At 41.8% G+C, this 288358-nt stretch overlaps 2 protein-coding genes across 2 annotated transcripts; one reads left to right on the top strand and one right to left on the bottom strand.

The window, feature by feature from the left end:
- Positions 1-75447: 75447 nt before the first annotated feature.
- LOC145395409 (uncharacterized) lies at positions 75448-149948 on the top strand. Its single transcript, XM_080269013.1, has 6 exons — positions 75448-75529; positions 91455-91646; positions 98482-98549; positions 107360-107486; positions 139131-139234; positions 148628-149948. The coding sequence occupies exons 2-6, from the start codon at positions 91484-91486 to the stop codon at positions 148670-148672; spliced, it is 507 nt and encodes a 168-aa protein (XP_080125139.1). The 5' UTR covers positions 75448-75529; positions 91455-91483; the 3' UTR covers positions 148673-149948.
- An 8601-nt stretch (positions 149949-158549) lies between these two features.
- Positions 158550-199616, bottom strand: LOC145395408 (uncharacterized). The gene is made up of 4 exons (XM_080269012.1): positions 199576-199616; positions 191384-191510; positions 160771-160874; positions 158550-159206 (listed from the first exon to the last, which is right to left on the bottom strand). The coding sequence occupies exons 1-4, from the start codon at positions 199612-199614 to the stop codon at positions 159162-159164; spliced, it is 315 nt and encodes a 104-aa protein (XP_080125138.1). The 5' UTR covers positions 199615-199616; the 3' UTR covers positions 158550-159161.
- Between the last annotated feature and the right edge of the window lie 88742 nt (positions 199617-288358).

Raw genomic sequence — 288358 nt, 5'->3', positions numbered from 1 at the left:
TACAGCATATGTAAGTTAATATATAAACAAGACTATCCATCACCTGTGAGCCAGGTAGACCGTATTAATACTTTTGGATGAAAACTTGACTAGTATGTATCCATCCTGGATGACTCACAATGCTGGTTGAGTGACATGTGAACTCAAGTTGTGACTCTAAACAACTTTTATTTATAACTTTTCCTTCTATAATCAATACTTTCTGAGGTTTTAGTTCTTGACACAGAGACACACACATATATATTTCATACAAAAATAATGACCATCGACATCGTCTGCCTGGTTCAATAAACGAACAAACTGCCTATTTGGTGTTGGTAATAAAATATTTGTGTATCATAGATTTCCTCTCCTCTCTCTCTGCCTTTCTTTTGTTTAATGCCTTCCACCCAGCTGAAGCGAAGTTACGACTCTGCCGAGTCTTCTCAAGGCCAGTGTTGCCACACTTTTAGATGGGAATTATCGTACCGGCTCTTCAAAATTGTCGTTTTTTCGTTAGAATTATCGTACACTATTAAATTCATTTTTCTATCTATCTTTCTATCTATTGCCAGACTCCTTAATCCGGTAAGGGGTGGCCACAAACAAATCGCCTCCGTGTCGCCCTGTCTCCTGCAATTTCACTGCCCTGCTCCCAGCTCACACCCCCCTCACTCATATACCTCTCCACTCCATCCCTCCATCTCATCCTTGGCCTCCCCCTCCCTCTCCCCCTCCACCTCACATACACTCCTCGCTCCACATGGCCAAACCATTCACTCACTAATCTGAAGCATTTTAAAATTGTCGCCAATACCTTAGTGTATTTACTGAAAACCTACCCATTACAATCATCTTCATCAGTCCCGTAATTTTTTAAGGTACTGATGTTTACTTTGGTGTATATTTTATCACTTTATTTTGTATCAGAATTTGGGTATACCATGAAAATCTCAGATAATAATATTATAATAATATAATCATATCACTCACTACAAAAATAATGTTACAAGAAATACCCTTTGTGCCAATCTAGAAAATCAGTGTGACTAGCAGCAGAATGCGGTCCATAGAACTCCTCGTGCAGATGATAACTCAGCACGACCATAAAAGAAATATTATCAGCGATCACCATTATATTAGCCCCTAAGATTACTCATGTCAAATTGTGGAACAAGTGTGCGTGATTAGCTATGTACACCACAAAATTTACTGCCAACCCAAAATTATCGTACAAACCGTACGATAATAGAAAATTGAATCGTACATGTACCAGAGGCAATATTATCGTACAGGTACATAATTATCGTACGTGTGGCAACACTGCTCAAGGTACTAGATCCAACGTTGTCAGTATAAGATGAAAAATTATACTCGGGAATAAAAATCGCTTCCATGTGAAAATGCAGGTGCAGTAAAAGTGACGAAGACATTAGTTGATTTCACCAGGTGCAGAAATAAAAGACTGAAATATTTACTTTTTCACTGGACAGCTAGACAGAAGAAGAAACAGATTGCGTTGCTACGCAAGTGCTGCATACCTGCTACAGTGAATGAGGGATGTGATCAGATACATCAAAAGAGTAGTAACCATTGATACAGCGATAGCAGAAGGAAAGAGGTGCAACACTGCAATAACACAGAGAGAGAGAGAGAGAGAGAGAGAGAGAGAGAGAGAGAGAGAGAGAGAGAGAGAGAGAGAGAGAGAGAGAATCAGTAGCAGGAGGCGCGGGAATGTAGAAGCGGAAAGACATGTGGAAGTGTAAAGGATCCATGAAGATGAGTAAGGACCAGATGGAATGAATGTTTTGAAAGCCTAATGAATGGGAATAGAGAGAGCAGGGCCGCTGTAAATATGTTTGCTTTTGGGCGTGTGCAGAGAAGGAATGCAGTGATAGGAAACATGACACTCTCACAGGTGAAGAACGCCATGAAAAGGCTGAAAAATGGGAATGCAGCTGGGGTTGATGAGGTGTATGCAGACATGATTAAGTGTAGTGGAGACAGCAGAATTAAGTGCTTGTTGGAGATATGTAAGAAGGCATGGATGAGTGATACTGTGCCAGCAGAGTGGGAAAAGGCTGAGATTGTACCCCTGTACAATAATAAAGGTCCCCGAAGTGAGTGCACGAATTATCTATTTATATATCTAGGCTGCTTCCCCCAAGGAAAGGGAGGTAGCCGAGACAGGACGACACACTCCCCATTTACTCATCCATTCAAACACATTCATTCGCATCTTAGCCCCAAAGGGGAGAATGGACAGATCCTCACCGCACCACACCGCACAAGGGTCAACTGCGCAATGCAATCAGTGACATCCGCAGCAGGGCCCGACAGCAGAGCTGGTTTACCCCTGCCACATCATAACAGACTCATCCCCTTACCCGCACCTGACCTGATATAGCTGATCAGACCAAATGCGGGAGAATATCCCCTCAGGGGTGCGTCATCACTTATTCATTCACAATTTCTCTCCATTTATTTCTGTCACGCACAGCGACTCTTCCTTGCTCAACAGACATCCCTCTCGCATCCAGCGCTCTCTTCACACTGTCCATCCATCCTATTCGTGGTCTTCCTCTCAGCCTTACACCTCTCACATCAGATCTAGTTATCTTTTTTCACCAATCGCTCATTATCCATTCTCTCCATATGCCCAAACCATCGCAACACCCTCTGCTCAACTCCACCAGCTATCTCTCGAACAACTCCAGTTCTCCTTCGCACTTCATCATTCCGCACTCGATCCATACGCGTCACTCCACACATACTCCTCAGACACCTCATCTCCATTACATTCAAACTTTTCCTCTCTGCTACACCCATATTCCATGTTTCAGCCCCATATAATGCAGTCGGTACCGCAACACCCTCATACAGCCTTCTCTTTATATCCATTCTAAGCGAACGACATCTAAACACTTTTTCATTCCTCCCAGCACCTTTCCTACTTCATTTATTCTAAACTTCACTTCTACATCTATTCTTCCATCCAGAGCACCATCTGACCCTAGATATCGTGGCATAAATTCATTAAGTGTTGTAGGGAAGGTATATAGAAGAATTATTATAGATAAAGCAAGACAGATATCAAAAGTCCTGGTGAGTGATGAACAGGGTGGCTTTAGGATTGACAGAGGATGTGTAGATCAAATATTTGCAGAGAGACAGATAATGGAGAAGGCTTGTGGGAAAGACTATTAGGTGTTTATGGCATTCATGGATCAGGAAAAAGCATACGACAAAGTCGACAGAAAAAGATTGTGTAAGGATTTGCTCATGTACAGTTGAGCAAGTAGAAAGTGCGATAAAATATTGGGGTATATGGAGGTATCTGGCAGTTTCCTGTAGTAAGTCCACGTATCTTTATGAATGAATCGCTCAGAACCCAGAGCCTGTGTAAGGTGGAACGTGATTGGCTGAACTTTTGAGTGGCAGTGAAGCAAATATTCTCATCATATTATACATAAATCAAGGTTAATAACTAATAAGTGGCACGAAACAATGTATAAAGAATACTACAGTAGTTAATGATCGAACGTGGAATATAAGAGAGTAATAAGCGACAGCAATCTGTAAAACCGTAACTGGCAACATAGCACAGAAGAGCAGCATGTCAGCTGGTAATTTCGTTTATTCATAATATTCGAAGCAGTGGAAACGAAGTCTAGTGAATCAGATTAATAGATGTTGACCTCTGACGAAGAGAACCGGTAATGCTTTCTTTAACGAATGTAATATTGGTATTACATTGCATCAGTTTCAAGGGTTATTATGCTCTGACACATATTATGTTAATATGCATAAGTAGTAAATTAATACTATACTATTTGTTGTCTTACTACCTTTTATATTTCACCAAATATATTGAAATAAGAAGAGGGAAGACTGTGCTAAGCCAGTAAGACCTTGTACCACAAGGAAGAAGGAAATAAAGAGGGACAGCAAGCACGAGGGAAAAAGAAACAAGGGACATGTGAAAAATATTTAGAGGTTCTCGTAAACAATCGGGGCTCCTCACTCAGGCACCAAGATGTAAGAAATATTTAATGTATACAGTTCGGTGCTCCTCTCTCAGGGCACCACAATAAAAGAAATTTCTAGTATTTCCTAGTAAACAACTCGTTGGTCATTACTCTTTCCTAAGGATGTCCTTAAGTAAATTCAAACAAGTCTCATAGGGTTAGGTGAACCGTAACGTAACCTTAACTCACCTACAATAACTATTTCTCTTCTATCTCTTAGCTAATTCCCCCTTGAATCTGCCAATTCTTAAAGGTTGCCTAGCTAGTGAAGAGGGAGTGTCGGACAACTGATGACAATGGGGCTGCTTTGTGTAATTGCTTGAGCAATCAAGCGTCCTTAAGAGTATGTATAAGGGTGATAAGGCTGCAGTGTTTGTGGACGGCGAAATGAGAGAATTTTTCTATTTGAATGTTGGATTAAACCGGGGATGTGTCATGTCTCCGTGGTTGTTCAGTCTGTGTGTGGATGGGGTTATAAAAGAGATACTATACAAGGTAGGGCAGTGGATGTTGGAGCGGCTTTAATGAGAGAGGGCGACGTTTGGAAACTTCCAGTGTTGTTGTTTGCAGATGATGCTGTATTGTTCAGTGAAGACGATGGGGAACTGTAAGGCTTGGTGAGTGAGTTTCGGAGAGTGTGTAAGAAACGGAATCTAAAAGTGAATGTAGGGAAGAGTAAAGTTATGGTCTTCGAGAGAAATCAAGTCACTGAATGTACAGTGAGGTTGGATGATGAGGAAATGGAAAATGTGAGTGCATTTAAGTACTTTCATTGTGTGATGAATAAGGATGGAAGATTGATGGATGATGTGCTTGAAAGGGTACAACAGTTGCTGGTTCTTGAAAACAGTTATAAGAAATATGGAAGTGAGCATGGAAGTAAAAAGTCGCTGCATGACAGTATTGTGATTCCAACCCTAAAGTATGGAAGTGAAGTTTGTGAAAAGAGTGGAAATGAGTTATTTGAGAGGAGTATGTGGAGTTACATGGAGAGACAGACTGGCAAATGAGGAAGTGAAGGAGCTTTATGGAGTGGATGTGAAAGAAATCGTTAGGACAAATACATTGAAGTCGTTTGGCCATGTGGAGAGGATGGAGAGTGAGAGACTAATGAGGAAAGTGCATGTGAGTGAAGTGGAGGGGTAGGCTGAGGATGAGGTGGAAGGATGGAGTGGAGAGGAATATGAAAGAGGAGGGTGTATGTTGGGGGAGGGCAGCAAAATGGCGGAAGACAAGGCAACATGGAGGCGATTTGTTTCTGGTCACTACGTACAGAATTAAAGCGTCTGGCAGTAGATAGACAGATGGGTAGTCCCAAGTTCATCTAGACTACGGGAAAATTAAAATGCTACAGTTTTGTCTACAAGATGAGGCATTACTAACCATGAGGAGGTCAAATTGGCAGCGACCTTCAATGTTGATGGATTTGTTCTCCCGGCGACCCATCTGTCGACTCTGCCACACTGAATCCTTCACGTCTGACCTGAGGAAGACAGCAAGATTAACCTTGTACGTAAATACTGCTGTTACTATCACTATTATTATTATACTTGAGAGATAACTTTGTCCATTAATACTGCTGTTACTATCACTACTATTATTATACTTATAGTGATAACCTTGTACATAAATACTGCTGTTACTATCACTACTATTATTATACTTATAGTGATAACTTTGTACATAAATACTGCTGTTACTATCACTATTATTATTATACTTATAGTGATAACTTTGTACATAAATACTGCTGTTACTATCACTATTATTATTATACTTGAGAGATAACTTTGTCCATAAATACTGCTGTTACTATAGTCGCGGCGCACGACTCTGAGGTTGTCATTATCTTACCTTGGCAACCTACCATTCAAAATTGCATCCGATTTCGTGTCATATTATACACGAATCATATTATTATGCAGGAATACATTATACACGAATATTATTATACACGAACATATACACGAATCACATGCGTCTCATATTATACACGAAATCAGACGCACTTTTGAATGGTAGGTTCCCAGGGCACGACTATAACAACCTCAGAGTCGAGCGCCGCGACTATATCACTACTATTATTATACTTATAGTGATAACTTTGTACATAAATACTGCTGATACTGTCACTACTATTATTATACTTATAGTGATAACTTTGTACATAAATACTGCTGATACTGTCACTACTATTATTATACTTATAGTAATAACTTTGTACATAAATACTGCTGATACTGTCACTATTATCATACTTCAGAAAGATAACTTTGTCCATAAATACTGCTTTTGCTAACACTATTATTATTATACTTGAGAGAGAGAGAGAGAGAGAGAGAGAGAGAGAGAGAGAGAGAGAGAGAGAGAGAGAGAGACAGACAGACAGACAGACAGACAGAGACAGAGACAGAGACAGAGAGATTAGAACGCATGGACAGATTATTAACTATGTACATAACTGCAACTGTTATTATTAACTCTGATCACAATTACTGCCACAGTCATTTTTATTAAACAAGTGTGTGTGTGTGTGTGAGAGAGAGAGAGAGAGAGAGAGAGAGAGAGAGAGAGAGAGAGAGAGAGAGAGAGAGAGAGAGAGAGAGAGAGAGAGAGTAACTAAACATCCATTAACAGCAAAGAACACACACAAATTTGTCAAACCATCTAGATGTTGTTGATGCATCTGAAACAAGAGAAGGTATGAATGCTGAGCACTTAGCATGGTCCAGCAAGTAAGGGAAGTTTATGAGAGAAGAGGAGAAAGGAGAGGGAAGCAGACAGGAGAGAAACGGACAGGAGAGGAGAGGAGAGAAGTGAAGGGGAGTTGAATGGGATGGGGTAGAATGGAGAGGAGAGGAGAGGAGAGAAGAGACACGAGAAAAGAGAAGAGCCTGAGATAGGGGAGGAAAGGAGGGGAGAAGGGAGGAGAGGAGAGAGGAGAGGAGACAAGAGATGAGAGAAGAGAGGAGGAAAGGGAAGAAGAGGGGTGGAGGGGAAAGGAGAGGAGAGGTGAGGAGAGGACAAGAGAGAAGAAAGAAGAGATGAGAGGAAAGGCCAAAAAATCATGCATTCTAAAACCTTCCAATCCTACTTAAGGCTCTTGATGCGTCCCAGGTATGCGAAGGTGTTGGACCTCAGGTGTTTGGCGCGGTCCAGCAAGTACGGGAAGTCGAAGTTGTTGATGTTGTAGCCTGTGATGATGTCAGGGTCCACAGCACGCAGGAATTTCGCCCAACTCTACAAATATAAACAATTTAGCATTAATGTATTATGTGGAGAGGATGGAGGATGACAACTGGGAGAGGAAGGTGAGCAAAGTCAATGTTGGGGGTACGGATAGGCAGACCGAAAAAGACTTGTGGTGAGATCATGGAGTGTGACCTCAGGGATAAAGAACTGAATACGGAGGCTGCCAGAGATCGAGCAGCATGAAGAGCCGCCATTAGGTGACCAAGGCTGACGCATGCAAGTTGGAGCCTTTATAAATGAGACAAAAAAAAAAAAAAAATCTTTCACTCCCCACTATTAAAAATCAGGAGTATTATCTTTACCCGGTGGCGACCATCATCCACTCACTTGATGTAGTGCTGCCCACTTCTTCCTTCACCTTAATCATTCTTTTACTGTGTCTGCCCTCCTCTCTTCCTATTTCTCACCACCATCCACTCACTTGATGTAGTGCTGCCCACTTCTTCCTTCACCTTAATCATTCTTTTACTGTGTCTGTCCTCCTCTCTTCCTATTTCTCACCATCATCCACTTACTTGATGTAGTGCTGCCCACTTCTTCCTTCACCTTAATCATTCTTTTACTGTGTCTGTCCTCCTCTCTTCCTATTTCTCACCATCATCCACTTACTTGATGTAGTGCTGCCCACTTCTTCCTTCACGTTTATCATTGTTTTTCTGTGTCTGCCCTATCTCTCTTGCTATTTCTCCCATCTTTCCTGTCATTTTTTATTTTTCATCTTTCCTTTTCAGGCGGCTTTACATTAAGTGGCAAGCCTAATGGTTTCCTGTAAGCCAGGAAACCATCAGCAACGCTGGGTGGTTTCCATATAACGAACCAATACGTGTTCCTTACGTGTCAACAAAATGGTTGGCGAAGGGTTGGTTCCCCTCTCCGTAAAACAGCAAACTCAAAGACAAACGGCCACCCCTTACCCGATTTTGGCGTCTGGCTAGAGAGAAAGAGAGAGAGAGAGAGAGAGAGAGAGAGAGAGAGAGAGAGAGAGAGAGAGAGAGAGTTTTACCTGATTTCCCACAGTTATAAATCAGTTTCACATATAAATACTTCATAACAGCCAGTCTAATCCTCTTACCTGTGTGTGAATGACCTATTTTTACTACGCCCTAGAGAGTGGTAACTTTTGTCCCTACATATCATCACATAACACAGCCTGCGTCACATCAACTGTTACTGGTTACTCATTCTTTCCTGTCTTCCTCACATCAAGCACTTCATTCCTCCTATCCCCTCTCACCTCAAGCACAACCTCCCTCCCTACCTTAAGTATGACCTTTCCGCCTAAGGTGACCCCCCCCACCTCAAGCATAACCTCCCTCCCTGCTCAAGTATGACCTTTACACCTAAGGTGACCCCCCCCTCCCACCTCAAGCATAATCCCCTCACCTCAGTGCATGAACCCTTTACTTCAAGCACGACCTTCCCATCTCAAACAAAACCTTCCCATCCCGAGCAGTACCTTCCACCCTCCCTTCCTCAAACATGATCTTCCTATCTCGAGCACGACCTTTCCATCTCAAGCAAGACCTTCCCATCTCAAGCATAACCTCCTACCTTCCTTAACCTCAAGCATGACCTTCCCATCTCAAGTATAACCTCCCACCCTCCCTCCCTCAAGCATGACCTTCCCACCTCAAGTATAACCTCCCACCCTCTCTCCCTCAAGCATGACTCCCTTACCTCCAGCATGACCTTCCAACCTCCCTCCCTTGAGCATGAAATCCCAACCTCAAGCATAACCTTCCAGCCTCCCTTCCTCAAGCATAACCTCCCACCCTCCCTTCCTCAAGCATAACCTTCCAGCCTCCCTTCCTCAAGCATAACCTTCCCACCCTCCCTTCCTCAAGCATAACCTTCCCACCCTCCCTTCCTCAAGCATAACCCTCCTCCCTCCCTTCCTCAAGCATAACCTTCCACCCTCCCTTCCTCCAGTATAGCTTCCCACCCTCCCTTCCTCAAGCATAACCTTCCACCCTCCCTTCCTCAAGCATAACCTTCCACCCTCCCTTCCTCAAGCATAACCTTCCACCCTCCCTTCCTCAAGCATAACCTTCCACCCTCCCTTCCTCAAGCATAACCTTCCCACCTCAAGCATGACCTCCGTCCCTCACTTAAGTACAACCTTCTCACATCAAGCACAACCTCCCCACCTCACGCACAGCCTCCCCACCTCAAGCATAACCTCAACACTCCGAGCATGACCTCCCAACCTCAAGCACGACCTTCCGATTTCAAGTACAACATCCCCATCTCAGTCACAGTCTCCCCATCACAAGCATAACCTCAACACCTCAACCATGACCTCCCTAACCTCAAGCACAACCTCCCCACCTCAAGCATGACCTCCCCATCTTACAACCTCCCCACCTCAAGCATGACCTCCCCATCTTACAACCTCCCCACCTCAAGCATGACCTCCCCACCTGAAGCACAACCTCCCCACCTGAAGCACAGCCTCTCCACCTCAAGCATAACCTCAACACCTCAAGCACAACCTCCCCACCTTACGTACGAGCTCCCTACCTCACACACGACCTTCCTACTTCAGGCATAACACCAACACCTCAAGCACAACCTCCCCACCTCAAGCACAACCTCCTCACCTCCAGCATATCCTTCTCCTGCGTAAACGACATAACCCTGGCGCCAACGATGGGAGCACACTCCTGCAGCGTGAAGATGGTGCGAAGGAACGGCTCCGACTCCCCCTGACGCACCACAGTGTTGCCGATCTGGATGACTGGGTCCTTGCTGGCCTCGGGAAACACCCCTACAGACACCACAGCATGGGTTTACATTGAGGGTTTAGCCACCTATGGTTGGGTTAGGTTAGGATGGGTTAGTTTGGTTTGGCTGGGTTGTGTTAGGTTATTCTATCTATCTATCTATCTATTGCCAGACGCCATAATCCTGTAAGGGGTGGCCATTTGACTCTGAGTTAGTTGTTTTACAGGGAGGGGCACTAACCCTCCACCAACCCACTTGACACGTAGGTAGCACGTATGGTTTGGTTGGTTACCACGCAGAGTTGTAAATGGTTTCTTGGCTTACAGGACACCATTTGGCTTGTCACTCAATGTAAAGCCACCTGTAACGGAAAGAAAAGCATTAAGTAGTGACAGGAAGGATGGGAGAAATAGGAAGAGAGGAGGGCAGGCACAGAAAATGAATGATAAAGGCTAAGGAAGAAGTAGGCAGCACTACATCAAGTGAGTGGATGATGGTTACCACCTGGTTTTATTTGGTTTGGGTGAGGTTTGTCTTGGTTTGTTTTGGTTTGGGTTTGGCTTGGTTTGTTTTGGTTTTGGTGGGGTTAGGCTTGGTTTGGTTGGGTTGGGTTGGTTTACTTTGGTTTGGTTGGGTTAGGTTAGGTTGGGATGGATTAGGCTTGGTTTGGTTGGGTTGGATATGATTTGGTTGGGTTTAGCTGGGTCTGGTGTAATTTGGTTTGGTTGGGTTAGCTTATGTTAGATTAGACAGGGTCTAGTAGGGTAAGTTTAAGTTAGAGTGGGCTGAATTACGTAGGTTTATGTTAGGTTAGGTCAGGCTACAGTAGGTTAGGTTACGTAAGCTATGGTTGGGTTACAATAGACTGGGTTTGTCTGGGTTTCATATGGCTAGGTTGAACTTAGCACAGTGAGGTTCCATTATATTACATCTGGCTGGGTTCTGTTATATTAGGTTTAGCTAAGCTACATTAAATTGGATTGGGTTATGCTAGCATAGGCTTCTCTGACTACATTTAGGCTAGGCTAGGTTAGGTTATCTCCAGAGGCTCATGTTATGTGGAATTAAATTAGGCTAAACTAGGTATTCATTGAAAAACTTATAAAGTAAGCGTTTTTTTTTTTTTTATCCAACATGATTCTGAATCATATTTGTATGTTTTGAGTTATGGGGTATGTCAAAATTAATGAAGGCAGAGATCGATACAAATTAGGATATACGCCAATCACTCTGTCATAATTATGCAAATAAATCACTTAATAACTTAATATCACTTAATCACTTAATATCCTTTTTTCAATGTCAATATCAGAATACGTATCATAATGATAACCATAATATTAATAACAATAATAACATCAACCACTAAACATAAATATATCAGTGACAATATCATCCCTTAAACATCTCTATCTATCTATATACCTAGGCTGCTTCCCCCAAGGAAAGGGAGGTAGCCGAGACAGGATGACTCACTCTCCATTTACTCATCCATTCAAACACATTCATTCGCATCTTAGCCCCAAAGGGGAGAACGGACAGATCCTCACCGCACCACACCGCACAAGGGTCAACTGGGCAATGCAATCAGTGACATCCGCAGCAGGGCCCGACAGCAGAACTGGTTTACCCCTGCCACATCATAACAGACCCATCCCCTTACCCGCACCTGACCTGACTAGCTGATCAGACCAAATGCGGGAGAATATCCCCTCAGGGCTGCGTCATCACTTATTCATTCACAATTTCTCTCCATTTATTTCTGTCACGCACAGCCACTCTTCCTTGCTCAACAGACATCCCTCTCGCATCCAGCGCTCTCTTCACACTGTCCATCCATCCTATTCGTGGTCTTCCTCTCAGCCTTACACCTCTCACATCAGATCTAGTTATCTTTTTCACCAATCGCTCATTATCCATTCTCTCCATATGCCCAAACCATTGCAACACCCTCTGCTCAACTCTGCCAGCCATCTCCCGAACAACTCCAGTTCTCCTTCGCACTTCATCATTTCGCACCCGATCCATACGCGTCACTCCACACATACTCCTCAGACATCTCATCTCCATTACATTCAAACTTTTCCTCTCTGCTACACCCATATTCCATGTTTCAGCCCCATATAATGCAGTCGGTACCACAACACCCTCATACAGCCTTCTCTTTACATCCATTCTAAGCGAACGACATTTAAACACTTTTTTCATTCCTCCCAGCACCTTTCCTACTTCATTTATTCTAAACTTCACTTCTGCATCTATTCTTCCATCCACAGCAACATGTGACCCTAGATATTTAAAACAATCTACCTCCTCAAGCAACTCACCATTCAAAACTATATTCATCCCCCTACCATCTATCAACCTCGTACACTTCATCACTTTACTCTTATTCTCATTTACTTTCAATTTCCTCCTTTCACACACCCTTCCAAACTCCTCTACCAACTGTCTCAATCTCTCCTCTGAATCAGTCACCAGTGCAGTATCATCTGCAAACAGCAGCTGCTTCAGATTCCACTCTCCTCCATCAACATTTACCAGACTCAGACCACCTAAAACTCTTGCATTCACCTCCCTTACAACACCATCCATGTAAATATTAAACAACCAAGGCGACATCACACATCCCTGTCGCAGCCCCACTCTCACGGGAAACCAATCACTCACAGCATTTCCCACTCTTACACACGCTCTACTATTTACATAAAAACTTTTCACCCCTTTTAGTAACCTACCATCAAGTCCATACAATCTTAAAACAGTCCACAAAGCCTCCCTATCAATTCTATCATACGCTTTCTCTAAATCCATAAATGCCCAAAACACATCCTTGCCTTTCGCTAAATACTTTTCACACACTTGTCTCACAGCAAACACCTGATCAACACATCCCCTCCCTCTCCTAAAGCCACACTGCTCATCACTAATCACTCCCTCTGTACCCTCTCTAACTCTCATAATTAACACTCTACCATACACCTTACCTACAACACTCAACAGACTTATACCCCTAAAGCTAGTACATTCATACTTATCACCCTTGCCTTTATACAACGGGACCACACAAGCACTTGCCCAGTCAATTGGCACCATACCTTTCTCAAAGCACACATTCAACAATCTTACTAACCAGTCAACAATAGTCACTCCACCACCCTTCAGGCATTCCACAGCACACTCATTCATACCTGCAGCTTTCCCTGTTTTCATCTCCTTTACTGCCTTCTCCACTTCCTCCTTCGTGATCAAGGAATCATTCAACTCTCCCAACACATTTATACCTTGCACCCTTCCATCCGCCACAATCTCAGCCACCCTTTCCTCCTCTACATTTAACAATCTTTCAAAATACTCTGCCCATCTCTTCCTTACTGCATCCATCTCAATTAACATCCTTCCATCCTCTGATTTTACTCGTTCTTCCTTCCCAGACTCTCCCTTTCGCACCCTTTTCACCTCCTTCCAAAACATTTTCTTATTCTGCTGAAAATTCTCTGTCAGCCGCCTACCCCACCTCTCATCTGCTGCCACTTTAGCATCACGCACAGCCCTTCTCGCTCTATTCCTCTTCTCCTTATACCTTTCATATGACATCTCATCCTTCTTCTGCAGCCACACTTCATATGCACGTCTCTTCTCAGCCACAGCCATACTTACTTCCTCGCACCACCATTCACTTCCTTTTCTTACACCACCACCCACACGTCTCACACCACACACCTCTTCTGCATGCCCCACCACAGCACTCTTAAACAACTGCCATTCCTCCTCCACGCTGCCATTTTCCCGATCTTTCACTGCGTTCCACTCATCTTTCAATTTCTCCTGATACTCTATCTTTTTCTCTCTTTTATCCAACTCACTCACTTTCAAAACCTCCCTGCCACACCTAACCCTCCTAGCTCTCATCCATCTCTTTCCTACTTTTAACTTTCCCTCCACCAGGTAGTGGTCAGACATACCTCCACCCTCCCCTCTCAGAACTCTCACATCCAACAATCTTCCTATTACATTCCTAGACACAACCGCATAGTCCATCAAGGCTCTATCAACAACCCTTCCACCCTCCTGTCTCACCCATGTATACTTATAAATATCTTTCTTCTCAAACAGCGTATTCCCAATCACCATCTCTCGCTCAACACACATCGCTATCATTCGTTCCCCATTTTCATTTCTTCCAGGCACACCATGCATACCAACTACACCTTCAACTGCTACATTTCCCACTCTAGCATTCAGATCTCCCATCATTACCACATTCACATTCGCTTCAAAACTCTGCAGACACTCATCAACATCATTCCAGAAAGACTCCCTCTCTTGTTCATCCCTTTCACTACCAGGCCCATATGCACTCACAAACACCCACAACTCACGTTCAAATTTCGCTTTCACCCACATCAGTCTCGATGACACCTCCTTCCATTCAATCACACATTGCTGAACTTCCGGACTCACTAACAAGGCCACACCTTCTCTTGCCCTTCCTCTATCAACACCTGACAATCTTCCATTCACACTTCCAAACATAGATTCCCCCTTCCCTTTCATCTTCGTTTCACTCAAAAGCTAACACATCCAACTTTCTTCTCACAAACATTCTCCCAATCTCCTCCCTTTTAGCCTCAATCGTACTACATCTACGCACATTCATAGACCCAATCTTCAGGGTACGAGGATAACTCCATCCCCCATCCCTTTCTCTGGCCTGTCTCTTTTTAGGAACTACAAAACAGAGGAGGGGGTCCCTAGTCCCCTCACCCCGCCCCTTTTAGTCGCCTTTTACGACACGCAGGGAATACGGTGGCAGTATTCTTCCTAACACAACCTTAAACATAAAATAGTATATTAGTGACACCAACCACAAAATATGATTAACAAATACAACTGATGCCATATTCATCTACATCATCATCACCCGGACCTCCTTTCTCACCCTAGGGCAGGGTGTGGAGGAGCAACGTCCAGACAGCCCAAGTTTGCCCACTCCAAGGGACCTCGCTTCCATTCGCTCAACATTCAAGCCCCAGGAATCCTGGCTCTATCTGATATGCCAAAAACATTCACTACGTTCTGCGGTTTCACATAAACGTATCCCATAGAGTCAATCCGGACGCTGCCACGTTAAAAGGAGGTACCAAATCCCTGATCATGCGCTTCTCCTCACAATATTCATCCTGCCAGCTCGATCTCTTGTCAGTGCCCTAGCCTCACCGACTTCCAAAGCTCTCATATTCACACTCCTATCCACCATATCTCTCCACCTTCTCCTTAGCCTACCTCACCTCCTCCTTCCTTCCAATTCGGTCAGATAATTTTCACCACTCTACTGTTATCCAGTCTCACCACATGACCATAACATCTCAGTACACTCTTCGATTCTGGTGTTCAGAAACTTCCTCACTCCACATCTTTCACGAATCACATTATTTCGTATCCTATCCACTCTGTACTCCACATAAATTCCTCAACAGTCCCATCTCCACTGCTCTCACCTTTGACTTTTCTTTTTCATGCCACACCATAGTCTCACATCCATATGATAAAGTTGGCACTAACACGCCTTCATGTAAGCCTCGTGCAGCTAAAACGTTCAAGCCTGTTTCTTATCAAGGCCTTCATTGCACCAGCTACTTTCCTTCCTTGTGTCACTCTACTTTCCACTTCTTTTGCACATTTTCCTCTCCTTTCTTTCATTATACCCAAGTATTTGAACTTTCTCACCAATTCCAGTCTCTCTCCATTCACTGCAACATCACAGTGTGAGTCACCTTCCCTCTCAATAACCAGCACTTTACCCTTTTCTACATTTTCCTCTCTTTTCTATCATTATACCCCGGTATTTGAACTATCTCACCAAGTACAGTCTCTCTCCATTCACTGCAACATCACAGTGGGAGTCACCTTCTCTCTCAATAACCATCACTTTTTACCCTTTTCTACATGTACTTTCAAGGCACGATGCTCACAGACATTAGCAAAACTGCACTAGTCTTCCAAGTTCATGGCCGGTACAGTATTTGCAAGCAGTACTGCATCATCAGCATAAACAAAATTTCAGATATTCCATCCATCACCACTCATCACGAAAGCTAGCCCCCTCTCCATTACCCGAGTTTTTACTTCTCTTGTCACCCCATCCATAAATTGAACAACCAAGGGGACATCACACAACCTTGTAGCGCTCCTACATCGATCTTGAACCATTCACTGACATGCCCATTTACCCTTACACATGTTTCTGTACCATCATAAAAACTCTTGACGGCACCTAGCAGCTTACCATCTACATGTGCAAAACTTTCCACAATTTTTCTCTACTTTACCGTATGCGCTTTCCAGATCCATGAATGCCATAAACACCTTATGGTCATTCTCATAAGCCTTCTCCACTATCTGTCTCACTGCAAATTGACCCACACATCCTCTGCCACTCCTAAAGCCACCCTGTTCATCACTCACTAGGATTTCTGATATCTCTCTTACTTTCTCTATAATAAGTCTTTCATATACCTTTCCTACCACACTCAATAAAGTTATGCCACGAAAATTCTTGCACTCACTTCGCTCACTTTTCTCTTAGTACAGGGGTACAACCACAGCCCTTTTTCCTCTCTGCTGCCACAGTTTCACTCATCCATGCCTTCTTACATATCTCCAACAAGCACTTCTTTCCGCTCTCTCCACTACACTTAATCATCTCTGCATACACCTCATCAACCCCAGCTGCTTTCCCATTTTTCAGCCGCGTCACAGCGCTCTTCACCTGTGCGAGTGTCACGTTACCTGGCACTGCATTCCTTCTCTGCACCCCCCCAAACTAATCATGTTTACAGCCCCTTTTCTCTCTCTATTCCCATTCATCAGGCTTTCAAAATATTCTTTCCATCTGGTCCTTACTTCATCCCCATGGGTTAATAATCTACCACCTACATCCTTCACACCTTCACATTTCTTTCCGTTGTCACTTCTACATTTCCGCACCTCTTTCCACAATAATTTCCTATTTTCAGAGTAGTCTGCATTCATTTTTCTTCCTAGATCATCATTTACCTCATTCTTTTTCATCTTTTCTGGTGTCTTTACGTGCTTATTGTTCTCTCTATATTTAGTTATTTCAATTGAACCCCTCAACTGTACCACACTAGCCATTTCTTCCTCTTTTCTTCACTGCTCTCTGAACCTCTTCATCCCAACATGCCATACCTTTCTTCTTTGTTGTTACTCTTCCCACACAACACCACACATGATGTCATCAACCTTTAAATATAATCCACATACGTAAGTGGCATACTGGTATAATTAATGCTTCAACACAATTAGCATCTATTTGTCTATACATCCATATAGCCAGACGCCATAATCCCTTAAGGGGTGGCCAAAAACAAATCACCTCCATGTTGCCCTGTTCCCTGCTATTCCCTGCACCCCCCCAAGTTACACCCCCTTCTCTCATATACCTGTCTACTCCTTCTCATCCTTGGTCTCTCCCTCCTTCTCCCCCTCACTTCCTGGATACCAACCCAACAGTTATTCCCTTCTGTACGATGGTATCCTTCAGTTTCTATTCTTAATACAATATCTCCACATGACTGCATTCAGTTTTGGAAAGATTATGAACTGGGGGGGCAACATGCAGTTTTCATTAACCTTTTCATTCTGAAGCTGAAATACTCTTGATGTAGCAAGAATTTCTCCTGTATGTACATATATGTATCATTATGACGGCTCCAACATGCCTGCATGATTCAGCCTTGGTCACCTAATGGCAGCTCTCTACTTTTTTTTTTTTTTTTTTATGCTAGGAAGAAAGAACCAAAGGTCACGAGCCTGCAATAACCGTTCCTTCCAAGAGAAAAGCAAAATACAAGAGAGAGCCAAATTCAAGATCAGATCATTTCGAGATGCCTGAACACACTGCGTTTGAAAGATTGGAGATCATAGCTAGCAGGAAATACAGAGAGAGGGAGACAGTTCCAGAGTTGACCTGTTACATAAATGAAAGACTGGGAGTAACGGTTAACTCTTGCATTAGAGAGTTGGACAGAAAAGGGATGAGAATTTGCTGCCAGACGGGTGCTACGCGACCGTCGTACAGGTGGAGGAATGCAAGCAGACAGTTCAGAGGAGCAGTGACCATTAAAGTAGCGATAGAAAAGAGATAAAGGTGCAACAGTGCAGCAAAGAGACAGAGGTTGAAGGGAGTCAGTAAGAGGAGGAGAGTTAATGAGATGAAAAGCCTTTGACTCCACCCTATTGAGAAGAGCTGTATGTGGGGAGCCTCCCCACACATGAGAGTTGTACTCCACACAGGGGCGGATAAAACCCCCGCATAGAGTCAACAATTGTGCAGAGGTAAAGAAAGAGCGGAGTTGGCTTAGCACACCCAATCTCTTGGAAGCAGATTTTACAAGAGATGTAATATGATCTTTCCAAGATAAGTCCCGAGTAAATGAAACCCCAAGGATGTTCAAGGATGATCCAGGATTAAGCTGAATATTATTAAACATTAGTGGATATACCTGTGGAAGATTTTGTTGGGTTGATAGGTGTAAGAACTGAGTCTTTGATGCATTAAAAACAACCATATTATTTTTACCCCAGTCAGAGATACGAGCCAAGTCAGACATTAGGTGTGCCATAGCCTCATCCCTTGTTTGTTGAAGTAACTGTTGAGATGGGCGTTGCGGGAACCGAATGGAAAGGTGAAGTGTGGAGTCATCAGCGTATGAATGGATAGGGTTAGGATGACCAGGAGTCTGAAAGGTAGGTGAGAAGATCGCCAGTGGAGCGTCCCTGACGGAACCCGTACTGACGATCGGAAAGAAGGTTGTGATAGGAAAGATGCCTTAAAATTTTTCTATTGAGAATTGACTCGAAAACTTTTGAAATACAGGACGTTAAAGCAATTGGACGATAGTTGGAGGGTTGGAAGTGGTCACCCTTCTTTGGGACTGGCTGAATGAGAGCGAATTTCCAGCAAGAAGGAAAGGTACAAGTGGACAGACAAAGGCGAAAGTGTTTACCTAGGTAGGGTGTAAGCACAGAAGCACAGTTCTTGAGAACAACAGGAGGGACTCCATCAGGCCCATATGCCTTGTTAGTATTGAGGCCAGTGATAGCAGAAAATACATCAGCTGAAGAAATTTTAATATCAGCCATGAGGAAGTCAGAGGGGGGAAGTGATGGAGGAACAGCACCAGAATCGCCTAAGGTGGAATTGGAGGAGAAAGTCTGTGCGAAGAGATCTGCTTTATCAGTAGAAGAAATAGCTACAGAACCATCAGAGTTAAAAGAGGAGGGAAGGATGATGAGGTAAAGTTGTTAGAAAGATTTTTGGCAAGGTGCCAGAAGGAGTGGGAAGAATTCGAGTTGGAGAGTTGTGAGCATTTAGTAAGGATGAAATTATTTTTAGCAGAGCGAAGAACAGACTTAGCACGATTCCGGGCAGAAAGGTAAAGTTGATGTGATTCAGGGGTGGGTTGGCTCCGGTACCTTTTGTAGGCCCTCTCCTTGTTGCAGACAGCATTAGAACAAGCGTGATTATACCAAGGCTTTCTTGCGTTAGTCAAAGGATATGAAAAAGGAATGTATGCTTCCATACCCAAGAGAATAACATCTGTAATGCGCAAGGCACACTCAGATGGCTCCCGGCCATGGAAGCAATAATCATTCCAGGGAAAATCAAAGAAGTACTGCCTGAGGGCCTCCCAATCCGAGGCTCCAAAATGCCACAGATGACGTTTCCCTGGAGGGTCCACAGGCCGTACCGGAGTGATAGGACAGGTTAAGGTGATAAGGTTGTGATCGGAGGAGCCCAACAGAGAGAAAAGATTAACAGTGTAAGCAGAGGGATTAGTTGTAAGGAAGAGGTCAAGTATGTTCGAGCTCTCTCCAAGGCGGTCTTGGATACGGGTAGGATGCTGTACAAGCTGCTCTAGGTCATTAAGGATAGAAAAGATGTAGGCTTGTTCACCAGGTGGATCAGTGAAAGAAGAGGAGAGCCAAAGGTGGTGATGAACATTGAAATCTCCTAGAATGGAGATTTCAGAGAAAGGAGAAATGGATAGAATGTGTTCCATCGCAAAAGTAAGATAGTCGAAGAATTTTTGATAGTCAGTAGAATTAGGGGATAAGTAAACAGCACAGATATATTTAGTCAGAGAAAGACAGGAAAGCCGAAGCCAGAGTGTACAGAATTCAGAAGAATCGAGTTCAGGAACACGAGAACAAGATAAGTCGTTGCGTATATATACACAACAGCCGCCTTTGGCTTTGAAATGAGTATAGAGAAAGTAGGAGGATACAGAAAAGGGTTTGCTGTCAGTTGCCTCAGACAGCTGAGTCTTAGTTAGAAAAAGAAGGTGGGGTTTAGAGGAGGAGAGGTGGTGCTTAACATAGCGAAAGTTAGAGGAAAGGCCGCGAATGTTGCAGAAATGAAGAAGAAGAGAGTCAGACAGTGGTTCCAGGCACCTCGAGTCGTCACCGGGAGAGGGGAGGAAGGTGGGGGCATTTATGGTCCCTCCCCCTGGGGACTCTGAGGCTGGGTGATGAGACGCCATGATTTTTTTTTTTGAATTTTGGAAAAGGAAGTATAGTGTGTACTGTGCATGTAGTTTGGTGTAGATAGCTAGAGAAATTTGTATTGGAGAGCATGCTGGCCTACTCTCTGTGTAACTGAGACACTGAAAAAGTTCAGCAAAGGGGAATGGTCAGGAACTAGTCCTGAGGGCTGATGAAACGGGAGCTCCAGCACTCCCTGTCATCAGCTTTCCATCCACCTCGGGAGTACTGCCCTGCTCGACTGGTGCTACAGTCTACTCCACATTAATTAATTATTTAATTAGTGTCTCAAAAACTTTACTGAGAACGGAAGTTATTGAATTGGTCTATAGTTTGGTGGATCAGAAGTTGACCCCTTTTTAGGAACAGGATGGATATTAGCTTCTTTTCAAGAGGAGGAAAAATTGAGGTACGGATGCATAAGCAGAAAAATTTTGCTAATACAGGAGCCAACACTGAGGAGCAATTTTTAAGTACTATTGACGGAATTTCATCTGCACCAGTGGCTTTGTCTGTTGAGATATTCTGTAATACAGCTTGTACGTATCTGGTGTGAATCATGAAAGGAGGTATTTGAGGGGAATAAGATCAAGTACAGGAATATTGTGATTTTCTGTATTTAGGGTTGAGTTTGTTGAAAAAATGTCAACAAGAAGGTTGGCTTTTCCACGTGGGTCACTTACTAGATTTCCATTGGGGGACTGTATCGGTGGAATGGAAGAGGTGGTAGTGAAGTTAGTTTTGAACGAATTAAGGGTTGACCAGAATATTTTGTTATCATTTGGATTATTTAGTAGTTTGTTAGCTTGTCAATGTAGAAAATTTGATTTAGAAAGATTGATAATAGTTTTGGCATGGTTTCTGATATTTTTTATAATAATTAAAGGCTTCTTTGGTTTTGGTCCTTGTATCTATCTATCTAAAACACTTATCTATATAGATAGATAAGTGTTATAGGCTGCTGTTTTATGTTCTGTTACTCTAGCACAATTGTGGTCAAACCATTTAGGAGAATTACATCTTTTTCTGTAACTATGATGGGGAATGAATGTTTCCATGCCGACTTTAATGAAATCCTGTATGTGGCCCAATGTGGAATTTGCATCTTGGGAGAAAAAGGAGGTCCAAGGAACATCCATGAAAAATTTTTGGAGTCCCTCCCAGTCTGCCCTATCGTAGTGCCATTTAGTAACCACGACAGGTTCAAAGCAGGAAGGTGTGGTAGGTGTTGAACTGATGGCTTGAATAAGACAATGATCAGAGGATCCGATGGGGGACTTCACTTCGACATTATAATTATCTGAATTGGATTTTAAAAGCAAGTCCAATAGGTCACCATGACAGATTCAAAGCAGGAGGGTGTGGTAGGTGTGAAACTGGTGGCTTGAATCAGACAATAATCAGAGGATCCAAGGGGAGACCTCACTTCGACATTATAATTATCTGAATTGGTTGTTAGAAACAAGTCCAATAGGTGGGGATTTTGATCGGGGTTGTCTGGTACACGGGTGGGTTGACTGACTAACTGGGTGAGATTAAATGAGTCTACAAATAGCTCACATTCAAGACCAGAGTCATCAGTTCTGGCTGAATAAGTGAGCCATTCGACATCATGGACATTAAAATCACCCAGAATAGTAATTTCTGATGCAGTATTAATGTTGAGGACACTTAGTTGTGAAGACAGAGAGTCAAATAAACGCGGCTCTGGAGGGGCATTAGGGGAAGGATAAACACAACAGAAATACTTAATTTTACCAAAAGAATTTAATTTGTATATGAAATAGTCGAAATGAAGACAATTCAATTTAGTAATCTCCTCCGGGGCAATTTTTTATTTAGCAAGGCAACATACGTCTCCTCTTGGTCTGAAATTTTGAATCAAGATATAACGAGGAAAATTAAATCTAGCTAAATCAGAGGTGGAGCTTACTTGTGTCTCTGTCAAAAATAGTACATCTGGGAATTCAAACTGGAGGAAATATTGAACAGAGTTGATGCTGGAGTGAAGTCCCCCAATATTGCAAAAGAAAATTTTACTGCACTGACGAGCAGATTTAGGGCGCCGCAACACTGGAGGTGGCACAGTAGCTTGATGACGACCGGGAGGGCCCTGTGCAGACCACCGAGCCCTGCCGGTGGTGGTCACCCGAGAAACCAGCGCACTGATTCCCAGTATAGCAGCAGCCATGGTTCTTTTATGGGGGGGAGAGCAGGGATGTGTTGTGGAATGTGTATGACATGTAATGACAAGATTGGTCTTTTCTGGAGAGAGGATAGCTGGTTTAAGGTAATGTAATATAATGTGGATGTGTGTGTTGTGTAAAGAGGGCAGCCTGATGCCCTCTGGTGTTTGAGGCAGAAAGATGCGTAACCAGCTACCAAGGCCTAGGAGAGAAAATGGAATCCAGACTATTCCTTGAGTCTCCCGTTACCTTGGCGGTAGTACTTCCCTGGGCGGAGCTGCCAACCCCTACTACTATTTTATAATTGGTGTATGTTTGACTATGGCCAGCTGGGGCGATTCTGGTTTTGGTAGTGATGATGACTGGGAGGTGGTCAGAGCCAAGAGTTTTGACCACTCTCCTGGATGTTGTGGGGGCGAAGTTTGAGGAGCAAAAGGTGATGTCTGAGTATAATGGGAAGAAGAGGGCTTGGTGTGGGGTATGGGTATGTTGATGAAGATTTTTGAGGATGAAAAGATTATCTGTTTGGGCTTGTAGTACCAGCCCTCTGCCTTTGTCAGGGTTGTTGACATGCCAGGCCGATGCCTTGGCTTTTAAATCACCAACCAGGATGATGTTGGGTATGTTAGTGATGTGGTGTATTTGAGGAGAGTAATTGTGTGGTACTGTGGGGGATGACTGGGGGGGAATGTATGTATTGGCAATAGTTCTGTGTGATTTGTTGCCAGTGGTATTTTAATTCATTGTATTACTGTTGTGGTGTCGTGTGGGGGGAGAAGTGATTTTGCGTGTGCACTAGCATCTGAAAAGTTGGTGGATTGGTGTTCTAGGGTGATGAGTCCACCGCCACCGCCGTCAGCTCTGTCTTGTCTGATGGTGGTGAAATTATGAAATGTAGTTTGTGTGTGTGTGTGTGTGTGTGTGTGTGTGTGTGTGTGTGTGTGTGTGTGTGTGTGTGTGTGTGTGCGTGTGTGTGTGTGTGTGTGTGTGTGTGTGAATGTGTGTGTGTGTGTGTGCGTGTGTGTGTTCTGCGTAGTTTTGTTTCTTATAAAATGGTAATGTGTATGTTTTGTTCTTTGATGAATAGTGTGTGTTCTTGTTTTTTGGTGTTTATGCCAATTATGTTTATTTGAAGAAAGCTAATGTTGTGTGTGCGCTGTGTGTTGAGCGCAGCAGCACGGGAGGGGGAGGGGGGAGGTGCGAGTGGTAGTGAAGGGAAGGGGTAGGAGAAGACTGTGATAGAGATAAATTGGAGTGGATTAGACTGGGGTGGAATGGGAAGGGTTGGGGGATTGGATGATCTTGCAAGGATCGGTGGGTTAGGCTGAGGAGGTGTGGAGGAAGTAGGAGAGGGTTTTGTGGGGGGGTTAGTGGGTAGGGGGAAAGGAGCATAAGGAGCAGGTCCAGGTGTTTGTGCAATATTCTCAGCATGCAAATGTTGTGCAAGTGTGGGGGGAGGTCCACCACCGCCCCTTCCCGTGTACCACCTTGAATCACCCCAGTTGGTAAGAGCACATTTGTGTTCCACGCCTCACCAGGTACAGAAGCAGCGGGAAGTGAAGAGCACTTCAGCACTCAAAACAGTTGCCTCTCTGCTCATCCCACCTCCATCTACAAGTAAGAGATTTTAGTGGAGACTGTTTTCAATCCCCTCATTATAATGTAGTATTTTTCGCTATATTATTGATCCAGAAAAAAATTATTTTTCTTATTAAAAAAAATCCTAACTTCGACAACCATTTACTTTTCAAATCCTTTCTGAATGTTATGTTACTACAGAAGCTGTATCACTCTTAGATGGAACATTTTGTACTGAAGTGTTTCTTGCAGTCTATAGTCTCTCAAGGTCGAAAAGTATTTCCTAATCAGAATGAAGTTATCTTGAGATAACAAGAATAATGAATAAAAGACATTGCAGATAACAGGAGTAAAATATTTAAAACATTCTGTGGCTAATGGAGTCAGACACACAACTCCTATGACTTTTTTTTTTTTAACCTTCCTAGTTTAGACAATTTCGTTCAGCATATGTGTGGATTTAAAAACAAAAACTCTGTATTTACATGATGGTCACTGTTCTTTTAGACCTGCTGTGGCGAGGTGGGTTCGAGCCCCACACAGATGAGGGTGCCTTACAGCACGGTGATGTTCTACCTGTAGTTTACATATAAAACATTTGTCAAACATCGTGACCGTAAGAACTAAAATTCTCTCTCACCTGCACAGGAATAGGTCGGGGGGTTTGGAGCTTAAAAGAAATAAATAAATAAATAAAATAAAATAATTAGGTTTCAACAACACATGTCTTTATAGACAGAGTTAGAGAAAGAACAGAGAAATTAGTTGGAGAGGAACAGGGAGGCTTTAGGAAGGGAAGAGGTTGTGTAGATCAGATATTCATTCTTAGATCTTTAGTGGAAAAGTTTCTAGAGAAGGGAAAGAAGTTGTATGCGGCTTTCATGGATTTGGAGAAAGCATATGACAGGGTGGATAGACAAGGATTGTGGAAAGTATTAAGGATATATGGAGTAGATGGGAAGTTGTTGAATGCTGTGAAGAGTATGTACGATGGTGCTAAGGCTGCAGTGCGTGTGGATGGTGAACTGAGTGAATTTTTCTCTTTGAAAGTTGGTTTGAAACAGGGATGTGTCATGTCTCCATGGTTGTTCAATCTGTACATGGATGGGGTAATAAAGGAGGTACAAGGTAGGGTAGTGGATGTTGGAGTGGCCCTGGTGAGAGAGGATAGTGTTTGGAAACTCCCTGTACTGTTGTTTGCAGATGATACTGTGTTGTTGAGTGAAGACGAAGGGGAGCTGCAAGGCTTGGTGGATGAGTTTGAGAGAGTGTGTAAGAAACGGAGTCTAAAGGTGAATGTAGGGAAGAGTAAAGTGATGGTCTTTGAGAGAGGTGAAGTCAGTGAATGTACAGCGAGGTTGGATGGTGAGGAATTGGAAAATGTGAGTACGTTTAAGTACTTGGGTAGTGTGATGAGTAAGGATGGAGGTGTGGAGGGTGAAGTGCTTGAAAGGGTACAGCAGGGAAGGAAGATTGCTGGTTCTTTGAAAGCAGTGATAAGAAACAGGGAAGTGAGCATGGAAGTGAAAAAGTTGCTACATGACAGTATTGTGATACCAACTCTAACGTACGGAAGTGAAGCTTGGACATTGTTGGAAGGACACAAGTCAAGAGTGAGAGCAGTGGAAATGAGTTATTTAAGAGGAGCCTGTGGAGTCACATGGAGAGAGAGGCTGACGAATGAGGATATAAAGGAGCGTTGTGGTGTTGATGTGGATGTGATAGGAAGCGTTATGAGGAACACACTGAGGTGGTTTGGCCATGTGGAGAGGATGGAGGGTGAAAGACTGATGAAGAGAGTGTATGTGAGTGAGGTGGAGGGGGGGAAGAGGGAGGGGGAGGCCGAGGATGAGATGGAGGGATGGGGTGGAGAGGTATATGAGAGAGGGGGGTGTGAGTTGGGAGCAGGGGAGTGAAATGGCGGGGGACAGGGCGACTTGGAGGCGATTTGTTTGTGGCCACCCCGTACGGGATTGAGGCGTCTGGCAATAGGTAGATAGATAGATATATGCGGTGGCTCAATCGGTAGAGAGGTGGCTTGCAGTCCTACCGGACCCAGGTTCAAATCCCGCTGGGGCAGGGAACAGTTTAAGGATGTGAACTTCATTAAATCAGGCTTTACTGATCTACCAGAAGACCCGCCGACATGTCGTAAAAATACCCCCGCTAATACCAATACACCAGTCCTGTATGAGACAGTCATAGCATGTATTCAATATGGACGGTGGGTGTTAGCGCCGAAGTGGCATGTAAAGGTGTATGGAATGTAGGAGGATTACTGGGCCTTGAGAGCAGGCTGTGAAGCCTATGCCCAGAGTCGGACACATAATATATATATATATATATATATATATATATATATATATATATATATATATATATATATATATATATATATATATATATATATATATATATATAATGTATTTACAGTACAGGTATGTATACATGTAAATTCGTATAAATTTATTACTTTATCCTCTGTCGTCCCACTGTAAACATCCGCTTGCAAACATTTTCAATGTTATTCTGGTAATTATTCATCTCGAGCTTGGAGTCAAGGGTAGTGTGTAATAATAAGAAAATATTTATATGAGCAGTTAACAGGTTTTTTGTTTTCCTATAGACAGAATGACATGGGAAGTCCTAATTATTAGATCAGTCTCTGTAACTATCATTCGTATCGAACATTACAAAACGAAGCCAAAGAAGCATACCTTTGACAGAAAACATATATTGATACTGTGATATGGGCAACTCTCCAAACCCTCCCACCCCCGGCCACCCTCCCTCCCACTCACAGTTACCAGACACGTGGGGTCTGGCTGCTGCTTCGTGGCTATTCGTCTACCACCAGTGCTCCGAACAGTGGGTAATGCGGAACTTTCCCTGACTGTACCTACCCATACTGAAGTTCCTCCACGTCAGCCGTAATTATGGCCCTGCACCCAATGACAGGCTGTGAACAATTGGGCCCATCTCGACCAAGTTGAAGGAGTCATCCATTAGGCTTCTCTGGCCGTGTCAGAAAGTGACTATCGACGAGTCACTTGTTCTGTTCAGGGGACGTCTAGCATTTATATAGTACTGTACATGCCTTCTAAACATCACCATTTTAGACTAAAGTTCTTTGTCCGGTGTGATTGCCAGCCTGGATATGTGCTAGATGTAATAGTTTATTTGGCTACATATGTGGATATACCCACTGATGATCCCCATGTGTTTTTTTTTTTTTTTTTTTTTTGCTGCAGTGGTGAAAGTGCTGATGGACAGAAACTTCAGCAAAAACCACAACCTGTATATGGATAACTATTACACCTCCCTGGCCCTGACGACCTACTTACTTGAACATGGTACTGGAGCCTGTGGGACTGTCCGTGCCACTAGGAAAAATTTTCCAGCCTTTTCTGTGAAGACTGAGAAAGGTGCATTGCTAACCCGGAAATGTGGTAACATGTTGGCCACTCACTGGCATGAAAAGCGAAAGGTGAACATGCTTTCCTCAGTTCACCAGAGGATTATGCAGGACAGGGAAGACAGACTTCAGCTGAACACATGAGAGAGAGAGAGAGAGAGAGAGAGAGAGAGAGAGAGAGAGAGAGAGAGAGAGTTAAAAAACACGTGATTATTGATTCGTGCAGAAAAATGCCAGTAATTTAATTTAATGAACTTAAAAAACATCTTGTAAATTAATAAGGAGAGAGAGAGAGAGAGAGAGAGAGAGAGAGAGAGAGAGAGAGAGAGAGAGAGAGAGAGAGAGAGAGAGAGAGTTTAAAAGCACCCTGATTATTGATTCTTGAAGAAAAATACCACTAATTTAGTTTAATGAACTTAAAGAGTATCTTGTAAATAAGTAAGGACAAAAACACTTGCGCTACAGTTTGGCTGGGGAATCATGTTAACCACTTCATGAAGACGTAGTTTTCGTTTTTTCATGTATCTGAAGGTAACTTTGTTTAACTGTAAAGAAAAATTTCATTCACCATTCTGTGTTCAACCCAGTAGAGAATTTGTGAGGAAAACTTACACACATCTTTACAACTCCTGATGAATGTTTTCCCTCTTGGTCGATTTCTTTCCCCACAATTTTGTTTTAATGGCACAAAGCATATCACTGACTTCCTTCACTTGTGTTTTGTGTAATATACTCATATATTACCAAAAGGACGAGACTGTGTCTGCTTTTCTTCACAGCTAATTAAAAAAATAAACAAACAAACAAACATTATGTAAATCATAAGTGTAATCTGAAATTTTACTGACGGCCATTACAGTTAAGGAACTTGTCTTGAGCGAATATCAAGAGGCTTCCAGTAACGCCGTTGTTGTCTTTTGTCATCGTTGTTGTCGTCCTCGTCGTAGTTGATGTTGTCGTCGTAGTTGATGCTGTTGTCGTCATCGTCGTTCTTGATGTCATTCTTGATGTCGTCGACGTTCTTGTTGTTGTTGCCGCCATTGTCGTTGTTGTTGCCGCTGTTGCCGTTGTCGTTGTCATTGATGTCGTTGGTGTTGTTACTGGTGTTGATGTTTACTTATTACCTTTATCATCATCATCATCATCATCCTCTGTCTATCTATCTACAGCCAGACGTCATAATCCTATATTTGGTGGTCACAAACAAATCGCCCTCCATGTCGCCCTGTCCAGCGATGCCAGTGCCTGGGAGTTGGGATTTTTCCCAAGATCCTGGGATTTTGACTCCAGTCTTGGGATCTAGCAAATTTTTGGCTAAAAATGTGGAAATCTTGGCAATTTTTATTCCGTACTATTTTATTTTCTTAATACGTTTTTAAACGAAATGCAACAGTTGTAAATATTAATGGTGTGTGTGTGTGTGAGAGAGAGAGAGAGAGAGAGAGAGAGAGAGAGAGAGAGAGAGAGAGAGAGAGAGAGAATCTTAATGGACACTTGTGACTTGACTTACAACTGCATAACATAATGAACCTTATTTCCCAATATTCTAAGAGTGTATTTGCCTTACAACAGTAACGTTGGTTCCGCCATTCTTGTTTTTCACCTCGCCGTAAGGGACACGTTCGATATTTGGTTCAACTAATAATCCCTATAGATACTTTGACGACATTTAATACAATGACGTCACATACTTTCAGCCAATCAGATTCAATATTTCTTGCGAGACAACTTCAGTCTGTTGGAGACGTGAGATCAGAGATCATCCCGGTGTTGCTAATTGTGCGATAAATTAACCTTCCTCAGGTAACCTGGGGTCTATTGGACCTCATGCTATTTTTCTTAGTGTTTTTCATATATTGCTATAAGGCCTTAGGATCTGGCTTTCCTTTTACGCTCCTGACTAGTAGACTAGTTTAGGGAGGTGATGGGGTCAGTTAGCGATCTGCCTCTAATTTCACGCTTAGCCTTTGGGGTCCAGTGGACCCCGGGTTACATAACTTGTGTGTTTTTTTCCCATATCTATATCTATCTATCTATCTATCTATCAATCTATATCTATCTATCTATCTATCTATCTATCTATCTATCTATATATATATATATATATATATTTATCTATCTATATATATATATCTATATATATATATATATATATATATATATATATATATATATATATATATATATATATATATATATACCATCATCTCTACCAGATAAGCCAAAAAAAAAAAAATATATTCACCACATTCTGCAGCTTCACACAAACGTATCCGATTGAGTCAATCTGGACGCTGCCATGCTCACAAGGGGTGTCAAAATCCCTGATCATGCATTTCTCCACAATATTCATCCAGCCAGCTCGATCTCTTGGTCAGTTCCCTAGCCTCACCGACTTCCAAACCTTTCTTCCTCAAACACTCATCCACCATATCTCTCCACCTTCTCCTTGGCCTACCTCGCCTCCTCCCTCCATCAAATACGCTCAGGTATACCTTTTTCACCACTCTCTTGTTATCCATTCTTTCCACATGACTATACCATCTCAGGACACTCTCTTCCATTCTGGTGTCCACCGACTTCCTCACTCCACGCCTTTCACGAATCACACTATTTCATATCCTACCCACCCTCTGTACTCCACATATATTCCTCAGCAGTCCCAACTCCACTGCTCTTACTCTTGACTTTTCATTTCCATGCCACACCATAGTCTCACACCGATATGTTAGACTTGGCACTAACACTCCCTCATGTAAGCCTTGTGCAGCTGCAACACTCAAGCCTCTGTTTCTTATCAAGGCCTTCATTGCACCAGCTACTTTTCTTCCTTGTGTTACTCTACTTTCAACTTCTTTTGCGCAGTTTCCTCTCTTTTCTATCACTGTACCCAAGTATTTGAACTCTCTCACCAATTCCAGTCTCACTCCATTCACTGTGACATCACACTGGGAGTCCCCTTCTCTCTCAGTAACCACCACTTTACTCTCAAGGCACGACGCTCACAGACATCAGCAAAACTCTGCACTAGTCTACCAAGTTCCTGTCCGGTACTTGCAAGCAGTACTGCATCATCAGCATACAGCAAATTTGAGATATTTCATCCATCACCATTCATTACCAACGCCACCCCTCTCTCCATTACTCGTGTTTTCACTTCTCTCATCACCCCATCCATATATACACTGAACAACCATGAGGACATCACACAACCTTGTCGCACGCCTACACCGATCGTGAACCATTCCCTTAGATGTCCATTAACCCTTACACATGCTTCACTACCGTCATAAAAACTCTTGACAGCACCTAGCAGCTCACCATCTACACCATACATGCGCAAAACTTTCCACAATCCCTCTCTGTCTACTTTGTCATATGCTTTTTCCAGATCCATGAATGCCATAAACACCTTATGGTCCTTCTCACAAGCCTTCTCTGCTATCTGTCTCACTGCAAATACTTGATCCACACATCCTCTGCGACTCCTAAAGCCACCTTGTTCATCACTCACTAGGACTTCTGATATCTCTCTTACTTTCCCTATAATAATTCTTCCATATTCCTTCCCTACCACACTTAATAAACTTATGCCACGATAATTCTTGCACTCACTTCGTTCACCTTTATTTTTGTACGGGGGTACAATCACAGCCTTTTTCCACTCTGCAGGCACAGTTTCACTCATCCATGCCTTCTTACATATCTCCAACAAGCACTTCATTCCACCCTCTTCACTACACTTAAGCATCTCTGCATACTGTACACCTCATCAACCCCAACTGCTTTCCCATTTTTCAGCCGTTTCACAGCACTTTTCACCTGTGCGAGCGTCACGTCTCCTGGCACTGCATTGCTTCTCTGCACACCCCCAAAACCAAACATGTTTACAGCCGCACTGCTCTCTCTATTCCCATTCATCAGGCTTTCAAAATATTCATTCCATCTGGTCCTTACTTCATCTCCATGTGTTAGTAACCTACCACCTGCATCCATTACACTATCACATTTCTTTCTGCTTTCACTTCTACATTTCCGCATCTCTTTCCAGAATAGCTTCCTATTTTCAGCGTAGTTCGCATTCATCCCAGATCATCATTTACCTCCTTCTTTTTCCTCTTCACTAGTCTCTTTACATACTTCTGGCTCCCGATATACTCAGTCCTTTTTTCAACTGAACCCCTGTCCTGTAACCACTTTAGCCACTTCTTCCTCTTTTCCTCCACCACTCTCTTAACCTCCTCATCCCACCATGCCGTACCTTTCTTCTTTGTTGTTACTCTTGCCACACCACACACCGCTTTAGCATTCCTAACTATGCAATCCCTATAACCATTCCACAGGCTGTTTATATCCTTTTCATTCCAATTCAGTAATTCTAACTCCTCCTCTACTTTGGTCCTGTATTCATCTGCCATTTCTTTGATCCTCAGCTTCTCAACTTTCAGTCTTACACCCTGACTGCTCCTCTCTCTCTTGATCCACCTCACTCCTCTCAGCTTGATCTTGCATACCACAATCATATGATCAGACAGACCTCCACATTGTCCTCTCATGGCCCTCGTATCAGCAACCATTCCCAGCATCGACCTCTCTACAAATACGTAATCATTCAGGCTGCTTTCAACACGATCTCCGTTTCCTCAATACAGTGTATATTTATGTACATCTTTGTGTTTGAAATACGAATTACAAATGCACAACCTCCTCTCCATTCACATATCCTTTAGTCGATTCCCATTATTATTTTCTCCTGGTACTCCATAACAACCCATTATGTCATCCTCTGGACCAGTGCCTACTCTTTTGTTCATATCCCCCATAACGATCAGTTTATAGCTCCTGGGCATTTCTCCAATTACTTCGCCCAGCTCATCCCAAAACCTGTCTTTCTCTCTCTCACTCCTGTCCTCACATAGTGCAAATGCTACAATCACTGCCACTTTCACCTTTTCAAACTTGAACTTGACATACATACACCTCGAGCTAACACATTTGTAGTCTCTTATTCCATTCTGTCACACCTCATTCATCAACATAGCAACTCCTTCCTTGCATCTTCCTCGCCTATTCATTCCCGATCGTACACATTTCACACCCTCCCACTCCTCCACTTTGCACCCTTTCATCTTCGTTTTACAGAATGCCATCACAACATATCTCGCACTCTTGAACACATTCACCACTTCCACCCTCTTCCTCTCCTCATTCACACCTCTCACATTCCACATGGCCACACGAGTCTGCCCATTTGGTTGGGGCCCTGGGCAGGTATTGGGCCCTCCGAGGCTCTCTGAAATGACTGCCATGATTAAGTGATTTTGGATAGGGGAATCTGGGGGACACTTAACCCTGCCAGAAACCCCTGTTATATGGTTACCACCCAGCATAGTAAATGGTTTCCTGGGTACAGGAAACCTTCTGGCTTGTCACTCAGTGTAGAGCTCATATGGCATCACATTTGCACCAAATTGGGGGAAAAGGGCTACAGGCATTGTGTACAGGTCATTGTTTCAATAAAACAGATGTAAGTTTCTTTGGTAATTTTCAAAAGTTTGGGGTCTGACAAACCTCATGTTACCTGAGGAAGGATAATCTTTTAGGGTTACCTAAGGAGGGTTTAGTAATTATTAGGAAATGCTATTAACTCAGTTGTTTTATGAATAATGCTTCAAATTTTTTTTTCTTTAACTAATAGTGTACCACCAAATGGGGCAATGTGACTCAAATTTCTACCTTTTTTTATACACTAAGGTTTGTAATGAAAATCATAGGACAGGTCAGGTGCTTTATTATTAGTACTGTTTTAAACTTTAATCTTTAAACTACCTTTGTAGCATTTTTTATCCAAATCAAAAGGTAATTAAATGAGCTGTAAAAAGAAATGTAACAATAGGTGAAACATACATGTGCTGGGGCAAAGTGAATCACCGACTTGCGGATCTGCAGTTTCCCTTGTGGGTCGTCTGTAATGTTCGTCTCATCATAATAAACAATGTTGAAAGGTGGAACACCTTCTAATGTCTTCTCCTTTATATGCAGTTGAGTCACAGGAGCTTCAGGGAGGTAATACTATTATTATTATCATTGTCATCATTAACCTTCTCATGGTCGGGGTAACCCTTTTCAGCTGCAGCTGAAATCATACCATTGTATTCAGCTGGGAGTAAGTCATAAACCTTCAGTGAAATACACGTACACTGTCACCATTATCCTTCTCCACTATTGCATTCCATCTAATAACAGATCATTTCACTTAGCTGAGAGTGAGTCACAGGGACCTGAGAGTGTTAGTACTGCCACCATTATATCTCATGGTTGGCACAATTCCAGTATTCTATTCCCGATATCTCCACAATTTTCTTTTATACATCAGGGAGTGAGTCATGGGAGAGTGAGATCTGCTGTTACTGTTAACCCTTTCGTGATCAGGCTGGCATAGTATTCTACTCCACCTAACGCCAGACGATTTTATTCAGCTGAGAGTGGGTCATACGAGCTTGAATGTTTTATTTATATAATCAATAACCCTTCCATCGTTGGCAAAACTCTAGTATTTTACTCCAGCCAACGCCAGTCTATTTAAATCAGCTGAGAGTCATACTGTATGAACCTCTGTTGACTCCTTCAATCCAATGACGTATTTTCTTTTAGTCTTGCTATCAGGAATCGACTTTACTTAGCTTAGGAGGGACCTTTAGTAGTGACGACTCAGCGAGTTGCCTGGAACCACTGTCTGACTCGCTTCATCTCTGCAACATTAGTGGCCCTTCCTCTAACTTTCTCTCTGTTGAGCATCACTTCTCCTCCTCTAAACCTCACCTTCTTTTCTTAACTGAGACTCAGCTGTCTGAGGCAACTGATAGCAAACCCTTCTATGTATTCTCCTACTTTCTCTCTATTCATTTAAAGCCAAAGGTGGTTGTTGTGTATATGTATGCAATGACATATCTTGCTCTTGTATTCCTGAATTTGATACTTCTGAGCTCTCTACTCTCTGGCTTCGGCTTTCCTGTCATTCACTAACTAAATATATCTGTGCTGTATACTTATCCCCTGATTCTACTGACTAGGAAATATTCTTCGACTATCTTACCTCTACGATGGAAGACATCATACCCATTTCTCCTTTCTCTGAAAGCTCCATTCTAAGAGATTTCAGGGTTCTCAGCCACATTTGGCTCTCCATTCCTTTCACTGATCGACCTGGTGAACAAGCCTACATCTTTTCTATCCTTAATGACCTAGTGCAACTTGTACAGCATCCAACCCATATCCCTGACTGCCATGGAGAGAGTTCCAACATACTTGACCTCTTCCTTACAACTAATCTTTCCACTTACACTGTTAATCTTTCCTCTTGATTGGGCTTCTCCAATCACAACCTTATTACCTCAACCTGTCCTATTGCTCCAGTATGACCCGCCGACCCTCCAACGAAACGTCAGTTGTGGCACTATGGAGCTGCTGATTGGGAGGTCCTCAGGCAGTAAATCTTTGATTTTCCCTGCAATAATTATTGCTTCCATGGCCAGGAGCTATCTGAATGTGCCTTGAGCATTACGGAGGTTATTCTCTCGCGCATGGATACATACATTCCTTTCTCATATCCACTGACAAATGGAAAAAAAAAATCTTCGATTAACCACGCCTGTTCTAATGCTGTCCACAACAAGGAGAGGGCCTATAAAAGACTACCAGAGCCATCCCACCCCTGAATCACATATTTTTGTGTGTTTCTGCCCCGTTTTGTGCTAAGTCTGTTCTCCATTCAGCTAAAAATAATTTCATCCCTACTAAATGCTCTCACCTCTCCAACTCTACTTATTCCGGGTCCTTCAGGCACCTTGCCCAAACTTTTCTAATAACTTGACCTCATCATCCTTCCCTCATCTTTTCCCATCTGACGGCTCTGTAGCTAGTTCTTCTACTGATAAAGCATATCTCTTTGCTCCTTCAGTTCCACCTTAGACAATTCCGGTGCTGTTCTTCCATCTCTTCCCCCCCCCCTCTGACATCCTCATGGTTGATAATTTTTTTTTTTTTTCAACTGATGTATTTCCTGCCATCACTGGCCTCAATACTAACAAGTCATATGGGCCTGATGGGGTCCGTCCTGTTGTTCGCAAGAACTGTGCTTCTGTGCTTATATCAGGACACTAAAATATAACACACTACATAATAGCTAGTGACATATACTGTATGCTGCTAAGATGTAATATAGAGGTTTGAAGGAAGTCGTGCCTAAGCTTGAGAGAGCTAGATGAAACAGCAAGGCAGATTCTAGCTAGGGAATATTGCACAGAGCACAGTATGACGCCTGATGGATAACTCCAAGGGTGTGGAAATCACAACATGTGCCCATACACATGGCCCAACCAGTCATATACTTGGGAAATTGGAGAGACAAGAGAGAAGGGGTTAGGACATGTTAGAAGAATCAAGAGGCATGTTGGAAAAGGTAGGAGTAGAGGGCACGGAATCAGTTAACATAAACTGCTATCCCCTTAGTACTGCTCTTGTCAAGACAACTATCTCTTGAGAATAAAACTGCAATCAAACCCCAGACTCATCTTTATCTTTCTCCTACCATCCAAGACAAAAAGAACTTGAAAATTCTTTCCTCTTACAACTCCTACAATCTAACATTTTTGGAAACGCCTCAGCGACGGCTACGAGATTATTGGTGACAGTAATCATACGAACCACGACTATAATTCTACAGTTGAATCAACATTAACAAGACAGAAAGCAAGAACTGCTATGAGTTTCCGCCATACGACGTCTTACGACTTTATTATGAATCAGCCGACAACCCTGAACACCAAGAAGGATAAACAACAAAGATAAACGAAGCCAGTTAACGTTTCTATTAACAATCAACAAACAACTTAAGAATCAACTCTACAATCAAAACAAGATACTACGATTCTACTAGTGAACTACAAGCAGGTGAGACGGTAACCAAGATCAGTTACAAGTTCGCACCATACAGCAAGACTCTACAGTTAAATGCTGGACAAGTAATCACAAGCCTACAAGTTAAGAAGAAAAAGAGGAGGAAAGGAAGTGGTGCGATCAAGCAAAGCAGCAGAGAGTGGGGAGGCGCTGATTTAGTGGTGACGGGAGAGACAGTGCAGCAACACCAAAGCCTGCATTCGCCAGCCCAGACTCACCACTCACCTCACTTACCACACTCACCATTACCCACTGCTCCTCCATCATCACGGCGCTGAGTCTAGGGTGATGTTGACGCTAGCATAGCAACCATCACACACCTGCACATCCTGCACATCATCCTGCACCTATCATCTAGACAGTGATTATACTTTTACTCTACTTCTCCCAGGGAGCTTAAACATACAATCCTTTTTTGCTTATAACTTCACATATGAATATCACCATTAACCTATAGTGATATATTGCTAATACAAAAGTGACAGACAAAACACTTTGTACAAAGATAAATAATGTGATTTGTAATTACAACTAAAGGTATCATGTTTACAACACTCAAACCAAGTAAAAATTAAGACAGAGTTATTGCGGATAACAGGGTTAGGAGGAAACAAAAACAGCAAACAGGCAGTGAGTTGACTTGACGACCTGAGTTACCACAAACAACTCACCCCCAACAACCCTCCACAGGCTGTTTTATTCTTTACTTTTCCCCACATTTTACTCTTTCGAGTAACAAATACAGCTTCATTAATAATACAAAATTACGTACATACACCTACTTCAGTTTTCTGTAATAAGTCATTACTAAGTACTAGTACCAACTGTAACAATTAGAGAGAGAGAGAGAGAGAGAGAGAGAGAGAGAGACCGATATATATATATATATATATATATATATATATATATATATATATATATATATATATATATATATATGCGTGTGTATATGTGTGAGTAGTAATTTGTCCAGGTATTTAGTCCATCTCATGCAGTAATATAGCACTATATCTTGTGTTAATAAGCATTTTTTTTTAGCATCTTGTAATCCACAGTTAATTTTTTACTCCAAGATTTCTCCACAGTCTCTAGCCATATAAAAATGTGTCCAACTCGGTAGATGAAGGTGTATCAGTTGCCATATCCGTCCAGTGTACAGTCATCAACTCTAAAAAACGACAGAGCATTCTGCCACTAGAGAGGTTAATCGCAAGCATTCTGCCACTAGAGAGGTTAATCGCACACTTCCAGCCTCGAAAACCTTCTCCTTACCCTCACCAAAACACTGATTTGTTGAATGGGATAGATTGGAGACCTGAAGCTTCGCTCACCGTCACGTTTTGTCTCGTGAAGTATTTATTTCATTTATCTCACTATTAGGTATATTATTAAGTGTCTAGATCCACCTTCAGTTCAACGAGAAAAAATTATATTGAAGTTTTAGCATATTTCAATAGAATGACCCCTAATGTATACAGTACGGTTTACAGATTTATCCAATGTCTTCTAAACGATTGACTAAAATCCAAGTAACAGGAGAAGCTGTATGATTTCTAGCCACATAAATCCCTCTCCTCCCTTGTTATTTGGGTAGCTACATATCCACCCACCCACTTATCCATCTATCCACTCAGCCCATCCAACACAACCCACCCTCCCCACCTCAGCCACGCACCCTGCCCAATCAGCTGTGCGACCCACCCAACCCACCGATCCAGGTCATCTAGCCTGCCCACCCACAAATGTCACCCACCAAGTTCACCTAACAGTACCACCCAGCACATCCATCCACTTGCCTACCCACCATGAACCCTTTCAACCACCCAACTCACCAACCTAATCACCCACCCAGAGCACCCCGGCTACACAGTCTTCTCAGCAACCCTGGCGACCAACACTGCCCACTCACCCTGGCTACCCACTCTGCCCACACATTCCAATGACCCATCTTGCCCAACGACCCATCTTGCCCACCGACCCAGGCCACCCACCACACACGATTGTCATCCACTCTGCTAATCCATAAATGCCATCCAGCATATCTGCCCACCAAACCCTTCCACCATACCCACCCACCTCTTCCTGAATACTCACTCACCCTGCACATCCACCACATCCAGAGAACCCACCCATCCTATCCACCCAATCCTCCCACTGACCCAGCTGCCCATCCACATGCCCAAACACCCTTCTTACCCAAACCCGTTCCCATCCTGTACATACATTCGAACCACTCATCCACCAAACACATCCAATCCAAACCTAACTTACTGACCCTCCCCCGGCCACTCACCGATCCAGCCACCCACCCACCCAGTCCACCCCACGCATCAACTCACCAACTCATCTACCCCTACAACCCACAACCCACTCAAATCCACCCAATACACTCCATCTAAATACCCAACCCCACACTTACCAACCATCCTGCCCACCCACCTTGGCAATGCACGGAAGCACCGCACCCAAAAATCCAGTTTCATCCACTCTATACAACACACACACACACACACACACACACACACACACACACACACACACACACACACACACACACACACACACACACACACACACACACACACACACACACACACACACACACACACATACATACACAAACACTAAGAAACATGCATACATAGACAAATTGCCAAATACACACAGACACACACACACACATAGAGACACACGCACACAAAGACACGCACAGACACTCACGCTCGCACACAGACACTCGCATGGACAGATGCAAGCAGACACAAACGCCCAGACGCACACACTCGCGCACACACAGACATATGCTCAAACACAGATAGGCTACTTGCACATACAAATACACACAGAACACACAGACACACTCCCACACAAAGACACGCGCACACACAGACACGCGCACACATTCAGACTCCCCCGCGTACACACACACAGAGAGAGAGAGAGAGAGAGAGAGAGAGAGAGAGAGAGAGAGAGAGAGAGAGAGAGAGAGAGAGCAATACACAGACATACACACACGTCGAGAAAGTAACATTTAGTTCACTGTTTGGTGTGTGTATGGAAGTGTACCGAAAAGGGATATCACGAGCATATGATTAGAAATAGGGAATTGCGTTCAGTACCTTAGTGTGGGGGAAAGGGAAAACAGCTTGTGAAGTCAGTGCTTCAGGTTATAGTCAAGTGTGTAATACACAATATTTTCAAGGAATTAGCCTCTGAGATCTGTGAATTTCTGCTGACAAAGTCGCACACAAAGAAGTCGCTTCTAAAGATTACGTAATGCATACAGGAGAGAGTATAAATAAAGATTATTGTCAGGGGTTGTTTGCATAAAACACTGTTGTTTTTCTATGTAAGACAGAAAATGAAACCTGAGAGTATTTGAAGCGTGTGAAACCATTCTATGAGAACAGTTGAGAATGGCAGATGAAGAATGCAAGACATGGAGGACGGGTTGGAAAGGAGAGAGAGAGAAAGGGAGGAGGATTTGGAATGGGTGAAGGGGAATGATGGGACGTGAAGTGTCTTGTATAGTTCTAACAGCAGCTTACACCGTGTACTGATTCTCGTATCCTCGATATACACCCTTTATTGTAGCTATGATGTGGATATATTTCCTTTAAATTTCCTTTACATGCTATCCAAAAGGCAATAGTATTAATGAAGGAATACTTAGGAAAAATATCAAATACCAAAACTATACTAGTTTCATTACTGCTTGCTGTTCATACTGTTGAATGATTATACAGTTAACCATCAAACAGTAATTCTTAAGATTTGGGACCAATATTCCTAAGGGAACAACAAGCATAGAGGATGATTAGTGGGTGAAGTCTTGTGAGCTATCCGTATGTCTGTGTGTCTCTGTCTGTCTGTCTGTCTCTCTGTCTCTGTCTCTCTGTCTCTGTCTCTATCTCTGTCTTTCTCTCTGTCTCTGTCTCTGTCTCTGTCTCTCTCTCTCTCTCTCTCTCCGTTATACATACATTCTGCATCAGTCTGCCTTGTACGTCTGGGATTTACCAAATGCTGGAGTTTTTTTTTAAATGGAGTTCCGCCACAGTCTTACCTCCCCTGAATATGCGCAGCAGCTTTTTACTATCTATTTATTGCGATGACGTATTTTTCATTCTGTTCGGGCCACCGAGAGACGACTTTATTTAAGATATGGGAAGGGAAAACAATAGGCATGACTGAATAAAGAAATAAATAATCAGTGAATTGGAATGAAATGGATCTGGACAGCCTGTGGAATGCATAAAGGATTGCTTAGTTAGAAATGCTAAAACCGTTTGTTGTGTGGCAAGAGTAACAACAAAGAAGAAAGGTACGGCGTGTTGGGATGAAGAGGTTAAGAGAGCAGTGGAGGAAAAGAGGAAGAAGTGGCTAGAGTTGTTACAGGACAGGGTTCAGCTGAAACAAGAACTTGATATATTGAGAGCAAGAAGCACGTAAAGAGACTAGTGAAGAGGAAAGAGAAGGAGGTAAATGATGATCTAGGAAGAAAAATGACTACAAATTACTCAAAATAGGAAGGTTTGCTGGACAGAGTTGCGGAAATTTTGAAGTGACAACGGAAAGAAATGTAATGGTGTGAAGGATGTGGATGGTAGATTATTAACCCATGGGGATGACGTAAGGACCAGACGGAAAGAATATTTTGAAAGCCTGATGAATGGGAATAGATAGAGCAGAGCCACTGTAAACATTACTGGTTTTGGGGATGTGCAGAGAAGGAATGGGTTAATAACGAAATACCGGTAGGATATCATTCAGTTAAATTATTAATGTAACCTTCTTGGTGCAACAACGTAGCAAATGTACCTGAGTAATTCACTTAAATATATTGTGTAAGCTGCTTCTAAAACTATGAGCCACTCTTCCTTCTTACGTCCTTTCCTTTTGCCATGCCCCCCCCCCTCCTCCTCCTTTGCACCCTTGCCCTCCATCATACCTAACTTCCCCTTCCCGCTGGCCCCTCTCCCTACCCCTCCATCTAACACAAAATTCTCCCCCCTCCTTTTCTCCCTCTCTCCCTTCCTCTTCCCCCCTATCTCTCTCTCTCTCTCTCTCCCCTTCAACCTAACTCAACTCCCCTTCCTCTGACCAACCTCTCCCTCTCTCCCTTTCAGCCATACTCAATCGTTTCCTCTCATCTCGCACTGTTATTCTCAGTCCAACTCCCTGTCTCTACTTCTGTCGTTCTCCATTCGTTCACTTTGTTTAAAAGACTTAGTCTTTCAGTTATAGCTCTTTCCTTCTTGTCCTCAGTTTTTAAATACTCTCAAAAACTCATTGACACGTCTGACTGGGAACTACAGAATGGATCTGTTCCTATAAGGAAATATTTTTGCTACAGGGACCTACATAAGCGATGAACCGGCGTTTCTTGCAGATGAGGATTCTTTAATATTCAGTGGGCTTATTTCTTTATTCAGTCATGCCTATTGTTTTCCCTTCCCATATCTTAAATAAAGTCTTCTCTCGGTGGCCCGAACAGAATGAAAAATACGTCATCGCAATAAATAGATAGTAAAAAGCTGCTGCGCATATTCAGGGGAGGTAAGACTGTGGCGGAACTCCATTTAAATAAAAACTCCAGCATTTGGTAAATCCCAGACGTACAAGGCAGACTGATGCAGAATGTATGTATAACGGAGAGAGAGAGAGAGAGAGAGAGAGAGAGAGAGAGAGAGAGAGAGAGAGAGAGAGAGACAGACAGACAGACAGACAGAGACAGACAGAGACAGACAGACAGACAGACAGAGACACACAGACGGAGACACACAGACATACGGATAGCTCACAAGACTTCACTCGCTAATCATCCTCTATGCTTGTTGTTCCCTTAGGAATATTGGTCCCAAATCTTAAGAATTACTGTTTGATGGTTAACTGTATAATCATTCAACAGTATGAACAGCAAGCAGTAATGAAACTAGTATAGTTTTGGTATTTGATATTTTTCCTAAGTATTCCTTCATTAATACTATTGCCTTTTGGATAGCATGTAAAGGAAATTTAAAGGAAATATATCCACATCATAGCTACAATAAAGGGTGTATATCGAGGATACGAGAATCAGTACACGGTGTAAGCTGCTGTTAGAACTATACAAGACACTTCACGTCCCATCATTCCCCTTCACCCATTCCAAATCCTCCTCCCTTTCTCTCTCTCTCCTTTCCAACCCGTCCTCCATGTCTTGCATTCTTCATCTGCCATTCTCAACTGTTCTCATAGAATGGTTTCACACGCTTCAAATACTCTCAGGTTTCATTTTCTGTCTTACATAGAAAAACAACAGTGTTTTATGCAAACAACCCCTGACAATAATCTTTATTTATACTCTCTCCTGTATGCATTACGTAATCTTTAGAAGTGAATTTTTTGTGTGCGACTTTGTCAGCAGAAATTCACAGATCTAAGAGGCTAATTCCTTGAAAATATTGTGTATTACACACTTGACTATAACCTGAAGCACTGACTTCACAAATTGTTTTCCCTTTCCCCCACACTAAGGTACTGAACGCAATTTCCTATTTCTAATCATATGCTCGTGATATCCCTTTACGGTACACTTCCATACACACACCAAACAGCGAACGAAATATTACTTTGCTCGACGTGTGTGTATGCCTTTGTATTGGTCTGTGTGTGTGTGTGTGTGTGTGTGTGTGTGTGTGTGTGTGTGTGTGTGTGTGTGCGCGGGAGTCTGAATGTGTGCGCGTGTCTGTGTGCACGTGTCTGTGTGTGCGTGTGTCTTTGTGTGGGAGTGTGTCTGTGTGTTCTGTGTGTATTTGTATGTGCAAGTAGCCTATCTGTGTTTGAGCATATGTCTGTGTGTGCGCGAGTGTGTGCGTCTGGGCGTTTGTGTCTGCTTGCATCTGTCCATGCGAGTGTCTGTGTGTGCGAGCGTGAGTGTGTGTGCGTGTCTTTGTGTGCGTGTGTCTCTATGTGTATGTGTGTGTCTGTGTGTATTTCTGTCAATTTGTCTTTGTATGCATGTTTCTTAGTGTTTGTGTATGTGTGTGTGAATGTGTGTGTGTGTGTGTGTGTGTGTGTGTGTGTGTGTGTGTGTGTGTGTGTGTGTGTGTGTGTGTGTGTGTGTGTGTGTGTGTGTTGGAGTCGTATAGAGTGGATGAAGTTGGATTTTTGGGTGCGGTGCTTCCGTGTATTGCCAAGGTGGGTGGGCAGGATGGTTGGTAAGTGTGGGGTTGGGTGTTTAGATGGGGTGTGTTGGGTGGCTTTGAATGAGTTGTGGGTTGTCGGGGTAGATGAGTTGGCGCGTGGATGCGTGGGGTGGACTGGGTGGGTGGGTGGTTGGATCGGTGAGTGGCCGGGGGAGGGTCAGTAAGTTAGGTTTGGATTGGATGTGTTTGGTGGATGAGTGGTTAGAATGTATGTACAGGATGGGAACGGGTTTGGGTAAGAAGGGTGTTTGGGCATGTGGATGGGCAGCTGGGTCAGTGGGAGGATTGGGTGGATAGGATGGGTGGGTTCTTTGGATGGGGTGGATGTGCAGGGTGAGTGAGTATTCAGGAAGAGGTGGGTGGGTATGATGGAAGGGTTTGGTGGGTAGATATGCTGGATGGCATTAGTGGATTAGCAGAGTGGATGACAATCGTGTGTGGTGGGTGGCCTGGGTCGGTGGGCAAGATGGGTCGTTGGGCAAGATGTGTCGTGGGAATGTGTGGGCAGAGTGGGTAGCCAGGGTGAGTGGGCAGTGTTGGTCGCCAGGGTTGCTGAGAAGACTGTGTAGCCGGGGTGCTCTGGGTGGGTGATTAGGTTGGTGGGCTGGGTGGTTGAAAGGGCTCATGGTGGGTAGGCAAGTGGATGGATGTGCTGGGTGGTACTGTTAGGTGAACTTGGTGGGTGACATTTGTGGGTGGGCAGGCTAGATGACCTGGATCGGTGGGTTGGGTGGGTCGCACAGGTGGTTGGGCAGGGTGCGTGGCTGGGGTGGGGAGGGAGGGTTGTGTTGGATGGGCTGAGTGGATAGATGGATAAGTGGGTGGGTGGATATGTAGCTGCCCAAATAACAAGGGAGGAGAGAGATTTATGTGGCTAGAAATCATACAGCTTCTCCTGTTACTTGGATTTTAGTCAATCGTTTAGAAGACATTGGATAAATCTGTAAACCGTACTGTATACATTGGGGTCATTCTATTGAAATATGCTAAAACTTCAATATAATTTTTTCTCGTTGAGCTGAAGGTGGATCTAGACACTTAACAATACACCTAATAGTAGGATAAATGAAATAAATACTTCACGAGGCAAAACATGACGGTGAGCGAAGCTTCAGGTCTCCAATCTATCCCATTCAACAAATCAGTGTTTTGGTGAGGGTAAGGAGAAGGTTTTCGAGGCTGGAAGTGTGCGATTAACCTCTCTAGTGGCAGAATGCTTGCGATTAACCTCTTTAGTGGCAGAATGCTTGTGATTAACCTCTCTAGTGGCAGAATGCTTGCGATTAACCTCTTTAGTGGCAGAATGCTGGCGATTAACCTCTCTAGTGGCAGAATGCTTGCGATTAACCTCTCTAGTGGCAGAATGCTTGCGATTAACCTCTCTAGTGGCAGAATGCTTGCGATTAACCTCTCTAGTGGCAGAATGCTTGCGATTAACCTCTCTAGTGGCAGAATGCTGGCGATTAACCTCTCTAGTGGCAGAATGCTGGCGATTAACCTCTCTAGTGGCAGAATGCTTGCGATTAACCTCTCTAGTGGCAGAATGCTTGTGATTAACCTCTCTAGTGGCAGAATGCTTGCGATTAACCTCTCTAGTGGCAGAATGCTTGCGATTAACCTCTCTAGTGGCAGAATGCTTGTGATTAACCTCTCTAGTGGCAGAATGCTTGCGATTAACCTCTCTAGTGGCAGAATGCTTGCGATTAACCTCTCTAGTGGCAGAATGCTTGCGATTAACCTCTCTAGTGGCAGAATGCTGGCGATTAACCTCTCTAGTGGCAGAATGCTGGCGATTAACCTCTCTAGTGGCAGAATGCTGGCGATTAACCTCTCTAGTGGCAGAATGCTGGCGATTAACCTCTCTAGTGGCAGAATGCTCTGTCGTTTTTTAGTGTTGATGACTGTACACTGGACGGATATGGCAACTGATACACCTTCATCTACCGAGTTGGACACATTTTTATATGGCTAGAGACTGTGGAGAAATCTGGGAGTAAAACATTAACTGTGAATTACAAGAGAAACATTAAACCTACCAAAACCACACACGGAGCCAGGCATTTCTCATTGTCCAGGTGGCAAGCACAGTTTTAAATGGGCTATTGGACCATCAGCGTCATATAATTATATATGTAATGAGTTTAAGTGCTGTGGAAGTGCGTATTTATGGAGTAATTATTTAAACAACCTCATAAAATATACAAACACAACACTGTTAACGAAATTAAACTACTTAGCGAGAAGCCCGGCACATAAGTGTAGACCAATGATGTTCATTAGGCTTCTTCAGCAGAGTCGTTTTGTATAATCATGTTGTGCAAGTGTTCCGATGGTCAATAAAATGCTCATTAACACAAGATATAGTGTTATATTACTGCAAGAGATGTACTAAATACCTGGACAAATTACTACTCACACACCTACCCACCTAACACACACACACACACATAAACGTACTCACGCATATATATAACATAAACATACACACGCATATATATAACATAAACATACACACGCATATATATATATATATATATATATATATATATATATATACCGGTCTCTCTCTCTCTCTCTCTCTAATTGTTACAGTTGGTACTAGTCCTTAGTAATGACTTATTACAGAAAACTGAAGTAGGTGTATGTACGTAATTTTGTATTATTAATGAAGCTGTATTTGTTACTCGAAAGAGTAAAATGTGGGGAAAAGTAAAGAATAAAACAGCCTGTGGAGGGTTGTTGGGGGTGAGTTGTTTGTGGTAACTCAGGTCGTCAAGTCAACTCACTGCCTGTTTGCTGTTTTTGTTTCCTCCTAACCCTGTTATCCGCAATAACTCTGTCTTAATTTTTACTTGGTTTGAGTGTTGTAAATATGATACCTTTAGTTGTAATTACAAATCACATTATTTATCTTTGTACAAAGTGTTTTGTCTGTCACTTTTGTATTAGCAATATATCACTATAGGTTAATGGTGATATTCATATGTGAAGTTATAAGCAAAAAAGGATTGTATGTTTAAGCTCCCTGGGAGAAGTAGAGTAAAAGTATAATCACTATCTAGATGATAGGTGCAGGATGATGTGCAGGATGTGCAGGTGTGTGATGGTTGCTATGCTAGCGTCAACATCACCCTAGACTCAGCGCCGTGATGATGGAGGAGCAGTGGGTAATGGTGAGTGTGGTAAGTGAGGTGAGTGGTGAGTCTGGGCTGGCGAATGCAGGCTTTGGTGTTGCTGCACTGTCTCTCCCGTCACCACTAAATCAGCGCCTCCCCACTCTCTGCTGCTTTGCTTGATCGCACCACTTCCTTTCCTCCTCTTTTTCTTCTTAACTTGTAGGCTTGTGATTACTTGTCCAGCATTTAACTGTAGAGTCTTGCTGTATGGTGCGAACTTGTAACTGATCTTGGTTACCGTCTCACCTGCTTGTAGTTCACTAGTAGAATCGTAGTATCTTGTTTTGATTGTAGAGTTGATTCTTAAGTTGTTTGTTGATTGTTAATAGAAACGTTAACTGGCTTCGTTTATCTTTGTTGTTTATCCTTCTTGGTGTTCAGGGTTGTCGGCTGATTCATAATAAAGTCGTAAGACGTCGTATGGCGGAAACTCATAGCAGTTCTTGCTTTCTGTCTTGTTAATGTTGATTCAACTGTAGAATTATAGTCGTGGTTCGTATGATTACTGTCACCAATAATCTCGTAGCCGTCGCTGAGGCGTTTCCAAAAATGTTAGATTGTAGGAGTTGTAAGAGGAAAGAATTTTCGAGTTCTTTTTGTCTTGGATGGCAGGAGAAAGATAAAGATGAGTCTGGGGTTTGATTGCAGTTTTATTCTCAAGAGATAGTTGTCTTGACAAGAGCAGAACTAAGGGGATAGCAGTTTATGCTAACTGATTCCGTGCCGTCTACTCCTACCTTTTCCAACATGCCTCTTGATTCTTCTAACATGTCCTAACCCCTTCTCTCTTGTCTCTCCAATTTCCCAAGTATATGACTGGTTGGGCCATGTGTATGGGCACATGTTGTGATTTCCACACCCTTGGAGTTATCCATCAGGCGTCATACTGTGCTCTGTGCAATATTCCCTAGCTAGAATCTGCCTTGCTGTTTCATCTAGCTCTCTCAAGCTTAGGCACGACTTCCTTCAAACCTCTATATTACATCTTAGCAGCATATATGTCACTAGCTATTATGTAGTGTGTTATGATATTTTAGTGTCCTCACAGAAGCACAGAAGCACAGTTCTTGCGAACAACAGGAGGGACCCCATCAGGCCCATATGACTTGTTAGTATTGAGGCCAGTGATGGCAGGAAATACATCAGTTGAAGAAATTTTAATATCGACCATGAGGATGTCAGAGGGGGGAAGTGATGGAAGAACAGCACCGGAATTGTCTAAGGTGGAACTGAAGGAGAGTGTCTGAGCAAAGAGATGTGGTTTATCAGTAGAAGAACTAGCTACAGAGCCGTCAGAGGGGAAAGAGGAGGGAAGGATGATGAGGTCAAGTTGTTAGAAAAGTTTTGGGCAGCTGCCTGAAGGACCCGGAATAAGTAGAGTTGGAGAGGTGAGAGCATTTAGTAGGGATGAAATTATTTTTAGCTGAATGGAGAACAGACTTAGCACAAAACGGGGCAGAAACACACAAAAATATGTGATTCAGGGGTGGGATGGCTCTGGTAGGCTTTTATAGGCCCTCTCCTTGTTGTGGACAGCATTAGAACAGGCGTGGTTAATCGAAGATTTTTTTTTCCATTTGTCAGTGGATATGAGAAAGGAATGTATGTATCCATGCGTGAGAGAATAACCTCCGTAATGCTCAAGGCACATTCAGATAGCTCCTGGCCATGGAAGCAATAATTATTGCAGGGAAAATCAAAGATTTACTGCCTGAGGACCTCCCAATCAGCAGCTCCATAGTGCCACAACTGACGTTTCGTTGGAGGGTCGGCGGGTCATACTGGAGCAATAGGACAGGTTGAGGTAATAAGGTTGTGATCGGAGGAGCCCAATCAAGAGGAAAGATTAACAGTGTAAGTGGAAAGATTAGCTGTAGGGAAGAGGTCAAGTATGTTGGAATCTCTCCAAGGCGGTCAGGGATATGGGTTGGATGCTGTACAAGCTGCACTAGGTCATTAAGGATAGAAAAGATGTAGGCTTGTTCACCAGGTGGATCAGTGAAAGGAAAGGAGAGCCAAATGTGGCTGAGAACCCTGAAATCTCTTAGAATGGAGCTTTCAGAGAAAGGAGAAATGGGTATGATGTCTTCCATCGTAGAGGTAAGATAGTCGAAGAATATTTCCTAGTCAGTAGAATCAGGGGATAAGTATACAGCACAGATATATTTAGTTAGTGAATGACAGGAAAGCCGAAGCCAGAGAGTAGAGAGCTCAGAAGTATCAAATTCAGGAATACAAGAGCAAGATATGTCATTGCATACATATACACAACAACCACCTTTGGCTTTAAATGAATAGAGAGAAAGTAGGTGAATACATAGAAGGGTTTGCTATCAGTTGCCTCAGACAGCTGAGTCTCAGTTAAGAAAAGAAGGTGAGGTTTAGAGGAGAAGTGATGCTCAACAGAGAGAAAGTTAGAGGAAGGGCCACTAATGTTGCAGAGATGAAGTGAGTCAGACAGTGGTTCCAGGCAACTCGCTGAGTCGTCACTACTAAAGGTCCCTCCTAAGCTAAGTAAAGTCGATTCCTGATAGCAAGACTAAAAGAAAATACGTCATTGGATTGAAGGAGTCAACAGAGGTTCATACAGTATGACTCTCAGCTGATGTAAATAGACTGGCGTTGGCTGGAGTAAAATACTAGAGTTTTGCCAACGATGGAAGGGTTATTGATTATAGAAATAAAACATTCAAGCTCGTATGACCCACTCTTGGCTGAATAAAATCGTCTGGCGTTAGGTGGAGTAGAATACTATGCCAGCCTGATCACGAGAGGGTTAACAGTAACAGCAGATCTCACTCTCCTATGACTCACTCTCTGATGTATAAAAGAAAATTGTGGAGATATCGGGAACAGAATACTGGAATTGTGCCAACCATAAGATATAATGGTGGCAGTACTAACACTCTCAGGTCCCTGTGACTCACTCTCAGCTAAGTGAAATGATTTGTTATTAGATGGAATGCAATAGTGGAGAAGAATAATGGTGACAGTGTACGTGTATTTCACTGAAGGTTTATGACTTACTCCCAGCTGAATATAATGGTATGATTTCAGCTGCAACTGAAAAGAGTTACCCCGACCATGACAAGGTTAATGATGACAATGTTAATGATAATAGTATTACCTATCTGAAGCTCCTGCGACTCAATTGCATATAAAGGAAATAGTCTGCCATTGCCTGGAATACTATAGCAGCCAATTATGGGTGAAAGCATTAATGACGGCTGTATTAACACCCTCGGGATTCAGCATCTCTCCCAGATGAGTACAATCGTCTGGTGTTAGCAGGAAGAGAATATCAGAGATTAACCGAGCAAGAGACCGACATTTGTACCGATAATAACATCAGGGTTCCTCAAACTCACTCTCGGTGCACTGAATTGTCTGGAGTTAGCTGTAACACATTACTAGAAACGTTCGACCATTACAGAGTATTATAACAACCTTGGCAACTTTACTAATGAATTCTCGTGTGTGTGTGTGTGTGTGTGTGTGTGTGTGTGTTTAAGTAAATGTTCATAACCTATTGTATTTTTAACGACTGAAGACAGGTTTGCGATGCTGTACTCAATGCATCATCAACTAACCTAAATAGCATGGCCGCTCACGCTTCACGTTTGGAAGACCACGTTGTATTGCACAATAACACATCATCCAGTTTAATAGAACGCCGTATGAGATTCAATACCATAGATCCTGAAAAATTTACAGTCACTAGCACAGTGTGAGCAGCCTATGCTTGATGCTAACGTTCCCACACGGGTAAAAAAATGTATGTGATGTGTTGTGGGGATGTATAGTACATGTGGTTGTAAGGTTCGAGGTTACGCTCCCGACCTGGACATGTGGGAGACAAATTAGACCGCCTTTTACAGGATAACGATGATGTTCAGCTATGGCGTGTCATTAACTGGCATGGTGAAGTAAACTACACGTCTGTCATACCTAATGCTACCCTGCCGCCCACAAATAATAAAATTTAAGGAACATTTTGATTATATCTATAACCCTCCAGGTGTACACAAATGCAGTGTCAATTCTATGCAAAATGACGTTTACATAAAGTGTCAGATGACCCTATACCTCTGCAAGAGGTCTCAGATCAGATCAAACGATTGAAATGCAACAATGAAAGTGGGCCAGATGGTATATCACCCGGAGTATTAAGGTTACCACCAGCTTCCTTGGTTTTAACGATAGCGGCTCATACATACATACATATATATATATATATATATATATATATATATATATATATATATATATATATATATATATATATATATATGTAGCGTCTGTGGTACAGTGGTAAAGTGTGCGTTGTCGTAAACTGAAGAATGAGGGTTCGCGCTCCCCCCGGGAAATAAACCTTGGGAGCGTTCTTCTGGCCACGTACTGTATTGGCGGACATAAGGGGTGCTGTGGTTGAATCAGTGTCGCATACTGTAAAGTATGCTTGCACCCAGTCGGCTTGTGCGAGCCAATTACACTTGGTTCACAGACTACACACACATCCAAAGCCACTCCAACACTACAGTTACACTTACAAGCACTTGTCATGCTACATACAATCTCTACCAGACAGCCTAAGCCACTTCGTAGAGATACGTTGGTTGTATCATTCCCACTTCGGTCGGGATAGGCCGGTCCTGTAGTGGAGTTCCACGGCTGCTGCTGCTATGATATATATATATATATATATATATATATATATATATATATATATATCTATATATATATATATATATATATATATATATATATATATATATATATATATATCCCACTGGAGCCCGGTGTCCGGAATACTGGACAGAACTTGGATTTTTCAAGTCTTTATAAAGTAGGGAACCCCCGGGTAGGGACCTATGAGCTTCGCGACTATGAGCCGATAGGCGGAGGGCGGTACGCTTAGTACCCACCCAGTACCATTACTCGCCCAGCACCACTGGGATCCAATGGGATATATATATATATATATATATATATATATATATATATATATATATATATATATATATATATATATATATATATATATATATATATATATATCAGTGGTAGAGTGTGCGTCTCGCACGCTGGTGGGCGGGGGTTCGCCTCCGCGCCAGAGTTGTAAAAACTTTGGGAAGCGTTCACCACGCCACTGACCACTTTGGCGGACACAAGGGGTGCTGTGGTTGAACCAGTGTCGCATACTAGTATTCTTGCACCCAGTCGGCTTAAGGCGGGCCGATTATACTTGGTTCACAGACTACACACACATCCAAAGCCACTCCAACACTACAATTACACTCACAAGCACTTCACACCCTACATACAATCTCTACCAGACAGCCTAAGCCACTTGGTAGAGATACATTGGCTGTATCGTCCCTGCTTCGGTAGGGATAGGCCGGTCCTGCAGTGGACCTCAACGGCTGATGATGATGATGATGATGATGATATCATTCACACATAATGAAAAGTGTTTCATGAGTACAGCTAAGCAACATTCCTTAGCAATATATGTGTCTCTTAATTAATGATTAGTGTATTTATGAAATGTTTAAAAAAACACCAACTTTATCGTCAGAGGAGATAGCATTAGATTTACCCAATGACGATTCACGGTAAATAAAATGAGAGGAAAACGTAACTAACACACATAGTTCGCCACAAACACGAGATCGAGAATGAACCACCTCTCCTGTGAAAGGAGTGGCGATAGTGACGTTTCTTGGACAGTTTTATCTGATGTTGAAAACAAAGATTATAGATCAGTCCTACATACGTATGAAAACTTATTCAATACGATATATAGGTCCGGAAATATGTACGCAGCAATTCCTTCTCATAACGACAAGGCACCTCAAGTTATTTGACTAAACAAACAAACACAATGGCGAGCAGACCTAACACCACAGCTTCAGCTTCCCCACTTCAAGTATTTCTGTACCATGAAGATATAAATGTAATGAAATTCTCAGGCATGGACAATGATCGCATCGATGTAATGATGCTTCTAAACGAGTGTGAACAACTTTTTATTAAAAGGCACATAACAGATTGTGTGTACGTTTAAGTACTTGGGTAGTGTGATGAGTAAGGATGGAGGTTTGGAGGGTGAAGTGCTTGAAAGGGTACAGCAGGGAAGAAAGGTTGCTGGTTCTTTGAAAGCAGTGATAAGAAACAGGGAAGTGAGCATGGAAGTGAAAAAGTTACTACATGACAGTATTGTGATACCAACTCTAACGTACGGAAGTGAAGCTTGGACATTGTTGGAAGGACACAAGTCAAGAGTGAGAGCAGTGGAAATGAGTTATTTAAGAGGAGCCTGTGGAGTCACATGGAGAGACAGGCTGACGAATGAGGATATAAAGAAGCGTTGTGGTGTGGATGTGGATGTGATAGGAAGCGTTATGAGGAACACACTGAGGTGGTTTGGCCATGTGGAGAGGATGGAGGGTGAAAGACTGACGAAGAGAGTGTATGTGAGTGAGGTGGAGGGGGGAAGAGGGAGGGGGAGGCCGAGGATGAGATGGAGGGATGGGGTGGAGAGGTATATGAGAGAGGGGGGTGTGAGTTGGGAGCAGGGCAGTGAAATGGCGGGGGACAGGGCGACTTGGAGGCGATTTGTTTGTGGCCACCCCAAACAGGATTGAGGCGTCTGGCAATAGATAGATAGATAGATAGATATAACAGATGAGAGTGAAAAGATAGCTCTTTTTTCATCAACAATTAACCAAGAAAGATGCCCAGCTGGCGATCTGCTGAGATCTGAAAGGCTCTTGGGAGCTCAGACATATGAAGAGTTTAAACCAGAATTTCTACAGAAATTTACTGAAGGTATAATTTTTTTGCCAGGTAGTTCTCCATAATTACATAAGATCGTGGATCCAGTGAGACAACGTACCACAAACCCTGTCTTAGATGAAGTAAGAGCAGATGTGCCCATATTTAACAGAACGCTGTTAGCCAGTGCTGATAACTCAAATTGGGTAATAGCTGATGGGAAGATGTCACCAGTGCATGTCGTTGCCATCCTTGGTAATGTAGCTGCATTGTGTAAATTACCTGATAGGGTACTCAAGATAGCAAGAACAGTTGTTTGTACCCAAGGAATGTGTTTATTAGATTTTATGAATGAGGTAGAGATGAACTGCAGGAAAGTAGGGGTGAGTGAATTATCACAGTCCAGTAATATAACGGTGAGAATTACAGACACAGTGGCAGCCATGAATACACCTAACACAAGTACAGAATAAAAAAGATTGCGACCCGAGAACTACCAGACAAAACAACATCTGACATCAAGGCAGCATTCGCAAACACCAGGCCACAGGCAGCCTCGAAAATATGGACGTAGTCCAAGCAGAAACCGTGCCACAGAAAAACCAAAATATGGAAAGTCATCTTGTGGGTCACATTCAGGAAATAGGCCTACTCTATGTTATTTCTGTGCTAATCCCGGTCACGTGAGAGCTGAGTGTTTTATTAAACACAAGGAAGATAGAGATAAAGACAAAGAGGTGCAGCCATATTGCAGACAACATAAAACCACAGGACACTGGACGTCACATTGCAAAACAGATGGAAGACTAATAACTGTTTTTAAGTCTGAGGAAGGGCATGCCACTACAAAAAAAGATCAAACATAAAGAAAAACAATCCTAGAGTGTACAGTATATAGGAAGCATACACGGAAATGAGTGTATTTTGGTATCCACTTCCTGTGAAGATCAAGATTTCACTATTCTTGAATCCAGGCTTACCATTGAATATTTTTATGCTAGGTGTTTTTAGACCGGCTTCCCATCCTAGCAACCCCTAGAGGATAGCTGGGTTCCCTTTTCTATACCGAAGTCATGACAGTGTGAGAGGAACAGGGCATAAAAACGTAGGGCAACAACCTTACATGTATACAACCAAGTTATTAATACCGGACAGCTAGATGTTCCACAAGACTCTATACAATGGCAAAGCTCAGACTGGCAGAGATATTGTAGGTATCACGCAGGATACTGGCCGTCTCGAGAATAAGCAGACAGACACTGCACTTAAGTGAAGTTGGGAGTACACTTAATTATTGGACTGCATGTCCTGTGTTCACTGCGTGGAGCAGGATAGTAGCGTATTATTACTGTCTCGGCTTACACTTGGTGGAGTTGGAACAGTTAGCCTCTGTTACTATGCTCAAATTGTCACTTTCTCTTTCACCTCACAGACATGGAAGTCACAGTCACGGCAGGGGTGTGGGGCAAGGAAGCAATCGCTCGGCAGCTCTGAGGTGTTAGCCCAGGGTCGGCTGAGTCCCCTCAGATCCCTTCTAATCTAGGGGACACAGGACTACCCATAGGGGCGTGGTTCTCCAGAGTGGGCTTCGATCAGGTGTGGTGAAGGGCCCCGCACTAGAGGAGCTGGGTATAGGGATTTGGCCCTCAGGACTGAGGCCAAAAAGATCTTGTAGACACTCCTGCAGGCTCCCGGTGCGGAGAGGGCATTGCTCCTCATCAGGACTGGAGAGGTCGCGTCCCGGGGTACTAGGGGCGGCATGGCGAGCCCGTCTGCTGCGGTCTCGCTCCCGCTGCTTTGCCATCAAGGTAGGGCTGTGGCGTTGCTGGCAACAGGAGTCTGACAGTTGCTGGTTCCCCACTGGTGCCGGCTGGATGGAGTGCAGCTTCGGGGTCAATACAGGTCCTCTCCAGCAGTCCGTGAATGGTAGGTCCTCCCCCTGGAGGCTGCCTTGGGCTGGGGAGATAGGGGTGGGGCCTGCCTTACCACTGATAGGGTGGTTTGAGCAGGGTTCTCCCTCTGGTCGTGGAGTTACAGGGGACAAGGGAATTTTTGGGCATCTCTCCCTGGTGTGGTAGCCGTCGCCGAGGTCCCTTCAGCAATGGGAGGAGGGTGGCTACCAGCCATCCCTTTCCCATCAGTATGGCAATCGGCCTTTACCAGGGCCCGACTCCCTGACGGGACTGCAGACAAAGCGGTCTCGGGCGTGGCTACAGTCCGTTGCTGATGTCCCATATGAGGGGCAATGTGTAGGCAAGAAGCGGCTACGGACCATCCCCTGTCTACTGGCACAGATACAGGCCATCGCCAGTGTCATGCCCCTCCAGGCAATGCAGAAGGAGATAGGATGTGCCTTTCTTTCCCCATGTGCAGCAATCGGCCATCACAGGTTCTGTAGGGGGGGTGGACAGCACTGTGAGTGGCTATAGGCCGACTCTTAGATGCACGGCTACTGGCCATCACAATTGCACAGCTGCAGGCCACAGCTGGCGCACGGCTACAGGCCATTGCTTGTGCACGGCTATGGGCTGTTGCTTGTGCATGGCTACAGGCCGTTGCAAGGGTGCTGCCTGGAGCTGGTTTATTAGCTCCATCCCAATCCTGGTGAGGGTGGATTGGTTGAAGGGTTATGCACCCGGACTGAGGTGTTTGTGCCAGATGCACTCTGTGGAATAGCAGTGCATGGCTGTATGGGACATATGCCCATATCGCACGGATATCGCACGCACCCTTCCTATCCCTCCGTTGTCACCTCCTGGGGGTGTCATGATGCCCTCTGTTGTCATGGCTGCTATTTCAAATATAATAATACAACAGGAATTAGAGAGGATTTTTAGAAATAAGAAGAAAGCAACTTTCATGGAGGAATCTAATTTAGACCTATATGCTGTAGATGGCAAACAAATAACCATAAAGGGCATAATACAGTTAGACATCAATTTTACAGAGACTATGAAAACAATCACCATTGATTTCTAAATGAGGCGCTGAGTTCATTACCGGGCTAAGTGCCAAACCTACAAAACACCAGAAAATGCATTTCAAGTCTGGCAATTTTAAAACTTTGATATCTCTGTAACCACTTGTTATTTTGATGTTTTTTTTTTAATGTAACTTATGGTATTTTCTTTATTGCAATAACATCTATTTTGCGCTATCTGTCATTAATCATGATGATATCATGTGAAGACGTAAAATTTTGCCCCCTCATTGCAGGACCGATAGGCTAAGAAAATATTTTTATCCTACAAATAACTACAGCAATACATCATAAGAGGTTAATAACATATTAGCATAATGTCTCAGGAGTGTCATATTGTGGAATAAAATCAAAGTTCTATGACATAAGTATTATTGTTTTCACAATAATAGCAGTTTAAAGGTCGGAAACTTTGTGCGTGTTTTTCTCTGAGTTATTAATCACCAATAAACACGAACCATCACAAAAATCAAGATAAACATAATAAATTATTATATGCCTGATAATAATAAAAAAGTAAGACAGCATTCAATGTATGAGGACACTATTAGAAAACCCCTGTAACCTGAATAATAAAAAAAAAAACGATCCTGAAAAAAAAAAAATGCTACGGTACCAGAAACTTCACAAACAAATGCCAATAATAATAATAATAGTAATGATGGTTAAAAAATATTATAATAATAATGAGAAAGCACCCACAAGGCAGGTGAGAGAACAATATTGTCCTTTCTCCTCTCCCCTTCACAGCTGCTGGTGGTAGTAGTATCAGGTGTCGGCTTATTGGCTAACTGCAGTGCAACCAGACTATCTGATTGGCCAGCTTCAAGAGGGATAAGGAAAGGGGCTGGGATATAGCCCAGTAATGCTCTCACATTCGCTTCAACACCACAGGGAGTCGACATAAGGAACATAGACAGGCTGAACTCATAGGAAAAGCGACCATACACCTGGCAGAATTCTTGAACCAGTCGCCCGCCTTGAGCACTAGTGAGAAACCGGATGTTTTTTTTTTGCTGTGTGGCATGACGGTGCAACATACATGTCTACTTAACCAGGATTTTGACTCCTTTGTATGTTGTTTCCTAGCACTTTTTTACTTCCAATGTATAGAGGGATGGATTAGCTACTTGTTGGTGCATGTAGGTGCTTTGCTGCCATTTTGGCGCTTAGCCCGGTAATGAACTCAGCGCCTCAAATAGTAGAACATTTAACAATAAGAAGTAGCATGTTACTGGGACTAAGAACGATGAGAAAAGAGAATATCAAATTACTCTCACGTGGAGAGGACAGAATATGACAACAAATTCATAAAGGAAATTTCACCAGAAATGTCATCTGACAATTGTAGAAAATCAAAGGGATTTGGAACGAGCAAACAACTTGGCAGAACGATTCAGTCTGATCTCAAAGAAAACGAGAATACACATGCACTCAATAAGACTACTCCAACTTCCTTCCCATCCTGACCATTGCCTTTTCCCAGGGACTGAGATGACAGTGAATTTCCAACATTAATTCCTGCACATCTCACCAATGATGTAGTTATTCCATCTAAATCATAAATGAAATTCACCATAAAGCGTAAATTGAAGAAAGATACTGTTATTGTCTTAGAAGAATCATGTATAGTGAAAGGACTTTCGGTGGAAAACACCTTATGTCAGGTGAATAACTGAGGAAACTCATGTGTTCCTAATCAGTCAGATGAATGAAGAAGTGCAGATCAAAAAAAGGAACTTGTATATGCAATTAAGAGTCTTGTCGTGCTCCTATTTGTGAAGTAACAGTAGATGGAATATCAAGTAAGATAAAATTGATGGACAGAGAGTGCTTACAGGAGAATTTGATTCACTCAGGAAATTTTGACGTGGAAAATGGTCTATTGGAGTTATTACAAAAACACCGACAGTTTGGTCGCATTGCCTGGAGAAAAATTAGGTTGTACGGACCTGATTAAACACAAAATTAATGTTCACCTGGACACACAACCAATATATGTACCAGCATATAGGACAGCACACTCGCAACTTACCCTGGCAAATCAATATGTTGATGAAATGATAAAAATGGGTCTTACTGAGCAATCAGTCTCCCCATGGAATGACCCAATATTTTTCATGCCCAAACAAAATGGTGAAATGCACGTGATTATTGATTATCGCAAATTAAACCAACACACATTCCCAGACTGGTGTCCTATGCCATTTATAAGTGAAGTTTTGCAAAGTATTGAACCAGAAGATAATGTATTTTCCACAGTCGATTTGCTTAATGGTTACTATCAAAGTGAGTTAGATGACGAGTCACGCAAATACACTGTTTTCTTAACATATACAGGGCATTATCAGTATAAAAGAATGCCGATTGAGTTTAGGACAGCTCCAGGCCCATGCCTACGATTAATGAATTGTGTACTCTCAGGAATGTTAGGAAACGGTTTCTTTGTGTGCTTAGATGACATCATAATTGCAACACACACAATACTCGAACATTTACAGAAATTTCACCAGCTTCTACACAAGTTAGCCAATGCTGATTCGAAAATTAAGTTGTCTAAATGCAAATTTTTCTTTAATGAAATCAAAGTCCCAGGGCACAGGCTGGATGCAGAAGGAATACACACCTCAGACGAGAAAATACAAGCAGTAAGGGATTACCCTGAACCCACAAATGCGGATAAAGTAAGAAAACTTTTAGGACTAGCAGGATATTACAGATCATTCATACAACATTTCTCTCACATAGCAGAACCATTACCCCATCTACAGGGAAAATAAAGTGTATATCAGTGGGGAGAAGAACAAAAACTAGAATTTAATGAATTAAAAGATAAATTTACATGTGCACCTTGCTTGGCCTATCCTATTTTCACAAAACCATTTGTAATTTGCACAGGTGCATCTCTTAATGGATTAGGGACCTTAATTATGCAAGAAGATAAGCTTGGAAAAAAATCAACCAATTGCATTCACTAGAAGACAAATAAAAGGTGCAGAGAAAAAATATTGCACTACAGATCTAGAGGCACTTGCAATGGTCTTTGCATTACAAAAGTTTCAAGATTTGGTATACTGTTACGAAATTCACCTGTTCACTGACCATAAACCACTCATGGGTATGTTCCAAGAAAAACTTCTCTCTGGGAGAAGAGCAAGATGGATATATAAGACTGAAAATTATAATGTTCATATTCACTATATTCAAGGCCAAATAAACTTAGATGCAGACGCATTATCTACAGTAGGAACCCGATGACAGCTCATGTCACAATATTTGATCTAAAAGAAAAAATTCCCATCAATGATGAAATCTTGAAAGCACAGAAACTTGATCAAACTTATATATATCTTGATAAAGTTATATATAAGTTGGAGAGCGCTGAGGACTACAATTAATCAAGCTACGTATACCACTCGAACAATTCACAGTAGTTGACAATGCCTTATATAGGATCAACCCACGACAACCAAATCATGGAGGAAATAACAGACTACTAGTGGTAGCTAATGATATGATATCTCACATTTTAAGAACAAAACACGATAGTCCACATGCAGGACATCTTGGCAAAGATAGGAAGGTCAGACAGGCACGGATGTTATACTACTGACCATCGTTTTGCAAAGACATACACAATCACATAGACAGATGCGAGTCATGTGTGAGACACAAAGGCCACACGTTAACACCTGCAACTATAGGGAAATATCCTGTACCTAATTACTGTGGGACGTTGTCGCAGTTGACTTAAGTTACCCTTACCTAACAGTGATAATCAATAGCTCTTCATTGCTATAGATAATTTCTCAAGATGTGTAATTTTGGTCCCAATTAAGGATAAGACAGCAGAAACAATGGCAAGGGTAACCGTAGACCATATTATCTGTAATTCACCACACCAAAGGTATTAATAAGTGATAATGGAGATGAATTTAATTCTGAAATCTTACAAAAAATATGGAAACTATACAATATAAAAAGCGTCATTGTCTTAGCCAGCATCCAATGGGTTGGTAGTGACAGACAGAACAGAAAACTGTTGAATGTGCTACCACATATTTTCAATAAAAATTATGCAGGCTGGGATGATTGGATTCCCAGAGTGGAAGCATCAATTAATTGTGCAATAAACAGGTCTATAGGAGACAAACCTCATTTCATTATCTATAGGACAGACAAAGAGTTATCGTACGAGATTCTGGAAGGTGAAAATTTGCCAAATACAATTATGAAGATTATCCTAAACTCCGTTTGCGTGAATTCCAAGAGATACACAAAATGGCGAAGAAACAATTATCGTTGTACAAGGAAGAAATGACGGAGTCGTTTCATAAAAAGGCGAAAGAATCAACTATCAGCATAGGAGAAATTGTCTATGGTATCATTCATGCCAGACAATAAACCATCACCGAAATTAGAAGGCTCATACAGAGTAATTAAGAGAACAGCCAATACGGTAATAATGAAGTCACTGTTGACTGGTGAAGAAAAACAAATTCATGTTGATCATTTATAATGGGTCTCAGGGAATTTCGCCAGCAATTATGTAACCTCGGACACCACCGAGAAACTGAACACAGTGAAAATTAACTAGAAGAAACTGATATATACAGATATAAATTAAGGTCTCATAACAAACAAAAATAGGTGCAACTGTGGCTACAAATACAGCACATACATGATATAGGTATCGATTTAAACTCCTATAAGTAAAACAACAAGCAATGTTATTGTTCTCCATAAGCCAGTTTATAATGTGCATCATCACTGTCATCGACCTCGGCGTGACTGGATTAGCTAATTATTATTATTATTATTTTTTCTTTTTTTTCGGTACATAACGATGAGGGGACTTATGCCATGGATTCTCATTATATAGCAAGGGGATCAGCTCACTTAGACCCTCAACATATACTAAGGCAAGGAAGCCTTATAGCCCCAGTGGCTCGACAGCATATATATATATATATATATATATATATATATATAATATATGAATTACCAATATTGTTGGAGAACATTGCTAAGTCACTAAGGACATTGGAAGTATTGATAAGAAGTTCCTCTTAAGAAACTCATAACACAGTGGAAGTGATTGAATTCATGAATTTAGCAAAATGGAAATTAGAACAAGCAAAGACTACCTTGCATATCATGATCCAAGACATCCCATCTCGTGGAAACGGAGACACTTAGGGATACGAACAACCTCACACATACACGTGAAAAGCGCTGTTTGTTCGACCTGGGTGATGCGATTCTAGGGAATATTTTGGATTGGCTATGGAATAAGATCAAGAAATAAACAACAAATTTAATAAGATAGCACAGGTATTAACATATCAACAGAAGCTGGCTGACAATCAAAACACTGGAATGATGATGATTGTGAAAAGTCTCAGAAAGGTAGAAAGGAAAACTCATGAGAGTGTGGACAAAATAAATGCAATGGAAGGAAACATGACACTTTTTCAACACTTCTCGGACGTCATGGAGCATACTGTAGTTAGACAACACCAGGGGTCGTTATCAAGCTTTGATGAAAGGCATTGCAAATGCTGGTAATGGCAAGATCACCATTAACTTACTTCCAGTTGACGATCTGTCAAATAATCAGTCAAGGGATACAATAACATGGCTTCAAGTCTGTTTCAGGGCGGGAATCTCGTGCTATTATCCATACTTAGAGGTGGCTCTAACACCAACGTCAGCAATAGTTCATGTTCCATTCATAACAGATAATCTGTTCACAGTCTATCAAATATACCCTTTTCCTTCTAAGAATAATGACACTTTGGTCAACATCAACACCAACACAGACCTCTGCATGGTCTCCAAGGGACAGAACACTGCCACTTTTGCTAGTGAATCAACGAATGAACACAAGTGTCGTACATCCTTACGTGCTGTTCACCTTTGTCCTGTGTACATTTTCACTTTCCAGCCAACTGGAACAGTCCCTTGTGAAATCTCTGTCATAAGAAATCATGACATTCATCAGCATTGCAACTTCACATTTGCTCCAGAAAAACTCACCCACCATCAGTACATCGGGCATTCACAGTTCTTCTACATTACTCATAACACATCAGTTTTCGTAATTTGTCCAGATACACCACCATCTCATATTTCAGCAAAAGTGTTAGGGCACTAAAATATAAAACACTATATAATAGCTAGTGACATATATGCTCATAATATGTAATATAAAAGTTTGAAGAAACTTCACAGTCGTGGAAATTTCCTTCACACGTGTCCTCACGCATGACCTAACCAGTCATATACAGGCGAAATTGGAGAGACAGAACAGAAGGGGTTAGGAGAGAAAAGAGGCACTTTTGGACTATATATAGCACGTGACTACAGTATTGTGCTGTATTTACACATCTTTGTCCACCTTAGCTACAAATATTCACAATGCATTCCTTAATCACATACACAGACACTTCCAACCACTGCCTATTATAGATTTAAACATAAGAACAAACATTAACTAGACTTCACCCAAGTTTGAAACTATGCAATTAATCAGTCAAACAATGAAGCCCTTGGAAGAATTGAGTATGAGTAGGTTCAATCAATATTATGTGTACAGCCCAGCTCCAATTGCCATGCACAGAATGCAAGCAAGGATTTCAAACTTGGAATCAGTATATACGGGATGAAGAGTAAACATCCAAGTGAGACCCCCTAAGTGAAATGTGTACAATATGTAAATTTTGTAAATTATATACAGTATACACATAAAAAAAAATAAGGAAAATTATGGGGTGACATATTATATAATGTTAATCTAACTATATATAAATGATAAACTAATATACATGTATCAGTTTTATATTACAATATTACTATATCTCACATACTGTATGTATATATATATATATATATATATATATATATATATATATATATATATATATATATATATATATATATATATATATATACACAGATAGATAGACAAATAGACTGATAGATAGACAGGTAGATAATAGGTACATCACATATGGCTGATTCTTACTATTGTCTTAGCATGGTATTGCCATTAGAAAACTATTATATGAATGCATATATACATTATGTCGAAACAATGCATTGTTCAATGTTCAGTTTTTACTACCATGTATTTACTCCATATTGCTACGATATATTGTCTTTCTACAATATTATTGTGTCTGTACTACACTGTGATAAATACCATGTATTAATGTGTTACGATAGAATATGTAAATTCTTAATACATGCTGTCATAGGTACAACAGCTTGGCGTAACCGAGCGATGTTCGGACCCTAAAATATCATAACACATCACACAATAGTTCGTGACATATATGCTGTTAATATGTAATACAGAGGTTTGAAGAAAGTCGTACCTAAGCTCAAGAGAGCTAGAGGAAACAACAGTGCAGATTCTATCTTGCGAATTTCGTACACAGCACAGTATGACAACTGATGGAAAACTCCGCAAGTGTGGAAATCACCACACGTGCCCACACACATGACCCAACCAGTCACGTACAGAGGAAATTGAAGAGACAAGGGAGAAGTGGTAGGATGCGATAGGAGAGAGGAGAGACACTGTGGAAAAGAGAGGAGTAAAGGGCGAGGAGTTAGCCTGCATAAACTGCTCTCACCTCAGTGCTGCTCTTGTCAAGAAAACTTCCTCTTGAGGATAAGACTGCAAACAATCCCCAGACGCATCTTTATCTTCCTCCCCCAATCCAAGAGAAGATCAATTTGAAAATTCTCTCCTCTTACAATCCCTACAATATAACATTTTTGGAAATGTCTCAGCGATGGCTACAAGACTTACATCCTGTCTAGGTAAACTCTTTCACTTTTATCTATCAACTTGTACCTTTCCTTATTGCTGGAAAATTTCTCCCATTCAGCCTGTCCCAAAGAACAGTGACTATTCCCAACCCCCTGACTACTGCCAAGTTGATTTAACATCCTGTATCTCAAAAGCTTTTGCCTCTATTCTTAAAAAAAAAAAAAAAAAAAAAAAAAAAAAAAAAAAAAAATTAAAGCCTCTTTCCTATCACAACCTTATTTCTGGTCGTCAGTATGTTCTGTCAGTGACACTCCCCTGGTGATCTTCTCACCTACCTTTCAGACTCCTGGTCATCCTGCTTTCGGGACTTTGGCGAAAGAATGCCATTGCACTTGGCATCTCAAAGGCTTTCGATCGGGTCTAGCATAAATGTTTAATTTCCAAACTGTCCTTTTACAGTTTCAATCCTTCTCTCTGTGCCTTCACCTAAAGCATCATTTCTGGTCGTTCTATAACTGCTGTTGTTGACGGCCAAAATTCTTCTCTTAGGTCTATCAACAGTGGTGTTCCTCAGGGCTCTGTCCTATCACCAACTCTCTTCATTTTATTCATCAGTGAACTTCTAAGCCGTACATCTAACCCTGTCCACTCATACGCTGATGATTCCACCCTTCACATTTCCATTCAGTTCCTGCAACGTCCATCTCAGCAGTTACTTCAACAAATAAGGGATGAGGTTATGGCACACCTAATGTCTGGCTTGGCTCGTATCTGTGACTGGGATAAAATAATCTTGTTTTTGATGTATCAAAGACTCAGTTCCTACCTCTATCAGCCCGATAAAATCTTCCACTGGAGTACCAACTAATGTTTAATAATATCCAGCCCTATACTGCATCAACTTTAAACATACTTGGGGTTACATTCTCTCGGGATTTATCTAGGAAAGATCTTATTACATTTCTCGAAATATCTGCTTCAAAGAGATTAGGTGTGCTAAGCCTTCTCTACCCCTGCACAATTGATGACTTCATAAACGGGTTTTATTTGCCCCTTTCTAGAGTACAACTCTCATGTGTGGGGAGGCTCCCCACATACAGCTTTTCTCAACAAGGTTTAGTCAAAGATTTTTCGTCTCATTAACTCCACTCCTCTGACTGGCTCCATGCAACCTCTGTATCTGCGCCGAACTATTGCATTGTTATCTCTTATTTATCACTACTATAGTTATCACTTCTCTGAACTGTCTGCTTGCATCCCTCCACCTCTACGGTGGGTGTGTAGCACCGTCTAGCAACAAACTCTCATTGCTTTTCTGTCCAACTCTCTACTGCAAGAGTTAACCGTTACTCCCAATCCTTCATTTATGCAACAGTCCAACCCTGGAACTGTTTCCCTGTCTGTGTTGCCTACTTCCTATGACCTGAAGTCTTTCAAACACAGTGTGTCTAGGCATCTCGAACTGAATAAATCTTGAATTTGGCTCTCTGTTGTTTGTTTGTTTGTTTTTTTTTCTTGGAAGGAACGGTTTGCGGGCTCCTGGTCTTTGGTTCCTCCTTCCTTGCATTAAAAAAAAAAAAATATGTTACTCCTCCAGTTGTAAGTCTCTCCAAAGCTGAATACACAAAGATGCCATCGTACTGAATGGCTTAAATGCCGCTGTGTACTTTCCGTCAATATTCAGTGTTGGATAACTTAACCCCTTCATTTCGATAACACAATTTTACACTTGCTGTGCTAAGACGACTTTATGTAACCAAAGAAAAATGTTTCATACTGAATGATCATGAATTATGTTTATAAATCAATCTATCTATCTATTGCCAGAGACCTTAATTCCATAAGGGGTGGCCACAAACAAATGGCCTCCACATAACCCTGTCCCCTGCCATTTCATTGCCCTGCTCCGAGCTCACACCTCTCTCTCTCTCTCGTATACCTCTCCACTCCATCCTTCCATCTCATCCTTGGCCTCCCATCCTCCTCCTCACTCACATACACTCTCCTCGTCAGTCTCTCTCACCATCCTCTCCACATGTCCATACCACCTCAGTGTATTTCTCCTAACGCCTCCTATCACATCCACATCCACAACACAACGCTCCTTCACTTCCTCATTTGTCAGTCTATCTCTCCATCTGATTCCACATGCTCCTCTCAAGTAACTCGTTTCCACTGCTCTCACTCTTGACTTCTGTCCCTGCAACAAGGTCCAAGCTTCACTTCCATACGTTAGAATTGGTATCAGAATACTGTCATGTAGTAGCCTTTTCACCTCCATACTCATTTCCGTGTCTCTTATCACTGCTTTCAAGGCACCAGCAACCTTTCTTCTCTGTTGCACCCTTTCAAGCACTTCACCCTCTAAACTTCCATCCTTACTCATCACACTTCCTAAGTACTTAAACTCACTCACATTTTCCATTTCCTCTTCATCCAACCTCACTGTAGATTCAGTGACTTCACCTCTCTCGAGGACCATAACTTTACTCTTCAGTACATTCACCTTTAGATTCTGTTTCCTACACACTCTCCCAAACTCAACCACCAAGCCTTGCAGCTCCTCTGCGTCTTCACTTAACAATACAGTATCATCTGCAGACAGCAGTGCACCACTGCCCTCTCTCAATTGGGCCGCTCCAACATCCATCGCCCTACCTTGGATCTCTTCTATAACCCCATCTATATACAGATTGAACAACAATGGAGACATGAAACATCCTTGTTTCAATTCAACCTTCAAATAGAAAAATTCACTCACTTCACTATCCACATGCATTGCAGCCTTAGTGCCCTCATACGTACTCTTCACGGCCTTCAACAACTTTCCATCTACTGCATATATTCTTAATACTTTCCACAGTCCTTGTCTATCCACCCTGTCATATGCTTTCTCCAAATCCATGAAGGCCGCATACAACTTCTTTCCCTTCTCTACAAACTTTTCCACTAAGGATCTAAGAATGAAAATCTGATCTACACAACCTCTTCCCTTTCTAAAACCGCCCTGTTCTTCTCCAGCTAATTCCTCTGTTTTTTCCCTAACTCTGTCAATAAGTATCCTACCATATACTTCTATTACAAGAAAAAAATAAAATAAAAACTTGAATAAAACCGTTCGTTGATCGCAAAAAAAAAAAAAAAAGCGACGTTACCGCACTAAAGAGACTAACCAGCACTGAGTACTTATGGTACTTATAGTCCCTGTATTCTGGCTCTTCGTTAATAGTTTGTTATTTTTCTAATAAGTAAATAATACCTGTCGATTCCTTTAAGAGTTCTTCGTGATAAAAATAATAATAATAATAATAATCATAATGATAATGCTGAGGTCCTATCTTCTAGAAAACCTGCAACTTCTCGATTTTCATCGAGATTCCCAACCATACTGCTGGTTGAACAGGTACAAAAGGGAATTTAACTCTTTTCAAGAGTCTGTCCAACCCGGGAAATGGACTTGATATTTTCCAGTTGCGAACTACCATTGCACATACAGTTGCCTGCCGTCCATATGTAGCCCAGAATGTATTGTCTGGGACAATTTCAATTTTTCGCTCGTGGCGTTTTTTTTTTTTTTTTTTTTGAGATCGTTTTGAAGAATTGTCTGTGATGTGGTAATGTGATACATGAGCGTGTTCTGATGTGGGGAGCTGCATTGCAATATGAGCATAGTGAATTGTTTCTGAGCGGTAATTTGTCTTGGGATTATAGAGGGAAGGGTGTTGACCGCATCGTAGTCTAAGCATAATCGTATCCCTCTAGATAGGGTGATTTCTTGGGGGTGGATGTCTAGTGGTGGTTCGTGAGGGATGCTATTTGTTTGAAGGTTTTATATGATTTTGATGGTTATGTAATTATGTATATCTGTATCACCAACACTGTTGCATTGTTATGGAATTTATGTAAATTTTCCTTTCCAGACAGTAATAATGTAACATTGGACTTCCACCTAAACTTTCTGAACAAACTATTATGCTTGGTTTTCTTTGTTCCAAAGTTTTGTTCTCTCTCTCTCTCTCTCTCTCTCTCTCTCTCTCTCTCTCTCTCTCTCTCTCTCTTGTCGGTTTCAGCTGTATTGGTGGGTTTGGAAGCATTCTTCATTCGCTATCCTTGTCTTCAGTTCGTAGTTAAAAAAAAAAAATGCATTTCATAGTCACAACTTCCTTACTAACATCCATCTTAGACAGGAACTATAGGTCCTTCTATCAGGTTCCCTAGACATTATTTATTTTCTTACATGCATGCAATAATTCCTCCCTTCTCTATTGTCTTAACAAGTGTATGATTTTATATGTCCAGTCCAACCAAGGGCAAAAAATCGTCAACCATTGCACTGTGTTTACTGTATACTTAGGGCATGTCGGTCACCTTTATCCCTAATGCATAATAATAATCATCATCATCTATGGACTGATACACATATCAGGCTTTGCTCAGCTTAGGAATATTAGACACCAGTGGAAAAAGCAAAGTAGAAGAGTTGATGTATCATGCTAATATTTGCTTCCAACTTTAATTAGCACTGTGCTTTTCTGAAGTATGGGAGTGTAATACAGTTGACAACTAACAGACTTATGTAAATACACAATAATACCCAAATACAATGAAGGAAAATGTTCAGTGAAATAATCGAAGTTAAAAGAAGGTTTATAATAACGCTTATCTATTGCAAGAGAAATATTTAGGTAAAAAATCAGTATTTGTAAAGTTTCAGTCATCCTCCAAGCACTGACTCACAGCTGTCGGATTAAAAATATAATTCAGATCCCTATTTCAGTTTCAGATAAACTCCGAGGGAAACACACACACACACACACACACACACACACACACACACACACACACACACACACACACACATTACAACAGTACAGTTGCCGGGTGAATGACGAACTTGAGATCTCTTGGTTGCGGCCTAAGTAATTTCCAGAAATGAAAGGTGCAAGGAAATTACATTACATTTCGCGACTTTACTGGAAATCTTCACTCCTGACCTGAGACTAATGATACTTGGAGACTAATGGAACTAGGGGAGAGAGAGAGAGAGAGAGAGAGAGAGAGAGAGAGAGAGAGAGAGAGAGAGAGAGAGAGTTGAGAAGTACTGTGATTATTGGAAAATTAATATAACAAATGCCGTTAAACTAGCTTATTGAACTTTAAGAGCACCTTGTTGATGAAATAGGATTATTATTCTTGTGCAGCAGTATGGTTGGGAGATCGTTATAACCCCTAACAGAGGATTTTTTTTTTTTTAGGCAATCTTAGCTGTAGCAAAATCCTTCATTCAATTTTTTGTGTTCAACCCAATAGGACTTTCGCGAGGATAACTTACAAAAAATCTTTACATGGAATGAATGATTTCACACTAAGTCGATTTCTTCCCCCAAAGACTTGTCTTAATGTCACAAAACATATATGACTGACTTCCTTCACTTGTGCTTTGTGTTATATAGTTAGAGTATATAAAAAAAAAACGAGACTATGCCTACTTTTCTTTAGTTCATACAAACATTATGCATAGGAGTGTACTCCAATATTATCATCACTGTACAGTAATCTAAACCTTTGCTGTTGGCCCAGTACTATATAAGAGATTTCCTACAATCATGGTTTTTATTTTTTCTTGTATACAATAATAATCATTAGTTCTCGAGAGAAAAGAAAAAGGAATATGAGAAAAGATTGGCAAGGGATACTAACTGAGCCAGCAGCTTCTTGCGTACCTCCTGTTACCTCGGGAAGAAGCCAATGATTTCACGTCATGCAACTTAGGCCCCACTGTGACGCATTAGAATATGACGCTAATAACATGCAACGTTATGCCTCTTCCACAGTTTATATTGATAATAAAGGTCACCCATATCCCTGAAATATGGAGGCTGATAATACGACGGTACTGCCGCATTAACTTCTTCAGGGCTGATGTAACTAAAGGAAATCTTCAGGTGGGAAAGAGAATGAAGCAGTGTCCTCGGGGTGAAGAAGTTATGTCAGCATTAACCCTCTCATGGCAGGGGACTCTCCAATATTCTTCCCCAGCTAACGGCACACAGTTTGACGCAGCTCAGAGGGAGTCATAGGAACTTGAGTGTTAATACCGGCACCGTTAACCCTTTAATGATCAGAGAAGCCGTTATTCTATGCCAGTCAACACTATACCACTTTTATCACTTAAAATGAATTATATTAGCCAGAGTGTTAAGACTGGAACAAATGACCGTCTCATCACCAGGACAGCTCAAGCATTTCTTTGGGTGAAAGTAGGTATCGGTACTATTGCTGTCACTAGTACCATTTCACACCCGTGCGATAAATTACGAGACAGTGAACAATGTCTTTTGAAATCCAGTATTGAGATCATTACAGCTCAATAAACTTTTCAGAATGTTGTGCATGGGTTTCATAATTGTTCATGAAAAAAGTGGACTGATATTACTGACGGCAATAGTAGACTGTAGCACCAGTCGAGCAGGGCAGTACTCACGAGGTGGATGGAAAGCTGATGACGGGGAGTGCTGGAGCCCCCGTTTCATCAGCCCTCAGGACTAGTTCCTGACCATCCCCCTTTGCTGAACTTTTTCAGTGTCTCAGTTACACAGAGAGTAGGCCAGCATGCTCTCCAGTACAAATCTCTCTAACTATCGACACCAAACTACATGCACAGTACACACTACACTTCCTATTCAAAATAAAAAAAACATGGCGTCTCTTCACCAAGCCTCGGAGTCCCCAGGGGGGGGACCATAAATGCCCCCACCATCCACTCCTCTACCGGTGACGACTCGAGGTGCCTGGAACCACTGTCTGACTCTCTTCTTCTTCATTTCTGCAACATTCGCGGCCTTTCCTCTAACTTTCGCTCTGTTGAGCACCACCTCTCCTCCTCTAAACCTCACCTTCTTTTTCTAACTAAGACTCAGCTGTCTGAGGCAACTGACAGCAAACCCTTTTCTGTATCCTCCTACTTTCTCTATACTCATTTCAAAGCCAAAGGTGGCTGTTGTGTATATATATGCAACGACTTATCTTGCTCTCGTGTTCCTGAACTCGATTCTTCTGAATTCTCTACACTCTGGCTTCGGCTTTCCTGTCATTCTCTGACTAAATTTAACTTTGCTGTTTACTTATCCCCTAATTCTACTGATTATCAAAAATTCTTCGACTATCTTACTTCTACGATGGAACACATTCTATCCATTTCTCCTTTCTCTGAAATCTCCATTCTAGGAGATTTCAATGTTCACCACCACTTTTGGCTCTCCTCTCCTTTCACGGATCCACCTGGTGAACAAGCCTACATCTTTTCTATCCTTAATGACCTAGAGCAGCTTGTACAGCACCCTACCCGTATCCCTGACCGCCTTGGAGAGAGCTCCAACATACTTGACCTCTTCCTCACAACTAATCCTTCTGCTTACTCTGTTAATCTTTTCTCTCCATTAGGCTCCTCCGATCACAGCCTTGTTACCTTAACCTGTCCTATCACTCCGGTACGGCCTGTGGACCTCTTCCTCACAACTAATCCTTCTGCTTACTCTGTTAATCTTTTCTCTCCGTTAGGCTCCTCCGATCACAGCCTTGTTACCTTAACCTGTCCTATCACTCCGGTACGGCCTGTGGACCCTCCAGGGAAGCGTCGTCTGTGGCATTTTGGAGCCGCGGACTGGGAGGCCCTCAGGCAGTACTTCTTTGATTTTCCCTGGAATGATTATTGCTTCCATGGCCGGGAGCCATCTGAGTGTGCCTTGCGCATTACGGAGGTTATTCTCTCAGGCATGGAAGCATACATTACTCATATCCTTTGACTAACGCAAGAAAGCCTTGGTTTAATCACGCTTGTTCTAATGCTGTCCGCAACAAGGAGAGCGCCTACAAAAGGTACCGGAGCCAACCCACCCCTGAATCACATCATCTTTACGTTTCTGCCCGGAATCGTGCTAAGTCTGTTCTTCGCTCTGCTAAAAATAATTTCATCCATACTAAATGCTCTCAACTCTCCAACTCGAATTCTTCCCGCTCCTTCTGGCACCTTGCCAAAAATCTTTCTAACAACTTTACCTCATCATCCTTCCCTCCTCTTTTCTACTCTGATGGTTCTGTAGCTATTTCTTTTACTGATAAAGCAGATCTCTTCGCACAGACTTTCTCCTCCAATTCACCCTAAGACGATTCCGGTGCTGTTCCTCCATCACTTCCCCCCTCTGACTTCCTCATGGCTGACATTAAAGTTTCTTCAGTTGATGTATTTTCTGCCATCACTGGCCTCAGTACTAACAAGGCATATGGGCCTGATGGGGTCCCTCCTGTTGTTCTCAAGAACTGTGCTTCTGTGCTTACACCCTGCCTAGGCAATCTCCTTCGCCTTTGTCTGTCAACTTGTACCTTTCCTTCTTGCTGGAAGTTTGCTCTCATTCAGCCAGTCCCAAAGAAGGGTGACCACTCCCAACCCTCCAACTATCGTCCAATTGCTTTAACGTCCTGTATTTCAAAAGTTTTCGAGTCAATTCTCAATAGAAAAATTTTAAGGCATCTTTCCTATCACAACCTTCTTTCCGATCGTCAGTACAGGTTCCGTCAGGGACGCTCCACTGGCGATCTTCTCACCTACCTTTCACACTCCTGGTCATCCTCCTTTCGGGACTTTGGCGAAAGCTTTGCCATTGCACTTGACATCTCAAAGGCTTTCGATCGAGTCTGGCATAAATCTTTAATTTCCAAACTGCCCTCCTACGGTTTCTATCCTTCTATCTGTGCCTTCGTCGCTAGCTTCCTTTCTGGTCGTTCTATAGCTGCTGTTGTAGACGGCCATCGTTCTTCTCCTAAATCTATCAACAGTGGTGTTCCTCAGGGCTCTGTCCTATCACCAACTCTCTTCCTTTTATTCATCAATGATCTTCTAAGCTGTACATCTAACCCTATCCACTCATACGCTGATGACTCCACCCTTCACCTTTCCATTCGGTTCCCGCAACGCCCATCTCAACAGTTACTTCAGCAAACAAGGGATGAGGCTATGGCACACCTAATGTATGACTTGGCTCGTATCTCTGACTGGGGTAAAAATAATATGGTTTTTTTAATGCATCTAAGACTCAGTTCTTACACCTATCAACCCGATAAAATCTTCCACAGGTATACCCACTAATGTTTAATGAAATTCAGCTTAATCCTGCATCATCCTTGAACATGCTTGGGGTTTCATTTACTCGGGACTTATCTTGGAAAGATCATATTACATCTCTTGTAAAATCTGCTTCCAAGAGATTGGGTGTGCTAAGCCGACTCCGCTCTTTCTTTACCCCTGCACAATTGTTGACTCTATACAGGGGTTTTATCCGCCCCTGTGTGGAGTACAACTCTCATGTGTGGGGAGGCTCCCCACATACAGCTCATCTCAATAGGGTGGAGTCAAAGGCTTTTCGTCTCATTAACTCTCCTCCTCTTACTGACTCCCTTCAACCTCTGTCTCTTCGCCGCACTGTTGCATCTTAATCTCTTTTCTATCGCTACTTTAATGATCACTGCTCCTCTGAACTGTCTGCTTGCATTCCTCCACCTCTATGACGGGCGCGTAGCACCCGTCTGGCAGCAAACTCTCATCCCTTTTCTGTCCAACTCTCTAATGCAAGAGCTAACCGTTGCTCCCAGTCATTCATTTATGCAACAGGTCAGCTCTGGAACTGTCTCCCTCTGTCTGTGTTTCCTGCTGCCTATGATCTCCAGTCTTTCAAACGCAGTATGTCCAGGCATCTTAAAATGATCGGATCTTGAATTTGGCTCTCTATTGTATTTTGTTTTTCTCTTGGAGGGAACTGTTATTGTGGGCTCATGGCCTTTGGTTCCTTCTTCCCGGCATAAAAAAAAAAAAAAAAAAAAAAAAAGCACATGAAACTGTTAATATTGGCACCATGGACTGTTTCATGACCATAAGTCTAGTATTCTGTTGCAGCTAACGGCAGGCCAAAGTGACTCACAGGAATCAACACACGTGGCAGTGTTTTCTTTAATTATAGTAGAGGCGCGCGGGTCTGAAGGCGTCACTATCGTACCCTGGCAACCTGCCCGTCAATAGTGCGTCCGATTTCGTGCATGTGATACGCGTATTAATCCCGTATAATATGTTCATGTTTAATAATATTCGTGTATAATATATTCGTGTATAATAATATTCGTGTATAATATATTCGTGTATAATATTATTCGTGTATATTAGTAAATAATAATATGATTTGTGCCTTTTTTTTCCCCTGTGAGTTTGCACAATGTATATATATATATATATATATATATATATATATATATATATATATATATATATATATATATATATATATATATATATATATATATATATATATAATGCAAGGAAGAAGGAACCAAAGACCTTAAGTACTCAAGAATGTTTCCTCCACGAAAAATAAAAACAAAGTAACAGAGAGCCGAAATCAAGATCCGTTCATTTCGAGATGCCTGGACACACTGCGTTTAAAAGACTGGAGGTCATAGGCAATAGGAAATACAGACAGAGGAAGGTAGTTAACAAGTACCAATCAGAAAGTGTTACCTAACCTGCATAAAATCGCGTGTTGATAGCAATAATAAAGCGGTGAGTACGGTGTGATGATAATTTTTTAAAATCAAAAACTAAGAAATATTAAACGGCCAGTCATATTAACAGTGGCAGTGATAGTGTGGAAATGCATCCCAGAGAGAGAGAGAGAGAGAGAGAGAGAGAGAGAGAGAGAGAGAGAGAGAAAAGATGGGGGGAGGGGAGGAGGGAGGTCCACCACCTCCCCTTCCCGTGTACCACCTTGAATCACCCCAGTTGGTAAGAGCACATTTGTGTTCCACGCCTCACCAGGTACAGAAGCAGCGGGAAGTGAAGAGCACTTCAGCACTCAAAACAGTTGCCTCTCTGCTCATCCCACCTCCATCTACAAGTAAGAGATTTTAGTGGAGACTGTTATTAATCCCCACATTATAATATAGTATTTTCTGCTACATTACTGATTCAGATTTCATTTTTCTTAAAAAAAAATCCTGACTTCGAAGACCATTTATTCTTCAAATCCCTTTTGAATGTTATGTTACTACAAAAGTCGTATTAATCTTAGAGGGGACATTTTGCACTGAAGTATTTCTTGCCGTCTATAGTCTCACAAAGTCAAACAGTATTTCCTTAACATAACAGGAGTAAAATATATAAAACATTCTCTGGCTAATGAAGTCAAACACATAACTCCTATGACCTTTTTTTTAAACCTTACTAGCTTAGACGATATCATTCAGCATATGTGTGGATCTATAAACATAAACTCGGTAATTACATTACGGTCACAATTCTTTTAGACCTGCGGTGGCGAGGTGGGTTCGAACCCCACACAGATGAGGGTGGCTTACAGCACGATGTTATTCTACATGTAGTTTACATATAAACAATTTGTCAAACATCGTCACCGTAAGAGCTAAAATTCTCTCCCACCCGCACTGGAATAGGTCGGGGTGTTTGGATCTAAGGAAAAAAAATCTAAATTAGTTGATAGTTACACATGTCTTTAAACCTATGTTTGAGGCCCACACTGATGAGGGTGCTTTATGGCATGATGTTATTCATCATATATATATCTACCTATCTATCTATCTATAAATATGTATATATATTTCATCATTCATCATCCAATCCTACGTTGCCCCATGAGCAGCGTAGCAGCCCGGGGCTAGGCAAGTTTGTCCTGACATTTAAGATGAGAGTGACCAGCCTCACTCATCCCCGAGTGGCATTACCTTATCTTACCGAGTGCCGGTCATGTGACGTTAGCGGCCATGGAGCGCCATCTTCCTCTATCATCAGCTATCCTGATTAACTCCACATTGCTGATTCTTGTAAATCGCTTCTTATACAATCCATATACTTGAATCGTTGTCTTCCTCTTGCTCTTTTTCCCTCTATTCTTCCAAGTAAACAGTCATTATCAAGTTCTGTTACTTTTATAACATGTCCCAAAAATTCCATCTGTCTTTTCTTTATAGTCTTCATCATTTCTCTTTCCACTCCTGCCCTTTCCAGAACTTCTTCCTTTGTTACTTTTTCTATCCATGATATTCGCATCATTCTTCTCAAAAACCATACCTCAACTGCTTGTAATCTCTCTCATTTTCTTCTTTTCTGTCCACGTTTCACAGCCGTATAATAGCGTTGACCAGACAAAACATTTCAACACTCTTCTGATTTTTTTCTTCATTGTTTGGCTCCATGGTTATACTAGGGTAGATAAGTGGTAAGGGCCCCACTCCTCTTCCACTGGTTTTATATCAGAGTTTTCCTTCTCCTAGCCTTTGTCTATAAGGACTTATCCTGCAAGACAGCAGGGGGCAGTTGGTCCACGACAGCTTATACACTAGGAGGGTGTGCATCACCCCCCAGGTTTATTTGCTGCCTAAGATATCAATTGTAGTGGATATGGGAATATTGACATCATTTTAATTTTTTTTTTTTTTTTTTTTTAATGTGTCCGACTCTGGGCATAGGCTTCGCAGCCTGCTTCCAAGGCCCAGTAGTCCCCCTGCATACTATACACCTCTACATGTCACCACTGCCCCAGAGGGGATTTGAACCTGGGTCCGGTATGACTGCTAGCCACCTCTCTACCGACTGAGCTACCGCCTCTCCCCATTGAGGGATTCTTTCTGTTGAAGAAATTAACATATTTAGTTTACTGAGCATTAAATGAGACCAGATTTGTTTGTTCCCATTCATTAATTTTAGAAAGGTCCTGGTTCAGGGAAATTTCTGTGTTTGTTTGGGAATTCATAATATCAGACTGTGTAAAGGAGGTGCTAAATGTGAAAGAATTATGAAGTGTCGAGTCATCAGCGTAAGAGTGTATTGGGTTTTGAGTGTCAGATAGGTCATTTATATGAATGAGAAAGAGGGTTGGGGCCAAAACTGATCCCTGAACTACGCCAGCATTTATGGAATGAAACTGGGAATCAGTTCCGTCTACAGTACCATGAACCGTATTTTTCTGTTATGAAGGTAAGAAGAAATTAGAGGAACCAGTGATACAAGGCCATAGTATGACATCTTAAGCAATATGGCCCGGTGCCATACTCTGTCACATGCTTTTGAAAAATCAAGTGCTATTGTGTGTGTTTCACCATGTTGGTCTATTGTTAATCTGGTGGGTAAGAAGGCAAAGAGTGTCTACAGTTGAACATTCTTGTCTATATCCATACTGCCGATCATTGATTAATTTATTGGCTTCTAGGTAATTGACTATGTGCTAGTTTATCAGTGTCTCAAAAGGATGGACATTTGCTTCTTTCCAAGAGGCTGGAAAACTTGAGGTTCAGATGCATAAACGGAAAAATTTTGCCAATACAGGAGCCAACACTGAGGAGCAATATTCATGTACTATTGAAGGAATTTCATCTGGACCAGTGGCTTTGTCTACTGAGAGATTTTGTAATACAGCTTGAACATATCTTGTGTGAATCTTGAAAGAGGTTATTTGAGGAGAATTGAGTACAGGAATATTGTGATTTTCTGTATTTAGGGTTGAGTTTGTTATATATATATATATATATATATATATATATATATATATATATATATATATATATATATATATATATATATTGGCTTCTCCACGTGGGTCACTTGCTAGATTTCCATTGGGGGACTGTAACGGTGGAATGGAAGAGGTGGTAGTGAAGTTAGATTTGAACGAATTAAGGGTAGAACAGAATATTTTGTTATCATTTGGGTTGTTTAGTGGTTCGTTAGCTTGTCTATCGAGGAAGTTTGATTTAAAAAGATTGATAATAGTTTTGGCATGGATTCTGATATTTCTATAAAAGTTAAAGGCTTCTTTAATTTTCGTCCTTGTATAAGTATTATAGGCTATTGTTTTATGTTCTGTTACTCTAGCACAATTGTGGTCAAACCATTTATGTGAATTACATCTTTTTCTGTAACTATGATGGGGAATGACTTTATATAATCAGTACACACACACACACACACACACACACACACACACACACACACATTTTATATATATATATATATATATATATATATATATATATATATATATATATATATATATATATATATAAATATATATATATATATATATATATATATATATATATATATATATATATATCTCTCTCTCTCTCTCTCTCTCTCTCTCTCTCTCTCTCTCTATATATATATATATATATATATATATGTATGTATATATGTGTGTATGTATAAACATTAACGTGGTTTGCTGTAACGTGATATTGCCCTAACATGGCACGATTTTAGAGACGGAAATAAACATTCTAACATGGGCACTGTTAGTGTAACGTGGTAATGTGAACCAAGCTAGCTGTGACGCAGTGTGCGTTGGACATCCTCACAATACTTGATGTCATTGCCCGCCAATCACGCTTCGCCTCTCTTATTCTCCCAGCCACTCAACCAATCAGGACCCCCTTACCTCCCTCATGCCTCCCGCGTTCCCCTCTCATCCCACTCCTACCCACACTATCCTCCTCAGCTTGCCTCGTGTTGCAGGACGCACTGCTGCAGTAGCTCCATATTGCATTCTTCCCTGCTCAGTACGGCCACCAGTGCAACTCCTGGACCTACTGGCGTGCATCCTAAAAGAAAGAGGATTCACCTTAGCCTCAAAGTGAAGATGGAGGTTATCAGACGGATAGACACCGGAGAACTGAAGGCAGAAGTTGCACACTTCTTCAAACTGAACGAGCCCAGCATCCGCACGATCTACACCAAAAAGGCTGACATCCTTGCTGGCATGAAGAATTTTGGTTCTGGTGAAGCAGATGCTAGATCCATCATCACTTCAAAGGCCATGATCATTATGGAGAGGCTACTAGAAGAATAGATTCGGTGGCAGGAAAGAAATCATATGCCGGTGTCAGCCTTGGATCTGAGGATACAGGCCGCCCACTTTCTTTGAGCGGCATGTAGGAAATATCCACCAGCAAAACCATCTCGAGTAACAACTGTGTGATTGATGTTACACCAGTGAAATAGTCTTTGGACTGCAAACCGTTGTTCACTGAGTGAAGGTAGGTTTTTATTTTGATTTCTCCCCAGCATTCCATTGTTATTATCTTTTTTCCTTTTTTCTCCCAGTGAATCAGTTTATGGTGTATATCCACAATTCATGGTAAGTTAGATCATACCATAGCAAGTAGATTTTCTTTTCATTTTACACAGTTCATGGTAAGTTAGGTTGTACCATAGCAAGCAGATTTTTTATTCTTTTTACACTGGTAAAAGAATTCATGTAGGTTGGATTGTGCCATAGCAGGTAGATTTTCTATTCTTTTTATACTGGTAAAGGGAGATAGTATATAAAATGTAAGTGAATCTCCCTAGAAATTCAATATTTCATATATAGAGTAAAATGACCATTTGTAACAACATCCATTAACCAGTTGTATATTATTTTTTATTTGTGTGGGATTGTGGAAATATTGCTGCAAAATGCCATCTAATCTGAAGGTCTGCCAGGAGTGTACTGGTCGTTTTGCGGCTCAGTATTTTTCGAATTACTTTTCGACGCCTGTGTGCGAACTATGCATCATGAGAAGAGATCTAGAAAATGGTTTAGATGAATCGCAGAGATATTACAGGGAACTCAAGGCAGAGTTTGAGACACTGAAAGAGTTTGTAGCAGCAAGTGTAGGAGTCAGCAACAGCACTCAAGAAGGAAGAAGCATACAAACTGAGCTCGTACAAGCCCCCGCCCATCAGGCAGTTACAAATAATAGTGTACCAGTATCTTCCTCACCCAGCGACTCAGTACGTTCCTCGCCAAGCGAAGTCCCCTTTACTCTGGTAAGAAATGGCGCAAAACCTGGAAAAGGTACGAGGAAGCACCTTCCCATAACTAAGTACAATCACTACGAGATCCTTGCCGAAGCAGTTGATGAGACAGAAGAAACAAAGCTTACTGGGGACTCTATTGTACACAGTCAGCTGGAGGAATTTTGTGGACGCACCCCTAGCAGCAGAAAGAGGTACTGTTTTCCAGGAGGTGGACTATGTGATATCACAGAATCCTGCGATGAGGTCACAAAAGACGCAAATGATCAAACTCTATACGTTATCCATGTTGGTACAAATGATCTGAAGCGCAATAGATCAGAGGAATTGCTAGGAAAGTATCATGAAATTATCAAACGATTCAAAACTAAGTCCACTAATGTGATAATATCTGGTATACTCCCAAGGATCAAGGCAGAGAATAGTTTCTATGATAAGGCCTTCAGCACAAATAACCGGCTCAAATCTCCCTGCAGGCAAGAGGGAGTCGACTTTGTCAATCTGTGGGACCAGTTTTATGAGCAACATACTCTGTTCCAGAAAGATGGTCTCCATTTGAACTCAGTAGGAGTGTCACGGCTAGGTAGACTTTTACACGATAAAGTCGCCCTCTTCAGATAAAAAAACACGGCACGTCTAGGAACAGTAACCTTAATGTAAATACCCCCAAAGTCAGATCACCAACTGTTTGGAACGGAATTAGAGTCTGCTATATTAACGCACGTAGTCTACGTAACAAGTTTGAGGATTTAGAATCTCTAATTTACATAGAAAATTATGACATCGTTGGCATCACAGAGTCCTGGATTAACACATCTGACCATGACTTTCTAGCGGAATGCTCATTAACAGGGTACAATATTTTCAGCTGTGAGCGACCACATCGAGCTGGTGGTGGTGTTTTACTCTATGTGAAAACTAGTCTCCATTCCCTTGTGCTATCCAAACCCAGTATTATCAACATAGATGCCAGTTATGTTCAGCTAAGTATTAATTCACAGAAAATAGATATATGTCTCGTCTATCGTCCTCCAGCACAATCAACTGAGACAGATCAAATAGTAGAAATTTGTTGTCAAGAGGATAGCATAAATTTTGGAGACTTTAACCTACCGGTAACAAAGTGGGGTGAACCGCTAACGGCACACTCAGGACAAGAGCTTTATACGAATCTTCAAGAAAGCGCCCTTTCCCAACACGTAGAATACTCAACGAGAGGAAACAATATCCTAGACATCATCTTGACTACAAATGATAACCTAGTCAACAACGTTGAAATAGGACCTGAGTTTCGTTCCAGTGATCATCGAATTATACAGTTTAATATTACTACCGAAAAAGTAAAAGAAACGGAAAGCAAAGAAAAGGTCCCAGATTATCGTAGAGCTAATTTCAACAGGCTCAGAGCACTACTTGCAACTGCAGATTGGAATCAGATGTCTGAAACCGATGACATAAACCAAGCATGGGAATTATTCACCAAAAAATTTAATGAAGTGGTAAAGTCATGTGTGCCACTACGTAACAGACGTCCAGCTGGAAACAGTAAACCAAAGTGGTGGTCCAGTGAAATTAAAAGTAACTTAATTGCCAAAAAACAGGCATACCATAAATATAAAGCTACACAAAATAATGATGATAAATTACAGTACGATAATCTACGCCACATATCGAAAAGACTTATTAAACAAAGCAAAACAGCACTGGAGATCCACATTGCTAATACGTGCAAATCAAATCCTAAATAATTTTACAGTTACATTAGAAAGAAAAAGGTTATAACTACATCAATAGGTCCTCTAGAAACAAACAATGGCTAACACACTGAGAATGAGGTCGAAATGGCAAACATTCTTAACGATTACTTTGCATCTGTTTTTACAGTAGAAAACACCACCAGAAATCTACTGCTACCCACAAACCAAGCAAATAGCACAGTCCTTAGTAACTATGCTATCCATAATAACGATATACTTTCAGACATAAATAGTACGAACATAAACAAAACCCCTGGCCCGGATAAAATATCACCGAGAATTCTCAGAGAAGCAAAACATGAGTTACTGATGCCACTCTCTGTCTTATTCAATAAATCATTAAGTACTGGGAAAGTTCCATAAGAATGGAAACTAGTATATGTAACACCAATTTTCAAAAAAGGAAATGAGTCACACCCAGGAAATTACAGACCAATCAGCGTAACATCAGTAGTGTGCAAGTTAATGGAAGAAATCATAAGAGATAAAGTAGTTAATTATCTATAAGAAAGTAATATAATTAAAAACTCGCAGCATCGTCGTTCATGCTTAACTAACTTACTGGGCTTCTTCCATGATGTTTACAAATCATACGATGACTCAAGATCAGTAGATATAATTTACCTCGACTTTCAGAAAGCATTTGAAACTGTCCCTCACAAGCATCTCATGAGAAAAATAGAAGCACATGGAATAAAAGGAAAAACGCAAAAATGGTTACAAGACTGGCTTTCAGACCGAAAACAGCGAGTTGTGATAAACGGAAAGAAATTCAAATGGCATAATGTGATCAGCGGTGTTCCCCAAGGCTCAGTACTTGGACTGGTACTTTTTATTATCTATATTAACGATATTGATGAGGGTCTAAATTGTAAAGTACCCAATTTTGCAGATGATACAAAAATAACCAGTAAAGTCACTTCAAAATTACAGTGGCAGCAGTTACAAAATGACCTTAATACTTTAGCAAGCTGGGCATAAAAATGGCAAATGAAATTCAACACAGAATAATGTAAAGTACTTCATATTGGAAGTAACAATGTCCATGCGAATTACAAAATGAACAATATTCAGTTATCAGGTACAGACAATGAAAAGGATCTTGGTGTGATAATATCAAATGACCTAAAACCAAGCAAGCAGTGTACCGAGGCAGTTAAAATTGCAAACAAGCTGGTGGGTTTTAATGGAAGAACTTTCGAGTTTAAATCGGAAAAGTCATACTTGCCTTGTACAACTCGCTAGTGCACCCCCAGCTTGAGTATTGTGTGCAATTCTGGTCTCCGTACTACAGAAAGGACATTGAAAAATTTAGAGAAAATTCAGCGAAGAATCACTAAAATGATACCATGACTTAGAAACAAACCATATGAGGAACACCTTGAAGAACTTAAATTATTTAGCCTAACGAAGCGCGGGTTAAGAGGGGACCTTACTGAAGTTTTCAAAATCGTGAAGGGATATGACAACTTAGACATGAATAAATATTTTGATATAGACCAGTCGAGTCAAACCAGAAGTAATGGCTGTAAAATTATGGGAAAGAGATTCCACTCCCATGAAGCAAAATACTTCTTCTTTAACAGAGTTGTAAATATCTGGAACAGATTACCCTCAGATACAGTGAACAGTATCTCAACTGAGACATTCAAAAACAAATTAGACAAGTATTTGCACGAGAATCCTCAGATGACTCTTTTTCTCTCCGAATGACTTGCTTTTATAGCTATGGTACGTGTAAGTTCATTCCCCTTTTGTCTACCAGATACCCCATAAACAATGTACCCATACAAAGTGTTGCATCATGTTATTATACATTTTTCAATTTATTCAGTGCAAACAAAGCAATATAAGCACAGATTAGGATCTGCACAGATAACCCTGAGTTAACGGTCACTACTTTTACTATCGACCTGTGATGGGCTGTGGATCACTGAGGGTCCCTGTTAGTCAAGCAACGACCATCGGGATTTTTTTAATGTACCAGGGGTCACTGCTTCAGGATGAAACTTGTGTACTTGTCCCATATGGGAGAGTTCCTTGTCTCAGTGGAGTGAACGGAGCTAGGGCCTGATTGACTGCTGCCTACCTTAAAAGCGCCAGGCAAGGCTGCCGCACCACCCCTAAACATCCACACTGTGCATTCCCCTCGTGTCTACAGGACATAGTCTACTTAACATAGTGTCACGTCACGTCATTATACGTTTTTCAATTTACCAAAAGCAAATGAGGTAATATACAGTAAGCACAGATTAGGATCTGCAAAGATATCCCTGAATTAACAGTCACTACTCTTACTTTCGACCTGTGATGGGCTGTGGATCACTGAGGGTCCCTGTTAGTCAAGTGACCACCATCGGGATTTTTTTAATGTACCAGGGGTCACTGCTTCAGGATGATACTGTGTGCTTGTCCCACATGGAGAGTTCCTTGTCTCAGTGGAGTGAACAGAGCTAGGGCCTGATTGACTGCTGCCTACCTAAAAAGAGCCAGGCAAGGCTGTCGCACCACCCCCAAACATCCACTCTGTGCATTGCACATCCACACTGTGCACTGTGCAGTCCCTTTTTATCTAAGACACCCGTCTTTTATATTTTTCAATCTCCCCAACGCAAAGAAAACAATATAAGCACAGATTAGGATCTGCACAGATAACCCTGAGTTAATGGTCACTACTCTTACTTTCGACCTGTGATGGGCTGTGGATTGCTGAGGGTCCCTGTTAGTCAAGTGACCACCATCGGGATTTTTTTAATGTACCAGGGGTCACTGCTTCAGGATGAAACTTGTGTACTTGTCCCACATGGGAGAGTTCCTTGTCTCAGTGGAGTGAATGGAGCTAGGGTCTGATTGACTGCTGCCTACCTTAAAAGCACCAGGCAAGGCTGCTGCACCATCCCTAAACATCCACACTGTGCAGTGTGTAGCTTCCACGTTATGTCCACAGACTTCCCATTAACTCAATGTACCGGTTTATAATGTCATGCCGTAACTATTATTTTATTTGTTTACTTTCTCTTTCACGTTACTCAATCGGGTAGCTTACAGATAAAGTATTATAGAATGTGACTTTTCCTTTCCAGTGTTTCCTATAAAATTTCCATGTCAGTTTTTCCATGCTGCATGGTGGTTTTTCTCACTTTTTCCTTGAGGGTTTGGTGGTGGGGGGAGCCTTCTTGCTTTACTATCCTTATCCTTCAGCATGTAGAGTTAGATCTTGTAGTCATAGTTTTCTCTGTAACAAGCAGCTTTGAAAGGACCACAAGGTCTGTTGCTGTTTGCTTTCCTGTGTAATCCTGTGTAAAAACGTTCAAGGAGTCCACTGGGTGGCTGTCGTCCTTTTTCCATCGCAAGAAGCTGAAGAACCTTAAACTACTGGAGAATGGGCAGCTGCCAATGAAATGCAAGTGGAGAAGTACCCTGATATCCTGAAGGAGATCATTGACCAGGGGGGATTACACAGCAAGTTTCTAACATGGACGAAAGCGGCCTTCAGTAGAAGAAAATACCAACATCAGCCTATGTCTCCTAGACAGCAGTGGAAGCAAAGGAACAGAAGGCCGACAAGAGCAGAGTAATGGTTTTGTTTTGTTGCAGTGCTACAAGAAGTTGCAAAATGAGGCCTCTAGTCATCCGCCAAGCCTCACGACTACGTGCCTTTCGCCACTTACGGAACATGGACGACTCAGGGGTTTATGAAGGCAGTCAAGATGGGCATGGATGACAAGTCACATCGCCACTAATTGGGTAGACAACAGCTTCGTACCTGATGCAAGACGCCACTGTAGGCAAGAAAGCCTGCATTTTAAGGTCATCCTGCTGATGGACAGTGCCCCTGCACATCCACACTTCCTCATCAGCACACACAACAACGTTAGGGTGGAGTTTCTGCCACCTAACACCACGTCACTTCTCCAGCCTTTGGACCAGGAAGTGATCGCCAATGTGAAGTTTTCAATCAACGGCGAGTGTTCAGGCAATTGATTACTGCTACAGACACCCAAGAAGTACTCCAGCAGCTGCTCCAGGAGGAGGAGGAAGAGGAGGAAGGGAGTGATGCTGAGGCCACCACCCCCACCACCACCGCTGCCACCACCACCAACGCCACCACCACCACCGCTGCCATCGCCACGAACGCCGCCACCACCACTGCTGCTGTCACCACCACCCAGGATGAAGTCATCTCCGAGGAGATTGTGAATGTGAGCAAGTTTTGGAAGCTGTACAACATTCGACATGCTGTGAACAAGCTCATGGCAGCCTGGAGAGAAGTGAACACAGCCACAATAAACCACAATTGATGCCATGTAGCTCCACAACTCTGCACCATGAAAAGTGAAAGTGTTCAGGTAGCTGCTGATTCGGCCTCAGCAACAGTGTCTGTCGCATGCTCTGTGCCCGGTTGTGGTGAGGTGATTGTGGAGGAGGTGATGGAGATTGCCAGGGACACCGGTGACACTTCAGATGAGTGGATTATACAGGAAGTTGAGCAACAAGACAGGAACGAAGAGGAGAGGAAACAGCTAGAGGAAGAGAGGGAGGCCAGACCAGCAGGTGACCCAATAGTGACGTTTTAAGTCAAATCCTGAGTCGAGCTGAGGCTCTCAAGGAGTTCAACTTTGACAGCGACCCTTCCCTTACAAGAGGTAACGACGTGATTAAGCAGATTGTTGATGCAGTCAGTGTCTACAGTCATATGCACATTGACCGAGTAAATTGCCGTAAATAGTCACTGATCACTCGTTACTTCGCCAGAGAAGCTGCTGCTGGTCTACAGCAAGAGGATATTCAGCGACAGCAGGATGAAGCTATGGAGGACCTAGAAAGTGATGTTTGGAGTGTTGCTAATGAAATTGACTTTGATAGATTTTAGTGTATGTTCTCCCCCTCTACCTAATCTCCAGTAATGTGTGTCTGCTCTTCTCACATAAGGTACAGAACAATAAATAAATAAGACATGTATTGACCTAATGTATTTTTCATGAAAATATTAATACTTTTACGAGGTTTAAATTGGGGAATATAGAAACATTTTGCACACAAGAAGGGAGAAAATGGACTTTGGGCAGGGGTGAGGAAGGAAATAGGGGTTTTCAAGAGTCCTTCTAACGCGATATTTGCCTAACGCGAGGTCGGAGCGCAATATATATATATATTGCCAGACGCCATAACCCAGCAAGGAGTGGCCATTTGACTTTGAGTTATTTGTTTTACTGGGAGGGACACTACCCCTCCACCAACCCACTTGTTGACACGTAGGAAGCACGTATGGTTTGGTTATATGGTTACCATCCACCGCTGTAATTGGTTTCTTGGCTTACAGGAAACCATTTGGCTTGTCACTCAATGTAAAGCCACCTGTAAAGAAAAGAAAAGCAATAAGACGTGACAGGAAAGATGGGAGAAATAGGAAGAGAGGAGGGCAGGCACAGAAAAAGAATAATAAACGCAAAGGATGAGTAGACAGCACTACATCAAGTGAGTGGATGATGGTCGCCACCACCTACTATATATATATATATATATATATATATATATATATATATATATATATATATATATATATACAAACATGTGTATATATACTTACTGCACCCAGCACAAGAAAATCTTCCAATCAGCATGGTAAACATCGCCAATATCTCCATGGCACCAAACAGTATATGCAGTAAATTATTTACTGAAGGAAACAATTAAAAAGAAAGTATTGCAATATGACATTATATTTAGTCATTAGTACCTGATCGTCCCACAAATGGTTCCCAGTACGGCTGTTATATGGCTTGCCATATTGTGTACATTAATTAATAAGGTGGCTGGAAAGCTGATGATAGGGAGAGCTGGGACTCCCGTTTCATCAGCCCTCAGGACTAGCATCTGACCGCCATTGGCTAAACTTTTTTATCGTTTCAGTTACAAAGAGAGTAGGTAAGCATACTTTTCTATACAATATGCTCAAACTGTCACCAACAAACTGCATGCACATTACACACTACATTTCCTTTTCTAAATTAAAAACAAAGTGGCATATCAACACCCAGCCTCGGAGTCCCCAGATGGGGGATGGGCCATAAAAGCCCCCACTATCCGCCCCTCACCCAGTGACAGTCAAGAGAGAGATTTCGAATCACTGTCTGACTCCCTTATTGATAGTTTTTACAACATTCGCGGCCTTTCCTCTAATTTTCTCTCTATTGAACATCACCTCTCTCCCTCTAAACCTCACTTTCTCTTTCTCATTAATACTCAGCTGTCTAAGGCAACAGATAGCAAACCCTTCTCTGTATCCTCCAATTTTCTCTATACTACCAAATGTGGTTGTTGTGTATCTGTACACAACAACATATCTTGCTCTCGTGTTCCAAAATTTTAATCTTCTGAATATTCTACTCTTCGGCTTTGACTATACTATCATTCTCTGCCTGCCTAAATATTAAGTGTTGTTTACTTAGCCCCTAATTCTGCTAAGAAAAATTCTTTGACTACCTTACTTCTAAGTTGGAACACATTGTATCAATTTTTCTCAACTCTAAAACCTCCATTCTAGGTGATTTCAATGTTCCCCACTATGTTTGGCTCTCCTCTTCTTTCACTGATCCACCTACTGAACAAGCCTATTTTTTGTTTTATCTTTAATGACCTAGAGTAGATTGTAAAGTACCCTACCTGTATCTCTGACTACCTTGGAGAGAGTTCCAACATATTTGTTTTTATCTTACAGTTAATCCTTCTTTTGGGTCTGTTAATCTCTTCTTTTCGTTGGCTCCTCCAATCACAACCGTATCACTATAATCTATCCTACCATTCAAATAAGGCATCTTGACCCTTTCAAGAATTTGTGGATTTGGAGCTGTTGTTTGAGAGGCCCTCAGGCAGTGCTTCTTTGATTTTCCCTGGAATGATCATTGCTTTCACGGCCAAGAGCCATCTGAGTTCGTCTTGTGCATTACGGAGGTTATTCTCCTGGGCATGGAAGCATACAGTCCTTTCTATTATCCTGTGACTAATGCAAAATTACCTTTGTTTAATCACAATTGTAATAATGCAGTTTCCAACAATAGAAGGACCCACAAAAGGTATCAGAATCATCACACCCATGAAACTTATCTTTTTTATGTTTCTGCCCAGAGTCATGCTTTGTGTGTCCTTTGCTCTCTTTAAAAAAATATATATATATATTTTTACTAAATGCTCCAATCTCTCCAACTCATTTTCTTCCTGCTGCTTCTGGCACCTTGCCAAAAACCATTCTAACAACTTTACTTCATCACCCTTCCCTCTTAGATCCTGCTATGATGAGTCTGTAGCTGTTTCCTCTTCTGATAATGATGATCACATAGTTCAGACTTTCTCATAATGTCCACATTAGACGATTCGGGTGTTATTCCACCATCACTTCCTCCCTTTGACAGCCTCATGGCTGACATTTAAATTTCTTCAATTGATGCACATTATGCTATCACTGGCCTCAGTACCAACAAGATATATTGACCTGATTGGGTCCCTCCTTTTGTCCTAAAGAAATGTGCTTCTGTGCTTACAGTCTGCCTAGGTACAGACTCTTTTGTCTTTTTCCGTCAACTTGTACCTTTCCTTTTTGCTGGAAGTTTGCTCTCATGAGGTCAGTCCCAAAGAAGGATGACCATTCCCACCCCTCTAACTGTCTGTCAATTGCTTTAATATTTCGTATATCTAATGATTTTTAATCTATTCCAAACAAACAAAAATTAAAGCACCTTTCATATCACAACCTTCCTTCTGATCATCAGTATGGGTTTTGCCAGTGACGCTACACTGGCAATCTTCTCACCTACTGCTCAGACTCGTGGTCATCCTCCTTTCGGGACTTTGGCGAAAGCTTTGGCATTGCAGTTGACATCTTCAAGGCTTTCAATTGAGTCAGGTATAAATATTTAATTTCCAAACTGCCTTCTTGTGGTTTCAATCCTTCTATATGTGCCTCCATCTCTAGTTTCCTTTCTGGTCGTTCTATAGCTGCTGTTGAAGACGGCCATTGTTCCTTTCCTAGGGCCAACAATGGTGGTGTTCCCCAGGGCTTTGTCCTATCACCAACTTTCTTCCTTTTATTCATCAAATACCTTCTAAGCTATACATCTAACTCTGTTCATTCATCCGCTTATGACTCCACGTTTCACCTTTCCATCCCCTTCCCGCAGTGCCTATATCAGCATTTATTTCATCAGACTTGATGGCTGACTTGGCGCATATCTCTGACTGAGGCAGAAGTACTCTTCGTGCTTTGAGCACATTAACCCGAGGCGTCCCGTCGACGTATGAGTACGTTGCAACATTTTACATTTGCCAGTCCCAATGACGTACTGGTACGTTGTGCAATTACAAGGCTCATAATTTGCACAATTGTCAATTTTCGCGTGTGATTTTTCGTATGTATACACGGGACACCTTCCTCTATTCCTCTACAAGATGCCAAGCAGGGACAATGCCTTACACCGCATAACCTCCCTCCCCCCCTGCATGCCATTGTCTCAGCAATTCACCTGTTACCAGTGACCTGGCCAATAAAGACATTCAGGGCTAGAGTGATTCCCCAGTCGATGACATTGTGGAGGACAAAGTTTACATAGCATTAGAGGAAGAAACAGTCAGAAATGATGATCAGGTAATATGGCAAAAAAAAAGGTTAGGTATGGTGATGAGTTAGTGAGTGAAACTATGCTTATAATGCCTATATTGTTGTTTGAAAACCAATATACTCTCGTACTACATATAAATTCGTACCAAGTAAATAAATAAATACCGTTTATGAGTGGTGTGAAATAGTTACCCTCCCATAGAACTCGTTTTCTTTGGTGCCAGCCTGCTAGAAAACCCAGTAAGGTAAGGAGGTACTGCTACCTGGATCGAGTATTATAAACCTCAAGTGAGCGATTTCTCTATGAATTTTCTATGATTCTCACCAAAAGTGGAGGTTTTATCCAAATTTTTTTTTTCGAAAATACCTCGGGACTGGGGGGTGTCAGAGGTGCGAAATAGCTCGGGACATGACGGGTTAAACACCACAAAACAAACCTAACCTGACTTATCGAACCTAGCAACCCTAATCTTACATAACTAACCTGACCTAAATGAACCTAACATAACATAACCTGACCAACCTAACCTAACGTAACCTAACATAACCGAAACAAACATAACCTGACCTAACCACACTAACCTCACCTAACCCAACCACACTGACTTAACCTAACCTAACTTAACCTTACTCTACTACAGATTGAGAAGTTGCTGTTTAATTGTCCATCATGAAGGCACTGCTGACTCCAGTGATGATGATGATGATGATGGTGGTGATGATGATGATGATGATGACAGCCTCTGAAGAAACAGGCGAGACAGGAATCATGGGCTGTCGTGTTGGTAGTCCATTTAAGTTTAATCTCAGGGACCTGTATGACTGGGAGTTAGGTGAGTAGGATTTGTCCGTTTGTTGGTTTTAATCCTGTGATGAGATTAAGCAGCGTAAATGCAGCAGATGTTGATGTGATATGTGCTCATATTCTTGTCAGGTAACAAAGCTCCTTAACACCTCCTCTTTTGCAATTCATTTTTGGTTATTGTTGGTTAATATCCTTTTATACTGTTAAGAAGCGAGATTTGCCAATTAGGTAGCCGAGATGTTTCTCGACGTTTCCCGTACCATAGCTCGGGTACGAATCAGAGTTGCCAGTTACCTGCTGTTTGTCTGCATAGTTGTGTCGTAAGTTATGCATTAATTTTTGTGCTCTCTTTCTTTATTATGTTTTATTTATGTGATTCCTTGTTAAACTATGTATTTTATTTTAAGTTTGTGTGCTAAATAATTTACAGTGTTGTGTAATGTAAGAAACTCTGCCATGTTTTGGATATCCCCGAGTTGGCAACTGTTGTTCAAGTAGACTGTAGAAAACTCTAGAATATAGGAAGCTTATATAAGGATGGGGAAGAGACTAGAGCAAGTTCAGTCGGTTTTCAGCTCAGTTTGAGTGTCGGTGCTGTGTCAGTGTAGTTTGTATATTATTAGTACTCGTGAAAACAGTGAAGTGTTGTTGGCAAATAGTGAAGAGTTATTGAAGTTTGTATATCATTGGTACTTGTGAAAACAGTGAAGTGTTGTCAAGCATTAAGTGTAATTGCAGTTAGTGAAGATTGTATAGCTCCAGTGCTTGTGAGAATAGTGAAGTTGGAAAGCATTAAGAATAATTATTTGGAAAATAAAGACAGTGAACTTTAGAAGCCAGTATTTATTTATGATGCCTCAGCTGATCCTGTGTACTGTACACCTAAAGGCTGACCATAGGAAGAATAACTCACTGGGCAACACCCTTCCTATACCGAGCTACTGCTGTTTGAGCCTGTGGCAGCGTGGGGTAGGGACGCAACACTGGTGTCGGGAGTGTGGATTATTTAGGGCTGCAGTGAGTCTAGCTTTCAACATGGAAGCAGGTGTGCAGACAAGGTCTCGAGCTGGGCAGGAGGAGGAAATGTCCTTAACAACAAATGTGAAGCTTTTACAGGCCCAAAGTGAAGAACAGAAAAGCTCAGGAATGAAATCAAAGCACAATTACAGGCACAAAATGAAGGACAGAAAGAACTCCAAGAACAAATACAGGCCCAAAGTGAAGAATAGAAAGAGCTCAGGAATGAAATCACAGAAGAACTGCAAGCACAGAGTGAACAACTAGAGGCAGAAAGTGAAGAACAAAAAGAACGATATAAACAACTTCAAGAGGCATTACAGGAGCAACAGAGGGAATTACAACTGAGGATGCAAGGACAGCTAAATGCTTTCATGGGGGAAATGAAGAAAGAACAGGAACAACTGAAGGAGGAGGTATATGCTGCGCTACAGCAGCAAACGTATAAGGTAAGCAATAATGTGACTGAATGCAAACAGCATGTAGATGACCAGCTGAAGTCAATTAGTGAGGAAACAGTGATGGAGTACAGACACCATGCAGATAAGTGACTTCTTATGCACGACGTTAGTGCTTCACTGAGCGATATTTTTTTGTGTAATTATCGTTCCCACACCTTGCCTCTCTAGCCATTAAGTTAAGCCACGCCCATTTCTCACGCCTTTGTACCTGGTGTGGGAACATTAATCAGTGTTGAACTGTCACTGGAGGAAGAGGGCATAAGCAGTATGGAGAAGCAGGGTCCCGTCTCAGCAGATACAATCTCTAGCAGTTCTACGATTCCCGCATCTCCCCACCGAGTTGGTGATCGGCAGCAGTGGACGTCACCAGTGTGAATTACAGTGCCTCGAACAAGCAGCTGCCCAGTCTATTTCACAGGAGTGACTCCATTTCTCTCCACTGACCAGTATTGTCATATCCTGTTTTCTAGGCTTAATGTAATTGAGTAGTTGGGTGAGTGAGTGAGTGTATGTACTTTGCTGTGATTTTTTAATTTTTTTTAAGTTCCCTTGTAATGTAAATTTATTTGCTGTAAGCAATAAATATACAGTTCTTCTTTTTGAGCTCGATTAAGTGTAATAATGTTGTTTGATTTCATCACATTGTGCAAACTTTAGTTTGCCACTCCTAGTTTGCACAACTTCTTAAATCAAATACGACTGGTAGTTAAGCCAGTTCTTTCATATTATTTATTAAATCTGTTGTGCCAGCCAGGAGTTAGCACCAACAAGAGTCTGTTCATTACTGTTAGAATTAATTGTCAATTGTGAGGGGAAAGGACACTTTCTCAGGGGCCAACAGTACCGACAATTCAGCATTCGTGAGTGATTAGTCTCCGCTGTGTACTGCTGGGAAAGTTTATGAAATCCTCATCTTTAGAGAATTGGCAAAGTAAGCCACATAAAGTAAAAACTTATGAAGATTTCATAAGTCGATTCCTTTGTGAGAACCAACTATTTATTTGCATTTCATTTTGTTTCCACTTCCCTCTTGACACTTATAAGGAAGAATAATTAGAGGAAAGGTGGGGAAGACATTAGAATGTCTGGTTCGTGATGAACAGTGTTTTCAATCCGCGATTAAGAAAGCTCACTAATACCTTTTCCATCATCATCATCATCATCCGGACATCCCTTCCCACCCAAGGGCAGGGCGAGGAGTAGCAATGTCCAGACAGCCCAAAATTGCCCAGTCCAATGGGCCACGCTTCCATTCACTCATCATTCAAGCCCCCGGAATCCTGGCTCTATAGGATACGCCAAAAACATTCATCACGTTCTGTAGCTTCACATATCGTACCCGACAGAGTAAATCCAGATGCTGTAACGTTAAAAAGGGGTGCCAAAAATCCCTGGTCATGCATATCTCCTCACAAAATTCATCCAGACAGCTCGATCTGTCAGTTCCCTAGCCTCACCGACTTCCAAACCTCTCTTCGTCACACATTCATCCACCATATCTCTCCACCTTCTCCTTGGCCTACCTCGCCTCCTCCCTCCTTCGAACTCGCTCAGATATACCTTCTTCACCACTGTATTGTTATCCATTCTCTCCACATGACCATGCCATCTCAGTACACTCTCTTCAGTTCTGGTGTCCACCGACTTCCTCACTCCGCATCTTTAACGAATCACATTATTTCGTATCCTATCCACCCTCTGTACTCCACATACATTCCTCAGGAGTCCCATCTCCACTGCTCTTACTCTTGACTTTTCATTTTCGTGCCACATCATAGTCTCACATCCATATGTTAAAGTTGGCACTAACACTCCTTCATGTAAGTCTCGTGCAGGTGCAACACTCAAGCCTCTGTTTCTTATCAAGGCCTTCATTGCACCAGCTACTTTTCTTCCTTGTGTCACTCTACTTCAACTTCTTTTGCACATTTTCCTCTCTTTTATATCACTGTACCCAGGTATTTGAACTCGCTCACCAATTCCAGGCTCTCTCCATTCACTGATACATTGCACTGGGAGTCACCTTCTCTCTCAATAACCATTACTTTACTCTTTTCTACATTTACTCTCAAGGAACGACGCTTACAGACATCAGCAAAACTCTGCACTAGCCTACGAAGTTCTTGTCCGGTACTTGCAAGCAGTACCGCATCATCAGCATACAACAAATTTGAGATATTCCATCCATCACCATTCATTACCAATGCCATCCCTCTCTCCATTACTCGTGTTTTCACTTCTCTCATCACTCTATCCATATATACATTGAACAACCATGGGGACATCACACAACCTTATCGCACGCCCACACTGATTATGAACCATTCACTTAGAAGCCCATTAACCCTGACACATGCTTCACTACCATCATAAAAACTCTTGACGGCACCTAACAGCTTACTCTCTACACCGTACATGCGCAAAAGTTTCCACAATCCTTCTCTGTCCACTTTGTCATATGCTTTTTCCAGATCCATGAATGCCATAAACACCTTATGGTCCTTCTCACAAGCCTTCTCTACTATCTGTCTCTGCAAATATTTGGTCCACACATCCTCTGCCACTCCTAAAGCCTCCCTGTTCATCAGTCACTAGGACTTCTGATATCTCTCTTACTTTCTCTATAATAATTCTTCCATATACCTTCCCTACCACACTCAGTAAGCTTATGCCACGATAATTCTTACACTCACTTCGTTCACCTTTATTTTTGTACAGGGGTACAATCACAGCCTTTTTCCACTCTGCAGGCACAGTTTCACTCATCCATGCCTTCTTACATATCTCCAACAAGCACTTCATTCCATTCTGTCCACTACACTTAAGCATCTCTGCATACATCTCATCAACCCCAGCTGCTTTCTCATTTTTCAGCCCCTTCACAGCACTCTTCACATGTGCGAGTGTCACGTCTCCTGGCACTGTATTCCTTCTCTGCACACCCCCAAAATCAATCATGTTTACAGCTGCTATTCTCTCTCTATCCCCATTCATCAGGCTTTCAAAATATTCTTTCCATCTGGTCCTTACTTCATCTCCATGGGTTAATAATCTACCACCTGCATCCTTCACACCATCCAATTTCTTACCGCTTTCACTTCTACATTTTTGCACCTCTTTCCAGAATAACTTTCTATTTTCAGAGTAGTTCGCATTCATTTTTCTTCCTAGATCCTCATTTACCTCCTTTTTCCTCTTCACTAGTCTCTTGACGCGCTTCTTGCTCTCAACATATTCAGTTCTTATTTCAACTGAACCCCTATCCTGTAACCACGTTAGCCACTTCTTCCTCTTTTCCTCCACCGCTCTCTTTACCTTCTCATCCCACCATGCCGTACCTTTCTTCTTTGTTGTTACTCTTGCCACACCACACACCACTTAAGCATTCCTGACTAAGCAATCTCTATATGCATTCCACAGTCTGTCCAGATCCATTTCATTCCAATTCAGTAATTCTAACTCGTCCTCTACTTTGGTCCTGTATTCATCTGCCATTTCTTTAATCCTCAGCTTCTCAACTTTCAGTCTTTCTCCCTGACTGGTTCTCTCTCTCCTGATCCACCTCACTCCTTTCAGCTTGGTCTTGCATACCACAATCATATGATCTGACAGACCTCCACATCGTCCTCTCACAGGACTCGTATCAACAGCCATTCCCATCATCGACCTCTCTACGAGCACGTAATCAATCAGGCTTCTTTCAACATGATCCCCGTTCCCTCCATACCATGTATATTTATGTTTTTTTTTTTTTTTTAATGTGACCGACTCTGGGCATAGGCTTCACAGCCTGCTCTCAAGGCCCAGTAGTCCTCCTACATACCATACACCTCTACATGTCACCACTTCGGCGCTATCACCCACCGTTCATATTGAAAACATGCTAGGGTTGTCTCATACAGGACTGGTGTATTGGGGGTATTTTTACAACATGTTGGCGGGTGTTCTGGTAGATCGGTAAAGTCTGATTATATGAAATTCAAATCCTTAAACTGTTCCCTGCCCCAGCCGGGATTTGAACCTGGGTCCGGTAGGACTGCAGGCCACCTCTCTACCGATTGAGCCACAAATGCACAACCTCCTCTGACACATATCCTTTAGTCTTTTCCCATTATCATTTTCTCCTGGTACTCCATAACAACCCATTATGTCATCCTCAGGACCAGTGCCTACTCTTCCATTCATATCCCCCACCACAATCACTTTATAGCTCCTGGGCATTTCTCCCACTACTTCACCCAGCTGATCCCAAAACCTATTTCTCTCTCTCACTCCTGTCCTCACATGGTGCATATGCTACAATCACTGCCACTTTCACCTTCTCAGACTTGAACTTGACATACATACATCTCGAGCTAACAAATTTGTAGTCTCTCATTCCCCTCTGCCATACGTCATTCATCAACAAAGCAACTCCTTCCTTGCATCTTCCTTGCCCATTCATTCCCTATCTTACACATTTCAACCCCTACCACTCCTCCACTTCGCACCCTTTCATCTTCGTTTCACACAATGCCATCACTGCATATCTCGCACTCTTGAACACATTCACCACTTCCACCCTCTTGCTGTCCTCATTCACACCTCTCACATTCCACATGGCCACGTGAGTCTGCCCATTTGGTTGGGGCCCTGGGCAGGTATTGGGCCCTCCGAGGCTCTCTGAAACAACTGCCATGATTAACTGCTTTTGAATAGGGGAATCTGGGGGACACTTAACCCTGCTAGAAACCCCGGTTATATGGTTATCACCCAGCGTAGTAAATGGTTTCCTGGGTACAGGAAACCATTTGGCTTGTTACTCAATGTAGAGATCATATGGCACCTCTATATTGAGTGAGTGGATGATGGGTGCCCCCCACCTATTTTTCCTTACTAAGCCTTACTGCTGCTTTTTATGTTGTATTTTCTGTTAAACACCAACATGTATGACAAAAATAACACAAAAAGGATTATTATTGTTGTATATGTGGATCAAATATTTACAGTGAGAAAGTGCAGAATGCAAGTGAGAAGGAATGTACGGTATTTTTGGCATTTATGGATCTGGATAAGGTGTATGACAAGGTGAATAGGGAAGGATTATGGAACGCTTTGCGTATGTATGGTGTCGACGGAGAGCTGCTGAATGTTTCTCTCTTTTTTTATTTTATTTTTAATGATGTTAGTGTAGCATGGATTTCTAAGGGAGTGCTTGAATATCAACAATAGAGTGAGACTAGGGTGTTTAATCTCTCTCTCTCTCTCTCTCTCTCTCTCTCTCTCTCTCGAGAGAGAGAGAGAGAGAGAGAGAGAGAGAGAGATGGTCATGCTGGTATGTAGCAATATTTACTGTCACATCATTCATGTGTCACAATCTCACAATAACTTTCTTCCTCTCCCCAGCGCTAACTCAGTGCAGTAAACCAAGGACGTTGGAGTTTTGTCAGTCGCGGCTGGACAATTGCAGCCAGGTAACATATTTAACAAGATTTATTTTGGCTTTATATTAATTATTACACCTGTTAAATGCTTGGCATCTTGGAATTATGCATAAACTTTCCCAGGTTGTTATGTGACTTATTTTATACATTTACCTTCACTCAAACAGCAATCTCTCTCTCTCTCTCTCTCTCTCTCTCTCTAAATTTGCTATCATTCAGCCTGTATCTGAGAAGGGTAACGCTGTTGTATGTTAAATGTTTTTATTCGCTCTTTTTTAATGTTTGTTTTTGTATTTAACCCCTCCGTGGCCGTAGGTCCTGAATTTTACGCGTGCCCCTGGCCGACCCCGGGACCATTTTCTGAAGTTTCAAAAATTGATTTTTTTTTCTTGCCATATTGAAGAGGAAGTTCAGACGCACCTAACTGCAAATTCTGTCTTCCTAGATCCATTCTGTGGCTTGCAATGGAGCGCAGACTTTGCAGAAATATCGGCAATGGATATCCGCTGCAGTGGTGTATTGCTGAGTCGCAACATCACGAGTTTTCTTCTAATTTTTTTTAACCCTCCAAAACAATGTGAATGGTGCTGAAATGTTGTGCATATATTAGATGTGATGATATGGAATGATTTCAGTACATACGTTAGGACTGGCTCGAAAAAAAAATTATGAATATTTTTTCAAAATTTTTATATAAAATATGTTTATGGTAGTTTCGAGTTATTTTGCATGTTCGCGTTGTGAGTACAGTTGGAAGAGGGAGTGAATGGGTGGAATATTCAGCCCTAAATGAGAAAATTGTTGGTCCCCTGAGGGTAGGCTCTCCCAAGGGGGATGAAAGTTGAGGGTCCAGTGGATTAACACCTACTGCAATCACTTGCGATTAGAGGTAGGAGAGTGGAGGCGCTTGTAGCCACTGCCACACCATCTGCATGGGTAAAATAGAATCATAATGCAGGTTCAAAATTATGTATAAGTCAAATTCTTAGGAATAGAGAGACAAAGCAGAAATAAATAAGTATACAGAAGGAAAAAATACATTTTTCCCATAATAACATGTTTACGTTTCTTTATCATATTCTCTCCATCTATTGCCAGATGTCTCCATCCCATACGGGTTGGCCACAAACAAATTGTCTCCACGTCACCCTGTCCCCCGCCATTTCACTGCCCTGCTCCCAGTTCACACACCCCTCTCTCAAATACCTCTCCACTCCATCCCTCCTCCTCATCCTTGGCCTTCCCCTCCCTCTCTCCCCCTCCAACTCACTTACGTACACTCTCCTCGTCAGTCTCTCGCTCTCCATCCTCTGCACATGGCCAAACCACCTTAGTGTGTTTCTCCTAACGCTTCCAATCACATCCACATCCACACCACAATGCTCCTTCACATCCTCATTTGTCAGTCTGTCTCTCCATGTGACTCCACAGGCTCCTCTCAAATAACTAATTTCCACTGCTCTTACTCTTGACTTGTGTCCCTCCAACAAGGTCTTAGCTTCACTTCCATACGTTAGAGCTGGTATCACAATACTGTCATGTAATAACTTTTTCACTTCCTTGCTCACTTCCCTGTTTCTTATCACTGCCTTCAAGGAACCAGCAACCTTTCTTCCTTTTTGTACCCTTTCAAGCACTTCACCCCCCAAACTTCCTTCCTTACTCATCACACTCCCCAAGTACTCACATTTTCCATTTCCTCACCATCAAGCCTCACTGACTTCACCTCTCTCAAAGACCATAATTTTACTCTTCCCTACAGTCACCTTTAGATTCCGTTTCTTACACACTCTCCCAAACTCATCCACCAAACCTTGCAGCTCCCCTTCGTCTTCACTTAACAACACGGTATCATCTGCAAACAACAGTACAGAGAGTTTCCCTCTCTTACTAGGGCCACTCCAACATCCACTGCCCTACCTTGTATCTCTTGTATAACCCCATCCATATACAGATTGAACAACCATGGAGACATGACTCATCCCTGTTTCAATCTAACCTTCAAATAGAATAACTCAGTTCACTATCTACACGCACTGCAGCCTTAGCACTCTCATACATACTCTTCACAGCATTCAACAACTTCCCATCTACTCCATATATTCTTAATACTTTTCACAATCCTTGTCTATCCATCCTGTCATATGCTTTCTCCAAATCCATGAAGGCCGCCTACAACTTCTTTCCCTTCTCTAGAAACTTTTCCACTAAAGATCTAAGAATGAATATCTGATCTACACAACCTCTTCCCTTCCTAAAGCCTCCCTGTTCTTCTCCAACTAATTCTCCTGTTATTTCCCTAACGCTGTCAATAAGTATCCTACCGTATACTTTTCCTATTACACTAAGAAGACAAATGACCCTGTGATTACCACACACCGTTTTCCCCTTTCCCTTTGTACAAAGGAATAATTATACCTGACTTCCAGTCCTCCGGGACTCTACATTCCTCCCAGACCAATCTGCATATCTTCAACATCCATTCTACTGCTATCATATTGCTTTGTTATTTTCGCAATATATATTGCTGTCTGTGTGTCGTGAGTGGGAAAGTATGATATTTTCTGGCTGGGTAAGGAAAAAGGGTAAAGCTTTATGTCTGCCTACAATTCACACGGTCAGAATATGATAAACTCGGAGTATCGCACAGTAACTGTGTGCAATATCATACTCATGTCCTACGCACAATTACTCTATATTTCTTTCAGCTTGATCCTGCAATGATAGCGAGTAGTTCAAATTCATAAACAGGAAAAAAATACGTGGATAACAATACAGGAATATACATTGATACTGGCAAGGCTGGCAGGGTAGGGTGGAAGGGACAAGCTGTTTGTTGGGGCAACCTTCACACAGTCAAAATACGATAAAATCGGCATATCACACGGTTGCCTTGTGAGACAGCATTTTCTATACCCTATGCCTGTTCTCTTACATTACAAACAGAGCCTGCAAAAAGATTGTAATAAGCATGTAAGGAAATACATGGGGGCTGGCACCTGGGAAATAAACACAGAGCAGAATAATTACTCACCTCAAGTGCATGATGCGATGACAGTAGTCAGTGCAGGCGAACTTTTTCCCATCCCTGCCCTCCCCTAGCAGGCCAAAAGTCAATAGAGATAAGTCATTGTCTGGGAAAGTCTTTGTACAAAAGTCACAAAACATAATCTACTTTACACACTACCACTATCTTACACTTCTGTATCTTACTTCGTAACACTGCACTAAGTAATATACAGTACAAATATACACTGCACTCACCCACACAGTCAGTACTTTGCAATGGAATGATACTCGGGGAAGCAGGGGGGGCAATGAAGCACGTGGCACAAGTAGCTCTGCCAGGTGGTCAACTTGCGCTGCCATGGCTGCCTTTCCGTTGTGGCGCAGATGTGGCAGCGTATCTGTGCACTCCTGATGCCTCTAGTCAGACTTTGGCCTTCACGTGGTGACAGTAACTTTTCTAGGTAGTGCTGTGCAGCCCAGTCTTTCCCAGCAAGCCTGGCGGGTGCATCTTGCATAGCACTTGTATGCCCCCGTGGCATTAACGACTGCAGACCGTATTCCTGTAGGAATTCATACACTAAGCAGTGTACGAACTTATGCAACGTGATCATCTTTCCAGATTTCTGGCAATAGCATTGATGCGCATTCAGCACGTACATGTTCACCAAGTGGAAAAAGAGTTTCTTATACCACTTGACAGAACGACAAATGCACTCCACACTACCAATCTGCATGTCACTTTTATCAACCAAGTGCAAATTTCGATTGTAATCCATGAATGCATTTGGCTTACAAATACACTCGCCTGTCGCACGGTCTCGTTTCCCGGTGTCGACGAGAGCACCTGATGCACAGTTGATAGCATGTGCACATCACGCTTGTCTCGCCAACGCAGGGCAAGGAGATCCTTGATACACTGCAACAAAACTGTGCCTCTCTAGTGCACGTCACCAAACTTTGGCATGCCACATCTGTTATTCCGTATGGTGCCACATGAACCAATCCCATGGGAAAGCATATGAATTGCCAATTCAGGAGAGGTGTACCAATTATCTGTGTAGAGGATGTGCCCTCTGCCTACATAATTCTCCATCATTTGCATCACTACTCTACCAGAAATCCCAAGACGATCATTATGTGGAATATTGGTCATTGCACCTGTGTAAATAATCACGTCAAGGACAACGCCAGTATCACAATAACACAGTAAAACGATCTTTATACCAAAACGATGCCATTTTTTTGGATTGTACTGCCTGAACGAGTACGGCCACGGAACAACATCAGCGACTCGTCAATTGCGAGCTTTTGGAAAGCCCCCCCAAAAGTGTTGGAATTTGCCTTTGAGGTTTTCCAAACCCGTCCTGATCTTATGTAAATTATCTGTTGGGCCTAAGATTGTGTTGTCACTGAAATGGAGGAACCTGAGGATGTTCTGGTACGTGTTCCGTGCCATGTACTTTCTGAATACATCAACCCGTGCTAACACTTCAGTGGTCCAGTGGTTGACTAGTGCATGTTTTTTTTCACTAAGGCATCAACATTGTCAATGCCATAAACACATACTGGTGGGCACCATCATGTCAGTCCAGTGTCGTGTCCTATAGGCCTCCTCACGTGCAAGGTCAGCTATCGTCTGTGAAAAGAATTGGTTCATGTCGTCATAAATGTGTGTCTTGAGGTCCAGGTTGAAGAATGAAAGAAAATAGCTCATTATCGAGCTCATCGCTGTCGGTCCAGTCATGTCCCTGACTCCAGAGTTTGTCTCGTCAAAGTTAAACGTCCTGGGTCAAAAAGCCATAATCTCTTTCCACCTCTAGGCGGCATGTGAAGGGGAGAGTTGCAAAGTTCTCTACTACCTCTCAAGCTGTGAGGCAGTCTTGCACACTATCCGTGCTTGCTGCTGCACAAACTTGACCTCTGATTCCGAGGAGGTCTCCAGGGCATGATGTGGTGTGAGGGGGCGCGGGAGGTGCTGGGCAGTGGTGAGGGGGCACAGGAGGTGCTGGGCGGTGGTGAAGGGGCACGGGAGGTGCTGGACAGTGGTGTGGGGGCACAAGAAGTGATGCGAAGTGGTGATGGGGCACAAGAGGTGCTTGGCAATGATGAGGTGGCACGAGAGGCGGTGCGCAGTGATGCAGTGGTGCCCGTGATGGTGGTGAGTGGTGAGGTGGCCGGGGAGGTGGTGGTGGGTGGAGGAGTAGCACGGGCGGTGGTGGGGGGCGGTGAAGTGGCCTGTGAAGTGGTAAGAAATGGTAAGGTGGTGTGGGGTGGTGAGGTGGTGCGTGCAGTGGCAGGATGTGGTAGCAAGGTGGTGCGAGCTGAGTGCACCTGCATTCCAGCCTTCCCTTTCTCCCCTTCCTCTCCCTCAGTGAAGAGCCACTTCACCGCCATCCATGTGGTGGAGCTGTACGACAAGGTGGTGGTGGCTTCTCCTCACTCTCTGAGGAGATGTTGCTGTCGTCCTCCTTGGTAGTAGGAGAGTGATACCACTCATCACCACTCTCGTCACCACTCCCCACCACACTCTTCATCTCCAGGTCAGAGGTCCTCGTCACTCTCCTTCCCATGAGGAAACAGCTTCCCCCTGATCTTGGGCTGGTGAGTAGCCTATGGGGCCGGAGAGAGGCGGAACTCGGACGTCCACTCATCACGAAGTGCGGGGTGTACTGGTGTGTGGGGTGTATGGGAGTGTAAGGCAGATCAGTCTCAAGACATTCAGGACGTTCGTTCACTTCCCAAAAATTTTCGGCGTGTTTTTATAGGCTGGCTCAAACGACGCCTGCGGCCATTTATCAGCTAAGCGTCATTCGACACCGGTGGCCACGGCGGGGTTAATGTTTAATGCCTTGACTGCTTTTTAGGTTTTAGTTTAGTCTTATCATTGTGTCTATTTCATTTTATTTTTGGTCATAATCATTGAAATCCGGCAGCATTTAACTGTACCTGCTGCACGGCCAGGAAAATTTCTTTCATCCATCCATCAATCAAACCTGTTGTTATCACCAAAACAGTCTCATCTTTTGTGTTTCTAAAGCCTTTGAATTTATCTTAAATATAATGATTCTGGAGAATCTTTCCATACGTAAACTTTTCTCTGATCATTGATATGGATTCAGTCAGGGATGCCCAACTGGTGATTTTTAATGAACGAATTTATTTATTTATTTATTTATGTGCATTTGTTTTTGACTCTTGTTCATACTCATTTTGGAATTTCTGTGTAGCATTTACTATTGCACTAGACATTTACAAGTACATACATAACGTTTTTGTACTGAAGGGGTTCAGGTGTACATAAGACTGACTGCATATACTTTTATCTTCACTACAGTTATACGACGCTGCACAGTGAAAGTAGAGTGAATAATGTAGAAAGAAAATCAAAGCCATGACAATTATTAGTAAATGTTGTAACAGACTTCGTAAAATATATTAAGTATGGATGAATATCGCCACACCCTCTCATTGAACATACCGTACAGTAGTAGTAGTAGTAGTAGTAGTAGTAGTAGTAGTAGTAATAGCAGTAGTAGTTGTAGTAGTAGTAGTAGTAGTAGTAGTAGTAGTTGTAGTAGTAGTAGTAGTAGTAGTAATAGCAGTAGTAGTTGTACAGTAGTAGTAGTAGTAGTAGTAGTAATAGTAATAGCAGTAGTAGTAGTAGTAGTAGTAGTAGTAGTAGTAGTAGTAGTAGTAATAGTAATAGCAGTAGTAGTAGTAGTAGTAGTAATAGCAGTAGTAGTAGTAGTAGTAGTAGTAGTAGTAGTAGTAGTAGTAGTAGTAGCTGCAACCCGAGGCTCATTGGAACGTGAAGCCAGGGACTGCAGGCTGAAGTTACCCTTGTCCTGCAGACCCCCATCCTCCTTTTAGAGGATAGTGCGTGAGTTAAGGGAGTTTTGTATAGCCAGGCAGTGGATCCACCTGGTCATATCGGGGCCACCACGTGAAGGGGTCCCTTTCCAGCACCGGACTTACCGTAAACTAAAAAAAAATAATAATATGGTGGTTTCGTTCTCTAATAAGTCGGGTTAAATTTACTTTGCCTCAGTCAGGTCAGGCTCGTTAGGTGGAATCTGAGTGGGTTAAATCTTTATGCTTTGGTGATTAGTGGATTTATTCTACCTCCATGAATCTCCTTTCTGACTTTGTTATAAAATTCCCACGTTAGTTTTCTATACCTCGTGGTATTTTTTCTCAAGTATTCCCGCCAGTTTTGGCTGGACAGTTTCGTGGGCGGAGGAGAGCCTTGCTTCTTTGCTATCCCTGTTTTATTCTAGTAGTTTAGTCACTCTCTTGTAGGAGCTGCCTAACATGAGCCAACTGGCCTACTGCAGTTATCTTCTTTTGATCATATTTTCTCATGTATAAAGCGAGAAGAGATATTCCGGCCAGACCCACCCTGCAAGACTTATTGTAAGAGTTAACTAGTGAGGGTTATTTTTAAACTTTTTTTTTTACCATGTGACCTTCAGTAGTATCGTAATAAGATTACTCCAGTCTGATTATGAAAAGCAGATGGGATAGAAAATATCTTGTCAGTTCTGTGGCTGGTATGCTTATGCGGTTAGGAAGCTTTCCAACATGTCTTTCTTACTTTATTTATCGCCATTTTAGTCCAGGGGTAGTAGGCTGTATTAGGATGCGTCCAGACTGCGAACGGGCAGACGGTTGCGAGCGAGAGCGGGTTGAGGCAGGAGGTTTTAAACTATAGTAACTCACCACAGTAACTCATACACGTGGCCGACGTAGCAGCAGCCGCAGGCAGGCACTACTGCAAACCCGCGTGGGTTCAAGACAGGAAAAGCTGACAGAGAACTTTTGTCGTTTGAACCCATGTGGGCAGGATGGATGAAGAGCAGCTAAATATTGAGGTTTCACTAACACCATGTGTATGGGAGACATACCAAAAATGCAGTGACACAGCATTAATTTCACAGAAGAGAATGAGGACTGGGGGGGAGGGAAATGTGTCCACTCAGTTCGTTTTGATATATATACATAATTACACTCATGTGGTGGTAGTCATTTTATGGACGAATAACAATTACAACGCAAATCAGAATTTACTCTAAAGTTACTGTGAGAGACTGTGAAGATATTAGGCTGAAAATTGCATCAATAAATTAAAATGACTACTGTAGAGCTCCACTTATGGGTATTTAAACAATAGTTACGTGGTTTTCCCAAGGTACTGAACCTTCATATGAACAGAAGTACTCTGCAAATGTCTCTCACACTTTTTCCATTACTGTATAACTTTTATCTCTTGAGTTGGAAAACCACTTATTACCAGGATATTCTTTCACACCACCAACGGAACTAGCTGTTGCACCCTGTTCCTTCTTCAGTAATCATGTACTGTAGGATGCATGCAGATTTGATGATCGGTACTACTGCACTATATGAAAAAAGTGTCTAGGTTTTATTCATTATTCTCAATTTTGTTGTAAATCCAAAAACAAATTCATATTCATCCAGCCTTCTAGATTGGCGGTAATTAAACACCTTTTTGCTGGTTTCCACCCTGTCTAGGGTAAGATGTGTCTTTCAGGAGACAATTTGTTCCCCATCACACTGTTTTCCAGCAGCTGTGACTTTCTTAGGAACGCCACCTTTCTTCATCTTTTAGCGCCAGGGATCGTGCCGCCTGCAGTTGTCGAGGGAGACCTGATGACGTTGCCGTGGCAACACCCGCCTACTTGCCTCTAGTGCAGACATTCAAATGCTCCAGCCCCCACCCTCTCCTTTCTCCCTCGTCCCCGCCTGCCCGTTGGCAGTCAGGACGCACCCTTATGATCAAATACTTAAGACTTTTATAACTGTTTCCACAGATTCTGAGTACACTCCATGGTGACATGGACGACGAGACCTTCAAAACCGTGACTACTGCTACTAATGAATGTTCTGAGCTCTTCAAGTCCAATTTTAATATGGAAAACTTCCCCTCAACGCTGGCTAGTAAGTTGGTTCACTCTCTCTCTCTCTCTCGTTGGACCACCTAACGTGGAGTTTTTTTCTCGTTTTTTCAACTTATGTCCAGTACTTGAGTGGTAGAGGAAGAAAATAGTATGACCACATCCCTCTCTCTCTCTCTCTCTCTCTCTCTCTCTCTCTCTCAGCAGGAATAAAACCAGTAAAGTGCTTGAGCACTTGACGAGCAAGCAAGCGCCGTTTTATCACAATATCCCTTTAATATGAAGTAATAGGGGGAATCACCCGTAATTAATTGTTAGAGCTGATGCCAAAAAACACTGTTACGATGGAAAATCTTTGAAGATTTTATTTTGTTATTGAGGTGTTCACCGATAAGAGCCGAACACTCCACTGGAAAACTCGAGACCCCAAGGGGTTCCTGCACGTTAATGGGTGAGTTTTAGTCGACAACAACATTTATTGTATGAATGTATATCATGCAGAAAGAATTTTAACTCTACTTCACTTAGAGGTAAAGTTATTAGCTTCTTCTTAGCGTGACGGTCGGGTCAGGCCAGGTGGGGCCGGACCGCTGGTTTCCAAGCTTAACTGAGAGTAAACATTGCTCGCTCATTTCGCTAGCTCGCTCGTTTCGTTCGCTAGGTCGTAAAAACAAAATCCATCGTTGAGGAAAAAGGGTTGATTAAGCCTTTTAGATCTATTCTGATGACACGTTTTCACATCATTGTTAATCCATCCTCAGATATTCCGATGACGAGTTTATGCGTTATTTTAAGTTACCCTTGTAAACTATTCACCATAAATCGCGTTTATGTGTCATAACAGAGACTTGGGCATGATGTCGCAGAATGCTGGCTCTGTGTGCGGTGGGCAGTAGTTTTGTAGTTTTGCATTGTTTTAAACCAGCTTTATGTCTTTATTATGTCTGTTTTTTTTGTTTTTTTTTCTCAATATTTTTCTATGGCAAGGTATAAAGTTTTTGGTTTTCACCTAACTTCAACTCGTCATTTTGACTTTTTTTCTTTGCCTTCCTTCTTTGAACTTGCTACGATAAAGTACAACTATTCAGCTTCAAAATAACAGCACAACCAGCATCCTATCATAAAAACTGTGTTTACACTGACCGATCAGTGAAAAAGATTGCGAAGTGAATATGCGGCCGAGACTCATAAGAAATTGTGCATCTTTTTCCTTTTCCGTTACCGCCTAATAAAGTGCAGAAATAACCACAAACTATGCATCATTGGGAAGGCAATACATTGTAGTTTTGCAAGGTTTCCATCAGATTTAAGTATTTTTTTTTTTTTTTTTTTGGCCGAATATTTTTCAGTTACAAAGTAGAAAATTTTTTGTTTTTTGCCTAACATCATCTAGCCATTTTGGCTTTCTGTTTCCTTGTTCTCCTTTTTTGAACATACAGCAGTAAAGCACACCTACCCAGGTTTAAAATGAAACCAAAGTCAACATTCTATCATGAAAAGTTTATTTACACAGAGCGATTAAAAAAAAAAAAGTATTGCACCGCAAAGATGTGTGAGTGACTGACTCTAGCACTGTCATAATCTGCCTCGTGCGGTTAATACTAACGATCGCTGTCTGCACAAACTCTCATTCAGGGTTGTCCAAACATTGCACTTCTATTTTTCGGCTGCTTCCGGGATGATTCAGTCAGCGTTACCATGCAGTGTTTATCCAGTGCAGTTTTCTACTTCCCATTATGCCTTTGGTGATTTATATTACCGTTTCTTTTTTTTTTACGTTCATTTTTTGTATCGCTGTTACCAATTTCACAGAAAAACTAAAGTTTCTGTTTCCCACACCAGGAGACAGAGCCGTCCCCACAACACACGAGGATTATGATACACATCTTGATCATTTTGTATATCCCCAGGACAAAAAATATAATTCTTTGCTATTTATTATTATTATTATTATTATTATTATTACTGTTACTGGTACTACTACGAGTACTACTACTACTGCTACTACGGCCACTGCTACAACTTTTACTACTACTACTACTACTAATACTTTTTTTTTTTTTCAAGATCACCTTCATCTATTTGGGAGTTATATTGTGAAGATGAACATCAACCTTCATGACACAGTTCACCATTTGGAACTGTAATGTGGAGGTTAACACTTACCCTCATATTACAATCCGTTGGTCTCAAGCGCGTCAACCATCTAATACTACCATACCTCTATTACTTTAAATACATTAATATCAGTGTTAATATAGACATTAAGCTATTGGTGTCGCTGGTCTATGTGACTCTCGACAACAGTAGCTTTGTAATTCGTACCTGCCAGAGAGACAGGCCTGAGGGCTGATGATCTTGTGCCCCTGAGGCATAGCACTGCAGACCTCACGAGGGAGAATGACAGTTCACATCTCATCCAGGCCATAACAGAACCCTGGGGTTGACGCTTCTTCTCAGAAAGAACTTCTGCCAGTCTCATGTAGATTTTCACCGCCTCTGGACCCATTCCACCTGATGCTGTGAACACAAGGGGAGTGAATCCACCGTGGTCCACATGTTGGATCCTTTCTTGAAGTTTCTGTGTGTGTGTGTGTGTGTGTGTGTGTGTGTGTGTGTGTGTGTGTGTTTGTTCATTCGTTTTGTGTGCAACCTCAATTACATGCTGCCATAGGATCAAATATCCTAATGTCGAAGAACACCCTCTGCCCAAGTATCCCGAAACTTCGAGCACTGACGTCCACTCTTGCATCATTAAACGTATTTGCTGTTCTGTGGATAAAGTGCTCACTGTATAGGGGTAACAGAGCTGGCTCTATGGTGACTTCACGGCATATTTCATGCAGCGTTTTTACAGTGAAGTCACATACTTCAACATGTCGAATGCAAACAGAACCTCCCGTCTTACAAACCATTGCATGGATTGCATCAAAATCAGTGCCACAGGCACTGTGTTGAAGCAGGTTCTCTATTGGCCACTCATATCTCAAGGCTATGGCGTCAACAAATTCTTGTTTGTTGAAGTGGAAGCCTTTTGCCCTGAGAGACAGGATTGTCAGCCAGTTCGATGCCCCAACCTCCTGTGCCATTTCAACTCTTCTGCATCGGTCTGGTGTTAGATGTTCAGGTATGTGCTGCAGCTGGTCCTTTTGTCTTGCTTCTCGCCCTTTGCTTATCTGTGTCTTTATATCTTTCTGCCTTTGGTGGTCGACCTTACTCGTCTCAGCCTGGGTGCAGATCTTCTGTGACATGGAATCGGTGAGCCTAAGTGAATTTCTATGCTCGTAACTTGCCATGGCTGCTACTACTGTTCTTATTACTGATCTCCACTTATTAACATGTGTGGAGATCTTTGTATCTGACAGTATTTTCTTTATCTTTAATGTAATAATAATAATGATAATAATAATAATAATAATATAATAATAATAATAATAAAAATAAATATTATTATTATTATTATTATTAGTAGTAGTAGTAGTTGTAGTAGTAGTATCATTATTATTATTCCTTCACTTTTCGTCCTGATTTTCATCATACTTTTGAGGATGTACTGCACCAAGACACTATTCTAATGAACCAGTTTGAATGACCTTGACCTATTTTTCAAGGTCACCAATCGAGAAATGTCCAAAAATCACGATTTTTCAACTTCAGTTTACTCCAAAACTTCTCTAAATACATGAACATAGAAGGAAGTCCCATGATATCATTTTCCAGATTTTTGTATGGTAAGATTTTTGGAAGTCGATCATGCGTAACATTACGATATTTCGTCCACCCCACTTTTCGACACTTTTCAATTGCTCTTCCATACAGGAAAAACCACAGCAAAAGTGAGGCACCTCTTTGTCCTACAAGTTTTGTCTAGCCCAGGACCAGATCTATGTACTTTTTGATGGCAGTTTGATTTTTAAAAGTTTTTTTTATTACAAAAAAACATAAGTTGTGCCTGTAAGAAAAAGCCTTATTGCTGGAGATCAAAATGTGATCGCTCATTAACCCGCGCCGTCCCGAGGACATACTTCCACATCCTCACGTTTTGTCACAGCTAATCCCGAGGACGTACTTCAACGTCCTGCAATTGCAAGGTTCATAATTTCCACAATTTTCAATTTTCGCGAGTCATTTTTGGTACGTATACACGGGACACCTTCCTCAACAAGATGCCAGGCAGAGACAATGCCTTACCCAGCATGACCTCCTCCCCCCCCCCTGCATGCCCTTTTCTCAGCAATTCACCTGTTATCAGTGACCTGGCCAGTATAAGCATGTCATGCCACGGTACGAAATTCAGGGCCAGAGTGATTCCCCAATCAATGACAATGTGGAGGACAAACTTTACATAGCATTAGAGGAAGAAACAGTTAGAAATGATGATCAGGTAATGTGGCAAAAAAAGGTCAGGTATTAGTGAGTGAAACAATGCTTATAATGCCTTTATTACTGCTTGAAAACCAATATACTCTTGTACTACATATAAATTCGTAACAGTAAATAAATAAATACCGTTTATGAGTGGTGTGAAATAGTTATCCTCCCATAGAACTCGTTTTCTTTGGTGCCAGCCTGATAGAAAACCCAGTAAGGTAAGGAGGCTCTCCTACCTGTAATGAGTATTTTAAACCTCAGGTGAGCGATTTCTCTATGAATTTTCGATGTTTCTCACCAAAAGCGAAAGTTTTAGCAAAAAAAAAAAAAGGTCGAAAAATGGTCGGGATTGGGGGGTACCAGTGGTCAAAAAGTGGTCGGGACGGGGCGGGTTAAATATAGTAAAAGTTTTTCAATCGTGATGGGACCAAGTTTTTTCAAATCAGCGAATGTTTTGCGATTTTTGTGCCAATTTTGGTGCGATTTGAATGTGTAGTTTCGGCTGCCCAAAATACACACACACACACACACACACACACACGGCTAGTGCTATAGTATATTAGATTAATCTCCACCTATTACCATAGGTGAAGAGCTTCGTTTCCGTCATTATTGTTATTATTATTATTATTAGTAGTAGTAGTAGTAGTAATAGTCGTAGTAGTAGTAGTAGTAGTAGTAGTGGTAGTAGTAGTAGTACTACTACTACTACTACAACTACTACTATTAACAACAACAACAGCAACTCCACATTCTGTGGAGTTCTTATTGATATTGTAGATGTTATTATTATTTTTCAGAAGATCTACAAGCCTGCCATTCCAAGACCGTTCAAGAGAAACTTGAAATTTTCAGGAATGTTGTGTCTTGTTTGCAGGCTTCTTTTGGCACAAATTTTTTTTCCTTGCACTAGCGCCGTGCAAACGCCTTTAATGTTTTTTTTTTTTGCCCTCATTGCACAACAAAAGCTATTGAATCTATTGCTCTGCAAGTGTTCCAGTATGTAGTCGTCCACATATACTAGTGCACCTGGGTGCTGATACTGAGATTCAGCAAATACTTTTTGAGATATTGAGGAAAATCAAAATGGCCACCCGCGTGCCTGAAAGTGTTAAAGCGGAAAGTATTTGGAGGAATTTTGACCAAACTAGGTGGATGTGAAGTGGGTTATGAGTGAACATGATTTTCATTGTATGAATGACCTTGACCTTGATCTCAAGGTCACATGTCAGTCATACCAAAAGTCCCTTAATATTAGGTCTACAGCAGTGCTTCTCAAACTATCTTATGTGGCGGACCGGCAGTTTTTTTTTTTTTTTTTCAATGTGCAAGCGAAGCAAGCCAATCCAAGGGCAGTCATCATTGACGTAACAAGTCTTCCCAGTGTGCCATTGACCAGTACCATATTTGTGCCATATAATTAATTGTTTACGATCCGAGACATTCGTAGTAATATTCACTTATACAGGAAAAATATAATGAATAGATAATAAAAGTAAATTGACATTTTTTTTTTAATTGATTTTGTAAACAAGTAATTCAATATTACAATATAAATAAAACAATTATTAACAAATCAAACTAGCAAAGCCTTATGAACAAATATAAGCATGTGTATGAGTAATAAAACGAAAAATTATAATGAATAAAGTAGCTTGAAAATTATATATTTTTCTTATTTCAAACCCCAATGAATAAATGTTAAAATACAAATTTGAAAGGAATAGGTAACATTAAATTTAAATGAATGATTATTCTATTAACACAATACACAGGCAATGCAAAACCTTAACCTTTACTAATGTGAAGGGTGAGCCTGCTTCTTATTTATCAACTTATCCAATCGTGGTTCAATTGAGGACAATGCCACTCGCAATGGAGAATGAATATCCATACAATTCCTGTATTTTGTCTTAATGACACTCATTGTTGAGAAGCCAGTCTCGCAGAGGTAGGTTGAAGGAAAAGGGAGAAGAGTTTTCAGGGCAATTTCACTAAGCTCAGGATATTCTGCTTTCACTTTTATCCAAAAGGAAGCAAGTGATGCTGAAGTTTCGAAACTTGTCTTCAATCCTTCGTCAGCAGCCAGCTCCAACAATTTATCCTCCATAGTGACACAGGTCGAAGTCATCTCTCAGTGGCATAAACGGATTTCGGATCCATCCAGTCCCTTTCCGTGGATCTTCTTCTGCTGGAAAGTAATGCTGAAAATGATCTGCCAAATTAATCAAGTGTTCTTTGATGACATTTCTTAGAGATGCAACATTAAGGTCTTCGCCTGCATCGGCGATGACTGTTGCCAGTTGGTGAAACATGTCATAACAATCTCTTGACACTCGATTCTTCCATGCTTCTAGCTTTCGTTTTTGCCCATCGATCTTGTCTGCCATCGTAAAACACGATGCCATCCTTCCTTGCATGGAGATGTTGAGACCATTAAAGATGGCAAAGATATCAGCCAAATAAGCCAGCTTGGCTAGCCAATCCACATCTCGGAACAATTGTGACCAATTTGGTTTTTTGTCCTGAAGAAACAAGACAAGTTCGTTTCGTAGCTCAAATACTCCTGACAGAACTTTTCCCCTCGATAACCAACGTACATCGGCATGCAATAGGAGCTGTTTATGATCAGCTCCCATATCATCACATAATGCTGTGAATAGTCTCGAATTTAAAGCATTTGCTTTTACATGGTTCACAATTTTTACAACCTCACTGAGCACACTATTTAGTTCTGTTGACATTTTTTTTGTTGCAAGACTTTCTCGGTGAAGGAAGCAGTGTGTTGACTTACATTCTGGGGCAAGTGCCTTGATCTGCGTAACCACACCTGAATGCCGTCCTATCATTGCGGCAGCACCATCAGTACATACGCCTACACAAAACTTGAAATCCAACCCACATTTGTTAACAATATAGTCGCTCACAGTCTTGAACACTTCAGAACTAGTTGTTTTTGTTGGTAGTGAAGCAGAGAAAAAAAACTCTTCTTTCAAATCGCCCTCATGTTCACAGCGCACCTACACCATCAGAACTGCCTGATTAGCAACGTCTGTACATTCATCAAGCTACAAAGAAAAGTACTTCGCTAATTTAATCCGTCCTATGAGCTGATCTTCCATATCGTGTGCCAGATCGTAAATCGTCGAGCTATAGTGTCATTTGAAAGTGGAACCTGAGCCACTTCCCTTGCTGCTGGCTCACCCAACATTTGTGCAAACATCTTTAATACAGCCTATCACTAGCGTCTCACCAATTGTGTATGGCTTTTTAGCTTTAGCAACTCGAAGTGCTACTTTATAAGAAGCCCGCAAAGCACTAGTATTTGTGTGTGACACTTCAAAGATTTGTTTCTGACGGCCTTTTAAATCAACATGCTTTCTTTCAAAGAACTCTTTCGACTTCGAACTCATTTCTTTATGTTTTGTATTTAAATGCCTTTTGAGGTTTGACGGCTTCATTGAGTCGTTAGCCAACACATCTCCACAAATAACACACTGCGGTTTAGGCACTCCCCCTTCATTCGTGGCTACAAAACCGAATTGAATGTATGAGGAGTTATATTTCCGAGTAAAGCCAGTACGAATTCTTTTTGCCGGCAACACTTCGGTTTCAATTACATCGCTGTCATCTGCTTCAGAATTATTTGTGTGTTCAGCAACCGGATGTTTTGGTCTGATAAACATGTCCATTGGGCCTCGCTTTGCCATCTGTAAATTTGGGATAAAAATAATGAATATAAATTCCATAACCCGGGTATATACTTAATTTATGATATTAGGATGAAAGCCGAATAAATGCAGTGGGAATGCTTTTATTGAGAAATATTTATTTAATTGTTTAATTATTTATTTGTTTTAATTAATTTTATGTGGAGAAATACAAATGATACTAAAGCAAATACCTCATAAATAGTGTGAACCAGCCTTTAAAATTATTAGTACTTACTATTTCTGATCAGTGGGTTGGGACGTGGTCCCAAATGACAAACACACAGATGCTCTCTGTTCCACTTCTTGATGGTAAGTTAACTAACTGACTGCTCCACACGTGTGGATCAAGGTTGCCAGATGTGTGATATGTTTCATGGCTGCCACTCATAGTAAAAAATCGGCCAAATCTTTTAATTGGATGCATACGTTTAATGTTTCCAAAATTAAATAACTACCATACTGTATTCTCATTCCAATTATTATTATTATTATTTTTTTTTTTGGGGGGGGTCTCATGCGTATTCAGTTCACTGTTTTGCTGTTCATTATATCGCATTCGTTAGTTGGATAGCAATGACTTTTAACATGAGTGAGTAAATGAACAATGTAGCCATAATAATACAAATCTCCGCGTACCGGCAGACGATGGCTCGCGTACCGTCACCGGTACGCGTACCACACTTTGAGTAGCACTGGTCTACAGTGATAAGCAAAGTATTTTCGTGTGGAATGTGGAGCTCAGTTAATATTGCTCCGGCAATTTCAGAATTCCTAAGTTCTTGTTGTTGTTATTGGTTATTATTATTATTATTTATTTTTATTATTATTATTTATTATTATTATTATTATTATTATTATTATTAAGAATTCCACATTCTATAGAGTTCTTATTGATATTGTAGATTTTTTTTTTTTGGGGGGGAGGGGAAGATCAAGAAGGCTGCCACTCCAAGACCGTTCGAGATAGAGACGACATTTTCAGGAGTGGTGCATCTTGGCTGCAAGCTTTTTTTGGTACTGTACTTTTTTTTAGCACTAGCTCCATACTAGCGCCCTCTATGTTAGCTTTTCAACTCTTGCCCTTCTGCACAACAAGAACTACTGAATCGATTGCTTTGCAAATACTTCAGCATGTAGTCGTCAACATATATAGTCCACATGGGTACTGATATTGAGATCTAACAAATATTTTTTGAGATATAAGTGCAGTATCGCAAAGTATTTTTCTGATTTTTACCAAACTCGGTGGAAATGTAATGGGTCATGAGTGAACACGATCAGCACAGTAGAAATAACCTTGACCTTAATCTCAAGGTTACATGTAAAAATCCTTAAAAAATTTTGAGTCATACCAAAACTCCGGTCTACAGTACAATGATAAAACTTTTTTAATCTGGACTGTGGATTTCTTTGAATATTGCTTCAACAGCTTTAGACTTTTAGTTATTATTATAATAATTATCAGCATTATTCTTATTGTTATTATTATTATTATTATTATTATTATTATTATCATCGTTACGTCCCCATCCCACACTGCCGAAGTCTTCAACAGCAGTAGTACAGAACAGGAAGGACGTTGCCCAGTTAGTTCTTCTTCCTATGGTTAACATTTCGGTGTACAGAACACAGGATCAGCTGAGGCAAAAATAAACACTGGCGTCTCAAAGTTCGATGTCTATATTTTCCAAATAATTCCACTTAATGCTTTCCAACTTCACTTCACTATTCTTACAAGCACTGGAGCTGTATAGTCAGCCAAAAAAGTCGTGTCTTCGTTCCGAACCCCGTAAATATTCGAACAGATAAGTGGAAGCAGCAGGGATAGCTTCACAAGTCTGGCAACTGTGTCAGACCAGACGGTGGTGGAGGTGAGTGGATTGGGGGTGGAGGTGGGGTAGTTGAGGGTGTGTGTGTGCTGTCATGTTTTATATACCATGCATTACCGAAGGGTGGAAGCTGCTGGGAATGACATACTGGCTAATAGGGTTATAATCAATTTTTATCAATAATATGTCGCTTAATGTCTGCTTATGCATTATCATGAGTGTACATGTAATCAAAATACACTGCAGTTTCATATACATGGGCTGTCATGTCTAATTCATCTTTGATATTTGGAATACCTCAGAGGACGGAATGACTGTGGAATACTTTTCATAACGAGTGTTTGGAATTTAATGGAACGTCATGATTGTGATAATATACAACAACATTGATTAGTGACAACATGAATCTCCCCTCTAATTTTTCTGTCGGCCAATATAGATAACTGAATGACTGTGAAGCTACGACTATATTCTGGTGGGTGTATATCTGGGTGTGATCGCCGTGCGAAACACCTGTGGCCAGGTTTCCCTTACCCCTTTACCAAAACATTAACCACTTGTGGAAACAAATGCTTTTCTCGTTATTACTGTGAAGGCACCGCACGCCTTTGTGCCATACCACACATGGTAACGGTATGTCATATATCCTGTCATGTTCAGAAGGTAAACCTACAGTAACAAATCTGCGGTCTGTCCTTTATTCCCATGTTATGTGGCTAGCTGATGCCCGGCGGAGAGAGCGTGGCAGGAAGGTGGGGAGGGGGGGGTAGAACCTCGTCATTTCTGCTAACGCTTGTTTAGCTGCATGTTATAGGCATTATTTCAGGTTAACAATGCATTTCACTACTTACAGGTATTAAATCAGGTATAACATCACATTTAGCGCCTTTACTGTGCGGTGTATTGCTAGACAGCACTGCCAATAAAAATTACAGATTACACTCAACAATAATTACAGCACACACACACACACACACACACACACACACACACACACACACACACACCACTTCCCCACCTCCACCCCCAATTCACTCACCCCTACCAGCGTCTGGTCTGACACAGTTACCAGACTTGTGAAGCTATCCCTGCTGCTTCCACTTATCTGTTCGAATATTTACGGGGTTCGGAACAAAGACACGACTTTTTTTGGCTGACTATACAAACTTTACTAACTGCAATTACACTTAATGCATGACAGCACTTCACTATTTTCACGAGTACCGATGATACATGAAGTTCAATAACACTTCACTGTTTTCACAAGTACCGAAAATGTACAAACTTCACTGCACTGACACTGCACTACACTGAACTGAAAATCGACCAAACTTGCTCTAGTCTCTTCTCCATCCTTATATAAGCTTTCATTGTTCTAGAGACTTCTACATTTTTCCACATCTGGTGTATTCCTGAAAGATACCACAGTTACCAACTCGAAGACAACAAAAACATGCAAGAGTTTTCTTACATTACATAACACTGTAAATTATTTATTATACTAACTTAATTCCAATAACATAATTTTACACATAATCACATAAATAATCATTATTGAGAAAATGAGCATAAAAATACATGCATAACTTATGAAACAACTACGCTCACAAACAGCAGGCATACTGCCAACTCTGACTCATACCGAAACCTACGGTACGGGAAACGTTGAGAAACATTTTGGTTACCTAATTGGCAAATCTCGCTTCTTAACACTACCCACTCCCTAGTTCTTTGTTGTCCTGACAAAACTACACAGTACTGTATATACAAGCATAAACCTTAATCCTAATGGAACATCTAATTATACACAAAATAATCCTTCAACTTATCAGGCCTTCTTCTGTTCCGCTTCTGACAACGTCCTTGTTCCTCCACAATGTTCATTCCTCTTGGAAGGTTTTGGTCCTCTTCGTGATTCACATCTTCTCTTGGAAAACCGTCACCATCCTCTCGCACTTCAGCTCCGTGGTCCTCCTGAACATCCTCGGCTACAGGAGAGCACAATTCCCCGGAGACATCCCAGCTGCACTGTCCTGGCCCATGGTACTGCCAAAGATGATTCACATGTACCACCATTGGGCGAGACTTCCTGCCTCCACGAGTCCAATACATTACGTCTGATAGGTGGTCCAACACAGTGTAAGGCCCATCCCACGGGCTCTGCAGCTTCGGTGACTGTCCCTTCTTTCGCTGCGGATTGTATAACCAAACTTGGTCAGCAACCTTGGAGCTCACCTCACTTGCCTTGGCATCATACTTGCACTTCATCACCTCTCCTGAAAACTTGAAGGCTCCTCACACTTGATGATGTACCTCAGCCAGCCTTTCCTGAAGATGCTTTGCATAGCTGGAGGTGTCTGTAGGCAGCTCTTCGCCAGGTGGTCTTCCCATTAACAAGTCAATGGGTAAACGTAACTCGTGGCCCAATATCAGTTTTGCAGGGGTGTAGCCGATAGACTCATAAGATGCAGACCGATATGCTCATAGGATGCAGACCAATATGCCATCAACAGTGCAGGTAATTTCTGGTCCCATTTGTTTTGTCCCTCTATGCAGTACTTGGCCAGTTCTTGTCCCAGGGTCCAGTTGAATTTCTCCATCATCCCATCTGACTTAGGGGGTCGCTGTGGTCTTCTTGATCCCCAGCAACTTGTAGCACTCATGGAACGCAAGAAACTCGAAGTTTCTACCCTGTCCTGAATGTAGATTTTGTGGCATCCCAAAATGACAGAAAAACTGGTCAACCAACACCTGAGCAACAGTCGCAGCCTCTTGATCGGAGATGGCATAGGCTTCTGGCCACTTTGTGAAGTAGTCCATAGCGACACATATATACTGATTTCCTCTTCCAGTGAGTGGCCGATGTCCAGCAATGTCCACCACAACTCTTTACATCGGTGCAACCACTTGGTACAGCTGGAGAGGGGTGCAACCAAGTTTCTTGGGTCGTTTCTTGGCACAACACACATCACAGGTCCAACACCACTCTTCAACATCCTGACACATGCCAATCCAGTAGAACATCTGTTGCAGCTGGCTTAGGGTTTTCTTCACTCCTAGGTGCCCACTAGTGATCTGGTTATGAGACTCATCCAAGATCTTAGATCTCATCTTCTTCAGAACCACTAGTTGCCAATACTTGCTGAGCCCATTGGGTGTCTCCCACTGATGCTCCAGTAGTCTGTTATTCAAATGAAGAAGGTCCCACTGACTCCAGTAGCTCTTGGTCACAGGGCATAACCTGGAAATTTCTTCCCAAGTTGGTTGCACTATACTCCACTGCAGCCACTCTAGCACTGATTGTAAATCTGCATCCTCCATCTGCATCCTCTTTAGGTCTTCTGCATCTGACGCTGGCCCTGTCACAACCGTACGGCGGCATTTCTTGCCAAGATTCCCATTCCTACAGCACTCCTTGCCATCTGTTCCTCCGTCTTCTCGCACACTATTCATCAAGGTTCTCCTGCATTTCTTCATGGATGGGGCTTCTTTGGAAATATTGGCTGGCTGTAGCCTCTCATCACCAGCCTTCACTAATTTACCCTCATCCTTCTGAACAGGACACTCATAGCTGAAGTGTATCCCACCTCACCACATGTCCATCACCCGTTTGTTGCAATCTGAGATTTCTTTGCACGTTTCTGTTTTTGCTCCTTCTTCCATTTGTTACAATCCACCTTCTTGTGTCCTGGCATCCCGCAGAACCAGCAACCTCCACTGATCTTCTCTTGTTCTCTCTTCCACTTCTTGCAATCCACTTTCCGATGTCCTGGCGTTTCACAGTACCAGCACCTTCCTTCAAAATTTTCCACTTCCCATACCTGCACCTTTCTTGCCTTGAATCCTGCACTGCGACCTGTCTGAAAAGTGAATGTACTGTACTTGACATAGGACTCAAATTCTAGAGCCCTGGCTAGTGCTTCTTGCATGTTTCTTGGTTGTGCCTGCTTCACTTGCACTTTCAACTCTGCATTGTCAAGAGCATTGATGAACTGGTCCCTCAGAAGAATAACCAACAGGTTATGTGCAGCTCCAGGGTAAGCCTTATATGCCATATTCACCAGGTCATGAGCAAGCTGCTGTAGGGATTCTTTTCGAGCCCGTACACGGCTCCAGAATCTTGCTCTGTAAACCTCAGTTTGGTACATGGTTCCATATCTGTGCTCCAGCACTTCTGCTAGGGACTGATAACTCTTCCACTCCATCACTGATATCTGGCCCAGAATTTCCACTGTGGCACCCTTAAGGCTAGTAGCAAGCTGCACTGCCCTCTGCCTATCATCCCAACCATTCTGATCTGCAAGTAACTCAAACTGTGCACGGTAAGCTTCCCAAGATACTATACCATCAAATTCCTGAGGTTTCTTTTTAATTGGACCCACATTATAGCCATGCATTTCACTAGTTTTGGGCCTAAAAACAAGGGCATCATAATTAATTCTGCATTCTGATTATTCAACCCTGTAATGCTGCCTTTAGATGCCTGGGATCCATCAAGATTCACCATACACTATCCATTCCTTTCATATGCTCCCTGTACACTAACCCAAGGCTCAGCAGTGCAAGATTACTCTACAGCCTCATTTTTTTCACTGATTATCTTCACATTGTCCACTACATGCTTCAACTGGTTTTCTACAGGCTGTCTGCACTCCATCACTATTCCTTCACTAATCTTCAGCTGGTTGTCCACATGCTGTTTGCACTCCATCACTATTTCCTCACTAATTGACTTCAACTTGTCGTCTACATGCTGTTTGCACTCAGTCACTTTATTGCTTACCTCATACTTCTGCTGCCATGGCTCAGCGTATACCTCCTCCTTCAATTGTTCCTGTTCTTCCTTCATTTCCGTCATGAAAGCATCCAGCTGTCCTTGCATCCTCACTTGTAATTCCCTCTGTTGCTCCTTTAATGCCTCTTGAAGTTGTTCATATTGTTTGTTTTGTTCTTCATGTTGTACCCCTAGTTATTAACTCTGTGCTTGCAGTTGTTCTCTCATTTCCTTCTGTTCTTCATTCTGTGCCTGTAATTGTACTTTGATTTCGTTCCTGAAATCATTTTTTTCTTCACTTTGGGCCCGTTATTGTGCTTGGAGTTCTTTCTGTCCTTCATTCTGTACCTATAATTGGGCAATTTGGGCTTGCAATTGTTCTTTGAGTTCTATTTCTGTGCCTGTAGTAGCTTCACAATTGTCACCAGGGACATTTCCTCCTCCTGCCCAGCTCGAGACCTTGTCTGCACACCTCCTGCTTCCATGTCGAAAGTTAGTCACTACACTGCTAAATAATCCTACTCCTGACACCAGCGTTATGTCCCCACCCCACACTGCCACAGACTCCAACAGCAGTAGCACAGCACAGGAAGGACGTTGCCCAGTGAGTTGTTCTGCCTATGGTTAGCCTTTCAGTGTCCAGCACACAAGATCAGCTTAGGCGAAAATAAACACTGGCTTCTTAAAGTTCACTGTCTTTATTTTCCAAATAATTCCACTTAATGCTTTCCAACTTCACTATTCTCACAAACACTGGAGCTGTACAAACTTTACTAACTGCAGTTTCACTTCATGCTTGACAACACTTCACTCTTTTCACAAGTACCAATGATATACGAACGTCAATAACACTTCACTGCCAACACTTCACTGTTTTCACAAGTACTGAAAATATACAAACTTCACTGCACTGACACTGCACTATATTCAAACTGAACTGAAAACCGACCAAAGTTGCTCTAGTCTCTTCTCCATCCGTATATAAGCTTTCATTCTTCTAGAAACTTCTACATTTTTCCACAGTTCTGGTGTATTCCAGAGAGCAAGCACAGTTACCAACTCAGAGACAACCAAAACATGCCAGAGTTTTCTTACATTACATAACACTGCAAATTATTTACCATACAAACTTAATTCCAATTACATAATTTAACACTCATGTAAATAAAACATTAAAGAGAAAAAGAGCATAAAAAATAATGCATAACTTACGAAACAACTATGCTCACAAATAGCAGGCAAACTGGCAACTCTAACTCGTACCGAAATCTACGGTAGGCTACAGGAAACGTCAAGAAATGTCTTAGCTGCATAACTTGCAAATCTTGCTTCTTAACATTATAATAATAATAATAATTATTATTATTATTAACTAATATTCTGTCACTTTTTGTCTTCGATTTGCATCATACTTGTTGAGTAGGTACAGCATATTGACCCTATTACACTGTCCCAGTTTCAGTGACCCTGACTTCCCTTCCAAGGTAAGAAGTCCAAAAATGTACAAAAAAAAAAATCAACCTCAGTTTACTCTAAAACAATTATATTTGCATGAACATGAAAGGAAATCCCGCGATAGAATTATTTTCCAAACATTTGTATGGGAAAAATTTAAAGGTCACTTATGCATGACATGACGATAGTTTGGACACCCTACCTTTTAAAATTTTTCCATTATCCTTCCAAACACGAAAAAAAATGAAAAATCATACTATAAATGAGACACTCTTTGGCACAAGAAATTTTGTCTAGTTCTGGATAAGATATGTATACTTTTGGGTGGCAGTTTGACCATCATTTTTTGAGCTATTTCAAAAAATTAAGTTCAGTAATATACTCATACGTGATCAGTAACTGTCTCTGGCAGTTAAAGTCTTCTAGCTGATCTAAAATCACGATTCTTCAACTTCAGTTTCCTCCATGATTATGGAAGGACATCCCGTGATATAATTTTATTTTGCAAATCTTTTGTGGTGAAAATCTGAATGTTATTCATGCGCTGCATAAAGATATTTCGGATATCCCAATTCTCAGTTGCTTTTCCACAGAGAAAAAAACAATGCATAAATGAGGAAGTTCTTGGGCCTATAAATTTTGTCTGGTCCTAGACCAGTTTTGTATTCTTTTTGATGGCAGTTTGACCAACTGTTTTTCAGTTGTTCCAAAGAAGTATTCTCACAGGTGGAGATCAGCAACAGTTTCTTACAGTTACAGTCTTCTAATTATTATTATTATTATTATTATTATTTCTTTTTTTATTAATTATTGCCTTGCTCATTGTTGTAAGGACAATAATAATAATAATACTTAGAAGACCTCCCTTTCTTTGGTGGAAGCAGCCTAGGTATATAGATAGGTAGATAGATAGATTAATATTATTATTATTATTATTATTATTACTATTACTATTATTATTATTATTATTATTATTATTATTATTATTATTATTATCATTGTTATGCCGTCACTTTTCGTCTCAGATTTACATAATGTTTAATGAATGTGCAACACCATTAACTTATTACACTAGCCTATTAACAGTGACCTTGACCTACATGTTAAGGTCAAAGATCCAGAAATGTACAAAAATCATGAATTTTCAACCTCAGTTACCTCCAAAACTATTACTGATATATGAACATAGATGGAAATTCCGTGACGAAATTATTGTCCAAAGGTTTTTATGAAAAATTTCTGATGGTCATTCATGCATGACATTATGATATTACGGCCCACCCCCTTTTTTCCACAGTTTTCAATTGCTCTTCCATACAGGAATATCCAAGACATAAATGAGGCACATCAGGGGCCTAGAAATTTTCTCTGGTTCTGAACCAGGTCTGCACACTTTTTGGTGGCAGTTTGGCCAACGAATTTTGAGAAACTACAAAAAACATAAGATCAGCAATATTATCCTCGGTGAAGATCAGTAACTGTCTGACGGTTAAAGCTTTCAAGTTATTATTATTATTTTTTAAATTATTTTTTGTGGTAGGTAGGAGGCGCTTACCATCCACTCACTGGATGCAGTGCTGCTCTCGGGTGGCTGCCCTTTCCTCACTTCCTTCCATCTTTCCTTCCTTCCTCTTCTGTCTTTCTTTCCTTCATTCGTTGCTCTTCCTTATGTCTACTTGTGACTCTGCACTGAATGACAAGCCAAATGGTTTCCCATACACCAGGAAACCATTTACTATGCTGAGTAGTAAACAAACAACCAAACTACCGTGCCTGGTGGTTTAGTGGGTAATTAAGGCGCTCGAATCGGACCAAGCCAGTGCAGGGGGAGGCGGTGGCTCAATCGGTAGAGACGTGGCCTGCAGTCCTACAGGACCCAGGTTCAAATCCCCACTGGGGCAGGGAACAGTTTAAGGATTTGAATTAAATAAAAACAGACTTTACTGATCTACCAGAAGACCCGCCGACATGTCGTAAAAATACCCCCGCTAAGACCAATACACCAGTCCTGTATGAGACAGCCCTAGCATGTATTCAATATGGACGGTGGGTGTTAGCGCCGAAGTGGTGACATGTAGAGGTGTATGGTATGTAGGAGGATTACTGGGCCTTGAGAGCAGGCTTTGAAGCCTATGCCCAGAGTCGGACACACACACAAAAAAAAAAAAGGAAAAAACATTATATCCAAGGGGGGGTTGGGGTTTATTGCTCACGTAATGTCTCTCAGGGATGAGTGAGGCTGGTCAATCTCATCTAAAATGTCAGGACTAACTTGCCTAACCCCGGGCTCCCACGCTTCTCTTGGGGCAACACAGCATTAGATGATGAAGATGATGATGTATTAGTAGTAGTAGTAGTAGCAGTAGTATCATTATTATTACTATTAATACCCGCCTTTACAAGGTGGAGCGATAACGTTTTTCCTCGCCTCTGTGTGTGTGTGTGTGTGTGTGTGTGTGTGTGTGTGTGTGTGTGTGTGTGTGTGTGTGTGTGTGTTTCCATTATAGGCTAACTCATGAACGGCTTGAGCTATCAGCATGAAATATTCAGGGTATCAAGATATGGCCAAAACTTGGACATGACCAACAGCATATTCTGGTGAGCGGTTAGCATTTGGCTCCCGAATGCTTTTCTTTTATTATTTACTATTATTATTATTATTATTATTATTATTATTATTAGGCCAATTTTCGTCTCGGATTTCCTTCATACTCATTGAGAATGTACAGCATCATGATGCTTTTACACTGGCCCAAATTCAGTGACTTTGGCCTACTTTTCAAGGTCACAGGTTAAAAAATGTCCGAAAATTTTATGTTTTCAACCCCAATTTACTCTACAAGTATTATATGTACATGAATATGGATGACTGTCTCGTGATGGTATTATTTTTTTAATAATTTTATTGAGAACATCTGAAAGTCATGGCTTACGTTACGATATTTCACACACCCCACTTGTCAATACTTTTCAGTTGGTTTTCCATACAGGAAAGAAACAAAACAAAACATAAAGTATGGCGGTTCATGGCTCTACAGGTGTTGTCAGGTCCTGGACTAGGTCTGTATACTTTTTGGATGCAGTTTGCTCAACGGTTTTTGAGTTATTACAAAAACGTATGTTGTTCCTGTCAGGACTATTCTCCTGGATGGAGGTCAATATAGGTCTCTGACAGTTACAGTGTTGTGGACATGATTATTATCATTCCATCAGCACCATGACTCTGTTACACTGATCCAGTTTCAGTTATCTTATCCTAATTTCAAAGTCACAGGTCGAAAAGTATTCAGAAATTAGTCATTTTCAACCTTATTTTATTTCAAAACTGTTACAGATACATGAACATGGAAAGAAGTTCCATGATAAAAATGTTTCCCAAATATCTGTATGGATTTTTTTTTTTTTTTAGGTCATTCATGTGAGACATTGCGATATTTTGGACACCCCACTTTGCAACATATTTCAGTTGCTTTTCCATACAAGAAAAAAAATGAAACACTCCTTGTCACAAGAAGTTTTGTCTTATTCCTGGACCAGGTATGTGTAGGTTTTGTTGGCAGTTTGACCATTGTTTTTTGAGTTAATAATAAAAAAAAAAGTTAATTCAGCAATATTCTAATAGGTGGAGATCAGGAACTGTCTCTGGCAATTACAATCTTCTAGTTGATCTCTGACTACTGCCGTAGGTGGAGATCTTTGTATCCATCAGTATTTTTATTATTACCGATCTCCACGTTTTACCATAGATGAAGATAATTGTGCCCGTCATTATTACTATTATTATTCTTTATTATTATTATTATTATTATTATCATTATTATTATTATTATTATTATTATTATTATTATTATTCTTTGTAGTTGGTGGAGGGGCCCATCATCAGCTCATCAGGTGTTATGACAGTCTGCCATAGGATGACTCTCCACTGAGTGAGAAGCCAAACTATTTCCTGTATGCCAGGAAATCATTTAATTCGCTGGGTGGTAACCTTATAACCAACCAATACGTGTTCTCTACGTGTCAACAAGTGGAGTGGCGGAGAGTTAGTACCCCTCCCCGGAAAACAACTAACTAAAAAGACAAACTAAATGTCTCGGACAAGGACTGACCAACAGGTGACGAGCAACGACTGTACAAAGTACATGGCGCGGGTTTCATCGTGGATTGTGAGGAGAGAGAGAGAGAGAGAGAGAGAGAGAGAGAGAGAGAGAGAGAGAGAGAGAGAGAGAGAGAGAGAGAGAGAGAGATTGTCCAGGTGCTTGATAATGCAAAAGTGAAAACTGTGGAATGGCTGACCTTAATGGACAGGAAAGTGAGTGGGAGTAAGGACTGGGTATATATAAATGTACAGGAGCATGTGAAAATGAGAGGGCAAAAGAGGGTGAATGTACTATTGTGTGCAAGAAATGGAAGGAAAATATAAGAGAATGTGTATTAATTGGTTCAAGGAATGTGTGGGTAAGAGTGAAAGTCGGAATACAAGGATGGGTGCATGCGTGTGTATATGTGCCAACAGAAGATAGTGCATGCAGAGTGAAAGAAAAGTTCTGGGCAATTGTGGAAGGGTGCATAGAAAAGTTCGAGAGAGGTGAGAGAGTGGTTTTGATTGAAGAAATGATATGGAAAATAAAGGGAATGTGAAGGTGGATGGAGTAATTGGTGAGTGGGGTGTGCCTGCAGAAGTGGATGAGAATGGTAGTGCCAGAGTGGACATTTGTGCGGGGAGGCTGTTGGTGATTGCCAATTCTCTCTATAGACACAAAATGATCCACAAGTATACGTGGTCACTGATGAAAGTGGCGAGTAATGAACTGAATAAATGGAAGGTAATGATTATGTGTGTGTGGATGAGAGAATGAGAAGGTATGTACTGGATGCAAGAGAATACAGAGGTTGTGGGAGTGGATTTTGTGACCACCACTTGGTGGTGAAAGTCATGGAACAAATGCGATGGGTGAAAGAGTGTAGGACACGAGGAAGTAGTTCATACATAGAAGGTAGAAGGGTTGCAAGAGGATGAAACAAAGGAATAACATCAGAAGGAAGCGAGGAAAGATAAGGTAAATATAATTTGGAGTAGATGGGCGAGGTGGAAGGTGCGTGCAAGATAGTCACAGAAGTAATCTGTGCAGCATGTGAGGTGGTGTGTGGGGTGAAGAGAAGACGAAATGGGTTGCAAGGAACAGCGTGGTGGAGTGAAGAAGTGAGACATGCTGTGGCACAGAAGAAACCAAAAAGTGATGGGAAGCTGAGTCATGGAGGAAGTTCAGAGACGGAAGTGAGAGTTATATGTAAAGAGAAAGAGGAAGGTGAAAAGATTAATATAAGAGAGTAAGATAAGAACGCATTAGAAATTTGGAAGAAATTTGAATGTAAAGTTGAGGGAATGTAAGAAAATGCTCTGAAAGGTAAATAGAGTTAGACAGGGTGATAAAGAAGGTAGTAGGGTAGTGGAAGATAAAAATGGTAGACTGATGGTGGAGAAGAGAGCAGATGGAGAGAACAATTTAAGGAATTGTTAAACATAAAGAATGAAATAAATGCGAGTATAAGTGGATGGGAAATGCCTGGGAGAAGCAGGAAGATGAGAAGGGAAGAGGAGATTAGTAGGATGGAAAGCCCCGGGAATTGATGGAATGTGTGGTGAAATGCTGAAGCACAGAGGGGAGATAGTAGAAGAATGGATGTGAAAAAATGTGTAGTTTGGCCTGGGAGGAAGATAGAGTCCCGGAGGTTTGGAAGTCAAGTATAATTATCCCCCTGTACAGAGGTAAGGGGGAAAAAGAAGTGTGCGGTAAGTATTGAGGCATCTGCCTTCTTAGTGTAATAGGAAATGTATTTGGTACGTTGCTTACTGACAGAGTTAGGGAAATAGCAAAAGAATTAGTTGGAGAAAAAAAAGGTGGGATTAAGAAAGGGAAAGGTTTGTGTACATTAAATATTCATCCTAAGGTCGTAAATGTCAAACTTGCTAAAGAAGGGAAAGAAGCTGCATGCGGCCTTCACGGATTACGAGAAAGCATATGACAGAGTGGACAGACAATAAAGCTGTACAAATATTAGGAATGCATGAAGTAAATGGGAAGCTGTTGAATGCCGTGAAGTGTATATATGAGGGCGCAAAGGCTGAAGTGCGTGTAGATGGTGAACTGAGAGAATTTTTCTACCTGAATGTTGGATTGAAACAGGGATAGGCCATGCCTCCATAGTTGTTCAATCTGTTTATGGATGGGGTTATAACAGAGATACAAGGTATGGCAGTGGATGTTAGAATGGCACTAATTAGAGTGGGCATCTTTTGGAAACTTCCTGTTCTGTTGTTTGCGTATGATACTGTATTGTTAAGTGGAGACGAAGAGGAACTGCAAGGGTTGGTGAATAAGTTTGGAAGTGTGTAAGAAACGGAATCATATGGTGAATGTAACGAAGACAAAAGTTGTGGTCTTCGAGACAAATGAAGTCACTGAATGCATAGTGAAGTTGGATGATGAGGAAATGGAAAATGTGAGTCCATTTAAGTACATACAGTAGGTGGTGTGATGGGTAAGGGTGGAAATTTAGAGGAAGGAGTGCTTGTAAGGGTACAGCAGGGAAGAAACGTTGCTGGTTCTTTCAAAGCAGTGATAAGAAGTAGGGAAGTGATCATGGAAGTAAAAAAAAGTCGCTACATGATACTATTGTGATACCAACTCTAACGTATGGAAGCGAGGTTTAGAGCTTGTTGGAAGGACACAAGTCAAGAGTGCCAGCAGTGAAATGGGTTATTTGAGGGGAGCACGTGGAGTTACATGGAGAGATAAACTGACAATGGGGAAGTGGAGGAGCGTTGTGGTGTGGATGTGGATGTGATGGAAAGCTTTAGGATAATTACACTGAGGTGGTTTGGTCATGTGGAGAGGATGGAGCACGAGAGGCTAATGAGGAGATTGTATGTGAGCAGTGAGGAAGGGAGAGGGAGGGGAAGACGGAGAATGAGATGGAGGAATGGTGTGGAGAGGTGTATGAGAGAAGGGAGTGCGAACTGAGAGGGAAGGCATCGAAATGGCAGGGGACAGGGCGTCATGAAGGCAATTTGTTTATGGCCACTACTTATGGGATTGAGGCGTCTGGCTATAGATAGATAGATTATTCTCTCCGACAGGGAGAGAATGTTTTCACCCCTGTGTGTTTGTTAGTTTGTCTGTCTGTCAGCAGCGTTACTCAAAAACTAAACGAGAGTGTTGAACCAAATATGGTGAGTAGGTAGCTCATGTCCCAGGAAACAAACGATTACCTTTTAGGACCGATGTTTGTTAATTTGTTTGTCTGTTAGCAGGATTACTCAAAAACTGAAACAGAGATTTGGACCAAATTTAGTCTGTAGATTGGCCATGATTAGAGAACAATCAGTTAACTTTTGGGACCGATCCGGATTGTATTACAGATTCTGGATCCGGAAAATATTTTTTTCCGAAAACGTAATCAAAGATGAGAAAACCTAACCCATAATGAAGAGTCGGAGGGATGAGCTCCACTGAGTGCCCCTTTAATTACTATCATTATTATTATTGTTATTGTTTTTATAATTCTTTCACTTCTTGTCTCTAATTTTCATTATAATTATTGAGGATTGAGGATGGGGGAGGCGGTGGCTCAATCGGTAGAGAGTTGGCCTGCCGTCCTAAAGAACCCGGGTTCAGATCCCGCTCGGGCAGGGAACAGTTTAAGGATTTGAATTTCATAAATATCAGACTTTACTGATCTACCAGTAGACCCGCCGACATGTCGTAAAAATACCCCCGCTAATACCAATACACCAGTCCTGTATGAGACAGCCCTAGCATGTATTCAATATGGACGGTGGGTGTTAGCGCCAAAGTGGTGACATGTAAAGGTGTACGGTATGTAGGAAGACTACTCGGCCTTGAAAGCAGGCTGTGAAGCCTATGCCCAGAGTCGCTCACATAAAAAAAAAAGACCCTATTACTCTGACCCAGTTTCTGTAACTAACCTACTTTCCAAAGCCTCAAGTCCAAAAATGTCTTTGAATCATGAATTTTCAACCTCAGTTATACGTACATGAACATAAAGGAAATCCTTTGAAAAAAAAGAATTCCAGGCACTTGTATGGAAAAAAACTGAAGGTCATTCCTGCATAACATGGCGATATTTCGGATATCCCACTTCTCAGTTGCTCTTCCATACACAAAACGCAAAGCATAAATGAGGCGCTTCCTTTGCCTTTGAAGTTTTGTCTGGTTCTGAACCAAGTCTGTATACTTTTTGGTGGCAGTTTGATCAACAGTTTTAAATACAAAATGTAAACTCAGTCATATTCTCATTGGTGGTGGTCAGTAATTCTTTCTGATAGCTACATTACCCTAGTTATTTTTATTATGTATTATTATTATTGTTATTGTTATTGTTACTATTATTTTTTAATTTATTATTATTATTATTATTATCTATTTTTATTATAATTAGTATTATTATTTATTATTAGGTGTTTCATTATTCCGTCACTTTTCCTCTCCATTTTTTCATTATACTTAGAAAGGATATACAGCATCATGACCCTATTGCACTGACTCATTTTCAGTGAAGTTCATGCGCTTCTCAAGGTCGCAAGTCCAAAAATGCCGGCAAATCATTAATTTTCAACATTAATTTACTCAAAAACTATTAACCCTTAAACTGCGGGCATGTTTACCAATGTTTTGCGTGTCCCGCAGGGTTATTCAGGCTTCGACAAACTCTCAAAAAATATTTGCCAAAAATCAGTTATTAGTCCTAGAATATTAAAATTATATATGCTTATGGCACATACCTTCAGCTTTCTCCTGGAATGTTTGTTGAGCCTTCTTCGATTACCGTAGTACTTGTGGAGACCTCTGAAGTCGGGTAACGAAGTCTCCACTTTACACTTCCCGACAACCCGTAATATAATTACCACAGCCAGATATTATCACTATAAACACTATTCTATGATTATCAAGTAGTTTGGGATCCATACTCCAAAAAAAAAAAAAACACTGTGAAAGCAATGAAAATTACGAGCGTGTATGACCTTCCCACTTGCGCTAGTTCGCTCTTGGTACTCTGTCATTTAATATTCATAAAACCCTTCACACTTTATATTTCTATTACTATATAACACTTATATATATCTGGAGTTTTTATCCATAAGTTTCCTTCAGTAGTATTAGTTTATTGTCATTGAAGTCATTCAATTTTTCATTCAGTAAAATACGTAGAGAGCCACGGATTCACTTTCACTGTTATAACCTCAAGTATTTGTACTCATATTCTTATATTACTAATTACTTACATTACTATTTACATTTTCTATTGTATTTTCAATATTTACCCTTCTATTTTACTTACACTATGTTATTCACTGTCACTTTCAGTAAGATAAAACTATAATACACTGTTCAATCATATGTACTGAACATCCATTGCTTTCACTTGCTATTTACACATTATTTACACATTATTTTCACATTACTTTCCTTTCCCTCTTACACTTCTAGAACTGCTTCTGGCTGTGGTAGTCAAAGAAGCAGGTAACACAGAGGGGAACCTGGTACTCAGCGCACTGCCAAGAGGTGCGTTTGTGCTCAGGTGTGCGTCGGGTGGTATGTGCACACACCTGGCACCTGCGGATCGCAGCCTTCCTCTTGCCTGTGGCAGGCATTAGCACCAGTCTGTGCCGATCCATGTATGCCCTCTGCTCAAGTCTGTCGGGAAGTGTTACTGGATGGCACCTTGGAGTTGCTGCTGTCACCCTACCATATCTTTCCAGCAGCTGCTGAACACAAATCCTGGTGAACAACCTCAGGGAGAAGGACTTGGGTGGCTTGACCTTCATCTTGTACAGGATGAAGGCGTTCAGCATCGCCATGTCTATGAGATGCAGAAAAACTTTCCTGTATCACCTAGTATTCTTCCTGAGGCAGTCGATCTCTCCAATCATCATGTCGGACTTGTCCACCAGCCGCATGTTGATATTGTAGTCTAACACAGCATCAGGTTTCATCACAGGTTCGCCTGTCCTACGGTCGACCTTCCCACTGTCTGTCATTTCCCCCTTGTGTACGGTGGTGAGCATGTGCACGACCCTCTTGTCATGCCACCGAATTGCCAGCATCTTCTCAGACTTGCGTAGGTGCACGTCTCCTCGCTGCGAGGTTCCTGCCTCTGGGAATTTAGGGAAGTGGGCACGATTACTTTTGACAGTGCCGCAGGAGCCAATGCCGTGCTCTGAAAGGTATTTGGCAAGTTTTGGTGCTGTATAATAGTTGTCTGTATACAGCACATGATTCCCACCAATATACTTTTCAAGGAGCACTTTCACTACACAGCCTGAGAAGCCAAGGGGGTGTGTTTTATCCAGATTGACAGTGCTGGCTGAATAAATGACGAAGTCAAGGATTTACCTCGTCTTACAGTCGCACAGTACAAAGAACTTGATTCCAAAGCGATGGTGTTTGCTTGGAATGTACTGTACAAACCAAAGACGTCCTCTGAACAAAACCAAGGATTCGTCAATGACAACCTTCTGAAAGGGGTGGAAGAATGACATAAACTTATCCTTCATTCTGCTCAGAATCTCCCGGATCTTCCAGAGTGGGTCGGTTTGGGAAGGTACATCATTGTCGGCAAAGTGCAGGTTTCCCATGATGTTCCGGAAGCGATCTCTGGCCATGTACTTATTGAAGGTGGGTGAGGGTAGTAAGGGGTCCATGGACCAGTATTCTTCCAACTCATGCTTCTTTGAGTGTGACATGAGAAGCATGAGGGCGAAGAACACATACAGCTCCTGCACTCCCAGCATGGACCACTGTTGCATCTTGGCTGCACCTGTACCACTTGCAGCACATTGTGATTCATACCTGTTGGTCTCATCACATATGTGCTGCATGACTTCGTCATCTAGGAAGGCCAAAAGGAAGTCCACACACTCAGCATCATCGTCAAGAGTGAAGGCAGGCTGTACTCCTGAGGAACTCTCATCAAAAACTAAATGTTCTGGCACAAAATCGGACCCTTCCGTCCACGCGAAGGCGTCCAGGATTCCCTGTCATGGCGGTGTAGGATGGGTGAGGGTGGTGGGTGGCTTTGAGGGAGATTTACCACGTTCAAGGTCACTCGCACTGACCCTGAGTTGCCGTACAGCACTAGCAGCCCTTACTCTAGTAGCAACTCTACTTTTACGGGTCAGGGATTTACCTCTTCCTCTATGGCCTGCCTTCACTGTTGATGCTGGTGGTGACTCCGACGACAAAGACTCTGGAGATAATTCAGCAGAAAAGGAAGAAATGAGTGAAGTGGGGCTTGGGGAACGGGGAGGTTAATCAACTCAGGACTCATGGTGGGCTGGGTCATGCGGGGCCATTGTTCTGGGGCTAACACGCCGCCTTTTCACTCCCTTCCCAAATTCCTTCCCTTGCTGCACTAACGGCTCCTTTCCCTTGGAGCTAGGGATAACTTTGGACACTGAAGCACTCGTACTTGTACTTTCTGGCACGATTTCCTCACCCGGCTCATCACATGATTCCCCCGAAGGGTCAAAATCACTATCCATCATCACCATTGACAATTCCGCTAGTTCACGTTCCACTGCAGAGTCACTTAGTCCTTTCCTGCTTCCCTCACGACTTTTTCTGGGTGTAGAGGTCACGGGGCCCTTTGCAATGGGCGCAGAAGCGGCAGAAATGGCGGGGCGCGAGTGCGACATGTTTTGACCACAGCGGAGGACAAGGAACTAAATGCCGCGGCTTATCTGAGAAGGCAAGAGTTGACAATGACAATGAGGATGACAGTTGCTAACTTACATGCTAATAAATTATTGGTAGAAAATCTCGGCAATACTTAAAGAAATAGGTAGTTCCAGGTGAATGTAAATGTCACTTAGGCTTCTCCCTTCCTTTCTGACATATATTTTTATTACAGAAATAGATTACAAGGCATAATTCAAAGGGGAAATTACCGTGGTAATGTGGCAAATGAATGCATGTGAGGTGTTGTCAGGTGATAATTAGCCAATTCCTGGTGTATACCACTATCACTTACCTTATTTTTTTTTGTATATATTATTTTGTGTAAGTATAGGGCATAGGGCTTATTTCAATGGATGAAATCTGTGGAAAAATCTGGGGGAGATTTGCTTAGCGCAGCGCGGCCGGGGAGGTGAGAGGACAGGATAATGGAGGGGAGGTAGGGAGGGGAGTCAGGAAGGGGGGAAAATTGCTAAAATGTCAACAAAGGATGGGAGTACAGATGAGATTTGGAGTGCTGACTAGTGTTGGACATTGGCAGTACTGATAGATGATACAAGCCACCACTTGAAAGCCCGGGATAATTCAAAATAACACAGAATCACAAAAGTGACGCCCCGTGGTATGATCCATTGCGCCTGAGCGTCACGAAAGTGACGCCCCACGGTTAAGGGGTTAAATATAAATGAATAAGGAAAGAAATCCCATGACAAAAATTTTTTTTTCAAACATTTGTAAGGAAATAATCTCAAGTTATTCATGCGTGACATTATGACATTTCAGCCATCCCATTTTTTAAACGATTTTCAATTGCTCTTTCATAAAAAAAAAAAAAAAAAAAAGCATGAATGAGGCACTTCATGGCCCGAGAAATTTTGTCTGGTCCTGGACCAGGTCTGTATAATTTTCTGGTGGCAGTTTGACCAACGTTTTTGAGTTTTTACACAAACAGTAAGTTCAGCAATATTCTTATAGGTGGAGACCAGTAACTATGACAGTTTCAGTCTTCATCTTATTATTATTATTATTATTATTATTATTATTTATTATTATTATTTACCTCCTCAGGGAGGTATATGTTTTACCCCTCTTTGGTTTGTTGGTTTGTCTGTCTGTCTGTCTGTCTGTCTGTCTGTCTCTCTGTCTTTTAGCAAGATTACTCAAAAAAGTTATGAACGAATTTTGATGAAATTTTGTGGAAGGGGGGGTCATGGGCCAAGGAAAAATTATAAAATTTTGGCGTGGATCTGGACCCGGATCTGGAGTATCCCACACAATATCTCCAAAAGTTCTCAGTGAATTTCAATGAAATTTTGTGGACAGGTGCGTCATTGACCAAGAAAGAATGGATCAAATTTGGGGCTGATCCGGATCCATATGCGGATCCTATACCCACGGATCAGTATCCGAGATTACTCAAAAAGTTATGAACGGATATAGATGAAATTTTGTGGAAAGGTGAGCCATGGACCAAGAGAGAAATGATTAAAATTTGGGGTGGATCCGGATCTTATATCCATGGATCCGGATCCTTTTCAATGACAATGGCATTGGCGGAGGTATGAGCTCTGTGAGCGCTTTCTCGTTATACTATTATTGTCATTATTATTCTGTCACTTTCGTCTCTGATTTCCATCACACCCTTCGAGGACGTATGGCACTATAACCCTAGTACACTGACCCATTTTCAACGACTTTGACCTACTTTTCAAGGTCACAGGTCCAAAAGTGTCCAGAGATTGTCAATTTCGAACCTAATTTTACTCGAAAACTATTATGGATAGATGGACATGGAAGAAAATCGCGTGATAAAGTTATTTTCCAAAAATTTATTGGACAGATTTGAAGGTTATTCATGCAAGACGTTAGTATATTTGGACATACCACTTTTCAACACTTTCCAATTGTTCTTTCATACAGGAAACCCTAAAATATAAATGGGACACTTCTTTGCCTAAAAGTTTTGTCTGGTCCTGAACCAGGTGTCTATGCTTTTTGGTTGCAGTGTTACCAACGGTGTTTTAGTTATTACAAAAATCGTAAGATCAGTATTATTCTCATTTGTTGAGATAAATAACTGTCCCTTACAGTTACAGTCTTCCAGTTGATCTCCATCTATTACCACAGGTGGAGATCTTTGTATCCATCACTATTTTTAATACTTTTATTAGGTCACTTCTTATCTCCGATTTTCCTCACACTTACTGTATTGAGGATGTACAGCACCATGATACCATTACACTGACCCTGTTTATGTGATCCTGACCTACTTTTCAAGGTCGCAGGTTCAAAAATTTCCAAAAAGTACAAATTTTCAATTTCAGTTCAATACATAACTACTACAGATACAGGAACACGGATGGATATCTCATAAATATTGTTTTCTAAACATTTGTATGGGAAAAATAAAAGTCATTCATGCTTGACCTTTCTATATTTGGCACACCCGTTTTTTTTTTTTTTTTTAATTTTCAATTACTCTTCTGTCCAGGAAAAAAACAAAACATAAATGAAGCACTTCGTGGCCCTAAAGGTTTTGTCAGGTCCTGGACCATGTCTGTATTCTTTCTGGTGCAGTCTCAGCAAGGGTCTTTGAGTTACCGGTATTAAAAAAAATAATAATAATAAGCTGAGATCAGTAACTCTCTCTGACAGTTACAGTCTTCTAGGCATCATCATCATCATTATTACTATTATTATTATTATTATTATTATTAATGTATTATCAAAACCGTCACATCCCACTTCACAACCACTACCATCTAAACTCGACCTCATTTACCGCCAAATCCCCCACAAGACCCCCACCATACACAATCACCACCGCGCCATACGAATAAATCACCACCACATCTCAGCTCCTCACCAACCCGTTCACCTTGTCCCTCCACCCACCTTACACAACTATGACCCTTACGTTCACTGCCACAATCTTCCCCTGCATCACTATTACCACCACCATCTCCCCCTCCATCACTGTCACCACCACCATCTCCCCCTCCATCACTGTCACCACCACCATCTCCCCCTCCATCACTGTCACCACCACCATCTCCCCCTCCATCACTGTCAACACCACCGTCTCCCCCTCCATCACAGACACCACCACCATCTCCCCCTCCATCACTGTCACCACCACCATCTCCCCCTCCATCTCTGTCACCACCACCATCTCCCCCTCCATCACTGTCACCACCACCATCTCCCCCTCCAGCACTGTCACCACCACCATCTCCCCCTCCATCACTGTCACCACCACCTCCCCCACATGACCTTTCCTAAAAAGCCTACGACCCACCACCCACCACCAACTTCCACCACCACCAACTTCCACCACCACCAACTTCCACCACCACCAACTTCCACCACCACTAGGTTACACTGTCACTAGGTTACACCACATCTAACTTCCACCACCCTTTCTTCTACTACCTCTAACTTCCACCACCTTTACTCTCCACCACCACTAACTTCCATTACTCTCCACCGCCACTAACGTCCAGCACCCTTACTCTCCACACCACTAACTTCCATTACCCTCCACCAACACTAACTTCCACTACTCTCCACCACCACTAACTTCCACCACCCTACACCATCCACGACCACAACCACCAGCACCTTTCATCACCATCACTAACTTTCACCACCACCATTATCGCCACTACCATTTCCACCACCACCATCCACCATCAGTCTCCACCACAATCTCCATCCACAATCCTCCACAACCTCTCAGGCCTTCAAGGTCCAGCCAGATAATGTTCTGTAATGTTCCTTTACCAGAATTCAAGGAACGGTGCCGCACCCTGAACGATTACGGCAATATGGGCCATACGGCGATGAGCCTCTTTCCTCAGTACAGATGTTTTGCCATCAAACTGGACCGGGTAAGACCTCTTGGTTCTGTCTGTCTATGCTGGATTACCGCCTTTTATTCAACATTGTAACTCATAGAATTATTGCCTTTTGTTTTTACCCCATAGTGTTTTTTTTTTTCTTTTACATTATGACTATCTTATTGGTTTTACCCACGACTATTTCATTTGTTATCCCATGCCTATACCATTTTTTTTTTTTTTTATCCCATAGCTATATGTTTACCCGGTGACTGTTTTTTACCCTATGACTGTTTGTTTACATCATGACTATTATTTTACCCAGACTAGTTTTTTTTTATCACATGACTTTTATTTTCTTACCCCATGACTATCTTTTACTCTGTGACCATTTCCTGTTTTTTTTTTTTTATCCCAAGACTTTTTTTCAGTTTAGGAAAGTTGAGTCACCATGAAAGTGGACGGAGTGGTTTAAATTAGCTCTATCGGTATATTTTTTTATATTCTTTTGTGCGCTACAGTAATCCATTCTTTAACCCCGTCTCAATTATTTTCTTTCCTTAACAGAATAAAATTTTCTCTACGTATAAAAAAAATGAAAAAAATATTGTACTGGAGAAAATGTCATCATATTCACCATAGAGTATTTATCCCCCTTAGTAAAAAGAAATATTTTTTTTATTTCTGCTATCAGGTGATTATATTTTACCTTTATACTCTTTTTACATTAACATGGCCTAAAATTACCATCTCTTCAGCCTGAGTAATGAATTATAACAATCGATTGTCACCAGAATCTGGTGCTAGCCATGAAGATGTGCCATGGAAAGAATGCCTAGCTATAGCATTGTCTTTTCTGCCATTGAGCTACATGAAATATACTGCAAAAGGGCCAATATGTGAGCCAAGTTAAGGTGAAGGAACTATAGTGATGATGAAGTTAATGATAGCTATAGATATCTAACCCTCTTTAGTTAGGAAATCCTCCCAATCTGCAAAAGATTGTCTGAATAAAAGAAAAAAACGATATTTATTGAGACATTTATAGCAGCGATGTTCATTGTGATGTCTTAAGAACCAGATACTTAACCCCTCCATGGCCGTCAGCGTCAAATGACATTTGGCCGTAGCGTGGCCACAAGCGTCATTCGAGCACAGCTTGTAGAAAACGGAAAAAAATTGAGGAAAGTGAACATTCTGAACATCCTGAGACTGAACTAGACTGCACTCCCACACACCACAACCAATCAGTTTAGCACGTGCCGCCGTGATGAGTGGACGTAAAGGTACCACACCTGGCCCTACCTCCACCCCCTCCCACCGCCACACTCTGCGCAAGTGTAAGGGACTAACCAGCCTTGAAAACAGGTCTGAACTGTTCCCCAAGGATGAGGAGAGTGATACTGACCAGACTGGGTCAGAAGATGGCCACAGTGGCAGGGTGGAAATAAGCAGGGATGATTGCGGCGACGAGTGGTATGAAACACCACCTGACAAGGAGGATGACGACAAAATCCCTCCGAGGATGACGTTGCTGCTCCACCACGTCGTGGGAGAGCTGCACTTCCACCAAAAAGGCAGAAAATTGTGGCAAAAGAGCTCTTTCCTGGAGGAAAGGAAGCTGAGGAGAGGAGTGGCGCGGAGGATGATGAAGCGAGAGTGCAGGTGCATTCAGCCTGCGCATGCTCGCCGACACTACCACTTCCCGTTACTTGACGTGCCATCTCACCACTTCCCTCAACCTCACGTGCCATCTCACCACTTCTCTCAACCTCATGTGCCATCTCACCACTTCCCTCAACCTCACGTGCCATCACACCACTTCCCTCAACCTCATGTGCCATCTCACCACTTCCCTCAACCTCACTTGCCCCCTCACCACCACATCATGCACCGGGGACATCTTCTTCAGAGCCTGGAGTGAACTCAGTGGCTCGGTGTGCATGTAAGGTATGGAGGACTGCATCGCAACATGGGAGGCAGACCAGGCAGCAGCCAGGAGTGCAGGTGTCCCCTTCCCGGGCAGCCTACAGATGGAAGGCAACGCAAGAGTTCAGACCAAGGACTTTTGCCTTTGACAACACGAACTCTTGTGTTAGGGAACGACAGGACTGACAGCGACGAGCTCTATCATGAGCTTTTTCCTCCTCTTCTTTGGTGACAAAATCATAAACAACAATTGCTGCAGAGAACAACAGTTTTTTTCATCCGGTGGTGGCAGACATGGCACAGGAAGAGACATATAGGGCACAACATTGGACTGACGGGACAGTGCCACCCTTGTATGTGTTCATGGCACTGACAATGTTGATGCCCTTGGTAAAGAAACATGCGCTTTTTTATTACTGGACTACCGATGTCTTGACACGGATCAATGCATTCAGCAAGTACAAGGCACGAAACACGTACTAGAACATCCTATGTTTCATTCATTTCTCCGACAACACAACCTTGGACCAAACAGACAGTTTGTGAAAAATCAGAATTGGCTTGGAAAACCTCAAAGGCAAATTCAAACGCTATTTTGGGGCTTTTCAAAAGGTTGTGATTGACGAGTCACTGATGTTATTCTGGGGTCACATATATTTCAGGCAGTACATTCCATCTAAACGTCATCATTTTGACATCAAGACATTTGTGCTGTGCGATTGTTATACGGGTGTTGTCCTAGATATGATAATATGCACTGGGACAGTGACCGATATTCCCCATCATGATCGTCTTGGCATTATTGGTGCAGTTGTGAAGCAAACATTGGAAGATTGTGTGGGTAGAGGATACACGCTCTACACAGATGATTGGTACACATCTGTTGAATTAGCGATGCACCTGCTATCACGAGGCATTGGTTCCTGTGGCACAGTGCGGCCAAATAGATGTGTCATGCCATGCTTCCATGAGAAGCAAGAGGCACAGTGCTGTTGGAACGTAGTACTGATCTCCCTGCCCTGTGATGATAAGACAGCGTGATGTGCACATGCTATCAACTGTACTCACAGGTGCTCTCGTCAACACAGAGAAAGTAGATTGTGTGACAGGCGAGCGTATTCAAAACCCAAATGCAATCACAGACTGCAATCGTAACATATGCTTGGTTGATAAGAGCGACATGCAGATTAGTAGTGTGGAGTGCATTTGTCACTGTATCAAATGGGACAAAAAACTCCTTTTCCACTTGGTAGACATGTATGTTTTGATTGCGCATCACTGCTACTCCAGGAGCACAGTCACCAGGTGGCAGTGCCACGGGTGCACAAAAATACGGTAAAATACACACCAGATAGACTTCCTGCAAAGGATTGGGCAGCACAGCACTACATGGTGAAGTTACCTCCACCCACTGATGCACAAGGTATTGCAAGAGGGTCAAGAAGTGCACAGTTGCACTGCCACGCCTGTGCAACAACAGAGGTGGCAACGGGAGCAAAAGCTCACCACCTGGCAGTGCAACACATGCAAGGTGCCTCACTATCCTCCGTGCTTCCCTGAGTATCATTCCTTGTCGAGGTACGAATCAGTGATTGTGTAAATAGTGCAGTGTAATCATAAGTGTGACTGTAAATAACTTTGTTTACTGTATTGTGTTTATTTATAAAAGTAAGGAATTGCAATGGTGTAAGATAGAAGTGAGTGTTTAGAAAAGGAAGGGAAAGTAAATAAGATAAACTGAGATTCAAAGATAGTGACTTATCCATGTTTACTCAAGACCCGCGAAGGGAGAGTAGAGGGGTAAATGTTGGCCTGGCCTGACTCCACAACTCGCACTATGCACAAGAGGTTTGTATTTATTTTTTTGTTTCATCCCTTCAGAATATTACGTTTGCCTCCATTTTTCTTCTATTACTGTTTTCCATTTCTGTTGCTCTTGTATTTGATTGCATAATACTCATATTCGATGCTGACCAAAATGCTTTCTCTAAAGTGACCGTGCTAATCGCAGACAACATTGTCTTTTGACCATGTGAAGTTTCCCCAGAAAGACAAAGGGAGACCCATTATATCGAATCAGGCAGAAAATATCATCTGTCTCCTTTGCGACACACAGACAGCGACTAACGTTAAAATAATAACTCAGGATTAACAAGAAATATATGAATATAAGAGAACAATACTTATATGGGGGCTATTTTTACGTATTGTTCAGGATTTTTTTTACTGTTTTGGAGCATTTTACATATTCCTTGCCTTGCACTAACATTTCACCATTGTTTTAGGCATACACGTGATGTCTGCGTGGCTGGAAAGGCCTCTCCACTCCCATACTGCTGATCAGCTTAGGCAAGGTGCTAGTCGCGTTTCGCCTCGGCTTTCAACCCTCACGGGAGAGCCTGTACACATTGTGACTGACATTTTTCTTGTTTAGGTCTAAAAATAGAATCTCTCATCTCTCTTTTCCCAGAAACTCCACCACTTAGACTAGAAAAATAACTCGATACTACCATAAACATACAGTAAATGAACACCAAAAAAGTGATATAAATTCATATTTCCATATTCAAACCTCACGTATTATGTACTGAAATACTTCCTAATACCTGTATCTTGTCAATTCACACCATTTGAGCACCATTGACGTTGTTTTTATGTAACAAAAATATATATAACACTTTGTGCGATGTTGCACTTCGCCAAGACCACACTGGGGACATATCATCTGCAGATATTTTCGCAACTTACTCGTTCAATTGCATGCCACAGGATGGGTCTAGGAAGCTGAATTTTCCACTGGAAGGTGCATCGGAACTTGCTCTTCAATATGGCAACAACAACAACAACAAATGATTTTTCGAAACTTCAAAAAAATGACTGCTGGTTCAGCCTGTAGGGCATGGAAATCTCCATGCTAACAGCCACGGAGGGGTTTATATATCCAGCCAAACATACCAACCTAATCACACACACCACAAAGCCAGCCAGGAGACAGGATGTGTGTGCTGGGCAATCCCTAGGTCCTGTCCTTCCCCCTTACTGTTTTTTAACCAGCCCATACCCCACTGACCGGGCTAATGTAAGGCCCGGCCTGCACTGTATGTGCAGGTAATCTTTAAACGAACGAACCCACCTAATTACTTCAGTCTAATGACATATATTATATCCTCTTCTTGTTAAGTCTACAGTAGATGGCCTAAATAACCTCATAATGAATTTATCGAACAGCAGTTTGTCAGATGTGGGATTCATACATCACTATGGCTTTTATTTCTTTCATTTCTCTAACGGTTGAAAACTGGACCCAACCTGAAAAAGCAATTATTACTTATATATATATATATATATATATATATATATATATATATATATATATATATATATATATATATATATATATATATATATATATATATATTTATATATATATATATATTATCACGAATCAAATTCGCGACATTTTCCTTTTGTGAGAAACCACGAACTATTAGTGGAAAACTCACTGTGTATTGTTCATTTAACCGTTTCTCTCTCCATTTCGATGGTATACTTTTTTCAAAACATTCGTCACTGTTTCAAAAGTGACCGTTCTAATGCATGTCATTAAGTGCTCTACTGAGTGATATTATTGTTTCTATATTGTTCGCCCCTGCTTGCCTCAACCGTTGGCCACGCCTTCTTCCGGCTGGCCTGGGCATATCCTACCCCATACATCGTATTTGAATCAGTCTTTTGTCTGTCGCGACGGAGTGTGGTTCTGTGCTCCAGTAGTGAGAGTGAGAGTCCTCGCTTACGAAGGAACCTGGCTTGTCCTCCCCGTGAACACTTAATCACTTTACCCTCCAGCTTCTTACACACTGAGGCAAGTGCTGAGTCAGTCTGTTGCTCTTAGACAACATCTTGACTACGAATCAAATCTTGTGGCGTTGCGACGGTCAATGGAGTGACGCGATTTGGAGCCTTGGCCATGGCTCGTGTTACTGCAGCAGCCGAAGTCTGAGTAGCAACATCTACGGCGCAACTATTTTTGATGCCAGGTATGTTGCTTATAATGAGGTCAAATAAAGGTTCTGGCATGACAACTGCAGCTGCCAGGCCAGTGAAAAATGGAGACGCCACCTGGATACGTGCCTCAGGGAACAATCTCACTGATCCATCAATAAGTCTAACTTGGATCTGTCGACCTGTATACTCATCAGGCCGAACTAAACTCTGCTTAACAGAGCAACCTGAGGAACCATTATCCCTCAGAACATTTACAGAAACACCTCCCACAAACCCTGGCTGAACAAGAAAGGCAGTGTTGCTGGTGGAAGGGTTTGAGGAGGTAGCAGCCAGTCATTCATGAGATTGCGGAAGAACTGATGCGGCAAACGTAGCGCCCTGAGAACTAGGTTTCTGAGGAGTCGTACTCACCATCTGAGGAGGTGGAGCATTGACGACCTGTGGAGGAGAGTTCATGGTCAGAGGGGGACTCGTGAACTGTTGGGAAGTACCTGTACTGGTAGAGATGGCACCACCGTGTGCTTGTCGTGGAATGAAGGCTGCGTTTGCCTCCTGCCTCCGATACACTGATTGACCTGACTGAGGGTTACGTGGCTTGTCCTTGTATTGCTGCTGCTGCTTGGGGAACTGCTGCTGGTTGGGGTCCTCAGAGATTTGAGTAATCCAAGGACCAGCCTGGTTCCCAGTTAAAAGTGTAGACCTGACGTCTCACTTGTTGGCCCCACAGGACACAGTATGTGTAAGGCCTGTACATACACGTGTTCCGTAGTTTAAGGGGGGAAAGTTTGAGAACCTGCAGAGGCGACCCGAGGCTGTGTCTGCGGACACAAGAGCCCGAGTTTGCACAAGGATTCTCAGCTGCCCCGATATTGTATATACATGTGTACTCAAGGCAAAAGGGTGGAAGTTTGAGGACCCGTGTGCAGTCTGAGGCTGTGTCTGTGGACACACGAGCCCGAGTTTGCACAAGGATTCTCAGTTCCCCGATATTAATATAGGCACTAGGTTAAGGCAGAGGTTGAGAACCCGTGTGCAGTCCGAGGCTGTGTCTGAGGACACACGAGCCTGAGTTTGCATAAGGATTCTCAACTTGCCGACACTAATCGTAAGTGTAGAGTTAAGTTTAACCAGTAAACTACACGAGTCCTCGAGACCAACGGCATCCAGGGACTACGTTTCCTGGTTAATAATGTATCTAATAAATTAATGGCGACCTCGAATGTACGAAGCTTAGGCTGTCATTCGTACGTTTCAGCTAGAGCGTACCTTTCGTAGCATGTACTGATTGCTAGGCAGAGAGAGTAATTGTAATGTAATAAGAATTTTTGTCTCATTGACACTTTTGATGCTCCACCTTAATTGATTTTGCAGGTACAGCGATGGGTGTAGAAATTTTGCTGTGCGGGCAAGCTGATCGTCTGCCGCACGCTGCCGCCTCTTCTCCTCTGCCTTCGTTGTCGCCATATTATTAATATTTACTATCATTTTACATGTAGGTACAGTTACACTACAACTGTCACACGTATACCGTGTATCACATACACCACGCTACACAACAATTAGTTGTCAGTGTAAATGTAGTGAACTTTCGCTCAGTTTGACCTGAGTACAGGATTTTCACCGTCATCACGGAGTTTTTTCCCTCAAACTTGCCTCTATTAACGTAAATATGAGATTTTTACGCTCATTGGCGATAGTGATTTTCTCCTGTAGCAGGATAGCACACACACCACAGTGTGAATCTTGTGTGACTGAGTTAGGATGTGTACATATATATATATCCACAAATTTTTTCCCATAAGAAAAAAATTTCATTTTGAAGGGGCGTAATGTCACAAATCAAATTCGCGACATTTTCCTTTTGTGAGAAACCACGAACTGTTAGTGGAAAACTCACTGTGTATCGTTCATTTATCAGTATCTCTCTCCATTTCGATGGTATACTTTTTTCAAAACATTCGTCACTGTTTCAAAAGTGACCGCTCCAATGCACGTCATTAAGTGCTCTAATGAGCGATATTATTGTTTCTATATTGTTCGCCCCTGCTTGCCTCAACCATTGGCCACGCCTTCTTCCGGCTGGCCTGGGCATATCCTACCCCATACATCATATTTGAATCAGTCTTTTTTCTGTCATGACGGAGTGTGGTTCTGTGCTCCAGTAGTGAGAGTGAGAGAGGTCTTCTAGCACCCAGATTCCACTAAAATACAGTTCTCCAGGCTCCCACCCTTCCTTGGTGATACACTACTTGACCAGTATTTCCTTTTCGTATTTTCCTAGGTTTAAGAGGTTAGCTTCTGAGTGAGCGAGTGAGTGCGATCTCTTTATTTTGAATTCATTTTGAAATGCAACATTAAATTTATTTCTTTGTAATCAATAAATTTAACAGTTCTTTTTCTCGAGCTTAATGTAATGTAAACTCGTGTTTCATTTCTCCATAACTTAGCTTATTCTAGTTTTAGCTCCTAGCTTGCATAAACGCTTTGCCATTCATAACTGGTACTTAGGCCAGTCTTGTTGTATTAAGCTTAAAATCCGTTGTGCCTTCTAGGAGTTAACGCATCAGCAAGAACCTGATATCATTGATAGTATTAGTTATTTATTGTCAGGGGTGAAGTCACTTTCTCCAGAGGCTAACAGTACTAATAAACAGCAATTGTGAGTAATTAGCCTCTGCTGTGTACTGTTGAGAAAGTTTGTAAATTCTCATTCTGGGAGAGTCGGCGAAGCGGGCCGGCATAAAGTAATCATTGCTTGATTTAGCAAGACAATTCATTGTCCCTGCTCTTCAGTATTACTGAACATTATCATTTAATATTGCTTTTATTTAAAAACCCCGTGATCATATATATATATATATATATATATATATATATATATATATATATATATATATATATATAATCTATTTATTTATTTATTTATTTATATATTTATATATATATATTTAAAGAATAATATTCATCGTAGCTCACAACGGGTGAGAATTACGCCCACGCTGATGCAGCATTTTTTCTCAATATTAGCCCAAGAAATGTATTATAATCCTCCCCCTGCTGTATTTGTACTGAATTGCTGATAATTGTCAAATCCGTCTAGCAACAGAGTCCAGCCGACCAATATATTTGTCTCTGAGTCACTCATTATAACCAGGAGAGAACTGGGCCAAACTGGAGTCCACAGGGCAGCTTGAACAATCTTTCCCTGTGTCTAACTTGATGCTAAGCGATGTGTTTTATGGATCTGAACCCTATTCAGATAGATTCTTCAGTTAAGATTTTTAATAAATACCTTAAGATTCTTTGCGAATACTGAGCCAAATTCTTGAAATGATCTCTATATGATCGTCTTCAGCCATTCTTGTTCCTTTCAAGGCCAAGAGCCCCAAAGGGTCAGGCAATACACAGCTTGGCTTTTATGGTTAGAGGGATGAGAGAGACACCCACAGTGTAAACTTCATTATTAACCATATTATTTACAGTATACATATTTTATTATTATTTTTCCAGGATCAGATGGTTCGTTTCACAGCCTGCATCAATGGACTGGAATAATTAAGGACAAGAGTAACACCTTCAGTCCGATGACGTATTTTGCTGTGTATTCTCGTTACCTTCAGACGATTATATTCAGCTGAGGTTGACTTAGGTTGTGACGGGGTTTATGGAGTATATGTTTAACCCTGACATAAGTGATGGTTTATTCTGAGTTGAGGTGATTGTTTGAAGGTGGCAAGGATACACACACACACACACACACACACACACACACACACACACACACACACACACACACACACACACACAGTACGTCCGGATTCAGGGTGTTGAAAACTGTCTCTCCCTGGAAGACCTTCGACTGGATTCAACATAGTCCCCTGCACATCCACCCCTTCCCCTTCACTACCACTAGGTCATATTTTATTCTTGACACCTCCAGACGATTTTACTTAATTTGGGAAGGACGTGTCTTATAGAAGGAATTAGAGAAAGCTATGATCTAACTCTCCTTCCGTTTGAACAGTTCTTCCAAAAATCATATAAAATTGTGTGGAGAGAGCCAGAGGATGACATTCTTTTGTGAAGTGGGTACGGTAATAGGATACTTGTTAGGTATATACAGTTCTTTAATATTATGGTATATACAATTCTTAAATATTATAACCAATGTTTTTTTTTTTTTTCATTTTTTGCTTCTCTGTAAGTATATTTGGATTAGGTAATTTTCTTACTTGCGTGTTTCCTCTTTGCTTACATCTAGATCCTAAGCCACCCATTCGTTACTACGGAAGAAAAGAGTTAGGGTGACGAAGATGATGATGATGATGATGATGAGAAGGAGGAGGAGGAGGACGAGGATAAGGGTGAAGAATCCACTGCACACACTACACAAATCTGTTAATTTCTTCACCTGCTCCTCTGTGTTACTTCTCAGCCAGAACTGACCTACCACGTACCTCAGTCTAATGACGTTCCATTTTTCGCAATTTATTTTTGATACCTTTATTCAATTTTCTTCAGCTTAGGGCGAGAAGTAAGATTGAGAAGGGGTTGAGAAGACTGAATAAAATCCATTCACTACGAATGGTTTCTCCTTAGTTAACAAAATTGCTTAGATGTTAACAGGAACCAAGTACAAAGACTGGGGCTATTATTGAAGGGTAAATGAACTAAATCTGTGATAAATTTCTGGCGAAGGACACAGAGAATACAAAATGTAATGGTCTCTGGATTATCACCTTGAATCTGTGTGCGTGGCTGCTGTATTGTTAGGTTTCTTTGTTTGGAGGGTCCCTATGTGCTTTATCAAATATAATATTACCACAAAGCTCATGTGCGTATTATTTCCCTCATTGACTTAAGCTCTTATAAAGATTATTGAGAGTGCACGCGTGCGCGCCCGCAGGTGTGTGTGTGTGTGTGTGTGTGTGTGTGTGTGTGTGTGTAATAAGATAAAACTTGCGAAGATAATATGTAATGAATAATCAAGGCAAGTATTTAAGAAATGAACAAGAAGACCTAGATACAAGGGAGCCATGTCTCGTACTGTGTTACTAAAACTGGTGATGACACTGTGGACAAGTCTTCAGTTTTGGACAAAAGTTTTTAATGCATACATTAATGGTACAGTGTGTGTAACCATTCTGTGTTGTTGCTGAATGCACTCTGTACCGTGCAATGCAGGTTAATTGCATCCTGCAGTTACAGTGTTCCACTAATAGCTGTCAGTGACTGGAAATTTGTTTGAATCTTCGCATACAGTATTAAGCCCTCAGAACCGAGTGACTTATCTTTGTGGCTATTCTTCCTGCTACGAGACTTTACTTACATTCATATGGGTTTCTCATACTGAAGCGCTTCATTAAGGTTATATTTAGGTTTTCTTGTTCAAAAATGTCATCTTAAACTGAATAAAATCTTTGGGAAATGTCAAGAATATACCGAGAAATACATCTCTTGCCTCATGTGTTAACGAGATGGCCGTGAATGTCCTTGGGAATGTTATGGTCAAATGGCTACAGGTATACAATGCTGAGTGTAAGATTTATTTGATATAGATGTCATGTTCTCAGGACTCGCCAGTGCTCAGTGATCCCTTTGTATCAGTACGCATAAGACACGATAGAGGGAGGACCTGGCACGATGCTTCATTTAACCAAAATGACCTGACCTGACCTAACCTATCCTGACCTGCCTAAAATTAACCTAACCAAGCCTAAAATAGCCTAACCTAACCTAACCGAAACTATCCCAACCTAACCAGACCTCAGCTAACTTTCTTAACCAAGCCCAAAATGACCTAATAACCTAAATGAAACTCTCCTAACTTAATCATAAATAACCAAACCTAAAATAACCTAACTTAACTCTCCCAGTAATTATGTCTTCTAATAATTGTCAGCGACCCCTCTCTCTCTCTCTCTCTCTCTCTCTCTCTCTCTCTCTCGTCCACTTTCTGTGTACAGGGTGGCCCATAAGTAGCGCTTCACTAAAAACTCACGTGGCAGTATCTTGTGTGTTGCGAGGACGGCTCAGTCGGCTGGTGAGGGCGTGGTTGTGGCAGTGGGATTAGGAAATGAATAAATGATGCAGGGTAGGTAAAGATAACACTGAGCCGTCCCCACAACACACGAGAAATCACCCGACGGAGTGGAAATGGAGCGTTATACATGGCTTACCCTGCCTTTCTGTCTCTAGTTTAGGGCAGCCGGGTGTGTATTGGTTAGCACATCTAGACTGAAACTGGACCAACCTGAGTTTGCTTCTTTGGCTGGTCAGATTCTTGCATAATGTTTGTTTCCCCTTGACAGTGTTCATTCTGTCAGTGTTTTTAGGGACGTGGATGTGACTTCAATTGTTGCGTCGATTTTGTGAGGAAGATTAGGACTTCCATTAAGTGAATTATCTGCCTCTATGACCCCCGTGTAGTTGATAGGCGTTCTTGGTATTTTTATTTTTATTTACGTTCCTCGTGGCTCATACCTACCTCATTTATGACAGAGATAATACAGGAAGGATGGTGATGATGATGGTGATGATCTTGTGTGAGCTTTCATCGTTCTTTTCATTTCCTTTTTCTTCCTCCTGGATCATCCCTACCTGATGTGTGATAGAAGAAATAAAGTGATGATGATGATGATAACGTTAATGATGATGTTGATGGTGATGATGATGTTGACGACGACGATGATGATGATGAGGAGGAGGAGGATAAATGCGATGATTATGATGGTGATAATGCTGCTGCTGCTGCTGAATATGATGATAATGATGATGATGAGGAGGATGAGCCGGAGGAGATGTTCTTTCATCTCATTGTGCATCTTGTGCCAATTTTCAAAATAATTAGGAGTTGTATCAAAATCAGAATTTAAAAATACTGAATGTCATGAAAACTGGAATACTGTAAGTCTTGTTCAGGTGTCTTTAATTGTTTCCTTAATGTTTCGTTTAATTTACGGTGCATCTCTCTCCCTCTCTCTCTCTCTCTCTCTCTCTCCACACACAGAAAATTGACTGATAGATAACAGATACAGTAGATAGATCAAAATAGATATAGATAAAATAGACTCAAATAGTTAGATAGGCGGATAATACATAGAAAGACACAAAAAGATAAATAGATTGATAATAGATAGATAGACAGACAAATAGATACATAGATAGATAGAGTATTAAATTTTCCAGACAACATTATTACCATTGAGCAGACCTCTGGCAGTAAAGGGGTTAATGAAGGCTATAATAATTCCTGTCATTTTAGAAGTCTGAAGAAAATCGTCTGACGGCAGTAACAGTATAATACAAGGAGAGGTGGCTGAGTTACTGTAATGCTGGGTGTATCCATATGTAAGCCACCTGATTCCTAGAACTGCAGCCACTATGTATTTTTTTGTTAACCCATTTGCTCCCAGTTTCCTTAATATTGGACGGAACTGGGCATTTTCAAGATATAATGAAGGAGGGAACCCCGGGGTAGGGACTCATGAGCATCGCGACTATGAGACGACAGGCGGAGGGCGGTACGCCTAGCACCCTTCCAGCAAAATCCCTCGCACAGGAACTCTTGGAGCTAATGTGTTAAGGTGATTTTCTCTGTATGTGCGTGCGAATAATATGCCGTTAGTTACAATGATAGGAAAATTTTGAGACCCACCCATACATTGTCATCTATCCTATTATACTCTACAAGGGGTTTTGCTCATGTTAGGAAAGAATTTTCAAACTACAGAGGTTAGATACAGTTTTCATTGACCTCTTTACTACCAGTTGGTTATACTACATTCAGTGGCGCTGAGGAAGAGAGTGTATGTGGTGGTGATATGCGTCTTTCACAAAGCCAAACCTCCTCATACTTACCTGTACCTCGCCGTGGGAGAGATCCTAGTTCAATCCTGGTGAGGTGCTGTCTGCTGAAAGGAGTGCCAGATCCCTCCACAGTTTATGTACTGTACTGTACCTGAAGGACGGCCTTACAGCAGCAGTAGCTTCCCTTTGGTCGATGGATCTGCTCGGCCAATCATCCCGTGGTAAAGCAATAAGAACAACTAAACTGAGTGAAACCGTGTGTCACCAGCAAGAATATAATGTAAAAAGACGTTACTGTACAGAAGGTGTTAAGAGAGTGGCAGAGGAGTTGGTACCGACCCTAAGCTGATGCTCGGGGGCCGGATACCATCCATGCCATTAACTCTTCTTGTTCGACTACTACTACTACTACTACTGCTACTCCTACTACTACTACTACTACTACTACTATACTACTACTACTACTACTACTATACTACTACTACTACTACTACTACTACTCTTGTGCAGGAAGCATCTAAGACTGCAACAGTATACACGGAGAAAGGCCAAAAGGAGAGTACAGGATCCAGTTTATTTCAACTTTTCGCCCACCAGAGCTTCTTCAGCAATAACACAGTGGACAACAATCCACTCCATAAATAGTCCCCAGCCTGGCTGGTGACCAAAACACATGTAAACAATCATACACTACGTGGTTAACCTGCTGTCTGCTCGTCAAGAGGTATGTCAATGGCTTCGCTAACCGAATTAGCCCATTATTTTGGTTATTACGTATATTTGCAATTGGCGGACACATAAACTCTACGTTTCATGGTACTATCAACATATTTAATCATTTTAGAATCTTTTCAGTCGGCATTGTGGGCTGTGTCAATCCTGTGGTTTATAATCACATTATTTATATTGAAACACTTCATGTCATATTTATGTTCCATCTCTCGCTTCTCTAAACCTCGAAATGTTTCTCCAACATATACTTTACTACATTCTAAACAAGATGCACTGTAAACTCCTTCTTGGCGTACATCCTGTCTACTCATTTTCTTTGTCAGAAAATTGCCCACTCTTACAGAACCTGTTCTCATAACACTTATACCAACCCTATTTAGCAGCTGGGAAATATTACTAGCTACTGAGGTACTAGGCAACATGATTCTCTTTTCGCATTTCTCATTTTTCTCTTTTCTTGTGTGGATATTTCCATCCTTCTTCCTAGCATTATGATAAAGTAGGGATGGAATTTCAGTTCAGTGAAAGCATTAAAAACATTCATATATTCTTCCTCTAGATATTTTCTCAAACATATCCTCAAGGCTCGAGGATAAAATCCAGTGAAAATCCCTAGTTTAGTCCTGTTATCCGTAGCAGAATAAAAATGTACATAATCATCTTGGAGGTGGTAGATGGGGACGCTCACCATCCACTCACTCGATGTAGTGTTTGCCTCAGGTGTCTGCCCTTTCCTTTCTTCCTTCCTTCCTTCCTCTTCTGTCTTTCCTTCATTTTTTCCTCTTCCTTCTGCCAAAGAACTTTACACTCCCTCTTCTGTATTCCTTTCCTTCATTCTTTCCTCTTCCTTCTGCCTGTGGGTGACTCTACGCTGAGTGGCAAGCCAAGTGATTTCCTGTACACCAGGAAACCATTGACTACGCTGGGTGGTAACCACATAACCGAATCATTGCGTCTGGTGGTTTAGTGGGTAATTAAGGCGCTCCAAACGGATTGAGCCTATGTGGGTTTATGTCCAAGGAGTGGTTGGGATTTATTGCTCACGTAATGCCACTCAGGGATGAGTTAGGATGGTTGCTCTCATCTTGAATGTCAGGACCAACTTGCCTAGCCCCGGGCTCCTACGCTCCTCATGGGGCAACATAGGATTGGATGATGGATGGATTGATGGTTGGATTATTCTGAGGAGTATTTTTTCTAAAAACGTTAAACTTCAACCTGTTTTCATCCCTTAATAAAAGTATATCAAGCGAAAGCAACCTATTGACATTTTCATACTCTTTCGTCAATTACACACTATTTTCAACACTATCTACCTGTTCAAAAAGCCTGCTCAAATCTAACCTGCGTACATCGTCTACGTACCTAAACCACACTACCTCTCTAGGAACTATGTCGTTAAATTTAGTATTTCTAGATGTGCTAAAAAAAGTTAGCTACAATGTATAATGAAGTTTTAGCAGTTTTCACTAGAATGATCCTGCAGTATAGAGATTCATTCCAAATATTTATTCAACGTATTCTAAACGATATACTCGTACTAAAATGTAAGTAACAGTGACAAGTTATATGAATACTAGCCATTAAAGTCCTTCTCCTGCCTTATCATCTGAGAAGCCACATATCCACCCACCAACCCCAAGCCACTCCACACATCCCACCCAACCAATCAGCCCCACACAACCAACCATCCTGTCCACCCACCCTGGCGATGCACCGAACCACGAATCCCATCAAACCTCACCAACCCAAACCACCCACCCATCTGACTCCAACACACTCCTCCCACACAGACAGACAGACAGACAGACATTAAGCAACACGCACTTGCATGCAGACTCATGGACACGCAGACACACACAACCCCATTGATACGCACACACACAGACATATGCACACACACAGATATTTGCACACACACAGATATATGTACACGCATTGACACGCACACAGACACAGACTCACGAACACACACACAAACATGCATATACACATAGTCAACAGCACACACAGACACGCATACACACAGACGCCCGCACTCACACACACACATCAACACACACATATAGACAGAAAATACGCACACATCGAGGAAGTAATATTTCATTTGCGCATTCGTTTCTGTATGCGATATCACAAGCATATGGATTATAGGTGGAGAGTTGTGTTAGTAACTTGGTGTGTGGAAAGAGAAAATAGTTTGTGTGGTCAGTGCTACAGGTTATAATCAAGTGTGTGCTTGACTACTGCCTTACTGGACAGTGTTTGGGAGGAATTAGCCTCGGATATCAATTGAATTTCTCCTGTCATTCCATCTCTTGTACGTGGCTGGGATAGTTTTGCATTCCAATGATTTGCCAAGAAGGTTATACAACTTATCTAAATTTATGCTAATATACAACTAAACTTATTAAAAGGTGTTCACACTATCAGTACTGAAAATCCTAAGTCGTTAAGGGTGATCGTTGTGTGATATGTAAGACGCTGGGCCCCAGGCAAGAGGTTGTGTGGGCTATGCCCAAAGTTGGACATATAGAAAAATCCTATTTTAAATTTATGATTATGTTTTGCATATAGGCCTAGGAAAGGGTATAGATCAACATAACTGTCAGTGACTCATCGCATACAATACTGTTGCTTCCCAATGTAAGGCAGAAGTGGAAACGTCAGATTATTTATGGTGTGTGAAGACATTCTGTAGCACCATGTTCTGTAGGAAGGGCTGAGACAAAGAGGTGAAGCATGCAAGGCCAATTCTTGAACAAAACTAAAGACTTGACCACAGTGTCATCGTCATTTTTAATAATACTGTACAAGTCATGGCTCCCTTGCATTTAGATCCTCATGTTCATTCCTGAATTACATGTCTTGAGTGTTCAATACATGTCTTGACAAGTTTTTATCTTACTACACACACACACACACACACACACACACTATATATATATATATATATATATATATATATATATATATATATATATATATATATATATATATATATATATATATTGTCACTGGCGTAGTTACCCCAATAGCGAATGGATGAAATAGAAGATGAAATGATAATGTAAGGAGACAGGCGAGCTGCGAAGATCAATAAATCTTTTCTCCTAACAGTTTTGCTGCCTGTAAAGGGTAACCCTAAACATCAGCTGTGTTTATTTAGCGTTCAACTTTTCTCTTCTGGGCTGATAACACACTAGTTGTTTTTCCCACAAATTGTGCTGAAAACCCTTATGTCGTTGACCATAGTGGGTGTAACTTATGGCGTGGGAGGAGCAAAATGAGAGTATTTGCCAATAGAAACCTAAATAACGCTTTCTTTGCTTTCTTGACGGCACGCCATTGGTTTTGTGTAATACGTGTAAGGCTGCCATTGGTAGCAGGTGCCTCTGTTGTTTATAATTGGCTGTAGATTGACAGCCTAGTGGCTAGTTAGCCGAAAGAGGCGTTGTAAGTCTGCTTTATAAGCCTGAGGACAGTGTGAGAGAAACACATTTTGACACATTTTTCACATTTTCACACTTTTGTCACTTACTGTCACGTTACACTTCTGTCACATTTTGTTGCACTTTTCCTCATACTTTCACACATTACTCAATACGTGACTTTGATTACCAAACACACTGTTTGTGTACCATTTCCCATTTTTGGTTCACTCCTCCATTTACACTAGTGTGTGATTTATATCTGGATTATATCATCAAGTTCTCCAAGTTTCCTTGAGCTTTGTGAGTACTTAGCTTCCACTGATTGTAATCTGTTTAGGTAAGAAATAACTTGTTTTATATTTGTATTCTGAGGCCTATATGAATTTCCCTTTTGTAAAACGAATCCTGGTTTCTTCTTTGGTATGTGTAGGTTATAGTGTACAGTAAAGTTAAGTTAGTTTTCTTGTGAGCTTTACCTTATTCCTTTTATGATTAATTACGGGCTAAGAGTGCACAGTAATATATATCCCCAAAACATCTATCTACATATATATATATATATATATATATATATATATATATATATATATATATATATATATATATATATATATATATATATATATATATATATATACGCGCGTGCACTTACAATACCGTTAACAAGAGTTTCAGTCAGTGAGGGAAATAATACGCACATGAGCATTACAATAAAATTATATTTGATACAGCACTTATGGACCCTCCAAGAAAAGCAACAATAAAGCAGCAGCAACACACTCATATTCAAGGTGATACTCGACAGAATATTATATTTTACCTTATCTGTATCTTTGGCCAGAGATTTATCATGAATATACTTCACTTATACTTAAGTCTAGGCTTGAATCTTATACTTGGTTCCTGTTAACATCTAAGCAATTTTGTTAACTATGGAGAAACCATCCTTAGTGAAAGGATTGTAAACATTCTTCTTACCTCCTCAATCTTATTTCTCCCCTTAAAGCTGAATAAAATTGTGTAAAAGTAGCGAAAAGAAGTTTAGAAATATGAAACATCATTAGACTGAGGGACGTGACTGGTTAGTTCTGGCTGGGAAGTAACACAGAGGAGCAGATGAAGAAATTAACAGGTTTGAGTAGTGTTTGTAGGGGATTCTTCATCTTTATCCTCATCCTCATCCTCACCTTCATCATCATCATCATTATCATCATTATCTTATTATTATTATTATTATTATTATTATTATTATTATTATTGAACCTCCCTTCTTTCCTCCATTTCAGTCGACAAATAGGCAACGAATTTTGGCAAATCATCATCATCATTACCACCCTATTTTCTTATGTCGTAAGGAAAGGGTGAGTTGGGATCATATAATAGGCAAAGAGGAAGCACACAAGAAGGAAAATTACCTAATCCAAATATACTTATAGAGAAGCAAAAAAGAAAAAAAAAGTTGGTTATAATATCAAACAAATGTATATACCTAACAACCATCCTATTACCTCACCCACTTCACAAAAGAAGATGTCATCCATATTTCCTCTTGCTCTCTCCACACGATTTTACATCCTTTTTGGAGAGACTGTTCAAATGGACACAGAGTTAAATCTTAGCTTTGTCTAACGCCTTCCTTAAAACACGTCCTTCCCAAATGAAGTAAAATCGTCCGGAGGTGTCAAGAATAAGTTATGGCCTAGTGGTAGTGAAGGGGAAGGGGTGGATGTGCAGGGGACTATGTTGAATCCAGTCGAAAGTCTTCCAGGGAGTGACGATTTTCAACACCCTGTATCCGGACGTACTGTGTGTGTGTGTGTGTGTGTGTGTGTGTGTGTGTGTGTGTGTGTGTGTGTGTGTGTGTGTGTGTGTGTGTGTGTGTGTGTCCTTGCCACCTTCAAACAATCACCTCAACTCAGAATAAACCATCACTTATGTCAGGGTTAAACATATACTCCATAAACCCCGTCACAGCCTAAGTCAACCTCAGCTGAATAAAATTGTCTGAAGGCAACGAGAATACACAGCAAAATACGTCATCGGACTGAAGGTGTTACTCTTGTCCTTAATTATTCCAGTCCATTGATGCAGGCTGTGAAACGATCCATCTGTTCCTGGAAAAATAATGATAAAAACGTACAGTAAATTTTTTTTTAAATAACCGAACAGTGGAAGAAAAAGGAAAGAAAAAACAAAAAACATAATCCATGCACCTGTTTACATGTGTCCTCCATAAAGTGGTTAATAACAAAGCTTACACTGAGGCTGTTTCTCTCATCTCTCTGACTGGAAAAACCAAGCTGTGTATTGGCTGACCCACTGGGGCTCTTGGCCTTGAAAAGAACAAGAATGGCTTAAGACGATCCAGTAGAGATTGTTTCAAGCATTTTAGTTCGTATTCACTGAGAATATTAAGGTATTCATAAAAAAACAACCTTCACTGAAGAATCTATTTAAATACGATTCACATCCGTAGAACACATCGCCTAGCCCAGTTAGACACAGGGAAGTTTGTTGGAGCCGCCCTGTGGGCCCAGATTTCAGTCCTTTTGCAGCTTATTTCACGTAACTCAGTGGAAGGAAAAGGCAATGCAATGGTTAGGCCTCCGTTCCATAGCACATCTTCATGGCTACAGTCATATTCTGGTGATAATCGGTTGTTGTAAGTCAATACTGAAGCTGAAGAGGTGGTAATTTTAGGGTCTTCTAATGTAAAAAGAGCATAGAGGTAAGATAGAGTCACCTGGCATTAGAAAAAAAAAAATACTGAAGCGGTTTTAATACACGACGGTGGATATGCTGATATTTTCTCCAGTACCATGACATTTTTATTTTCCTTTACCTAAAGAAAGTTTTATTCAGTTTAGGAAAGGGAATTTAATAATGAGGTTAAAGATTAAATTACTGCACAAAAGTATATGGTACAGCTTATATAAATCACGCCGTCCAGTTTGACGGTGACACAACTGTATCCTAAAATAAATAAATAGAATAAGTCCTCGGATGAAAAATGAAATAGTCATGGTATAAAACATAGTCATGGGTTAGCGCGCGTCCAGACGTGCTCTCAAACCTATGTTGGCAACAAGGCAGGCAACATGTTCTGGTACATGTTTGCAGCAGTATTTGGACAGATGTATGCAAACATGTTTCAGTGCAGCTTCGAACACTGGCAGCAGAGGTGATGGGATAAGTGTGTCCATACCAGGCAGCTGAGACTTCATCATGATGTTGCCAACATGATCTGGACGCCACTGTTCCCAACATGTTTGCAGCGTGTTCGTTACTGTGTTGCTTACATGTTGCCAGCACTAGTTTGAGCACACGTGTGGACGCATCGTTAAAAAATTTCCACTGAGTAAACATTTAGTTATGGAGTCATGGGGGAAAATAAAATAGAAAAGGGAGACAAAAATAAAATAGTTATGGGTAAAAAAATAAAGTCCAGCGTAAGACAAATAAAATAATCATTAGAGAAAAATGTAGCCATGGGGTTAAAAATCTATCTATCTATCTATCTATCTATCTATATATATATATATATATATATATATATATATATATATATATATATATATATATATATATATATATATATATATATATTACTTTCGTGAGATATAATGGTGAATTAAAAGCGGCAATCCAGCAAAGACAGACAGAACCAAGAGGTCTTACCCGGTTCATTTTGTTGACAAAGCATCTGTACATAGGAAAGATGTTCATCATGGTAAAGCCCATTTCGCGGTAATCGTCCAGACTGAAGCACCGTTCCTTGTATTCTGGGTAAGGAACATTACAGAACATTATCTCGCTGGACTTCAAAGATATCTGAGAGGCTGTGGAGGATTGTGGAGGGAGATTGTGGTGGTAGTGGTGGTGGATGGTGGTGGTGGTAGTGGTTGTTGGTGGTACTGGTGGTTGTGATGGTTAGTGTTGGTAGTGAAAGTTAGTAATGGTGATGAAAGGTGGTGGTGGAAATAGTGGATAAGCTTAGGGTGGTGGAAGTTTGTGGTGGTGGAAGTTAGTGGTGGTAGAAGTTAGTGGTGGTAGAAGTTAGTGGTGGTGGAAGTTAGTGGTGGTAGATGTTAGTGGTGGTAGATGTTAGTGGTGGTGGAAGTTAGTGGGGGTGGAAGTTAATGGTGGTGGAAGTTAGTGGTGGTAGAAGTTAGTGGTGGTAGAAGTTAGTGGAGATAGAAGTTAGTGGGGGTGGAAGTTAGTGGTGGTGAAAGTTAGTGGTGGTTGAAGTTAGTGGGGGTGGAAGTTAGTGGGGGTGGAAGTTAGTGGTGGTAGAAGTTAGTGGTGGTAGAAGTTAGTGGAGGTAGAAGTTAGTGGAGGTAGAAGTTAGTGGGGGTGGAAGTTAGTGGTGGTGAAAGTTAGTGGGGGTGGAAGTTAGTGGGGGAGTGGTCGGTGGCGGGCCTTAGAGTTTTTAGGAAAGGTCGTGTGAGGGAGGTGGTGATGATAGTGATGGAGGAGGAAATGTGATAGTGACAGTGATGAAGTAGGACATGGTGGTGGTGGTGACAGTGATGTAGTGGGAGATGGTGTTGGTGATGATGATGGAGGGGGAGATGGTGGTGGTGGTAGATGATAGTGATGAAGGGGGAGTGTAGTGGTGGTAGTGATGGACAGGTAGATAGTGGTGGTGATAGTGGGGGAGGGAGAGGTGGTGGTGATGCTATTGATGAAGGGGGAGAGTGTGGTTGTGATAGTGATGTACAGGGAGATGGTGGTGTTGATGAGAGTAATGGAAGGGAATATGGTGGTGGTGATAGTAATGGAGGGGGGGAGGTGGTGGTGATAGTAATGGAGGGGGAAATTCTGATGGCGAGTGACGTAGGGGAAGATGGTGGTGGTGAACAGAGTGGGGAGGGTGGTGGTGCACGGTGGAGGGGAGGAGATGGTGGTGACAGTGATGTACGGGCAGATCATGATGGCAATGGTGATGCGGGGAAGATTGTGGTGGTGAACAGAGGGGTGATTGTGGTGTGAGGTGGGCGGGGGACAAGTTAAAGAGGTTAGTGAGGAGCTGAGATAGATGTGGTGGAGATTTAATCGTATGGAATGGTGATGATTGTGAGCGTGTTTGGTGGGGGCCATGTGGGGGACTCGGAGGTGATTGAAATATAGTGTAGATAATGGTTGTGGTGAAATGGATGGCGGCGATTTTAATAATAATAATAATAATAATAATAATAATAATAATAACAACAACAACAACAATAATAATAATAATATCAAGCCGGTAGGAGACGATGGCCAGCTCTAAGTGGGGCGTTGCGGTTCAGCCTGTACACACTAAGGAGGACCCTTTTCTGGTTAAAGTATTAAGATACCATCTCTCTCTTCTCTCTTTGAACACAAACTAAACCTAACCAGACAACAGAAATAACTCGACATTGTATAAACACAAAAACATCAAAAAATGTGAAACTAACTAATCTATCTATTGTTAGACACCTTAATCCCATAAGGGGTGGCAACAAACAAATCGCCTCCACGTCACCTTGTCCCCCGCCATTTCATTGCCCTGCTCCCACCCCTCACACCCCTCTCTCATAATACCTCTCCACTCCATCCCTTCATCTCATCCTTGGCCTCCCCCGCCCTCTCCCTCCTTCCACCTCACTCACATACACTCTCCTTATCAGTCTCGCACTCTCCATCCTCTCCACATGCCAAAAACCTTAATATGTTTCTCCTAACGTTTCCTATCACATCCACATCCACACCACAACGTTCCTTCACTTCCTCATTTGTCAGTCTGTCTCTCCATGTGACTCCATATGCTCCTCTTAGATAACTCATTTCCACTGCTCTCACTCTTGACTTCTGTCCCTCAAGCAAGGTCGAAGTTTCACTTCCATACGTTAGGGTTGGTATCAAAATACTGGCATGTAGTAGCTTTTTCACTTCCATGCTCACTTCCCTGTTTCTTATCACCGTTTTCAAGGAAGCAGCAACCTTCTTCCCTGTTGTACCCTTTCAAGCATTTCACCCTCTAAACTTCCATCCTTACTCATCACACTACCCAAGTACTTAAACGCACTCACATTTTCCATTTCCTCCTCATCCAACCTCATTGTACATTCACTGACTTCATTTCTCTCGAAGACCATAACTTTACTCTTCCCTTCATTCACCTTTAGATTCCGTTTCCTACACACTCTTCCAAACTCATCCACCAAACCTTGCAGCTCCCCTTCATCTTCACTTAACAACACAGTATCATCTGCAAACAACATTACAGGGAGTTTCCAAACACAGCCCTCTCTCACTAGGGCCGTTCCAACATCCACTGCCCTACCTGTATCTTTTTTATAACCCCATCCATATACAGATTGAACAACCATGGAGACATGACACATCCTTGTTTCAATCCAACCTTCAAACAGAAAAAGTCACTCAGTTCACTATCCATACGCACTGCAGCCTTAGCACCCTCATACATACTCTTCACGACCTTCAACAACTTCCCATCTACTCCATATATTCTTAATACTTTCCACAATCTTCGTCTATCAACCCTATCATATTCTTTCTCCAAATCCATGAAGGCTGCATACTACTTTTTTCCACTAAAGATCTAAGAATGAATATCTGATCTACACAACCTCTTTCCCTCCCAAAACCTTCTTATTCTTCTCCAACCAATTCCTCTGTTAGTTCCCTAACTCTGCCAATAAGTATCCTACCATATACTTTTCCTATTACACTAAGAAGCTTAATGCCCCTCTTATTACCACACACTTCTTTTTCCCCTTTTCCTTTGTACAGGGGAATAATTATACCTGACTTCCACTCCTCCTGGACTCTACCTTCCTTCAAGACCAATCAGCACATATTCCACATCAATTCTATTACTATCTCTCCCCCATGCTTCAGCATTTCACCACACGCTCCATTAATTACTGGGGCTTTCCCCATTTTAACTTTCTTCATTGCTTCCAGAACTTCCATCCTACTAATTTCTCCCTTTCTTCTCACATCCCTCCTTCTCCCAGTCATTTCCCAGCCCCATATACTTGCATTACTTTCCTTCTCTGTGTTCAACAATTCCTTGAAGTGTTCTCTCCATCTTCTCACTTTTTCTCTCTTTTCCACTGGTAATCTGACATTTTTATCTTTCACTCCCCAACTAACTTGTTTGGCACCCTGTCTAACTCTCTTTACCTCTTTCCAGAACATTTTCTTACAGTACCTCCACTTGCACTCAAATTCCTTCCAAATTCCTCATCCACTCTCTCCTTACTCTCTCTTACTAATCTTTTCACCTTTATCTTCCCCTCTATATATAACTCTCTCATCCGCGTCTTAACTTCTTCGACACCCTTGTCTCTCATTCACTCTCTGTATGCTTTCTTCTTTGTGCCACAGCCTCTTCATTCCACCATGCTGTTCCTTGCACCCACTTTCGTCTTCTCTTCACCCCACACACCACCTCACATGCTGCACAGATTTCTTCTGTGAATATCTTGCACCCACCTTCCACATCCCCCAATCTGCTCCAATCTATATGTACCCAATCAATCCTGTACTTCCCTCATATATTCTGCCTTTTTTCCATCCTCTTGTAACTTTTCCACCCTCCTTGTAAGAACTACTTCTAATTCTCCATTTCCTTTGGACTTTCATTCTGACCACCACTTGGTGGTGGTCCGAAAGTCCACTCCCCAACCTCTATATACTCTTGCATCCATTACACACCTACTCATCCTTTCATCCACACAGCAATAATCAGTCATTGCCTTCCATTCATTCAGTTCACCACCCACTCTTCTCATCACTCGCCACATATACCTATGGATCATTTTGTGCCAGAAGAGGGTATTAGCTATCACCAACCCCCTCCCAGCACAAATGTCCACTAAAGAACTGCCATTGTCATCCATCTCTGCAGCCACACCCCATTCACTAACTACTCCATCCACCTTCACATTCCCTACGTTTCCATTCATATTTCCAATCAAAAAATCTCTCTCATTCCTTTCGCACTTTTCCATGCATGCTTCCACATTTGTCCAGAACTCTTCTCTCAATCTGCTTGCACAATCTTGCATTGGCACATACATGCACACAGTCTGATGGTAGGGTATCTTGGGAAGCTTGTCATGCACAGTTTGAATTACTTGCAGATCAGAATGGTTGGGATGATAGGCAGAAGGCAGTGCAGCTTGCTGCTAGCCTTAAGGGTGCTGCAATGGAAATTCTGGGCCAGATGTCAGTGATGGAGAGGAAGAGTTATCAGTCCCTAGTAGAAGTGCTGGAGCACAGATATGGAAGCATGTACTGTACCAGACAGGTTTACAGAGCTAGATTCCAGAGCCGTGTACGGGCTCGAGGAGAACCCCTGCAGCAGCTTGCTCATGACCTTGAGAGTATGGAATACTAGATGTACCCTGGAGCAGCGCCTAAACCTGTTGGTTATTCTTCTGAGAGACCAGTTCATCGATGCTTTTGATAGTGCGGAGTTGAAAGTGCAAGTGAAGCAGGCACAACCAAGAAGCATGCAAGAAGCACTAGCTAGGATTCTATAAATTGAGTCCTATGACAGGTCCAGTGCATCCACCTTTCAGACAGGTCGTAGTGCAGGATTCAAGGCAAGAAAGGCGCATGCACGAGAAATGGAAAATTCTGAAGGACGGTACGTGTACTGTGAAAAGCCCTAACATCGGAAAGTGGATTGTAACAAATGGAGGAGAGAACAGGAGAAGATCAGAGGAGGTTGCTGGTTCTGCAGAAAGCAGGGACACAAGAAGATGGATTGTTACAAATGGAAGAAGAAGCAAGAACAGAACAGTGCAAGGAAATCTCGGAATGCAACAAATAGGTGTTGGACATGTGGTGAGGTGTGACACTTCAGCTATGAGTGTCTAACTGAGAAGGATGAAGGGAAATTAGTGAAGGCTGGTGGTGAGATGCAACAACCAGCCAGTTTTTCTCAAGAAGCTTCACCACTGAAGAAATGCAGGAGAACCTTGATGAATAGTGTGCGAAAAGATGAATGAACAGATGGCAAGGAGTGTAGTAGGAATGGGAATCATATGAAGAAATGCTGCTGTACTGTAGTGACAGGGCCAGTGTCAGATGAAGACCTGAAGAGAATGGTGATGGAGGATGCAGATTTACAACCAGTGCTAGAGTGGCTGCAGCAGAGTACAGTGCGACCATCCTGGGAAGAAGTTTCCAGGTTAAGCCCTGTGACCAAGAGCTACTGGAGTCAGTGAGACCTTCTTCGTTTGAAGAACGGACTACTGGAGCATCACTGGGAGACACCCGATAACCTCAGCAAGTACTGGCAACTGGTGGTTCTGAAGAAGATGAGGTCCAAGATTTTGGATGAGTCCCATTGGGCACCGGGGAGTGAAGAAAACTCTAAGCTGGCTGCAACAGAGGTTCTACCGGATTGGCATGCATCAGGATGTTGGAGAGTGGTGTTGGGCCTGCGATCTATACTGTGCCAAGAACGAACCCAGGAAACATGATTGCGCCCCTCTCCAGCTGTATCAAGTGAATACACCGAATGAAAGAGTTGCGGTGGACATTGCTGGACCTCTGCCACTCACTGAAAGAGGAAACCGGTATATATGTGTTGCCATGGGCTGCTTCAAAAAGTGGCCTGAAGCCTATGCTGTCCCTGATCAAGATGCTGCTACTGTTGGTCAGTTGTTGGTTGACCGGTCATTCTGTCGTTTTGGAATGCCACAAGAGCTACTTTCAGATCAGGGCAGAAATTTCGAGTTTGCTTTGTTCCATGAGTGCTGCAAATTATTGGGGATCAAGGAAACAAGGACTACCCCATTAAGGCCACAGTCAGATCAGATGGTGGAGAAATTAAGCTGGACCCTGTGACAAGAACTGGCCAGGTATTGCATAGATGGACAAACAGAATGGGACCAGAAATTACCGGTGTTGCTGATGACATATCAGTCTGCATACCATGAATCTACCAGCTACACTCCTGCAGAACCGATGTTGGGCCATGAGTTATGCTTACCAATTGACTTGTTTATGGGAAGACCACCTGGTGAAGAGCTGCCTACAGACACCATCGGCTATGCAAAGCACCTTCAGGAAAGGCTGGCTGAGATACATCATCAAGTGCCAGAAGCCCTCAAGTTTTCATAAATGATGAAGTGCAAGTATGAAGCCAAGGCAAGTGAAGTGAGCTTCTAGGATGGTGACCAAGTTTGGTTATACAATCATCAGCGAAAGAAGGGACGGTCACCAAAGCTGTAGAGACCATGGTACTGGCCCTCCACTGTGTTCGACCACATATCAGATTTAACATATAGGATTAGGGGAGACAGAAAGTCTCGCTCAAAGGTGGTGCACGTGAACTGTCTGTGGCAGTACCATGGGCCAGGACAGTACAGCTGGGGCGCCTCCAAGGAATCATGCACTCCCACAGACGAGGATGTTGAGGAGGACCACGGAGCTGAAGTGCAAGTGGATGGTGACAGTTTCCGGAGGGAAGAAGTGAATCAGGAAGAGGACCAAGAACTTCCAGGAAGAGTTGACTGCATGGAGGAAAAAGGACGTCGTCGAAAGTGACACAGAAGAAGACCTGATAAACTGAAGGATTATTTTGTGTTCAGTTAGATGTTTCATTAGAATTAAGGTTTACGTTTGTATATATTGTGCAGTTTTGTAAGGATGACAAAGGACTAAGGAGGGGGTAGTGTTAAGAAGCTAGAAATTTTGCCAGTTGGGTGGTCGAGAAGCTTCTCGATGTTTACCGTAGGTTCTGGTATGAGTCAGAGTTCCCAGTTTGCCTGCTGTTTGTGTGCGTTGTTGTTTTGTAAGTAATGCATTAATTTTTGTGCTCTTTTTATTTATAATATTTTATTTAAGTGATTGCTTGTTAATTATGTAATTAAATTTAAGTCATTATGCTAAATAATTTACAGTGTTATGTAATGTAAGAACTCTGGCATATTTTGGTTGTCTTCAAGTTGGTAACTGTTGTTGCTAGGGGCAGGTACAGGACTAGCACATCCTAGAATGTTGGAGAAGAAAGGAAGCTTATATAAGGATGGGGAAGAGACTAGTTCAAGTTCAGTTTTTGGTTCAGTTTGAATGTAATGCAGTGTCAGCGCAGTGTCTGTGTTGATTGTATGTTTTCGGTATTTGTGAAAATAGTAAAGTGTCAAGTATTAAGTGTAATTGCAGTTGGTAAAGTTTGTATAGCTCCAGTGCTTGTGAGAACAGTGAAGTGACGTTGGAAAGCATTAAGTGTAACTACTTGGAAAATAAAGACAGTGAACTTAAGAAGCCAGTGTTTATATACAATGCCTCAGGTGATCCTGTGTACTGTACACGTAAAGGCTGACCAAAAGAAGAACAACTCACTGGGCAATGTCCTTCCTGTACTGAACTACTGCTGTTAGGACCTGTAGCAGTGTGGGGGTGAGGATGTAACAATATAAAGGAAAATAATTTAAATATAGACACCGAAGCTGGATTTGCTCAAGGCAGTAGAATAGAGGATAATCGGTTAGTGTTGAATTATTGAATAATTGGTAGTGTTACGAAGTGAGATTTGCCAGCCAGGTAGCCGAGATGTCTCTTGATGTTTCCCGATGTTTACAGTGGTTCCGGTACGAGTCAGAGTTGCCAGTTTGCCTGCTGTTTGTGACCGTAGTTGATTCGTAAGTTATGCATTAATCTTTGTGCTCTTTTTTTTTATAATGTTTTATTTATGTGATTGTAAAATTGTGTAATTCATTTTAAGTTTGTATGCTAAATAATTTACGATGTTGTGTAATGTATGCAAACTGGCATGTTTTAGTTGTCTCCGAATTGGTAACTGTGCTCTCTCTTTATGGAATGCACCTTAACTGCTGTTCTCGTAGAATGTAGATCATTCTTGAACAATACAAGCTTATATAAGGATGGATAAGAGACTAGAACGAGTTTAGTCGGTTTTCAGTTCAGTTTGAGTGAAGTGCAGTGTCAGGTACTTGAGAAAAAAGTGAAGTGTTATTGAAGTTTGTACACTCGGAAGCACTAATTTCTTCCCCCCTAGTAGCCGGAGTCGCGGGCAGTGAAAGACCAGGCGTTCGAACACCCCACACCCACATCCCCTCCCCCAACCCGAGTGACAAATGTTGTCGGACAAATGTGGAACGGCCAAAGCTGGTGATCTTACAATGTCATGATTGTTTTTATAGAGAATCAGAACCAGTAGGGGTAAGTATATAAAGGTATTTAATGTGTATTACTGTGCTGTTATCCACAACATATGAAAAAGGAACGAAAATGAAAGAAGACCTACATTGTATTATGTGTTATTGTCTGTAATAGTTACGTCCTATATTATAATGTTACAAATAAGTATAGTATAATGAACAGCATCTGTTGAAAGATATGATGTCTTTTCTCACACATTCTCATTCCCACCACGACCACCACCACCCTTCTCTCTGGGTTTATATCAACCAAACACCTCTCTTATCCTCCTGTCCCCACTCCCACGCTTAGTTAACCAACATAAAGATATTGATGAAATGATCCGTCAGGTATTGATCATATTAATATTAGCATACACCTCAGTATTAAGCACCAACAAATCAGTAATATACAATACTTCGATAAACCTGCCAACTATTTCATCTTGTAAGCTGTTACGTGACATATGCACTGCAAGTTTGACCTTGTGTTACAGGGACATACTGCTGTTTATTGCTAACACAGGTTATGGGTGTTTTTGGACGTCCATCAATTCATATTAACGTGACAATTTAAGCCTCACATTATAAACATGTAAGGTTTATATTCCTGTCACTACCGTATTAAACAAACGAATCAGGGATCGGTTCTGACGAACCACAAACTCTGCTTCAACGAAAATATTTCGACCTCTTGTCACAACAGTGACAAAATGTCACAATGTATACGACTGAATGTGGGTCAGTCGTCTACATAATGACATTGTGTCACTGTTGTCACAGGAGGTCGGAATATTTTCGTAAAAGCAGAGAGTTTGTGGTTCGTCAGAACCGATCCCTGATTCGTTTCGTCCATCCATTAATGACAGGAACATAAATCTTAAGTGTTTATAATGTAAGGCTTAAATTGCCACGTTAATATGAATTCATGGGCGTCCAAAACCACACACAACCTGTGTTAAAGTAAAACAACCGTATGTCCTTGTATCACAAGGTCCAACTTGCGGTGAGTATGTCACGTAACAGCTTACAACAAGATGAAATAGTCGGCAGGTATACCGAAGCATTGTATGTTATTGATTTGTTGGTGCTTAATACAGAGGTGTATTATAGTAATAATATGATCAATACCTGACGGATCATTTCATCACTATCTTTGTTTACGTTTGGTTAATAATGGGTGTGACTGGTGGACGAGAGGATAAGAGAGGCGTTTGGTGGAGACAGGAATCGAGAGAGATGGGTGGTGGTGGCGGGAGTGAGAATGTATGAGAAAAGACATCATATATTTCAACAGATGCTGTTCACAACACTATACTTATTTGTAACATTATAAAATAGGACATAAGTATTATAGACAATAACACATGGCACACTGTAGGTCTTCTTTCATTTTCGCGCCTTTCCTCTATGTTATGGATAACAGCACAGTAATAAACATTAAGTACCTTTATATACTTACCCCTGCTGGTTCTGATTGTCTATAAAAACAATCATGACACACTGTAATATCACCAGCTTTGGCTGTTCCACGTCTACCCAACAACATTTACACTGGGGTTGGGAAAGGGGAGGTGGGTGTGGGGTGTTCGTACGCCTGGTCGCTCACTGGCCGCGACTCTGGCTGCATGGGGAGAAATTAGTGCTTTCGGGTGTACATCATCGGTACTTCTGAAAATAGTGAAGGGTTGTCAAGCATTAAGTGTAACTGCAGTTAGTGCAGTTTGTATAGCTCCAGTGCTTGTGAGAATAATGAAGATGGAAAGCACTGAGTGGAATTACTTGGAAAATAAAGACAGTGAACTTATGAAGCCAGTGTTTATTTACAATACCTCAGCTGATCTTGTGTACTGTACAGTACACCTAAATGCTTACCGTAGGAAGAACAATCCACTGGGCAACGTCCTTTCTGTACTGAGCTACTGCTGTTGGAGCCTGTGGTAGTGTGGGGTGGGGATGTAACGCTGGTGTCAGGAGTGGGATGATTTAAGGGCTACAATGAGTCTAACCTTCGACATGGAGCAAGGGGGTGTGTAGACAAGATCCCGAGCTCGGCAGGAGGATGAGGTGTCATTGGCTGCAATTATAAAGCTATTACAAGCACAAATACTTCACACATTGAAGGACAGAAAGATCTCAGGAACGAACTCAAAGAACAATTACAAGCCCAAACTGAAGAACAGAAAGAGCTCAGGAACAACTCAAAGTACAATTACAGGCCCAAACTGAAGAACAGAAAGAGCTCAGGAACAACTCAAAGTACAATTACAGGCCCAAACTGAAGAACAGAAAGAGCTCAGGAACAAACTCAAAGACCAAATACAAGCACAGAATGAAGAACAGAAAGAGCTAAAGAGCGATGTCAAAGAACAAATACAAACACGGAGTAAACAACTGGAGCCACAATGTGAAGAACAAAAGGAATGATATGAACAACTTCAAGAGGCATTACAGGAGCAACAGAGGGTGCAAGGACAGCTGGATGCATTCATGTGGGAGGTGAAGGAGAAACAGCAACAGCTTAAGGAGTAGATGCCAAGCTAGAGCAGCAGAAGCATGAGGCAAGCAATAATGTGACAGAGTGTAAACAGCATGTAGATAACCAGATGAATACAATTAGTGAGGAAATAGTGACCGAGTGCAAACAGCATGTGGACAACCAGCTGAAGATTAGTGAGGGAGTGGTAATGGAGTGCAGACAGCATGTAGATAACCAGCTGAAGCATGTAATTGACCACGTGAAGATAATTAGTGAGAAAATTGAGGCTGTAGAGAAATATTGCACTGCTGAACCTCAGGTTACTCTACAGGGGTCATAGGAAAGGAAAAGACAGTGTATGTTAAATCTTGATGGATCCCAGGCATCTAAAGGTAGCATTACAGGGTTGAATAATCAGAATACAGAAGTTTTAATCCTGGCCTTGATTATGATGCCCCGGTTTTTAGGCCCCAAACCAGTGAAGTGCATGGCTATAATGTGGGTCCAATTAAGAAGAAACCTCAGAAAGTTGATGGTAGAGTATCTTGGGAAGCTTACCGTACACAGTTTGAGTTACATGCGGATTGGAATGGTAGGGATGATATGCAGAGGGCAGTGCAGCTTGCTACTAGCCTTAAGGGTGCCACAATGGAAATTCTGGGCCAGATGTCAGTGATGAAGAGGAAGAGTTATCAGTCCCTAGTAGAAGTGCTGGAGTGCAGAAATGGAACCATGTACCAGACTGAGGTTTACAGAGCAAGATTCCAGAGCCATGTACAGGCTCAAGGAGAATCCCTACAGCAGCTTGCTCATGGCCTGGAGAGTATGGCATACAAGGCGTACCCTGGAGCAGCACCTAACCTGTTGGCTGTTCTACTGAGGGACCAGTTTATCGATGCTTTTGATTGTGCAGAGTTCAAAGTGCAAGTGAAGCAGGCACAGCTCATTCTCGCCCAATCTAGCAACTGTTCCGGCATCCAAACTCCTGATCGAGATTTTTTATAGTAAGGATGACTAAAGCTCACGAACGTCTGACGACTGAACGTCGTCGTTGGACAGCCTAAACTCTAGGCTTAAATAGTATGGCCCAAGTCATGCAGCCGGTGAACCTTTTCCCCCACTGGTGTTTGTGTAAGGCTGATTGGACAAAGTTAGTAAAAAAATGTAATTTTGACTACAGTGTTCCTGACTTTTAGAGTGTCAATGATGTAGAACAGTATTTTACATTTACTATATATTAGGTTAGTTTTTCCACTATTCCTCGAACGTCTGGATAGTTTTGTAGGAGACTTGTGCCTTGGTGGAATGAAGAGTGTGCTTTGGGCAAAAATGTGCACAATGCTGCAAGTAGGAGATTCAGAAACAATGAAGATGTTGTCTTTTTGAAAATTCTGTTTAAGAAAGTTCATGCCAGTTATCGATGGGTCCTGAAAAACCTACGTCGCACTTCTTGGAGAACCTATGTCTCGTGTGACACCTCATTTACTCCTTTACCACACATCTGGGACAACATGAAGATGATAATGGGCAAAATTAATATTCGCCTCCTTCCCTCGTACTTAAACCCCAGGGGTCATCTGTATCTAATGCCTCTGAGGTAGCTTCAGCCCTGGCAGACACTGTTATAATGTTTCTTAATCAAATCCCACCAAACCAATTAGCTGTTTTCGCCATCAACAAGGGAGGTTAAATAATTCTTTTTTATCTAATAAAGGAAAACCTTACAGATTAATGTTTTCTTCACTCTACGTGCAGTGCGTGATGCCTCTAGCAATGTTGTGACTCTGCTTTTGGACCTGATGACATTATTTATGATATGATTCACCATTTACCATACGATTCTCTATTTTTGTTTGATCTCTATAAATGGAATTGGGTGAAGGTATAATTATAATTCCAGTAACTGGAAGTTTGGTTTAGTCCTCCCATTTCCTATCCCAGGTAATGATCATTCAACTGTCACCAATTATCATCCAATTTGATGTCTTTTGTGTGCGAACTTTTTGAGAAGATGGTTAGTGTGAGGCTCATTAGGTATCTAGAGAAAAGTATTTTTCCTACCCATCACAAAGTGGGTTTTGTAGAATGCGGTGTACATCAGACAGCCTCATCAGACTTGAATCAGCGATATGTGAGGCTTTTGCATCTCGACAACATCTTGTGGCAGGGTTCTTTGATTTGGAAAAAAACATATGATATAGCATGGCACCATGGTATTCTGATTCAGCATCAAAATTCTGAGATGCGTGGCTGCCTACCATTATTCATCAGCGAATTCTTGTCAGATCGCAAGTTTCAAGTGCGTATGGGCTCCCCATTCTCTCTCCTTGAAGTTCAGGAGGAAGGTGTTCCAAAGGGCAGTGTGCTCAGTGTTCCTTTATTTGTTGTTGTCATTAATGGCATAATAGTTTCCCTGCCTAAGGGGGTGTGTTCTTCCCTCAATATGGTTGACCTTGTGACATGGCTTGCTGGATCCTGGATGGGTGCAATTGAGAGGAGTATGTAGCTAGCACTGGACTGGGTCGCCAACTGGGCAGTCAAGAATTGTTTTTTTTTTTTTTTTTTTTTTCAAGCAAGACCATGGCAACGTATTTTTATAGAATAAAGGAGGGGGGAGGGTTCACCCAGACACTGATTTATTTCTAGGTGCCTGCTGGCTACAGTGAATGGAGGAGAAGAAGTTTCTTGACTTAAATATTGACTGTCAATTAAACTGAATTCGCAAATGATACCTCTATGTGTATATTGTTTGCCAACAATGAATTTGTTTAGGGTACTATCATAGGAGCATGAGGTGGTGATCAAAAGATACTCTCCCACCTATATCAAGCCTTTGTGGGCTCTTAACATGCTACTGGGCCACGGCTTCATATTCTCAATCCTTTACATGATGGTGGTTTGCATCTTGCTACTGATGCATTCAAATAATCTCCTATTCCTAGTTTTCGATCAAGGCTGGCGTGCCTCCCCTAGATCTACAGGGCAAGTCACTAATCATTCAAAGCTGGAACCATGTCAGACTTATGCCAGATTCAGCGCAGTTTGTGTCACAAGTTATTTTTTTCAGTATTATGATTTGTAACTTCGCACTCTGTATCCGTCTGGCTACAGAATCAGACAAATTATGGGGGATATGGGTCTGCAGAGCGTGTCCGTCCTGTCTGACTCCTAAGGATCGCTCCATGGTTCCTTCCATACGTGCAAGTGTGCAGAGATTTTGAAGGTACGAAGTCATGTATTGCCTCTCCAGCTTTCTATCAGTTGCTTTTGGTTCATTCATCCTTTCACAGAGGCATCATTCCTGATATACAGGTGGTACGAAGTCAGGTACTGGCATTGGGTTTGGGATGGTTTTCCCATTTTTTTTTTTTTTTTATGGGGAAGAAATCTTCTCCTACAATCTTCTATTTTAATTACAGAACTGACTGCTGTCATTTCACCTTTTCAGCCGATTTTAACACATGAGAAGACTTCTTGTACGATTTTAATGCTTCTATAAGGGCCTTTTTGGCATGGTAAGCTTGTCCAGTTTGGTTGGGTTCCCGTGCATGTTGATGTGAGGGGCAAGGAACATTACAGTAGCTAAAGCAGTATCTTTTCAGCGTCTCCATACCAACTACCTGCTTCCCGCTTCTGATATGATGCCTTATGTGATACCTACTTATTGGCAGTGACAGTGGGGGCTGTTCCTCATAAATTAAAGAATAATTTTCAGAGGGTAGTTGTGCCGAGGGTTCTCTCTCCCATGCCTTACTGCTTGGAGGTGTCTGTTGCCCGGATTCATATTGGGCTCTCAGGATTTACTCTTGGGTTCCTGATGTGTGGTGAGACTCATCCGTATTGTGATGATAGCCTTGCTTTCCGTGCTGCCTGTCACTTGCTGTCTGGGGGACCTACGTCAGAGATTCCTCTTTAGGCATAGCGGGTGGATGGTGCCTACTGTCTGTCCTCGATGCTTGGAGGCGCCAATGGCTATTTCACTCATGTTCATGGTTTTCTTCAGGAGGCAGGCTTCCTACCACTTTTACAGGTAACTGATATATATCAAATTATTCTGTTGTCATTTTACGCATTCAATTTCTACATGGGGATATCTCCTTTGTGTTAATATGATATTTTTTTAGGGGGAGCATCTTGTACCTTGTTGTCAGGTGGCATATGGCCTTGGCAGTTGTGCAGCCAGTTTTTTATTATACGTCACTGAAACTAGGTCAGTGTAATAGGTCCAGGGTGCTTTACATCTTAGTACGATGAAAGTCGGTGAAAAAAAGATGGAATAATAATAATAATAATAATAATAATAATAATAATACAAATAATGGCAGATACAATGATCTCCACCTACTGTAATAGGTGAGGGATCAGTAATAATAATAATGATAGATACAAGGATCTTCACCAATGTTAATAGGCGAACATAAACTAGAAGACCTTAGCTGCCAAATACAGTTACTGCTTTCTGCATACGAAAATATTGCTGAACATATAAATTTTTAATAACGCACAAAATGATGGTCAAACTGCCACCCCCCCAAAAAAAAATATACTGCACATATCTGATACAGGACCAGACTAAACTAATTAGGCCAAGAAGTGCCTCATTTATTTATTTATTTTTCTGTATGGAAGAGCAATTGAATAATGTTGAAAACTGGGGTGTCCGAAATATCATAATGCCATGCATGAATGACCTTCAAATTTTTCAATACAAATGCCTGGAAAAAAGTTTCATCATGTCCATGTGTCTGTAATAGCTTTCGAGTAAATTTAGAGTCTGTCTATCTATCTATTGCCAGACGCCTTAATCCCGTTCGGGGTGGCCACAAACAAATCGCCTCAACGTCGCCCTGTCCCCTGCAATTTCACTGCCCTGCTTCCAGCTCACACCCCCCTATCTCATATACCTCTCCACCCCATCCCTCCATCTCATTCTCGGCCCCCCCCTCCCTCTCCCCCCCTCCACCTCACTCCCATACACTCTCTTCATCAGTCTTTCACCCTCCATCCTCTCCACATGGCCAAACCACCTAAGTGTATTCCTCCTAACGATTCCTATCACATCCACACCACAACGCACCTTTATATCCTCATTTGTCAGCCTGTCTCTCCATGTGACTCCACAGGCTCCTCTTAAATTAGGTAACTCATTTCCACTGCTCTCACTCTTGACTTGTGCCCTTCCAACAACGTCCAAGCTTCACTTCCATACGTTAGAGTTGGTATCACAATACTGTCATGTAGTAACTTTTTCACTTCCATGCTCACTTCCCTGTTTCTTATCACTGCTTTCAAGGAACCAGCAAGCTTTCTTCCTTGCTGTACCCTTTTAAGCACTTCACCCTCCAAACTTCCATCCTTACTCATCACACTGCCGAAGTACTTAAACGTACTCACATTTTCCAATTCCTCACCATCCAACCTCGCTATACATTCACTGACTTCACCTCTCGCAAAGACCATCACTTTACTCTTCCCTACATTCACCTTTAGATTCCGTTTCTTACACGCTCTCACAGACTCATCCACCAAGCCTTGCAGCTCCCCTTCATCTTCACCCAACAACACAGTATCATCTGCAAACAACAGTATTGGGAGTTTCAAAACGCTATCCTCTCTCATCAGGGCCACTCCAGCATCCACTACCCTACCTTGTACCTCTTTTATTACGCCATCCATGTACAGATTGAACAACCATGGAGACATGACACATCCCTGTTTCAACCCAACCTTCAAAGAGAAAAATTCACTCAGTTAACCATCTACACGCATTGCACCCTTAGCACCATCATACATACTCTTCACAGCATTCAACAACTTCCCATCTACTCCATATATTCTTAATACTTTCCACAATCTTTGTCTATCCAGCCTGTCATATGCTTTCTCCATATCCATGAAAGCCGCATACAACTTCTTTCCCTTCTCTAGACTCTTTTCCACTAAAGACCTAAGAATGAATATCTGATCTACACAACCTCTTCCCTTCCTAAAGCCTCCCTGTTCTTCTCCAACTAATTCCTGTTATTTCCCTAACTCTGTTAATAAGTATCATACCATACACTTTTCCTATTATACTAAGAAGACAAATGCCCCTATGATTACCACACACTTCTTTTTTTCCTTTTCTTTTATACAAGGGAATGATTATACCTGACTTCCAATCCTCCGGAACTCTACCTTCCTCCCAGGCCAATCTGCACATCTTCCACATCCATTCCACTACTATCTCTTCCCCATGCTTCAACATTTCACCACACACTCTGTCAATTCCTGGGGCTTTCCCCAATTTAACTTTCTTCATTGCTTCCACAACTTCTATCCTACTGATTTCTACCTGTCTTCCCACCTCCCTCCTTCTCCCAGCGATTCCCAAGCCACTTATACTCGCATCACTTCCATCCTCTATGTTCAACAATTCCTTAAAGTGATCTCTCCAGCTACTCATTTTTTCTCCCTTCTCCACTAGTAATCTACCATTTTTATCTTTCACTCCCCTGCTAACTTCACTTCCACCCTGTCTTACCCTCTTCACCTCTTTCCAGAACATTTTCTTACAGCCCCTCCACTTTACACTCAAATTCCTTCCAAATTCCTCATCCACTCTCTTCTTACCTTCTCTTACTAATCTTTTTATCTCTTTCTTTCTACATATTACTCTCTCTTCCGCCTCTCAACTTCCATGCCCCTATTTCTCATCCATTCATTGTATGCTTTCTTCTTTTGTGCCACAGCCTGTCTCACCTCTTCATTCCACCACGCTGTTCCTTGCACCCCCCTCTGTCTTCTCTTCATCCCACACACCACATCACATGCTGCACATATTTCTTCTGTGAATATCCTGCACACACCTTCCCCGTCCCCCATCTGCTCCAATTCATATTTGCCCAATCGTTCCTCCACTTCTCTCTTATATTCTGTCTTTTTCTCATCCTCTTGTAACCTTTCCACTCTCCTTGCAACTACTCCTTCTTCCTGTCCTTCCCTTCTTCTATTACTCCATCTTATTTGGATCTTGATTCTGGCCACCACCAAGTAGTGGTCAGAAAGTCCACTCCCCCAATCTCTATAAGCTCTTGCATCCATTACACATCTTCGCATCCTTTCATCCACACACACATAATCAATCATTGCCTTCCTTTCATTCAGTTCACCACCCACTCTTCTCATCACTCGCCATGTATACCTGTAGATCATTTTATGCCTGAAGAGGGTATTGGCTATCACCAACCCCCTCCCAGCACAAATGTCCACTAACGCACTGCCTTTCTCATCTATCTCAGCAGGCACACCCCACTCACCAACTATTCCATCCACCTTCACATTCCCTACTTTACCATTCATATCACCAATCAAAAACCTTCTCTCATTCCTTCCATACTTTTCCATGGACACTTCCACATTTGTCCAGAACTCTTCTCTCACTCTGCTTGGACGATCTTGGGTTGGCGCATACAAGCACACAATCGCCCACATTTGTATTCCAACTTTCAATCTTACCCACACAATCCTTGACCGAACTAATCTATACTCTCTTATTTTCTTCTTCCATCTTTTACTCACAACTATACACACTCCTTTTGCCCTCTCATTCCCACCTACTCCTGCACATATACCCCATCCATACTCCCATTCTCTCACACTCTTACCCCTCCATTTAGTTTCAGTTACTCCACATACATCAACTTTCGCACCCTCAAACACCTGGACAATCTCTCTCTCTTTCATCTCATCATTCGCACCTCTTACATTCCATGTTCTGATTACCATGTCCTTTGTCCGTTCCTTGGTCATCATCTTTTGGTCAGTCCTTGTCCGAGGCTTCTTTTTGTCTTTTTAGCTAGTTGTTTTCTGGGGAAGGGCACTAACCCTCTGCCAACTCTTTTAGTCGCCTTGTACAAGCAGAGTTACTGGGGGAGTATTCTTGAAAAAAAAAAACTACCCCCCGAGGTAAAATTTAGGGTGAAAATTCATTATTTTTGGACTTTTTTTTTTTTACCAGTGACCTTAGCATTGGGTCAAGGCCACTGAAACTGGGTCAGTGATATATAGTCATGCTGCTGTAAATCCTCAATAATTATGACGAAATTCATAGATGAAAAATGATGAAATAATAATAATAATAATAATAATAATAAAAATAATAAAAATAAAAATAATAATAATAATAATTAGAGGACTGCAACTGTCAGAAACATTTACTGATCTCCACCTACGAGAAAATTGCTGGCAGGCACGACATGGTTCTTTTTTTGTTGTTGTAATAACTCAGAAACCGTTGGTTAAACTGCATCCAAGAAGTAAACAGACCTAGGTCAGGATCAGACAAGATGCGTGGAGCCAGAAAGAGCCTTTATATATATATATATATATATATATATATATATATATATATATATATATATATATATATATATATATATATATATATATATATATATATATATATAGCTAGGAGAGATAAAAGAAGATGTGTGGATGAAAAGGTTGCAGAGACTGAAATCTTAATAAACAAAAATGATGGACAGAGTCAAAGAATAGCATATGAATCGATTAGAGAACTGAGTGGTAATGCAGGTAAACGCAAGGAAATACCAGTTAGAGACAGGGAAGGAAATTTATTGACCAAAGATGGGGATATTAAAAATAGATGGAAAGAGCATTTTGAGACAGTTCTTAATAGACCAATACCACCAGAAGAGGATATACCGTCTGCTCAGGAAGATTTAAATATAGAAACAGGAGAGTTGAGGCTTGCAGAAGTGGAGAAAGCAGTAAAACAGTTAAAGAATAATAAGGCACCAGGGAGGATGGTTTATTTCCGGAAATGTTTAAAGTGGAGGGGGATAGATTAATAATGATCTTGACCAAGCTATTCAATAAGATATGGGTGACGGGGTTACTACCATCAGTTTGGAAGAATGGTGTAATTGTTAAAGTTCCGAAGAAGGGAGACCTGAGTGAATGTGGTAATTGGAGGGGAATCTCTTTGTCACCGATAGCTTTGAAAGTTTTCAGTAGAGTGTTGTTAAATAGGTTGGAGCCGGTGGTTGAGGATATTCTGAGGGATGAACAAGCTGGTTTTAGAAAGGGACGTGGTTGCAATGATCAGATCTTTATAGTTAGGCATTTGATGCAGCAAGTTAATGAAATGAGAGTACCGTTAAGTCTTTGTTTTGTTGATTTTGAAAAGGCTTTTCATAGTGTTTCGAGAGAGACTATGGGGAAGATCATGAGACATTATGGAATACCAGAGGAATTTGTGAGGGTCATTATGAACATGCATGAGGACACATTTTGTAAAGTGATGGTTGATGGTTGTCTGAGTGATTCGTTTGAAGTCAAGTCCGGAGTAATTCAAGGTGGTGTTCTATCGCCTTTACTATTTATATTGGTCATTGATTACATTATGAAACGCGTTGGAACAGAAACCGGTGCAGGTATACTTTGGGGAGAGAACAGGAAACTTTTGGATTTAGATTATGCAAATGATATAGTTTTGATTTGTGATGGGCCAGAAGAGATGCAGAGAGTGTTGGACTGTTTGGTGAGTGAAGGTCGCAAGGTGGGTTTGGTTATTAATTGTGGAAAAACTGAAATAATCGATATGAATATGGAAAATGCGCAGGAATGTGTAATTGGAGGTATGGTTGTAAAGCAAGTTGATAGGTTTAAATATTTAGGTACTTATTTAGCCAAGGATGGTTCTTTGAACTTTGAATTCGAGGAAAGGTTAAAGAAGGCTAATCAGGCAATGGGAATACTTAAAAATATTTGGAATAATAACAATTTTTCTGTGCATACAAAAATCAAACTTTATAAGGTAATGGTTAGGAGTATCTTAATTTATGGACACGAGTCTTGGTACAGCACAGTGACTATGGAAAATAAATTCTTGTTGTTTGAAAACAAAGCACTTAGAAGAATATTAGGAGTTAAGTGGTGGGAAAGGATACCAAATAGTAGAATTTGAGAAATAACGGGACTGCAGCCAGTCGATGAATATGTTAGGTTCTCACGATGGAAGTGGCTAGGACATGTGTATAGGAGAGAGGGAATAGTACGAGGTACACCAGGGTGGGTGGCACTTGGTAGGAGAGGTAGAGGAAGGCCAAAAGAGACGTGGGTGAGGACAATAAGACGGGAAGCTGGAGATGAGTGTTGGGGAGATCTTGAGGAGTTAGCACAAGATTGGATGTGGTGGTGTGAGTTCATCGAGGCCCTATGCATCCCCGAGGGTGTCACAGGAAATGATATATATATATATATATATATATATATATATATATATATATATATATATAATATATATATATATATATATATATATATATATATATATATATATATATATATATATATATATATATATATATATATATATATATATATATATATATATATATATAAGTAATCCCTCTAATATCTGAACGCCCAATATCTGAACATCCCCACTAACCGGACATAATCGTCCCTGGATCCAATATTCCCAAAATGGTCCGAAAACCGCAAAAAAATAAAAAAAAAACTTTTTTCCCACCCATAATTTGAACTTGGCGTGAGGGGCACGGGACAGCATTGTTGTGGCGCATCATTCCTCTGACATCCACTAGAGCGCCCCTGCATCCTCTCCACTTTCCGCCTGTCTCTCGTCGCAAGTGCACGCTCGTCATCATGGCTGCCCACGTGCTTGCTTTTGTGGTGGTGCCTTACCTGCTGCAGGCACTCCTGCTGCTCTCATGCCTCTCCTTCATGTGTGTGATGATGGCCCTGCCGCCTGAGTAGAGGAAGAGAGTGGTGTTGATTCTGGAGAAGAAACGGGAGATATTGGAGAAAGTAGATGCGGGGTGGTCTTCTTCCCGCATCCTCCGCAAGTTTGACCTGGCCCGATTTACTTTGTTTGAAATTAAGAGATCCCCAGAGAAACTCATGCAGTACACAGATGACTTCTCGTTGAGAAGCAGACGCAATGTAGGTGATGTTTACTCCCAAGTTTGCTGAAGTCGACCGCTCCACGTTGATTTGGTATCGACAGCAACGTGCTGCTGGTGTGATGGTACATGGTACGGAGCTGAAGGCTGCTGCTGAGAAGTTCGCCAGGCTTCACGACGCCCTAGACATCAAGGCATCTGAGAGTTGGCTCTTCGCGTTCAAGTTACGGCATGGCCTTACCAGCTGCAAAGCTCATGGTGAAGCTTTGGACCCTAACGAGGATAGAGTTAACGAGTTTCGGCACAGGGTGAAGGGCTTGATTGACAGGGAGGGCCTCACTCTCGGTCAAGTCTACAATGCTGATGAAACTGGTTTATTCTATCGCTCTTTGCCAACGAACACTCTAGCCGAGGAGACGGAGAAACGTGTACCTGGCCGCAAGCTCTCCAAGGAACGGATATCTGCTTTGTGTTGTGCCAATGCTAACGGCATGCACCGGCTTAAACCCATTATTGTTGGCCTTGCAAAGCAGCCTTGGTGTCTTCGTGGGGTGATGGATGTCCTTCCTGTCATCTGGTACCATTCTTTGAAGGCATGGTTTACAGCCCAGATCTTCAAAGACTGGTTCCACCACCATTTCGTCAAGGAGGTCATACATTACCAGACGAAGACACTGGGAATCCCACATGACCAGATAAAGGCCCTCCTTCTCCTCAACAATGCACCTGCCCACCCGTGCGACAAGGACTTGGTGGCTGAGAATGGCCGGATTAGGTGCATGTTTCTGCCACCTAATACAACTGCTCTCATCCAACCAATGGACCAAGGAGTGATCATGGCAACGAAGAGGCTGTACCGAAGGAAGTTCCTGGACGAGTTGATGGTTGTTCTCGAGGACGAGGACGAGTGCAGGGAGGGACGAGACATGCAAGGCCAGCGGACTTTGGAAAACCTTTGCCGCTACAACATCAAGTCTGCAATCTACAACTGGGCTAGTGCATGGAAGGAAATCCCTGTCAAGACTAAAAAATGGTTGGTCTCATCTGCTTCTCAGAACGGATGTGGAGTATGATTTCCTAGGTTTTGACGTGGATGACTTCCATGGCGACGATGTTGATGTGGACAATGTGCGTGAGTGGTTGGATGACGACGAGGGCGATCCTGAGTATCAGGCCTTGTCTGATATTGAGATCGCATCTTCAGTTGCAGGTGTCAGTACCCAGCTTGAAGATTCCGGCGAGGACGGTGACGATGATGCGGACTCCTCTCAGCATGACACAACTCCAGCCATCCCCAAGCTGAGCACATTCCAGGAACACCTAGAGTTCGTTCTCAACTACCTGGAACACCCGGACTGTGACAGGGAGATGGGGCCCTTGGGACTTGTGAAGGAAGTGCATGCTTTCAGGCAGGGCATCATCAATTGTCAGAATCGTCGTTCCTTGCGTCAATCAACGATTGACAGTTTTTTCAGGCCCGTGACCCCCGCTATGCCCAGCCCTGGCTCCACTCTATTGCCTCCCCAAGACAGGCCCTCATGCTCCGAGCCACAGCCCAGCACATCAGCCACGGTGGAGTCACCGCTCGACATGAGTTTGCGTCTGTCTTCAGTCGTCTGCAGTGGGTACTCCATCACCACAACCCAGCGACGCACCCCTAGGTCACCTGCCAGTGATACTATCGGACTCTGACAGTGAATAGACGCCAAGAACTTCTCCACTTGACCACACGGGAATTTACAGTGTTGTGCAGTGAAAAAAACAGAGCATTGTGTTAAGGATTTACAGTTGTGAGTGAAAAGACAATTTTTGAACTAAATTTAACGTAAATAGACGTGTATTTTTGCTTTAGAAAATGGTTATAAGAGTGAAAAAAGTCAAAGTGCAGAGTGCAACACTTATTAAGTTACAATGGAGCATAAGTTTGACAAGAGTGTGCACTGTGAAGAGAATGGACTTCTGAGTGCGAATGACTAAGTTCAGTGCAAGACTTCATGAACAGTGTACTGCAAGTGCTTCAAGAAATCCTTCTTGCTGTCAGAATCCGAAAGGAGGTGGTTAGTCATCAAGATGGCCATGGACTTGCTGTAAGTAGGCAGAATGTTTCATACAGTACTCTACTGTATTTTCCATACTATACTTACCTCAAACACCTCATTTCACTCTTTTATATCCCTTATTGGTGTCGATATGCTGTGTCTTACATGTTATATATGTGCAGTAGGAAGGTGTTTTTCTGAGTTAGGCTAGGTTAGGGTCCATAACTACCAGTCCAGGAGCCAGGGACTTGTAAGTACCCAGAATGTTAAATATTGAATGAACCTACCTCAAAAACCTCATTCTATGCTTCTTTTGCATTTATTTCAGTCATTTATGTCCCTTATTGGTGTGATTTGGGTCTTAAGTAGGTGCTATGCATGTCCAGAGGGAGTTGTATAGGTGTTTTTCTGAGTTAGGGTCCATAAGTACAAGTCCATAACCTGAGGCCCAATATCCGGACAGGACCACTATCCGGACCTGCCTATGGCTCTATTGTGTTGGATATTGGAGGGATTACTTATATATATATATATATATATATATATATATATATATGTATCTCTCTCTCTCTCTCTCTCTCTATATATATATATATATATATATATATATATATATATATATATATATATCTATATATATATATATATATCTATCTATATCTCTGTTTATATCTATATATATATCTATATCTAGATATATATGTATATATATCCATATATGTATATATATATATATATATCTATATCTATATATATATGTGTGTATCTATATATATATCTATATATATATATATATATATATATATATATATATATATATATACACATCAGTAATCTACCATTTTTATCTTTCACTCTCCTACTAACTTCACTGTCACCCTGTCTTACTCTCTTTACATCTTTCCAGAATATTTTTTTACGGTCCCTCCACTTATCACTCAAATTCCTTCCAAATTCCTCATCCACTCTCTTCTTACTCTCTCTTACTAATCTTTTCATCTCTCTCTTCCTTTGTATATATAACTCTCTCTTCTGCCTCTCAACTTCTTCCAAGCCCCTATTACTCATCCATTCATTGTATGCTTGATTCTTTTGTGCCACAGCCTGTCTCACCTCTTCATTCGACCATGCTGTTCGTCGCACCCCCTTCCGTCTTCTCTTCACCCCTCACACCACATCACATGCTGCACGTACTTCTTCTGTGAATATCTTGCATACACCTTCCACAGCCCCGATCTGCTCTAATTTTCATATTTACCCAATTGTTCTTACACTTCTTTCTTATATTCTGCCTTTTTCTCATCCTCTTGTAACCTTTCCACTCTCCTTGCAACTACTCCTTCCTCCTGTCCTTCCCTTCTTCTATTTGTCCATCTTACTTGGATCTTGATTCTGGCCACCACCAAGTAGTGGTCAGAAAGTCCACTCCCCCCAACCTCTATAAGTTCTTGCATCCATTACACATCTTCGTATCCTTTCATCCACACACACATAATCAATCATTGCCTTCTTTTCATTTAGTTCACCATCCACCCTTCTCATCACTCACCTGTGGATCATTTTGTGCCTGTACTGGCTATCACCAACCCCTTCCCGGCTCAAATGTGCACTAACGCACTGCCATTCTCGTCTATCTCAGCAGGCACACCCCACTCACCAACTATTCCATCCACCTTCACATTCCCTACTTTACCATTGACATAACCAGTCAAAAACACTCTCATTCCTTCCAAACTATTCCATGCACACTTCCACATTTGTCCAGAACTCTTCTCTCACTCTGCTTGCACGATCTTGCATTGGGCATACACGCACACAATCGCCCACATTTGTATTCCAACTTTCAATCTTAACCACACAGTCCTTGAGCCAACTGATCCATACTCTCTTATGTTCTTCTTCCATCTTTTACTCACAACAATATACACTCCTTCTTTTGCCCTCTCATTCTCACCTACTCCTGCACATATACCCCATCCATACTCCCATTCTCTCACACTCTCTCCTATCCGTGTAGTTTCAGTTACCTCACATATATCCACTTTCGCACCCTCAAGCACCTGGACAATCTCTCTCTTTCTCTCTTTCACCTCATCATTCGCACCCCTTACATACCACGTCGCAATCCGTACCATGTCCATTGTCCAGTCCTTGGTCGTCATCTTTTGGTCAGTCCTTGTCCGAGGCTTCTTGTTCGCCTTTTTAGTTAGCTGTTTTCCGGGGAGGGGCACTAACCCTCCGCCAGCCCTTTTAATCGCCTCATACGACAAGCAGGGATACTGGGGGAGTATTCTTGAAAACCCCCCTACCCCTATGGAGTAATAATAATAATAATAATTATAATAATAGCAGCAGCACTAGCAGTAGTAGTAGTAGTAGTAATGATAATAATAATAAAATAATAATAACAATAATAATAAAATAATAATAATAACAATAATAATAATAATAATAATAATAATAATTAATGATAATAAAAATAAAAATAATAATAATAATAATAATAATAATTAATGATAATAAAAATAATAATAATAGTAGTAGTAGTAGTAGTAGTAGTAGTGGTAGTGGTAGTTGTAGTAGTAGTAGTAGTTGTAGTAGTAGTAGTAGTTGTAGTAGTAGTAGTAGTAGTTGTTGTTGTTGTTGTCGTTGTTGTTGTAGCAGTGGCAGAAGAAACGAGAACACCAATGATGTAGCTAGGATTTTTGGCAGTAAGATGAGACGGGAAGGTCTCGATGGCAACAAGATTCCTGTCAGTTGAATCACCAAACGGAGTACTTGACAGAAGAAACAATGGAACAACTAAAGGAAAAACACCCTACTGCACGACAAGCAAGTGTCCAGTCCAAGCTTGACGGGAACTTCACTTCACCCAGTTCTATCATATACGACAGGGTAACTGGAGATATGGTGTGGAGGAAGGCAATGCACACACAGTGAAGGGCAGAACAGTTAGGCCTGGATGCAAAATCTTGGCGAGTATCCCTTAGCAACATCGAGTTTGGGGAGGCAGCAACAGACCTGTGTAACACCATTGCCTTGCTGGCGAGGAAGCTGACTTCCTCTCAGTGCAACAACACTGAAGCACTGACGGCTTGCAGACTAATCCCCCTCGATAAGAATCCAGGATTAAGGCCCATTGGAGTGGGTGAAGTCCTCAGGCGGATTATAGGAAAATGCATCATGGGGGTGGTAACAGATGATGTGGGGCAGGCAGTTGCCAACCTCCAAGTGTGTGCAGGCCAGGAGGCAGGAGGTTAGGCAGCAGTTTACTCGATGAGGATAATGTATGAGGAAGAGGAATGTCAGGCAGTATTATTAGTTGATGCCACAAACATTTAATTCCATCAACCGAGAGGAAATACTGCATAACATCAAGGTTAAATGCCCAGCATTTGCCCAGTATGTGAAAAACACCTACAAAGAACCAGCAGACCTCTACATTGCGGGTAAGACAGCTACCCACGATGTTGGTGTAATCCAAACCACAGAAGGACTACCCAGGAGGACCCCGTTGCCATGGCTACTTACATCCTGGCTATGACAGTACTGCAACAACAAATCAAATACGAGGCCTCCAATGTAAAACAAGTAGCCTATGCAGATAATCTGACAGGTGCTGGTAAGGTGGAAGTTGTGAGGAATTAGTGGGACCGTGTAACATCTAATGGCCCTGAAGTAGGTTACTGCCCTAATGCAAAAAAGTCCATCATGATCGTGAAACCAGCTTACTATCAAGATGCACAGGAGGCCTTCAGAGACACAGACGTGATAGTGACTAAGGAAGGTCAGAGGTAAGAGGTATCTGACTGGAACCATGGAATTCGAAGACCAATATGTGAGTGACAAGGTAAAGACATGGGTAGAAGAAATTCATGTATTATCCAGCCACACAAAAACAGACTACCAAGCAGCACATAGCACATTTACGTATGGTGTAAAGCACAAATGGACCGTCGCGATGAGGACCATACCTGACATCTAGTTGCTGCTACAGCCACTAGAGTATGCTATCAGGGTTTCATTCCTCCCATCTCTTACCAATGGTGACATCCCCACACCAGAAGAGAGGGACCTTCTAGCATTATCACCCAGGATGGGAGGCATTGGCATTATAAATCCAGCAGCCGAGGCAACCTACGAACATAGAAATTCACTTAGGGTCACCGAATCCTTGTCACAGAAGATTTGCACCCAGGTTGAGAAAAGTGAGGTCAACCACCAAAGGCAGGAAGATATAAAGACAAAGATAAGCAAAGAGCGAGAAGCAAGACAAAGGACCGCTGCAGCAGTTAACAGAACATTTAACACCAGGTCAAAACAGAAGAGTTGAAACTGCACAGGAGGTTGGGGCATTGAACTGGCTGACAACTCTGCCTCTCAAGGCAAAAGGCTTCCACATCAACAAGCAAGAATTTATTGACGTCATAGCCTTGAGATACGGGTGGCCAATAGAGAACCTACCTCAACACCGTGCCTGTGGCACTGCCTTTGATGCGGACGATGTAATGATTTGCAAGAAGGGAGGCTTTATCCGACACGATAAAGTACGCGACCTCACTGCCAAAATGCTGCAGGAAATGTGCCATGATGTCACGATTGAGCCAGCTCTGACACCCCTAGACGGCGAGCACTTCACCCACAGAACACCGAGCACATCAAATGAAGCAAGAGTGAATGTCAGTGCTCGAGGTTTCTGGAGACTTGAGCAGAAGGCATTCTTCGACATCAGGATATTTGATCCTATGGCGGCATGTCATCGTCAACTGTCTCTCGAGGCTGCTCACAAAAGGGATGAACAAAAGCAGAAATTAGCAAGAAAGGATCCAACATGTGGACAACGATCGATTTACTCCCCTTGTGTTCACAACATCAGGTGGGATGGGTCCAGAGGCAGTGAGATTCTACTAGAGGCTGGCAGAGATTCTTTCTGAGAAGAAGCATCAACCCCAGAGTTCCGTTATGGCCTTGATGACATGTCGAGTGTCATTCTCCCTCGTGAGGTCTGCATTCCTACTGTGTGTCTCAGGGGCACAAGATCATCAGCCCTCAGGCCTGCCTCTCTGGCGGGTATGGATTACGAAGCTACTGTGGTCGAAAGTTACATAGACCAGCGACTCCAATAGATTAATATTTTTATTAGCACTGTAATTTAATGAATAAAAATAAAATAATAATAGTAATAGTAGATGGTTGGTAACCACAGCCGTTGGCGTGCTTGGGGCCAACGGATTGTAATATGAGGGTTAGTGTTAACCTTCACATTACAACTCCAAATGGTGAACTGTATTAGCAAGGTTGGTTTTGATCTTCACAATATAATTCACCAATGGATGGAGGTGATTTGGAAAAAAAACAAAACAAAAAAAACAGTAGTAGTAGCAGCAGCAACAGCAGCAGCAGTAATAATAGCAGTAGTAGTAGTAGTAGTAGTAGTCGTAGTGATGATCATGATGACGATAATAATAATAATAATAATAATAATAATAATAATAACAATAATAATAAAAATATTAATAACCATCATCATCATCATCATCATGATCGGGACCTCCTTTCGCACCTTAGGGCAGGGTGAGAAGTCGCAACGTCCAGACAGCCCAGATTTACCCAGTCCAATGGGACACGTTTCCTTTCATTTGTCATTCAAGCCCCCGGAATCCTGGCTCTATATGATACACCAAAAACATTCAACACTTTCTGTAGCTTCATATAAAAAAATCTGATAGATAATAATAAAATTTATTCCGATAGATGATAATAATAATAATAATAATAATAATAATAATAATAATAATAATAATATTATTATTATTATAAACACTGACGGATACGAAAATCTCTGCCGATGATAACAGGTGGAAATCAATGACAGAAACAGAAGCGGCAGAAATAGTAGTAGCAGTAGTAGTAGAAGTAGTACTAGGAGTAGCAGTAGTAGTAATACCAGAAATATACTACTAATACTAGTAACAACAATAATGAAAATAAATAAATAAATAATAATAATAATAATAATTATTATTATTATTACTATTATTATTATTATTGTTGTTGTTGTTATTATTTTTATGGTAATAATAAATAGCAGACACATATTATTATCTTCCTTGTCTTGTGGATATACAAAGTGATCCACATTTGTATCATAATCCTTGTGTGTTGTTGAGACGACTCAGTCTGATGGTGTGGGGAACAGAGACTTTGGTTCCTCTCTGAAATTAGTAGAAATGACACAATTCATGAACGTAAAAGAAAAATGTAATATAAATCACAAAGGGCGTAATGGGAAATAGAAAATAATATTGGCTAAACACTGCATGGTATCGCTGACTAAGCTGTCCCCGGAGCAGCCGAGAAATGTGAGGGCAATATTTGGACAACCCTGCATGATAGTTTGTGCAAAGGGTGGTAATCTTTGGTATTAATCAACTTTTTGTCCTCAATGAGAGATTTTGTTTTTATTCTTGTTGAGAGAGAGAGAGAGAGAGAGAGAGAGAGAGAGAGAGAGAGAGAGAGAGAGAGAGAGTAAAGTATGTCTTAATAATAGCTTCCTCTAACACTGAAGTATTGGAGGTAAGATGAAAAAACGTGAAAAAAAACAACAACAACTGTGTTAGGGCGGACGAACGACAGAGAGGGGGGGGGGAGGAGCAGAAGAGAGAACTAACTTACCAGCCAGGGTTGAAGGGAAGTACTCTACTTTAATATGGGCGTCCAAGAAATCAGAACATTCAGCAACATAAACAGGCACGACTTTGTAGTTCTCTTCGTTCAGCTCACCATGGACTTTCCGCAGGATCTGTGGAAGTAGTTATGAAGAATATTGAGTATATGATCATCGGAGTGCATCTTGACTAGTGATGTAAAGTAAATAAAACGCGTTCGTTTTATTAATATGAAAAACTTTTTTGTTTTGCTAAAAAACAAGTAGATAAAACTAGTTGAAAACTAGGTTGAAGTGAAAAGAGTATAGACGAATATTTTCATTAGGGCCTAATATTTGGGTGGCTTTACAGTAACCCGTATGAGTGTGTGTGTGTGTGTGTGTGTGTGTGTGTGTGTAATAAATTCATTTACACTTGAGTTTAGGGGACTGTCTGGCACCTCAAAGTAGTTTAATTTGAAAAGAGTAGCCTGTCATTCCCTTGCATTATACAGTATTTTGGTAAATTTTGAGCGACATGGTTTGCATACATAATAGACAAGGAAATGTGAATATGCCAATAAAAAAACATCCAAAGCTACTCTTCTTGGATTTTTAAATTTTTTTAAAACATACGATTCTGCAGGCTGTCTTCTCAGCTTAAAGGGTCGCTAGCGCTTCCCCGTTACTGATTTAATTTCCATGCAGTACGCTGATAAACTTTGCTATTCTTTTATCTGTATCTCTGTAATACTGACATAGATTGCATAACAAACATACAGGATAATCTTAAAGTAAAATCATTTTTAAATAGGGAAAAGTATTTCTTTTAAAGGTTCTTACAGGAACCTACAGCATTATAACAAGCCAATCTAGCTTATGTGTTATAGAACTAGAACCATCTGAACTACTAATATGCTTAACTGTACATGATGAAACCAAATTATATTTTAATAACCTGTTTAATAATAAAGTAATCCAACAGGCTTCTTCATACTCTTATTTTCCCTAATCAAAGATATAAAAGGATAATAATGAAAAAAAATCAATCGTGTAAAGTGTAAACATTTACCGATGTAAATCTTGTTTACTTTTATTGTACTTACTGTAGAGGTCCTTTGTACAAAAACTGATACAGACTGAGCCTTGGGCTGAAGCAGTGTTATCAAATATATAATTACGGTCATGAGAACAAGAATTAAGAAAGGAGTAAAGAAATTTCACTGTGGTTATAAGGTTTAAGGCAGTCAGTTATTAAGCCTGAAGGTCAGACTCGTCAGTGGTTCTAGTCCTGACTCCTGGCCCTGCTACCTCCTCTAACGTGGAGTAGGAAACTTGGTTAATTTCTTGCAAATTTTGGAATAAATAAACAGCTTGTCAACACAGTTCAAACAGGTTAGTGGGGAAATATATATTGTATTTTTACACTTTCCAGAACTGTCAGAATGTTTGACTAATGTCTTACCCCCAAATATGAACTTTTGCATAGATAATGGTGTAAGAATAATCAAATAATCGTACCGGGAAATCAGGGGAAAAAAACAATAAAAAAAAAAAAAAAAGAAACTTATAAAAAGCACGTTTTTTGTTTAAAAAAAAAAAGACCAAAAAGTTTTTTTTTTTTTTTTTTTTTTTTTTTTTTGCATCACTAGTCCTGACTGCGAGCGGGCTGGCAAGAAGAGCGAGATCTGGAGAGGGCTGGAGCGTTTGAAGGTCCGAACTTAGGCCTGGTGTTGCCACGGCAACGTCATCATGTAACCCTCAGCAACTGCAGGCAGCATGATTGCTGGCACAGCATAGAGAAAATGACTTGGACTTCGAAATTTTACACTAAAGTGCAAATCATGAAAGTAAAATAAATCCGCTAATCAAAACATCAAGATTTAACCCACCCAGATTCGACCTAACGAGTTCGACCTGACTGTGAGGCAAGGTAAATTGAATCTGACATATTAGAGACCGATATTTACCATGTTACTTTTTTTTTTTTTTTTCAGAATACGATATTGCAGTCACTGTGTTCCCATTCAGATGAATCTGGGGTTGCAATTATTACTACTACTACTACTACTGCTACTACTACTACTACTACTGCTACTGTTACTATTACTGTATGTCCACTGAGAGGGTGCTGCGACATTCGTACATACTTAATATTATATTTTACGAGAACTCAGTCACAAAATTTAGTAACAACTGTCATGGCTTTAACTTTTTCCCTATTATTCACGAGTTTCACTGTGCAGCGTCTTATAACTGTAGTGAAGATAAAAGTGTATACAGCCAGCCGTTTATACAACTGAACCCCTTCATTAAAAATCCCCAGTAGAGCATCCCTGAATTTTATTTTTTTTTATGCAAGGAAGAAGAAACCAAAGGCCAGGGGCACGCAAATTGCTCCCTCCAAGACAACATTAATGCAAGATAACTGAGAACCAAATCAAGTTCCAATCATTTCGAGATGCCTGGACACACCACGTTTGAAAGACTGTATATCGTAGGCCGTAGGAAAAACAGACCAGAGGGAGACAGTTCCACACTTGACCTGTTGCATACGTGAAGGACTAGGAGTAGCGGTTAACTCTTGCATTAGAGAGTTGCATTAAAAGGGTATGAGAGTTTGTTGCTAGACTGGTGCTACGTGCCTGCCGAAGTGGTGGAAGGATGCAGACAGACAGTTCAGAGTAACAGTGACGATTGAAGCAGCGATAGAGAAGAAATAAGGATGCAACAGTGTGGCAAAGAGACAGAGATTGAAGGGAGCCAGAAAGAAGAGGAGAGTTAATGAGACGAAAAGCCTTTGAATCCACGTTATTGAGAAGAAGTGTGTGTGGGGAGCCTCTCGACACATGAGTGTTGTACTCTACACAGGTGAAAAAAAAAATAAAGTGAACAACTGTGCAGGGGTAAAGAAGGTACGGAGTTTGCTCAGCACATCCAATCTCTTGGACGCAGATTTTACAAGGGAGGTAATATATTCTTTCCAAGATAATTCCCGATAGAACGAAATACTCAGTATGTTTATTGGTGACGCAGAATTGAGCTGGCTGTTGTTAAAAGTTAGAAGGTATATCTGTGGAAGATTTTGTCTATCTATCTATCTATCTATAGCCCGACGCCCTAATCCCGCAAAGGGTGGCCGCAGACAAAACGCCTCCAAGTCACTCTGTCACCCACCATTTGACTCCCCTCCCCCAACTCACCCCCTCCCTCATATACCTCTCAACTCCATCCCTCCACCTCATCCTCGGTCTACCCCTCCCTCTCCCTCCCTCCACCTCACCTACATACACCCTCTTAGTCAGTCTTTCATTCTCCATCCTCTCCACATGTCCAAACCACCTCAGTGTATTTCTCCTAATCTTTTCAACCACATCCACATCTACCCCACAACGTTCCTTCACTTCTTCATTCGTCAACCTGTCCCTCCATGTCACTCCACATGCTCCTCTCAAGTAACTCATTTCCACTGCTCTCACTCTTGACTTGTTCCCCTCTTGCAAGGTCCACGCCTCGCTTCCATACGTCAGGGTAGGGATCACAATACCATCATGCAGTGACTTCTTAACTTCCATACTCACCTCCCTATTTCTCATCACTGCTTTCAGTGTGCCAACAACCTTCCTTCCCTGCTGTACCCTTTCACGTACTTCATCCCCCAAAGTTCCATCCTTACTCATCACACTACCCAAGTACTTGAATGCACTCACATTCTCCATATCCTCACCATCCAACCTCACTGCACACTCTGTGACTTCATTCCTCTCAAACACCATAACTTTACTTTTGTTTACATTAACTTTCAGCTTCCTCCTCCTACACACTGTCCCAAATTCATTCACCAAACCTTGCAACTCCCATTCATCTTCACTCAACAATACTGTATCATCAGCAAACAGCAACACCGGAAGCTTCCAAATCTCACCCTCATTCATTAGGGCCACCCCGACATCCACTGCCCTACCTTGTACCTCCTTTACGACCCCATCCATATATATATTAAACAGCCATGGAGACATTACACACCCCTGTTTCAGTCCCACATTGAGATCAAAGAACTCACTCAGCTCTCCATCCACTCGCACCGTAGCCCTAGCTCCCTCGTACATACTCTTCACAGCACTCAACAATTTCCCCTCCACTCCATATATTCTTAATACCTTCCACATACCTTTCCTATCTATTCTGTCATAAGCTTTCTCCAAGTCCATGAAGGCAGCGTACACTTTCCTTCCCTTCTCTAGATACTTCTCCACTAAACATCTTAGAACAAATATCTGATCTACACACCCTTTTCCCTTCCTAAATCCCCCTTGTTCTTCTCCAACTAGCTCCTCTGTCATATGCCTCACCCTGTCAATGAGTATTCTACCATATATTTTACCAGTCACACTAAGAAGGCAAATACCCCTATGGTTACCACATACTTCTCTCTCCCCTTTTCCTTTGTACAGAGGAACAATTATACCTGATTTCCAGTCCTCTGGAACCCTTCCCTCTTCCCAAGCCAATCTACACAACTTCCATATCCACTCCACAACAATCTCACCCCCATACCTAAGCATTTCACCACACACTCCATCAATTCCTGGGGCCTTTCCCAGCTTAATCTTCTTCATCGCTTCCACTACTTCCGACCTACTGATCTCTTCCTCCCTCCTCTCATCTCTTCTTCTCCCAGCCATTCCCCAACCACTTATACTCACACTGCTCTCACTCTCTACCTTCAACAAATCCTCAAAGTGCTCCTTCCATCTCCTCAATTTCTCTCTCTTCTCCACCAACAATCTATTATTCCTATCTTTCACTCCCCTACTATTTCCCCTTTCACACTGCCTTACTTTCTTTACCTCCTTCCAAAACAATTTCTTACTCTCCCTCCATTTCACACTCAGATTCCTCCCAAACTCTTCATCCACTTTCTTCTTACTCTCCTTCACCAGTCTCTTAACCTCCCTTCTCCTGCTCACATATACCTCTCTCTTCTCTCTCTCATCTTCTCCCCTACCTCTACTCGCCAACCATTCACCATATGCCTTCTTCTTTTGTTCCACAGCTCGTTTCACCTCATCATTCCACCATGCTGTCCCTTGCACACCCTTGCATCTCCTCCTCACTCCACAAACCACCTCACACGCTGCGCTTATCTCTTCCGTGAATATCTTACATACGTCTTCCACCCCTTCCATCTGCTCTAGCTCATACCTTCCCAATCTTTCTTCCACTATGCTCTTATACTCTGTCCTCTTCTCACTGAGTTTCTGAAGCATTTAAAACAGTAAGGTTATTTTTGCCCCAATGAGAGATATGAGGCAAGTCAGACATTAAGTGTGCCACAGCCTCATCTCTTGCTTGTTGAAACAACTACTGAGATGGATGCTGTGGGAAGCGAATGGAAAGGTGTAGGGTGGAGTCATCAGTGTATGAGGGGATTGGGCTAGATGTATAGCTTAGAAGGTCGTTGATGAATAAAAGGAAGAGAGTTGTTGATAGGACAGAGCCCTGAGGCACACCACTATTGATAGCTCTAGGAGGTGAACAGTGGCCGTCTACAACAGCAGCTATAGAACGACCAGAAAGGAAGCTAGAGATGAAGGCACAGATAGAACAATAGAAACCGCAAGAGGGTAGTTTGGAAAGTAAAGTTTTATGCAAGACTCGATCGAAAACCTTTGAGATGTCAAATGCAATGGCAATGCTTTCTCCAAAGACCCAAGAAAAGGATGACCAGGTGACTAAAGGGTAGGTGAGAAGATCACGAGTGGATCGCCCCTGACGTAACCCATACCAACGTTAAGAAAGAAGGGTGTAAGGAAAGATTTTTTTTTTTTTTGCTAAGAATAGACTCGAAAACATCTGAAATACTGGATGTTAAAGCAATTAGGCTAAAGCTAGATGGTCTCCCTTCTTTGGGACATGCTGAATGAGAGGAACCCTTCCAGTATGAAGGAGAGGTGCAAGTTGATAGACAAAGACAAAGGAGTTTACCTAGACAGGGTGTAAACACAGACGCACAGTTCTTGAGAACAACAGGACGGACCTCATCAGACCCATATGCCTTGTTAGCATTGACACTAGTGATGGCAGAAAATAAATCAATTGAAGACATTTTAGTGTCAGTTATTAGGAAGTCTGAGGAGGGAAGGGATGGAGGGACAGCACCGGAATCGTCTAAGGTGGAATTGGAGGAGAAAGTCTGAGTGAAGAATTCTTCCTTATCAGTAGAAATAGCTACAGTGCCATCAGAATGGAGAGGAAGAGGGAATGATGTTTAGGTAAAGTCGTTAGAAATGTTTTTGGCAATATACCAGAAGGAGTGGGAAGAATTTGGGTTGGAAATCTCACAGCATAGAGTACGGATGAAATAATTTTTAGCAACGTGAAAAACAGACAGCACAATTCCGGGCAGAAACACTAAAGACATTAGATTTAGTGGTGGATTGGCTCCATTATCTTTTGTAGGACTTCGTGTTGTGAACAGCATTAGAACAAGCGTGATTTAACTTTTTTTTTTTTTTTGCATTAGTCAATGGATATGAGAAAGCAACGGATGCTTTCATGCCCAAGAGAATAACCTTCGTAATGTGCATGGCACACTTACATGGCCATCGGCCATAGAAGCAATAATCATTCCAGGGAAAGTCAAAGGAATACTGCCTGAGGGCTTTCCAATCAGCAGCTTAAAAGTGCCACAACCGACGTTTCCTTGGATGGTCCACAGGCCATACTGGAGCAATAGGACGGGTTAAGGTGATAAGGTTGTCATCGGAGGAGCCCAATGAAGAGGAAAGATTTACAGCATAAGCAGAAGGATTAGCTGTAAGGAAGATTCCATATATGTTGGAATTCTCTCCAAGAGGGTCAGGGATATGGGTAGGGTGCTGTACAAGCTGTAGTAGGTCATTAAGGATAGAAAAGATGTAGGCTTGTTCACCAGGTGGTTCAGTGAAAGGAGATGAGAGCCAAAGGTGTCGGTGGGCATTGAAATCTCCTAGAATGGAAATATCAGAGGAACTAGAAATGGAAAGGATGTGTTCCATTGTAGAAGTAAGATAGTCGAAGAATGTTCCATAATCAGTAGAATTAGGGGATAAGTAGATGGCACAGATATATTTAGTCTGAGAGCGACAGGAAAGCCAAAGCCAGAGAATAATGAAATAAGATAAATCAAGTTCAGGAACACGAGGGCGAGATAAGTCTTTGCGTACATATATGTAACAGCCACCTTTGGTTTTGAAATGAGTATCGAAAAAGTAGGAGGATACGAAGAAGAGTTTATTGTCAGTTGCCTCATACAGCTGAGTCTCATTTAGGAAGAGAACGTTAGGTTTAGAGGAGTAGAGGTGATGCTCAACAGAAGAAAGTTTGAGGAAAGGCAGCGAATGTTGCAGAAATGAAGTGAATCAGACAGTGGTTCCAGGTATCTCGCTGGGTCTTCAACGGGCGAAGGGCAGATGGTGGGGGCATTAATGGTCCTCTCTCCCCCTGGTTGAACAACGCCATTTTTTGTCAGTTTTGAAGAGGAAGCGTAGTGTGTACTGTGCATGTAGTTTGGTGTTGACAGAGAAACTTGTAATGGAGAGTATGCTGGCCTACTCTCTGTGTTACTGAAACACTGAAAAAGTTCAGCAAAGGGGGGTGGTCAGGAACTAGTCATGAGGGCTAATGAAGCGGGAGCTCCAGCTCTCCCTGTCACCAGCTTTCCACCCTTGGGAGTGCCGCCCTGCTCTACTGATGCTACAGTCAACTCCCTGACTGAGTCCGTACCGACAGCCTGAGAAAAGTTTATGAAAGGAAAGATTCTTCAGCATCATTATATTTAAGATAGATTCAAAGGCTTTAGAAATACAAGAGACGAAACTGTTTTGGTGACAACAGGACTGATTGATGGATGGATGGAAGAAATTTTCCTGGCGGTGCAACAGGGATGGTTAAATGCCGCAGAATTTCAATGATTATGGCTAACAATAAATAGGAAATAGACACAAAGATAAGACTAAAGCAAAGACAAAAAAAAACAAGCAAGTCATTATACATCAGATAAAAAAAATAATGTTAAAAGTGCATAAAATCATTCAACACGCCAGCGGCAACCCTTCTTAGAAACAGGCTGAATGACAGCAAACTTCGAGAGAGAGAGAGAGAGAGGGAGAGGTGTTGTTGCCAAGCGTTTAACAGGTGTAATAAATAAAGCCAAAATAAAGCTTGTGAAATATGTTACCGGGCTGCATTTGTTCAGCTGAGACTGGCAAAACTCCATCGTCCTTGGTTTACTGCAATGAGTTAGCGCTGGGGAGAGGAAGTTATTGTCAGATTCTGACACATGAATGAAGTAATGTGGCGATAAGTAATGCTACACACCAGCATAACCGACTCTCTCTCTCTCTCTCTCTCTCTCTCTCTCTCTCTCACACACACACACACACGCACATTATATATATATATATATATATATATAAGCATAACACTGTCAATACATCTTACACCCTTTCCATATTGCATTGTTGATATGTAAGCACACTCTTATGAATCCACGCTACACTTTCATTATTAAAGAAAAAAATGCAACATTCAACAGCTCTCCATCCACACCATACAACCGCAAAGCGTTCCAAAAGCCTTCCCTTTTCACCCTGTCATACAGCTTTTCCAGATTCATAAATGCCAAAACTACCGCACCTGCCTTCACACTTGCAATCGCCACTTTCTTTAATGAAATATACCACACCTGAGCCTGTATTAACGTCAGTTAAGTAAGCTTCCTAACAACATTTCCTTACCAGCTTATCTTTGATTTCAGCTCATTAATAATCCCGTGTGTGTTATATCTGCCTTCCATTTGCTGTTTTAGAACGTAAAAGGCAGCAATAAGGGGTAGGATGGAAATTAACTGCTAGGGAAAAGATATTAGAGATCTTCTTTAATCGAAGAGAATACGCGGCTTGAAAATACATTGTTCATCACTAACCAGACATTCTGATATATTCCCCACCTTGTCTTTAATTATTCTTCCATATATGATTTCTAAACACAGACACCAGATTAATTATAATATACAGTATGTTTATGTACACTCACTTCTTTCACCAATAGTTTTGTACAGGAGCATAACTAAAGCATCTTACACTCCATTGTTATAATTTCTCTAATTTCTAGTATAACCCATAAAAAATATTAATGCCACTCATCGTTACACTATACCTGTATTCTCGCCAGTTGATGAAACTCCCTGACATCTTAAGAGATTTTTTATAATAAACCCTACAGTCCTTCTCCGTGTTACATAAATCATTTTAACCCCTTGGGTGCTGTAAGCATCTGAGAAGGACGGGTCAACAGACTGGTACAAACCTCTCAGAAGCCTCTTAACGAATGTTAATGGAAAATAGCCGCACCAGGGCATGAGTTAGGCCAGAGCCCTCAGCAGCCTAGGGGTTAATATCGCAATAATCTGCATAAGTAATGTATAAAAGGATATTAACCAGCCACATCCAAAAGTGAATCGCTAAGGAAATGGTGTTAGGGAGCTACGTTTCCCAACGAGAATCGAGCATATCCCACATCAACATCTGCTACTTTTACGCTGTTTAATCTCCACACAGCATTAAACCAAACAGACAAATCCTACTCACCTAACTTCCAGTCAAACACGTCCCTGAGAATAAACTTGTATGGAGTCTCAACATGACAGCCCAGGATTCCCATCTCGCCGAATGGTTCAGCTGCTGCTATCATCATCATCATTATCACTGAAGTCAGCAATGCCTCCATGATGGACATACAATGAAGAACTTTTCAGTCTGTGGCAGAGTTAGGTTACGTTTGATTAGAATGGTTAAAATAGGTTGAAGTAGTGTGGTTAGGTTAGGTTGATTAAGTTAGGTTTGTTTAGGTCAGGTTAATTATGTTGGGTTGAGTTAGGTTAAGTTAATTATGTTAGGTTATGTTAAGTTTGTCAGTTTTTTTTTTTTTTTTAGATAATGAATGAGGAAGGAAAAGCAAAGGAAAAAAAAAAGTCCATGTTCCTAAAGGCATCCTCCATTCCTAAAATATTTATAACAACTGGATTTAAATTGAAGTGGATTAAATGTTTGTGAGAAGCAACTCCCAGGAAGTGAATTCCAGAGAGTAGTAGTTCTGGGGATAAATGAATTTTGATAAGCAGAGGTTCTGCATTGTGGGGGAGAGAGTGTTAGTTCATGGGCGCTCCCAGCTGCCCGAGTATTTCGGGAGAAATATGAAGGGGAGGCACAATTGAAGCAAGTTCGTCAGAGCATTTACGGTAAAAATATCGATAAAATAATGCTAAAGAAGCAACATCTCTACGTACTGATAATAGAGGAAGGTCCTGTGTAATGGCAGGATTATCGATTAATCTAATAGCTTTATTTTGAATTTTGTCCAACTGCCTCAGTGCAACCGCTCCACATCCACTCCACAGTGGTGAACAGTATTCGATCTGAGAACGCACATGACTTTTGTATATTGTGGCCATCTGCTCTTCAGTGAAGAACTTACGAACTCTGTACATAAGTCCCAATTTTTTGGAAGCGTTTTTAGCAAGGGATTTAACATAAGCTGTCCAGCTTAGGTTGGGGTTTAGAGTAACACCTAGGATATCAATTGTAGTGGATATGGGAGTATTGACATCATTTAAAATTATGTGAGAGTCAGAGGGATTCTTTCTGTTGGAGAAATTAATGTATATAGTTTTCTGAGCATTAAATGAGAACAGATTTGTTTGTGCCCATTGATTAATTTTAGAAAGGTCCTGCTTCAGAGAAATTGTTGGGTTTATTTGGGAATTTATAATATCAAATTGTGTAAAGGAGGTACTAAATGTGAAAGAACTATGAAGGGTCGAGTCATCAACATAAGAGTGTACTGGGTTGTGAGTGACAGATAGGAGGTCATTTATATGAAGAAGAATGAGAGTTGGGACCAAAACTGATCCCTGAGGTACGCCAGCATTTATGGAATGAAACTGAGAATTAATTCCATCTACCATGACCCGTATTTTTCTATTATGAAGGTAAGAAGAAATTAGAGGAACCAATGATGCAAGGCCATAGTGTGACATCTTAGACAATAAGGCCTGGTGCCATACTCTGTCAAATGCTTTTGAAATATAAAGTGCTGTTGTGTGTGTTTCACCGTGTTGGTCTATTGTTTTGATAATCTGATGGGTAAGAAGGCAAAGAATATCTACGGTTGAATGTTCTTGTCTAACTCCATACTGCCGATCATTGATTAATTTATTGATTTCTAGATGCTTGACTATGTGTTTGTTAATTAGTGTCTCAAAAACTTTACCGAGAACGGAAGTTATTGTAATTGGTCTATAGTTTGATGGATCAGAAGTTGCCCCCCTTTTATGAACAGGATGTATATATGCTTCATTCCAAGAGGCTGGAAAACTTGAGGTACGGATGCATAAGTGGAAAAATTTTGCCAATACAGGAGCCAACACTGACGAGCAATTTTTAAGTACTATTGAAGGAATTTCATCTGCACCAGTAGTTTTGTCTACTAAGAGATTCTGTAATACAGCTTGTACATATTTGGTGTGAATCATGAAAGGAGGTACTTAAGGAAAATCAAGTAATATTGTGATTTTCTGTATTTAGGGTTGAGTTTGTTGAAAAAATGTCAACAAGAAGGTTGGCTTTTCCACGTGGGTCACTTACTAGATTTCCATTGGGGGACTGTAACGGTGGAATGGAAGAGGTGGTAGTGAAGTTAGTTTTGAATGAATTAAGAGTTGACCAGAATATTGTGTTATCATATGGGTTATTTAGTAGTTTGTTAGCTTGTCTATGTAGAAAGTTTGATTTAGAAAGATTGATAACAGTTTTGGCATGGTTTCTGATAATTCTATAATAGTTAAAGGCTTCTTTGGTTTTGGTCCTTGTATCTATCTATCTAAAACACTTATCTATATAGATAGATAAGTGTTATAGGCTATTGTTTTATGTTCTGTTACTCTAGCACAATTGTGGTCAAACCATTTAGGAGAATTACATCTTTTTCTGTAACTATGATGGGGAATGAATGTTTCCATGCCGACTTTAATGAAATCCTGTATGTGGCCCAATGTGGAATTTGCATCTTGGGAGAAAAAGGAGGTCCAAGGAACATCCATGAAAAATTTTTGGAGTCCCTCCCAGTCTGCCCTATCGTAGTGCCATTTAGTAACCACGACAGGTTCAAAGCAGGAGGGTGTGGTAGGTGTTGAACTGGTGGCTTGAATCAGACAATGATCAGAGGATCCGATGGGGGATTTCACTTCGACGTTATAATTAGATGAATTGGATTAAAAAAAAAACCCTGGGGGTAGGGGGGTTTCCAGAATACTCCCCCAGTATCCCTGCTTGTCGTACGAGGCGACTAAAAGGGTTGGTGGTGGGTTAGTGCCCCACCCCGTAAAAAGAACTAACTAAAAAAGCGAACAAAGCGCCTCGGACCCGGACGGACCATACGTTGACGACTAAGGAACGGACAAAGGACATTCTTAGGGTGGGAACGTGGAATGTGAGAGGAGTCAATGATGAAGTGAAAGAGAGAGAGATTGTTCAGGTGCTTGAGGATGCAAAAGTGGATATATGTGGATTGACTGAAACTAAATGGCAAGGTGAAAGGGTGAGAGAATGGGAATATGATTTAGGTATATGTGCGGGAGTCAATGAAAATGAGAGGGCAAGAGAGGGAGTATGTCTGATGATAAGCAAGAAGTGGAAGGAGAATATAAGAGAGTATGGAACAGTGGGTGCAAGGATTGTATGGGTGAGGATGAAAGTAGGTATACAAGCGTGGGCGATTGTATGTGTGTATGCCCCGACAGAGGATCGAGTGGCAAGAGTGAAAGATGAGTTTTGGGAGAGTGTAGAAGCGTGTATGGACAAGTTTGAGAGGAGTGAGAGAGTGCTGTTGATTGGAGACATGCATGGCAAAGTTGGGAGTGTATGAGTGGATGGAGTGGTTGGTCAGTGGGATGTGCCAGTTGACGTAGATGGGAATGGAAGTGCTTTGGTGGACATCTGTGCTTGTAAGGGGTTGGCAATTGCCAACACCTACTTTCGGCATAAGATGATCCACCGGTATACATGGAGAGTAATGAGGAGGATGGATGGTGAACTTGTTGAACGAAAGGCAATGATAGACTACGTGTGTGTGGATGAGCGAATGAGAAGACAAGTGTTGGATGCAAGAGTGTGGAGAGGGTGGGGGAATGGAGTCTCGGACCATCACTTAGTGATGGCCAAGGTAGAGCTGCAAAGAAAGTGGTTGAGGAGACGAAGGGGAAGACAGGAGGAAGCAACTCCTGTGAGAAGAGTGGAGAAATTGCAAGATAGTGAGAAAATGAGAGTATAAGAGCATAGTGGAAGAAAGACTGGGAAGGTATGAGCTAGAGCAGATGGAAGGGGTGGAAGACCTATGTAAGATATTCATGGAAGAGATAGGCGCAGCGTGTGAGGCGGTTTGTGGAGTGAGGAGGAGCTGCAAGGGTGTGCAAGGGACAGCATGGTGGAATGATGAGATGAAACGAGCTGTGGAACAAAAGAAGAAGGCATATAGTGAATGGTTAGCAAGTAGAGGTAGGGGAGAAGATGAGAGAGAGAAGAGAGAGGTATATGTGAGCAGGAGAAGGAAGGTTAAGAGACTGGTGAAGGAGAGAAAAAAGAAATTGGATGAGGAGTTTGGGAGGAATCTGAGTGTGAAATGGAGGGAGAGTAAGAAATTGTTTTGGAAGGAGGTAAAGAAAGTAAGGCAGTGTGAAAGGGGAAATAGTAGGGGAGTGAAAGATAGGAATAATAGATTGTTGGTGGAGAAGAGAGAGAAACTGAGGAGATGGAAGGAGCACTTTGAGGATTTGTTGAATGTGGAGAGTGAGAGCAGTGCGAGTATAAGTGGTTGGGGAATGGCTGGGAGAAGAAGAGATGAGAGGAGGGAGGAAGAGATCAGTAGCGCAGAAGTAGTGGAAGCGATGAAGAATATTAAGTTGGGAAAGGCCCCAGGAATTGATAGAGTGTGTGGTGAAATGCTTAGGTATGGGGGTGAGATTGTTGTGGAGTGGATATGGAAGTTGTGTAGATTGGCTTGGGATGAGGGAAGGGTTCCAGAGGACTGGAAATCAGGTATAATTGTTCCTTTATACAAAGGAAAAGGAGAGAGAGAAGTATGTGGTAACCATAGGGGTATTTGCCTACTTAGTGTGACTGGTAAAATATATGGTAGAATACTCATTGATAGGGTTAGGCATATGACAGAGGAGCTAGTTGGAGAAGAACAAGGGGGATTTAGGAAGGGAAAAAGGTGTGTAGATCAGATATTTGTTCTAAGATGTTTAGTGGAGAAGTATCTAGAGAAGGGAAGGAAAGTGTATGCTGCCTTCATGGACTTGGAGAAAGCTTATGACAGAATAGATAGGCAAGGTATGTGGAAGGTATTAAGAATGTATGGAGTGGAGGGGAAATTGTTGAGTGCTGTGAAGAGTATGTACGAGGGAGCTAGGGTTACGGTGCGAGCGGATGGTGAGCTGAGTGAGTTCTTTGATCTCAATGTGGGACTGAAACAGGGTTGTGTGATGTCTCCATGGCTGTTTAATATATACATGGATGGGGTTGTAAAGGAGGTGCAGGTAGGGCAGTGGATGTGGGCGTGGCTCTAATGAATGAGGGTGAGATTTGGAAGCTTTCGATGTTGCTGTTTGCTGATGATACAGTACTGTTGAGTGAAGATGAATGGGAGTTGCAAGGTTTGGTGAATGAATTTGGGACAGTGTGTAGGAGGAGGAATCTGAAAGTTAATGTAAGCAAAAGTAAAGTTATGGTGTTTGAGAGGAATGAAGTCACAGAGTGTGCAGTGAGGTTGGATGGTGAGGATACGGAGAATGTGAATGCATTCAAGTACTTGGGTAGTGTGATGAGTAAGGATGGAACTTTGGGGGATGAAGTGCGTGAAAGGGTACAGCAGGGAAGGAAGGTTGTTGGTACACTGAAAGCAGTGATGAGAAATAGGGAGGTGAGTATGGAAGTTAAGAAGTCACTGCATGATAGTACTGTGATCCCTACCCTGACGTATGGAAGCGAGGCATGGACCTTGCAAGAGGGGAACAAGTCAAGAGTGAGAGCAATGGAAATGAGTTACTTGAGAGGAGCATGTGGAGTGACGTGGAGGGACAGGTTGACGAATGAAGAAGTGAAGGAACGCTGTGGGGTGGATGTGGATGTGGTTGAGAAGATTAGAAATACACTGAGGTGGTTTGGACATGTGAAGAGAATGGAGAATGAAAGACTGACTAAGAGGGTGTATGTAGGTGAGGTGGAGGGAGGGAGAGGGAGAGGTAGACCGAGGATGAGGTGTAGGGATGGAGTTGAGAGGTATATGAGGGAGGGGGGGTGAGTCGGGGGGAGGGTGGTCAAATGGTGGGTGACAGAGCGACTTGGAGGCGTTTTGTCTGCGGCCACCCTTTGCGGGATTAGGGCGTCGGGCTATAGATAGATAGATAGAGGATTTTAAAAACAAGTCCAATAGGTTGGGAGTTTGATCGGGGTTGTCTGGTACATGGTTGGGTTGACTGACTAACTGGGTGAGGGTAAATGAGTCTGCAATTAGCTCACATTCAAGATCAGAGTGAATAAGTGAGCCATTCAACATTATGGACATTAAAATCACCCAGAATAGTAATTTCTGATGCAGTATTAATGTTGAGGACACTTAGTTGTGAAGACAGAGTCGAATAAACTCGGCTCTGGAGGGGCATTAGGGGAACGATAACCACAACAGAAATACTTAACTTTACCAAAAGAATTTAATTTGGATATGGAATAGTCGAAATAAGGACAATTAAGTTTAGTAATCTCCTCCGGGGTAATTTCTGATTTACCAAGGCAACATACGTCTCCTTTGGGTCTGAAATTTTGAATCAAGATATAACCAGGAAAATTATCTAGCTAAATCAGAGGTGGAGCTTACTTGTGTCTCTGTCAAAAATAGTAGATCTGGGGATTCAAACTGGAGGAAATTTTGAACAGAACTGATGTTGGAGTGAAGTCTCCCACTATTGCAAAAGAAAGTTTTACTGCACTAACGAGCAGATTTAGGGCGCTGCAACACTGGAGGTTACGTTAGTCAGGTTAATATGGTTAGGTAGATTAGGTTAGGTTAAGTTGGCTTTAGGTTAAATTAGGTTAAGTCGGGTTTAAGTTAGTTTAGGTTAGGTTAGGTTGTGTTAGATTAGGCTAGTTACGCTAGATAGGTTAAGTTAGTATTGGTAAGTTAACATTAGGTTAGGTTAGTTACGGTTACTTAGATTGACTAGGATAGGTTAAAATACGGCTTATTTAAAAGCCTATCGAATACACGAGGGTACTTTTTTTTTTCTAGTGCAAGGAAGAATAAAGCAAATACTAATTGTTTCCTCCAAGAAAAATATAAAAACAAGATGACTGCGTATAAGAGACTGGAAATCATAGCTAGTAGGAAATACATAAAAAGACAAATCCAGAGTTGACCTGTTGCATACATAAAGGACTGTGAGTAATGGTAAAATCTTGCATTAAAGAGCTGTACAGGAATGGGACGAGAGTTTGCTCTGAGACAGGTGCTATGCATATGTCATGGTGATGGAAAGATGCGAGCAGACAGTTCAGAGGAGCAGTGACTATTGAAGAAGCGATAAAAAACAGATAAAGATCCAACAGTGCAGCACAGAGAAAGAGGTTCAGCAGAGCCAGTAAGAGGAGGAGAGTAATTGAGACGAAAGGCCTTTGACTCCACCTTGTTGAGAAGAGTTGTATGTGAGGCGCATTGTCACACCTGAGATCTACATGAGGCGAATAAAACCCGTGTAAAAAGTAAACAACTGTGCAGGAGTAAAGAAGGCATGGAGTCGGCACAGGATACCTAATCTCTTCGAAGCTGTTTTTCCAAGAAAGGTAATATGATCTTTCTAAGGTATATCCCAAGTGAATGAAACCCTAAGTATGTTCAGAGATGATGCAGGATTGAGTTGGTTATTGTTAAGAATAGAAGATATTCCTGTGGTAGATTTTGATGGGTCGAAAAAGATGGAAGAACCAAGTTTTTGTTGCATTAAGAACAACAAGATTACTTTTACCTCAATCATAAATATGGCCCAAGTCAGAGATTAACCCCTACCCACAGGCTGACGTGTATAGCTGTCACGGTTAAGGGCACAGAGCACCACCAGCTGACAGGATTTGCCTCAAGCATCTTCCCGCCACCCTTTTAACTCGTGACCATTTTCTATGACAACCATCGGGTAGGTAGGCTCCCCATGTACCCCACGGATGTGCAGCTCAGTTTGTACATGGCACTGGCAGAGTGAAGAGCCATGTCATCATCATCATATTCGTCCGATTCCATCCCACCGTGCGCAGGGCTGATTGCATCATCAACCCCCGAGAAAGTTCTGCCCTTGGTGCCAGGGAAAGGGCTCGGTGACAGTGCCATTAATGGACACATAGTGAGAGTACGTCTTTGGAGGAGAGAAGGAGTTACCATGTGGAATGTTAACTCTCTCGCCCTTTGACCCCTTCCTGCTCTCAGATGCCTGAAAAAACTCCTAAACTCCTGCAGGACGAGAGCAGGGCCTTCGACAGTGACGAGTTCACTGAGGAGGAGGATGTAGATGACCCAGCACACCAGACAGGTGAGCGTAGAGTTCGCAGTCATATGTGAAATAGACATCGACCAGCCGTCTCACCATCATGCTCCCCACCTGCTCGCCGTCGTCTCACCCTCAAACTTCCACCTTCACCTCAGTTGAGTACTTCAAAGGCAGAATCACCACAACCAGGCCCTTCAGGAGTGGAATTTTCCACACTGGCTCCACGTGGTGTTACTCAGCAGTAAGTGTCTTCTTTGAAGGCTCGAGTCAAGTGAGTCATCACCTCCTTACTCCCCCACCTCCCACACCTCTCCTTCTCCTTCCCCTCATCACCTGCCTGTTGGTGTTCACGCAGGCGTGCATGCACGCAGAAAAAACGTGCTGCACCATGGCAAACGGCCCGCTTTACCAGGTGTGCATAGAGTGGATACCTTTGTCTGGGAGGATGGAGCAGGATTTGAGCCCTCTGTGCTGGTGTTTGATGAGGAATGAGCAGATGTTCAGGAGGATGAGTTTCCCTCCAGGCCCTGGACTATTAGCATTATTTTCAGGCAATATTCACGACTACAGTTATGCAATACCTAATGGAAGAAATAAATTTCCACCAGGCTATGTGTGTGCAGTAGCTGGGCAAGGCTGCCAGCAAAACCATGCACATGAGGGTTTGGCAACCTGTGGAGGGCGGGAGTTGTTTGTGTGGCTAGCCCTTACCATGTTGATATCACAGTGAAAAAAACATGTGCTTCATGACTATTGGTTGGTAAATGAACACGTGGGCACAGCTGTCTTTGGTAAGTATAAGGCCCGTGACAGGTACATGGCCAACCTGAGGTTCCTCCATTCCAACAGAAATTATGGGCTGCACCGAACGACATGTTGTGGAAAATTAGACCCATTCTAACAATGCTCGAGGAGTCATTATTCAGGGTTTTTTGTCCGTTTCGGAAAGTGGTAATTGACGAGTCACTGTGTTATTCAGGGGAAGGTTGGCATTTATTCAGTATGTGCCATCCAAACATCACCATTTTGGGCTGAAAATCTTTGTCCTTTGCGACTGCAGAACTGGATATGTGTTCGATGTGCTAGTTTATTCAGCAACAGATGTTGATATACCTAAAGACGAGCCTCACTGTCGTTGATCAAGTATTTGCTTGAACATGGTATTGGGTCCTGTGGAACTGTTCAGGAAAAAAGAAAGAATTTCCCTGTATTCCCAGCAAATACTGAGAAAGGAGCCCTTCTTGCCAAGAACTGTGACAACATATTAGTCCTATGGCATGACAAGAGACAGGTTAACATGTTGTCAACAGTACATATGGGTGTGTTTGAGGGAATGGGGAAAACAGACTACAGGACCAGGGAACCCGTGTGGCAGCCAAATGCTGTTAACGATTATAATATCAACATGCAGCTTGTTGATAAATCGGACATGCAAATAGGTGAGGTTGATTTTTTTTCTTTTTATTAAGCGAGGAAGAAGGAACCAAAGGCCGTGTTGTTCTTTCCAAGAGAGAAACAAAATACAAGAGAGAGCCAAATTCAAGATCCGATCATTTCGAGACGCCTGGACGCACTGCGTTTGAAAGACTGGAGATCATAGGAAGTTGGAAATACAGACAGAGGGAGACAGTTCCAGAGATGACCTGTTGCATAAATGAAGGGCTGGGAGAAACGGTAAACTCTTGCATTAGAGAGTTGGACAGAAAAGGGATGAGAGTTTGCTGCTAGACGGGTGCTAACCACCCGTCATAGAGGTGGAGGGATGCAAGCAGACAGCTCAGAGGAGCAGTGACCATGGAAGTAACGATATAAAAGAGATAATGATGCAACAGTGCGACGAAGAGACAAAGGTTGAAGGGAGTCAGTAAGAGGAGGAGAGTTGATGAGACGAAAAGCCTTTGACTCCACCCTATTGAGAAGAGCTGTATGTGGAGAGCCTCCCAACACATGAGACAGGCGAATAAAATCCGTGTATAAAGTCAACAACTCTGCAGGGTTAAAGAAGGTACGGAGTTGGCTTAGCACACCTAATCTCTTGGAAGCAGATTTTACAAGAGATGCAATATGATCTTTACAAGATAACTCCCGAGTGAACGAAACCCCAAGCATGATCAAGGATGATGCAGGATTAAACTGAATTGTATTAAACATTAGTGGGGACTCCTGTGGAAGATTGTATCCGGGTGTTAGTTGTAAAAACTGAGTTTTTGATGCGTTAAAAACAAGATTATATTTACCCCAGTCAGAGATTTGAACTAAGACAGACATTAGGTGTGCCATAGCCTCATCCCTTGTTTGTTCAAGTAACTGCTGAGATGGGCGTTGCTGGAACTGAATGGAAAGGAGAAGACTGGAATCATCAGCGTACGAGTGGATAGGGTAGTTGTACAGCCTAGAAGGTCATTGATGAATAAAAGGAAAGGAGTTGGTAATTGGACGGAGCCCTGAGGAACACCACTGTTGATAGATCTAGTGGAAAATTGATGGCCATCTACAACAGCAGCTATAGAACGACCAGAAAGGAAGCTAGCGATGAAGGCACAGATAGAAGGATAGATACCGTAAGAGGGCAGTTTGGAAATTAAAGATTTATGCCAGACTTCATCGAAAGCCTTTGAGATGACAAGTACAATGGCACAGCTTTCGCCAAAGTCCAGAAAGGAGGATGACCAGGAGTCTGAAAGGTAGGTGAGAAGATCGCCAGTGGAGCGCCCCTGAAGGAACCCATACTGACAATCAGAAAGAAGGTTATGATAGGATAGATGCTTCAAAAATTTTTCTGTTAAGAATTGACCAGAAAAATTTTGAGACTCAGGATATTAAAGCAATTAGACGATAGTTACAGGGTTGGGAATGGTCGCTGTTCTTTGGGACTGGCTGAAGAAGAGCAAACTCCCAGCAAGAAGGAAAGGTACAAGTTGACAAACAAAGGTGAAAGAGTTTACCTAGGCAGGGTGTAAGCACTGAAACTCAGTTCATGAGGACAACAGGAGGGACTCCATCAGGCCTATATGCCTTGTTAGTACTGAGGCCAGTGATGGCAGAAAATACATCAGCTGAAGAAATTTTAAGGTCAGCCATGAGGAAGTCTGAGGGGGGGAAGTGATGGAGGAACAGCACCAGAATCGTCTAAGGTGGAATTGGGGGAGAAAGTCTGATCAATGAGATCTGCTTTATCAGTTGAAGAAATAGCTACAGAGCCATCAGAGTAGAAAAGAGGAGGGAAAGATGATGAGGTAAAGTTGTTAGGAAGGTTTTTGGCAAGGTGCCAGAAGGAGCGGGAAGAATTCGAGTTGGAGAGTTCAGAGCATTTGGTACGGATGAAATTATTTTTAGCACAGTGAAGAACAGCCTTAGCACGATTCCTGGCAGAAACATAAACAAGATGTGATTCAGGAGTGGGTTGACTCTTGTACCTATTATAAGCCCACTCCTTGTTGTGGACAGCATTTGAACAAGAGTGATTAAACCAAGGCTTTCTTGCATTAGTCAGAGGGTATGAGAAGGGCATGTATGCTTCCATGCCCGAGAGAATAACCTCCATAATGCGCAAGGCACTCTCAGATGGCTCCCTGCCGTGGAAGCAATAATCATTCAATAGAAAATCAAAGAAGTGCTGCCTGAGGGCCTCCCAATCTGCAGCTCCAAAGTGCCACAGACGTTACTTTGGAGGGTCTGCAGGCCGTACCAGAGCGATAGGACAGGTTAAGGTAATAATGTTGTGATTTGAGAACCCCAGCGGAGAGGAATGATTAACAGTGTAAGCAGAAGGATTAGTTGTAAGGAAAAGGTCAAGTGTCTTAGCACTCTCTCCTAGGCAGTCAGGGATATGGGTAGGGTGCTGTACAAGCTGCTCTATGTCATTAAGGATAGAAAACATGTAGGCTTGTTCACCAGGTGGATCAGTGAAAGGAGAGGAGAGCCAAAAGTGGTGGTGAACATTGAATTTTCCTAGAATGGAGATTTCAGAGAAAGGAGAAATGGACAGAATGTGTTCCATCATAGAAGGTACATTGTTGAAGAATTTTTGATAGTCAGTGGGATTAGGAGATAAGTAAACAGCGCAGATACATTTAGTCAGAGTGTGACAGGATAGCCGAAGCCAGAGTGTAGAGAGTTTAGAAGAATCAAGTTCAGGAACACGAGAGCAAGATAAACCTTTGCATACATAAACACATCAACCTATGGCTTTGAAGTGAGTACAGAGAAAGTAGGAGGAAACAGAAAAGGGTTTGCTGTCGATTGCCTCAGACACCTGAGTCTCTGTCAAGAAGAGGTGAGGTTTAGAAGAGGAGAAGTGGTGTTCGACAGAAAATTGGAGGAAAGGCTGCAGATGTTGCAGAAATGAAGAAGTGAGTCAGAAAGTGGATCCAGGCATCTCTCAGAGTCGTCACCGGGAGAGTGAAGTACAAATAATGTAAGTTGTGTCTTAGTTTATACGATTTTCACGAAGTCCCTGATTAGTACACATCAGTCTGATTTATAGTACAAGTAATTACTCATACTCAACCATTCTGCATGAAACAGGCACAGCATTTACTTGCCAAAGTGTAATTACCTGTAATCGTGATGTTAAGTGTAATTATAAATGTCGCACCAGAGGGAAATTATTACAATTGATACATGAAGTGAGTACAGAAAAACAAAGAGCTATTTTTTTTTTTTTTCCCACACACCTACGGGGCATAGTGACACAATGAAACTGGTGGAAAACCCTCTGGGGAGCCACATGGACAGGGTGAAGACTCATCTTTACAACAGTGAGAAAGGGAAAGTCGAGGATGGAGTGGAATTTTCCAGATTCTATCCAAGGATGTCCGGGCAGTGTTACAATCACCACTCCGGTCAGTACTACCAACAGTAGGAGTCGGAGGTCACTGTCAGTGGTGCGCGCTCAGAACCAGTCTGCCTAGGGGTGAAAAATCAGTCATCTTCAACTTATCCTTACTCATCGACGGGACCACCTGGAGACCTTGGGATACATTCATTTGAAAGAGGAAGAGTTGATGAGTCTTATGTGTCTTAATTTTTTTCCTCTAGGTATTAAAGTTTGGCAGATAGTAGTGTTTGAAGTAAACGTATTTTTTTCCCAAACTCTAGGAAATTGACCATAAGGAGTGGGCAAAGGCAGGAAACCCCAGGCGGATGAGGGTTACGTATGCCATAGCCTCATCCCTTGTCTGTTGTACTAACTGCTGAGATGAATGCTGCAGAAAGCTGAAAAAAAGGTGAAGGATTGAGTATATCAGTGTATGAGTTAATAGGGTTTTGTGTACAGTTTAGAAAGTCATTAATGAATAGATGGAACAGAGCTGGTGTTAGGAAAGAACCTTGAGGAACATCAGAACTGACTGAACGTTGGTCGTTCACAACATCAGCCATTGGACGACCTTATAGAAAACTAGAGATGAATGTGCAGATAGTAGGATACAGACCACAAGAGGGGAATTTGGAATTTAAAGATTTATACCACACTATCAAAAGCCTTTGACATGTCATGTGCAGTAGCAAAGCTTACGCCAAAATATCGAAAGGAGGATTGCCAGGAGTCTGAAACGAAGTTTGGAATATCTCCCAGTGGAGGTTCCCTGGCGGAACGCGTACAGATGATAAGAAAGAATGTTATGAAAGGAAAGGTGCTTTAAATATTTGTTTGTTTGTTTGTGTGTGTGTGTGTGTGTGAAGAATAGATAAAAAACCTTTAGAAATTCAGTATGTTAAAGCAGTTGGGCGACAGATAGAGAGCTGGGAATGGTCACCGTTCTTTGAGACAGACTGAATGAGAGCACATTCGCCAAGAACGATAGGTGAAAGTCGACAGACAAAGGCAAAAGAGTTTACCTAGGCAGAGTGTAAGCACAGAAGCACAATTCTTGATGACAACAGGAGGGACCCCATCAAGCCTATATGCCTTGTCAGTACTGGAGCCAGTGGTCACAGAAATCACATCAGTTAAAGAAATTTTATTGTCAACCTTGAGGACGTCAGAGAGGGGGAAGTTATGGAGGAACAGCACCCAAATCGTCTAAGGTGGAATTTATGAAAAAGTCTGAACAAAACGTTCGCCATATCAGTAGGAGAAATAGCTACAGAGTAATCATAGTGGAATAGAGGAGGGAAGGATGATGAAGTAAAGTTATTAGAAAGGGTTTTGGCAAGATTCCACAAGGAGCACGGAGAATTTAAGTTTGGGAGCTTAGAGCATTTAGTACCCCTGGGGGTAGGGTTTTTTTTTCAAGAATATTCCCCCAGTATCCCTGCTTGTCGTAAAAGGTGACTAAAAGGGTTGGCGTAGGGTTAATGCCCCTCCCCGGAAAACAACTAACTAAAAAAACAAATAAGCCTCGAACAAGGACTGACCAAAAGATGACGACCAAGGACCGGACAAAGGACATGGTTGTCAGAACGTGGAATGTAAGGGGAGCGAATGATGAGGTGAAAGAGAGAGAGATTGTCCAGGTGCTTGAGGGTGCGCAAGTGGATGTATGTGGAATAACTGAAACAAAATGGAGAGGAGAAATTGTGAGAGAATGGGAGATTGGATGGGGTATATGTACTGGAGTAGGTGAGAATCAGAGGGCAAAGGAAGGAGTATGTATAGTTGTGAGTAAAAGATGGAAGAAGAGCATAAGACAGTATGGATCAGTTGGGTCAAGGATTGTGTGGGTAAAGTTGAAAGCTGGAATACAAATGTGGGCGATTGTGTGTGTGTATGCGCCAACGCAAGATCGTGCTAGATGAGTGAGAGAAGAGTTCTGGACAAATGTAGAAGTGTGCATGGAAAAGTTTGGAAGGAATGAGAGAGTGTTTTTGATCGGTGATATGACTGGTAAATTTGGGAATGTGAAGGTGGATGGAATAGTTGGTGAGTGGGGTGTGCCTGCTGAGATAGATGAGAATGGGAGTGCATTAGTAGACATTTGTGCTGGGAGGGGGTTGGTGATAGCCAATACCTTCTTCAGGCATAAAATGATCCACAGGTATACATGGCGAGTGATGAGAAGGGTGAGTGGTGAACTGAATGAAAGGAAGGCATTATGTGTGTGTGGATGAAAGGATGCGAAGATGTGTAATGGATGCAAGAGCTTATAGAGGTTGGGGGAGCGGACTTTCTGACCACTACTTGGTGGTGGCCAGAATTAGGATTCAAGTAAGATGGAGGAATAGAAGATGGGAAAGACGAGAGGAAGGAGTAGTTGCAAGGAGAGTGGAAAGGTTACAAGAGGATGAGAAAAAGGCAGAGTATAAGAGAGAAATGGAGGAAAGATTGGGCAAATATGAATTGGAGCAGATGGGAGATGTGGAAGGTGTGTGTAGGATATTTACAGAAGAAATATGTGCAGCATGTTATGTGGTGTGTGGAAGGAAGAGAAGAGGGAGGGGAGTGCAAGGAACAGTGTGGTGGACTGAAGAGGTGAGACAGGCTGTGGCACAAAAGAAGAAAGCATACAATGAATGGATGAGAAATAGGGGCGTGGAAGAAGTTGAGAGGCGGAAGAGAGAGTTATATGTAGAAAGAAAGAGAGAGGTGAAAAGATTAGTAAGAGAGAGTAAGAAGAGAGTGGATGAGGAGTTTGGAAGGAATTTGAGTGTAAAGTGGAGGGACTGTAAGAAAATGTTCTGGAAAGAGGTGAAAAGAGTAAGACAGGGTGGAAGTGAAGTTATCAGGAGAGTGAAAGATAAAAATGGTAGATTACTAGTGGAGAAGGGAGAAAAAGTGAGCAGATGGAGAGAACTATCTATCTATCTATCTATTGCCAGACGCCTCAGTCCCGTTTGGGGTGGCCACAAACAAATCGCCTCCAAGTCGCCCTGTCCCCCGCCATTTCACTCCCCTGCTCCCAACTCACACCCCCCTCTCTCATATACCTCTCCACCCCATCCCTCCATCTCATCCTCGGCCTCCCCCTCCCTCTTTCCCCCTCCACCTCACTCACATACACTCTCTTCGTCAGTCTTTCACCCTCCATCCTCTCCACATGGCCAAACCACCTCAGTATGTTCCTCATAACGCTTCCTATCACATCCACATCAACACCACAACGCTCCTTTATATCCTCATTCGTCAGCCTGTCTCTCCATGTGACTCCACAGGCTCCTCTTAAATAACTCATTTCCACAGCTCTCACTCTTGACTTGTGTCCTTCCAACAACGTCCAAGCTTCACTTCCGTACGTTAGAGTTGTTATCACAATACTGTCATGTAGTAACTTTTTCACTTCCATGCTCACTTCCCTGTTTCTTATCACTGCTTTCAAAGAACCAGCAACCTTTCTTCCCTGCTGTACCCTTTCAAGCACTTCACCCTCCAAACCTCCATCCTTACTCATCACACTACCCAAGTACTTAAACGTACTCACATTTTCCAATTCCTCACCATCCAACCTCGCTGTACATTCACTGACTTCACCTCTCTCAAAGACCATCACTTTACTCTTCCCTACATTCACCTTTAGATTCCGTTTCTTACACACTCTCCCAAACTCATCCACCAAGCCTTGCAGCTCCCCTTCGTCTTCACTCAACAACACAGTATCATCTGCAAACAACAGCACAGGGAGTTTCCAAAAACTATCCTCCCTCACCAGGGCCACTCCAACATCCACTACCCTACCTTGTACCTCTTTTATTACCCCATCCATGTACAGATTGAACAACACTTTAAGGAATTGTTGAACATAGAGGATGGAAGTAATGCGAGTATAAGTGACTGGGGAATGGCTGGGAGAAGGAGGGAGGCTAGAAGACAGGAAGAAATCATTCGGATAGAAGTTGTGGAAGCAATGAAGAAAGTTGAATCGGGGAAAGCCCCAGGAATTGATGGAGTGTGTGGTGAAATGCTGAAGCATGGGGGAGAGATAGTAGTAGAACGGATGTGGAAGATGTGTAGATTGGCCTGGGAGGAAGGTAGAGTCCTGGAGGATTGGAAGTCAGGTATAATTATTCTCTTGTACAAAGGAAAAGCGAAAAAAGTAGTGTGTGGTAATCATAGGGGCATTTGTCTTCTTAGTATAATAGGAAAAGTGTATGGTAGGATACTTATTGACAGAGTTAGAGAAAGAACAGAGAAATTAGTTGGAGAAGAACAGGGAGGCTTTAGGAAGGGAAGAGGTTGTGTAGATCAGATATTCATTTTTAGATCTTTAGTGGAAAAGTTTCTAGAGAAGGGAAAGAAGTTATATGCGGCTTTCATGGATTTGGAGAAAGCATATGATAGGGTGGATAGACAAGGATTGTGGAAAGTGTTAAGAATATATGGAGTAGATGGGAAGTTGTTGAATGCTGTGAAGAGTATGTACGATGGTGCAAAGGCTGCAGTGCATGTGGATGGTGAACTAAGTGAATTTTTCTCTTTGAAAGTTGGGTTGAAACAGGGATGTGTCATGTCTCCATGGTTGTTCAATTTGTACATGGATGGGGTAATAAAAGAGGTACGAGGTAGGGTAGTGGATGTTTGAATGGCCCTGGTGAGAGAGGATAGTGTTTGGAAACTCCCTGTACTGTTGTTTGCAGATGATACTGTGTTGTTGAGTGAAGACGAAGGGGAGCAGCAAGGCTTGGTGGATGAATTTGGGAGAGTGTGTAAGAAACGGAATCGAAAGGTGAATGTAGGGAAGAGTAAAGTGATGGTCTTTGAGAGAGGTGAAGTCAGTGAATGTACAGCGAGGTTGGATGGTGAGGAATTGGAAAATGTGAGTACGTTTAAGTACTTGGGTAGTGTGATGAGTAAGGATGGAGGTTTGGAGGGTGAAGTGCTTGAAAGGGTACAGCAGGGAAGAAAGGTTGCTGGTTCTTTGAAAGCAGTGATAAGAAACAGGGAAGTGAGCATGGAAGTGAAAAAGTTACTACATGACAGTATTGTGATACCAACTCTAACGTATGGAAGTGAAGCTTGGACGTTGTTGGAAGGACACAAGTCAAGAGTGAGAGCAATGGAAATGAGTTATTTAAGAGGAGCCTGTGGAGTTACATGGAGAGACAGGCTGACGAATGAGGATATAAAGAAACGTTGTGGTGTGGATGTGGATGTGATAGGAAACGGTATGAGGAACACACTGAGGTGGTTTGACCATGTGGAGAGGATGGAGGGTGAAAGACTGACGATGAGAGTGTATGTGAGTGAGGTGGAGGGGGGAAGAAGGAGAGGGGGACCGAGGATGAGATGGAGGGATGGGGTGGAGAGGTATATGAGAGAGGGAGGTGTGAGTTGGCGGGGGACAGGGCGACTTGGAGGCGATTTGTTTGTGGCCACCGCAAACGGGATTGAGGCGTCTGGCAATAGATAGATAGACAGAAATTATAATTGGCAGAGCAATGGACACAGCACGATTCTTGGTATCAACATAAAAGAGATGAGATTCAGGGTGGGATGGCTCTGGTACTTTTTGTAGGCCCTCTTCTTGTTGCAGGCAGCATTAGAAGAAGCGTGAATGGACCAAGTTCTCCTTGTATTAGTCACAGGACAAGGAAGACGAATGTATACTTTCATACCTGAGAGAATAACCTCAGTAATGTGCAAGTCAGACTGAAGTGGCTCTTGCCCATGGAAGCAATAATCATTCCATGTAAAAATAAAGAAGTACAGCTTGAGGGCCTGCCAATCAGCAGCTCCAAAGTGCCACAGTTGCCTCTTCTTGGGAAGGTCCACAGGTCTTACTGGAGCAATAGGACAGGTTAAGTCGATAAGGTTGTGATAGGTGGAGCCCAACAGAGAGAAAAATAATAAGCAGAAGGATTAGTTGTAAGGAAAAAGACATATATGTTGGAACTCTCCACAAGGCTGTCTTCTTGTGCAAATTAGGTGGTGTGTAGTTAGAAAGTTTTGTGAAAAAAGAATTACGACAATGGACGTGATTGTATTACTACGGTAAAGTGGTTGTGTGTAGGAACCAACCAAGCATGCAGGAGCGGACAATTCACAGATCTCCGTAATTTACAAGTTATCTTTGTTAAAAGATGAACTTACCACTCCAGCAGTTACTGTAGGACCGTTCATAGGAAAGTACTGCTCAGGATTCATGAATAGAAAACGTCTTTGTGTTTAACAATGAAAATTTGCGCATTATAACATCCAGTTTATTGGGTGTAGCAGACTGCACCACTGTCACAATTCGTGGCGATGTATGGGGGATTGCTGTGGTAAACGAGCTTTCACATATTCAGGAGTCGGACGAAGAGTCGCCAAGAGTTCAAACTCCTCGCGGATTCTTGTCAATTTGGCCAAGAATCCAGCAATCTGGGAATGCGCCAGGTAAACGCTACAAGTACCTATGCATAGCTTATAGTATGCATTGATATGAGTTCCCTAGGGCGGCAGTATGAGTAGCAAAGAGTCACAATGCATTGCCGAACCAAATGGTCCATAAAGGTCTACATGCAGCCATGATTAGCTAAGAATGGCTAGGATTAGCTGAAACCCCCACTAGAGCAGTTACAAGTGCGCTATGACCATCCAGAATTTGATGCAAGTCTGTCATGAGAGCCAGGCCAAAAAAAAATATATAAAGGATGTGATGCAGGTGGAATACTCATTCAATAGCGAGCTTGCATTCAGCATAGACCTATGTATCCTCAAAGACCATGGCCGGAGGTGCCCGCGAATTGAAACTACTGAAGCTGTGAGTGGATTTGGCATGTGAAGCGGTCGACATCAATGTGGCAATATGTAGGCTCTTACTTGAGAAGAAAAGGAAGCAAAAGAGGAGAATCCTTTGGAGCAGCTTATGGCTGTTACGACATCCAATGTACGGCCAGTATGAGACACTTATTGAAGAGTTGAAATTAGAAGACTCCCATGGTTTCAGGATTTTTTTTCAGGTGGATGACATGTTCATGGAACTGCTGGAAAGGGTTGGTTCTCGTATCGAGAAGCAGGACACCTTCTGGAGGAAGTCATTGTCACCTGGGTTGAGGTTGGCCATCACTCTATGCTACTGGCGACTGGGAATAGCTACAAAACCCTTTCGTATGGCTTCAGAGTGACCCACATTACCATCTCACTTATTATTCCCGACACCTGAGTGGCCATCATTGCAGAGCACCTGAAGGATGTCCTGGTATGTCCCACAACACCGGAACAGTGGAACGAGGTGGCTTCCCTTTTCTCCAACAAAGGGAATTTCCACCATGCAGTCGGTGCCTTGGAAGACAAGCATATTGCAATCAGGTGCCCCCTCAATAGTGGATCCCACTACTACAACCACAAGGGATTCCACTCCATTTTGCACTTGGCATTTGTGGATGTGGACTACAAATTTCAGTGCGCTGATGTTGGTACAATTGGATGTTCCTATGATGCTGGAATTTTCTCTGCCACCCCACTCAAGGAAGATCTGGAAATTAACACCCTTGACCTGCCTGAACCTGAACCTCTCCCTGGTGATGACACGCCTGTACCATTCTTCGTGATTGGCGATGATGCCTTCGCACTTCGGCCATGGATGATGAAGCCCTTCCCTGATCGTAATACGACCAGATAAGATCACATCTTTAATTATTGACTGTCCAGGGCACGATGTGTGGTTGAGAATGCCTTTGGAATTATGGCCAGTAGGTAAATACCTCAATATTTGTTGTAATCTGTGTCTAATATCTTTTTTTATGACTGACAAAAAAAAGGCCATTTTTAAATATATTGTATTCATTATTTTACAGATTCAGATGTCTCCTCATGACGATACCTCTCCATCTCAAGAGAGTTGTATCCGCCTCCCAGCAAACTCGCAGTGACTCCTACCACACTTTTACCATGCTCTTGGCATATCCATAGCGACTTATAGATAACCCTTAGCTACTCTTCGTAACTCGTGGGTAAAACGAAACGAAACTTTTTAGCATTCCTGTGAAACTCCTACCTACTTTTCGAAGACTCCTTGGCACTCTTACCAACGCCTAGCGACTCCTAGCTACTCTTAATTGCTCACAATGGTTTTTAGCAACTCGCAAAGGTTTTTTGATACAAGAATCCGTTGAGAGTAGCTGTGAGTCGCTAAGAGTCGTCATGAACGCCTTAGGTACGCGCTAGGAATTTTAAACATTCATAGCGGTTCTCGAAAAATTTTAAAAGGGGCTTTCACACATTCAGGAGTCGGACGAAGAGTTGCCAAGAGTTCAAACTCCTCACAGATTCTTGTCAAATTGGCCAAGACTCCAGCAATCTACGAGTGTGGCAGGTGGGTGCTACAAGTAGCTATGCATAGCTTACGCATTGCTACGAGTTCCGTGGGGCACCACTATGAGTAGCCAAGAGTCACTAGGCATTGCTAAACCAAATGGTCCATATAGGTCTACGAGTAGCCATGAGTAGCTGAGAGTAGCTAGCAGTAGCTAAGACCCCCACCACAGTAGTTACCAGTGCACTACAACCATCATGAATTTGATGCGAGTCTGTCAGGAGTGTTAGGCAAAAAAGAAAGTATATATAAAGGATGTGATCCGTATTTCCACTTTTTACCCCATTTGGGGGGAATCAGACCCATTTTAGGGTAAGAGTTAGGGTAATCCTAAAATATGCAATATCTTGGGGAATTTTGGAATCTTAGGGGCGTATTCCGTATTTTCTAGGTGATTTCACCTCAGAACTTGGGAACTGACAGGTCAAACATCATGCATGTAATATTGGGATATTGTGTTTAACAAAAGAGATGCTGCCAACCTCCCTTGTTACCCAAATTTAAAGGTAGTGATCTATGTCTTGTTATCACTTCCATTTTCTGATGGATTTTTTTTTTTTTTTTTTTTTTTTTTTTTGTGAACACCCTGGCCGGGGGTCGTGTATCAGTAGTTCAGTAAAGCATCCAATCTGCGAGGCCTCTCTCTTCATTGGCCGTGGGGACTTTCGAGTAAGCGTGATGTGACACTACTCTTGATTCACTCTTTTCACCATTTATTCATTACTCCAGCCAGGTATTCTTGTTTCCTTTACTTCGTTCCTGATGGTAAGTGCAATAATTTTCTTGTGTATATTTTTCTTTATAATCATATTCATTGCTCCGTCGTCATCATTCTCTTCTCGTTTTCCCTCTTTCTATCACAGTCATTCTTGTGTCCAATCATCGTGTCAGTAGTGAGATTAATTCCATACATAGTTTTATACATAGTGGTAGGTGTTGGCCACCATCATCCACTCACTTGATGTAGTGCTATCTACTTCTTCCTTAGCCTTTGTCATTCTTTTTCTGTGCCTACCCTCTTCTCTTTCTAATTCTCCCATCTTTCCTGTCACTTCTTATTGCTTGTCTTTCCTTTACAGGTGGCTTTACATTGAGTGACAAGCCAAATGATTTCTGTAAGCCAAGAAACCATTTACAACGCTGGATGGTAACCATATAACCAAACCATACGTGCTCCCTACGTGTCAACAAGTGGGTTGGTGAAAGGTTAGTGCCCCTCCCCGGAAAAACAAATAACTCAAAGTCATATGGCCACCTCTTATGGGATTATGGCGTCTCTTTTTTTTATGTGAGAAAGAAGGAACCAAAGGCGACGAGCCCGCAAAAACTGTTCCCTCCAAGGAAGAAGAAAATACAAGAGAGAGCCAAGTTCAAGATCCAATCATTTCAAGATGCCTGGACACACTGCGTTTGAAAGACTGGAGATCATAGGAAGCAGGAAATACAGACAGAAGGAGACAGTTCAAGAGTTGACGTGTTGCATAAATGAAGGACTGGGAGTAACGGTTAATTATTGCATTAGAGAGCTGGACAGAATTGGGATGAGCGTTTCCTGTCAGACAGGCGCTACGTGCCCGTCGTAGAGGTGGAGGAATGCATGCAGACATTTCAGAGTAGCAGTGACAATTGAAGCAGCGATAGAAAAGAGATAAAGATGCAACAGTGCGACAAAGAGACAGAGGTTGAAGGGAGTCAGTAAAAGGAGGAGAGTTAATGAGATGAAGAGCCTCTGACTCCACCCTATTGAGAAGAGCTTTGTGTGGGGAACCTCCCCACACATGAGAGTTGTACTCCACACAGGGGCGGATAAAACCCGTGTATAGAGTCAACAATTGTGCAGGGGAAAAGAAGGAACGGAGTCGGCTTAGCACACCCAATCTCTTGAAAGCAGATTTTACAAGAGATGTAATATGATCTTTCCAAGACAAGTCCCGAGTAAATGAAACCCCAGGCATGTTCAAGGATAATGCAGGATTAAGCTGAATATTATTAAACATTAGTGGGTACACCTGTGGAAGATATTGTCAGTTTAATAGGTGTAAGAACTGAGTCTTTGATACATTAAAAACAACCAGATTATTTTTTCCCCAGTCAGAGATACGAGCCAAGTCAGACGTTAGGTGTACTATAGCCTCATCCCTTGTTTGTTGAAGTAACTGCTGAGATGGGCGTTGAGGGAACTGAATGGAAAGGTGAAGGGTGGAGTCATCAGAGTATAAGTGGATAGGGTTAGATGTACAGCTTAGAAGGTCATTGATGAATAAAAGGAAGATAGCTGGTGATAGGACAGAGCCCTGAGGAACACCACTGTTGATAGATCTAGGAGAAGAACGATGGCCGTCTACGACGGCACCTATAGAACGACCAGAAAGGAAGCTAGAGATGAAGGCACAGATAGAAGGATAGATACCGTAAGAGGGTAGTTTGGAAATCAAAGATTTATGCCAGACTCGATCGAAAGCCTTTGAGATGTCAAGTACAATGGCAAAGCTTTCGCCAAAGTCCCGAAAGGAGGATGACCAGGAGTCTGAAAGGTAGGTGAGAAGATCGCCAGTGGAGCGTCCCTGACGGAACCCATACTGACGATCAGAAAGAAGATTGTGATAGGAAAGATGTTTTTAAATTTTTCTATTAAGAATTGACTCAAAAACTTTTGAGATACAGGATGTTAAAGCAATTGGACGATAGTTAGAGGGTTGGGAATAGTCACCCTTCCTTTGGACTGGCTGAATGAGAGCAAACTTCTAGCAAGACGGAAAGGTACAAGTTGACAGAAAAAGCCGAAAGAGTTTGCCTAGGCAGAGTGTAACCACAGAAGCACAGTTCTTGAGAACAACAGGAGGGACTCCATCAGGCCCATATGCCTTGCTAGTATTAAGGCCTGTGATGGCAGAAAATACATCAGCTGAAGAAATTTTAATGTCAGCCATGAGGAAGTCAGAGAGGGGAAGTGATGGAGGAACAGCACCAGAATTGTCTAAGGTGGAAATCCAGGAGAAAGTCTGAGTGAAGAGATCTGCTTTATCAGTAGAAGATATAGCTACAGAGCCATCAGAGTAGAAAAGAGGAGGGACGAATGATGAGGTAAAGTTGTTAGGAAAGTTTTTGGCAAGGTGGCAGAAGGAGCGGGAAGAATTCTAGTTGGAGAGTTGAGAGCATTTGGTACGGATGAAATTATTTTTAGCACAGTGAAGAACAGACTTAGCACGATTCCGGGCAGAAACGTATAAAAGATGTGATTCAGGGGTGGGTTGGCTCCGGTATCTTTTATGGGCCCTCTCTTTGTTGTGGACAGCATTAGTACAAGCGTGATTAAACCAAAGCTTTCATGCATTAGTCAAAGGAAATGAGAAAGGAATGTATGCGTCCATGCACGAGAGAATAACCTCCTTAATGCACAAGGCACACTCAGGTGGCTCATGTCCATGGAAGGAATAATCATTCCAGGGAAAATCAAAGAAGTACTGGCTGAGGGCCTCCCAATCCACAGCTCCAAAGTGCCACAGATGACGTTTCTTTGGAGGGTCCACAGACCGTACTGGAGCGATAGGACAGGTTTAGGTGATAAGGTTGTGATTGGAGGAGCCCAACGGAGAGAAAAAATTAACAGTGTAAGCAGAAGGATCTTGTAAGGAAGAGGTCAAGTATGTTGGAGCTCTCTCCTAGGCAGTCAGGAATACGGGTAGGGTGCTGTACAAGCTGCTCTAGGTCAGTATGGATAGAAAAGGTGTAGGCTTGTTCAGCAGGTGGATCAGTGAAAGGAGAGGAGAGCCAAAGGTGGTGGTGATCATTGAAATCTCCTAGGATGGAGATTTCAGAGAAAGAAGAAATGGATAGAATGTGTTCCATCGTAGAAGTAAGATAGTCGAAGAATTTTTGATAGTCAGTAGAATTAGGGGATAAGTAAATAGTGCAGATAAATTTAGTCAGAGAATGACAGGAAAGCCGAAGGCAGAGTGTACAGAATTCAGAAGAGTCGAGTTCAGGAACACAAGAGCAAGATAAGTCGTTGTGTATATATACACAACAGCCACCTTTGGCTTTGAAATGAGTATAGAGAAAGTAGGAGGATACAGAAAAGGGTTTACTGTCAGTTGTTTCAGACAGCTAAGTCTGGCAACAGATAGATAGATAGATAGATAGAGTAAATCTAACAGACTCCTCATGCTCAAAAATGAAACACTCTGTGGTTTAATGTACATGGTATATTACCTCAGTAATAAAAAATATGACATCATACACTTTCAGTATTAAAGAAAAAATGATTTCAGCACTTAGAGCAGTCAAAAGTAATGCCACTTTTGCCGGGGTCAAAGGTTAACTGATGATACATATTGTAATTTCGTTCTATGTTATTTTCAAAATCCAAAGGATAAATAAGGTTCAATGGTTTTAATGAGTTATAGAAAATGAAGTTTTGTTTCGATATCAGTATCACTGTGTGAGTTAAGTATATATATATATATATATATATATATATATATATATATATATATATATATATAATCATCATCATCATCATCATCATCAGCCATTACAAGTCCACTGCTGAACAAAGGCCTCTCCCAACCTTCTCCACGAATTCCATGACTGAGCCAATCTTTGCCACGTTTTCCCTGCAAATTTCTCTATCTCATCTCTCCACCTCCTGTCTGGACTTTTCTGCTACGCTTACCATCTCTTGGTGTCCAGTCAGTCAACCTCTTGCTCCATCGATTATCCCTTGTTCTTGCTACATGGCCTGCCCACCTCCATTTCTGTTCTTTTATAACTTCTGTAATATCTTTGACTTTAGGCTGCTGCCTCACCCAAGTTGATCTTTTCCTGTCTCTTAAAGATATTCCCAACATTGACCTTTCCATTGCTCTCTGAGAACGAATTAATTTATTTTCCATCGATTTTGTCAGTTTCCAAGTCTCACAACCATACGTCATAGCTGGAATTATACATTCGTTATATACTTTTCGTTTCATACAAACTGGCAAGCTATTTTTCATAATGTCTCTATGTTTACCGAAAGCTTTCCATCCAATTGTAATGCGTCTTTTTATTTCGCTATCATAATCTTTCGTTAATTTTAGTATTTGTCCCAGGTAATTGTACTCCTCAACTTCTTCAAGAATTTCTCCATTTATTCTTATGACGCTCTTTGGTGTTTGAGGACTAAACATTACTTTAGTTTTACTCCGGTTCATCTTTAGTCCTACTTTGAGACTTTCTCTGTTCAGGTCATGTAACATTTCTTGCAATGTCTCTGCTTTTTCTGAGATTAGGACAATGTCATCTGCAAATCTTAAATGGTTTAGTTTTTCTCCATCTACGTTCACGCCTTTGTTTTCCCAGTCTAGCTTTCTGAAAATACTTTCTAGGCATCCTGTAAATAATTTGTTGTGAAACTGTATCTCACTGATGCACGCCCTTCTCAATCTTATTTTTTTCCGAGTCCTTATGTAATTTTACTGTAGCAGTTCCCTCTTTATATATGTTTTCGAACAGTTTTACTATGTTCTCATTCAATCCTTGTTCTCGCAATGAATTTATAATTGCTATGTGCTCCACTGAGTCGAAAGCCTTTTCGTAATCAACAAAACCTAAGCACAGTGGTTTATTATATTCTGAGAGTAAGGTTACCTTACTTTCAAAACCATAATGATATGGTTCAGCCGTGTGAATACTGTATTCAGTTAATTAAAAATGCATTTTTATACCTGTACCACTTTTTTGTGAATTGCATTTCTTTTTGGATACCTTGCCATTGTAGGGTAAAAATGGCATAGATTTAGGGTAAAATAAAATATGGCTGTGGAAACCATGGATGTGATGCAGGTGGTCGGCTCATTCAATAGCAAGCTTGCATTCATCATAGACCTATGTATCCTCAACGACCATGGAGGGAGGTGCCTGCCAATTGAAACTACTGAAGTTGCAGGTGGATTTGGCATGTGAAGCGGCCAACATCAATGTGGCAATATGTAGGCTGTTACTTGAGAAGGAGAAAAGGAAACAAAAGAGGAGAACCCGTTGGAGCAGGGTATGGCTGCTACGACGTCGTATGTACGGCCAATAAGAGAAACTTATTGATGAGTTGAACTTAGAGGACTCCCATAGCTTCAGGAAATTTCTTCGAGTGGATGACATGTTCATGGAACTGCTGGAAAGGGTTGGTTCCCGTATCGAGAAGCAGGACACCTTCTGGAGGAAGTCATCGTCACCTGGGTTGAGGTTGGCCATCACTTATGATACCTGGCGATTGGTGATAGCTGCAATACCGTTTCATATGGCTTCAGGGTGGCCAACAATACCATCTCACTTATCATTCCCGAGACATGCGAGGCCATCATTGCAGAGTACCTGAAGGATGTCCTGGCCTTCCCCACAATGACACGTGCCACCTCAAAACAATGGTCACCGACCCCCAGCAAACTCGCAATGACTCCTACCACACTTTTACCATGCTCTTGGCATATTCATAGCGACTCATAAATAGCTCTTAGCTACTCTTCGTAACACATGGATGAAACGAAACGAAACTTTTAAGCACTCATGTGAAACTCATATCTACTCTTGGAAGACTCCTTGCTACTCTTACCAATTCACAGCGACTCCTAGCTACTCTTAGTTACTCACAATGATTCTTAGCAACTCGCAAAGGTTTTTTTTTATACAAGAATCCGTTGAGAGTAGCTATGAGTCACTAAGAGTCGCTAAGAGTAGTGACGAACATCTTAGGTATGCGCTAGAAGTTTTAAACAATTCGTAGCTGTTCTCGAAAAATTTTAAACATATCAAAAACATCAGGAGTGCACGAGGAGTCCTGAGACAGTGCCGTGAGTCCGTAGAACAATTGAGGAATTGTCAGGAGTAGGGTGTAGAGTGTCTCAAGAGCAACAACTCGCAATGATTCTTCATCCAACTCCTGAATGTGTGAAAGCCCCTTTTAGGGGTTGTGTAGTCACACATTCAGGAGTCGGACGAAGAGTCGCCAAAAGTTCAAACTCCTCGCAGATTCTTGTCAATTTGAGCAAGAATCCAGCAATCTAGGAGTGCGCCAGGTGGGCGCCACAAGTAGCTACGCATAGCTTACGCATTGCTACGAGTTTCCTAGGGCGGCGCTGAGTAGCTAAGAGTCACCACGCATTGCCGAACCAAGTGGTCCACTAAGGTCTACCAGTAGCCATGAGAAGCTAAGAGTAGCTAGGAGTAGCTAAGACCCCAACTAGTGTAGTTACGAGAGCTCTACGACCATCAAGAATTTGATGCGAGTGTGTCAGGAGTGTAGGGCGAATATATATATATATATATATATATATATATATATATACTAATTATACTGTATATAATCAGTCGGGGCAGAAGAAAAACATAGGACAAGTTGGGGTAAAAAGTAACACAGTCCTGCCAATCTTTATCTGTTGCCTATTTTTTTTAGTTTTTGACATGGTGATAGGCCTACCTATACTCCATACTCTGCATATGCAGATTTGCCCAACAATGATTTGGTGCCAGGTTATGATCAAACGAAGACTTTTTATTTTATTTTTTCTCGTTGAACTTTTTTGGCATCTTTTCTATATATTAATGCCATTTCAGGAGCTTTGAATGCATTGATTCATTCTGTTGTCAGGTGATCAGTGACAGTTGCCCTTAAGAGACAAACCAAGAGACAAGACCTGCCTGCTTTTGTAACCAGTATAGTTATGTGGTTTTTTACCCCGGGTACAGACACCCCAAAGGGATAAAAAAAAAAAAACTATGCTTCTTATTGCAACTAAAAAACAACAAAGCAAAAAATACAACAAAACAACAGTGTGAAGGCCAACAAAGCTTCACATTGAAGTTAAACTTCTTGAAAAGTAATACAATTATCTTTCTGAAGAAGCAGAAGTTCATGAATGCTTCAAAAATGTATATAAGTTTGGATTTCCTTCTCCTAAAAAAGCGAAACATTAGGAGAATGTGAAGTTTGCATGGATCAGTCCAAACAAGTAAGATACCAATATCTATAAAGGACAAATGGCACTCAGAGAGCACACACCTCCGTCAGTGCGATTGCGGGACCCTTATACGGATCCGGATCTGCCACCAAATTAATTAAATTCTTTTTTGGCCCATGGCCTACCCTTCCACGAAATTTTATTGAAATTCATTGAGAACTATTTGAGTCATTGTGTTAACAAACAAACATGAAACAAAAAAACATAGGTGAATACATAACCTCCAACTTCGTCGGCAAAGGTAAAGCTTTGGTTAATAACCGAAATCATGTATCTATATTCAGAATGTATGCTGTAATTTTTTTTTATCTAATTATAGGTTATGTCTAAATGTGTTGTACACATAAATAAGGAAAATTCATTAGTTATTGGAAGCTGTATTTCCATTAGTTTCAGAGTTTTTGTTATATATATATTTTTTTTTACCCCGAAAACGGTTATCATTTTCCCCATTCACCAGGGTAAAAAAAAAAAAAAAATCCACATATTTTTAATCTCAGCACTGGCTAGTTGTATAATTTTCATTCATATGTCATGTTTTAGGTTGCTATGTACCCATTGCCATGTGATATCCAGTCTGCACATTTGTTTGGAAAAAGGATCAGTGAAGAAAGTTGAGGCAAATTGTTTTTATTTACCCCGATTGACTATGTAAAGGATGTGATGCAGGTGGAATACTCATTCAATAGCGAGCTTGCATTCAGCATAGACCTATGTATCCTCAACGCCAGTGGCCGGAGGTGCCCACGAATTGAAACTACTGAAGCTGCAGGTGGATTTGGCATGTGAAGCGGCCGACATCAATGTGGCAATATGTAGGCTGTTACTTGAGAAGAAAAGGTAGTAGTTGGCAGGTCATGGTCATCTGCATCATTCAGATCCTGCGGCAGGGGATCTCGTGGCAGGGAATCAATGGGCAGGGGCTCCTGGGCCAGGTCATCTTCCCGTACGAGCGATGGCTGTGCAGGTGGTGGCTCCTCAACAACAATGGCACATGCCGGGACCTTAATGGATCTTGGTACCGCCGTGGTGTGCTGCTGTTAGACCGATTTCGGGCGGCTGTGATTATATATATATATATATATATATATATATATATATATATATATATATATATATATATATATATATATATATATATATATATATATATATATATATATATCCGCTCGATATATGACGACACCTGGCACCTCAAAACCAACGGTCACCAACTTCCAGCAAACTAGCAGTGACTCCTACCACACTTTTACCATGAGCTTGGCATATTCGTAGTGACTCATAAATAACTCTTAGCTACTCTTTGTAACTCATGGATGAAACGAAACGAAACTTCTGACCACTTCTGTGAAACTCTTACTCTTGGAAGACTCCTTGCTACTCTTACCAACTCCTAGCGACTCCTTGCTAAACTTAGTTACTCAATGATTCTTAGCAACTCGCAAAGGTTTTTTGATACAAGAATCCGTTGAGAGTAGTTATGAGTCGCTATGAGTCGCTAAGAGTAGTGACGAACATCTTAGATAAGCGCTACGAGTTTAAAAAATTCGTAGCCGTTGTCAAAAAATGTTGAACATGCCAAAAACATCAGGAGTGCACCAGGAGTCCTGAGACAGTGCCGGGAGTCCACAGGACTATAGAGGAAATGTCAGGAAGAGGGTGCAGAGTGTCTCATGAGTAGCAACTCGCAGTGATCCTTCGTCCGACTCCTGAATGTGTGAAATCCCCTTTAAGCACGGAAGTTCCCCACCCGCTAAGCAACGATAGCGTTGTTCATAGACGTCTCCATAGTTTATGAATTATGTTTTATTTTGATGATAACATCAAAGATTACCGTGAGTTGGAATTTCTCAATACAGCAAACATCAGCAGCGAAATGTTTTTATAAATTACAAACAAAACTGTGCTCTGGTGGCAACAGGTGGCTGATAGTGCAGTGTGTGGTGATCGAGTGTAGCATCTATACATTGCACTGGGTAGGGTTAGGCCAGCTTCTGCTAAAGAGTTCAATATCCTCTCTGGAACTAATTAAAAAAACAAAACAGTATTGTACTCACATACCACTCCACACGATCACTGCTGTATATACCACTTTAAACAACCTCGTCTTGATGGATTTTTGTCCAATGGCAGTTTTAGATTTTGTTTTACTTTCACCACATCCACTGCCAGATGCCAGATGAACTTCAACACTTATATTTTAAAAAATCTTTCTAAATCAAGTGTAATGTATTAAATTGTTATCTTAATATTTTTTTCCTTAACTTTAAGGACGATTTGGGAGTGTTCACTGGACTGTAGTGGTATTATGCGATTTTTGGCTTTAAGCGAGGCCTTGGGAATGTAACCCTCACCTAAGTTGTGATGTGAATACACACACACACACACACACACACACACATATATATATATATATATATATATATATATATATATATATATATATATATATATATATATATATATATATATATATATATATATATATACATAACATCACCATCATCATCAGCCGTTGAAGTCCACTGCAGGACCGGCCTATCCCTACCGAAACAGAGACAATACAGCCAATGTATCTCTACCCAGTGGCGTAGGCTGTCTGGTCTATATATATATATATATATATATATATATATATATATATATATATATATATATATATATATATATATTGTTACGGAACAGAGAAAGATAATGTACACTTTAAGTGAGAATACTAAAAATCACTACTGTCCCGTAAAGTTCCAGGTTCAAAACAAAAAGAGTTAGGTAAAATTACAAGTTAAAGTTTAATGCTCAAACTAACAACAAAACATTCAGGACTCATAAGGATAATGTAATGGCAAAAAACAGGTTAAATATATGGTTAACTGCAATAGCCTCTATTAACACGAAATTAGCATGAGTAAATTTATCTAAGTCAGCCCTGATAAAATGAAAATACCAGATAATACTCAGTGAATACATGATATATTATTACAGATACGAAATATTATGAACAATGGCTGACATGAAACTTCACATTAATCACAAAAACCTTACTAGGCCTAAGAATTAACACATTATGCTACACAGTACAAGAAAAAATGCAATAACATTTATACTCAAATTACACAGCTGCTAGATGGTTGGAGACTTCCTGAGCACTCACAATAATAACAACTGTACAGGGGAGGACAGAGAAGTGAACAAAATGAGGAGTAGATCTAAGTGGCAATAATGCAGAGACTGAGCTCATTATACAGGGGCCGGCAGAGCTTGATACAACTTGTAAGAAGGATGCGCAAATGAAGCCAGAGGGGACAAAGAGTTGACAATCCTGCTCTGAACAACAGAAAGAACGACTTACTCTACTATAAGGGAGGACGGGGGGAGTGAGGTAGAACACGCTCGTGATCAAACATGCAGCATACTGTATGTTAGAATTACACAAAGGATGATGAAATCATAGGCTATGTAACACCTCCCCACAAAGAAAAAGAAATTTACAATGGAAATTTCTTATTACTCTAAAACAATCTGTCTAAAGTCTAGATAAGCAATCTGCAATAACATTTTCTTTCCCCTTGACATGTTGTATGTCTAATGAATACTCCTGAAGAAGTAGACTCCATCTTGTCAATCTCTGATTTTTATCTTTAAACTTACTAAGGAATTTCAGTGGGTTATGATCGGTATAAATGACTATGGGGTCAAAACCAGAACACAAATAAAATGAAAAATGCTGTAAACCCAAAATCAAGGCCAAAAGCTCTTTCTCAATAGTTGAGTAGTTCTTTTGAGGTGGAGTGAACTTACTGTAATAAGATACAGGGTGTTCAACACCCTGATCATCCTCTTGCAGCAAAACAGCCCCAGCTCCTGTATCACTTGCATCAACAGCCATCTTAAAAGGCTTAGCAAAATTTGGAGTAGCGAGCACTGGCTGACTTAATTTGATAGCTTTAAGTTTGCTGAAAGAGGATTCACAGTTATCGGTCCAGACAAATTTAACTACCTTTTTCAGTAGGTCTGTAAGTGGTGATACAAGAATTGAAAAGTTAAGAACAAATCTCCGGTAATAACCTACCATTCCCAAAAATCTTTGTAGCTCTTTCCTACTTTTAGGTATGGGAAGATCACTTATAACTTGAACCATAGCTGCTGGTGGTGCAACATGTCCATCACCAATTACATACCCAAGGTACTGAACTTTAGCTTGACCAAACTCACACTTTGATAAATTAGCTACAAGATTAGCCTGAACCAAACGCTCAAGAAATTTACTGACATGGCATAGGTGATCTTTCCAGTTGTCACTGAAGATTAATACATCATCAATATAAACAACACACCCTACCAAACCCTCGGTTACAACATTCATGAGCTTCTGAAATGTGGCTGGTACATTCTTCATACCATATGGCATTACAGAACATGCAAAAGTCTTTCCTAGTGTTACAAAACATGAGATCTCCCTAGCACGTTCAGTCATAGGTCCTTGCCAGTATCCCTTTAACAAATCAAACTTACTTATGTACCTAGCCTTTCCGATCTTGTCTATGCAATCTTCCACGCGAGGGAGAGGGTGTCTGTTTTGGTTATCTGATTAACACGTCTGTAGTCAATGCAAAGCCGCTGTGACCCACCTGGCTTAGGGACTAGAGTGACAGGAGAACTCCACTCGCTCTGACAGGGCTCAATCATCTTGTGGTCCAACAGGTAGCCAAGTTCCTTCTGGATGAGAGGAACTTTCACTGGGTTCACACGGTAAGGAGGCAATTTAATTGGCTTTGCGTCTCCAACATCGACATCATGCATCAACACAGTGGTTCTTCCTGGAGTGGCACGGAACACTTGCGGGTACTCCTGCAGTAATGCCGAAAACTCCTGCCTTTCCTCGGGAGCTAGATGAGAAAGCTTAGTCTGGAGATCATTCATGATATCAGGATTCTTCCCCAAACTATCACTCACGCTCATGCTGCATGGGAGAACTTCACTTGCAGACTCGGATGGAACAGCTACAGTGCAGACTGGGTTATCTTCGTCCCGCCTGTGATATAACTTTAGCTTGTTGATGTGACAAAGTTGCTTGTTCTTTCTACGATCTGGTGTGGCGATGACATAGCTGACATCACTGAGTTTCTTCTCCACGAAATAAGGACCACTAAACTTGGCTTGAAGAGGTTGCCCATGCACTGGTAGCAGAATCAAAACCTGATCTCCTGGCTGAAAGTGGCGTAACCTGGACTTCTTACCATACCAAGTCTTCATCTTCTCCTGAGCAGCTCCTAAAATCTCTCTCGCCAGCTGTAAAGCAGTGGACAGCCGTTCTTTGAACTTCACATACTCCAGCAGGTTGACGTCATCTTCTTCCGACAGCCAGCATTCCTTGAGTAACTTAAGGGGTCCTCTTACTTCATGGCCAAACAGTAGTTCAAAAGGTGAGAAGCCCAGTGATTCATTTGGAGATTCTCTTGCGGCAAATACAACGAATGGAAGACCCTTGTCCCAGTCTTTCTGATGTTCCAAACAGTATTTCTTGAGCATCGATTTGAGTGTTTGATGATATCTCTCCAACGCTCCTTGGGTCTCGGGATGGTAAGCTGAAGACGTGATCTGGGTGATGCCCAACTCTTTCAGAGACTGCTTGAAAACATTTGACATGAAATTACTTCCCCGGTCTGACTGTACCTCCTTGGGCAGACCAAACTTTGTGCAGAACCCTAGCATTTCCTTAACCACGTTCTTTGCTGAGATATTTCTAAGTGGAATGGCTTCAGGATAACGAGTAGCCATATCAATCAGGGTCAACACATAAGAAAATCCTGAAGAAATCTTAGGAAGAGGGCCCACAATATCCACCAACACACGGGTGAAAGGCGCCTCAAAAGGAGGAATGGGAACTAGAGGTGCAACCTTTTCGGTCTGATTACACTTCCCCACAACTTGACAGGTGTGACAAGACTTAGAATACCAGGAAACATCCCTGAAGATACCTGGCCAGTAGAAGTGTTTCAAAATGCGTGCCACAGTCTTCCTCACTCCAAGGTGTCCTGCCAAACTGGAATCATGAGCCACTCTAATGATATCCTGCCTACAAACACGAGGGATGACAACTTGATGTACAACCTCCCATTCACAGTCGGCTGATGCTGTTGGGGGTCTCCACTTCCTCATAAGTACTCCTGACTTTATATAATAACAAGTAGAAGCACCAGCTGACTCTTCCTCACTGCAAGCAGAGTTAGCTAGACCTTTCAACTCAGGGTCAGCAACCTGCAACTCAACCAACTCTTGACGAGACAAATTATCAACACTACGGGGTACTGCCTCATCTGGTGAGCGGTCCAAATTAGCAAGAAAAATGTCAGCTAGGATAACATCATCATCATCATTATCCTCTAAATCACCAGTAACTTTAGACTTAGCCCTAGTGACAGCACATGCAGGGAACACATCAGGGACATCACAATCCTGGGCCGCAGCCACTGGCTCACTAGACAACTGAGGAGCTGGACACACTTGACTTCCACCAATATCATTTCCAAGTAAGAAAGTAACACCTGACATTGGGAGTGTCTCAACCAACCCAACCATAACGGAACCATTAACAAAACCAGACTCTAAATTCACTCTGCACAGAGGGACAGAGAAGTAATTATTCCCTACACCTTGTAAGATTACAGTTTCATCAGAGGAATTAACATTAGAGCCTAGAACACTGGTCAGCATAAGGGATTGGGAAGCACCTGTATCACGATATATTTTAACTGATTTCCTTTCATTACTGTCCAGAGGACGGACAAAACCATCAGACAGGAAATTAGCACATGAACTCTTGAGAGTGTCACCCACGTCACTGCTCAAAAGAGGAGCTCCATCATGAGAATTTAATTTACCCCTCAAAGCAGGTTCAGTTAACTCAGTTAAAGAATTCTGGGAACTCTCAAGGGTGGACACTAGACCAATTGACAGAATATTTAAAGACTCCTTTTTGTTCACATCACGCTGTCTCCTGAAACATTTCTCCGTAGTATGACCAAGCTTACTACAATAAGTACATTTACTTTTCTGAAATCTAGAGGTGGAGCTGGTATTTACTTCCTGAGAAACATCATCTTTATTCTCTTTCCTGTTACCTGTACTCTGAGTAGAGGCAACGTACTTACTCTCAGCTTTCCCTTTTTCTTTAGAATATCTCTTGTGAGTGAGAACATATTCATCAGCTAAAACTGCAGCATCAGACAAATTATCTATTCTTCTCTCATCAAGATAAAGGCTTACATCTTTAATAACACACTATTTGAAGTCCTCCAGCAAAATCATCTGCTTAAATTTGTCAAAGTCAGAATCCACATTCTTAGAATTTAACCACTGCTCTAACAGATCTTCTTTGATTTTTGCATACTCAACATGGGATTGCTTATCTTGCTTATAAAGTGTCCTAAATTTTACTCTATAGGCTTCAGGAACAAGCTCATAGGCCTTAAGAATCAAGCTCTTAACTACATCATAATTATCAGATTGATCCTGAGGCAAAGATGCCTCAGCTTTACCGGTGAGAACAGTTTGAAGGAGTACTGGCCAATTCTTTTTGGGCCAATTAAAACCTGTAGCTACCCTCTCAAACAACTGAAAATACTTTGTTAAATCAGATTCATTAAAAGGAGGGACAAGTTTAACATTTTTAGCCACATCACAATCATCAGAGCTAGATGATCCAGTTCCACCTCGTTTCATGCGATACTCATGGTCTGCCTGAATCCTAGCAAGTTCAACTTGTGCCTGAAACTCAGCCTCCTGAATACGAGCCTGAGACTCCGCCTCCTTAGCCTGAGACTCAGCCTCCTTAGCACGAGCCTGAAACTCAGCTTCCTTAACACGTGCCTCCTGCAGAGCTAGCTGTAACTTAGCTATTTCAATCTGCGTTTGCTCATTTGGAGGAGTTACATTAAACAAGCTTTTATTAATCATGCCAACAATTTGATCTTTAGAATGATGAGAGTGAACTGCAATTCCCAATTGTTGAGCAACAAGCTTAAGTTCATTCTTTGTTCTGTTTTCTACATCACACACTGTTTGCACATTTGACAAAAAATCTTTGGCTTCATCAAGCGTAGTAATAGTACACATCATGAATAAATCACAGTCACAAAATATCAAGCAATATCCTTATGATAATATCCTGAATATCCTGATAAGAGGTCGCCAAATTTATGTTACGGAACAGAGAAAGATAATGTACACTTTAAGTGAGAATACTAAAAATCACTACTGTCCCGTAAAGTTCCAGGTTCAAAACAAAAAGAGTTAGGTAAAATTACAAGTTAAAGTTTAATGCTCAAACTAACAACAAAACATTCAGGACTCATAAGGATAATGTAATGGCAAAAAACAGGTTAAATATATGGTTAACTGCAATAGCCTCTATTAACACGAAATTAGCATGAGTAAATTTATCTAAGTCAGCCCTGATAAAATGAAAATACCAGATAATACTCAGTGAATGCAAGATATATTATTACAGATACGAAATATTATGAACAATGGCTGACTCACAATAATAACAACTGTACAGGGGAGGACAGAGATGTGAACAAAATGAGGAGTAGATCTAAGTGGCAATAATGCAGAGACTGAGCTCATTATATAGGGGCCGGCAGAGCTTGATAGAACTCGTAAGAAGGACGCGCAATGGAAGCCAGAGGGGACAAAGAGTTGACAATCCTGCTCTGAACAACAGAAAGAACGACTTACTCTACTATAAGGGAGGACGGGGGGAGTGAGGTAGAACACGCTCGTGATCAAACATGCAGCATACTGTATGTTAGAATTACACAAAGGATGATGAAATCATAGGCTATGTAAAATATATATATATATATATATATATATATATATATATATATATATATATATATATATATATATATACACATATACATATATATCCATCATCCAATCCTACGTTGCCCCATGAGGAGCGTAGAAGCCCGGGGCTAGGCAGTTGGTCCTGACATTTAAGATGAGAGTGACCAGCCTCACTCATCCCTGAGTGGCATTACATGAGCAATAAACCCCAATCACCCCTTGGATAAAAACCTTCACCGGTTCAATCCGACTGGAGCACAATGATTACCCACTAAACCACCAGGTGCCAAAATTTGGTTATATGGTTACCACCCAGCGTAGTAAATGGTTTCCTGGTGTACAGGAAACCATTTGGCTTGTCACTCAGTGTAGAGCCACCCACAGGCAGAAGGGAGAGGAAAGAATGAAGGAATGGACAGAAGAGGGAGTGTAAAGTCACCCATAGGCAGAAGGAAGAGGACAGAATGAAGTAAAAAAAGACAGAAGATGGAAGGAAACAAGGATGGAGGAGAGGACAGGGCAGACACCCTATATATATATATATATATATATATATATATATTGTTACATAGCCTATGATTTCATCATCCTTTGTGTAATTCTAACGTACAGTGTGCTGCATGTTTGATCACGAGCGTGTTCTACCTCACTCCCCCCTTCTACCCTTATAGTAAAGTAAGTCGTTCTTTCTGTTGTTCAGAGCAGGATTGTCAACTCTTTTGTCCCAATGGCTTCATTTGCGCGTCCTTCTTACAAGTTGTATCAAGCTCTGCCGGCCCCTATATAATGAGCTCAGTCTCTGCATTATTGCCACTTAGATCTACTCCTCATTTTGTTCACATCTCTGTCCTCCCCTGTACAGTTGTTATTATTGTGAGTGCTCAGGAAGTCTCCAATCATCTAGCAGCTGTGTAATTTGAGTATAACTGTTATTGCATTTTTTCATGTACTGTGTAGCGTAAGGTGTTAATTCTTAGGCCTAGTAAGGTTTTTGTGATTCATGTGTTTTGGGTGTCAGCCCTTATTAATAATATTTTGTATCTGTAATAATATATCTTGCATTCACTGAGTATTATCTGGTTTTGTCATTTTATCAGGGCTGACTTAGATAAATTTACTCTTGCTAATTTCGTGTTAATAGAGGCTATTGCAGTTAACCATATATTTAACCTGTTTTTTGCCATTACATTATCCTTATGAGTCCTGAATGTTTTGTTGTTAGTTTGAGCATTAAACTTTAACTTGTAATTTTACCTAACTCTCTTGTTTTGAACCTGGAACTTTACGGGACAGTAGTGATTTTTAGTATTCTCCCTTAAAGTGTACATTATCTTTCTCTGTTCCGTAACAATATATATATATATATATATATATATATATATATATATATATATATATATATATATATATATATATATATATATATATATATATACCGAAGTTTTTAACGTTCCAGTCAGGAATCGAACCCGAGACCTCTTGACAGAGGTCAGGCACTGTAACCACTACACCATGGCGTGTGGTAACAGTGCTTAACGTCGGTCTAGCGGTCTCGGGTTCGGTTCCCGGCTGGAGTGTTAAAAACTATCCACATATGGACACACATGTAATGTGTGCTTCTCAAGCACGCACACACACACACACACATATATATATATATATATATATATATATATATATATATATATATATATATATATATATATATATATATCGATATTTGTAAATTAAAAATATATATACGGAAAGTAATCGCCTAATCTGTACGTTCTCTAATAATGAATGCCTTTCAATCCCCTGATGATCTAATTAAACGTAAGATAGAGTTTTCCATCTAAAAGTGTTTGATGCGGCCTTCATTAAGTATTAATAATAGTGCCTGTGCTCTAACTTGACCTAAAAGTGTCATCTTCACATCATCTGTGCCCATTTGTTGCGACAGATTAACAATAAAACGTGATGTTAATCATGAAGAAGTGCATTGGAAATGATGTACAGATGTAGTATTGCCCTTTTCTTTGACTGATGTACAGTCGTGAACACTAAAAAAAAAAAAAAAAAAAAAAAGAAAACGGTAAACGTCAAAAGTCGGCCGACTGAGGGAAGGATAATTGGACAAGCTTACCCCTCCCCTTCCCCCACCACCACCCCTGCCTTCCCCCTCCAGAGCACTGCCTTGATTATCAGAAGGGATCCAAGGTTCGCAGTTTCGCTTCAGGGGCGTCATTTCAATTTTCGTTGGGGGTGGGGGGCATTGGCTATTTAGGAGGCCCCACAACTGCCACCTCCTTACATGAGTGGGGTGGCGAGCGAGCATTTTGAAGCCACATCGAAAGCTATATTTAGGGAATTAAAGCGGTAAGTAAATGTACACACTGTATAAAATTATTTATTAAAACAATTACTTCCTGACACACACACTAATGGATATTCTAGCATTGGCAAACGTTCGAACTTTACCGTAACTCCGACTTCGAACCACAAAATAAAACCATACTTTCGTGTACAATTCTATGTTGATTTTATTTCTTGTAAAGCATAAATGTCACTAAAGTGTTTGTGACTTAGATTTTGTTATATACATATTGTAAAAAAAAAAAAAAAAATGCTTACTTGGTTCTGATGCCACCCTGCCGCCCCCTTTTCCTCACGGTCTCACGGTACCTCAGCGTCCCCCTGGATCTTTCCGGACCAACTCTCGCTTTGGGAACCACTGATTTAAATGAACTCTTAAGACTCCTTCCTACAGGTACAGACGTCGGAATAAGTTCGTTTCCATTTCCGTGGACTAAGGTGTTTGTAACACTGCTCGATGGAGAGGTATACCCTCCTCCTCCCTTCCTCATAGTCCCACACTCCCACCCAACCCCCCATTTTTCTCTCCAACCCCATAACCCCACCTGGTACCCTCCATACTCTCTCTCACAGCCAGCTAGGGGTTTCTGTACTTCAAGTACCTCTAATTACGTGTACTCCAAATAACTATTATAGGAATAGTACAGTACTATATATATCATAAACCGAGTTAGGAAACGGTTTACTACACTGTGTGAGAGTGTGTGTGTGTGTGTGTGTGTGTGTGTGAGAGAGAGAGAGAGAGAGAGAGAGAGAGAGAGAGAGAGAGAGAGAGAGAGAGAGAGAGAGAGAGAGAGAGAGAGAGAGAGAGAGAGAGAGAGAGAATATATCTGCTGTGGTTAAATATTGGGGTGGCAGACACCTCACTTACACACACACACACACACACACACACACACACACACACACACACACACACACACAAAGAGAGAGAGAGAGAGAGAGAAATCTGCTGTGATTAAATGTTGCGGTAGTAGACACATCTTTTGCGCACACTCGAATTCTTCCCGCTCCTTCTGGCACCTTGCCAAAAACCTTTCTAACAACTTTACCTCATCATCCTTCCCTCCTCTTTTCAACTCTGATGGTTCTGTAGCTATTTCTTCTGATAAAGCAGATCTCTTCGCTCAGACTATTCTTCTCCAATTCCACCTTGGACGATTCTGGTGCTGTTCCTCCATCACTTCCCCACTCTAACTTCCTCATGGCTGACATTAAAATTTCTTCAGCTGATGAATTTTCTGCCATCACTGGCCTCAGTACTAACAAGGCATATGGGCGAGATGGAGTCCCTCCTGTTGTTCTGTGCTTACACCCTGCCTAGGTAAACTCTTTCACCTTTGTCTGTCAACTTGTACCATTCCTTCTTGCTGGAAGTTTGCTCTCATTCAGCCAGTTCCAAAGAAGAGTGACCATTCCCAACCCTCTAACTATCGTCCAATTGCTTTAACATCCTGTATTTCAAAAGTTTTCTAGTCAATTCTTAATAGAAAAATTTTACAGCATCTTTCCTATCACAACCTTCTTTCTGATCGTCAGTACGAGTTCCGTCAGGGACGATCCACTGGTGATCTTTTCACCTACCTTTCAGACTCCTGGTCATCCTCTTTTCGGGACTTTGGCGAAAGCTTTGCCATTGCACTTGACATCTCAAAGGCTATCGATCGAGTCTGGCATAATTTTTTATTTTCCAAACTGAATTCTAACGGTTTCTATCCTTCTATCTGTGCCTTCATCGCTAGCTTCCTTTCTGGTCGTACTATAGCCGCTGTTGTAGACTGCCATCGTTCTTCTTCTAGATCTATCAACAGTGGTGTTCCTCAGGGCTCTGTCCTATCACCAACTCTCTCCCTTTTATTCATCAATGACCTTCTAAGCTGTACATGTAACCCTATCCACTCGTACGCTGATGACTCAACCCTTCACCTTTCCATTCGGTTCCCGCAACGCCCATCTCAGCAGTTACTTCAACAAACAAGGGATGAGGCTATGGCACACCTAATGTCTGAACTGGCTCGTGTCTCTAACTGGGGTAAAAATAAACTGGTTGTTTTTAATGCATCTAAGACTCAGTTCTTACACCTACCAACCAGACAAAATCTTCCACAGGTATACCCACTAATGTTTAATAATATTCAGCTTAATCCTGCATCATCCTTGAACATGCTTAGGGTATCATTTACTCGGGACTTATATTGGAAAGATCATATTACATCTCTTGTAAAATCTGCTTCCAGGAGATTCGGTGTGCTAAGCTGACTCCATTCCTTCTTTACCCCTGCACAATTGTTGACTCTATACAGGGGTTTCATCTGCCCCTGTGTGGAGTACAACTCTCATGTGTGGGGAGGCTTCCCACATACAGCTCTTCTCAATAGGGTGGAGTCAAAGGCTTTTCGTTTCATTAACTCTCCTCCTCTTACTGACTCCCTTCAACCTCTGTCTCTTCTCCACACTGTTGCATCTTTATCTCTTTTCTATCACTACTTCAATGGTCACTGCTCCTCTGAACTGTCTGCATGCATTCCTCCAACTCTACGACGGGCGCGTAGCACCCGTTTGGCAGCAAACTCTTATCCCTTTTCTGTCCAACTCTCTAATGCAAGAGTAACCGTTACTCCCAGTCCTTCATTTATGCAACAGGTCAGCTCTGGAACTGTCTCCCTCTGTCTGTATTTCCTGCTTCCTATGATCTCCAGTCTTTCAAACGCAGTGTGTCCAGGCATCTTGAAATGATCGGATCTTGAATTTGACTCTCTCTTGTGTTTTGTTTTTCTCTTGGAGGGAACTGTTATTGCGGGCTGATGGCCTTTGGTTCCTTCTTCCTCGCATAAACACACACACACACACACACACACACACACACACACACACACACACACACACACACACACAGAGGAGTTACAAGGAAAAGTTAGGATGTTAATGACTATGCAGTCCATACCGTGGAGATACTTCTTGTTTGCCTGGGAATTCATATCCAGTTCACATTTATTCTGGTGTAAGATATTGCCGATGAATCCGTTGAACTTCTCTACTGTAGTGTTAACAACGTCCATGTCGAGTCAGTTCCATGAGGAGCATATCATGCACGTGAACGTAATACTGCTGGTAAATTGTTTTCATTTATAGCCTCCAACCATGGTTGTGTGCCGAGTCCGTGTTAAGAGTAAGCATCTTTGTATGTAATGATTGTGAAATCTATTCAGATTTTAAACACTTTTAATGAGCTAACCTCATAGTCTACGAGTTTCTGCTAAAAATGTCCCATAGCCCTCAGGCGAACCTGATACCTTGGTCTCCTGAACTCTTTTTAAGTCAATGTATGTCTTTTTCAAGCGACCAAAATTCCACAGTAACTCAGGAAGTGGCCGTATTAAGGAGATATAGACTGTGAGAACAATATCTATTCCTGGAGAGAGAGAGAGAGAGAGAGAGAGAGAGAGAGAGAGAGAGAGAGAGAGAGAGAGACAGACAGACAGAGACCTGGAATGGTAAGAACAAACAGGAGAAATATTGATTTAAAAAAGTGAGAGAAAAAACTGAAGCAGAGAGGAAGAAAACACGCAGGTGAGAAAATGAAACAATGTTATAGAGTGACACAGGGACGGAAGCACACACACACACACACACACACACACACACACACACACACACACACACACACACACACACACACACACACACACACACACACACACACACACACACACACACTTTCTGAATATTTTCGACCTATGTCTGTGCTTGTCTGTGTACTGCCCCCCCCCCCTCTCTCTCACTCTCTCTCGCTCTGGATACTTTGTCTCATCCCCTGTTTCCTTTTCCCTCCTTCCTCTTTCTTTATAGCTATCTGCTCAGTCCCTACCCTCCTCCCTCTCTCTTTCCTTTCCTTCGTCTCTCTCCCCCTCTGTCACTCCCTCCTTATCTCACTCTTCTTTCTCCCTCCCTGTGTCACAGCTTTGTCATACTTTTTTTCATCTGTCACATGTCTTACCTTTTTTTCTCCATTACTCTCTCCGTATTTCTTTACTTGTACTAAATCCATTTCCTTCACTGCTTGCTTTCCCCAGTAATAACTGCATGCTCTTTTTCTCTTACCTCTCGCCGTCTCCCCCTGTCACCCAACATCTCTTCTTTCATTCCACTCTTCCCACTGTCTTTCTCTCCCTCCCTCCTTCTCCCTCCCCTTGCCTTCCCTTCATAACATCTCCCTCCTCTTTCTTTTCCTCAGAATTAACCTATTTTCTTCCCACCCTTAATCTCTACTTTCTCTCCGCATATTTCTCTGCTTCTCTCCTTGCTCTTTTACTTGAATGTTACATTCGTTCTACTCAGCCTCAATGCTTTCGTCTTCTCCTCCTAGTTCTTTCCCTGCGTCCTTGCCAGAATAACACACTTTCTTCCTCCTCCTTGTTACTTTGCCTCCTTTTCTAATTTTTCTCATTATCGTTCTCAGTATTCCGTCCCGTAGCTCTCTTTCCCACTTTCTTCTTTTCTTATCCCTATTTCTATGTTTGCCCCATTCTCATTTTCTCTCAGCTCCCCCCCCCCCTATCGTCTCTACTTCCCTGTCTCACGGTCTTTCTATTCACATTCCCCTTTTCTCTCCTCCTTTTTCACTGCTTGTATCTCATTTCACCTCTCACTGTCTCTTCTCACTCTGTCTCCTTTCTTAGCTCTCGTTGTTCTCTCCTTGCCTCTCCCCTTCTTATTTTCTCCGTAACTGTCCTTTCATATCTCATTTTTCCACTCGCTCTCCCTCTCCACCTGTTGCTCCTTGTCTTTTAAATCTCTCTCTCTCTCTCTCTCTCTCTCTCTCTCTCTCTCACACACACACACACACACACACACACACACACACACACACACACACACACACACACACACACACACACACATACAGTGTAGTAAATCTTTTCCTAACTTGGTTTATGATATATACAGTACTGTACTATTCCCTTATTAATTGTTTGGAGTACACGTAATTAGAGAGGTGCTTGAAGTACAGAAACCCCTAGCTGGCCGTGAGCGAGAGTATGGAGGGTACCGGGTGGAGTAATGGGGTTGGAGATAAAAGTGGGAGGGGGGGGGTGGGAGTGTGGGACTATGAGAAAGGGAGGAGGAGGGAATACCTCTCCATCGAGCAGTGTTACAAACACCTTAGTCCACGGAAATGGAAACGAACTTTTTCCGACGTCTGTACGTACTTCCTAAGATAAATAAAAGCTTTTAATGATAGCCAGACTACAAGAAAAAAAAATAAAGGCAGCTCAATACTGAATTTAACTGAACAGCGGGCTAGTAACATAATTACATTGACATCCTTTAATATACCTAGTAAATTGTTGTGATTATTATATGTTGTACAAGTGTTCTGATTTTCATTAAAATGCTCATTAACATAAGATAATGTGGTCTATTACTGCCAGAGATCGACTGCATACCTGGACCAACTACCCCCTCCCACACACACACAAATAGTCCTGACGAAATATCAGGTTGGGTGATACATGAATGTGCAGAAGAGTTAAGCAGACCAATATATTAATATTCAAAGAATCCTTATCTTAAGCAAAGCTACCTGATATTTGCAAGAACGCAATTATTGTTCGCCTGTTCAAGAAAGGGAATAGACAGAATCCACTCAACTACCGACCAGTATCACTGACCAGTGTTGTAAGATCCTGAAAAAGCTGATAAGAAAAGCTTGGGTAAACCATCTACAAGAACACAATATAACAGAAAGGCAGTTTGGATTTAACGAGGGAAAATCATGTATTACTAATCTATTAGGCTACTGTGATAGTTACAGAAACATTACAGATAAGAGAAGGATGGATGGACAGTATCTATATCGATTTCAAGAAAGCATTTGACAGAGTACTGCACCAAAGACTTTTATGGAAAGTGTTCCATCAAGGATGTATCCAAGGCAACTTCTACTGTTGGATGCAGGATTTTCTCAGAAAAAATGAAATGAAAACAGTATTAAGGGGAAATTACTCATCCTGGAGGGAAGTGACTAGTGGAATTCCACAGGGCTCAGTGCTGGCACCAGTTTTGTTATTTGTATATATAAATGCGACATAGTAACATTGGAAATGGAAGCTATCTAAATATGTTTGCGGATGATGCAAAAATACAAAGTAAAATTACTAACAGGTTCTTGCAAAGACTGCAAGAGGAATTTCATAAGCTTTATGAATGGAGCAATAAATGGCAAATAGAATTTAATGTGGACAAGTGTCATGTATTAAGTTTGGTAAAAGTGAGAAAAGACCAGATTGGGATTATAAGTTAGGAAGATCAACCTACACATATCAGAATGGGAGAAGGAGCTAGGAGTGATTATCAATATCAGACTATCTCTAGCTGACCAATCAGTGAGAAGGTACGTAACATGTATACATTGCATGCTAATATAAGAATAGCATTCACGTATATAAATGAAGACATGCTGAGAAAGATAAAAACATCGTTCATCAGACCAACCCTGGAGTATGCATCAGTAGTCTGGAATCCTTATCTTAAAAACACATTGATAAGATTGAAAAAGTACAAAGGGCAGCTACAAGACGGGTCACAAGCTTAAGGGATCTAAGCTACAAAGCAAGACTAGAAAAACTGAATCTACCAACACTACAGGAGAGAAGGAAAAGAGGAGACATGATTATGTTAAATAAATGCATCTCAGGGAGAGAGAAAATAGACATAAATGAATATATAACCTATGGGGAAGTATCAGTAACAGGACACTGCCAAAAAAAAAAAAAAAAAAACGTAAAAAGAGAGGCGATAGATAGGTAAGGAAATTCAATTCCACAAATAGGGCAGTTGAGTGGAATGCACTACCAAATGAAATAGTGTGTCCCAAAATTATTCATAAATTTAAGGATATATACGATAAAAAGGGTTTAATACACAGGACAATACGAGCTGGACTCATTCCTGTAAAGATACAATTATGTAAGATCACACACACACACACACACACACACACACACACACACACACACACACACACACAATATATTTCACTCAAAACGTACTTAGGCTGAATACAAATTATTTTTAATTTCACGGTGTTAACCTTATATTTTTTTTTCAATAATTGTAGTTGATTTGGGGCCCCCTCAGAAATCTTGGGGGGCGAGCGCCTCTCGCTGCCCCCCTCCCAAATGACGCCCCTGCTTCGCTTACTTACATGCCTTGGCGAGTGTTCCGTTTGTACCGCAGTCTTGTATAGGGAAAAATGAATTGGAAATTGCTAACGAAAAAATAATAATGATGGTGCGGCACAGCTCACACAAGAGAACTACCTTTCAGTTATTTGTTCTTCAAACAACTTCCTTTTTCTCCGAAGGCTCATTATATAATTTACGTAACTGCAGCAAATTATATTGTCTATAAAACTGTATAACTAGTAATGCACTGTAAATGCAAATTCAAATAATAATGAAAGAAAAGCAGAGCCAAATGCTAATCGCCTACCAGAATATACTGCTGGCCAAGTCCAAGGTTTAGACCATATCTTGATACCCTGAATGATTAACTTTGATAGCTTATGCCGTTCATGAGATATAATGGTGCTAAAAGCGGTGGATAAAAATTAGTTCACCTTTGGAAGCCATTTTGGTGACCTTGACCTTGACCCTGAGTGCCTCTTTTCGAACTTGGCTAAGATTTTGGCCATATCTTGATACTCTGGAGGATTCATGTTAATAGTTCATTCCGTTCATGAGTTATAATGGGCACACAGACACACACACAGACACACACACACACACACACACACACACACACACACACACACACACACACACACACACACACACACACACACACACACACACACACACCAAGAGACTCACAGCGGCAGGGAAAAACAGTATCATTCCGCCTTTTAAAGGCAGGCGATGAAAATGAAAACTGGTTTGGAATCTTAGTGAAGGCCTTGTTTGTCTCTCTAATCCTTGGTGATGGGAAACCATGACAGGCTGACTGAGTGTGACTGCCATACAGGCGGATTAGTCCATAATAATGTTTTATGTATTCACGATTTTTTTTTTTTTTCAAGAGTACGAGTCGATCGGGCTGCTATCAGTCATTCTCAACTCTTGGATGAAGGACAAAAGGCTTACAACACCCTGGTTTATGGCTCGAAGTGATAATGTAAACTCGATCTAGCACCATACAGAAATAAGTGTTGGTTTTTGTTTGTTTATGCTGAGTTTTGCATGGATATGGATGCTACATATCCTCATCATAAAGGGGGTAATGACATGTTCTAATGCCGGATTGAGCCTCATCCCAAGATCATGCAGGATCTCAGTATCACCTAACAAAGATCCCTAACCCCCTTTCAGCTCGTTTACTGACCAAGTGTATTCAGAGTATAAAGCTGATTAAGCTAGTAATCAAGGAGATCCATCACTACCCCCATCACTACTACTCAGAGAATTCAATGGAACCATATAAAACATCGAGGCTGTGAGAGTCCCTCGGTTACGTCAGATGAAGCATATCTTTATTACACTTTATATATTTATATGTGGATGCGAAGGCATGATAAGGCATCTTGCAATCAATAGAGGGACAGAATATATTTTTACACACCCACACCCACATACCACATTATATACTGTGTATATATATATATATATATATATATATATATATATATATATATATATATATATATATATATATATATATATATACCGGTATATATCTAAAAGTAGTGTGACCCTCACGTAATTATGACGTTTTTCTTTTCAGATCCACACCAATATACTGAATGAAATCGTCTCAGCTAGTACGGTTAAAAAAAGGTCATAGGATTTATGTATTTGACTCGTTTTAGACAGAGACTTTGCTATATATTTTACTCCTGTTATCTGCAGATGTCTTCTATACTTTATTCTTGTTATATCAAGATTATTTCATTCTGTTTAGGCTATATTTTTCGACCTGAAGAGACTACAGATTTCAAGACTTCCCTCAGTGCAAAAGCTTCATTCTAAGAGTATACAACTGTCTGTTTTTAGTAATATAACATTCAGAAGGGATTTTAAAAATAAGTGGTCGTCGAAGTATTTTAAAATGAGAATTAAAATAATCTGTCTTGGATCAGTACTGTAGCAGAAAATATTATAATTTATTAGAATGAGGGAATTAAAAACAGTCTCCATTGAAATCTCTTACTTGTATATGGAGGTGAGATGAGCAGAGAGGCAACGATTTCAACTGCTGAAGTGCTCTTCACTTCCCGCTGCTTCTGTACCTGGTGAGGCGTGGAACACAAATGTGCTCTTACCAACTGGGGTGATCCAAGTTATTACAAGGGAAGGGGCGGTGGTGGACCTCCGACCCCTCCCCTCCCCCATCTCTCTCTCTCTCTCTCTCTCTCTCTCTCTCTCTCTCTCTGGGATTCACTTCCACACTAACACTGCCACCGTTAATATGGTTAGGAGTTTGATATTTCTTTGTGTGTGTGTGTGTGTGTGTGTGTGTGTGTGTGTGTGTGTGAGAGAGAGAGAGAGAGAGAGAGAGAGAGAGAGAGAGAGAGAAATGCATTTTTCCAACATCATCATCATCATCATCATTCATGATTTCTGACCTCATACGTCTCTCATACTGACGGTGTTGGTGAAGGCGTTGTCTACTACATTTTGAAAATCCTATCCTAAACCAAATAAAAACATGTAACGTTAAATATGAATAAATAAGAATGACGACATCGCTGGTAATGGGTTAAGGGTTCGTATTCTCCTCGGTTAAGGAAGATCCCTAATACATCTTCCATAGCTATGTATTTCTGGAAACGGTTGACTAATATCTTTTTGTACATTGTTTACGCTGAGCCTACTGATATTAAAATGATTTAAGTAACACAGAAGAGGACGACAAGGTGTAGTAAACAAAATAAATCGCTTAGGAAGAGGTCTTAGGGAGCTTCCTTAACCCCTACACCGCGGGCTTGTTTACCAATTACTTGCGTGTCCCGAGGGGTTATTTGGGCTCCGACAGACTCTCAAAAAATATTTGCTAAAAATCAGTTATTAGTCCTAGAATAATAAAATTAGATATGCTTATAGCACATACCTTCAGCTTTCTCCTGGAATGATTGTTGAGCCTTCGTCAGTTTCCGTAGGACTTGTGGAGACCTCTGAAGTAGGGTAACTAAGTCTCCACTTTACACTTCCCGACAACCCGTTATATGATTACCACAGCCAGATACAAACACTGTAAACACTATTCTACCATTTTCAAGTAGTTTGGGATCCATACTAAAAAAAAAAACAGTGTGAAAGCAATGGAAATTACGAGCGCGTCTGATCGCCGCACTTGCGCTAGTTCGCTCTAGGCACTCTGTCATTTATTATTCATAAAACCCCTCACACTTTATATTTCTATTACTATATCACACTTATATATATCTGGAGTCTTTCTCCATAAGTTTCATTCAGTCATATTATTTTATTGTCACTGAAGTCATTCTATTTTTCATTCAGTAAAATACGTAGAGAGCCACGGATTCACTCTCACTGTTATAACATAAATTATTTGTACTCATATTCTTATATTACTAATTACTTACATTACTATTTACATTTTCTATTCTATTTTCAATATTTACCCTTCTATTTTACTTACAATATGTTATTCACTGTCACTTTCAGTAAGATGAAACTATAGTACACTGTTCAATCATATGAACTGAACATCCATTGCTTTCACCTGCTATTTACACATTATTTACACATTATTTACACATTATTTCCAAATAATTCTGCTTCCACACTTGCACTGTTAGAACTGCTTCTGGCTGTGATAATCGAAGAAGCAGGTTACACAGAGGGGAACCTGGCATTCAGCGCACTGCCAAGAGGTGCGTTTATGCTCAGGTGTGCGGCGTGTGGTATGCGCACATACCTGACACCTGCGAATCGCAGCCTTCCTTTTCCCTGTGGCAGGCATTAGCTCAAGTCTGTGCCGATCCATATACGCCCTCTGCTCAAGTCGGTCGGGAAGTGTAACTGGATGGCGCCTTGGAGTTGCTGCTTGCACCTTACCATATTTTTCCAGCAGCTGCTGGACACAAGTCCTGGCGAACAACCTCAGGGAGAAGGACTTGGGTGGCTTTACCTTCATCTTGTACAGGATGAAGGCGTTCAGCATCGTCATATCTATGAGATGCAGAAAAACTTTCCTGTACCACCTAGTATTCTTCCTGCGGCAGTCGATCTCACCAATCATCATGTCGGACTTGTCCACCAGCCGCATGTTTATATTATAGTCCAACACAGCATCAGGTTTCATAACAGGTTCGCCTGTCCTACGGTCGACCTTCCCACTGTCTCTCATCTCCCCCTTATGTACGGTGGTGAGCATGTGCACGACCCTCTTGTCATGCCACCGTATTGCCAGCATCTTCTCAGACTTGCGTAGGTGCACGTCTCCTCGCTGCGAGTTTCCTGCCTCTGGGAATTTGGGGAAGTTGGCACGATTACTTTTGACAGTGCCGCAGGAGCCAATGCCGTGCTCAGAAAGGTATTTGGCAAGTTTCGGTGCTGTATAGTAGTTGTCTGTATACAGCACATGATTCCCACCAAAATACTTTTCTAGGAGCACTTTCACTACACAGCCTGAGAAGCCAAGGGTGTGTTTTATCGAGATCGACAGTGCTGGCTGAATAGATGACGAAGTCAAGGATGTACCCCGTCTTACAGTCGCACAGTACAAAGAACTTAATTCCAAAGCGATGGCGTTTGCTTGGAATGTACTGGACAAACCGAAGACGTCCTCTGAACAGAACCAAGGACTCATCAATGACAACCTTCTGAAATGGGTGGAAGAATGACATGAACTTATCCTTCATTCTGTTCAGAATCTCCCGGATCTTCCAGAGTGGGTCGGTTTGGGAAGGTACATCATTATCGGCAAAGTGCAGGTTTCCCATGATGTTCCGGAAGCGATCTCTGGCCATGTACTTGTTGAAGGTCGGTGAGGGTAGTAAGGGGTCCATGGACCAGTATTCTTCCAACTCATGCTTCTTGGAGTGTGGCATAAGAAGCATGAGGGCAAAGAACACATACAGCTCCTGCACTCCCAGCATGGTCCACTGTTGCATCTTGGCTGCACCTGTACCACTAGCAGCACGTTGTGATTCGAACCTGTTAGTCTCATCACATATGTGCTGCATGACTTCGTCATCTAGGAAGGCCAAAAGGTAGTCGACACACTCAGCATTTTCGTCCATAGTGAAGGCAGGCTGAACTCCTGACGAGCTCTCATTGAAAACCAGGTTTTCGGGGACAAAATCTGACCCTTCCGTCCACGCGAAGGCGTCCAGGATTCCCTGGCGTGGCAGTGGAGGGATGGTGGTGGTGGTGGTGGTGGAGGTTGGCTGAGAGGGAGGCTTATCACGGTCAAGGTCACTCGCACTGACCCTAGGTTGCCGTACAGCACTAGCAGCCCTTACCCTACTAGCTACACTACTTCTCACTCTCTTAGATCTACCTCTACCTCTACGGCCGGCCTTCACTGTTGATGCTGGTGGTGACTCCGACGACGAAGACTCCGGAGATAACTCAGCCGACGATGATGACGAGATGAGTAAAGCGGGGCTTGGGGAACGGGGAGGTGAATGATCTCGTGACTCATGGCGGGCTGGGTCATGTGGGGGCATTGTTCTGGGGCTAACACGCCGCCTTTTCACTCCCTTCCCAAATTCTTTTCCTTCCTGCACTAAAGGCTCCTTTCCCTTGGAGCTACACACAGATTCACTGGTAGGAGCACTTGTTGTCGCTGTTTCTGGCGCGATAAGTTCACCCGGCTCATCACACGATTCACCGGAATCGTCAAAATCGCTGTCCATTATTATCATCGACAATTCAGCAAGTTCTCGTGCCACTGCAGAGTCACTGAGGCCTTTCCTGCTTGCCTCAACACTTTTCTTGGGGGTAGATATCACGGGGCCCTTTGCAATGGGCGCAGAAGCGGCAGGAATGGCGGGGCGCGAGCGCGACATGTTGTCTCTGCAGTGGAGGACAAGGAACTAAATGCCGCGGCTTATCTGAGAAGGGAAGGGTTGACAATGACACTTTAGGCTGACTGCTGCTAACTTACAGGCTAATTTTTTATAGGTAGAAAATCTCGGCAATAAATAAAGAAATAGGTACTTCCAGGTGAATGTAAATGTCAATTAGGATTCTCCCTTCCTTTCTGATATATATTTTTATTACAGACATCGATTACAAGGCATAAATCAAAGGGGAAATTACCGTGGTAATGTAGCGAATGAATGCACGTGTGGTTTTGTCAGGTGATAATTGGGCAATTTCAGGAGTATAACACTATCACTTACCTGTTTTTTTTTTGGTATATATTATTGGGAAAAAATATTGGGCATAGGGCTTATTTCAATGGATGAAATCTGTGGAAAAAGAAGAGGGAAATTTCCGTAGCGCAGCGCGGCGTGAGAGGTGAGAGGAGAGGGTAATGGAGGGCAAGTAGGGAGGGGAGTCAAGAAGGGGGTAAATTATCTGAGAAGGGAAGGGTTGACAATGACACTTTAGGCTGACTGCTGCTAACTTACATGCTAATTTTTTATTGGTAGAAAATCTCGGCAATAAATATAGAAATAAGTAGTTCCAGGTGACTGTAAATGTCAATTAGGATTCTCCCTTCCTTTCTGATATATATTTTTATTACAGACATCGATTACAAGGCATAAATCAAAGGGGAAATTACCGTGGTAATGTAGCGAATGAATGCACGTGAGGTGTTGTCAGGTGATAATTAGGCAATTTCTGGAGTATAACACTATCACTTACCTTTTTTTTTTTGGTAAATATTATTGGGTAAAAATATAGGGCATAGGGCTTATTTCAATGGATGAAATCTGTGGAAAGAGAATGGGGAAATTTCCATAGCGCAGCGCGGCGTGGGAGGTGAGAAGAGGGTAATGGAGGGCAGGTAGGGAGGGGAGTCAGGAAGGGGTTAAAATAGCTAAAATGTCAACAATGGATGGGAGTACAGATGAGATTTGGAGTGCTGACTAGTGTTGGACATTGGCAGTACTGATATATGATACAAGCCACCACTTCAGAGCCCGGGATAATTCAAAATAACACAGAATCACAAAAGTGACGCCCCGCGGTATGATCCATTGTAGCCAAGCGTCACGAAAGTGACGCCCCGCGGTTAAGGGGTTAATGAAAAATTGTGTTTATCATGAAAATACACACCTGGTGAGGGTCCAAGTCGGGCCGTAACTGTTTTACCTTCAGAGTAGACACAGTTTCAACATGTGGCTGACTTTGACCTGAAAGTATTCAGATAGGTCAGAACTGTTTATTCTTTGCTAAAATAAAGAAACGAATAACAACAACACTAATAAGAAAAATAATGACATTAAGAAATATAAGAAAAAGAAGGAAGCGGAATCACACCATCCGCGAGCCGATACACATCTAGTGCGGCTCGGAATATGATCTTGACCTTGACTTACTTTCACAAACTTTGAACTCGAGGGAGATTTTCATCGCTACTACACACCTGTAAAATGTTGTGATGTTATCTTTAGCGGTAGCAAAGTTATCGTGCTAACAGAAACATGGACAGACAGACAGACGGACAAACTGAAAACAATACCAGCTTCGCTATTGTTGCTGGTAATAATAATAATGATAATAATAATCTATCTATCTACCTATCTATATACCTAGGCTGCTTCCCCCAAGGAAAGGGAGGTAGCAGAGACAGGACGACACACTCCCCATTTACGTATCCATTCAAACTCATTCATTGCATCTTAGCCCCAAAGGGGAGAAGGGACAGATCCTCACCGCACCACACAGCACAAGGGTCAACTGTGCAGTGCAATCAGTGACATCCGCAGCAGGGCCCGACAGCAGGGCTGGTTTACCCCTGCCACATCATAATAGACCCATCCCCGTACCTGCACCTGACCTGACTAGGTGATCAGACCAAATGCGGGAGAATATCCCCTCAGGGCTGCGTCATCATTTATTCATTCACAAATTCTCTCCATTTATTTCTGTCACGCACAGCCACTCTTCCTTGCTCAACAGACATCCCTCTCGCATCCAGCGCTCTCTTCACACTAATAATAATAATAATAATAATAATAATAATAGCTAGAGACCCCCCAATGGGGGAATCACACCAGCCATGAGCTGATACATAGCCTATCTAACGCATCCCGGATTATGACCTTGATACCAATTTCGAACTCGTAGCAGATTTTCATCCTTACTACACACCTGTAAAAGTTTGTGATGATATTTTGAGCTGTTGCGAAGTGATCGTGGTAACAGACACAGAAACCTCCTACTTTCACTAATTTTGAACTCATAGGAAATTTTCATTCCTACCATACACCTGTAAAATTTTGTGGTGATATTTTGAGCGGCTGTAAAGTTATCGTGGTAACAGACACACAGACCTTGACTTATTTTCACCAATTTCGAACTCGTGATCGATTTTTTCCCCTACTACACACCTGTAAAATTTTGTGGTGATATCTTGAGCGGCTGCGTAGTTATCGTACTAACAGAAACACAGACAGATGGAAAGACAGACAGATTGATAATACCAGTTTCGCTATCACGGCTGGTAATAGTAATAATAATGACGTTGATTATTAGGTATTGTAATACCCAATCCAACATATGGACGCGAAGCTTGGCCCTTGTTGGAAGGACACAAGTCAAGAGTGAGAGCAAATGAATTATTTATGAGGAGCATGTGAAGTTACGTGAAGAGACAGACTGACAAATGAGAAGAGAAAGAGCTGTCTGGAGTAGATGTTGATGTGATTGAAACTGTTAGCAGAAATATACTTAGGTGGCTTGGCCATGCGGAAAGGATGGAGAGTGAGAGACTAACGAGGAGAGTATATGTGAGTAAGGTCGAGCGGGGAGGACAGGGAGGATGAGACCGAGGATGAGATGGAAGGATGGAGTGGAGGGGCATATGAAAGAGGAGTGTGAGTTTAGTGAAGGGCAGCGAAACGGCAGGGGACAGGGCGACATGAAGGTGACTTGTTTGTGGCCACCCCATACGGGATTATGAGGTCTGGCACTATAGATACAAGGGCAGTCTGATAATGATGACGTTGAGAAAGGCATTAATAACAACAGCAACATTATCAAAAACAACAGAAACGACAGTGACAACGACAACTGCCACAACAACAACGACGACGACGCCCATGACAACGACAAAAACAACAACGACAATGATGATGACAACGACAACAACAATGACAACACAACGACGACAAAAATAATGACGATAACGACGACGTCAACGACAACAACAACAACGACGACGACAACAACAACATCGACTGCAATAACGACAACAACATCGAGGACGACAACAACGACGACAACAACGACGACGACAACAACGAAGACGACTTAAGCAACGATGACAGCGACACCCAGAGCGGCAACAACAACTACAACAACAACAACGACAACGACGACGACGATGACGATGACAAAACAACGACGGTGACAGTGACGATAACAACAATGGCGACGACATGACAACGACGACGAAGACGACAATAATGACGATGACGAAAACAACAACGACAACAACAACGAAAACAGTGGTGACAACGACAGCAAAAACGAGAACAGGAACAACAACAACTGCACCAAGAAAACAACGACGACGACGACAACAGGAGCAGTGAGGACGACTTTAAGAACGACGACGACGAAAAAAGCAATAACGACAACAACACGAACTATGACGATGATATAATAACAACAACGACGAAGACGACGGCAACAATGAAGGCGATAACAATAACAACGATTACAACAACGACGACGACAACAAGGATGAAGTCAACAACGACGGTGACAGCAACAACGATGACGATGACGTTATAACAATAACGACAAAGACGACGACAACAACGATGATGACAATAATGAAGACGATGACAACAACGACGATGACAACAACGACGACGACAACAACGACGATGACAACAACGACGATGACAACAACGACGATGACAACAATGATGATGTCAACAACGACAGTGACAACAACAACAATGACAACAATGATGATGTCAACAACGACAGTGACAACAACGACGATGACAACAACGACGATGACAACAACGAGAATGACAACAACGACGATGACAACATCGACGACAACAACAATGACGATGTCAACAACGACAGTGACAACAACAACAACGATGACAACAACAACTACGACGATGACAACAACTACGAAACGGACAACTACGACGACGACGACAAGGACGACAACGACTGCAACTATGACGAAGGCGAAACAACAACGATGATGACAACAAAAACGACGACGACGACGATGACTACAACTATGACGATGACAACAACAACAACGGCAACAACGACGACTATAACAACGACGACAACGACAACAATGATGACAACAACTACTTCACGGACAACAACGACGACGACGACAAAAACGATGAAGACGACAGTGATGACCACAACTATTATGATGACAACAGCAACGACGACGACAACCACGACAACAACAATGACGACAAAATAACAACGACAAAATAACGACGACTACAACAATTAAGACGACGACAACAATAACGACATCAATTACAGACGACAAGGAACAATAACGACAAAAATGACGGCTACAACACCAACGACGACATCAACAACGACCAGAAAAACAATAGCTACAGCAACAAGTCGGACACATAAACAAAAACAAGAAAAAGGTCTGTGTTTGCCAAAGAAGCAGTGATTTGCTACTTCATTAGTCCAGGTGAGTAATGGGGCGGAGTCACGCAGCGCCTGGTAATGACAGCACTGGAGCTACACGTGGGCAAAACTCTGACTAAATAGAGAAAACACTGCCACATGTGTTGATGGCTCAGGTGTTCATTAAGACTGCTTTAATGAAGGCAAGACTGTCATTACAGGATACTTATTTCCTGAGACGCAACAAACTTTCACTGGTTCCTGTGAGTCACTTTGGCCTACCGTTAGCTGCAACAGAATATATATATATATATATATATATATATATATATATATATATATATATATATATATATATATATATATATATATATATATATATATATATTGCAGATTTATCGGGAACAGAATACTAGAATTGTGCCAACCATGAGATATAATGGTGGCAGTATTAGCACTCTCAGGCCCTTGTGACTCACTCTCAGCTAAGTAATATGGTCTGTTATTAGATGGAGTGCAAAAGTTGAGAAGGTTAATGGTGACAGTGTACGTGTACTTCATTGTAGCTTCATGACTTACTCCCAGGTGAATATAATGACATGATTTCAGCAGCAAAAGAAAGAGTTGCACCGACGATGACAGGGTTAATGATGACAATAATAATATAATAGTATTATCCCCATCGTGCTCCTGTGACTGAATTGCATATAAGCAAAGCAGTCTGACGTTACCTTGAATACTATAGCAGATAACGAAAGCATTATGGGTGAAAGCATTAATGTCGGCTGTACCAACACCCTCGGGATTCAACATCTCTCCCAGATGAGTACAATCGTCTGGCGTTGGCTGGAAGAGAATATCAGAGATGAACCGAGCAAGAGAACGATATCTGTACCGATATTAACATTAAGGTTCCCATCGCACACTCTCGCTGTATTAAACTGTCTGGCGTTAGCTTGAATACCTTACTAGAAATGACTTGACCATAGGAGCGTTATTGAAATAATCTTGGCCACTTTATTAATGAATTCTCGTGTGTGTGTGTGTGTGTGTGTGTGTGTGTGTGTGTTTAAGTAAATGTTTAAAACCTATTGTATTATTAACGACAGAAGACAAGTTTGCATTGTTGTACTCAATGTGCCTACCACTATCCTAGACAGCCTAGCCACTGCGCGTCACTCTTGGGAGATCACGCTGTATTGCACAAAAATGCATCATCCAGTTTTACAAAACGTCATATTAGATTCAACAGCATAGATCCTGAGAAATTTACACACTCACTAGCACAGCGCGGCCTTCCTATGCGGACGTTGACAGGGGGGTAAAAATGTTTGTCAAGTGTTGTATGGTCATGAATAATCACCTGTCATCCCGTAACCCGTGCCCTAGGCTGGCTTCTTTATGCGTGACAAGTCACAGTGGAGTAACAGGGGAGGAGAGGGAGGGGCCAGAGAGAGAGAGAGAGAAGGGAAGGAGGGGGGGAGGAGACAAGACATGGTGTGAGTGAGGGAAGGTACGGGAGGGAGAATGAAATGCAAAGTGGTGGTCACATTATTTGTCTGTTTTCTTTCATTCAGGGCATAATATAAAGGAGTTATTATTTGGTAGATATTTCTACATTACACCTTGTATAGCTGTGTCATATAACAAGCTTTAGATAGGTGGTGATATCAAAGGCTGGCTCGTGAGAGAATTATACTGACATGACAGATCAAACATTAGTGCCGAGCCAGATATTTTGTATTTATCCGTGTATTTTGTCTTCGGACGCAGAATGGAATCTGGATGGTTTTGACTTCCGTAATGTTTGTGTAAGAAACGTTCTCTACCCTTACATGTAATTAATTTATGGACCTAAATATCATGGGCAGTCTTTGACATGGCTGTGTCCACAGTAAATATGATCATCCTATCGGTACATATTCCCTCTAAACAGTTACCATCATGTCAACTGTTTTATGGCATCTCCATATGAAAAGGCTACTTTGAATAACTGCGCATAAAATAACTTTGGACTTGTCCCGGTATGGGTTTGAATGGCCGTCCCACAACCCCAGCACCCTCTCATCACCTCAGAATGATATTTTCCTCCGAAAAAAAAAAAAAAAAAAAAAAAACAGCTAGTTACAAACTGGTGGGCAAGACAATAGTTTGTTGTCTGGAAACTTCTGGCTCTGCACTAACGTTTGATCTTTCACGTCAGTATTTTTCTCTCATGAACCAGCCCTTGATATCACCAAATATCTAAAACTTGTTATACGATATATGACAAATATACAAGGTGTAATGCAGCATTATACACCAAATACTAACTCATTTATATCATACCCTGAATGAAAGATAATAGACAAATAATGTTACTACCACTTCCTCACTCCATCCCCGCACCATCACTCGTTCCACCACCCACCTTCCCTTCTCTCCCTGGCCTCTCCGTCTCCGCCCCTCTTACTCCACGTGATTTGCAACGCATGAAGGAGCCAGCCTGAGGCACGGGGTACGAGATGTTAGGTGATTATTTATGACCACGACTGTACGCATGATAATAAGGTCCGACGTTACACTCACACCTGGGACGATCTGGGAGATAGATGCGACCGTCTCTTAAATGATAACGTTGATGCTCAGCTGTGTCATACAATTAGCTGGCTCGGTGAAGTAAACTACACCTCTGCCACACCTAATGCTTCCCAACTGATCCGAGACATAGAATTTATGAAACATTTTTTACCATATCTATAACCCTTCAGGTATACACAAATGCAGTGTCATTTCTTTGCAAAATGACGTTTACACACCAGTGATAGATGACCCTATAACTCTGCAAGAGATCTCAGATCAGATCAAGCGATTTAGATGCAACAAACCAAGTGGGCCAGATGGTATACCACCCTGTTTGTTAAGATTACTACCAGTTTCCTGGGTTTTTATGATATCGGCAATTTTCAACACTATATTTATGGACGCCACCTATCCATCGACGTTGGTAACGGCAAGACTGTGTACCTTGTTTAAGCATGACTCAAGAACGTTGCATCAAATTGCATAGGCATCAATGTCATCAATTGCTTAGCTAAAGTATATGATAACTATGATTCTATGTCCTAGGCTACACAGTTTTCCATATATCGTGAGGTGGCTGGCAGTCAGTCTGGGAAAGGATGTCTCGACCATCCAGTATCCTTGTGACTACTGGTTGATGGGGCGAGAAGAAAAAAAAATCAAGTTATATGTTACCCTCATTGATTTTGCAGAAGCGTATGGTCGAGGACCACGTGACATGATGTTATATATTTTAAAACGTTTAGGATGCGGTGCTACAATGTTGTTGGCAGTAGCTGCCATGTACGTACAAGATAACCAGCAGTTTTGTGGTACGCCAATAATAACTGCCACGTTTGGTGTTCGAAAATATCATAAAAACTGTTTATTGTTTTTTTAAATTATATCAAACTGATCAAACTAAACTGTGGGACCGTCGGCTTCCTAGCATGGTTGCACGTCCTCGTTTTTATGGATGATAAGGTGCTCTTATCAGCCAGCAGGGAGGGTATGATAAATAAAATCAGACATTTAAACCTGTGTCGTGAATTGCGTGGTATGAAAGTAAACGATGACAAAATTATGTTTATGGTTGTGAATGGAAGTAATGGGGACTGGGATGCTTTTGCATGTAAAAAATATAACTATACATATATGTATGTACTATATGTATCCAAGCAGTCTTTTTACAGCTCATGGGTCTACTCGTACATCGTCTGCTGTTAGATTACATTTCCAGTTTAATGTATGCGACGTTCTCAAGTTTATACCATTTTTAAACAAAAAAATTGATGCCCTTTAATTTGTTAAAAAGAAAGTGCTCGAAGTTGCTTTGATGTCCACAGTAATATATGGCTCTGAATCTTGGTTAAATGTTGATATAAAAACTATAAATAGGTTGCACATGTTGAATATAAAACAATTGTTAGGTGTAAGAAAGACAACAGGTAACAGTATGTGCCTATTGATGCAAGGGTATCCTCCTTGACACACCCTCATTAAAGCCAAGTAACGTATTTTATTTTATTTTTTTTTCAGAAATGTGTGGAGAGACAGAAGTAATATGAGGAATGTCTCACTAGCTCATACCCTACGCGTCACTTTGGATAATTACTGTCATAGATTACTTTAAGAGACTTCTTATCGAATGACGTTGATGATGTTTGGACTGCTCTATAAAATGTTAAGCCAAAGATCACGACATGAAATTCAAATAGGTTTCTCATATGTAAGACTGCGAATCCTAATTTGATTGTACAGGTATAAAACAAAGACCAGGGTAAATGAACATGAACGGGTGTCATGGACACGCTTACGTGTGAGTGCTCCTTCCCTCGCGATAGAAGAGGGATGCTGGAACAGGCGAGGTAGGAGTCGGCTTCCAATTTAAGAATGATTATGTTGTGGCTATAATCGGATTGAAAAACATGTAATAGAGGAATGTGTCAGAACATTAGATTTAAAGCAACATTACAGTTTACTGTAACTACCATTGTTGATATATTTGTGGAGAGAAATGATAATGCCACAGTGTGTAAAACAGTCCATCAAGTATTCAGTGAGTACATTAATACGCAGATCTTTTAAATTAGTTCTTTGAGAGGAGCCTGTGGAGTCACAAGGAGAGACAGAGTTGGGAGCAGGGTAGTGAAATGGCGGGGGACAGGGCGACGTGGAGGCGATTTGTTTGTGGCCACCCAATATGGAATTAAGACGTCTGACAATAGATAGATTTCCTTTACAATGTTATTCATTATTTCAAGTTTTTATTGTATGTGCTTTCTACGACTGCATGTTTAAATTTCTGTTTCACAGTCTACATTATGTTCTTAAGGTACTCATGTGTTCATATTTTGGACCATTCTGTATACCAAATTATTGTCAACTTTGTTATAGAAAATTGTGGTCAATAAAAATATGTATATCACTCTCATCTACCTTTCTATCTCTCTATCTATAGCTATATCTATATTTATATATGTGTGTGTGTATGTGTGTCGGAGTGGTAACTGGTCCAGTGGTTAGTTGATTTGTGGCCGTAATAACGCACATTATCATATGTTCATGAGCAGTTTAGTGAAAATCACAACACTTGTACAACTTTTTGGTTGAATGCTCATCATTAAACAAAACGACTCGACTGAAGCAGCCTTAATGAACATCTGTGGTCTCTATTTATGTGCCAGACTTCTCGCTCATTAGTTTCATATCGCTAGCGGTGTAGTGGTTGCATAAATGATGAGGTTGTACAGCTAATTACTTCATAAATATGCACTTCTACAACACTTAAGCTCATTATGTTGATAGCTGTAAGACATTGATGGATCATTAAAACAATTAAAACTGTGTTTGCCACCTGGGCGATGAGGAATGCCTCGTGCCTTGTGTGGTTTTGGTAAGTTTAGTGTTTCTTGTAATTTCTCAGTTAATTTCTTACTTCCAGATTTCTCTTCATATAAATGTTTGATCTGTGCTGCTGGATCACCACATCCAGCATGTATAATGCTGATGAAATTAAAGAATAATCCAATGTAGAAATTAGATAAGAATACAAAATCCTCTATTATGGCTTCAATCCCCATGCTTCGTGGTGGAAGTGCGTCAACTGTCGTGACTTGCAAGTGTACAGACTGCCAGCCATACGAGTATATAAATGTGCCCACTGTGGCAGAAGGATGTGCGTCAGCAGCCATAACCGTGTAGTGTACAGTCTTGAACGATAATAAAGGGTAAGAGTAGTTTGCCACCAGAGGGCAGGTTAATCGCACACGTCCACCTCCTCCAACACCTATCCTTATTCCCAACAAAGCGCTGATTTGTTAGGCGGATGGATTAGAAAAATGAATTTTTCCTCACCCTCATGCTCTCCCGCATGAAATATTTCTTTCATTTATATTATTATTAGGTGTATTATTACGTGCATAGAACCACCTTCAGCTCAGTCAGAAAAAAACTGTGTTGAAGTTTTAGCAGATTTCAATTAAATAACCTCCATGACTGTATACAGTTTGATTTCCAAATATTTATCCAACGTCTTCTAAACTCTGTGCAGTGGACTAACATCAAAGTAACATCGACAAGCTGCATGATTTATAGCTGCATATGTTTCTCTCCTGCCTGTTATTTGGGCAGCTACATATCCACCCACCCACTCACCCACCTATCCACTCAGCCCATCCAACACAACTCACCCACCCCACCTCGGCCACGCACCCTGCTGAACCATCTGGACGACCCACCTAACTCCCCGATCCAGGCCATCCACCCTGCCCACCCACGAATGTCACCACTTTCCCCAAATTGTACAACCCAACACATCCATCTACTCACCAACCCACCCTGAACCCATCCAACCACCCAACCCACCAACTAACCACTCACTCAGGCACCCTGGCGACCCATGGTGCCCAATCACCCTGGTTACCCACTCTGCCCACACATTCCGACGACCCATCTTGCCCACCAACCACGCCACCCACCATCCACGAATGTCACCCACCCTGCTCACCGGCTCAAGTCTTCCACCATACCCACTCCCCTCTCCCTGAATACTCACAAACCCTGCCTACCCACCCCACCCAAGGAATTCACCCATCCTATCTACCCACTCCTCCCACTGACCAACCCACCCATCCACATGCCCAACCACCCTTCTTACTCAAACCCCGTTTCCCTATCCCCCCATTCCTACACACACGTTCGAACCTCATTCATCCACCAGACTCATCCAATCCAAACCTAACTTACTGACCCCTCCCCGACCACCCACCCATCCAGCCACCCACCCACCCAGCCCACCCCACGCATCCACTCGCCAACTCATCTACCCCTACAACTCACAACCCACCCCAAGCCACTCCACTCACCCCATCCAATCACCAGACCCCACTCTTACCAACCATCCCGCACATTAACCCTGGCGATGCACCGAACCACCACACCCACCAGTCCAACCTTATGCACCCCGCCCACTCAACCAGCTGACTCCAAAGAGAGAGAGAGAGAGAGAGAGAGAGAGAGAGAGAGAGAGAGAGAGAGAGAGAGAGTATAATAATAATAATAATAATATAATAATAATTTCCACCAACAGTTGTTCTTCTCGTTAATTAATATATACACAAAGTATTTACAATACATGATTTAAGAATAATAGCCTATTATTTTTCTAAGACTGAGACCTTATTTGGGTACATGTCCTGTAGCATTATATTCATGCAATGAGTTGTTACTTATTTAATCTTATCATAACTTACATGGCAGTTTTAGACGGGGAAACTTAATATAATTATTACAGAAGTAATGAGGAACTCTAGTAGAATATACACATGGGTTACTTCATAGGTTCTTCTTCCTTATCATTATACACAGTTGGTGCCTAAGGGATAATTTCATTTATTGCACATTAAACAGATTTACAGATAAGTTGACTGTTCATGTTACTGTCAGAGATAGATGAGTTAATAATAATAATAATCATCATCATCATCATCATCATCATTATCATCATCATCACCATCATCCTAAATATACCGTAATACTGCTGCTACTACTACTACTACTACTAATAATAATAATAAGAGTTCATAGTGGTACTAGTAAAGATTAAGGTTTTTACTAGTGTGTCGAGGGGTTAAAGGGGATTGTGGTAGTGAAGGGGTGGGGGAGGGTTTACTGAGGGACTGCCACGGGGGTGGTGTGGCTGGGTAGGGCAGGGGTTTGGAGACGAGAGAGAGAGAGAGAGAGAGAGAGAGAGAGAGAGAGAGAGAGAGAGAGTTGTTAATAAGTACAGACAGTTATTTTGTGTTGGTTTTTAGCATTTTTTAGTGGTTTATAAGTTATTGGTCTCCTTGACATACGGGGGAAGTTCGTTCCACAGTTTAGATCCTTGTATTAATAGAGACATAGCAACATCTGCGAAAACCTTGGGAAGTAGAGATATTGTGTTGCCTTGTGGTATTGTAGGTGACATCAGTTACAGTGGAAGATTTAGGAGGTAATCAAGGTATAGATTATCTAGGTATTTGAAGATGGCAACCCCTGTGTCATGAATTATTTTACCTTTCATGGTTACCCATTCTAGATTTTTTATAATAGGGGTTACATGGCAGTATGTTTTTGTTCTTCCATCTACAATTTTAGATGCGAATTCGGGAGTTTTTCAGCATTTGTTATAAAAGTAGTGTTTGTTGTGCCCCATATTATATTATGGTAATTTAAAATGCATAGCACGAGTGATTGTACAATGATTTGCAAGTTCCATTGTCAAGGTACTCCTTAATTCTTTTTTCATACATTGGAGTTCCCTTTATTTTTTTGTTCATTTCATTAATATGTTTGTCAAATATCATATACCTGTCTAAATATACACCAAGATTTTTTACATGTGTGGTTGGTTCTATTGTGCTGTCGTGGAGTTGTGTTTTGGTTTTTCTTGGTAACTTTGATAGGAATTGTCGAGTCCCTATGAAGATGCATTGTGTTTTGTTAGCGTTCATCCTTAGCCCATTTCTGAGAAAGTATAGGCTAGTTCTGCGTAGGGTTTCCTCTGTTTTATTAATGAGAATGCTGATCTCGTTTACTGTGTTACTGTGGAGAAACTGAGTATCATCGTCGTATCGTACTAGTGTACAGTAGGTGATGTATTTTGACATGTAGTTGAGAAAAATATTGAATAACAGTGCGCCTAATATTGAACCCTGGAGGACACAATAGTTTAAGAGTAATTTTGAGGGACGGTAATATTTAAACGGGCTGACTGTATTCTTTCACTCATAGCTGTCGAACCAAAAAGTGTCTACTCTTGTTTTGATGTTTTTTTCTTTTTCTTTTTAGAATGGTGTGGCTGACACTATCGATGGCATTGGATTGGTCGCAGAGGGTTGATAAAGATATTCGTTTATTATCTCTATTGTTAATAGATTTTGTTAGTGATGACAGTGAGGGCTGTTTCAATGGATAATTTAGATCGAAAGACGTACTGGTTCTTAGAGAGAGGTTTATTAGATTCAAGGAATGCTCATTCATCGACCAAACTCATCCAATCCAAACCTAACTTACTGACCCCTCCCCGACCACCCACCCATCCAGCCACCCACCCACCCAGCCCACCCCACGCATCCACTCGCCAACTCATCTACCCCTACAACTCACAACCCACCCCAAGCCACTCCACTCATCCCATCCATTTTTTAGAGAAAACAGGGAGAAGGGAGATAGGACGGCAGTTCCTGGTGTTGCTTTTATCTCCGTTCTTAAAGAGAGGTAACTATTGCGTGTTTCCTTGATTTAGGAAAGACACTGGCAGTGACAAAGGTGTTTATGATGAATGTTAAGTAGAAAGCAATAACGAATAGAGAATCTTTAATGAAGCGAAGGGAAATGTTGTCCGAGCCGAATGATTTAAATTCGTTAAGACGTTTAATATTAGAATCACGGTATTTGTGTCAACGGGCTGAGGTCGGAAGTGCGAGGCTAATCTATCTATCTATCTATCTATCTATCTACCTATCTATCTATTTCCGGACGCCATAATCCTGTAAGGGGTGGCCATTTGACTTTGAGTTATTTGTTTTACGGGGAGGGGCACTAACCCTCCACCAACCCACTTGCTGACACGTAGGGAACACGTATGGTTTGGTTATATGGTTACCACCCAGCATTGTAAATGGTTTCTTGGCTTACAGGAAACTATCTGGCTTGTCACTCAATGTACAACCACCTGTAAAGGAAAGAAAAGCAATAAGAAGTGACAGGAAAGACGGGAGAAATAGGAAGAGAGGAGGGCAGGCACAGAAAAAGAATGATTAAAGCTAAGGAGGAAGTAGGCAGCACTACATCAAGTGAGTGGATGATGGTCGCAACCATCTACCAGTGCGAGGCTAAGCTTTTGATATTTTTTTCACTTTCGCTTTCGACCTTGCGTTGGCTGTCTTGTAGGGAGCGTTGGGTTTTATCATAGGTATTTTATCCTGATGGTAAAGTAGGCATAAAATCATCGGCTATGTTTTGTTCGTTTTCTGCTATGCATGTACTGGATTTAAGTTTGTGGGAAGGAATTATATCTTCTACTGTTTTCCAGGTTGAGGAGGTATTTTTGGAGTTTATAAGCTGACTGTGGTAATATTCTTTCTTTGTTATGTATACTAGTCCTTTAACCTGTTCCTTGAAATGTTTATATTGACTCAGTAATGTCGGATTTAGTCAATCTGTTATTAGGATTTTCTGGGCTTCATTTCTGTTTTTCATAGCTTCACGAATTACGTCGGTCATCTAATGGGAGGGAGGTCGGCGTATCTTATTGGGAACCATTGGAGCACAAAACTTTTTTTTTTTGTTTTTTTTGTGGTAATGATTGATGTTAATGTATTTACCTGTCCGTTTACGTTGTCTGTGTTTAATATTTTATTTAGGTCATTGGCATCATTGAGACTTCGCGAGGAAAATATGTCCTTACCATACTGGCGCGAGGCTTGGAAAGTGTTTAGGATGGGGGGACGTTTTGTCTTACTGATATTTATTCTAGTAGTTCTAAGATCGTGGTCTGCAATAGGATGAGGGATTGCGTCGAAGTTCAGTACTAGGTCGGGTTTGTTAGTAATAATTACGTAGAGATGGGTGGCCGAGGTAGGTGTGATTCGAGTGGGTTTATTTATTATTTGTGTTAATTTATTGTTTCTGATGATACGATGTAATTTGCTACTGTTCTGAAGATCGCCAAGGAGAAAGATTGGTTTGTTATGCGTGCACATTGTTCGTAGGATATCGACAATTTAGTCAAAGGAGTTTGAGTAGGCCTTAATGTGTTGTACATGCAGCCTATTATAAATGAAGGCAATTTTCTGCACTGAACTCTTAGACATACATCTTCGATACCTTTCAATGATGTTTGAGTTTAGGGATGGCTTAACATATACACAAACACCTGACTCACGGCCATTATCACGTCTGTGCAGAGTGTAGTGGGATATATTTACATAGGCATTCCGTGTGTGGGGAGATAGCCAAGTCTCACTGACACAAACAACATCCATACTTATGTCATTTATTAAAGTCTTTACTTCCAACTTGGCTAGTATGAACTGAGCATTTATATGTTCAATAGTGAGAAAATCCTTTTTTCAATTAGAGTTTTGACCATCGGCCTGACCTTCTTTACCGCAAACCTAGCGAGTGTGTAGATGGCAAAGTCGGTTTCTGTGAGCATAGTTATGACAGAACACTGTATTTTATGGTCGGATCTGCATCTTGACTGATGATGATTCATTTTACCACAGTTGTAACATTTAGTCTTGCTACGGTCGCTGTAACAGGGTAGGGTGCGAGTGTAGTGAGTGTGGTGACGGTGGTGGCGGGTGGTGAAGGGAGGTGAGGGGTGGGAGGAGGCGGGAGTCTCCGGCCTTCCAGGTGAGTAGTGTTCCCCTTCCCTCTCCTCTTCTATTTCCTTCCTTATGCCCTGTCGGTAGAAGGGTTTTCTGTTGTGGCGCCCGTTTCGAATTGCTATTTGCCAATCTCGATCCACGTGGCGATAGGCATTGTCTTCCTGGTTTTGCGGTCTGTTGCATTTATTTTCGTTTTCCTTCAGTTGCTGAGTGTTTTTTCTTGACTCTGTCCCAGTTAATGCAATTCTTGAAGCCGGGCCAATGCTTTGTCACTTCCTTGAATACTCGGACAGCCCCATCCCTGTTTAGTAGAGATCCTTGGTGTTCTCCGTGGACAGTGTAGCAGGACTCGTCAACTTCACCGGATCCCAGGGTGAAGGCAAGGCCTGGGTTTATGGTGCTTAGTCCGTTGTATTTGCTACAATTTTCTGCTTGCTTGTTAAATGTGTTTATTTTGTCCTGTAAAGTGTCTGACTGTTGGCTGGGGACAAGGTGACTCACACAGATGTCCACGCTGTCGTTTCTACTTTTCGATTCACTTATTAGTGCCCCCAGGTTGTCCAGTACTGGAGTGGAGTTTTCATTTTCCATCACGTCGAAAAGACCACAGTAGATCCTGCACCCAGCATTTTAGTAGGTCCATGTTTGCTTCGTGCAAAGTACGGATGGAACAGCTTTGTAGGTCGGTTACTCTGACGTATTTTATGTCTCCTAGCAGTAGGGTTTTTCCTTCATGTTGTCGTTCGGTAGGGACATCACTGCGCTGGGAGTTCTTTTGTCCTTGTGGTTTTGTTGAACTCGTCAGTACTTTCATCTGCTCCTCCAGTCTGGAGACCCGATCTTCTATCGCAGTTACTTTATTGTTCACTGCCATGATCTTAGATATTTGTGGTGGTGGTGATGGTGGCGGTGGTGGTGGTGGTGGTAGCGGTGACGCAGGGGAAGCTTGGCCTTTCGTAGCGGTGATATCAGGGGTGGGGGGTTAAGGTCCCCTGGGTTGCCACGTGTACACCTGAGGTCGGAGTTTCCATTGTTGTCATAAGTTTATTAAGTTGTTGTATCACTGAGTTTATTTTGTTTATTTCGTCTTTTAATCGTATTATTTCCTAGTTCTTTTTGTTATCATTCACGATTTCGTTTCGTTTCATTCGTTCGTTCGTTCGTTCCAGAGAGAGAGAGAGAGAGAGAGAGAGAGAGAGAGAGATTCTGAAGTAAACAAGTAATACAGAAATATTATTCAAAGACCCCAGAAATTTAAGAATGGAAATGATGAGCCATGTTCTCTGTTGTGTGCCAGGTCATCTTACATCTGCTTGCACTGCCAACTTTTGATGCGGATGCTGAGTGATATTTGTTCCAAATCACAGCTAATTAAATCATAAGATCAGAAACACAATACTCACGGTAACTCCGAAGCAATAGTTCAGGTGTCTAAATCGATGAATAAAGCTGTTTATTATTAAGGCAGTATTCTAGGTAGCACAGGAGGCTTTCTAGTACCTCTTCCTTGGCAATATACTAAGTGTACAACATCTTGGTTTTCTCTCAGATGTTATATCTTTTCATTATAAACAAAGTCTGAACCAGTGACATACGTGAGGATATTATGATGCAAATGGTAATATAAATCGCTAAGGAAACCTCCTATACTATTAATTTCAGCCTTGTCCCTCAGTGATAGCACAGGTAAAACAACCAGGTCTGAAGACTGTGGATAAAACTGAATTTGACTGACCATATATTGTGTGGTGGATAATGCAATGTGCATCATAGTAAATCTGTATTACAGTAAATGTAGTACAGGAGAACTGATGATGGTCGTCAATACTATTTCTAAGTATATACTATTTATTATTAACATTTTCTTTTTGTTCACTATTACCCAAGTAAATTGTTTTTCATCACGAATATTTACCAGCCGCGATAACAAAGCTTATATTGTTTTCAATTTGTCTGTCTGTCTTTCCGTCTGTCTATGTTTCTGTTAGCACGGTAACTCTGCAACCGCTCAAGATATCGTCACAAAATTGTACAGGTGTGTAGCAGGGAAAAAATTATCACCAATTTGAAATTGGTGAAGTTAGGTTAAGGTCTGTGTGTTTGTTACCACAATAGCTTCGTAACCGCTCAGGATGTCATCATAAAATGTGACAGGTGTGTAATAGGGATGAAAATCTCCTACGAGTACGAAATTGGTGAAAGTAGGAGGTCTGTGTGTCTGCTATCACGATAACTTAGCAACCGCTCAAGATACAGTATCATCGCAAATTTTTACAGGTTTGTAGTAGGGATGAAAATCTCCCTACGAGTTCGTAATTGGTGAAAGTAGGTCAAGGTCAAGGTCATATTCGGAACCGAGCTAGGTATGAGTAGGCTTGCGGCTGGTGTGATTCCCCCTTTGAGGGGGCCTCTGGTTATTTATTCATCTGATTTCATTATTATCCACACTTTCTTCCTTATGTACAGTTATCAATACTGTTAATTGTTACAGTGGCTGGAGGGTTTTGGTAGATGTGGCAGAAGTGCCTTCGTTTACATACATATTTCAGGGGAATGATTGGGCTGGGAAACCCGTTAGTACGATCATGCCACAGTATTTGAGATTCCTTCTCTACAGTATACAGGCTGAACTGGCCTGTCCTCTAAATTCACGGGCACCCACTACTCTCTCTCTCTCTCTCTCTCTCTCTCTCTCTCTCTCTCTCTCTCTCCTGGTAACAAATAAATGCTTCGAAGTTGTTCACTCTGTGTTCGCTGGTTCAAACCTACAGGAAGTCGTGGAGTGGAACCAAATATACATACTTGTCACTTGCTTGGCTCTATATGAGAAACAAGTTATTAAATAATCAGTATGATATATTCGTGTTATCAGAGTCAAACCTTCAAAGTAAATATTATTATTGCTTTATCCATTAGTATAAGCCCAAAGCTGAAGGAATATTTTTCGACAGAAATGCATCGAAGGCAACTTCTGTGCTCGTGAATGCGACTCTGCCACATACACGGGTTGGCTGGACGAGGGTGGCTAAGAACTCCTGGCCGCAATAGTTCATGTACTCTTGTTATGGAACTTTAGGTATACCAGACTACTGTCAACTTTGTTGTAGAGAATCTTGGTCAGTAAAAAAAATGTTTGTCTTTCTGTCTGTCTGTCTGCCTGTCTCTGTCTGTCTGTCTGTCTGTCTCTGTCTGTCTGTCTGTCTGTCTCTGTCTGTCTGTCTGTCTGTCTGTCTGTCTGTCTGTCTGTCTCTCTGCCTGTCTGTCTGTCTGTCTGTCTGTCTGTCTGTCTGTCTGTCTGTCTCTCTCTCTCTCTCTCTCTCTCTCTCTCTCTCTCTCTCTCTCTCACATGTGTGTGTGTGTGTGTGTGTGTGTGTGTGTGTGTGTGTGTGGTAATTGGTCCAGGTATTTAGTCGATCTCTGGCAATAATAAAGCAATTATCTTATGTTAATGAGCATTTTAATGAGAATCAGAACACTTGTACAACATTTTGGTTGAAGATCATGATTTTACGACTCTCCTGAAGCAGCCTTAATGAACATGTATGGTCTCTACGTATGTGCCAGGCTACCCGCTAATTAGTTTCATTTTGATAGCGGTGTAGTGGCTGTAAGCTTGATGAGGAGGTATAACTGCTTCATAAATGCACACTTCCTCAATACTTAAACTCATTACGTTGATAATTATATGACATTTATAGACCATTACCACAATTAAAACTGTGTTTGCCACCAGGGCGATGAGGAATGCCTGGCTACATGTGTGGTTTGGTAAGTTTGATGTTTTTCCTGCATGATCTCTGTTATTTTCCACACACCCACTCATCCATCTGTCCACTCAGCTCATCCAACACAAGCCAGCACCCCACCCCGGCCACCCATCCTCCCCAACCACCTGGGCGACCCACCTAACCCACTGATCCAGGCCATCCACCCTGACTACCCGCGAATGTCGTCCACCAAGTTCACCTAACAGTGCCACCCAACACATCCACCCACTCACATACCCACCCTGAACTCATCCAACCACCCAACCCACCAACTTAACAGCCCACCCAGAGCACCCCGGCCACGCAGTTTTCTCAGCCACCCTGGCGACCCACACTGCCCACTCGCTCTGGCTACCCACTCTTCCCACACTTTCCGACGACCCATCTTCCACACGGACGCAGGCCACCCACCACCCACGAATGCCACCCACCCTGCTCACCCATCAATGGCATCCATCACATCCACCCACCCAACCCTCCCACCGTACCCACCAACTTCTCTCAGAATACTCGCACACTCTGCCCACCCACCTCTTCGTCAATACTCACACACCCTGCCCACCCACCCAACCCAGGGAGCCCACCCATCCAATCCACCCTCTCCTTTCACTGACCCATCCACATGCCCAACCATCCTTCTTACCGAAACCCCGTTCCCCTCCCCTCCCTCCTCCGTTTCACACACACATTCGAACCCCAATCATCCACCAAACTCATCCAGTCCAGACCTAACTTACCGACCCCTCCCCGACCTCCCACCTATCCAGGTACCCACCCACCCAGCCAACGCCACGCATCCTATCACCAACTCATCTACCCCTACAAGATACAACCCACCCCAAGCCACTCCACACACCCCTTCCAGTCACCCAGCCCCATACTTACCAACCATCCTGCCCACTAACCCTGGCGATGCATCGAACCACCACACCCACCAGTCCAACCTCAACAACCCTACCCACCCAACCAGCTGACTCAGATACACACACACACACACACACACACACACACACACACACACACACACACACACACACACACACACACACACACACACACACACACACACACACACACAGAGAGAGAGAGAGAGATGTGAACTGAAGTAAACAATATAGAAATATTCGTAAAGGTACCAGGGACTTTAAGAATGCACATAATGAGCCATGTTCGTAGTTGTGTGCCAGAACATCGTACATCTGCTTGCACTACCAACTTTTGATGCAGATGCTGAGTGATTTTTCTTCCAAATTACATCTAATTAAGTCATAAGATCAGAAACACAATCCCTAAAGTACCACACGAAACATTAGTTCAGGTGTCTAAATATGTGAATTAAGTTTTTCATTATTAAGGCAGCATTCTAGGTAGCACAGGCGGTTTTCTAGTAGGGTACCTTTTCCTTGGTGATTTATTTAGTGTACATCTTGCTTTCCTTTTGGATGTTATTTGTATCGTTTCAGTATACACAAAGTTTGAACCAATGACATACGTGAGGATGTTAAGGTGCAATTGGCAGTATAAATGGTTAAAGCTAAGATGAAACCTCTTATGCTGTTAATTTCAGCCTTGTCCCTCAGTGATGGCACAGGCAAAACAGCCAAGTCTAATGACTGTGGATAAAACTGAATTTGACTGACTATACGTTGTTTGACCTGTGTTGCAATCTGCATCATAGTAAAATATAATACAGTATAGTTGATGGTGGCCATTAAACGTGCGTATAAATATATACTGTATATTTGAACATTTTCGTCTTGTTTATTATAACCTAAGTAAAATGTTTTACATCACGTATATTAAATTATTCATCTGATATCATTATTAACCACACATTTTATCCTTGTGTACAGTAAGCAACACTGACAACTGCTACAGTGGCTGTCGTGTTTTGGCAGCTGTGGCTGCAGTGTGTTAATTTACAAACATTACATGTTCAGGGGTATGAATTGGCTGATAAACCCGCTACAACGATCATACCATAGTATTTGAGATTCCCTGTCCATATAGGCTGAACTGATTGGCACATAAGGTACGTTTATGCATTATACTGTACATCCATATGAATATAGCGGCAACACTTGCAGCACTTATAAAATAGACGGATGTTGTATATTATTCATTTGGGTGATTGTGTCTGACTTGGTTCAGGCTAGATGAAACGTAAGTGCACTGAAGCAAATGAGTGCCTCTAAGTCTGTAGTGCAATAATTTTTCTCTGCCCCTCTTGTTTGTCTGCTGGAAATGCAATTGGTTGATTCTTTCCTCTTTTATCTTCCTGCATCAGTACAACACCTAATCCTTTAACTGATGCGTCTGTACAAATAAGAAATGATTTTGTGTAATCTGGATATGCTAAACAAGGTGCATTTGTTAGTTTAATTTTTAGATTGTTAAATGCCCTTTTTTGTTCTTCTTCCCATTGGAATACAGCATCTTTTTTGAGTAGTTGGAATAGAGGAAAGGCTATATGAGAGAACTGTGGTACGAATGACCTATACTACCCAGCCAGACCTAAAAATTGTCTAACTTCGTCAGTCGTAGTGGGTTCAGGAAAATCTCTCACTGCCTGTATTTTGTCATCTGTGGTGTGAATACCATCAGAACTTAATTTGTGGCCTAAGAAATTTATTTTCTTAAAGCAAAATTTGCATTTAGAAAGTTTAATTTTTAAACCAGCATCACTAAGCTTTTGTAAGAGTAAGTCTAATTTCCTGAGATGATCCTTAATATTCTTCGTTGCGATTATAATATCGTCAAGATAAACAAATATTCCTTGTCCTAAAATTCCGGACAATAGGTAATTCATAAGACGCTGGCATGTGCCTGGGGCTGTCCTCAGTCCCATTGGCATTCTTGTATATTGATAATGGCCTCTGTTTGTTGAAAAGGCAGTGTATTTACGTGACTCCTTAGATACCGGAATCTGATAGTAGCCGTTTAGGAGATCGATGGTCGAGAATATATTATTCTCAGGACCAATATTCTGTAGAACATCGCTTAGCAATGGCATGGGAAATCTGTCTGGGATTGTGTGATTATTTAGTTTACGGTAATCTACTACCGCACGCATTTCTCCATTTCGTTTGGGCACGAAGAATAAGGGGGCATTCCACGGGGAGACTGAAGGCTCAATAATTCCAAGTTTTAACATTTCATCGACATACTGATTTGCAAGTGTACGTTGGGAGTGTGGTATGCGGTAAGCTGGTACGAAAATTGGTGGTGTTTCTGGGTGCACATTAATCATGTGATTAATCAAGTTAGTACACCCTAATTGTTCTCCGGGCAATGCTACGGTGTCCCTGTGTGTTTCCAGCAGGGTTAACAAATCATTTTCTTCATCAAATTCACCTGAGTGAATTAAATTCTCTTTTATTCTTTCTCTATCCATAGATTTTATCTCACTTGTTACTCCAGCTATAACTATTTCCTTCACAGGGGCGGGACATTTTTCAATATTAACTATGCAAGTTCCCTTTTTCAACTGAACTTCCCCATTCGTGTGATTAATTATGAATATCTGAGTTTACCCTTCATCGTTCGTATGACATAATGCGTTTTCTACTGACAATCCCTTTACTTTACATAATTCTTCTAAGACAAGAACAGTACTATTCCGTAATTTGCTCTTTATGGTAACCTTCATGTATGAATTAGGTGGTATAACTAAATCATTAGTGAGATGGGCTGGAAAAATTGATAAATCAATACTGTTATCTGGGTCACTAATTCTGGAGGATGGGGTTGGTGGTGGGAGTGGATCTATACACTCATCTGTTTGTGTATGTTTGTTTAAGCCTTTAATATTACCAATTCTTTTTGGCTCAATTCTACCAATCGGTGAGGGCTCTGAAGTTATTTCCTCTATGAATTAATTATCAAAGTCTATTCCGTTCACTTGTGGGAGTATGGTTATGTTCTCAGCTCTCATGGATCTTAAGCCCAGTAACATATGAGCTTTAATTGCTAAGTTTTCAACGATATAGAAAAATGCAGAGAATGGTCTTGTAGTTTCTGTGAAACTAATATTTAATCTTATCATACCCTTCACTGTAATCTGTTGTCCATCTACTGTGTATAAATCTAAATCAGCTTCATCCAGAGAAGTTACTTTCTTTTTATTTTTAAGAATTCTATTTAGTTCTTCATGTGTTATTAAGTTCACTGGAGAGCCTGTATCTAAAAATAAGGAAACGTTTTGATCCTCACATACAGCTGGTATCAAGATACACTCATTTCCCAACATGCCTCCTATGTGAAGTTTAGCCTTGTTTTTCTTTACGTTTGTTCGTTTTTTGTCATGACTTGGTCTTCCCCCGATTTGAACATAGACACAATTTTTTCTACTGTTTTGCAATCACTGGTCCAGTGCCCTTGGTATCTATGATGCCTACAGTAAGGACCAAATCTTTGTGTCTTTTGTTTGTCCTCTTTTGCCTTGATAAAGCATTCATACCTTGTGTGTCCTGGTTTTGCACAATAATGACATAGAATGGACCTATCCCTAGACTGTGACCTACGATGTGATTTCCCATAAGACCTGCTCGGGCTGCGCGAAAACTTATGAAACTGCCTGTAGCAAGGCGTCTGTGAACGAGGCCTTGTCATGTTTGGTTGTTTGGCCTGCCTGCTTTCTGGTCGCGATCGATTTTGTTCTCTGTTTGGGGTCGGTGTAGATGTTTTCACAGCTGATACTGTCTCAGGTACCCTCATTCTACCAGAATGTGCATGTGTGTCGACCATACCTGCTTTACTGCACTGCATCTCTACCTCTTTCATTAAGTCTAGCAAACACATTCCTGGGGTGTACGCGATCGTCTTGGCGATCTTAAGGGTCCTATCAGGTAATTTACACAAGGCAGCTACATAACCAATGATGTCCACGACGAGGTCTGGGGACATCTTTCCGTCATCTGTTATCCAATTAGAATTTTCCAAAGTAACTAATAATGTTCTCTTGATTGTGGAGACATCAGCAGTTATTTCACTGAGCACATGGTTTGTAGTGTGCGCCCTTACAAGATCTACAATTTTATGTAATTCTGGAATTATACATGGCAAGAAGTTCATACCTCCAGAAAATTTCTTCAAGAATTCAGTTTTAAATTCATCATATTTCCTAGCACGATGGAGCTTGTCTGAGCGAAGCAAGTTGCTTGCTGGACATCTTTCCTGGCTTATGCAAGATGAAAAAATAGCAATTTTCTCTTGTTCATCTAGTATGTGGCGCTTGATGAACATTTGTTCGCACTGACTGACTAATGAAATGACATCAATGCGATCTTTGTCTGTGCCAGAGAATTTTGGGGCAGTTTTATCCTCGTCATACACAAACACGTGAGGTGTGGTTGTTAGATCAGCGGTATTTGTTTCTTGATTCATTTTTACTGTTTGCTCTGTTAATTCAACTTGGACATGTTTATCGTTGTGTGAGGGAATGGTGGAATATGTATAACCGGACCGGTGAACCCTGTTAAGTATATTGGCATACGTGTGCCAGTCAGCGACAAAGTCCGCACTTGCTACGTCAGAGGGGATTTCCCACTCATCATCTGAAACTGCCGTTTTTGTTTCTTGATCTTTAGTGTGTGGTGAGGTTTGTACAAGGGGTGGGTTGCCTTGAGGCTCTCTTAATTGTGAGTCTGTTGTTGTGGCAATTTGTGTGTCATCTGGTGTGTTGCCTTGGTGCTCTCTTAATTGTGAGTCTGTTGTCGTGGCAATTTGTGTGTCATCTGGTGTGTTGCCTTGGTGCTCTCTTAATTGTGAGTCTGTGGTTGCAGCAAATTGTGTGTCATCTGGTATTAACGTGGGTGGTGGCGAAAATATTCCTGTCATTAAGATATGGTGTTATGAAATACGCCTCTTGTTTATTTGTCCTAACAAAATAGATGAGTAAATAAGTTGAAATAAATGATAGATAGTGAGTGTATGAGTGTATATATGGAAATAAGTTAAAAAAAAAATTGAATATAGCTAATTTTAGCACTGAGAAGAAATGAGTAAGTATAATTTCACCCACTTGATACAGATCGTAGAAGTGTGTCGATACAAAAGTCGATCTCGGAAGAAATATACAGGTTTGATTGAAGATCTCTTGATAATTCTAGTGGTGTGTTGATGGACGATATTACTCAGGAAATTCCATGGCCTGGTGCTTGTGGTGGTTAACAGCTGTCCCAGGCAAACCTCAGCATAGAACGTCGAATTTCCAACTTAACTGTGAAAATAAATGAGTATGAGTAGGAGCTATGTGAATAATGAGTAATGAGTAGTGGGTGACAGGTGCCTGGTGTCAGTCACACGTTGCTTGGCATGGCAGACTCGCGTTGTGATGTCATCTCAGCACATGGTGACGTCGGCTTCCCACACTGGTAGCTGTGGTGAGTAAATGAGTAGCGATGAGTAACTTGAGTGAAGATGAGTGAGTAAGATGAGTTGTGAATATGGACTTGGTATTTGCTTCGTCGTCTTGACCTCTTGACTCCTGCGTCAGCAGTGGAAGTTGGGTGGATGTAGCAGAGAGAGGAGGGTGAGGTCTGGTGGTTATGAGTCGTGTCTCACTCTTCGTTTGTTTGTTCCGTTTTTCTTTGTCGATGTTTTCTCGGTCCTTTTCTCTTGTGATTTACTCGTTGTAGGATGAAGACTGCCGCTACTTGTAGGTGCGTGTAGAAGATTATACAGACGACTCATAGAGTTGTTACTTGTAGTTGATTGTAGATGGTTGTAGTTCGCTGGTTCGTCGTAGAAGTTGCAAGATTGTTTGTATCAATATATTGTTAAACTACTTGCAAGGCATCCTGTGACCTCTTCACCTCTGCATCAGCATGATGATCGGGGAGACGGAGGGGGGGTTGGAGAGAACTGTCAGGAGCTATTTGTGAGTTGTTGGTTGCGAGAGGTATTCTTGTTTTCAATCTTGATATTTTGTAGGAATTCAATGTTGATTCGTAGACGAGGTTCGTATACGTTCGCTGCTACAAAATGTCATAAAAGACTTTGTAGTTACTTGTAGTGGAGTTATATATATATTAGACTTGTGGACGAGCGGTTGTTATATTTGAGTAGCTTTGTAAGTAGATAATCTTCTTTCCCATTTGTCATGCAGTGACAGGAGAGGTAAAGAATAGTATGGGACTATTTTTATTTGTCTTGAAAATATTAACAAGTCTCTCACACAGAGCAAAGTATAAAGTAGAGTCCCGCTAGCTATCTCTCTGTCTCTCTCTCAAGTTGCTAAGCCCTTCTCCCTGCGACCTGTCTGTTCTATGGCTAGCTTCCTTCTGACTTCTCTTTCCTAAATTCTGGTGAAACAGGAGACGTATCACGTGTGTTCCTTGTGATTGGAAAGTTCTAGAAGCCTGTGTGTGAGTATGTGTGTATGTGTGTGCATGGTCAGCAACGCTTTGTTCACCGGTGAATTGCTGACAACTAACTGCATCATCTCCTTACTGGCTACTTCGTAATCTGTCGTCAGCTTTTCCTCAGTGTAACTTGCAAGATCATTTCCCATTCCCAGGCTCGCATAGAGCTGTCTATCTATCTATTTATCTATCTATCTATTATGATTTGTAATTATAATATGGAGTCCTAATATATTTAAAGATGATGCAGAATCAAGCTGGATATTGTTAAAACTTAGAGGATACTCCCGTGGAAGAATATGTTGGGTGGATAGATGTAAGAACTGAGTTTTTGATGCATTAAAAACAGCATGATTACTTTTACCCCAATCAGAGATATAAGCCAGGTCAGACATTACGTGTGCCATAGCCTCAACCCTTGTTTGTTGCAGTAACTGCTGAGAAAGACAGTGGGAAGTGAAAGGAAAAGTGAAGGGTGGAGTCATCACCGTACGAGTGGATAGGGTTAGATGTACAGCTTAGAAGGTCATTAATGCATAAAAGGAACAGAGTTGGCGAGAGCACAGAGCCCTGTTGATAGGTCTAAGAGAAGAATGGTTGCCGTCTACAACAGCAGCCATAGAATGACCAGAGAGGAAGCTAAAGATGAAGGCACAGATAGAAGGACGGATGCCATAAGAGGGCAGTTTGGAAATTAAAGATTTATGCCAGACCCAATGGAAAGCCTTTGGACTGTCAAGTGCAATGGCAAAGCTTTCGCCAAAGTCCCGAAAGGAGGATGACCAGGAGTCTGAAAGGCAGGTGAGAAGATCGCCAGTGGAGCGCCACTGACGGAACCCATACTGACGATCAGAAAGAAGGTTGTGATAGGAAAGATGCTTTTAAATTGTTCTATTAAGAATTTCCTCGAAAACTTTTGAAACACAGGATGTTAAAACAGTTGGGCGATAGTTAGAAGGTTGGGAATGGTCACAGGCTGAATGAGAGCATACTACCAGGAAGATGGAAGGCACAAGTTGATAGGCAAAGGCAAAAGAATTTACCTAGGCGGGGTGAAAGCACAGAAGCACAGTTCTTGAGAACAGCAGGAGGGACCCCATCAGGCCCATATTCCTTGTTAATATTGAGGCTAGTGATGGCAGAAAATATATCAATTGAAAAAATTTTGATGTCAGCCACGAGTAAGTCAGAGGGGGGATGTGATGGAGGAACAGTACTGGAATCGTCTGAGGTAGAATCAGAGGTGAAAGTCTGTGCAAAAAGATCTGCTTTATCAGCAGAAGAAATATCTACAGAACCATCAGCGTGAAAAAGGGGAGGGAAGGATGATGAGGTAAAGTTGTTAAAAAGCTTTTTGGCAAGGTACCAGAAGGAGGAGGGGGAAGAATTAATGTTGGAGAGTTCAGAACATTTAGTACTAATGTAATTATTTTTAGCAGAGCGAGGATCAGACTTAGCACGATTCCGGGCAGAAACATAAAAGAGGTGAGATTCAGAGGTGGGATGGCTCCGGCACCTTTTGTTGGCCTTGTCTGTGTTGTGGACAACATATGAACACGCATGATTAAACATTTTTTTTTTTTTTTGCATTAGTCATGGGATATAAAAAAAGGAATGTACGAGAGAATAACCTCCGTAATGCGCAAGGCACACTCAGATGGCTCTCGGCCATGGAAGTAATAATCTCTCCAGGGAAAATAAAAAATGTGCTGCCTGAGGGCCTACCTGTCTGACTGATGATTTCCAGGTATCAGTACCATTCCTGCTTGCCATTTTCCCACCTGATATCACAGTGCACGTTGGCTGGCACACACTGGACATTAACAATCAGAGATGGCCATGTCGTACCTCTTGCAACCGATTACGAGCAGTCATAAACGTCCACAGGAAGCCACCGTGTTACCGTTCACTACTAACATTGACAAGAGACAGTATAGATGGTAAGAGACACGAAGACCCTGATGGTTTCTCAATGGCTGATGATTTAAACTCCATTGTTTCATCAGCGGTCCACTTGGTCACCATGTTTGTAATTGTCATGGACTATTTTGACTTCCGTGTCGAAGTGGTAGATATGGTGATATGTTACTGAAATTTCTAAAATATTACATATAAAAATCATGACCATACGAATCATGGTTTTATTTGTTTATTCATTTTTTTTCTGGTTGTAGACTCCTTACTTATACGACAGTCCTTACCATCGTCGAACTGAATTGGCTTTTATTTGGTTTATTGAATACCGAAGCTGGTCACTTTTATATATTAACGTCTGACTAGTATTCATTTTTATCATCATCGTCTGTACTGAGAGTTTATGTATATCTGAAATTTAATATTTTGTAAATTTAAACCTTTAACATATTGCGAGGAGACATACACATTAAAAAAACGGTCATAAGTATTCAGTTTTATTAGTGACATTTATTGTTGGCGAGTATTCAGTAGACTTGAATGCTCTGTCCTCTTACCAAATCTTATACGGTTACCCAGACATGTGTAATAATCACGACAGTTAGATTAAAGGTTCGGACCCAGCACAGAGTTAGGTTCTCAAGCTAGGTAGCAGACGACATCTAGAAGCTTCCCATTAAACGCCATCCACAGTGAGATGTATTTGTCAGATCGCCATAACGACTTAGTTATTGATTTCTTTATTAATTTTTCCCTCACATTACCAGAACGTGTGTGTCTAATGATGTACTTGAAGGTATAACAACAACAACAAAATCTAAAGTATATTTTCTTCTCAGCATGAAATGATGAACGTATGATTTACAGTGATTATAATTACCATTTCGATAGACCATAATCTCAACACAGAGTATAGTCTATGAATATGTTCTTATAATTAATATGGACAGATTTAAGAGAGTAATAGTGTTCATGAATTGTAAATAATAAAGATTAATAGCCGTTTTTAATTCTAGCGACGTTTGGCATGTCTGAAAAGATGCCACGGCCCTTGGTGACCCAAAATGTAGTTATGTTTCTTTATATTTATAGGGTGTCTAGTTTTGACCGCCATGATGGGAGCAGATTCACGCATGATGGGAGTAGATTAACGCAGCCGTGAATCTGCAGCTATTGTTATAACTGCAGCTACAAGATATTCTTATACGAGTTTGTCCTCCAGTTTTTGAGCTCCCGTTTCTCTCTCTCTCTCTCTCTCTCTCTCTCTCTCTCTCTCTCTCTTATTCTTATACGAGTTTTACCTCCAGTTTCTCTCTCTCTCTCTCTCTCTCTCTCTCTCTCTCTCTCTCTCTCTCTCTCTCTCTCTCTCTCTCTCTCTCTCTCTCATTGATATGAAGGAAAAAAGTTACCTAAAAATTACAAAAACCCTCCGTTTCCGATAGAACTTCATTGAACATCTGTGCTTGTTGGATCTCATTAGGCAGCATCCCACATCAAAGGGTGCAATCACGAATGGCATAAAGTAAGTCTGATACGTTTTATTACCATTAACTCATCAGAATTACCGTAAATAACTGGAGGTCTTTGCTTACCTTCGGGCTCTCAGATGTAACCGTAATAACACTATGGTCACTAATGAGGGATAGTTTAGTTAACTGACAAGCGCTGTTTCTATTCATTACTGTCAGAGTCTGGGTTTACCTACTGAGAAGGTAATTCATTTGAGGGCAGGAATACACAGTCGGTAACAAGATTTCGCCAAATATTTTGCCTCTTCTTCGTCTCAGTTTCTACCAGCTAATCATCGTAAACTGAGGTTTGGTATGCTCCTCTGTCCATGAATGATTCTCACTGATATGAGGCGTTAGGGGAGAATGTGACAGCCGTATCATTGCTGTCCAGTAGACGTAGTGAATTAGTAGGCGAAGTTCTGTTCCAGACTGTGTCCTCTTTAAGCATAAGTAATTAACTATGCTTGTACACCTGTGAGGCAGGCCCTTGCATATGTACGTATATATGTATATGTGTACATATGTGAATGTGTATATATATTATGTATATAATCATGAATATATATATATATATATATATATATATATATATATATATATATATATATATATATATATATATATATATATATATATATATACAGTACATCCCCACAGTATGTGAGTATATGGGCGGCAGAGGACTTTATGTACTAGGAATTCGCGTACTGTGAATACATAAACCTATGGGAAAAATTACATATGGGCGGCACCTCCCTTCAACGGCAACCCTTGAGACTCCTTTCAGACCTAAGTATTGTACTATACAGGGAAACTATCTAAGACATATTACCTAAGATAAAGTAAACCAACAAGATTATGGCTTTACTAGGTAAATCAACAAGGATATGACTTAACTAAACCAACAAGAATATTGCTGCTCACCTTTACCCAAGAGGACAACAGGCATGATGGAGGTAAGAAGAGGATCTGAGGCAGGATGAGGCACCTAGCGTGCATCACCTGCATCACCCACCACAACCACCCGACACACCACCTTCCTCATACTTTCGTCACCAGCACTCTCGACACTTGCACCAGCTAATGCACTCACTTCGTTCATAAATCCTTCAAAGTCTATTTCTGACATCTCAGACATCGAATCAGTCTCTTGATCCTTCTCAGGATATGGTTCTTTTGATGTTGAAGGGAGAGATTCCTCACTTTGTTCATGCCGAAGGTAATGGGTGATGAGTGTTTGCTTGCACCTGTTTACTTCCTGGTTGTACTTGTCGGTGTAGAAGCGGAAGGTTTTGTCCAGTGAAGACATCACCTCCTCCATTCGCAACTGATTCGATGTCCTTGAATTCTTCTTTGAATTTATCAAGGGCACACAGTACCCTGCTGATCTCTATCATGGACAAATCTTCACTCTCCATCACTGGTGTTGCTGGGTTTGCTGCAATCTCCTGCTCTGCGTCGGCCTCGTCCACTCGCTGCCGATTTCCTGGGGATCCTGCTCTGCTGCTGCTGAATGTAAATCCCTGATCTCCTCCGGCGAGACAGCCTGAAACCCGGGCACAGCTTGTGCACTTGTGAGAGTGGCTGCCTCGGCAGTGGCCAGGGACTGAAATCCAGTTCCAGGTGCGTTTTCACACAGGTGCGGTACGAGGAGGCGCCAAGCATGGTTAATTGTTGCAATGGTTATATCTGCCCAAGAGGACAACAAGAGAGTGATGCCATCCTTGAGGTTGAATGACCTCCAAAATACCATCATAGTCTTCTCAGGTGTTGAAGTTGGTTGTGTGGGTGCTGTTCATGGTGAGGATGAAGCAGGTGAAGCAGGTGGTGAGTCCAAACCATCCTCAGCATCCATGACATCACTCCCAACTGTGTTCAAGTCAAGAATTGCCTGCAGTTCCTCATAGCTGTCGGTCTTGCTGCAGAGGTGATTATAGAGGCGTTGGTGGTATAGCTCCTTGACCGTTGGAATCAACTCCTGGTCTAGTGGTTGGATGAGAGAGGTCGTTCTTGGAGACAGAAAAACGATCTTGCATTCCTTCCTAAGGTCTGCTAGCCAGGTTGGATGACTTGGAACATTATCAAGGATGAGCAGCACCTTGAAGGGGATGCCAAGTTCCTGGAATTTTGCTTTGGCATCAGGGATGAAATGCCGCAACAGCCACTCGAAAATGATGATGCTTGTCATCCAACCATTGGAGTTGCTGTACCAGTTTACCCCACTGTCATCCATGCAGCGCAGATTCTTGTAACATCTGGGGTGTGCTGCAGTATGCCCGACAACAGGCTGCATCTTGTGTGAGCCTGATAAGTTCACGACAAACATGACTGTTATCCTGCTCTTGTCGATTTTTCTGCCCCGGGCCTGGCGCTGGTGCTTACTAATATAAGTACACTTCGGCATAGCCTTGTAGTATTAGGCAGTTTCGTCAGTGTTATAAATTTGGTCCCTGCTGTAGCCACCCTTGTCAATTATCCCCTTTAGGATGGCTGGATAATCCCTGGCCGCCATTTCATCTGCTGAGGCACGTTCCCCCGTGAACTGAATGTGACATAGCTCCTTCCTCTTCAGAAAGCTGCAAAGCCATCCCACGAAGGGTTTAAATGGTTTCTTAGCAGCAAGCTTCAGAGTTGCAGCTTTGTAGAAAATCTTGGCCTGGTCCCTGATGTAGCGCCTGTTCAGTGGAATTCCTTCCTTCTCCTTCCTCAGGATAAATGTAGCTAGGTACTGCTCCATAAGAATTATAGCCTGGTTGGTCAGCCTGCTTCTTCCGTCCAATGCCGCAGTCCCATATGTTTTCACAGTCATCTTTATGGCCTCCCTGTTAGCCCATATAGTTCGCACGGACGATCCTGCCAAGCTTAGTTCCTTGCCAATGGCCGTGTTACCCATCCCACTCTCCTTCTTCCTAATGAATTGCATATTCATGGCATGGGTGATGCACTTCTTCCTGGAGGAGAGGGCAGACATCTTGGCTCACAGAAAAAGTAGCCTCTGAGTACACAGGGACATACCTGGAACAGCGAGTGTACCCTCTGTGTACGTGTGTTTCCTCTGCTGGGACTCTCACCTCACCACCCTCCAAGTGGCACATATGGGCATCACGTGATGAGTGAGCAGCATCGACGTCACAAGGTGAGCAGAGCGTACGTAACCGTTATCGCTCCTTGGGGAGGCAATGTCATGTACTCGGGGTAACCCCGGATTTGGGCAACTCTTTGCCCCCCATCTCGCTTACAAG

The sequence above is a fragment of the Coenobita brevimanus genome, chromosome 31, assembly GCF_032717465.1.
Source record: "Coenobita brevimanus isolate Jiangsu-jjx chromosome 31, ASM3271746v2, whole genome shotgun sequence".
Classification (NCBI taxonomy): domain Eukaryota; kingdom Metazoa; phylum Arthropoda; class Malacostraca; order Decapoda; family Coenobitidae; genus Coenobita; species Coenobita brevimanus.
The sequence above is the reverse complement of the archived record's forward strand: the minus strand, read 5'-3'. Positions and strand labels throughout refer to the sequence as shown.

Excerpts from the sequence above, each read along its gene's own strand:
- LOC145395409 (XM_080269013.1), top strand. The coding sequence starts at position 91,484 with ATGAAGGCACTGCTGACTCCAGTGATGATGATGATGATGATGGTGGTG. Across the intron at positions 91,647-98,481 it reads CCTGTATGACTGGGAGTTAG|CGCTAACTCAGTGCAGTAAA; the intron begins GTGAGTAGGATT and ends TCCTCTCCCCAG. Across the intron at positions 107,487-139,130 it reads CTTCCCCTCAACGCTGGCTA|AATTCAAGGAACGGTGCCGC; the intron begins GTAAGTTGGTTC and ends TTCCTTTACCAG.
- LOC145395408 (XM_080269012.1), bottom strand. The coding sequence starts at position 199,614 with ATGGAGTTTTGCCAGTCTCAGCTGAACAAATGCAGCCCG. Across the intron at positions 191,511-199,575 it reads AGCTGAACAAATGCAGCCCG|ATCCTGCGGAAAGTCCATGG; the intron begins GTAACATATTTC and ends CTACTTCCACAG. Across the intron at positions 160,875-191,383 it reads CTTCCCTTCAACCCTGGCTG|AATACAAGGAACGGTGCTTC; the intron begins GTAAGTTAGTTC and ends TTCCTTACCCAG.